The 266,706-nt window shown below is 34.3% G+C and overlaps 1 protein-coding gene across 1 annotated transcript; it reads left to right on the top strand.

The window, feature by feature from the left end:
• The first annotated feature begins 25,560 nt into the window (after window positions 1-25,560).
• On the top strand, window positions 25,561-233,545 carry Gbe1 (glucan (1,4-alpha-), branching enzyme 1). Its single transcript, XM_013024170.1, has 16 exons — window positions 25,561-25,852; window positions 59,773-59,942; window positions 91,944-92,059; window positions 126,791-126,916; window positions 128,094-128,229; window positions 130,421-130,511; window positions 135,455-135,664; window positions 164,938-165,053; window positions 168,620-168,747; window positions 172,060-172,158; window positions 175,531-175,641; window positions 179,538-179,709; window positions 202,138-202,322; window positions 203,872-204,002; window positions 223,976-224,093; window positions 232,797-233,545. Exons 1-16 carry the CDS (start codon window positions 25,728-25,730, stop codon window positions 232,851-232,853), a joined length of 2,091 nt encoding a protein of 696 aa, XP_012879624.1. The 5' UTR covers window positions 25,561-25,727; the 3' UTR covers window positions 232,854-233,545.
• Window positions 233,546-266,706: the final 33,161 nt, after the last annotated feature.

Raw genomic sequence — 266,706 nt, 5'->3', positions numbered from 1 at the left:
GGCTGAGATCTGAGGATCGCGGTTCAAAGCCAGCCCGGGCAGGAGAGACCGTGAGACTCCTATTTCCAATAAACCATCAGAAAACCGGAAGTGGCGCTGTAGCTCAAGTGGTAGAGTGCTCGCCTGGAGCTGAAGAGCTGAGGGACAGCGCCCAGGCCCAGAGTTCAAGCCCCACGACTGACAAAAAAAAAAGTTCTGATGCCATAGAAACTTCACTAGGAATTAACTATGCTAAAAAAAAAATGCTCGAAATTTCTCCATGGATTCATTCTAAATAGCCTAAATAGTTTTATCAATAGTTTATTCCATTGGTTAAAGGAAAGCCTCAAATTTCCTAACAATAGACAAAGAGTGAGATGTGTAGTAGAGAAAAAGAAACAGACTTTTTTAGGGAATGCATAAATAAAACTATACAAGAAGAATAGAAACACAAGTATTGAAAGGACAGAGGTGTATAGTTATGCCATTATATTTGTGAACTTCTGAAGTAGTTTGTTACTGTTGTTTTCTTTTTTAGTTCTTCAAAGACTTTTTTATGATGTCTTAAAGACACCGAGAAAAGGAACATTATCAAGGACTGCACCAGACTCTCAGTTGAAGTCTTCGATCACAACTAAACACTAATCCCTCAAAAATTAACTCTTTGAAAGTTGTCTCTAATTTTAATGTTTCTAGAAAATTTAGTAATATATAAATATTTCAACTTATACTACCAATAGGCAGCTTTTGAAAATGAGGTAAACAGGGCTGGGATGTGGTTTAGTGGTAGAAGGCTTACCTAGCATGCATGAAGCCCTGGGTTCAATTCCTAGGCTGGAGTTGCAGGGCACCTGTGGCTCATACTTGTAATCCTAGCTACTCAGGAGGCTGAAATCTGAGGATCGCAGTTCAAAGGCAGTCTGGGCAGGAAAGTCCGTGAGACTCTTATCTCCAATAAATGACCAGAAAACCGGAAGTGGTGCTGTGGCTCAAGTGGTAGTGCTCTAACTTGAGCTGAAGAGTTGAAGGACAGTACCCAGGCCCAGAGTTCAAGCTCAATGACCGACAAAAAAATAAAAATAAAGTAAAAAAACGAGTGGTGCTGTGGCTCGAGTGGTAGAGTGCTATCCTTGAGCAAAAGAAGCTCAGGGACAGGGCCCAGGCCCTGAGTTTAAGTCCCAGGACTGGCAAAACGAAAAAGGGGAGGGGGAGATAAACAATTAAAACTACCTCTATTCTTTATATTGGTTGCATTTTAAATTTTGTGTTTCCTAATGATTAGCTAATTTTCTCAATGTAGAAAATGAATTGTGATTTTATTGTGTGCCTGCTTTGTTTCACATTGAATATCCTTTCATAATTGTGTTCAGCATTTCTATAAACATTTTCCTTCTCCTAATAAAATAATAACATACATAGCTCTAGAACTTTATGTATGTTATATATAAATTCTTCATTCACTAAAAATATTTACTGGAGGGCTGGAATATGACAGTGCCAGTTTCAGAGATACAAATTCTAATTTTTATAATATTTGATGGGAAATATTATTCTTATTTTATTAAAAACTTGGTTTTTTTTCCAATATGACATATATGAAGGTGTTGCAGTAAGTCAACAACTTTTGTAATTTAATTATGGTAAAGCAATTTAAAAAGTAGACAATCCAGTGCTAATGCTATACACTCTCCTGACCAATGACTTTCAGATTATCTTGTCAGATAGTTTCATTGACAATCCAATTTCCTCATTACTAATAATGCTTCAATATTATTGCTCTGATTTTATGCAAAATAATGATGGAAAATTCTAAATACATTATTGAATATTACAATTGCACAAAATGTTTCATGTGCTTATTCTATGACAATCAGTTATATCTTTTTGTTATACAAAATGAATGCTCTTTTAGCTCATCTCTTTCACTTGTGTTCCTCCTCCCCCTCTCTACATTTGCTGGGGTTTTTTCTGTCCACTATTCTATATCAAACTAGCTAGAATCTATTGTGTTGTGCTGCAACAACAAAAATAATAAAAATAAAAACAGTATATAAAATATAGAGAGAAATATTGTCAGTTGAATAATGTTGCAACTTCTCTGTGATATATTATTGTAATATCAATAAGTAAGTCAGACAAATGATGCATGTTTTCCTTCATATGTGGAAACCAGAATTAGTTTATAAATGTACAAGCAAGCAGATGTGGTTGTATGCAAATTTCCACAAATGTATTAATTGAAATACAGTATTTGTTGAAGAGAATTCAAGTAGTGTATTAGAAATACTAATTCACATTCCAACAAAATGAACACCAGGATATTAATAGTTGAAAATTAGGAAAGGAAGGCCAATGAAAGGGGATAGACAAATGAAGACAGAAACTGAGGAGAATACAGTCAGAATATTTAATTATATCCTATGAAATTAAGAAAATAAAGGTGAAAGTTTAAGTTTGGAGGAAAGGCAAGAATGACATCAATCAAGATGAATTATACTGGTAAACTGATTTATTGAACTGTTAGTCCTCTATACAACTACTTAACAAAAACAAACATAACTAGAAAAAATCATTGTTTAGATTTGTACATGTGATAACCCAAGGTTGGATACTCACCTGAGATACTAACAAGAATGATGGTGATTTTGTATTGGGAAATGGTACAGAATGACTCCCCTCAAACTTATTGTTATATGTTGAAGAATATCTATAATGAAATGTTTATTATGTTTGGAGAGGTTCTTAGGTCATGAATACAAAGACCTCGTAATGGAATTCATGCCTCTTTAAGATACAATCCACTGGTCCTCAGGTCTATTCTTATGCCAGTATCAAGCTGTTTTTTTTATTACTATGGCTTTGTAATAGAATTTGACATTTAGTGTTGATATTCCTCCAGCAATGTTCTTCCTGCTAAAGATTGTTTTGTTATTTGTGATCTCCTATTATTTTATATGAATTTTTAGATTGCTTCTTTTATATCATTGAATAATAGTGTTGGAATATTCATAGTTATCACACTGAATTTGTAGATAGCTTTGGGTAATATTGTCATTTTCACGATGTTAATCCTTTCAATCCAGGTTTTTCCACTTCCTTAAATTTTTTAAATTTCTTTTTTCAAATTTTTAAAGTTTTCATCATAGACATCCTTCACATCTTTGGTTACATTAATTCCTAGATATATATTTTTTTTTCCTTGAGGTTATTACAAATTGAATTGCTTGCCTGATCTCAATCTCGTTCATCTCATCTCATTGTTTACACACAGAAAAGTTATTGATTTTTGTTGCTTATATTTATACCCTGATACTTTGCTAAAGTTTTGGATCAGCTCAAGTAACTTGGGAGAGGAATCTATAGGGTTCATTAAATACAGGATCATCACATATGCAGAGGGAGAGTTTTACTTCTTTTCCTAATTGGATGCCCTTTACACTTTTCTTACCTTATCGCTCTTGCTAGGAATTCCAGTGCTATATTGAAGAGGAGTGAAAATAGTGGATATCCCTGTCTCCTTCCTGATTTTAAAGGAAATGGTTTTAACTTTTTACCATTAAGTATAATGCTGGCTGTAGGTTTGTCATAATTGCCTTTATTCTATTGAGGAATTCAGACCTCTAGCCACTTAATATTTGACAAGGGAGCCAAAAACACAGGTTGGAAGAAAGCCTCGTCAACAAATGATGCTGGCAGAATTGGCTTTACATATGTAGACAACTGAAGTTGGATTCTTATATATCACCCTGCACTAGAAGTGACTCCAAATGGCTTTAAGACCTCAATGTAGTAAGGTCACATACTCTGAAAATATTACAGGAAGGGTTAGGGGATACACTAGGACTTCTTGTCACGGGAAGAACCTTCCTAAATAAGGATCCAGAAACACAACAAATCAAAGAAAGGCTGGATAAATGGGATTGCATTAAACTCTAGAGCTTCTGATTGTCAAGGGACATGGTGATCCAGAAACACAACAAATCAAAGAAAGGCTGGATAAATGGGATTGCATTAAACTCTAGAGCTTCTGATTGTCAAGGGACATGGTAAGACAAACAGAAAACCCACAGATTGGGAGATTTTTGCTAGCTATACAACAGACAACTGTTTCATAGCTAAAATATACATGGAGCTCAAAAAATTAAATGCCCAAAAGACAAATCCTCGAAGAAACAACCACCCCATTAACAAATGGGCTAAAGACTTAAAGAGAGACTTCTCAGAAGAAGTGAAAATGGCCAATAGATACATTAAGAGATAATCAACATCCCTGGCCATAAAAGAAAAATGCAAATTGAAACCACATTGAGATTCTATCTCATCCAAGTTAGAATGGCCATTATCAAGAATAACAATTATCTAACAATAAGAGATTCTGTCGGGGTTGTGACCAAAGGAAACACTACTATACTGATGGTGGGACTGTAAACTTGTTCAACCACTCTGGAAATCAGCATGGAGATTGCTTGTTAAAAAGACAAAATATTGACTTTCCTATGACCCAGCAATTCATTCCTGGGCATTTATTCAATTGACCCCAAACCAGATACCAGTACAACCATGTTCATTGCATCATTGTTTACTATAGTCAAGATATGTAATCAACCCAGATGCCCCTCAGTGGATTAATGGATCAAGAAAATGTGTTTAGATACACAATGGGATTCTATGCTTCCATCAGAAAGAATGATATTTCCCCGTTCATAAAGAAATGTGAAGACTTGAAAAAAGAATATTAGGTGAAGTAAGGCAGACCCAAATAAACATTGGCTGCATGGTTTCCCTCATTAATAGCAATTGGAATGTGCCTATAAATCTATAAGTAAACAGGGTGTATGGTAAAAGACAAAAAGTTACCTTTCGACATGATTAATTAAACAAGACTCTAAACATTCACACAGTAAGACTGAAGGAGAATATTCTTAGGAGAGGATCACAAAGGCTCAATAGCTATTTGCATATGATCATATAAAATGATGTTTATTGAAATGAGCTCCAAGACATGGAAATAAGAGGTTTTTTATTTTACTTGTTTTGAATTTTTGTTTAATTTTGTTTTATCCCTTTTCTTGCTGTTCTTGATTTCTGTGTATGTAAGTTTATCTATTTGGGGGAGGGAAAGGGGAAGCACAGCAATCATTAGACAAATGGTGAATTAATTCAGCAATGATACTCACTAGATCCTATGTTGAAAATGAATCTACACAACTTGGGGGGCAGGGGTTCAAGGTGGGAAGAAATTGGGTGAAAATGAGGGAAGAAATGATACTAGTCAAAAAGAAATGTGTTCATTACCTGACCTATGTAACCGTAACCTCTCTGTACATTACCTTTGCAATAAAAATAAGTTATAAAAAAGATAAAATAGACTCTCTCTCTTTATCTTTGTCTGTTTCCTCTCTTCCTGTCTCTCTCTCTTATTTATTGTGCCTACATTCACTTGGGATATTGTAGCCTGTAAAACTGGGAAGAATAAATATTTCTTTTTTCAACCTAGTCTTTTTATAGAAGACCAAATTGATTAGGAAACCAAAATTTCATTACTAAAGCTACTCATACCTTAAGCCAAGGAAAACCTTACATAAAATAAAGAGAAATAAAATAAAACCTGAAATTTTAAAAATATTGTGAAATATAGGATTAAAACAAGATAGGTATTCATACACTCAACTGGGGTTGCAGTAGTTATAGAATTTTAAAGATCATTACTCTTTATATATGGACATACCAAGATGAAACTTCTTTGTACAATTAATTGTGCTATTAAAAATGTGGGGAAAGCGGGATGTCGGTGGATCATGCCTGTAATCCTAGCTACTCAGGAAGCTAAGATCTGAGGATCGTGGTTCAAAGCCAGCCCGGGCAGGAAAGCCTGTGAGACTCTTATCTCCAATAAACCACTAGAAAACCAGAAGTGGCACTGTGGCTCAAGTGGTAGAGCACTCACCTTGAGCTAGAGTACAGGGACAGCGCCCAAGTCCAGAGTTCAAGCCCCACAACCAAGCAAAAGAAAAAAACATGTGGGGAAAAGGCTCACAAGAAAATTAAGAAATATATTCTATTTATTACTTTTCATAGTGAGTTCTAAATTTAGGTGACTCATTATCTTTAGGAAGTAACACACAATAAAAACAGAAAACAATTCATAGGAAAGGTAGACATGTATGTAATGGATGGTAGAAGACAATTGGAATAATGCACATAATGTAGTTAATGGAAAATATTTCTGGTTATGACAATGATAGAACCATATTTAGTGTCCTTGTCAGAGAGAACATTGCAGACATAAATAACTTTTCCTATTATTATTGTCATTATTATCAATTTTTCTTTTTTTCATGAGTAAATAACATATTTTTATATTATATATTAGTGTGGCAGTAGCATAAGTAACGTATAAGTACAGTAAGTAGCATAAAGTATTATTATTTGCTCTCTACATCCAAGAGAAAACTTTGATGATATTTCTATTTATTGTTTTTTGTAAAAATGGTGCACTCCACTATGGAATGATGCTATCATCGTGACATTATCAAAGATAGTTCATGAGATGAGGGTCTGACTCCAATAATTATATGCCCTGGCTCAGGAATGGCCCATATACTTCTATTCATGAATCCATGTGTCACATTTGCCACATGACATTTCTAAGTAAACTAAGGGAAAGGAAATCAGGGCCTCAATCTTAATAGCTGAATATAAATACAAATAAATAAATATGCATATATTTTCCAACACCATGCTTATGTATGATGCCAACATTACCAATTTTAAGGTAACTACTATTTAAAAAGTAAACTATATGTTCAAGGGTAACTACTCTTGATTGAACAGCTCATTTAGAGTCTACCTGTTTGAACACAATCAGCACTAAAAGTCATATGAATAGGACACATTTCCAGGATTCTCAGGATAAAAAAAGTTTCCTGAAAAATGAGCTCCAGCCAGAATGCCTTGTTAAACTTTCTTTGCACTCCCAATGTCTTCCACTTATTGTGAGCTGGTATTAAAACTAGTATTTGAAGATGTTGAGTGACCCTAGTTGCAAAAACATTTCATCAAGCATGGTCAGTTTGGGGGAAGCAGACTAGGCTATTGAGAACCAAAATATTCAAAAGGGAATACAGACTACATTCTGCTGTCACTGTTTTAAATAGAATGAGCTCAGCTGTAAAAATGATGTTTCATCAAGGAGTTATTGAAATTCAGCCATTTTAGTGGCAGGTGTCCTGCCAAATTGCTTTACTGAGACTTCTGCCCTATAATATATGACTGACAAATTAAGAATATACTGAAGTCTTAAGTACCAGAAAAATTTCTCCAGTACATTAAGAATATTAAAAATGTATTTTAAGAATGGATTAAAATTATAATAGTCTTTAAAGTTCTGAGTACATCTACCAGCACAGCTTCACTTAACTTCTCATTTTCTAATGGATGATACATAGTTTGAAAATAAAGCATTGTAAAGGTAAAAGCCTTAAGGCTTTTCCTTTTAATGAAAATGTTTTTCCTAAGATTTTTGTGGCATTCTGATATAAGATAATATGGATTCCAGAAATTTTAAATTAAATATTTTTTGTAACTATTTCACATTTTTAATTGTTTAGAAATCAGAATGAAAGTAAATTCTTTATATATGTTTTAGAACTTTTAGCATAGGCTCATTAGACAAAGAAATTTCCTTGTGATTTCTTCCTATACTTATGTAATGTGTCTCAATGTTCTTTTGTTTTTTATTGTGAGAATAGCGTACAGAGGAGTTACAATTACATGGGCAAGATAACGAGTACATTTCTTATCAAGCATTGTTGCCTCCTCTTTGTTTCCCCTTCCCATCCCTTCCCATACTCTCCCCCATCCCCCAACCGATCCTCCCCCCCCACTAAAGTTGTAAAGTTCGTTTTTCGACATAACGACTTGTACATCTCATTGTTGCAATGGATCCACCTGTATCCCTAGTTAAACGATTTGTTTTTTTCCTTCCTCTCCACAAATTATGCCAACATCAAATACAGTGAAAGCATGAGTTATACCGTGGGGGAGGGACATACAAAGCAACAGAAAAAGTTGATGTTAGGGGAATGAACCCCAATGTAGGTATCCAAATGTTTTTTGGGTTTTTTTTTTCCTTTCATGCAATTGTTTCTAACATATTTATAAGATGATTTCTATGTTGCTTTGTATGTCTCTCAATGTTTTTTGTTGTTGTTGTTTTTGGGGTTTTTTTTGGGGTCCTGTCATGAGGCCTGAACTCTGGGCCTGGGCGCTGTCCCTCAGCTCTTCAGCTCAAGGCTAGCACTCTACCACTTGAGCCACAGAGCCACTTCCGGCTTTTTTTCCTTTTGCTTATGTGGTGCTGAGGAATTGAACCCAGGGCCTCATGCATGCAAGGCAAGTGCTCTACCACTGAGCCACCTTCCCAGCCCTCTCAATGTTCTTAAGACAAAATCTAGAACAAAATTTTGTGATGAATAGCAAAAGTGGCAGCTATTTTTGCCAAGTTAGGAACCTCTGTAAGAATCAGTCTCTTCGAAGATCTTTACTAGCCATACAACGGACAAGGGTCTGATATCTAAAATATACTTGGAACTCAAAAAATTAAATCCCCCAACAACAAATCCTCAAAGAAAAAACTGCCCAATAAATAAGTGGGCGAAAGACTTAAAGAGAAACTTCTCTGAAGAAGAAAGAAGGATGGCCAATAGACACATGAAGAAATGCTCAACATCCCTAGCCATAAAAGAAATGCAAATCAAAACAACATTGAGATACCACCTCACTCCAGTTAGAATGGCAAAAATCAAGAACTCTAACAACAATAGATGCTGGAGGGGATGTGGACAGAAGGGAACCTTATTTCATTGTTGGTGGGAATGTAAACTTGTTCAACCACTTTGGAAAGCAGTATGGAGGTTCCTCAAAAGACTTCACATAGAACTCCCCTGTGACCCAGCAATCCCACTTTTGGGCATTTACCCAAATGTTTACAAACAAGACCACACTAAAGCTACCAGCACAACTATGTTTATTGCAGCATTATTTACCATAGCTAAGATATGGAACCAACCCAGATGCCCCTCAGTAGATGAATGGATCAAGAAAATGTGGTATATATACACAATGGAATTCTATGCCTCCATCAGAAAGAATGACATTGCCCCATTTGTTAGGAAATGGAAAGAGTTGGAAAAAACTATATTAAGTGAAGTAAGCCAGGCCCAAAGAAACATAGGTCCCATGGTTTCCCTTACTTGCAATATCTAGTATATGTATGAGTCAAGCGAAAAAGGTCAGATAAAGTCATGTTAGGAAAATGAACCCTTAGATATGTATTTTAATGTTTTTTTCTTTCATGCATGTGTTTCTAACGCATTTATAAGATTATTTCTTTGTTGCTTTGTATGTCCCTCCCCCACAGTATAACCCCTGCTTTCACTATATTTGATGTCAGTATAATTTGTGGAGGAGATGGGGAAAACCAAGTCGTTTAAGGATACAGGTGGACCTCTTGCAACAATGAGAAGTACAAGTTGTCATGTCCAAAACGAGCTTTACAATGTCGGTGGGGGGGGGAGAAGGATTGGGAGTGGTTGGGGGAAGGGGGAGGCTGGGAAGGGATGTGAAGGGTAAACAAAGGAGGAGGCTGCAATGCTTGGTAAGAAATATATGCATTATCCTGCCCATGTAATTGTAACCCCTCTGTACAGTATGTTCACAAATAAAATAAAATTAAATTAAAAAAAAAGAATCAGTCTCTTCATTTGAAATACTCAAAATCTTTTGGTGAAAAAAAATCATAACAAGAAATGAAAATCACTCATCACATGTATTTCATTAAAATATTCAAAAAATAGTGAATATTATTATACTTAACATTATTGCCCATAATATAGTCTATAGTATTTGTTTAGTAAATATTAATGTCTTTCTTTAGTATATATCTTCATAGACCAAGAAGATAAAAGACTACCTCATATATGAATTGAATCTAACTGTGATGGTATCCTAGAAGACATTGAGACTATGTCAGTGAATAACCTTGAAACAAAAACCAGGGCACTGGTTTTAATCCTGTTTCTAAATTTAACTGTATCATAGTCTCATATTAGTCTTCTCATTGCCAAGGAATTTGGTGTTCATTTAACACACACGGGGAACATTTTTCAGTATATCAACTTTCAAATCCTGGCAGTGAAACCATTTCAATGACTATTCACATTTCCTTCAGAGTAGAATTTAATAAAAGATCTGTGGATGGAGGAGCAGGGTATCAGGTTATGAAAGATTTGTGACAGCTCTGATACATTTCTCTGTTCAAAAGCAGAAATCATAAAGCTCTTTTAAATTACTGGGAAAATTACAACTGAATGTTAGCACTCTTTAACCCCAAGCATCATCAATGACTATTAAAATGAATGCAGTACTAAACTGTATTTGAGTTTCAGTGCTTTAAGAAAAAGTTCTCTATTGTCTGATTATGAACACCCACCTGCTGAAGTCTAAGATAATCAGTATTGTACACTCAACAAATTCAGTGAATTGATTTCTGTGTATCATTATCTTATCATTTATGTTTGTTTTCAATCATCAAAAGCATAATTTACTAAGGACTATGATAATGGTGTAGAATGAAGAGTTTAATTATTAGTCTATACCATATAGTAATAGCAAAAGATATTACTTCTCAAAAACCTGTTACATTGCAGACATGTTGTTTTATCAGGTCAACAAATTCAGGATGCTGACATAATGGTGGTATTACACTCAAAAGTCTAGGATGGGGCTGGGAAGGTGGCTCAGTGGTAGAGCACTTGCCTTGCATGCATGAGGCCCTGGGTTCAATTCCTCAGCACCACATAAGCAAAAGAAAAAAGCCGGAAGTGGCGCTGTGGCTCAAGTGGTAGACTGCTAGCCTTGAGCTGAAGAGCTGAAGGACAGTGCCCAGGCCCAGAGTTCAGGCCCCACAACCAGACCCAAAAAAAAAAAGTCTAGGATGGCCGGGCGCTGGTGGCTCATGCCTGTAATCCTAGCTACTCAGGAGGCTGAGATCTGAGGATCGCGGTTCAAAGCCAGCCCAGGCAGGAAAGACCGTGAGACTCCTATCTCCAATAAACCATCAGAAAACCGGAAGTGGCACTGTAGCTCAAGTGGTAGAGTGCTTGCCTTGAACTGAAGAGCTGAGGGACAGCGCCCAGGCCCAGAGTTCAAGCCCCACGACCGACAAAAAAAAAAAAAAAAAGTCTAGGATGGTGTCCAGATATGTCAAATATAAATTCCAAAAGTTGACTGCCGTTAAATTTGGCCCTATTGTGAGAGCTTGGAAAGTCAAAAAGTGATGTCACAATAATTTTATTCTCAATTAGCTAAGATTTTTGGCTAATAATTCTATTAAAATATTTTAAATGAATGAATATGGTCTCATTTCTAATTAAAGTTAATTCTACAATAAAATGCTTTTGAATACTCATATTCCTTTTGTCCAATTGAGAAATCACACTATAAGATTTCATAATTTCATACTCAATTCCTCTTTGGATACTAAAAGATTTGAAATTTAATTTTTGTATCTATTTAGAGAACTAAAAACTTCCTATTTGGTATTATCTTATTGATAGGAACAAAAATCACATATATGTGATACATAATATCTATAATATGTATAATATATATCATATATATATATCTAAGACAAAATAACCATTTTGTTGATTACCACATTCTGATTACATTTTTTTCCTGAGTCACTAAACTTCATGTTACTATGCAAGATAAATTGATGCAAAAAACCAAAAATATTAACAAACAAATGTGGTATAATCCTCCCATATTTTCCCCATTTCTTACATGAAACATTCTGGAAGATTGTTGCTGCAGAAGTACATTGTTTTAATAAGAAAAAAACTTGGGTTATAACATCAATACCAAATTCTGATATTCTGGTTATGACATTAAATTCATCCAAGACAAGTCAACTCTTAAATAAATGTTTAAGAAAAAGTAAATGAACTACCATCATACAACAGATTCCTTGTCCAAGCCTTCTGACTAGCACAACAGTCACCAGTCACATTCAACATGACATTAGAGAACTTCAAATTTCTTTTTTATTGGGTTTAGGGTTAATGTTTCTTTTGATCTGATTCAAAACATATTATTTTGCCTGATCTCAGTTCTGAATCACTTTATAGCTTCCTGCAACTTGTAACAAGTATATTCAATCTTGCTAACATAGAGAAAATGTAAACAAGTAATACTTAATGGAGTAGTTGCAGCAAGCTCTTCATCGGTTATGGCATGTCTTAATGAGAATGACTTTTAATTGATGCTGGTTTATATAAGGATATGCTTCATGATAAAAACACTTTGAGAAGGTGATGTATTATTATTAGTAGTAGTAGTATTTAGTTTTTTGGTTTCTGTCCATTAAATAAGTTTTTTTTAATAGCATAAAACCCTTCCTTCTCTGAAATTTATGAGTTCCATTGAGCCTCTTTTGGTTATTTTGGTGCCACCATTTTGATAATCTTCTTTCTTTAGGCATAACTCACTAACATATACCGCTTGATGAGAAAAAAAAAAGAATCCATAAGAATTTCCAGAGAAGACATTTATATGCAGCAAGTGTTAGCTTTTACATGTTCAGTTGGCATTTTTCAACTCAACTAATTATGGTATCACTTAATGTAAACTTTAAAAAAGAAAGTCATCAGTTAAGGAGAAAAAAAGAAGCCTTGAAGTTCTTCTGCCTGACATCCTAGATATTCCCATCATCTTAAATAAAAGAATATATTTGTGCTTTTATATACCTAAATATCATCTCTTACATGTTCCTCTCTTACTTGCTTTCTCTCCTCTCTTTGTTGCCTGTTTTCATCCTACATCTCACCCTTCATCTGTCTATTTTTTCTCAAATAACTTATTTGTCCAGAATAAAAATCTTTACCAATTCATAAAATGATACTCATTACTGCTAAATTTATTGTCCTTTTCTGGGTTGTTGCTCTCCTGAGAAATTTTAACACTGTAAATCTTCATCATACACATACACATATATATGTATACATGAGTGTATATATATATATATATATATATATATGTATGTATACACACACACACATACACCTCATAAGTTTGTCACCTGTCCTGGGCTATAAGTCATGTGGAAATTTTGCTGAACATAAAAATAAAGTGGTCAATTTTAACAGGAATTGAAAATGTAGATTGAGCACATGTATTGGTATGTATTTTATAGCAAATACTACATTCAATAGTATGAGATATCACTGGTTATACCATATACAATAATGTACAGTGATTCTAATTAAATTTGACAAATCAGTTACATAATGTATTTCAGTTATACAATGTATTTCTTGAATATTTGTACATAAAAATGAGATAAGGAAGATCCTATAATTTAAGATATGAGGTAAACTCTTACACATTGATATGTCCTTTATACCAATTTTTATCAAACATGTATTTATCTCCTTATTTATCTTATTCCTCCTTGATTAAAGATACAGATTAAGGCCTGTATTTTAATTTATTCCATGTCATGGAACTTGTCACCACTTACTGAATTGGGAGTTAATTTTATTTATTCTGCTGGAACTTGGCCAGTGACACAATACACCAGTACTATTATCCCAGACAACATCAATTATGCCAAACATGTACATCAGTTTCAATGACATTTGGGCCGGTTCTATAAAAACTGTGAGGAAGAAAAATATGCCTTCTCTATCATCCTTCTTTTTCATGATTTTTAAATTTTTTAGTATTCCAAAACTTAAAGCTTATACATTTCTTCTCCGTTAGACTGGGTTAAGCTTATAGCTCATATTAACAGCTCTGCATCTCTTTTCTGATCTCTTCACATATACCAATGTATCAAATAGTAAATCTGGTAATGTAATTCTTCCAGTAGTCCAAAAGAGCCAAGCAGAATTTTGTTCTCAGAAATGTGATATACATTCATGCTTAGTCTTTTGAAAAGTAATAATTCACAATTTCTATCCTTTAATTGGAGATTCCCAGGGCGTATCAGTGGAAAAAGGGAATTTTTGACAAATAGCAAGAAGAGTTGTGATAGCTTGTCAGATAAGATGTTTTGTATTGCTGGGTCTTCTATATGATCAAGGAGTGTAGTCAAATTTCTAACCCATTAATGCCAAGAAGAAGCTTGGATTTAGGTCAAGTATTTTTCAAGGAAAAATTCCTAATTATTACAAAACAGACAAGTCTCTTCATTTATTTATTCATTCATTCCCTGATATTATTTTATTCTTATTTTTAAAAAGTTAGTTTTGTTGTGCTGGGAAGGTGGCTCAGTGGTAGGCCTTACATGCATGAGGCCCTGGATTTGATTCCTAAGTACCACATAAACAGAAAAAGGTGGAAGTAGTGCTGTGGCTAAGGTGGTAGAGCACTAGCCTTCAGCTGAAGAGCTGAGGGACAGTTAGTGTCCAGGCCCAGAGTTCAAGCCCCATTACCTGAAAAAGAAATTTTTTTTTTTTGCAAGTTCTGGGCCTTAAACTCTGAGCTTGGGTCCTGTCCCTAAGCTCTTTTTGATCAAGGCTAGCACTCTACCACTTAAGCTATGGCACCACTTCCAGCTTTTCTGTGAGATAAGAATCTCAGGGACTTTTTTTTTTTTTTGCCCTGGGCTGGCTTTGAATCTCAATCCTCAGATCTCAGCCTCTTGAGTAGCTAGTAGTGTGAACCACCACTGCCCAGCAATTTTTCTTTCAATATTTAGTATCAATCTGGCTGGGGCTAGTTGTTAGGAATCTATCAATAAAACAGATGTGATTTCTACCCTCATGTGGTTTTAATATTGCAGAACATCAAGAATTAAATAATTATGTATGTAATAAGTATTGTAAAAGAGATATCTTACTTGTTACTCTGTCATTCAGTGAGGGTCAAAAGCCACATTTTATTTGGTGCCTGAAAGAAGGGTCCACAGTAACTTGGAGGAAGTGGGAAATAAGTTAGGGTTTCCAGTCTTGGCGAAGACTCAATCTATATTAGGCTTCAGAGGCCAAAGAGACAATTATATGCCATTAAAGTCAAACAAAACTAAACAAATGAAACATAAAAGGAGTGTATAAAAAATGTGTTTGAAGATACAGGTGAGGTCATTCACATATGAGGGAAATCATTAATGTTTAAGCCAATCAAATATTTTGACTTTATTAGAAGAGAAATGGAAAGCTACTAAAATGATTCATAAGCAAGAAGTAATCCAATGTCTTTTTTTTAAGTACTGTTACTTTTTAAACAAGTTTGCTAGAGAATAAAGAATTTGTTAGCAGGGCTGGGAAGGTGGCTCAGTGGTAGAGCACTTGCCTTGCATGCATGAGGCCCTGGGTTCAATTCCTCAGCACCACATAAGCAAAAAGAAAAAGCCGGAAGTGGCTCTGTGGCTCAAGTGGTAGAGCGCTAGCCTTGAGCTGAAGAGCTGAGGGACAGCGCCCAGGCCCAGAGTTCAGGCCTCATGACCAGATACCCCCCCCCCAAAAAAAAGAAAGAATTTGTTAGCAAAGAGAACACACATTCCTTGCAGTATTGTAGGTGAGACCATGATACTGCTAATCAGAGTTGGGTAGTTGGCTGTAGAGGTGGAATAGCCAGTGAACCTGAGATCAATTCGGAAGTGAGAACTGTGTTAGTTACTTTCTGTCCCTGACAAGATGCCTATCAAAAACAAGCTAAAAGAAAGGGAGATTTATTTTAGATCATCCTTTTAGAGATTTCAGTTTATGGTCATTTGACTCCTTCTCTCCAGGCCTGGAGCAGGGAGGGAGTTTTTGTAGGCTTGTAGGTAGGGAGTGTTTGGCAGGGCAAAGCTGTTTATCCCATGGGCAGCCAGGAAGCAGATAGAGGAAGAGGCTGGGCATAAAATACACTCTCCAAAAGCAACCTCTTACCAAACTACTTCCACCAATAAGGTCCTATTTCCACAATATCTACCATGCACTAATTCATTCAAATACCAATCTATCAATCCATTAACCATATTAAAATCCACAAGATCCAACCACTTCTCAAAAGTCTTCAACTTTCAAAACATGAACCTCCTGAGGAGATACTTCATGTCCTAACTTTAACAATTCATTAGATTTATTTAGGTAATGGAAAAAAAATCAAAGATTGCCAAATGAGTGGAATTTCTCTCTGGAGTAAAAGAGTAAACCTTTCTTAAACTAGGAAGATGAGAGAACTAAAAACAGAAAAAGAAGAAATTTCAAAGGATCTCTGCCACTTAAGGATCAATTAGTAAAGAATGAAGAGAGGGGGAGGACATGACCTGAAAGATCCTACAAAATGTTAAGAGTCTAATTCCAGAATTCTTTTTTTTTTAATTTAAATTTTAATTTTTTTGGTCTGGTCATGGGGCCTGAACTCTGGGCCTGGGAGCTGTCCCTCAGCTCTTAAGCTCAAGGCTAGCACTCTACCACTTGAACCACAGAGCCACTTCTAGCTTTTTTCTTTTTTGCTTATGTGGTGCTGAGGAATTGAACCCAGGGCCTCATGCATGCAAGGCAAGTGCTCTACCACTGAGCCACCTTCCCAGCCCTTCTTTCTTTTTTCTTTCTTTTTTTTAAAGAAAGCAGTGAGGGGGTGAGGGGGTCGGGGGAGATGGGAAGGGATGGGAGGGAGAAACAAAGGAGGAGGCCACAATGCTTGATAAGAAATGTACTCATTACCTTGCCCATGTAATTGTAACCCCTCTGAATCGTATTTTCACAATAAAAAAATAAAAATAAATAGAAATACTGGGTGAAATTGTTGCCAAAAAAAAAAAAAAAGAAGAAGAAAGCAAAGAGTAGGGCATGGTGGAAACCCCTTATAATCCCAGCATACAGGAGGCTTAAACGGCAGGACTGAAAGTCCAACTCCATTGAGAACTACATTATGAGTTCTTGTCTCAAAATGCCCAGAGCAAAAAGAGGAATTAAAGAGTTTCTAGGGTAAGGATCAACATTATCAAATGTACTCTGTAGGCGGAGGCAGGAGGATAGAGAATATGAAGCCAACGTGAGCTGCACATAAGATTTTGTTTAAAAAACCAAAGGCAAACCAAAAAAAACAAACAAAAGCTTTTAGTGAAGTATGAAGTTTCTTACTGCAGATACATATAGTTTATATAGATAATAGTTTAACCCGTATTCCCTTAAGTTGGTAAAGTATTGATTTTAATGAGCAAGATTTTAAATTCCTAATAGTGTTCACTAAAAAAAGAAAAAGACAAATATAAACCTGAATAATACAAGAACTTTGCTCATTTAATAAGTTCTGAAACTATACAGAAGCATGTAATTTAAAGCCTCTCCAATCTTTTATAATAGATCTATTCTTAGATCTTAAAGAATTTTTTAATTAGCCTGGTAAGGAAATCTTTAAGCTTTCTCTGTTGAATACATTTTTAAAATGAAAACACAATGGTGCTATGGCTCAAAGTGATAAAGCTCTAGCCTTGAATGAAAAAGCTCAGGGACAGCATTCAAGCCAAGTTCAATCCATGACTCACAAAAAACAAAACAACAACAACAAAACTCCACAGTGTAACTAGTCGAATATTGAGTTGGATGACAATGATAAATCTATGAAATAATTTAGTTTAGCCTAGGAAATTCTGTGTTACGAAACAAGAGTTAATTTAACAGGTATACATGAATGTGGAGTTCATAAGAATATGTGCAGGATTAGTTGACTTAAAAAGTTTAAATACAAATTTTTTAAGGTTCATGTGTGTTTATTTTAATTTAGGATAAAAATAATGCAGAACATTGGTGTTACATTTATTAAAACCAGTGAGTATTCAGATGCTATTAATTCATTTATCTTATAAAAAGCATGGTGCCATACCTGAAGTCAGGTTACAACCTAATTCTTAGTTATTTGTTATTTTGCTATTGGAGACTGAGAAAAAAAAATGAAGAAGGCATTCCAGAAATTGATTGCTGTTTCCTTAGAAACTAATAAAGATGAGAAATATATTTCACTAATTGTTTGTATGGAAGAGAACTGTACCATCTTCATTGACCTGTGTTTTCTGTTGCTAGAAAGAGAAAGTTGGAATACACCTCTTCAGTTTCTCATAGGCCTATTTCTAATGTGTTTTCTTCTTAGTGTATTTTGTTACTTATTAAACTGAGCATGAGATTCTATTGAAATGGAACCAGTACTTATGTTTAAGACAATCTACACAATTTAGTCATAACTAAAAATTGAATTAAAAATATTGTAAAGGAAGACAGGTACCGTTGGATCATGCCTGTAATCCTAGTTACTCAGGAGGCTGAGATCTGAGAATCGAGGTTCAAAGCCAGCCAGGGCAGGTAAGTCCATGAGACTCTTATCTCCAATAAACCATTAGAAAACTGGAAGTGGCACTGTGGCTCAAGCGGTAGAGTGCTCGCCTTGAGCTGAAGAGCGCAAGGACAGCTCCCAAACCCAGAGTTCAAGCCCCACAACCGACAAATAAATAAATAAAATAAAAAAATATATATAGTAAAGATAATGTACGGAGTGTTACATAAATAAGGTAGTGAGTATGGATTTTTTTTTGAACAGTGTTTCTCCCCTCCTTCATTTTCTCCCACTACCTTTCTCCACTCCTACTCCCTAATCTCCCCAGTTGCAAAGTTCATTTTCAACAGTGTCTAGTGAGTATTACAATTGAAATTGTTCACACTACCATTTCTATAATTCCTATTTCCCTTCTCTAAATCAGATAAATCTATTTATCTATTTTAGCTGTGATTTATTTATTTTTTTAGCTGTGATTTTACTTATTTATTTTATTGTGAAAATACTGTACAGAGGGGTTACAATTACATGGGCAAGATAATGAGTACATTTCTTTCCCCTTCCCATCCCATCCTTCCCCCTTTCCCCCCTAATCACTCCCCCCCCCCGCCCCCCGCACCAAAGTTGTAAAGTTCGTTTTCGACATAACGACTTGTATGTCTCATTTTTGCAATGGGTCCATCTGTATCCCTATTTAAATGATTTGTTTTTGCCTTTCCCCTTCACAAATTATACCAACATCAAATACAGTGAAAGCAGGGGTTATACCGTGGGGGGGGGGACATACAAAGCAACAAAGAAATAATCTTATAAATGCGTTAGAATCAATCGCATGAAAGAAAAAAAAACATTTGAATACATATCTTAGGGTTCATTTCCCTAACATCAACTTCTCTGACCTTTTCTGCTTGACTCAGACATATACTAGTTATTGCAAATAAGGGAAACCATGGGACCTATGTTTCTTTGGGCCTGGCTTACTTCACTTAATATAGTTTTTTCCAACTCTTTCCATTTCCTAACAAATGGGGCAATGTCATTCTTTCTGATGGAGGCATAGAATTCCATTGTGTATATATACCACATTTTCTTGATCCATTCATCTACTGAGGGGCATCTGGGTTGGTTCCATATCTTAGCTATGGTAAATAATGCTGCAATAAACATAGTTGTGCTGGTAGCTTTAGTGTGGTCTTGTTTGTGAACACTTGGGTAAATTTATATACAAGACAAAAGGTACAAAAAAAAAAACAGTGACAACAGGGAATAACACAAAGGGAAAAAGAAAAAAAGAAAAAGATGGCTAGATGCCATGAGCTATGTGGAAACACCTAACCATATACATGTTGTCAGACCCAAAGGCCTCTTTCATCCTTACCAAGAGAAGTGCTCACTTTAATAAGTAACAAAATATGCCGAGGAGAAAACATAGGTCTATTACAAATAGGTCTATGAAAAACTCAAGGGTTGTATTCCAACTTTCTCATTCTAGCAACAAAAAACACAGGTCAGTAGGAGATTCTCCGTACAGTTCTCTGCCACACAAACAATTGGTGAAATGTATTTCTCATCTTTATTACTTTCTAAGGAAACAGCAATCAATTTCTGGGATGCCTTCTTCATTTTTCTTTTCTCAATTTCCAATAGCAAAATAACTGAGGATTAGGGTGAAGCCTACTCCCATTCAACACTAAAAACTGAACTCTATTTAAACAGTATGATTTACATGTCTTTCATCAAGAGATACCTTTTTTGTATTCATATTTATAATCTTTTCTTCTCTTTAAGAATTTGTGCAAAAAGTTATTTGATATAGCAGTTTATGAATACAATATATCTTGATCAATGTCACCACTTTCAACATTCTCACCCATCTCTCCCCTGTATACCCTTTCCCTCCTTCTTCATAATTTTGTAGGCTGTACATTGGATTCTTAACTGTGTTCTCCCTTTTCTTCTCTTTCTCCCTGTACCCTCACCACCTTGACCCATCCCCAACTCTTCAAATACCTGCTTCCAGGTGTTTTCTTTTGCTAACCTTTGACTTTGCCTTTCAAAGGAATTATGCTATTGGAGATCTCCCTTGAATCCGACTGTATTTCAGCTACTCCATTTCTATATACTTGTATACCACTTGCATACCACCCAATGTGTTTTATGTTTACATGTGGTATGTTGATAAGGTAAACCCAGCTTCCATATGTAAAGAAAAACTTGCATTCTTTTTCCCCCTGGGTCTGACTTTCTTCACTTAACATAATTTCTTTTCCAAATCTTAAGCTTATTTGTGGATTATTTGTTTTAGATAAAAACAAAAACTTAATTGAAACACCTTTCAACATTCAGTTTTCAGTCCAATTTTCTAGGTTTCACTGCATTCTATGAACACTGAATTATTTCAAACTTGGGACACATTGTTACAATTGTTAATAAAATATTAAGCAATTCCTGAAATATAAGAAACACTTTAGATATACTGAATACATATGAATGAAAATATAAGTAAACAGTGGGATGATCCATATAAGAAAGCAATTTCAGACTGTTGAATGACTTCAGTAATACAGTCATTTCAGCTACTAAAATGAGATGCTATTACCGGTAAGAAAGATAGATAGAATGAGAAGTTCCTTTTAACTATGTTTCATGAATCAAATGGCCTAGTAATATAATCTCATAAGGAGAATAGGAAATTCTTAACATCTAGGTCCTTTACTGCTTTTTCCTTGTTTTATGTTTTAAACATTTTTGATATATAACCTAGAAACATTGACCTTTATTTTTTTCTTCCACAAAAATTCAACATATCAGCAGAATACAAAATTGTAATTTGAAATTTCTAGTTCAGGGCCAGGCATACATTGTTCTTGTAATCAATCAGATTATTTCAACTTTGTCATGATTAATTATGTACATGTTCCTTTAAGTTTCTCAGAACACTATGCTTCCAGATAACTAAGTGGCAACCTTGTAAACTCAGTTAAAAGAAGCCTAGAAAATCTATTACACTTAATTCCACTAGAAGAAAAAGAAGTTTGATTAACTGTAGTGCTTAAATAGTATCATATTTCTTCCTTTTCTTAAAGAAAATTTGTGTAAGGACTCTCATTGAGGAAAAACAAATCAATAATGAATTTTTTAAAGAAAAAATATAAATTGTAGAAAAAAATGACACTCAGATTCCTTCCATCATCTAGTTTCACAATTGCATTCATGTTCTATCTATCTGCATTATCTATCTACTTAGCTATCTATCTTTGGGATTAACTCAGGGATTAATAGGGACCCTGTTTAACATTTTGTTGATCTGTCTGATGTCTCAAATTCTTTGAAAGATTAAAACACTATATTATCCTACACATTGATCTTCCTGAAAGACAGTATAAAATATTTCATACAGACTATACAAAAGGCCTCACTGGAGTAGATTCAAATACTAACTGCCTCCTACTAACCCCAATATTTTATGCAGTACTTTATTTCTGTGCAGTTTTCACATAGAGTAAAAATAAATTGCACCAATACACACAAATGTATTTGCTGAAGCAATGTATGGGCTGCAGGAAGTACTGTCTATACTGTTAAATTCAGTTACTCATCCATTTCACATGATTTTGTAGTTCAAACACTTGCAAAAATTTCAAACAAAAATCTAGGACTACGGAAAATTTCACATATCCAATAATCACTAGAGATAACATAAGGGCCTAAGGAAGCTTGTGAGTGAAATAAAAATTGCCATTTTGCTTGGGTAGGTTTGAGACACACAGAAATTGTTTTGGTTCTAAGGGAGACAACCAGCTGCTCAGAGGATTCATTCACCTTAAGGTCACTGGTTTTCGTTCAACTTATGACAAAAGTAATTGAAAATCATTGTGGTTTAAAAACTGTATCAGGGAAAAGTTATTTGCCTCACTCTGGTTTCCAGGTGGCAATATTCACATTACATTGACACTTACCACATGTCCATCTAAGGAGGGAGGTTAGAAGGTGAAGAGGTCTCAAGGCAGAAAGACAAGTCTTTCCCCAGTGTTGGCTACAAGGCTTGGCATTTGCTATGGGGAATGTGTCCCTAGCTATTACCTCTGATGTACTTAATACAGAAATAAATAGGGTTGAGTTTGTAGACAGGACTATCAACACCTGATAAGTATTTTATCTCCTTTCTTAAGGGGATTCATGTTTTTAGAGATACAAAAGGGGATGCAATTTCCCATAGATTTTTTAAAATTGTGAGGTATAATTTACATGCTATAAGATTCATCTCTGTTAAATGAGTCAATGATTTGGAGGAAATTTATAGAATTGTATAGCCATTGTTTTACCTATCTTAGATTTTCCATGGAAGAATGTACAGGAATAGAAAATCAATTAAGTTTTTTTTTTTTTTTTTGGGCCAGTCATGGGCCTGAACTCTGGGCCTGGGCGCTGTCCCTTAGCTCTTCAGCTCAAGGCTAGTGCTCTACCACTTGAGCCACAGTGCCACTTCTGGCTTTTTGCTTATGTAGTGCTGAGGAATCAAACCCAGGGCCTCAGGCATTAAAGGCAAGCACTCTACCACTGAGCCACCTTCCCAGCCCTCAAATAAGTTCTTAAAGAAGGTAATATTGATGGTCAAGTGGGGATGGAGACAGAAGATGGAGAGGAGTCAGAGGAGGGCCTTCCTTGAGCACTAAAGACATGTTTTGCCCAACAAAGACATCATCTTATAAATATATTAGAACTAATCGCATGAAAGAAAAAACATTTGAATACATCAACTTATCTGACCTTTTCTGCTTGTCTCAGACATATATTAGTTATTGCAAATAAGGGAAACCATGGGACCTATATTTCTATGGGCATGGCTTACTTCACTTAATATAATTTTTTCCAAGTCTTTCCATTTCCTAACAAATGGGGCAATGTCATTGATGGACGAATAGAATTCCATTGTGTGTATATACCACATTTTCTGATCCATTCATCTACTGAGGGGCATCTGGGTTGGTTCCATAGCTTAACTGTGGTAAGTAATGTTGTTGCTTTGTATGTCCCTCCCCACGGTATGACCCCTGTTTTCACTGTTGGTATAATTTGTGGAGGGAAAGGGAAAAAACAAATCGTTTAAATAGGGATACAGGTGGACCCATTGCAACAATGAGATGTACAAGTCATTATGTCGACAAAAGAACTTTACAACTTTGGTGGAGGGGTATGGGGGACAGAGGGGGAGAGATGTAAAGGGATAGGAAGGGGAAACAAAGGAGGAGGCAACAATGCTTGATAAGAAATGTACCCATTATCTTGCCCATGTGATTGTAACCCCTCTGTATGGTATTTTCACAATAAAAAAAAAAGACATGTTTGCCCAATGTTAATTCTTTTGCTTCTTCCAATTTAGAATGAACACTTTATATAACTAGGACTTGCCTTATTCACCATTTATCTGCAGTACATGCACATGAGAACTTACAGCGTCACCTAAAACTTGAAGGTGTGCTCAATGTTGAACATAGCAGGCTATTTTGGAACTTGTGGATATAGCCTTCTGAAGGACAGTTTAATAAACACTTGAATCCCCCTTAATGTTTTGTCATCTATCCCACAGGTGAAATAAGAGGATGTTGTAGAATCTACTTGGCAACATAGCAGAGGATTCTGAAGTTAGTTGACATTTGTAATGAGATCTGATTTAAGGATGGGAAAGAACTGGGTCTCTTACAGGTCAGGGAAAAGAATTTATAGCAGAGTACAGCAAGCAAATGGTCTCATGAGGCCACAGAGTTCACTGAGTTCTGGGAATAAGAGTGACTTGAGTGTAGACAAAAGAGAATGTGAAAAGTGGATGGATTCTACAAACCTTAATAGGGAATGAAAACTTTTGTTTTACTCTGAGAGCCAATTGAAAATTATACCCAATTATCAGTATCAGCACTACCTGAACTTGTTAAAAATGCTATCTGATGATCATCCAAAACATGAAACATGATATCCTCCTGCTTCTTGATTTAAAATTTGAGAAACATTGGGATTGTGGCCTCTAAGAGTCATGATGGCAGAAAGGATGACCAGACTGGTGTTAGAGTGTGTATTTCAGTAGTCAATAGAGGTTTCTCTGCCACCAATAGAGATTCAGTGTGAGCTGATACAAACCTGCAATTCTGGAAAAAAAATAAAGGTTATGTTTCAAGATCCAGGATCTGTGGGTGTCTTGGTTTGAAGTGTGTGTGTGTGCTTTTTATTATTTATTCATTTTGACAGTGCTTTTCATATTAGGAGGTGATTTTTTTTTAATAGGAAATGAGGTATAATTACGATTTTTCCATCGAGACTTAGTTATGTTCAAGCATGTTCAGTTTCTATGCACTACCCAGCTGGGAGTTGGAGGGTTCACTTTTCCTACAATTCTGTATGAAAAAAACAAAAATAAACAAACAAAAAACAACCATGCAACTAAAAGCAAGGAAGTTCTCAAGTAGGAAGTTGGTCCAGATGCAAAGAAGCCTGTTGCTCTATCCCTGTGACTGGCAGAGAATCCCAGTTCTCTATTAATCACCAGAACTACAAAGACTGTACCAGAGGACTGCATTCCTTCTCCCCCTCCCCTCCCCCGCCCCGGTTCTTTTTTGACTGTATGGCAAAAGTTCTTCACAAGGATTCAGAAAATAGAACCCTAACAGTGGAGTTTCAGTGGGATTCAAAATATTCTTTTGGTTAACTTCATCAGACAAGGAGCAGAAGCTGAAAAGAGGCACACTGCCCCAGGGCAGTGACACTGAAGTCCACAGCACTTCTCTATTTGCACTGGCCCGTCCTCCTCCCTGTGAGTTGACTTCATTTGTGTCATTGTCCCAACACCCCCCCCTCCCGCCCCCACTATTTTATTTGAAGAAGGTGTCTTCCAAGAAAGTCATCTCCATGACCCTCCATCGGACACAGAGGGGCCTCAGCCAGCGATGCATCTTCTAGGGAGAGAAGCCAAGGGGGGCCCGCAGGGGAGAGGCTCCGGGAGGAGGAAGGGCGAGGTTAGCCACCGGCCCGCCCTCCAGGGTGGACTCCAGGGAGGTGGTGTGATGGGGGAGGGCGCACTGCAGGGCGAGGGCAGACGGAGGGCGGGCGGGCGGCGGGGGGTAGGCAGGCCCGGCCCGGCGGCCTCCAGGTGCCGGCCGCGTGAGGAGGCGGGGAGCGCGGCGCCGGCCATCCACTCGGGACGTGCATCCGCGGATCACCCCGCGTCCCGCTCCTCCCGCCGGCGGGGGGGAGGGGGGAGGAGGGGCCGCAGACCCTTCTCACCGGCTATAAAAGGCCCGGGGCCGCGGCGGCTCGCCCAGGCTCGCCGCCGACTCCGCCCTCCACACCGTCCGGCCCGACCGCGAACTCCGCTTCCCGCTCGGGCCCCACTCGACCCTCTCGGGCCTCGGCTACTCGGGCTGCGGCGGAAGATGGCGGCTCCGGCCCAGGGCTCCGAGGGGGAACTGGCTGCCGCCCTGGCCGCTGTGCCCGAACTAGCCCGACTTCTGGAGAGCGACCCGTACCTGAAGCCCTTCGCCAAGGACTTCCAGCGCAGGTACGTCGGACCCCTTCCCTTTCCTGCCCTCCACCGCTCGCCTTCCGGGACGCGGACTCGGCGCTGCCGCCTAGGCCTCGCTTTGCCCCGCCCCTGCGCGCGCGCGCCCCCCGCGCGTCCCCGCGGCGTAGATCCCTTGGTGGGCGTGGCCTCGGGGGGCTGGGTGGTGGATTTGAGTTCTGGGCATCCCAAAGTCGCGGGCTGACTGCACCGAGTGGGCGCCGAGGCCCGGGATAGACTCGTGGCTGCACCTTTCCCCCTTTCCCCCCGTCCCTCCCCGGGAGCGGTCTTGCGCCATCTGGTACGTGCGCACTGGCCCAACACCGCACCCGCCCTGCCCTGTCCCTGGCTGGTGAGTGAGGCAACTCCTCGGTGCGGCCTCTGACTTTTGCAAGCGCCCTTGCGGTCCAGTGACTTAGCATGGGCTTGGCACGTTACGGTGTCCTTAAATAAAAGACCCTTTGCAGCTCATTTAACAGTAGGTTCTGTAATTTAAAAAAAAAAACCTAACAGTATTATTTCAGGCAGACAATATACTCTAGTTTTGGTGCTTCCTCCTAGGGAAGATTAAACTCCTCTTAGTTTCCCCAACCTGCACAAGTTGATAAGTGAATGTACAGTAAAGTTGGTACCGTTTCAGGGAGGATGAAGCTCCTCTGGCTCTCCTCCTTTCGCCCCTCCCCCTACACTGAGGGTGAATGCACAGTAAAATGTGTCATATTTGACAGTGCCCATCTGGAAGAGGGAAAATGAAGGAAATCCAGGCTTGGGGAAGTCAACTCAGTAATGGTTTCATTTTAGCTTGATCTAGCTCCTACCACAGCTCAATATCCGGATTACCACACATTAGTAGAATTTAATAATTCTAATGTGCTCAGTTGAAAAGGTGTAGGTTTAAAAAAATTAGAGTAACTATTACATGACTTAGAGCAATTGGTTTGTGAGGTAAGTTCTTGGTGATTTACTGGTTTCTGCTCTTGAGGAGAGCCACTTCCAAATGAAGACTACCCTGGTCACACAATATACATACCATTTTTTTTAAAGCTATGGAAAACATGTACCTTGTTAATGACATGAAGCAGCATCGGTAGTTAATTATCAAGATGGGTTGATTCAGAATTTGTAAACACAGAATTCAACTTCTTGTTTTAGCACTGAATGCTATTACTCGTACTCACTTCAGGAAGTTTAGGCATAAGAACACTCCTCTAGAGACTGTAAAGGTATAAATTGTGTGCTTCTAGTTCCAGGGTTTACATAGCCCAACAAATGAATCTTCCTTAATGTATCCAGGTTGGGCTGACAATCACTTAAACCAGGTGATTACACCTTCAAAGTTAAGGGCTGAGATTTGATTTATAATACAAAAGATTTTTAGAGAAAAAGAAGATGATTAAAGGTGGTGGCCAGACTTTTTTTGATATGGTTATAACAATGACTCTATAATTTATTGTGTGCTGTGTAAAATGATCCATTTCTAAAAGACAAATTGTGGAAATATTTTGTCTGACTCCTCCTTTTTTGAATGGTCAAAGCAGATAGCACTCTTTTGTTCAGTGTTTCTTTTATGTTCATCACTTTCTACTTCATTGGGGATGAACCAATTATTGTCATCTTTCATGATTTGTCACAACTAAGGAGGAGGAAAAAGACTGGAATAAAGAAGCAGTGTAATCCAGTATTTTTGGTGAGAAGTCTGTTCCAGATGGGTCTTTATATTCTTCACTCTGACGTGGGTTCTACTTCTGTCCTTGGTTCTGAATAATTGCTATTTTCCAGCATACGTGTTCCATTTAAGCATGTCAAGTAGTAGTTTGGCATTTGGCATTAGTAACTTTTCTTGTTAACCATTGAAGAATTAAAGTTTCTTCCTGAATAACTGGTTCTTGGTTATTTATTGCTATGGTTTGAATATATCACTTCCAAAATTCAGATGTTGTCAGTGTGATATACAGAGTGGAGTTACCTTTAAGATATGATCAATCCTTACTTCTCCCCTAGTTCCTCCCCACCCCACCCCACCCCCAACCACACCTTTTGAATGGGTTAAGGGCTTATTTCATCCCTGATGCCTTGCTGCTATGCAAGGACACCACATGCCTGTCTGCAAAATGGAGCAACAAGGTGCCATCTTGGATGACACCTAGTGTATCCTTCTGCAGACAACTGAACCCTCTGGTGCCTTGCTTTTGGACTTCTAAGTCTTTACACTGTAACAAATAAATACCTTTATAAATTACCCTGTTTTAAGTAATAAGTAGGCTAACATGTTTGTTTTATTTTTCTTTACCTAACACAAATACACAACCAGTCAATGATTTTTGTACAATATATGCTTACTAAGGACTGAAGGAAATTTGATGTACAGACAACAATATATAAGAATGATCAGGCAGAAACAATTTTCTTCTTCTTAATGGGTGGTCTCAAACCAGTGCTTCTTCATTTCAAAACTTTTATATGTTTATTTTTCCCCACATTCTTTAATGATTCTGCATGAAGTGAGAAGGTTTTAGTCAGTTACTTAAGTTCTAAAATAAAAATAATGCATTAGTTTGTGGTGGGATCTCCATGCTGATAGAATGCTCTAAGGATGACATTTGCACTTTGGTTCTGTTTTTCTTTTCTTTTTTTTAAAATTTGTTATTTATGCTGCAGCTCATTTTAATTACTGTTTTAAAGCAAAGAATTTAATTGTTCCTATATTAACATACCATTTTGAATAGCCAAAATTCTTTCCTGTCAGTAGTCATTGAAGGATGGAGGTTTATGAAGAAATTATTTAGAAACATGTTCCTACAATGGTAGAGGTAAGTAGAGAATTTGTTGAGGTGTACATTTTTCTTCAGTGTTTGCCTAACATTGAGCCCTTTGTGCTGACACATTCTGTTGGCCAGTGTAGATCAGTGTGCCTTGTGAGTTAACTGACTACTGACATTTGTAAACACTGTTCAGAACAACACAATTTTATTGATTCTGTGCCTTCTGCTCCAAGTTTATATAACACTTCTTTATATATTATGATATTTAATCTTGCTAGCAATACTGTGCTCATAACAAGCCCATCTTCAAAGCAAAAGCATGGAATAGACAGAGTGGGCACTCTTCCTGTTTTATAATTGGACGGAATGAGATTTAATCAAGTGGTTAGTATGGGTTCACATGTCTAATAAGTGCTAGAGCTGTGATTAATCTTTCTTTACTGACACTACTATGAACAAGTTCATCAACAACTTTCTGAAAGTTTAAAGACCGAGTCTTCTTCTCTTTAGTATTGTACATTGTGGACTACTTCTTGGTTCCCTAAAGTCCTAATCTTTTTTTTTTTTTCCCTTTAGCTTTTTGTTTTGACAGTTTCTTTTCTTTCTTTCTTTTTTTTTTGATACTGAATATACTCAATAATTCTTGCTTAAATGCATGTAGATAATCTTAACCATTCTTTAGAATCCATCTCTTGAAGCTACAGGAATCTGCTTATCCCAAGATCTTTCTACTGATCTCAGAGCTAATTCTAAGTATCTTGATTTCAATCATAAATCAAATCTCAGCATGTCTGGGCACAAGTGACTCATGCCTATAATCCTAGCTACATCGGAAGTTGAGATCTGAGGTCCTGCTTCAAAGCCAACACAGTCAGAAATGTCTGTGAGAATCTTATCTCTAATTAACTCTCCACCCTTCCCCCGCAAAAAAGAGAAAAAGCCAGAAGTAGAGTTATGACTCAAAAAAATGTTTAAGATAGTGCATAGTTCCTGAATTCAAGCCCCAGGATCTGCACAGAAAAATAAGACAAAGAAAAAAACCTTCAGACGTATGTAATTTAACATATTGTTGTTTGTTCCAGACTTGTTTGTTGTTTTAAATACTAGCTCAGTTCATGCTATCTACATTTACCAATGGTTCAGTCTTGGATAAAAGCATAATATTATCTCTCTTTTTTTTTCATCTGAGTTTCTAGGCACTTGTACCTTCTAAAAGTATGTTTCCTTCCCCATTTCTACTGTTACTCTATCTCAAGTCATTAACATATCTAGCCTTGTTTATAAAAACAGCCTCATACCTGTTACTCACTTTTCAGATTTCCCCCGACACCACTTTTTCCAAATGTGTTCAATCAAAAGCATGAGAAACAAAACAATAGAGAGAGACCAATTTAATCATGATATCCTTTTGCTTAAACCCTGTCAATAAATCTTTTTGCTTAAGGTACAGCTCATATTCATGGTGACCTTATATGGTTATATGGGTCTTATATAACCTTATATGTTTATATGGTCCCTGTTGTCCTTACCAGCCTCATCTTTGCATCTTCCCTAGTCCATCCTTTCTGTCTGGGAAGATCTGAGAGGGAGAAGACACTGGGATGTCTATAAGGTGCAGTATGTATCACTGAAATAAATCAGAAATGCAGAAATGTGCTATCAGTAATCCTTTGTTCTTAGATACTTAAGATTTGTATTCTTTTTTTTTTTTTTTTTGGGTCCAGTAGTGGGGCCTGAACTCTGGGCCTGAGTGCTGAGTCCTGTCCCTCAGCTCTTCAGCTCAAGGCTAGCACTCTACCACTTGAGCCACAGTGCCACTTCCGGCTTTTTTCTTTTTGCTTAGGTGGTGCTGAGGAATCGAACCCAGGGCCTCAGGCATGCAAGGCAAGCGCTCTACCACTGAGCCAACTTCCCAGCCCGATTTGTATTCTTTACTATGTAGTACACACACGCACACACACACACACACACACACACACACGTGCATGTGTGCATGAAAGAAGTTGGAGGAGGGGGTCTAGAGAAATCACTGAATAAAAAGCAAGATGGTTCAGAATTAGAGATAATTTCTGTTTTTCAGAAGCAAAATTTCACAAAAGTGAATTAATAAGTTAACCTTTCCCTGTATTTGTTTTTTATTAGGTTGAATTCATTTATCCCATAAACTAGATCTTTAACGAACGTAAAGGAACACCAGCTTAGTGTGCCAATGCATTGCCCTCTTCTGTTTGCTACATATTTTGGTCCAACCCCAGGTTTCACTATGCTGATTGTACATGCCGTGACTTTTATTTGATGTATTCTTTGCTTCTATCTTATACGTTCTGAAATGTGCTTCAGGATACAGTTTAGAGATAGGTTGTGTTCCTTCCCTGCCTTCTCCCATCTTGGAAGACTGAAATAGAGGGAGAAGTTTTATGATGCACTAGCAGTAAAGCTCTCTACCTAGTTAAAAAATAAAATTAATTTTTACTTTAGATTTGAATCAGAATTGGAAAGTACTCTGTCAGCAGCTGCATCTACAGTTAATTCTCATAGCCTAAGGGATTTCAATGGCAGCTGAATGGCCAAACAGCTCTGGAAGAAGTCAGCTGCCAGTGGTTAGAAGACCAGGGAAAAACCTGAAGCGTATGAAATGGACCTCACCTGCTCTTCTGTATGGGAAGTTTCCTTTATCATTTACAGTTGGGATCTGTCCTAATTCGAGTCACTCCTGAATTCTCCATGGCAGTGGTGAGGAGGCTCTGACTTCTCTTCATATTCAAAGTGCTTGAAAATGACTTGATGGAATATTTTGGTTTAGTTTAGGCTCTTGAGCTTGCTGTACTACCTCCCATAAAATGACTCTTTGTGGTAACTTCTTAGAAGATTTCTTTCAGCTCTCACCACACTGGGCCTTATTTAGTCAGTGATATGATAATATAGTCCTTGGGAAATGTGCTATAGTTTTAAACTGATAAGTATATCATGCTGCTTTTACTTGAAAGCATGCATTAAGCTTCGATTATACATTTACAGGTATTAAAGGAAAACATGAAAGTATGTGCTTCCAAGAAAATTGCTGCTGCTACCACATCCCTTTTATTCTAAAGTCAGCTTACTTTTCTTTTACTGGAGAATCATTTCACTTCTTGTAGTGATGTCGGCTCAATATATGCTCAACACTATTTTTGAATCTGGGGTTCTTTTGTGTTTAATATGAAAAACAAGCCCCATTTAGTTTTATGTTTAGGGCAACAGGAATCTGGTATCTTGACAAAGGTAAAAGTGCACATTAAACAGAAGTGGTTATACAACTTACATTCATTGATTCTATTACACAGTTTCAGTGTTTGCTTTATAAAAACTTATAAAGCTTAATTGGTTTTTGATATTATAATAACTTTGACTTTAAATTTATGTCTCATATAAAATATACTTATCATAGCAAGGTAATACTTGAATTTTCACTTGGAAATAGTTGAGTCCAGGGGTAAATTAATCAACCTTTGTGAACTTATTATTTTTTAATTCAGTAGAAGGTGGAACTTGCTTTTATATGTTTTCTTGAGGACTAGAAATACACATACAAATGCTTAGTAAATAGTATTTTGATACTATGCTAGATTACTTTCCAACTAGAGTATTTGGTATAGTGCTTTCAGAGATTTTATTCTTGTTAGCTTCTTTAATGCAGTATTCTGAATAAAAAAAATCGGCAACCTCGCATAGCAATTCTCATAACTCTTTGTTGTGGCAGTTAACTGTGTTTTTACTTTAGGGGGTTCCTTCTTTTTCTTGTTGAAGTGATTGTGTGAATGAGGTGAGGCAGGTGGTAATTTTAATCATAACCTAATAGAGAAGGGAAAGAATAAATTTAAACTTTGATCCTTCATTTGGAGTGGAAATGATAAGGCATTCACCAGTTTACTATAAGCTGAAGGCAAGATGAGTCCTGGGATATAATGAGCACAAAGCTTTTATTGAGAGAGGTAAATGCTAGCCTGCAGAAATTCAGAATCACTGTTCTCTTGATCTTCCTTTCTCTCTTTTCTCTTCTTTCATCTGACTGCTAAGTGTTCATATTTTTGGGCATCAAACAGCTGCAGGGATTTTCTTCCTCCTGAACTCAGGATGGGTAGAGGAATGATCATACTGAGTTTACTAGTAGCAAGAATAACTTTGAAAATAAAAGTAATGTGCCAAAAAGAAAATCTGTTTGAAAACAAACAAAAAAATATAAGTGTAGTCTAAACAGATGATTATGTGATACATTAATAAGAAAATATTTAAATTCTATATCTTATCTTTTCTGCTCTTTTTTCTTTTGATAATTAGTGATTTGAGTTGTTTTCCAAATATTGACTTTACTGTACTATGAATAAAACAAATATATAAAATATTCATATGTATTTGTGTAGATTTATTAAACAAACAATTATAATGTTTGGGTTTACTTAGTTATATAATCCAAAATTTACTACTCGAAATCTACCTCTATAAAAATAGCTCATGTGTAGGTACATTTAAGATATTCCAAATATTTTATCAAGTAACAATTTGAGCTCTTTAGCTCAAGGCTAGTGCTCTAACACTTTGAGCTACAGTGCCACTTCTGTTTTTTCGTGGTTAATTGGAGCTAAGAGTCTCATGGACTTTCCTGCCCAACTGGCCTTGAACTGCAATCTGAACCTCAGATTTCAGTCTCCTGAGTAGCTAGGAGTACAGGTGTGAGCCAACAGCACCTGGCTAGTTACTTGTTTTACCAGTTTATGTCATTTAGAATCATATAATTTATATTTATTGTTACTATATAAGTTCCTAGACAGAAGTTATATTTAGTTATTTATAGCTTTGCAGTACAGATGAGCATGATGTTAGAGAAACACAATTATATCATTTATATAGATGTGCTATGTAGGAAAATCCAATCAAAGTGCAGTGGCTCCTGTAATGCTCATTGTAATCCTAGCTATTCAAGAGGCTGAGATCTGAGGACTGTGGTTTGAAGCCAACTTTGGCAGAAATATCTGAGAGATTCATATCTCCATGTACCCATCAAAAACCCAGTAGTAGAAGTGTGGCTCAAGTGCTAGCACAACAGCCTTGAGTGAGAAAGCCCAGTAAGAGCAGGAGTTCCTGAGATCAAACTCTAGTACCATCACAATTAAGTAACATAAAATAAAAAACAGAAAAGTTAATAACTCTTACAGAAAAATTCTGTAATCTGAGGTACAGAAATTGAGGTTTGTATCTTGCTTATGAATAAGTCAAGGTGAGTAGTTTGTCCTCTAGTAAGGATCTGTGTTTCCTCATCTTTCTGGTTGATTATCTTTGGCACCGTGTTTTATTATCCTTGGCATTTGATCCCTATCCTTATGCTTAGGAGAGAGCAGGGTGCATCTCAGCACCACATCCATGTTCCAGCAGAAAACATGTGCCAGCTCACTGTGTCTATTTAGCCAAACATATGTTAGCTTTCTCACAAACTCTACTGAGTTCTTTCTGATGATGAATTATTAATCAAAAGTGTCCCCAAGTGATTCTTACCTGAAAGTGAGCCTGATTCATCAAGATTTTTAGATACACACACATGTCTTCCTGGGAAATGGCCTTTTATCTCAGCTATTCTACCTTCTAGCAACTTTTCCTTGCTTAAAGAGGAGACTACATCAGGCTGACAGAGAAGAATCTGCTATGACACCATATTGTCTTCCTCATCATGTCCCTGGACAGATTCTTTTGAGCAGAGTCTAGGCATTGCCACTTGTTTTGTGAGAGATATCTATAGCTGTATCTATTAATATCCTAAGCTATAGGTCTTGGCTTTCTCTAGACTTGATTTGTATTTTTCTAGACTCCTTATTTGCAAATATACAGATTATTATTATTTTTTTGTTCTGTCACCCTATAAGCGGAACCTGTCTCAGTACTTATTTGGTACCATGTTTTTGTGAGCTCCACTATCTTTTATTTATTTTAATTTCATAGTTTAAACCTAGAATACATGAAATATATGAAAATATTAAAAATCAGTTTCCCAATTGCATATAATGTTTTGAGGTTATGACCAATGTTAAGTTTCTGGGAGAATAGAATATTTGTGATATTAGAAAGGAAAAGAAAATTAATTTAAAGATGTTAATGTTATTCAGTCTTTTAAGACATGAATTTGGTTTGTTTTCTAACTTCACATATTCTTATAATTTTGCCATTAGACCTTTCTATGTTACATATTTTACAGCTTATGATGTATATTTAAAACTAAAACTTTTCAGAAGATACACAGCACAGACTTTTCATATTGATAAAGGTTTGGCTATGAGAGACAAGTCTAGTGATTTGTGTTTGCCAAGAAGACTAATAGGCAATTTGTTGAAGAATGTGATTTCTTTTCAGTGTCAGAATGGAAGACTAATGATGTATCTGAAGTCATATTACTGATTTTTTTCCTGAGAGGTTATAGATCTATTATCTATTATTATTCTGTGTTATTTAAAAATTATGAGTGCTTAGTGATTGAGTTTTATTGTTTTTAATTGCATTTTTTCTCCCATGAAGGTTGGTGGCTATCATTCCAGGATTCTGAAGTTTCCCAATGAGTTCATGGTTGTCATTTTGAACTTTTGTAGCTTTCTCTCTTAATTCTGATTTTTCTGTATTAACAAACTCAGACATTGTAGTTTGCATATTTGTGTTTTGTTTATACCTGTTAGTCTTCCATTCTCTTTTATTTTGGTTGACAGTGCAGTGGTGCTTAATAGTTGTGCTTAGTAGTGATAGGAATGTAGGATAACAGCTTTCTAAATTTTTTTTTGCTCTCTCTTCTCAATGGGACATTTATTAAAAGCTCTGTACTGTTATTAACAGTATTAAAATCTACTCACAAACACAAAATAAGAAAACACACAGAACGAAAAGTGATATGAAAACTATAATTTGGTTTTAATTCAAAATAGCTTTAAAATACAATAATTAAAATACAGTGAAAATTGCTTAAAGAATTACAATTTGTATTAAATAGCACTTCATTTTAAAGGTTTGGATTAGACACAGAGGAAGGTGCAAAATGAGTGGTAAAAAGAGGAGGCTCATCTACTCTTGACCATGCTTGTCCCTGTGGTCATATCCTGTATAACTTCAGTGTGGTAGGGAAACCAGAAAGTTTATAGTGGTACCCATATTCATATTCATATTCCCTTAGTCTTCACATTCCCTTAATCGCTTCACATGGACTTCATAGTCTTCTCATGTGTTTTCTTAATGAAATTGCTATCACAATGGAGATATAGAATTGTTCCATCACCACAAAGAAACCCCCTCATGCATAATACTCAAAAGACCACTGTTGCAAGGTACCAGTGGCTCATGCCTGTAATCCTAGCTACTCAGGAGGCTGAGATCTGAGGATCATGGTTCAAAGCCAGCCCGGGAAGAAAAGTCCATGAAGCTGTTATATCCAATTAGCCACCAGAAAACCAGAAGTGGCACTGTGGCTTAAGTGGTAGAGCTCTTGCCTGGAGCTTTAGAGCTAAGGGACAGCGTCCAGGCCCAGAGCCCAGGCCCCAAGAGTGAAAAAAACAAAATCAAAAACAAAATCAAAACAAAATAAAACAAAAAACCACACCACTGACCCAGTTTCCTTTCATTTTTGTATTTGTTTTTTTCTTTGAAAAATATTATATAAATTAACAAGCCATAGAACATATAAACATTTGAGATTGACTTGTTTTTGTTTCTCAGCACCATGCCCTGGAGTTCTCTGTGTGTTGTACATTATCAATAGTTTGTCCATTTTGGTCAATGAATAGTGTTTTATTGTACATATTGTACATATGTATTTCTGTACAGATTTTATTTCTCTGAGTTAAATGCCTGGGATTAGGATATCTAGGATCTATTGTAAATATATAATTAGTGTTAGCGGTGTCCAAACTATTTCTTTTTTTTTTTTTTCTTTTTGGGTCCAGTGGAGGGGCCTGAACTCTGGGCCTGGACGCTGTCCCTCAGCTCTTCAGCTCAAGGCTAGCGCTCTACCACTTGAGCCACAGCACCACTTCCAGCTTTTTTCTTTTTGCTTATGTGGTGCTGAGGAATCGAACCCAGGGCCTCATGCAAGCAGGCAAGCGCTCTACCACTGAGCCACCTTCCCAGCCCCTATTTCTTTTTACTGTGTCAGTGATACTTTGGTATACTACTAGCAACATGTGAGAGACTAAGTTTATCTTTTTCATGCTTCCTGCCTGATAGGAACTCAGTTAGATAAGTGAACACAATTACAGTAGGCAAATTCACTGTAGTAATGACAAAAGTATACTCAGTCTAGTTAAGGAAAATAGCTCATACATGTTTAGTTGAATTGCCTTCAATTCCCAAGTTTTTCTCTCAAAGGAGAAATAAGTCTTTAATAAGACTGTGGTCAAATTCGAAGAGATGTTTTGAAAAAGACTCAAAGAAAGTCGTAGCTAAGACATTAATCTTCATTAAAACAACTGATTAAGTAGCCTGTACCTGTTTGTTTCTTAAAGTGAACATTTCTTTGCAAAAATGATTCATTGCCAAAATGTGTTGTGTAAGAATTGCCACAAACATAAGATCTAAAACTTACAATAAAATAGTTTGTAAATCATATCCTACCACTTAATATCTTTCTAATGAGAGCAACCTATTTTGAAAACCATAGGGGACGATATTTAGAGACAAGAAGGCAATTCCTAAGTAAGCTACAGAGTCTGTTTCCTGAATGAGTCTGGACATTATGACATTATGACGTGTACCATTTGGCTAGTAAATTTCAGAAAAGAAAATAAATATGGAGTGCCATCTAGTGATCCTACCTTACCTGGTACCTGACTTATGTAACTGTAGCTCCTCTATACATCATATTTACAATAAAAAAAGAAAAATGACTGTAGGGAAGGATTAAGATAAAAAAGATTCAGTCTCATTGTTCATAATAGGGGCTAATTATGTTTCCGACTTTGCCAAAGAGTCTACCCATCTACTTATCTATGATTTAAAAAAGAGAAATTTTATTGAAAGAGAAATAAATGAATATTATCTTAAATGTAATCAAAGAGTTACCTGTGGCTCTGTAGTTGGCCAGGTTTCATATTTGGCACAGCTAGTCCATATAGCCCTTTTCATTTAAGTGACTGTTATGTTGAATGTATCACATCTGTTGCATAAAGTAAAAGCATTGACAACATAAAAAAAAAGTCATGGGCTATGCAAAGTATATCTGATGAAGACTTATATCTTGATGAAGTGAGTGAGATCAAGTGACTATCTTTATCTGTAATAGCCCCAGACCTTTCTGGACATGCCAACTTCCCTTGGACCCAGCCCAAGTCACAGCTGTTCCTAAGTTTGTTGTCCCAAGAACGTTATTTATGAGCAGTGACTCATTATGACTTGCATTATTCTAGAGTTGATCTCTTCCCGAAATGAAGAGAGTTGGAAAGACATCTTCTCTGTCACACTTAAAATTAGTGACCACATTGTGGGTGAGTGCATGCACAAATGTGTGTACTCTGTTTTATGTTTTTTATAACATGGCTTTTTTCCCCGTTTTCTCTTGAAGGGCGTTTCTGCATTGTTTACACTTTTTATTTGGTATTACTACCTAGTCTTGAATATTTACTACTTAGCCTCATAATCATGGGGAAAGCATTGCTGTTTATAAAAGTATTTTGTCTCACCAGCTATCAATCATATTCTTTCTGGTTGCTCTTTTCTTACTCTCTTTAGGGTTGTGTTTTTGTTAATGTAGATGTCTGGTACATGCTGATTGACTGAGCTCCCTGGGATGCTGGATGTATGTCTTGAATTTAAGAATAGAAGAATATAGTTAGGAAACACATTGTTGCCTTTTGGTCTTTCTGTAGAACTTAGAATAGAGATTTGCACTCAAGGGGTGTTTTGCAAATATGTATTGACTGGGGGTCCGGTCCAGCAATGTTCTGTAATATGAGAAATCCAGAAATATTTATTACTATCGTTGTTGGAGAGTCCCTAGGAGTGCTTGAAAGTAATTCTTCTATCATGTAGTAGCCTGTGGTGGGCCAAACCTCTCACATATACAGCTTAACCTTTTTCCCGTCTAATACTCCTTGTGAAGAAGATTGTAATTTGTGCATTGTGCTTTTATCACTTTGCTGTTCCCAATGCAGTTAGTGTAATTTTTCATTTCCTAACATTCCTCAAGCAATTCTGTTTAACATGATTTCTATTTCAGAACATTCTCCTATTTTAAAACTTTTTTTTTTTTTTTTTTTTTTTTGCCTCAGGCCCAACAAAGCTTTTTCCAGCCAGGCCAGTAGTAATTTCTGTCCTTGCTGGCTTTCCTCACCTTCACTGTTAAAATTCTCTGTGGACTTGCTAGACTGTCTTATTTAGCAAACACTGGGATGCCTCTGCCTTTTATTTGTTCATATTACTTTGGTTCATAAAAATGCTATTTTATTTTTAATATGACTAAAGGAAAGACATGGCTAATTTTGACGTTAATTTCAATTTCTTTTTAATATGACTAAGGGGAAGACATGGCTAATTTTGTCATTTATTTTAAATGTTTTCATTTCCAATTATATACGTCATATTTTGTTTTTGTAATGAATGGAATTTTAACTTCCCATCTGAACTTTTGCAGTTATGAATAGAATTTTCCTGTAAAACAATATTCACACTAGATTAAGACACTGATTTTCTGATTTAGAAAAGAACATTCAAGTTCAATCAGTGGGTAACAGGTTTACTTTTTAACATGACACCTGATAAACTAGTAAACAAATTTCCTAAATTGCTTTCCCAAATGATCATGAGTTAGGTTTGAATTTGGCATGAGATAAACTACCATTCTATATTGAGACTCTTTAAAAAATATTTTATTGTACAGGTAATGTACAGAGGGGTTTAAGTTATATAAGTAATGTAATGAGTACATTTCTTGTAGTTTGTCTTTGGGTCTGAAATTAGGGAATATTTTTTTTCCATTGGAGAAAGTCTGATAAAAGCATACAAGTTTGATAAAGACATATGGTTATAACACTTCTGGCTTACACAGAGGTAGCTTTTGAGGTATTTATTAAAATAATAACTTTAAGAGATTTTATAAAATATATGTGGAGAGAAGAACTAAGATTAAGATAAAATTAGAACTCTGTACATTATAAATGTTATATATTTTTATCTGGTGTGTGCGTGTGTGTGTGTTTGTGTGTGTGTAACTAGCTTCTATATCAGGCTTTGTTTTAGTTTGTATGTCCTCTCATTCATTGTGCTGATTTCTATGAACAGACATGGTAGAAAATGGGATATTATCTCTCTTTGTGGATAATCATCATAGCGTTAAGAAGGAGTAAGGAGAAATTCTTTTTTGGGTTACAGTTTGCATTTTAAATTCCATCGCTGTTCCTCTCAACTTCCATCTGTGTTGACATTTGGGAATTTTGTCGATGCTCTTTCTCAAGTGGAATGGAAAGCTTAGAACAAGAATTTATACTTTTAGACACAACTGAGGTTCTGTCACATTGTGACTCACTCCAGGTCTATAAATTTTTCTGTGGTTTTAGAAAGTATCAAACATTTTCTTGAACTAAATACTTCTTAGGCTTATAGTAGTACTGGTTAGTCCATGTCACTTACAATCATGTTTGCATTAATTAGTGTTAGTGCCAGCTGTAAATATAGTAATTAGCCTTAAAAATTTAAGTATTTAATATTATATGGCATCTCAGAGATAGTTTCATCTCTTAAATATTACCTAAAATAAGTTATAAATGGGTAGATTGGGGCTGTATGACATATGTTTACTCAGTGCTATAATTTTTTTTATTAAAAAATTAAATGATCCAGTCATTTGGCATTTCTTGTGTGTGTGTGTGTGTGTATGTGTGTAATAGAAGGAAAGACAGAGAAACAGTGACACTACGAGATACTGAGACAGAGACAAAGACAAACACACATTACTTGGGGTAAATAATTTGGCTTCAGTTCAATTACTAACCGGTTTGGTTATTTTATTCTCTGAGATTATTTTTATCTTAGTGTGTAAGATAAATAAGATGGATTTTTTCAAGGATAAAATTAGGTTTTACGTATTAACATATTTGTATGTGTGTTTTTTGACACTGTAGGTAATACAGTAAATGTATGCTAGAATTTTGTACAGACTCCACAAGACTCATTATCACAGGACAGAAGAACTTGAATGCTGAGGAATGCATGATTGAAATTAGGCACTGGGAGCTGTTTGGGATCACCACATTTACGTGCTGTCAAAGCCTGAAAAAGAAGCAGTATGAAACTTAGAAAATTAGCTAATTTCAAATTGAAAAGTACCATTACATGCTTTTGTGTTGCTCTGAAGAAAGGGAAAGGATGAATTATAGACAGATATAATTCATTCAGTAGGAAGCATAGGAAGGAATAATGAAGCTCTTTGTTTCCCAAAGGTTAAGGAATTATAAAGAAATTATTTTGTATGTAAAGTTTATGGAAGTTGTGAGAAAGAAAAGATATTTTTAGGAACATTTTAGATTTTCTTATATAACATGACAATAAGTACCAAGCTAGCTCTGGACTGAAGAGATACAGGTGGTTGTCATATCAACAATTAAACGATCATTTTCATAATGTTTCTGAAAAGACTCTTAAGTCATTTGCTTTCACCTTCCTTCTTGTCTACTTGTCAGAAATTTGCAGTAACACTTTTAACGATTAAAAGATGCAACAATTTTATACTTGATCTCTTGGCTGTGCTTTGTGGTATTTCTCTTCAGTGAGAAGTGCTTTGTGGTGTTTCTCTTCAGGATTGCTGCTTGAGTAACAGTTACAGTATCTTTTGAGCACCTAGAAGGGGGATCACTTGCCTAAGTGATCCTGGACAATCTAAGTACCCTGGAATTTTCTTCTAAAAATCTCATCAACAGAGATTACACCTTTATAACCTTCAGCCTGACATAGCCCTGGCTAATTCCTGAGAGCCCCTCAAGGCAATTTTTCCTGTTGTGCAGGTACAAAAGGATGCAAAACACCTGGCTTCTAAGTGGTGCTAATGTCTTCTGTAACCTTGACTTCTTGGGCCATGACTATAATCCCCTCTTTTCTGACTGAACTGTAAGTCTTTGAAATCCTTTTGTTCTGTCTTTTGTTCTAGATTCCTCCTGTGTATCTAACAAAGAGACATAAGCATTACTCAAACATCATACTTAATGCTGTTCTGCCATCACCTTTAAACTCAGTTTTACACAAAGTCACAGGACAGAGATGAAATAGAAACAGTTAGGTGACAGAATTTAACATTAATTTTTTCTACTCAAATTCCCAGTAGAATCCTTATTTACATCTGAAACATCTTTTTTTTTTTTTAATTGTGAAAATACCGTACAGAGGGGTTACAGTTACATGGGCAAGGTAATGAGTACATTTCTTATCAAGCATTGTTGCCTCCTCCTTTGTTTCCCCATCTCCACACACAAACAAGTTGTAAAGTTCGTTTTTTGACATAACAACGTGTACATCTCATTGTTGCTTGAGCACAGTCTTTACTGTCTTTCTTCCTTTCAGCATTCTGGTCTTGCCGAGCTCCAACCAGGAGCACCATTGTGCGCCACTTAGAGAATTTTGAGCCCTCTTCCTCAGTCATTCAATGTTTAATATACAGGTAGTAATTCTCTAGTAGATCTGTTTAGTAAGCTGAGAGCTGCTTTCAATGAACTTTCTGTATAGAAGTGTGTGGATACTCTTTCTTGATACATTCTATTTATCTACCTATCAAGTCTGTCATCCATCCATCAGCTTCTTGAGTAGCAGAGAATAAACAGGGTGATAAAAGCAATCGGGAGAAATTTGACATATCTGAACAACACTTAGAAGAGTTTTAGTGATAAATATTCAAATAGTTTTTTGTTATCCTTTTTTTTTACATAAGAAGACATCTGAATTATTTGATATGAGATAAGAATTTAGAATCTCACAGTAGTAGTCTTCTCATTGTACCTTTTTCTTTGACAGCGTTGTTTCTTTTTGTGGTTTGAACTCAGAATTTTGAGCTTGCTTGACAGGGTCTCTATTATCTGCTTGCTAGGTGTGTGCTCTCTTTGCTACTTTTTTTTTTTGTCGATCATGGGGCTTGAACTCTGGGCCTGGGCGCTGTCCCTCAGCTCTTCAGCTCAAGGCGAGCGCTCTACCACTTGAGCTACAGCGCCACTTCCGGTTTTCTGGTGGTTTATTGAGATAGGAGTCTCACGGTCTCTCCTGCCCGGGCTGGCTTTGAACCGCGATCCTCAGATCTCAGGCTCCTGAGTAGCTAGGATTACAGGCGTGAGCCACCAGCGCCCGGCTTGCTACTTTTTTTAATTCCCTCCCCGCTTCCATCACTCCCTCCATTGCTTCTCTTGTTCTCAGATAACTAGTATTTTGAATGCATTTCTTTATGATATCCCATTAAAATACATTGCTAAACTAAAGGTATTAGTACTAGACTATGATTATTCACTGGTGGCTACATTTGGTGTGTCTACTTTCTTTCTGCTCTTGGAGGAAAAAATGGTTGATGTAATTTGATACAATTTTCATTATCTATCTTTGTTAGATGAGATTTATGGCCAGGGTAATTAAAGGCCATGAATAAAAGTCTAATAAATCAGTTTCTCTTGCATTATATAATTCCTTTTTTTATACCCATGGTTACAGTATCTACTTCAGAAATCACTATTTTTTTTAAAAAGTTTTAATTACTTTCAATATATTTAATTGTGTTGAGGATGACAGACGTTTTTGTTTCTATAATATGTGTGTGAACTAGATTCTTCTTCAGAGAGGCATTTTAAATTCAGACAGTTTGATAATTATCTTCTTTCCCATTCAGTGTAGTTATATCTTCTGCCTCATTTGCAATGCTTTATTGTATTTATGATTTAACAGCTCACATATAGACAAATAAATGGATACTACCAGGTTCTAATATTTATTGCTAGCTGTAGTAATTAATTGGGAGAGTTAATTGAGAATTCTACATAATTAGATGATATAATTTTAAGTAATCATGTGAGCCTCTTTAAAAATAATCTTTTGCCTTGACAATTCTGGCTGGATGTCAGTTTTAGTGAAAAAAAGGCTACATTAAGAATCTGTTACTTAGGAGGCCATCAGGACAGCCTGGAATTATGAGAAACCAAATGTCACTTCAATTTATTCAGCATGAATATATCTTCCAAAGGAAGCTTAAAAATATACTGCTTACTTTTTTCCCCTATTTTTGCCTGGAGTATCATTTATATTAACTTTCATATTCTCTTTTGTACTTTAGCTTCAAATTTGAGATGCTGCATTTGAAATATTTTTATTTAAAATGATTAAAATAATTTACCTATAAAATTTAAATATAGAAATTTCACAAATATAAATTAACTTTCTTAAAATATACTTTTTCATTTTGGGAATGCCTTTGGTAAGACTCCATCTATCAATTTAAGATGCTTTAACACTCAGCATAAAATTAAAGATTCTCCTGTGGCATTTGACATTTATGACTGGTTCATTTGTTCTTTTAAACTTTCATGCCAGTATGGGAGCTTGAACTTAGAGAATAGCCACTATTCCTTACGTTTTTGTTCAAGGATCATGCTCTACCACTTGAACCCCAGTTCCACTTTTGCCTTTTTGATGATTAATTGGAGATCAAAGTCTCACAGATTTTCTTGCCTAGGCTGGTTTCAAATTGTGATCCTCACATCTCAGCCTCCTGATTTATCTAGGATTACAGGTGGAAGCCTCTAGCACTTGGTTTGGTTAATGTATTCTTAACTAACGGTAAGCCTTATGGGTCTCTTTAGGAACATATTATACAAGTATTGTTTGTATAATTCTTGTACAGAAATTTTGCCCAGGAATTACCAAATACAATTTAAAAACAAAAAATCAATCTAACAAAAAAAGGTTTAGTCTAGAGAAAATGCATTTCGATGTGTCTCAAAAAAATTCTCTAAGGTGAATTTTAGTTAAAAGAAAGAGTAAAAAAGAAGGAAGAAAGAAAGGAGGGAAGGAAGGAGCAAGGAAGGAAGGAATTTTGAAGGCAGATATAATTACAGAAAATGTGATCTTGAAAAGAAAAATATGATTGCATACAAAGTAAGTATATCTGAATTTTTTCAAACTTGGAACAGCAAGTAAAAGGTAATCTCATATTACAGAGTCAAAAAAAAGGCAAAAGTATTGATTCAATAGAAGACGAAATGCATCTATGTGTGGGTAGACATTTTTAACAATTTGGCATACATTTAGTGATGTTAGATTTCTGTTTGTGACCCTCATCTCTAGAAAGGGTCCAGACACTCAGTTTGAATACCTCAGATTGTGATTTTGACAAACACTCGGTTTGAGTCCAATGCAGGACTGCACTTATAGAGAAATACTTTTTAAGAATAGTACATATTTAAATGTGATCAGTGATGTGGAGGATGTATGTAACGAGTATCTAAAATTAACATTAGCATTTGGTTTTGGATAAGAAAGCATTTCACATTTTCCATATTTTAGATTTGCATTTTTATTTTGGGAAAATTAATTTTTGCTTCTGATCAATGATAATTTTTTCCTTCAATGGAAGGTGGTTCATTTTTATGTTTATAGATGAAATCATTAAAGAAGTTTTGCTGAGATCTGAGAACCAAGGTTTGAAGTCAGCTTGGGCAGAACAGTTCTTGAGACTTATTTCCATTTAACTGGCAAAAAGCTGATAGGGGACCTTGTAACTCAACTGATAGGGGAAAAATAAAAAAAATATTGACCACCCAGGGCCCTGAGTCCCTAGTACTGGCACAGATTAAAAAAAAAAGTAAGTTTTTGAAGCTTTATAAAATCTCTCTGTAGAAAAATATGTATTTTTGGCCTGAGGTTAATAACTACAAAATCTTTGAATAGTGATGACTTTAGTTAATGGTCATCATTTTAATGTGCATCTTGGTATCAAAGAAGTGCAGAAAATCGAGTGAAGTATTTTAGTGTGATGTATTTATTATCATACTTTCAAGCATTTTCATGTATTCGATTTAGCATTTTGGTAAGAACATGTTGCTAAATTATTATTTAAATGTAATTTTGGAAATAAGACTAGTTCTGTGTTAGTGACTTATATAAAGTATATTAATGATATACGTACATATTTCCTATAGAATGACTCTTGTGCATTCAGGCTGCTCTCAATTGTAGGTTCACTGAAACAGTACAGCAACTGTGAATGGATTCTTGTGGAGAAAAATGTCAAACATACTTTTTTCAGTTGTTGTTGAGCTGTCAGCTGTTGATGGGTACGATTATTACTTAGGTGCCGATTCTAGTGGTAAGGTAAAGGGAGGGAATTTGAAACTTCTTGTTTTTCAAGGGTTATTACACCAAACCAAACAACAAAAAGACAAGTAAACAGAAAATCTAGCCTCTAAACCATGCTTTGATTTGGAGTTGATTTGTTAGGCTGAATGACTGAATGCTTTTCATAGTACTGCATATTGGAGGAGAGTTGATAGAGAGGCTGCAGATACATAATTACATGACTGTTTCTGTCTTCTCCAGGAGTTTTTAAATAGAAATAATGTCACACTTGAGGGTGCAGAGTTGGACTTTTGTGCTCTGGTGGTAACCAGTCTTAGAAGAGAATGAGTATGTCATGCTTCAGTGCCACTGCTTTTAGTATTTATTGTTTGTAAGAGAGGTTTTCAGAACGTTGCCTGAAAGTCAGAAGAAAGAAGGGAAATAGGTATTAAAGCAAACAATAATAAAATAGATCTATCACTGGGACTGAGCAACAAGGAGTGAAATAATTTAAGATGTATTGCACTTTTTTTAAAGGAAGAATATACAGTGAACAAATTGAATAGCTTATTTTGTTGTCTGTCAGTGGAGTTTTTTTATTTAAATATGCCATCTTTGATATTTCATTCTTCTTTAAAAATTACTTTTACTTAAAACTGAGAATTTGTGTCAGTTTTCTTCCCTCCTTGTGGAATAGGGTTGACATTTTGAGAATGAGTAAAGATGTATTTGGGAGCTTGTAATATGTTAGATTCTTACTGAAATGATGGCATAAGCTGATGTCACTAGGAAGCCCAGCAATGTAGTAATTTCCTAAGGAGAGGGCTTCAAGCTTTTATCAAAATCTTTTGAAAAAAATAGTTCAAATATAGTTTATTTAGGTTGCCTACCTACTTTTGGCTAGATACCAGGTTAGATTTGGAATTGCATGTAGATGATTGCATACATGCACGTATATGCATGCATGTGTACATACATACATATATGTGTGTCTAAGAACATGATTGCAGCCTAAAGATATTTTGAATGAATTAATAACTGAGTTAAGGGGCTAAAGGAGGTGATTGTGGTTAGAATCAATCCGCAATGAACTTTAAGGGCCCCATGTGCTTGATTTGCTCAGATTGGTGACTTAGTTTTGATATTATTGATTTAAGAGGGTTACTAATTTTATAATAGTGTTTTGACCATTCTTCTATTAAAGAAGACAACTGGACCAAGCTTCTTTTTTGCATAAAACTTTAAAGTTATTTCTGAAAATAAGATATATCAAATATAATATAGATATATATTTGAATGCAATAGTACAATACTTTTTATGTTTATTTCATATCCTGTTGTCTTTAAATAGTAATGCCATTATGAAGAACTCATATTCAGATATGTAATCTTTTTGGGTCATGTGTGTATACATTAGTATGCATCTGTAACTAAATAAAAAACAAAAACACTTAAAATTGATTTTTTTCTCAGATTGTACACTTGGAGGAACCTTCTTTCTTATTCTTTAAAAAAATTAAATTTCTTGCTGTCACTGAATATAGATGCAATCTTTCCTAATATTTCATGCATGAATGTCAGATTCATATTCAATAAAATCACTGTCCATGTGATATGCTTGGACAGTGCTCAATAATTAGAAGATATTATGCAGAAATATTAATCCTAGCAGCAAGTTTCCCCAGAAGAACTTTGTGAATTATTAAAAATGATTTGAAAATGAGATTAATTAATCACAATTACAAGCCATTTTTATGATCTTATTATGACTTTAAGGACTTTACCACAAAGCTCAAGAGATCCTTTAAATTTCTGTTTCAACTAATAATTTACTGCATGACCTTGGTTAAGTAACATGACTTATCCTTAGTTTCCTTATTTGTGCAATTTTTTTTCCAGTCCTGCGCTTGAACTCAGGGCCTGTGCGCTTCCCCTGAGCCTCTTTGTGTTCAAGGGTAGCTCTCTATTACTTGAGCTGTAGTGAGCACTTCCAGCTCTTTTTAAGTAGTTTATTGGAATTAAGAGTCTTAAGGACTTTCCTGCCTGGGCTGGCTTTGAACTGTGGTGCCCTGCTTTGTGCAATTCTTCACACACACAATTGAAAGAACTAAGTGAGCCATTGTTTATAGATCACGGAGTTTACTGCTAGGTATATGAATTACTATGTATATAAATTTTCTTACAAGTATGTTATGATCCAGTATGCTAGAGAACCTTTTCTCAGTGTCTTAATGAATGCTTGACAAAAGATTAAGGATATACAATTATGACCAAAAAGGTAAACATGATTTTTGGCTTTAGAACACCTAGTAGAAAAATTTTAAATGACAGCAAATAAATTTACAGTACTGTATAATTGTTCCATTTTAAATGACAGCAAATAAATTTACAGTACTGTATAATTGTTCCATTTTGGAAGGTTGGCCAAAGTTTTTTTTTAATTTATTTTTATTTTATTTATTTTTATTAACCCAGACTTCAAAAGGTTAACCACAAGCAGCAATAAGTCTATATGGTTCCTATTTTGATTATTAATTATCAACACCAGTGTTCAGTTAACATAGTATACTTAGCGACACAAAAGGGAAAACTGTTCTCATGTGTTATAGTTATACCCCAATTTAAAAATTTCTATTTTACTATGTTGGATAGGTCAATGAATCATGAATAACTATGGCATATTAGTAAGCAAATTTAGTTTGCTTGCTGTAATTTGACCTTGAATTTTCTTCCAAATCTATTTACAACTTATGTTCTTCATTAAAGTAGTAAACTTGGTGCAGAAGCTCTTGATAATGGGGTAAGTGAAGTTTATGAATGCTATTTCTAAACTGTATAACCTACGGAGAACTATAGCTCTGTAATATTTATTTGAACATGTTATCTCTATGCCAATTAGGCTAATTATTTAAAAATATACAAAATTTTGGAGAAATAATAAACTGGGATATGCAAATGATTGGAAGACCACTATCCTTGCCAAGCTCTGCCTGTTGCTTTAGATACATTGTTTGGTGTGTTTTAAGTTATTATATGTATGAGGAAATCTGTGTGCATATGCATGTAAGATGTATGTATGTTTACGATATACTGAATTTTACGTAAAGAAAGAAAGATATAGATGTAATACTTGAAGTTTTACAACTTAAAGGAGATTTTGCTAATATCTTGGCATTCACTATGAAAGCTCTCTGATCTTTATAGTTTTGCATCAAATGTTTGAAACCTTTGTGTCTCTTAGTAAAAACAAAGAACTGTTAGAAAGTTTGATAGACCTTTGATATTTCACTGCTGTTTGATTCAATAACATCAAATTCTTTTTTTAAAATTTTTTTGTAAAGGTGATATATATAAAGGGGTTACAGTTACATAACTCAGATAATGAGTATATATCTTTTTGAACAGTGTCACCCTCATTTTCTCCCAGTTTTTTTCCCTTCTGACCCCCTTCCTCCACAAGTTGTATAGTTCATTTCCAACATAGTGTCTAGTGAGTATCACTACTTCATTTGTTCACCCTTTGTTCCTCCATTTCTGTACTTCCCCTTACCCTCCCCCAAAACAGCAACAAAAGAGGAAGAACAAGCAAGAAAACAACACAAAACAATAAGTTAAAAAAATAACCCTCTTTTTCCATTTCTTGAAGTTCATTTAAGATCTTGTTCAATATATAAACATATTTTTTTTTGTGTGTGTATGCCTCTTTTTTTTTTTTTCGACCAGTCCTGAGGCTTGAACTTAGAGCCTGGTACTGTCCCTGGGCTTCTTTTTGCCCAGGCTATTACTACTACTTGGGCCACAGTGCCATTTCTGGCTTTTTCTGTTTATGTGATACTGATCAAACCCAGAGCTTCGTGCATGCTGGGCAAGTACTATCAGCCACATTCCCAGCCCCACATATTCGTTCAAAGAGGAAGAGGGAGAGGAAGAGGAAGAGTATAGAGAAATGGAGAGGGAAAGGGAGAGAGAAGGAACACATGAAATACTTTCTTGGCTTTATTTGATATACATTAATATCATGATCATTGCCAAAATGAAAATTGATTCATTTTTACTAGTATAAAAATCATTCCCAAAGCTTGTGGCTATCTGGCCATATTTAATAATTTGAGAAATGGGATTGGTAAGTGCCAGTATTTTAAAGCCTTCTAATCTTTGATGATTTTTAGGTGAAAAAAATAGTGTTTGTGTTTTAATCTTCTGATCAATACTATATTGCTTGAAACTATGTACCATTGTTCTGAAGAATATTTTTTAAAACTTGGGTACTGTTTTAAATTATTTATCAAATTATACCTCAAACTATATCAAATTATGTGTTTATATTGCTTCAGCTGAAGTTCAAAAAAGAATAAAAAAATTCTTAGCAGTTTAGATAATCATTTATGCCCTTTGCTCTTTGGTAGAACCTCAAAAACTGAGAGAAATTTTATAATAATTTATGAACTTAGTTATGTAAATAATACATTTTAGTATGCTTCATGTTAATTTTCTGTGGATTTATTTTTGACGATATGTCTCATTGTTCTGGCGGATACTTTTTCTTTAAAGGTTTAGTATATTAAAACTAGTTAAAAATGTAATGAATAATTTAAATTTAGAATAGAAATTGTAGTAAGTTGTAAAAGCATAAAATATAAAACACATTGGATGATGATATAAAGAAGGAGAAATACTTTAGAACAATCACTCACTAGCTATGTGGCCCTGGGTAGAAGTGCTTGACTAACTTTCTTGCCTATACAATGGGAGTAATAGCAGTACCCCTCCTCCACACCAATTTATTGTAAAGATGTTGTCAATAAATTAACATCTGTCTGTTACCAGAAGGATGCTTAGATCACATCATTTTGCGTGGTTAAATTAATCATTCTTTGTGCAGAGTAGTCTATATATTTTTTGGTGTATACAGATATACAAAATGCCTTCACAATTAGATTGTCTTTTTATGTTTCTTGGTTGGGGAATTTACTACTCTACGTTTAGAATATGGTCTCACATACAGTGAGACCAAAAGAGAATAGTCTTAGGAGAGAATCACAGAGGTACAATATCCAAGCACCTCATCATATTTATATAAAATAATATACTGAAATGAACTACAAAGATATGGAAACAAAGGACTCTTAATTTTTTGTTGTTGATTCTGTATTCTTTTCCTTATATAGGGTATATTCATGTTCATATCTATATAAGGGTAGAGGGAGGTCACAGAATTGGAGGAAAAAGTGTGAAAAACAGCAGTGACCTCACTGGACATTAATGAAAGTGAACTATACAACACTTGGGTGGAGATGGCAGGGAGGGAATGGGAGAGAATGAAGGAACAGATGACACTGTGGAAAAGGAAATGTATGTATTACTGAGATATGTAAATGTAACCCCTCTGTATATCACGTCTATAATAACAATATAGTTAATAAAATTAAAAAAATTATAATAAAGGCAATGACTTAAAAAAAGACTAAAGTTCTTAAACCTGCATGGCAGCTTTTAATTCTACTATTTCTACAAAAAATATTTTGTTGTTGTTTGTTTAATGAAAGAAGAACTGGTAGCTTTGGTTTTGGGTGTTTATTTTCCTAAAGGTCCTAGGTCTAGTATCAGATTTAGGGTGTACACTCTAAACTTTCTATCTCTGCTTTTTGCCCCCAGTGTTGGGTTTTTGGCAGTGTTTGAATAACAGTGGCATTCCTATCAAAAGACAAAAAGATAAAAATAGATGTTTAATCTATTCATTGGGATATATCAATTTTTCACCTGTAATAGTGATTTGAAAGGTTGGTATTGCTTTTCAGCAAAGGGGTTAACCATACATTAGTAACTCAGTTATACAGATCATGGACTACCTAACAGAGGACTGGACTGGAGCTTTTGACGATAGCCCACACTTGTAGCATTTACTATGACATTTAAAAAAAAAAAGCTTGAATACAGAAGAGCACATTGCTATTTGAGCCAAGATGGTTGAAACATTAAGTTTGAATTCTTCCTAGAAATCAGTAGACTAAGACTGTGTTAGCTCATGTTTCATATTACACAAGAGAAAATAAACTGAAAGGTCAGTTGAACAGTTACAGCAGTGCCCTTTTCCAAGGTAATCAGCAGAGCATGTAGCAAAGACGTGAACAGGAGCGTGACTGGAAAGAGAGCCTGATAAAGAGGCTGGCACTCCCAGGGCTTGGGACAGTGCTTGACACTTCCAGAACTGACCAGATGGGCTATCTCTCAGGGCTCACCTTCAGTAATTCTGATTTATTGCATTCAGATGAGATGTGTTTTTTTTTTTCTTTCTTTTTTCTAGTTAAGCGGTAAGGTTTCACTTTGCCAGAAGACCTTAGAAATTGTAATATTGTCTATTAATCATACATTGGTAAACTGTAAGGCAATAGGTTATTAATATGCTTGCAACCATGACACAAGGCATGGTGATTAAAATTAATTTCTCTACATTTTATTAATTTAGCATAATTAATTAATCTGTTAGGAAGTCAGAGTATGTTTACATTCATGGCTATATAGCAGGTTCTTTGTTTCTCTAGCTTTATAGTATTTCTAGTACTCCAGCTATAGAAATCTAGGTTGAGTTGGTAAAAGAAATACTGACTCACATAATGCTTTCTTAGTGGTACCACTAAATGGAATACATTGAATATTTTGTATGTTGAATATATCTAATTAAAAATAAAGTTTTAGATCTAGAGGATTTCTGCAATAATTTTCCTTGACCTCATCTCATATGGCACTTACTACAAGAGTCAGGAAATAACTTTTAACAAACAACTAACAAATAACAGTTTTTCTCCCCTCAGAATATTTTAATCATTTTTCCATAGAAATCTATATATGAAATCTATATGTTAAGTTGAAACATTGTTTATTTAACCTGTGAACAAAATTGTTACCTTGATAGCGTTTAGTTTATATCATCAGAAAATAAGAGACCAATTATTTAGCATGGGAGGAATATTTCAGTTTTTTTTACAGCCTTAGGGTTTTTTCCAATACTTTTTCAAATTTTATTGTACAGATGCTGTACAGAGGGGTTACAGTTACATGAGTAAGGTAATGAGTACAATTAGGTTTTTGTTGTTTCTACTAGAAATCTCTTTATTTTTTCTTTTTCATAAAGAAAAATGAGACATTGTATAAAATAATTTCTTTTGTGGGTGCAATATACATAAGCACAATAACCCTGACCACAGAGGTATTGTCTTTTTGTTTTATAAATGAAGCTAAGATAGTCATCCTAGCTTATGAATGTAATCCCAGCTACTTGGAGGAGACATGGGATGGTGGCCTGCCTCAGTGCAGCATGGAGGATATCTATACCTGTGGGAGGTATAGGTATGTATAGGTATAGGTATAGGACTACCATTCTGGGTTTCATCGGGCCAATGAGATAATGATATGAATGGAGATAATGATAATAACTTAAAGCAAAGAGGTGTGATTCATGTGGCAGTGTAATTGCCGAAAAAAGAGAAGGCCTAATTTCAAACCCTCGTACTGGAAGAGAGAGATGCTAAAAGAGAGAATGATAGAGAGACAGAGAGATGATAGTGAGATAGAGGGAGAGACAGAGAGAGGAAGACAGAGAAAGAGACTTGTGATTCTAGGTCATTAATTAAAAAAGATTAAGTGCAATTTGGTAATGATGCGAACAGTAGAACTGTCTTATAAAATTTTCATGTTTGCTATGAAGTAGGTGCTATATAGCAATTAGTCTTAGACTATTCATTCAACTAACATCTAGTTCCAGCTCTTATAAGCCTACACATTGTAATATTAATAAAAATTAAGTGGACACTCCCATAGATTTGCACAGTGCTGTCAAGTTGAGTGGAAATGAAACTGATAGGAATTGTCTACTCATCCCTCTCAACTCCTGGCATTCATCTTAAGTTTCAAGGCTACTGAGAGGGACACTTCGAAGCTGGTGGCAGTTTCTGTCTCCACAGGGTCATCTCCCATTCTGATTTGTTATTTACTTGTGGAAATCTGTACATTTCACCTTTATGTGCACATCCTCATTGATGAATTTATTTTTATTTTGTACTGGTCCTAGAGCTTGAACTCAGGATCTGGGCCCTGTCTCTAAGCATTATTTAGCTCAAGACTTTCACTCTACCATCTGAGCCATAGCTCCACTTTTGTCTTTTTTGGTGGGTAATTGGAGATAAGAAGCTAAAGAACCATCCTGCTGGGGCTGGCTTTGAACTGTAATCCTTAAATCTCAAGACTCCTAAGTAGCTAGAATTACAACATATAATTGTGTGTGTGTGTGTGTATGAATATACACACACACATATATAGTATGTATTTATATATATATTTAATGTGGACAGATAAATAAATTTTTTTTTTGTCAGTTGTGGGGCTTGAACTTTGGTCCTGGGTGCTGCCCCTCAGCTCTTCAGCTCAAGGCTAACACTCTACCACTTGAGCCACAGTGCCTCTTCTGGTTTTCTGGTAGTTTATTGGAGATAAGAGTCTTGAGGACTTTCCTTCCTGGGCTGGCTTGAACCATAATCTTCAGATCTCAGCCTCCTCAGTAGCTAGGACTTCAGGCATGAGCCGTTGGCGTCTGGCAGGTAAAGAATTTATCTGAACTTCTTTACAAGTCAAATTTTAAATTTCACTGCACAGTCTTGTATAACAAAAGAATCCCTATGCTTTTTGTCTAATAAAGGTTTTTATTAATTTATAGACTTTTCTTATAAAATTCATCCTTTAAAATGATCCCTTTAAAACATATCTCAGATCATGTCATTTATTTTCTCTGTTAGGTCTTTAAGGGGATTTCCTCTTTATTTAATTAATTATCTGGATGATAACTGTCTTTTCTATACTGATTATTGTTGGACTCTTCAACATACCTTTTGGACTATACATTGCTAGTTATATGAACGATATAGATCTAATCTTTACAAATGCTTTTTTCTGTCTTTTGCTACCTATCCAAATGTAAGACTCATCTTTCAAAATACAGCTCAGGTGGTAATTACTCCTTTAAGTCTTCTCTTCTCCGAGATGAACTACTGTGTGCTTCTTGTTGCCTTGCTCATTTTCCTGTTCACAAAAGTATCCCAACTGTATGCGCTCATGAGTTGAATAGATTATTTTTCCCACCATTAGAATGATGAATAGTTCAAGACATTCTCTAGTGACAAAATATTGGTGACCAATAAATATCTTTATTTTTCAATAAATAGGTTGGATTTTGTTTGTTGCTCCTAAATACTTGCCCTAATGAAAGAACATAAAATGTCCTTAAATTCTCAAATGCCTAACCATTATGTGATGGTGTTGACACAGGAGTAATTTTATGTATTTTGGGTATTTTTCATATCATGAAGAAAGTTTTTTTTTTTTTTTTTTTTTGTTCGGCCGTGGGGCTTGAACTCTGGGCCTGGGCGCTGTCCCTCAGCTCTTCAGCTCAAGGCGAGCGCTCTACCACTTGAGCTACAGCGCCACTTCCGGGTAGTTTATTGGAGATAGGAGTCTCATGGTCTTTCCTGCCCGGGCTGTCTTTGAACCGCGATCCTCAGATCTCAGCCTCCTGAGTAGCTAGGATTACAGGCGTGAGCCACCAGCGCCCGGCTATGAAGAAAGTTTGTGCTGAATCCCTGAAGTCTTTTTAAAAACTGATTTAAAAATAAAATCTAACACTCAATTTCCCTTCCTTGAACCTTGTTTCTCTCATCTTTAGCTATGAAAAAATTCCCCTGAATTTTTCCTTTTCTACTTTTTCTTGGCTGTAAACATGCTGTCCCTTAGTAAATAGACAAGAAAATAAAATCTTAACAATTGAACTTGCAAGGCATGAATTTTCCAAAGAAGTTTCTTGGATTTTAGGCCCAATCAGAAGTATATATGTTTTATTTATTATAAAAATACTGTACAGAGGGGTTACAGTTATATGAGCAAGGTAATGAGTCCCTTTCCTATCAAGCATTGTTAACCCCTCATTTGTTTTTTCCCTACCATCCTTTTCTTGCCCCACCTCCCCAATTCCTCCCTTTCTCCCCTCCCTCTACATTTCATTGTTACAATGAGTCAACTTGTATCCTTGTTTTAGCATTTTGTTATTTCCCTTCCCCTCCTCAAATTATAAAAATATATATATACAAGATTCAGGGTACCAGAATAGAATACAGTGACAACAGGGGTTATATACCATGGGGGAAGAACATATAAGAGAAACAAGAAAAAAAATCACATAGTACATTATAAGTACATTAAAAAGAACAAGAAAGATAAAATCTCTTGTGTCCCTATCTTAGGGTTCATTTTGTTTAGCATCACGTTATATAGTCATATGTACATAGCTTTTGACCTTTTCTGCTTGTACTAGATATATACTAGTTATTGCAAAAAAGGGAAACCATGGGACCTATGTTTCTTTGGGCCTGGCTTACTTCACAATATATTTTTTTTCCAAGTCTTTCCATTTCCTAACAAATGGAGCAGTGTCATTCTTTCTCCAATCAGAAGTACTTGAGAATTGATTCTACTCACAAGACATTTGCAGATAAGCTATGTTCCATCTTCCCTGCCTGATATGTCTCTGGTGTTCACAGCCTTGACTGAAACTAGTGCTTCATAGAAACTCCTGGCTGAGTGATCTGTGAGGAGAAAAAAGACCTGAATGTGTTTCATTGCTTCCCCCACACCTAACTCATGCTAATAAAGATTTCTTTTTCCCTCTTGGATAGGCCAGTTACTTAATTTTCTTTAAGATTTTTTTCTAATCTATACATTTAAAATCAATATGGAATACATAGTATATATTATGGATTACTGTAATATTTGTACATTTTTTTTCAAAAAAGGGAAAATATGGGAAGGGTTCTGGAATATCTGTGGAATTGTGGGGTGAGTATTAATGCTTGCTAATGATTACCATGTATATTTAAATCTCACCATGACAAAAAAAAGGAGAATTGATAAATTTAAAATATATTAATATGTTGTCATTTCCATATGGAAAATGTTAACCAAGTTTCCTTGAATACCTCTGGCTATTGTTGGCAAAGCTCCCATCTTGATTTCATGGTTCCCTGTGACTTTAACAGGAGAAAAAAGCAAGAGAAGAGAATGTGAAGGGACTTGTTCAATGTCACTTGTCATATGTCACAGCCCTGGGATTTGAAGTTACACTGTTGATTTAGAGACTAAACTGTTAGTATCCAACAACATTGACATCCTTACTTATAAAATTAATAACTTTACTCATGCAAAAATAAAGGACTTTCTTTAAAAGAAAAGAAGATTGTTAATTGGAGATTTCATTTAAGTATACCTTTCTAAATTAATGATGATACAATTTTATTTTTACCTTCTTGACTTTTGGAATCTATCTGTACCTACAGTGTTTTCCTTTGTTGTAAAAGGGTTAATGTATGTAGAGATAAAAATCTAATGTTATAAATCTTATTATACCTAATGCTAGTTCCTATACTAATTCCATTTTATGTTCTTGGTTGCCAAAAATTTGACCTAGTTTTTAAACATCCTATAAATTTATAGCAAAATGTTAAGAGAGATGACTTAGCAGGAGAGGGCACCTGCATGATGAGCTTGCTGTATCCTCAGGCATTTTCTTTTTTGAGCCAAAGCGATTTCAAAGTGGAATATGTATTCCTGTATCAGAAGCTGTAGGGCTGACCTTGAGGGAAGTCAAGATATTTAGTTAAAGTAATAGAATGTTATAATCCTGTTTCCACTGAAATTTTTTTTTTACCAAATGGAACATATGAAAACATCTTATGAAAGTACATAAATCTAAAAGTGCATTTTAAAGCATTATACTTACATTGACAAATATTAGCACATTTACTCAACCTTTTCAAAAGTATGCCATAAAAATCAGTAATTAGTTTTGTGCTTCTTTTGCCTTAATTCCTGATTTTTTTGTTGATTTTTCTATAGTGTCATTTTGATGCTTGATACTACATTAGCCACTTATTATGAATTATTTTCCATGTGCCAAGAAGCAACGACTGATACTTGGAGCAGAATAAAATGTAATTTTTATAGGGTAACAGAGTTTGCAAATGATATTCTAATAAACCTGAAGATCTAGGTTTTTTTTTTTTTTTGGTTCAGGTGAGTATTTTAAGTATTTTATGACCATTACAGTGTTTAAGAAAAGCTCATAGTAAATTGTGGCATCTCTTCATATTTTTGAATCGTTACTGGGTACCAATTGAGCTATAGTGCCCCTGCAGTCTTTATTGTTGGTGAATTGGAGATAAGTCTTATGGACTTTCCTGCTAGGGCTAGCTTCGAGCAATGATCCTCAGATCTCACCCTCTTGAGTAGCTAGGATTATAGCCATGAGCCACAGGTGCCCAGCTTTCTTTTGTTGTTTTAGTGTGATTTGTTTTTCTTCTACCTAGTTGTGAGAATATTTCTTTATCTTCATTTATCATGCTTAAACCTAATATGTTGAATATATTTTTCCAAGCTTCTTGAAACATAGCAGACATGACTTAATTTATTTAAAACGTTTTATGCTTTATATATTGTACATTCATTTTTATCTAGTTTTATTTAATTTTATTTAGCTTTATTTAGCTGTATTTCTGATTCTGCAGCTGTCATTTTTGGATGTTAATTAGCTTGGCATCAATATATTCTTTTTTTGTATTTTCCTTCTAATTTAATTTTGTTATCTGTTCCTTTAAGTATTTTTGCCTATTCTGATTCATCCATTACTTCTAATAGTTTGAAAATTTCCCCTAATTATGCAGTCTTATTTTTAATTCATTATTTTGTCATATATTTTATGAGCTCTTATTTTATTGAATTCATGTTTGAATGAAGTAATTGAACCATGAAGTAATTGTAAAAAAATGTTCTTTGTATGGTCAAATAAAGTAGGTTATCTGTAATTATCAACTTCTCAGATTACGTATGTTTCCTGTATACTCCATCTTTTAGAGGGTTTCATTGTCACTGTCTCTTAGGGTTTGAAGAAATACTGCGTAGAAGTCCTATTCACTGTATAGTTTTGGCACCTTCATAGTGTACATAGTGTACTAATTCCATAACAATCTAGTTCTTTCTCCTTAGATTCAGAGAGAAATTAGTGAAAATAGGTGTGTGTGTGTGTGTGTGTGTGTGTGTACGTACACAAGAACCAAAACGTTGGGAGCAGCCATGTACTGTTCTTGACTCTATTTGGGGATCTTCAGTTTCCTCTCAATGCCACTTTTACAAGTTGACGTGATGTGTGTTCTTGCCATGCTTATCTGCTTTAGGGCAAGGCTAGGCAAATACAGCCTAAAGGTCATAGCTGACATACTCGTTTCTTTCTCTCTCTCTCTCTTTCTTTTTAAAATACAGGTATTTTGGAACCCAGTTACACCCACTCGCTAGTATATTGTCTGTGACCCCTTTCATGCTTCAGAGACACAGTTGAGTACCTGTGACAGAGACCATATGGCTGGCGATGCTTAGGGAAAGTCTATGACATGTTCCTGGAGATAGTTTTATTTTTCTTGTTAGATTTTGACAATTTGTCTTCATTTCCTTAGAATTCAGAAGAGATATAGGTGTGCTCTTCATTATACTGTCTTGATAAGGAAGCTACAGTTATGCAGGCTTGTAAATGGTTCATTGGTAACACAGCCATCATATTCTTACACTAAAATGCTTGAGATTATAAAGAAATGTTTGTTGGATTATTATGGTTTATTTTATATAACAGCGTGTTCTTGTATCTTACTGGGACATCTATCTCAATAATTAAAATTATTTACATTCTTTTTCTTCTTCAATGTTGTCTTTTTAAATGAAATATTAATTCACCTTTTTGGGAATTTTATTTAATTTTCTAATGTATTTTTTTTGTTGAAGGTATATGAAGTTTCATCAGATTTTGAACAACATTGGAGAGAATGAAGGTGGTATTGATAAGTTCTCCAGAGGCTATGAAACCTTTGGCATCCACAGATGTTCTGATGGTGGTTTGTACTGCAAAGAATGGGCCCCAGGAGCAGAAGCAGTATTTCTTACTGGAGACTTTAGTGAGTATTAAGAAAGAGTTGAAGCTATTAGTTTTTTCCTCTTCTATTTAAAGCACACACTGTATTTTGTCAACATTAGGACATGATGATCAATGATTTAAATAACTGACATTTCAAATGTTTCCATATATTTTATTTTTCTTTCTTTTTATTATTTTATTTTATTTTTTTTCCTCTTTTTTTATTTTATTTTATTTGTGAAGATACTGTACAGAGGGGTTACAATTACATGGGCAGGATAATGCGTACATTTCTTACCAAGCATTGCAGCCTCCTCCTTTTGTTTACCCTTCACATCCCTTCCCAGCCTCCCCCCTCCCCCCCAATTCCAATCTTTCTCCTTCCCCCCCCCACCCCTCCACCAACGTTGTAAAGCTCGTTTTGGACATGACAACTTGTACTTCTCATTGTTGCAACAGGTCCACCTGTATCTTTAAACAACTGGTTTTTCCCCATCTCCTCCACAAGTTATACTGACATCAAATATAGTGAAAGCAGGGGTTATACTGTGGGGGAGGGACATACAAAGCAACAAAGAGATCATCTTATAAGTGCATTAGAAACACATGCATGAAAGAAAAAAACATTAAGATACTTACCTAAGGGTTCAATTTCCTGACATCACATTATCTGACCTTTTCCGCTTGACTCATAGATATACTAGATATTGCAAATAAGGGAAACCATGGGACCTATGTTTCTTTGGGCCTGGCTTACTTCACTTAATATAATTTTTTCCAAGTTTTTCCATTTCCTAACAAATGGGGCAATGTCATTCTTTCTGATGGAGGCATAGAATTCCATTGTGTATATATACCACATTTTCTTGATCCATTCATCTACTGAGGGGCATCTGGGTTGGTTCCATATCTTAGCTATGGTAAATAATGCTGCAATAAACATTGTTGTGCTGGTAGCTTTAGTGTGGTCTTGTTTGTAAACATTTGGGTAAATGCCCAAAAGTGGGATTGCTGGGTCATAGGGGAGTTCTATGTGAAGTCTTTTGAGGAACCTCCATACTGCTTTCCAAAGTGGTTGAACAAGTTTACATTCCCACCAACAATGAAGTAAGGTTCCTTTCTGTCCACATCCCCTCCAGGATCTGTTGTTGTTAGAGTTCTTGATTTTTGCTGTTCTAACTGGGGTGAGGTGATATCTCAATGTTGTTTTGATTTGCATTTCTTTTATGGCTAGGGATGTTGAACATTTCTTCATGTGTCTATTGGCCATCCTTCTTTCTTCTTCAGAGAAGTTTCTCTTTAAGTCTTTCGCCCACTTATTTATTGGGCAGTTGTTTCTTTGCGGATTTGTTGTTGGGGGGTTTAATTTTTTGAGTTCCAAGTATATTTTAGATATGAGACCCTTGTCCGTTGTATGGCTAGTAAAGATCTTCTCCCATTTCGTGGGCTTTCTATTGATCTTGCTAGCTATGTTATTTGCCCTGCAGAAGCTCTGCAACTTTATGCAATCCCATTTGTCCAACCTTTCTTTGATTTGTTGTGTTGGTCTCTATTCAAAAAATTTCGGCCTGAGCCAAGGAGACCTAGGGTTTCTCCTATTCCATCCTGTAATGTTTTCAGAGTGTCTGCTTTGACTTCATATTTTATTTTCTTTACTGGTATTTGAAATCAGGGCCTTATACTGGCTTGGCTGATTATGATTTGAGAACCACATCTCCAAATGTTCTCCTGGGAATTTTCTGCCTAGCATTAGTTTTAAATAGCAGTCCTTTGGCTTAGCCTCCTGGGAGGCTAGGATTATAGGCGTGAGCTACCTGTGCCTGTTCAAAAATTATTATTTATACTCATGTAATAGAGCTGTTTCTCCTGTGATGTGTTCCTGAAAAGAATGTTATTTTCTGTATCTATATGAAAAATAACCAGGTATGAATAAAGTCATGGTAGGAAGACTACTGTAAATGTATTTACTTGGGCTGATAAGTTCTGATGAAACAAATAGCAAGGCAAGTGAATGTTGTAGCAGAGCTATATCTCCACTAGCATGAGCACCTCACTCTGGTTGGCATCTGAGTTTTTGCAAGGATTCTCTAGTCTCTTACCTGTTTCTGAGATCTTGATAAATGCACACCGTTGGCCTAGAGGGCAACCTTAGTCACTTTTTGTTTTTCCCTTCCCTTTTCTGTAATGTAATGGGATCTATCACCTCAGCATCACCATCAGCACTCAGCTACACTAGCAGGTGATAAAACTCTCAGTAGCACAAAGTTAAGCTTCCTTGCTTACTGTGTAGTGGGAGGAAAGGACCTGTATAATGATCTATAATATAATCTGCAAGGTTTGATTTTGGAAAGGTATAGAAAGGCCACAGAATGACAATATAGGAAGTTAATGGTGACAGGAAAGTAACTGAAAAAAACAGGCAGTGGTAGAATGCTCTTGAAAAGGAAAAAGAAATGCTGAAAGGATTTTTGTTTGTAAATCTTTAGAGGAACGTAATGTGTAAAATATATTTTCACTCATTACCAGATTCAATAGTTTCATATTATTTCATTTTTATGACATGCTGGAGGTAGGAAAATTATTGCAACAGAAAATAGATCATGGCTGTCAGGTCCTGAAAGCAGTAGCTGAGCTTGATCAAAAAGGAACATGAGGAAACTATTTGGGATGATGATACTGTTTTAAGTCTTGTTTAGGATAGTAGTTTCCAACTGAATCAACATATATAGAATCATGCAATAAGAGTGAGTTATACTGGGTATAAATTAAATGTCAAAATTCAACAAAAGCATAGCAAAAAATTACTAAACAAAAATTACTAAAAGTTTGTTTATATACATATAAACACTGTTAATATATAAATATCATTGATAAGGTATTTTCTTTCTATTTTGTGTTGTGTTCTCTTCATCTGGTTCATGGAAGTCTTATTGAAAATGCCAATTTTTTTTTTTATGGGCCATATGTGACACATATTTGAGTTTAAAAGAAAACTCTTATACTAAGACTTTTCCACAGTTAATTACAATTTCTCTCATAGGTTACTTAAGTTACAGTTTTAAAATTAATTTTACTTATTAAATAATGAGTAACACAAAATATAAATTTTTGTTTTTCAGTTACATTGTTTAACCTCATTTTAGTGCTCAAAAGTCACATGTAGCTACAACCTTCTTTATAGGAAATGAAGGTTTAAATTTTTTTCCCATACAGTCACGAAGAAAAAATAATGTTAGATGTTTATGTTTCAGGAGAGTTATTGGAAAACTTTATAGAAAAATTTATGAATGTCCTGAGACCCGAAATTTCAGATTTGTATGATCTAGTGATAATTAGGAAAGGTATTTTGAGGATAGTAGGATTCTAACTTAAATTAGTATTTTATTTATAATTTCCATACATGAAAACATGGTTATTTCTGCCTTGACCACTGTTTTTTAATAACCAAACTGTTTAAAATCAGCCTATTATCAAAAGTTCTTTGTCATTTTGTTCTTTCTTTTAATTTTTATTTATCAGACTGTATATGCATTATGTAGATTTAATGCATTTTCTATCAAAATGCTAATGTCATTTTTCATAGGAATAGAAAAATCAGTCTTCAAATTTATATAGAAGCATGAAGTCCACAATAGTCAAAATTATTCTGAACAAAAAAGCAACATTTGAGTTACTAGAGTACCATATTTTAAGCTATATTGCTAAGCCATAGTAGCAAAACCAGCATGTTAGTGGAGCAAAACAGACTTTGAGACCAGTGGAACAGAATACATGACACAGAAATAAACCCACACATCTGTAGCTACCTGATTCTCAGCAAAGATTGCAATAACATATTTTGGAGAAAAGATAACCAATTTCACAAGTAGTACTGGGAAAACTGGCTATCCACCTGTAGAAGATTGAAGCTAGGTTCTTATCTCTCACTTTGTATAAAAATCAATTCAGAATGGATGAAAGGCTTTAATGTCAGCCTGAAACTTTGAAACTACTAGAGAAAAACCTAGTGAAAATCCTTTACGGCAATACCTTTCTTCAGAAGCTCAGAAAATAAAAGTAAAAATTGACAAATGAGGTTGAATCAAATAACAGGACTTTCTGCATAGCAAGGGAAAGAGCCTCCAGAATGAGAGAAAAAATTTTGAACTGTCTATGTAACAATAAGTTACTGTCCAGAATATATAATATAAAGAAGATGTACATATATACCATAACTGTGTAGTTGGATAGGATTAATTATATAATATTATTTATGAAAAGAGTATGTTCTTGTTTACTCCTTTATATTTTTTATCAACTAAACTGACAATATTTTATTTACAAGTACTTGGAACAGTCAAATATATAAATGCCTTTTAAGAAAAAAAACCCACAAAACCAATTCTGCCTGCTACTGGTGGCTCATGCTTGTAATCCTAGCTACTTAGGAGGCTAAAATCTGAAGATGGTGGTTCAAAACTAGCCCTGGAAGGAATGTCCATGAAACTTTTATCCTATCACAGAAAAAATTAAAAATGGAACTGTGTTAGGGGCTGGGAAGGTGGCTCAGTGGTAGAGTTCTTGCCTTGCATGCATGAGGCCCTGGGTTTGATTCCCCACATAAGCAAAAAGAAAAAAGTCAGAAGTGGCTCTGTGACCCAAGTGGTAGAGTGCCAGCCTTGAGCTGAAGAGCTGAGGGACAGCACCCAGGCCCAGAGTTCAGGCCCCATGACTGGACCCTCACCCTCCCCCCCCCAAAAAAATGGAACTCTGGCTCAAGTAGTAGAGTGAGCAAAAGGAGCTCAGGGACAGCACCCAGGCCTAGAGTTAAAGCCCAGGACTTGGGGGAAAAAAATCCATGACTTGTTTAAAATGAAAAAGGATCTAGAGTTTGAAAACACATTTGAATTTTCTAAGTGTATTTCTTCATTTGCTTTGGTGAGGATAAAAGTGTTATTTATCTTGCCTATCTAATTAGGTTACTCTGGGTACTAACTTGTGAATATGAACGTTTGTATGCCATATTCAGTTCTGTGTTAATGTTAATTGGCAAGTTGGCAAAATGCTCTCATTTGCAAAAGGCTTTTTTTCTTATTAAAATTTACTATTACCTGTATTTCTAGCTACTTGGGAGGAAGAGATTAGGAAGATAAATTCAGGGCTAGCCATGTTAAAATGTTAATGAAATCCTCCCCTTATCTCAAACAAGCCAGGGATTGTACACATCTGTAATCTCAGTATATATGTACACACAAAGACATACACACATACACACACACACACACACACACAATTTTAAAACAATCATTGACCTTACCAAAATATAACATCCATCTGTTTTGCCCATACAGAGGCAGATCTGTCTATTGCTATTCAAATAATTTAAAAACTGCTTGAAAACAACTTCATGTGAAATATATATAGTACATTTTTATTTTTTTAAAAAAGGAGAAAATCATTTATTTGTCTCTTTCCCATTTTTTTAAATGACTCAATATTTTAAAAAGCTAGTTAGCAGCCACTGCAGTGTCCAAACAGATAGTGTACATGCAATATCATTTCTCAGAATTGGAATCTTACTACCCAGAAGGTGTTTTTCTGAAGACTAGAAACTGCACTCCAGGTTTGAAATGAATTTTTAAAACTTTGAATCATCTGCAGTCCTGGAAAGATTCATTCTTCAGAAAATTATTATGATTTAAAATATACTGGGAGTTTTGGTACTAAGTCATGTTTATTGCAGGCTGCTAGGATAATTGAAGAGACCTAGCTTCTTTTCAGTATCTAGATGATAATAAGAATGAAAGGCAGTAAGCTACATATGTCAATATAAAATAAATTGGGTTCCTATTTGCTTAAATGAAAACATTTTATTTAAAATTACTAAGTGTAGAAGCTAGCCACTTTTCAAATAAGCCAAATGTCGATCATTGATAGACTGAACTAAAACACACATAGACATATACACTCATGATTTTTAATCCAATAGAAAAAGGCAACCACTGATTTTTTTTCCAAGTGGAATGACACTGAAAGAATCTTCACTTCTGTTTTCTGAACAAAATTCATCTCTAACTTTTTTTTTTCATTTACTAAATGACAAAGAAGTATCACAGAGCCTTTGTTTCTTAATCCCCTGTGTTCTGAAAGAGGGCCACACTTAAAGTGTGCTTTGTAGATTTTATGTGTGGTTTTAGACACTGGAATCAGCTTATAAGACATTGTCAAAAGTTTGACAGTGAAAGTAGAGTAATTTTGTTTATTCTAGTTTTTGAGTCTAATAATGATTTGAATTTTCAAATAATTTTGTGTAAGTATTGGTCTTGCTCAAATTTTAAGTTTTAAAAGAGGTAATTTTTTTATTATTATAGGTAGATTGAAAAGCACTGGTCTAAAAATGAGATATCATAGTAATTGGTATAAACCAATATGATTGGAAGTGTAGTTCTGGTATCAACTGCTTTTGCATGCTCTTTGTTTCTTATAGTGGCATGGTCAGTTTTCACTGTAGTGTGACTGGCCTGGTAAAAACTGCTCCAGTATATTTTAGCAGGTTGTGACAGTAATGCCTTTTTTTTTGTTTTTTTAAAAAATCTGTTGTGGGGCTTGAACCCTGAGCCTGGGTGTTGTCCCTGAGCTCTTCATCTCAAGGCCCATCTCTCATTTCATTTACCAAATAATACAGACTAGACTTATGTCAGTGAGGCAGGGGATCAGAATACTGTTTATGAAAACTCCTGACAATTTGCAACTAATAGTACCATCATGGATCTTGACAATGAACTAAATTCTCCTCACTCCCCAGACCCTTGCATGGTAATTCTTCTCCCTGTTTTTTGTGCAGCACAATATTATATAGTGATGAAACATGAGCGATATGAAAAAGTTACTGAGTATTAGGAATATTTCAAAAAGACAACCTGGAAGAAATAGTTTTTCTTAAATATGCACAGTGAGTTAAGAAATATGAATTTAAGTGAATGTTCCCATGCAGATTATTTTACATGGATCAATTAAGCTTTCATACCATTTTAATTCAAAGGAAATATGGTCTTGTAGATAATGGTTTATATGAGCATGATGACTCAAAATCTGATAAAGGATCCAACTCAAGGGAATGATTTTAGTCTTACATCAGAAGATGAGCAAGTGTGTATATTCTTGTGTCTGTTTTAAATTAAAATGATGTTTATTCTTGTGCTTGTGTCTTACACATATGTATACTTACACATATGTATACATATGTATACATCTGTCTTACACATATGTATACTTTCACATTCTCTTTTTAAAGTAATACCTTCAATACATGTTGCAATTTCAGACCCCAATTTTGCTGGATCAGAGAGCTTTGTTGTAAAGCCTAATAGGATTATGTTTATAGGGAAGCATCTTAAATTCAGGGGATTTTATGAGATTGCTGTTAGAAACCTTGATGCTGGAAGGTAGATTTGGAACTGTACTATAGAAGCAGTAATTTTCTAGCTTCATATTACTTTTTATAAATATCCTGCTAAAATTTTTTTTTGGTTGGTTATTAAGTTTTTTTTTTTTGGGATTCGTTTTTGTTTTTTACTTTTTTTTCTTTTACTTTGTTTTTTCTTTTTTTTTTTTTTTTTTTATTTTTTTTTTTTCTTTTTTTTAGCAGTTTTGAAATTGTTATTATTTTTCCCATTAAAAATGACTGTGCAGTTCAGCATTTACTTGTACAGAGTTATATTGTGCTTATTTTCTTATGCACTTAAAATGTTTTCTTAATGGAAGTGATGTATTAGTCTTTAATAATGGCATCTAGTCAACAATATGTTTGATGATAAATAACAGATGATTAGCTTCTGTGTCTTGATCACAATGCAACTCTTCATTTTAAGATCAAACTGCATTATTTTAAGAAGCTATCACTTATGATACATTGTTGAGGGAATGCCAGCTTCATTTGTTGCTATTTTCTTTCTGAAGCCACAGATATCATACCTGAGTATCATTTTGCATTATAGAATGTTTTATTGAAATGTGGCATATGGGTTAAAGGTGAGGAGCACTGTTTGTTGTTCTCATCCAGGTAGCTCCCCTGAGCATATCAGTTAGAGTTAGAGTTGAGTGGTTGGTCTTGCAGCATCAAGGTATGACTCCATCTTTCATCTCGTCTCATCTTATTTCTCTTTTTCCTTATACGTTCAAGTATTCTTTATACTTTCAGTTCACATCCAGTCACCTTCTTGTTAGAAAATGTTAGAAGTATTTTAAAATTGTATCGTGGTTTGGTAGTTCCTCATGTGAAGGTATGACTGTCTTATATTAATTTTAGCTGCCCGACCCTTTCTCTAATGATTGATGGATTCCAAATTCTAATGATGAAAACCAAAAAAAAAAAAAAAAAAAGACAGCCATTTTAGTGGCTTGGAACACAGTAACAAAAGCATGCCAAAGATATTCAAAAAGTACAGACCCGAAAACACGACCACATTCTCTCAGCAAGAATAAATATCCTTCAACATTGATGCAGTTGTGCAAGAATTCATCACCCAACAGCCATAGAAAGAGACATAAGTGAGTTGTGAGAAGTGGAGGTGTGGCTCAGGGAGTAGAGTACTAGCCTTTAGTGAAAAAGTCAAGCAAGAGTCTGAGGCCTTGAGTTCAAGGCCTTCCCCCACCCCTACAAAAAAAGAGTTTTGAATCAAAACTTGAATGCCTTGAATATTCTCCCATTTTTTGTATTTATTTTATATTGAACATGTTTAATGCTGAGCTATAGCCATACAGCACAAATAGTTTAAAATGTACATTTTTTCATATTCTTATGTTATCTATCTGTTATTATTGTCTAATTGCAAAACATTTCCCTTTTCCAGCTTCATTCTACCTCCATTATTTTATTTTATTTATTTTCGTTAGTTGTGGGCTTGAACTCAAGGCTTAGGCGATGGTCTCCGGGCTGTTGTGTTTAAGGCTAGTGCTCTATCACTTTGTGCCACAGCGCTACTTCCAGTTTTCTGGTGGTTAATTGGAAATAAGCTCTATTTCCAATTTCGTGGACTTTACTGCTAAGATTACAGGTGCCATCCTTTTTTTTTTTTTTTTTTGTCAGTCATGGGGCTTGAACGCTGGGCCTTAGCCCTGTCCTATGCTCTTCAGCTCAAGGTGAGCGCTCTACCACTTGAGCCACAGTGCCACTTCCGGTTTTCTGGTGGTTTATTGGAGATAAGTGTTTCATGGACTTTGCTGCCCTGGCTGACTTTGAACCGTGATCCTCAGATCTCAGTGCCCTGAGTAGTTAGGATTACAGGCGTGAGCCACTGCGCCTGGCGACTTCCATTCTTTTTTTTTTTGTTTTGGTACTTTTTTTTTTATTATAAAAATGCCATACAGAGGGGTTACTGTTACATGAGCAAGGTAATGAGTACATTTCCTATCAAGCATTGTTGCCTCCTCCTTTGTTTTTCCCCTACCATCCCTGCCCTGCCACCTCCACAACTACCCCCGCCCCAGCCAAAGTTGTTTTCAACATAGTGTCTTGTGCATCTCATTGTTACAATAGATTAACCTGCATCCCTATTTAAGCATTTTCCCTCATCCCCTCCAAAAATTAGAGAAGTGTATATTATATGGCACCCAATTCTGTACATTTCATATAGTTAGAATCATACCATAGAGACTTTTGTGTCTGGTTTCTTCTATATAGCATCATATTTTTGAGGTTCATTCATTTTTTGTCATGTAAAAATACATTACTTCATTCCTTCCTATGGCTGAGTAAAATGAAACTTGCATATCACATTTTATTTAATATACATTGGTTATTTCTACTTTTGCCTACTGTAAATTTTTTGTGCAAATTTGTGTAAATATTTGTTTTTTATTTCTTTTAATTGTCTAGGCCATTGTTCTTGCCAAATTTAAATAAGTATGCTAGATAATTTGTTTATTTGACCCAAATACCATTTTCTTCCCTTAGAAATAAAATAACAATGTTATTCTCCTTTCACCTACTTTGCACTGCTCTTCAGTTTTAAACTTTTGTCTCTGCATATGTTGAGTTGGTTTAGTGGGAGGATTGAGGATCAGGTAGGACTGGAAGCAGACTGTAGTGGGAAGAAGAGAGAAGCCAGGTAATTGTCTCCCTGGCCCAACCAGTGGCCATATGTCTTGGCTACTGAAATGCTTTGTAGTTCTTATTTTTCTCTCTCTAAGCAAATGTCTATATTTCAAAATAACCACAAGGCAAAGGGTTTTCAACTAGACAAAGTATAACTGAGTACTGCAATGTTTTAATTAATTTATCTCAGGCTTAAAATGGATTTAGAGGCCAAAATTATATTAAACAGACTTATACAGCCTCTTGTGTCCTGAGCAAGTTTCAGAAACTTGGAGGGACTTAAGGGTTCTATCTAGCATGGGAAAATGGTACTGATCAGCACACTACCTAGGTTTCACTTAACATGGATTAAAGGAACACAGATCATCACAGTCAGCCACAGTATATTTTTTTTTTGTAAGTGAATCCCACCTTCTTGTAATATGTGTACATTTCTATTCAAAGGAAGAACTTTAGTGAATGATTCTCTCTCTCCCTTCTTTATCCCCTTTCTTCTCCCTCCTAACCTTGCTTTCTTCCTATCTCCTCCATTCACCCTTAGATTCTACCTACCCAACCTTCCTTCTTCTTCCCTTCTTTTCCCGTCCTTTCCTCCCAACCTTTTCTAAAAGTTCAATATTTCTTTGCTTTTCTTAATCCTCATTGAGCCTGGGATTTAATATTAAGAAGTGAAAGATTTCAGTTTTGCAAAAAATGGTTTAGTTTTTAAAATCAATAATTGGCTTTGTATTAATTTATCAGTGGCTACTAAAATAACAGTAAGCAATTAACATGATTTTTTTTTTTTTGGCCTGAACTCTGGGCCTGGGCACTGTCCCTCAGCTCTTCAGCTCAAGGCTAGCGCTCTACCACTTGAGCCACAGCGCCACTTCCGACTTTTTTCTTTTTGCTTATGTGGGGCTGAGGAATCAAACCCAGGGCCTCAGGCATGCAAGGCAAGCGCTCTATCACTGAGCCACCTTCCCAGCCCCGCAATTAACATGATTATATAGACATCTAGATTTAGTCAATTAGTATCAAATTTCTTTTCTTTTTTTCCCTTATAGTTTCTGAACATATTAAAGTACTCACTTCATTAAAGTTCTATCCCTAAATAATGTAGTTAGCATCTGACTCACTAAAAATATAGTTGACTATAGATATATATATATATATATGCATGTGCATATATGCATATGTGTGTATATATATATATATATTTGAGAGAAAGAAACAAATTCTATGTATATAAGATGTGTTTACAAAATCAGTATGCTTTTTCAAGTTAGAAAAACATGGACACATATAAAATTTAAGTTAAGTACTTCTCCTTCCTCCTGTGCTTTCCTGCTTTCAGGTTAGTTGTTATTGTTTATGTGCCTGACTCTGTGATTAAGTCTTAAAACTTGTACAGTGTAAAAGAAGGCGAATTAACTCTTCTCTTGCCAGGAAAATGGATGATATTGTAATAAGCAACATCTAGTACTAAAGTTGCAGTGAGAATATGTTATTTGAAATGCTTTTAGCCATTGTTATGTGACTTTTGATTAAAAAATAATACTTAAATTGTTTTATTAAGGTATTTCAGGAAATAAGTAAAATTGTTTTCCTGTGATTGGAAGTCAACAAATGCTTAGGATATTCAGTAATGATTATAAGCAATGTGCTTTTTCAGATTACTGTTTCTGAAGATATTGAGTATTTATTTTGTTGCTCCATCATGTCTTTGTTTTTCAGACAAAAGTGTTGAACTGAAACTTTTGTGGTATATATCTGGAAAATGTATAACTGATTTTAGTGATATATGAGGCTTTTTGTGTTGTTGTTCAACTATACTGAGCTGGAGGAAAAAAATCTCTTACAGTAACTGTATTTAAATTTTAATGAAACTAGGTAGAAAGGAGACTAAAGTGAATTTCCTTTTTAGTCTTTTAAATGAAAAAGTGCATCATTTGTTCTATATATCATATTCATCACCAGCAAAGCATTCACTCCCCTGAGAGAGATAATGGATTCAGAGAGCTGAGAGGAATGGAAGATTGTCATTAAGTACAGATGGGTTTTAGTAATATTCTTATCATAAAAATTAGGTTGCAAAACCTTGAGGTTTGGAATTAAGTTGCCATAGGTATATTTAATTAAAACTAGATTGCTTTAACCTTTCTTTAAGTTAGAAACAGATTTTAAATCTTAAATTAAATTTATACTTGGTTTGTATTTAAGTTATATTCAGAACTTGCCTTTAATAGGAGTTCTTTAGAAAATTTATCCCTGAAAAGGTATCTTTTAATTGAACTATTACAGTGAACATATAAAGAAGGTTTTGAAAGAATTTATTACTTATTATATTGGATGATGAATGCATGGTTTATTTTTCTCCTTGTTGCAAAAGTAACCAAACATACCAAAAATCGAACTAAAATCGGAACAAAAGGAAACCTTAGCACCTCATTAACACAGATGTTTATAGCTCCTAGTATTTTAATTTTATAACTTATGGGTTGATTTTGTTGTTGCTATTCACAGTACTTTCCAATGGATAGTCCTCATCTTAAAACACAATACTGGATCTTTGATTTTATTCTTCAATCTTAATCTAAGGCATTCAAAGAAAGCAAGATGTATACAGAAATGTGTATAGTCAACTACCCACTCTCCATGTGTGTGCTCTCATCTCTAGGCGTCCATTTGTTGGTGTTTGGACATGAAACTCCCTTGTTCTGGGCAGTTGGTGAGTTTGAGGTTTGGTCTGGGCCATCTCAGTTCTTCCCATTGAAAAAAGTATCAAAGGAGCAGAGTTAGGTAATTGATACCAGTTGCTATACTTCCAATTTGTGATCAGGCTATGGTTTTTTTCAGTCAACAGTATTTTTCTTTGCTTTTTTCTTTTCTTTCTTGTAAAGTTGAAGTGTATAGTTTACTAGTTACCTTCTTCTTTACTTACTCAAGTGAATAGTAATGTAAGTGCTTCATCTAACTTGGGTGGTAAAACTTTATTTTTTTAAGGACAAGACATGCTAACTAGCTCAAAAGTATCTCCGATTAATTGTACATGTTAAATCAAAACAAACTCTATCAAAAGCTAAGTCTATTCACCATGATTTTCATTTCATTTTGAAAAGAAAAGCTGCTATAGAAAATAGTCTATATTTGTTCTCTATTTTTCTCCTCTCCACAGGGAGAGGAATCATAAACTGAAATCTGCTGTAAATATGCCATCATTACCCAGAAGGTAATTGCAACATTATAGAGTTGTTAATCTTTTCTCAATGAAAATCGAGATTCATTCACTCTCAGAGGCTTAGTAAGAAAGTGTGTTCACGTTAGGCATAAGAAAATTGAATTCATTGTCGCACAAAGATGGATTATCCTCATCTGGACTTTATTTTCTTCCCAACTTTCATCATCGGCCTTGTGGGAAGAATTTTCTGTGTATATTGCCAAATATCTGGGAAGATCAAATGAAATTTTGTCTGTGAGTGATTTTAGTATAGTGCCTAATATTAGTAGCTTACTTGTTACTTCATCTATTACTTTTTTGCTTTTATTTTCTGATTGTCCTCAAAGTGTAAATGTGCAATATGCACATTTACATTTATTATCTATTATATTCCCTTTCTTGGAACAACATTAAATGTGTTGGAATTTTTTGTTCATCGGATTCATACTATCTTTTTCTGTGGAATAAATGAACTATACCTGCTTGTATTAGGTTTCCGTAGCCATTGCCATAATAACTACAAGGACATCTTAAGGGTTCACATAATTTTATTTTGGTTCATTGTTTCAGAGGTTTCTGTTCATTGTAGAGCTAAGGGCAGCTCACATCCGCCAGGAATCACTCAGAGAGAATTACTGTGCTCATGGCCTTCTTTCTTTCCCATCTAAGCCCTAGCTTCTTATAGGATGTTACCACCCACAATTAGGGCAGCTCTTCTGACTTTAATTCTTCCTTGAAACACTTAGAACCGGCATATCCTGAAGAATAGTTTACTAATCTTCTAAGCCCTTCTCAATCCAATAAAGTTGATAAGTGAAGATCAATTATAATGTATCCTTCCCTTCTGAACTTGACACCCTAATGAACTTGACAGCTCATTAATCTATAAATTCTACTCTCAACACGCAGAAGACTCATGTCCATCTAATAGGGGCATATCTAAGAGTCCCCAGAATCTCAGATTCCAAGGGCAAAGCTTCTGAGTCTCAACTGTTAGCTATCAGCCAATTTAAAGTGAAAACTGAGGTGTATATTTACAATATACAATGACACTGAATTCTGTTCTCATTTCTAAAGGAAAGTATAGGATAATATGGAAGTATCAGCCTAAAGAAGGGACAGCTAAATCTGCAGCAAGGCAAATTATAAGTTTTACCTCCATGTCCATTTTCCAGTATACACGGTGGTATTGATGTGGGCCCTCAAAGACTTGGTTGACATATCTCCTGTGGTCTTGCCTTTTGCTATCCACATGGTCTGTTACTTGGTCTGGTATTGTTGACAACCAATGATTTTCCTGACAGATATTTTAACTATGTGGCAGCTCTACCTTCATGGAGTTGCCATTGCATCATTGCATCTTTGGTTTTACTTTGGCTTATTAGGAACTGCTTGTAAAGCTGCTAACACTGCCACACACTGGTGGTTTCTCACACTTCCCTTTGAATCCGAGTAGAAACTAGCATGACTCTGTAACACGTACATGCTTCATGTCTGCAGCCTGAAAATCTGTGTTGAGGGACATTATATGTGCTTAATTTCCTTCCATTCTTAGTTTTCATGATCTCTAAATAATTAAATTTATCCCATTAAGGCATGACTTGCTTTTAGCTTAACTACTGGTTTTTGAATTCACATTTATTTATGCATGTCTGTTGTGTACTCTTTCACTGAATTGTTAGTATTTCATGAATTTTACTTTCCAGGGTGATTCTGAAACTAGTTTTGAAGGAAGATTTGAGAAATCTGATTTAGGATTGAAAATCATTCACTAGAGGAATCTTAGTTCAGCAACTAGACTTTCAGAATGTTACTGTGGTATCATTTATTGAAAATATAAACATTAAATATAGATGGCATGCCAAACTGGATTAGTATATAATAAAGTATGATGTATTTGTGCATTGTACATGTAATTGTACACTTTGAGAAAGATAATGAAATAGAGCAATCTGACATTTGAGTGGATTATTTCAGGGAGGAGATACAGTCTTGGAGAAATACCAACTGACGTGTTCATAGGACTCAATGTTGCTTATAGACAGTTACTCTAATATCTGTCAGGGAAAACAAGAAAAGGAAGTCATAAGCGAATTAATCATATTTTAAATATAGTTACTAGCCAATTAAGGTGGCATTTTATGATTTGTTGCTATGATGTTATTGTTTGGATATATCACTCTGGTAGGATGAGTTCAAGTATAATTGGAAGAATAAGTGAAAACACTGAGTATATTATCAATGTTGAAGAACTCACTATTGTAACTTTAAACATATGTAATATATGTAAATATAAAATAGTAAGTATTTAATGCATGTCTATTGAATTTCTGATGTAAAAGGGAAGAGATCTCTTTCTTCTCATTCTTTGGTTAATATTTCTATATCTGATTTTTATTGTCTTGAGTAATCTGTATCTGTGTACCTATCTATCTATATATATCATTAATGTATAGTTTATTCACTACTTGGAAACATAATAAGGGCAATGTTAGGAAGAAGTTTGCCTATGTATGTATTATTGAAGGATGTATGGATGACCTTGGTGTTAAGTGGCTATTTGCTGTTAGAGAGCTTGAATACACGTGGTCCTAGGACCAACGGTATCAAGGCAGCAAGCACATTTTTTGTGTAAGTTTCATTGTCTTAAGTTGAACCAGGGGCCAACACAGAGAAAACATGTAGTTCATTTTCTTTAGAGTATTATATTTATTGGCTGAGCACCCCTAATCCAAAAATCTGAAAACTGAGATACTCTAAAGTCCATAACTTAACTGTAAATACCATGATGTAAATAGAAAATTCCTCATCATAAAGTATTGTATTATGCACAAAATTATTGAGGTGACTTATAAAATACCTTCACATGATATATGCAATGACTATGAAAGATGAATTAATTATGTACTTATAAGTATAATTTATGCACATACATAATAAAGTGTACTAAGTGTACAAAATATCTTTTTTATATATGTACTTACTCCTCAATAGGAAAAAATTCAAACTATGAAACACTTCTGTTTCCAAGCAGTTTAGAGAAAGGATACTCAAACTGGAAATCATTCATTTTTTTAATCAAGAAAAGCTGGTGAAAGATGCTTAGACTGTTCAACTCCCTCTCCCAAACCAGATATAGTTGAACTCTCAGTGATGGTGAAGGAATGCTATGTGAGGTCAGAAGTCAGGGATCCTGGCAGGCAATTAGGTAGTTGATAGTGAAAATATGTTTTTGGTGAGGGCTTATGAATTTGATAAATAGAATAGTTAAGAAAACAGAAGTGTTCATGTTGTTCAACTTTAAATGAGTCTCGATTAAATTAAAAGAGAGAAAATATGATAGTAGCAAATGGTTAAATGTATTTTTAATGGATATGCCTTAATAGTGGATAGATTTATTCTTGAACATGTTAAGCCTCCACATAAGTTGCCAGTATTTTCTTGAAATTGGGTCTCTGATTTCTGAAATGGGAGTGAGAACAGATGTGAAAATTGATGGCCTCAAGCTTTTTAAAATCCAAATTGAAACTTGTACTACAAAGAGAGAAGTTTAACCTGAGAGTTTATGCCTATATCAGCATGACAGAGAGTAGCAATTGAAGTTTTCTTACACCCTGCAGATCTAATAAACACATTGGTTCATTTAAAAGTAGTTCAATTTTCTTGGATTCTGGATTTCAGAAAAGAAGGAACATAGCCTAATGAATTATGTCTTATGTGTGTTCTAAATGTAGAAACCAAGCATGAAAGTGTATTTTAGATTCTACTAGTGTTTAGATTTGGTTAATTAGACACTCTGTGAATCTTTAAACAGCCAATGGAGCAGTTTAGCAGGTCTTTTTGTTAACTGATAATATTTAATATATTGTACAACATGTATAAAATGTAATTTATACGCATACATAATAATGTGTACCTAATATATATGTATAATAAATTGTTTATTTTACATAATAGTTTTGGAGTTTATAGTATAAAAGAGATCATAAAGTATCTTAAAGCATAAATACATTGAATTAAAAATTACTGAATTTTTGTTTTTTTGTCTATATTAATTTTCTTAGTGGTCCATAGTAGAGAGAATCACAGAAGTAACTACCTAGTTTTTTTTGCTTTTAAAACAACATTATTTATTTAAAACATTATTTGCTAAATATAAGATAATTTTTCAAATCTTCATAAATATTGTTTTATGCTAAGAGAATATTATTTATGATAATATGTGAAGCAAAACTCTAAGAGGGTTTTTGGTTAGTTCTGTTTTTTGCTAAGTTTACAAATGCTGAGTTAGTATACTATGACCTTAAATTTGACATTAAAAGTTGAAAGTTTGTTACTTAAAAACCTGGGAAGTTCCATACTAGGTATATCGTGTAAAGAGAATGAAACTTGATCTCTAAATTAAAGAAGGAGACATCAAATTTGTACAGAGTATAACCATTTATGGAGAGTTCAGAAGGATAAGGATGACTTTTACTTTGTATGAATCAGCTGTTGCCACAGTAATGCTAACACCTAACTTCCAAACTCTGTACAATAGTAGAAAACATTACTTTTTCATTCATGAGTCTGTGGGTCAGCTAGAGAGGCTGTGCTCAGAGATCTTGAGCAAGAGAGTAGTAACTGGAACAGTTTTGGTGAGGGAATGAAGCTGCTGGCGAGCAATTGGCAGGATTGTCAAAAAGCCTTATCAAACTTCATTTTTCTTAAAGGTATACAGATCACTATACCAGCATTTTTCTGTTCTAAACTCCATGATGCCAATTACTCCACACTGCTGAGACCTTCAGGCCCACGGAGTTCTGTGACATGTTACTTCTCTTTGATCCTTCTCCAGACCTCTTGCTCTCTTCTTGAGTGTTTCATCTCTTTTGAACCTTGACCTAACACCACACTTGCCTTCTAAATCTGCAATGTTGGATGTGTCAGATTGTCTAATGTCTGTGTTCCTACAGTTTCTGAGCACCCTGAGGAAAATCAAACAACTTTGTGAACCGTTGCTTTTACAGATTCACGGCTATCAACACTACGGAAATCATTTGCACACTTCTGAATCCACTTTCTTCCATCTCTGTAGAAGCCAGTTCAGTTTCATCACTCCATTCAGAATCCCTCCCTTCTTTTGCTACCTCTTCCTTCTACTTTTGCATAGTATTTGCCACAACTGTCACTGATGACCAAAGTCAGCCCCAAAGTTCTAAACCTATTCCCATTAAATGATCTTTTTATTTATATTCACCTGTTCCCTATGCTTAAAAAATATGAGAAGAAATAGATTTCACTTAATTCTTGGAGTTCTTTAGTAAGTGTCTCTGTTGCCTCTTTCCTGTTAGCCTCTTGTTAATTTCTCTCTGTATTTTGAGTTGGGCCTAGCTCTTCTACCTTAAATAAATTATAAAGCAAAAATACAGTTCTTTGATTTTGGACAACATTTTTAGAATACTATAGTTACTCAATCTGGAATACTATAGTTACTCAATCTGTGTGCATAGTAAAAATTAGAAAAGTTTATAAAAGTGCAACCACTGCTGGTTCTCATTCAAGAAATTAAGTTGGATTTTATGGTTTTCTAACTTGGGGAAACTAGTGTAACGAATAAGTATGTAGTATATGGGAGATGTTATAATCTAGTATTGTAGCTAAGAAGAAAGTTTAAAAAATTGTAAGTCAACAATATAACTGTGTACTTTATGTATAAAGCATAATTTGTATTGTATAACACATGTATATAGATCTATTGTTAGAATAACAGACTGTGTTGTACTAAAGCATCAGTACTCTATAGGAGAAATGGATTGGTGTATAATAGTATAAAAACTGTATATTTAATACTTCTTTTCTAATAAAAACAAAGAAATAGTAGTAGAGAATAGTCTATCTACTTGTACCACTTATTAAAAATTTCCTCCCTTCTCAATTTAGATGTCTTTTCTTACATGTACTCGGGTGCCACAGTAGTGTAGGGTGCCAAGAAAGCTTTTTCTGGATCTTTAGATTCTCTTCTCTCCTACTTTATAGTATCTGTCCTGTTTAACAAACTACCCAAGTGATAAATTACCTCTATCTGCAGACCCTAATAACCTAACAAACCTTTTTGAAAAATCAATTCTAACTCTGAAATAGCTTTTAAATGAATTTTTGTCTTTTCTCTTTACCCCCTTCCCTCCCTCTCCTTTTCTTCCTCTCTCCCTTTCCTTCCCTTCCCTTTCCCATTTCTTTTTCCTTTCTTTTCAATATCTTAAGCTATGTTGCAGCTTAAGAGAACCTGTCGAAGGTTTAGCCCTGAAGTATTAGGAGGAATGGTTAGGATGTCTGGAAAAGAGGAGTCTGGAAAGAACAATTTGTATGCTATTTATAATCTTTGCTAGAATATCTCAAAAACATCTTAGGCAAAACAGATATGAGGAATTGGAAGTAGAACTGAAGAAATTAGGATATTAATCACAAGATGACTGGGGAGACATTGTTACTGACATTTATTTTTGTAAGTACCTCAATTCATCATATTGGGATGCTAAAAATGAAGAGCTTGAAGATGATTAAAATGTAACATTAGATGATTTAAAATTGATAATAAGAAAGAATCGAATCAAGTGATTAGCTTTTAGGGAGTGAAAAACATCCCTTCCCCACAGAATGAAGGGAAAGAGGGAAATAAAAATGCCTATACATACAGTTTATAGGTTTGAAAGCAGAAAGCTGAGGGAATTCTACTCTCATAACTGTTTTCTCTATGTAATGGAAAAAAGTCCCTCTACTGCTAGTATAAATTTACCATTATTCTTGTAAGGGAACCCTCTCTCAGTCTTTCTGTTTCTCTATGTCTCTCTGTCTGCCACTATTTTAGTGACTATCTTCCAAGAAGTTATACTCTAAGGTTAGTGCTAAGCATATTATAAACACTAGGGAAACAATTCCTAACAATTAAAGTTAACTGTCCAGCGAGTAGCCTGATTCATGTGCTATGTCACACATTTACTGGCATTGCTGACTTGTCTTAGCAATGTGGTTCAGAGTTTGTACATGTTTTGACAAATTTTATACAGTTCTTTTTTGTGTAGTTGTGACAGGTTTTCCTCACTCTTCAAGATTACTAGACATGTTCTAGAAAGTAATAGTAATTTATTGACCAAATATAAAATCTAATTAAGAGCCTGCAATGTGCTACTGTCTCCTCAAATTCTTTCTTTTCCTTCCTTCCTTCCTTCCTTCCTTCCTTCCTTCCTTCCTTCCTTCCTTCCTTCCTTCCTTCCTTCCTTTCTTCCTCCCTCCCTCCCTCCTTCCCTCCCTCTCTCTCTCCTTTCTTTCTTTCCTTCTTGCCTTCTTTCCTTCTTTCCCTCTCTCTCTCCCTCCCTCTCTCCTTTTCTCTTTTTCTTTCTTTCTCTCTCTCTCTCCCTTTCTTTCTTTCTTTCCTTCCTTCTTTTTCTCCCTCCCTCCTTCCCTTCTTTCCTCCCTTCCCTCCTTCCTTCCTTTCCTCTCTTTCATTCATTCATTCTTTCTCTCTCTTTCTTTTTTGCATTTGGAAGTGGATCCTTTGGAAAGAGCCTCTATGAGGGAATTAGCACTACTGTTAGAATAGACCATGAGAACTGATTTTTCCTCTTCCATGTGAAGATACAACATAAAAAATAACCTTCCTCAAGGTTGGCTATGTGGCTAACTTGATCTTGTACTAAAGCCTCCAGAACTGTCAGTGATCAATATTGGTGCTCAGGTGATCCAGATTCTTGTATCTGATATCACAGCCCAAGCTGACTAAGACAAATGTTATCTTCAGACACATGCTGAACTCTATCTAGATGTTTTTATGCATGTCATAGAGGGGAAGAATATAAAGAAACTGGAGTCACACTAACATGATTCAAATTCTGCCTCTATTACTTCGTAGCCTTGGGACTTGGGTTATGCTCCTTTCCTTCTTTGAGTCTGCTTCATCATCCATCACATGAAAACTGTAATAGTTTATAGGACTGTTGAGATAATTGAATTAGATATTGAATGTCAAGCACTCAGGACAATCCATAACCCTTGCGTTTGCAATTGCTTTCACCAAGTCATCCTATCTGTTGCTATTGTAATGATTTCATTTATTATATGACAATAACGCTTTATTCCTTACCATTTAACTTAAAGATAGTATGCCTTTAATTATTTGAAGAAAAAATATTTTTATACTTTTTAGTCTTTTGTTTCTGAAAGGGACCTAGATAATTTTTTTTCTTATATATCAACATCATTAGCTTTGTATGCTTATGTGGGTAACTAGTTACAGAGAGTACTACTATTTATTTGGGCATTAAGTGGAAAATAAATAAACGTTCACAAAGGTTTCCTTAAAAACTTGTTTTTCTGATATGGTCAAGTAGTTTTAACTTAGCAAGCTTTGAAGCTCTTAATCATTTTCTCTTCAAAGATGTTTTTAACTATCCACGTAACTTTTTATTCTACTTATTGACCAAACTATCTGCTCAGTATTACAATTTTATATTTCTTCCCATGTGCTCTTTGCTTTTAGAATGTATTTGGCAGAACTTGACTTTAAGATGGGGCTAATCTCAGTAGAAGTGAATGAGTAAAAGCTACCGAATTAAAAAAAAATGACAGCTTTTTTTCTCAAATAACATACAGTTCACTAGTTTAAAATGTATAGTTCCACAGATTTTTAGTGTAAAAAATGGAATCTGCATTCATTAGTACAGACAATTTAAAGCGTTGTTCCTGCTCTAAGAGGAAGCCATAAAGCCTCATGCCAGTGGCTCATGTCTGTAATTCTAGCTACTCAGGAGACTAAGATCTGAGGACTGATGATGTTTGAGCAAGCCTATGTAAGCCTGTATGCAAGCCTGTATCTCCAACTGCAGTGCCAGAAATGTGTATCTTGCCATGATCAAGAAAGTGACATATGAGTGAAAAGCCCTGAATTCACATACACACACACACACACGCACGCGCACGCACGCGTGCACACACACACACACACAGACTGTCCTCTTAAAGTTTCCTCATCTCTAAGCAATTACTAATTGAATTTTTTCTGTAAAAATTTCTGTCCTAAATATACATAGTTCTAAAACAGTAGATCTTTAACTTACCTACATAGGCCAGTAAACCATACCCTAGATGCCAAGTCTAATTCAGTAAATCATCCTCAGTCTTAGAACAGTGACTTTGTTTTATGGTGTAATCCTGGGGCAGGACTTAATGCTCTATGGTCATTCTTTTCTGAAGTCATTTTTCACCATCTTGGAATCCAGGAACAGATAGACTACCTGCCAGATGTTTAAGACTTGTAACAAAGACCTACCTGATCATTCTTGAGAGAGTGAACAATCAGACTAGCTGATGCTACTTCTTAATCTACTTGGATTTAGGAATGTTTTAACTATTCATGCCTTCTCAAACCCTGTGCCCAATCTCCCTCGTTAGCCAAGGTCAATTTCTTTAACCTTGAAGAAGGGACAAAAAGATGAGCGATGGTAAACTAAGATGCTGGCTTTTTATGGCACAGCTGTGGCAACATAGTATCTCTTCTGCTACATTTATTTTCTAATGAACATTTCCATTCCTTCCACAATGAGATTGAATATTGTCTGAATTCTTTTCATGTCAGAAAAAGGACTGAAGTTAGTTGCTTCACTGAATATCTCGGAGTACCAGTATTGTTGGGAACGGTGAACGCCCTCCTCTGGGCTGCAGCTGTTAACTTTTCTTTGTATGCTTTCACAACAGAGAATGAATAACACCTCCAAAGTTTCTCCTATAAGGGCACTAATCCCACCATCACAACCAAATTTTCTTCCAGATGACTTCTTTTCTAATACTGTCATGTTGGGGGACAGAACTCCAACATATTAGTTTTGAGGGACACAGAATTTAATTTGTAAGAATAGGTAAAAAGATTCTGATATGAATACTGGAGTATAAGTTACAGGAAAGATAAGTTACTGCCTTAGATCTGTAAAGTTGTTTAGTATTGGTCAAAATATGTGGTAAGAGTTGTTTAAAATCAAACTGACTCAGTTATCATTTATTCTTTTGTAATATTAAAAAATATGAATATAATTTAAATAGAATGACAGTAGATATTTTTAAGGACCCATGGAATAGCAACGAAGGTCATGCATGGAATATTGTGTATAAATTTAAATGTTTCCTAATTGATATATAAAGTAAAAAATTATGTATGTTAATGGAGTACCATGAATGTGTTACACTTTTCTAGATACTTGGATAAATACACTTGGATAATTTGTTTCAGCTGTTCCAAGTGTGCACTATAACTATTGTCACCCTTACATATTGTAACATCCTGTAAGTTTGTTCTCCTCTGCAACTATCTTCATACCTATTGATCAAACTAAGCTCTGAAGTCTATGTTGTACTCAGAGAAAGGCCTAGGAGATGAGAAGGAGGTTCAGCCATTTTGTGTCATTCCACACACAGCAACTCTGCTTTTGTATGTTTTCCATTCTTTCTGTGTTGGAGTTCTTCATGAAGTCTATTTTGAGATAATTGCATGGTTCTGACTACTCAAGGCAAATAAGCTGGTAAATAAATAAATAGTTTTATTGCCACTGCATTAAGTCTCAAACATTTAAAGAAAACTAGAAATTAATGAAAAATTAAAAAAATGCAATACCTACTACTTAATGTTTCTTTAATAACAAAAGAGCTAAGAAAATAATCCATTACAGCTATAGCCCGTTTGGACAAAGAAATAAAATACTGGACATTAAAAGCTACTAGTTCCAACCAGGAAAATAATGAGAGGTGACTTCTCTCATGCTGGTTCTGAATAGGAACCACAAAATACAAAAAAATAATATACACTTCTATTAAATTCTCCCAGGGACTTGGTAACAAGCACTGTTCTAGATGCAGTAAAGACCATTTAATTGTTTGCATATAATGAATCCTCAGGGCTTTATGGGTTAAATTTCCTTGTGACTTCTCGTTGATTAAAGCAATCATGCCTTGTTGCTAAAATGCTAATCCCTAGTGCTGCCAAATATATAGTAGTTGACTATTCTCATATGTTCCTGGCTGGAGGTATGAGTAGAAAATGCCCACCCAGAAAATCATTTCTTATTCTGTTTATTGCTATATATACTTTAAATTCTTGTGCTCTTTTTCTGATACTATCACTTTTTATAATTGTTGGAAAAGAGTTGGACAGGTGTTTGTGCATGTAATATTAGGTTTTCTTTTTTTTTTTATGGGTGGTAGGGGCTGGAGGAACAGGACAGCTTGGGGTTTGAACTCAGGGCCTTGGGCGCTGACTGTGCCCTAACAACTTTTGCTCAAGACTAGCACTCTACTACTTGAGCCATCTTCACTTTTGGTTTTGAGAAGTTTATTGGAGATAAGGGTCTCATGGACTTTCCTGCCCAGGCTGGCTTCAAACTACTGAGAACATTGGATCTCAGTCTCTTGAGTAGCTAGGATTATAGGTATGAGCCACTGCAACTGGCTGTAGCTTTCCGTTTCTATGGAAATTTTCTGATTGTGTAACAATTGAGAGGAAATTCTATAATCATATCACCCAGCTTCAACAAAGGTTCCTGTTCCATGAATGTTAATTTTTCCCCTCAATTATTTTAAGGCTAATTGCATCCTATCATTAATACTTTTTTTTGGTGGATTTTTACTCTGTAAAATATCTATACTTAAGAAAATTAGTGATACTTTGTTCTTCACTTTTAGATTTTCATGATATAATATTATTTATATGAAATTAGATTCATTTATTTTAGTTTTCATGTTAAGTAATTTTCTTCTCTTTTTTTTGCCTTACTAAATATTGTAATTCTATGGTTCTAGAATCAAAATAGAGTGGAGCTCTCACCACTAATTTGTGTTTTCCTTTCCTATGAACATAATGATTTCTATTCAGTTTTTTTGTATATCTTATGCTTTTTGAAATTTAAGCCACAATTCATTCATCACTCTCTTACATTAAAATTATCATACTATAAACTCATATAATAAGCACACATAGTTATTTTCATCTAAACTTAAGCATATCTTGATCATAGAGATCTTTAAATATTCCTTAAACATTAGTTAAGTAACAGAAGCTCTAGATGTTTTATTTCCTAATTCATTAAAGCAATAGATTTACTTTCCATGGATTGGATTTGTAACATTATGCTACTCTAGAGTTATTGAAAAGTATATGTATATATTGTATGTTTACAGTAGTTTTTCCTAAGACAACTCTGAGAGTCTTAATTAGATCATATTTAGTACATCAGACATTCATGAAGAAAGAAAACTCCATTTGGATCCAGTTTAGCAAATAGTAATCTGAAAGGAAAACAAAAAAGTAGTAAGAATTGTATTGTAAATGACCATTTTAACTTTCAAACACTATGCGTTGATCCTCTCGTAATTGTACATAAGGACAAGTCTGTCGGAAATTGTTGTCCTAAATGACTATTTATTGTTTTGGTTCTATTTTTTTTTTTTTTTTTTTGTTTTATGTCTTGGTCCTTGGGCTCAAGGCTGGGTTTTGTCCCTTAGATTTTTTTTTACCTCAAGGCTAGTGCTCTATTACTTGAGCCACCACTTTATTTCCAACTTTTTGTTCAGTAAAGTCTCAGGACTTTCTTACCTATGCTGCCTTTAAACTGAGATCCTCAGATCTCAGTATCTGAACAGCTAGGACTAAAGGCTTGAGAAACAAGCTCCTGGAATGATTCTTGCATGATAAGATTATAAAGTCATTTCACTTAGTGTCAGGTTATATGGTCATATGTACATAGCTTTTGAACTCTTCTGCTTGTCTTAGACATATACTTGTTATTGCAGATAAGGGAAACATGAGACCTATGTGAAATGAACCCCAAGATAGGGACACAAGGTATTTTATCTTTCTTGTTGTTCCTTTAATGTACTATGGGATTTTGTTTGTTTGTTTCTTTGTATGTTCTCCCCCCATGGTACAACCCTTGTCACTGTATTTGATTCCGGTGTCCTGCATCTTGTATATACATTTTTCTAATTTGAGGAGAGGAAAGGAAATAACAAAATGCTGAAATAAGGATATGGGATGACCCATTGTAAAAATGAGATGTACAAGACACTGTTGAAAACGAACTTCACACCTTTGAGGGGGTGGGGGTAAAGCGTGGGAGAGAAGGGAGGAGTTGGGGAGGTGGGGAGGAAAGGGATGGTAGGGGAAAAGCAAAGGAGGGAGCAACAGTGCTCCATAGAAATGGACTGAGTACCTTACTCATGTCTGTAACCCCTCTGTACAGTATCTTTACAAAAAAAATACATATTTTAAAAAAATATTATAAAATCAAACCTTCCTCTTTCAAGGCCTTGAATTCTGGGCCTGGGCTCTGTCCCTAAGCTTCTTTTGCTTAAGGCTAGCTAGCACTCTATCACTGGAGGCACTGCACCACTTCTGGCTTTGTCTGTGATTAATTGCAGATAAGAGTCTCCTGGACTTTCCTGCCTAGGCTGGCTTTGAACTTCATCCCTCACATATCAACCTCCTAAGTAGGATTAGGCTAGGATTACAAGTGTGAGCCTCAGGCACCCAGCAAAATCTTCCATCTTTTCAAACAGCCTACAATATAATTCTTCATATATTCTCTCTAATACAACCCTAAAATAATTACATAAACTTAAAAGTTAAGTGAGGGTATTTATTTGCTTTAAAGATGGTATCTTCCTTGCTTGCAATAAGATGGGGGACTGGGATCTGTCATGTGATCCAGCATTAGCTTTGCATTATTCATGTTTGCTTCATTTCTTCAGCATTTAATCTTACTTCGTAAAGGGTTTGGCAGGGATTTGCCCAAGCACAGTCTGGGCTCTTCAGCATGTTGAAATTTTATTGGAGAATGGAAGGTTGTGTTTAGTGATTTGTTTTACATTTTGTCCTTTACTGTGCTGGTGTATAGATCCACTGCCCCTCTGGGCAATCATTCTGTCACTGAGCAACATCTGTAGCCCTTACTTTAGAACTATCTCAACAGCACGTAAGAAAAATTAATAGTAGGCTTTAGAACTACAGAAATGATGTAGCTAAAAAGTACTGAACAGTATTCTACTGGTAGAGAAAAAAGGCTGAAGGTATTTGAAGGAGGTTGGCATTTAAAACATTTATGTTTGGATGATTTAATTAGGAAAACAAAGGTTGTTGGCTATGAGATAAATGTAGTTTGTGTGCCTGAGGCAATGACCTTAGTTGAAGTTGGCCTTCCTGTGCCAAGTGTGTGTTTACAGTTCATATTAAACTGTGCATTACATATTTTTCCATATCTTAATTTAAAGTTTATCTGATGGTTTTGAGCCTGTAAATAAATGAGTGTTTTACATTTTCAAATATGATGATGAGTTAAAGTCTGTAAATGAGAAAATTCTCATTAAACTATGTGGATTAAAATATGTACTTTATCCTAACTTGATAAACATCCAATATTTGATAAAATGTTACAATAAATAATTTATGCAAACAGGAAACATATTCTTAAAATCTTACTTGAACTAAAACAGTGAGTATACATTGCTTTGGGGGTACTAACTGTAAACATTGCAATATTTAAATTCTAGTAAAAAATGAGAAAGGAATGTGAGTTGATGTATTAATACTTGAATGCCTTACTATCACTGTTTTGGGACAAAAATTTTTATGCTTTATTCACTATCAATCACCTATATTTTTAATTAAACCCATTGATAAGACTATTATACAAACGTCTCTAGATAGTCAAAAATGAAGTTAGCAGTAGTCTCTTTTTAAGGCATCTGACTCTGAGTGAAAAGTTGCTTACACAATGACTTAACAGTTTAATTAACATGACAGTTTTAAAATCCATAGACTTGATTGTTACCTAGATAGTAAAAGTATGCAAAGAGGACATCAAAAAGGGGCCAGATAGCTGGGCTACAAGTAAACACCCGTGAATCCATGAGGAGTAGAAGTGTTACTCAAATCCAAGTCTTGAAGAAGAAAGAAATCTTTTTTATGTAGAATTTGACATATGCTTTTGCAACTTTTATTTTTCTTTAATTTACATTTATGTTGTTTCCCTTTATTTATTTTTCTCTGTTTTGGTACTGTTGCTTGAACTCAGCCTCAAACTCTCCATTATCTTTTTCACTCAAGACAAGTGTTCTACCATATGAGGTAGAATGTGATAAATGTATTTTTCTTTAAACAGACTAGATCTCTGTCTCTGTCTCTCTTTTGCTAGTTCTGGGGTTTGAACTCAGGGCCTGGGCACTGTCTCGGAGCTTCTTTTGGGTCAAGGCACTACCATTTGAGCCAAAGTGTCACTTCCAGCTTTTTCTGATTATGTGGTACTGAGGAATTGAACCAAGGGCTTCAGGCATGCTAGGCAAGCACTCTAACACTAAGCCACATTCCCAACCCAGACTATCATTTTTAAGCAGACCTAAATGTTTAAATGATGGCTGGCTAAAGGAATAATTCAACTGATATTTAAAATGTGTCCACATGCTAATAGTAGCTTTAAAAAAATCTACATATATACATTTCACATATTATTGGAGGTTTTGTTTTGTTTTTTGAGTCTGGTCGTGGGGCCCGAACTCTGGGCCTGGGCGCTGTCCCTCAGCTCTTCAGCTCAAGGCTAGCGCTCTACCACTTGAGCCACAGCACCACTTGCGGCTTTTTTCTTTTTGGTTATATGGTGCTGAGGAATTGAACCCAGGGCCTCAGGCATGCAAGGCAAGCACTCTACCACTGAGCCACCTTCCCAGCCCCCTATTGGAGGTTTTTAATAGTAATATTCATAGTTCCAATTTTGTGGGCACTCAATTATGCATTTTTATTACTTTGTTGTATTGCTACACAGTTTAATCTGTTCTTCATGAGATACAGTTAATTTTGAACATGAATTTTAGGTTCCCTTTGAGCAGAACCTACATAAGGCACATAATATATGATTAATAAATGAACAAATGAAGGACCATATAATTTTTCATATATCATTTTTATCTGTCTGGCTGGCTGGCTGGCTATCTATCTAGTGCAAAATTCACATTTCAACTTTTAGAATATATTTTGTTAAAAATAATCTCAGGAAAGTCGGTGAGACTCTTATCTCCAATAAACCACTAGAAAACCGGAAGTGGTGCTGTGGCTCAAGCAGTAGAGCGCTTGCCTTTAGCTGAAGAGCTGAGGGACAGAGCCCAAGGCCAAGCCCCCTCCCCACCCCCCCCCCCCCCCCCCCCAATCAGCATTTAAAGGGGAGATGCATTTGAAATGTAGGGTCAAAAGATGATAATCCTGCCTTTGTTGCTATATTTCTTTTTTTAAATTAAATTTAATTTTATTGTAAAGGTGATATACAGGGGGTTACAGTTATACAAGTAAGGTAATGAGTTCGGTTCTTGTCAAACATTGTTACCTCCTCCCTCGTTTTCTCCCACTCCCCTCCAATCTGCGCCCCCCAAGCTTGTAAAGTTCATTTCCATCATAGTGTCCTATGAATATCACTGTTGCATTGGTTCACGCTATTTTGTTATTCCCCTTCCCTTTTCCAAATCAGATAAACATTTATAGGGCTGTTTTCTATTGTGAGGTAGTCTGACCGCCTTTACTACATTCTTTCTTTTTTTTTTTTTTTTTGGTTGTGGGTCTTGAACCCTGGGCCTGGGCGCTGTCCCTCAGCTCTTCAGCTCAAGGCTAGCACTCTACCATTTGAGCCACAGCGCCACTTCCGGTTTTCTAGTGGTTTATTGGAGATAAGGGTTTCACGGACTTTCCTGCACAGGCTGGCTTTGAACCTCGATCATCAGATCTCAGCTTCCTGAGTAGTTAGGATTATAGGTGTGAGCCACTGGTGCCCGGCTTTACAACATTTTTAATGGTTCTTTATATTTAAAGGTAAGTCATTTTGTGCAGATCTCCGTATCTGAATTCTTCTATCTAAGAACAGCAATTTTTTATTCATTCAATAAGTGTGACATAATTAGTGGAAGCTTTAATCAATTTAAAAATAACCCCACACAATGCAATCACTGGATATTGCTCTATTTCTGAAGACAAAATCGGGTTATAGTAGAAATAATTCTCAATATTTCAGCAAAGGCTGTTCCACACATTTAACTCCACAGAAAAGACAAACCCCATTTATTGTTCAGAATAAAGTGAATGTGCTTAGATAGCCAGGATAATGGAGTTAGTTGTGAAGGAGAAAATCATGCTGAGAAGAGCTTCATGATTCTTATGTCTCTCCTTGCTTGGTTGAAAGTCTAGTGTTGGTGAATATCCACAATGTGAATCTCCAGACTGCTTTTTTGTTTTGTTTTGTTTTTATATTATTAAAGTTTTTGGGCATCAGCAAATACAGAGTAATACAGTTAACATATGTGTACATAACACTTACCTCCACTCACCTTAAATAAAGAAATGTTGTTCTCTGAATATAATCTTTGTTTATTTTTCTATTGGTTTCCTTCCTTTAACTTATAGACATGCAATGTTCTTTGTATATTTATTTACAGTTTCCTAAATGTGTTTATCCAGTTAGTAAATTTTCTTGCCATCCTATGTGGCTTTTTCCTTAAAGAGAAATGTGCGGTAGTCAACATCAGTTTTATTTTAACTTCAATTTTAATAGAATGTTTTTGAGTCTTCTTTAAAAATTCTCATTGAATCTCAAGATTGTAAATATTTTTCTCCTTTTTCTTCTTAAATACTGTATAGTTTTTTGATATTTAAATGTGTATTAATGTTTTTTATTAAACTACTTAATTTTTATTTTTTGATTAAAGTATTTAATATTTGATTAAACATATTTAAATATGTTTGGGGTTATTAGATTTAGGTTTATTTCATTTTTTTAAGTAGGGATAGCTGATTATCCCAGCACCAGTTATTAAATAATGTAAGCTGCTTATCAATGCATCCATATTTTATATGACGTTTTCACATGCACAAACTGAACTACGTAGATCTATAGTATAGCTTTGTAGATTTACAGTACAGCTTTTTTTTTTTTTTTTTTACCTCATGTAGTTATCTAACTATCTTTCTTACTTAAGGAATTCCTTCAGGTTTCAACTGAACTTTCTTCTCTTACACATATAATTTCAGTTAATTAAAAAAAAAATCTTGTTTTCAACCAGGGCATGTCTTACCAAATTTCCCAGAATGAATTTCATTTTGTTCATGTCATAGTTTCTTTCTTTCAAAAGAGCCTACCTAGTACCTTCATATATATGTGTATATTTAATGTATATTTTTATTGTGAAGATATTGAACAGAGGCGTTACAGTTACATGAGTAAGGTAATGAGTACATTTCCTATGGAGCATTGTTAGTCCCTCCTTTGTTCTTCCCCTACCATCCCTTCCCTTCCCCCCTCCCCAACTCCTCCTCTGTTGTTGTTGTTGTTTTTTAATGCACTGATAATATACTATGTGATTTTTTTGTTGTTTCTTTTGTATGTTCTTCCCCCATGATATAACCCCTGTTTTCCCTTTATTTGATTCTGGTACCCTGCATCTTGTATATTCACTTATATTTTATTTGTTAATACATATATTAAAGTTGAAAGTGCAGTTGAAAATGTCGTAGTCTTTATTTAATTTTAGGAAGCAAAAAATAGGCATTCAGATGATTTCCAAATTTAGATTTACAAAGTGAGTAGTTGAAATTTATTAATTTATTAGGACATAATGTATTTTCAGATAACTAGATTTTGTACTAATAATATACCATGCTTTACTTAAAATTTATTATTCCATCAAGCTGTTAAAACTGATATTTTATCTTTTTTTAGATGGTTGGAATCCATTTTCCTACCCATATAAAAAAATGGAATATGGAAAATGGGAGCTGCATATTCCACCAAAGCAGAATAAATCTCCACTGATACCTCATGGATCCAAATTAAAGGTATGTTTCTTTCTCCTGTTTTTGTTTTTGTTTTTTTTTGCAGTCATGGGACTTGAACTCTGGGACTGGGGGCTCTCCCTCAGCTCCTCAGCTCAAGCCTAGCACTCTACCACTGGAACCAAAGTGTCACTTTTGGTTTTCTGGTGATTAATTGGAGATAAGAGTCTCACAGACTTTCCTGCCCTGGCTATCTTTGAACCATGATCTTCAGATCTCAGCCTCCTGAATAGCTAGAATTACAGGTGTGAGCCACCAGTACTTTCTCCTGTTTTTACTTGAACTTAACCATTTTGTTTTATCCTGTCTTCAGAATCCCAAATACTGGAATGTGTTAGCAATGTGTAATCAATGATATATGATAATATGGGGAAACATCTACTGAATATTTTAACAGAGGCAAATTTAAGAGAGGATATCAACAAAAGTGACTTTCAGTAATTTCAATAGTTTAATTTTGTGAACAGAAAGTTCAATATAAAAATGAAACCCATGTCCTAATCAACAGATGTGTATAGGACATTTTTTTTAATCTGTAAAGATAAAATTAATACTGCAGTAAGCCATCAGAATGTAGAAGGGGATACTGTACTGGAGGCTCCTGAGTTTGGAGGAAGTGCATTTTCTAATCTCTCCCTTTCTGGTCTCTGATGTGGGTTTTGCTGTCTTAGGCTCCTTTAATCATCCTTCGCACTCCTACTGCTTTGAAAATGTGATTCTGAATTCAGCATCAGTAGAACATATATGCCTGACTTCTCATGAGGGGATGTTAGATATATCCTATGTCTGGTGTATAGATTTAACATTTTGGATAAGAAACTATCTCATTTTTTTCATTTTCACTTGATTTTAAACATGCTCATATAATTATATGTTCTGGTTCTGCATTTCTATATCCTTTTCCCTTCTGTTGCTAATTATCATGATGGATTTGGTGGCTTAATTATCTTTATTGACTCCTTTATTTAATAGTATTTATATTGTAATTAAAGAAAAATGCATAGAATTTGTCTTCTGCAGGTTTAAGTTCTAAGTGTAAAATTATTGAAATTTTGTTGCACATAATGTAGTTGCCACAAAAGCATATTTTATAGAACGAGGAGACATTTTTAACATGGGATGGCAGCTTTTTTAATCTTTAGTAAAATGGGAAAAAGTAGCAACAGTATATGTAATAAGAGGATTTAAATTCAATATAAATAATCTCTTTTTCATATCTGTGTAAGTTCTCCAAGAACAGGGCCTTTACTTTTTTGTTTGCTTGCCTGGTGTATCTTCAATCTAAGAATAGTGCCAGGCAGAAAAGATACTCAAAGAATATTGATTGAATGCTCAAGTATTTCTTCTTTTTTCTTTTCTCTTTCTTTTTTTTCTTTTCTTTCTTTTTTTTTTTTTTTTTGAGAAAGGATCTTGACACATACCCACTCTGGCCTGAAACTCACCAAGAAGCCCAGGCTGGCCTGAGGCTTATAATCCTTCTGCTGTAATTGATTATAAACACCTTTCACCTTACTTGACTTTATTTTGGAAGACAACATTAAAAAAAAGAAGTTTGATTTTTCTGTAGTTCATAGAGTATAATTTTGTGAATATTGTGAGAAAAGTCTTTTTTGCTTCTGTTCATGTTTTGTTTTAAAAAGTGAATTTACTACTTATTACAAATGTAGCTTTTCTCTGGTTTCAATTTATAAGTCCTACTACCTTTTTAAAACAATTAAATATGAAAATGATAAATTTTAATATATCTTAATATAAGTGGTAAAATAATTAAATTTGAATACAGTGTCCCTAAACCCCAAATCTGAAATCTTACATGTTCTAGAACCTGAAACATTTTGAGCATTGTTGTAACAGTGGAAAACTTTATTCCATTACATTGTATTTCATGTGTAAAATTACTAAAAGCACTATAAATTTTCTTCAGGCCACGTGAATATAGTATATATGATTTTATATTTAGGTACCTCAAAGATCACTCAGTATATACAAATAGTACAAATCTCAAAAAAAAAATCTGAAATTTGAAATACTTTCTGTTTGCAAGCATTTAGAGGAGGGTGCTTAATGTGTGTCAGGAATAAATTATTATTGATATAAACTAAGAATTATGTTGGCCATTGCCTCTCCAATTACTCTGAAAACTTAGTGATTTTTTTCTTATTATGGTATATATCATAGTGTTATAAATATGCTCCCTAAGAACCATTGGAGTCACAAAGATAGACATGAAAATAAAGACATGAAAATAAAATTTACTTCTGTGTACAAGGGTGCACCATAGGCCACAAATCTGGCAAGCAAGCACACAGAGCAGGCAGTCAGCTCCTACATTATTTCTAATGCAGCAAGTGCTGCTTCTCTGCTCAGATTGGTTGAGCTGAGGTTCATAAACTCCTTGGAATTGTCTAGTTTAAATAGGGTAAAATAAAATGTATTTCCATATGTGGATTTTGAAATACTGATGAACAGTTCACAAATGATCTCAAAATATACCCACCCACACCCTTTGCTACTTCTTGAATAGTCTAGTGTGTGTCTTGAAAAGAAACCAGTTTAAGTAAAAAATAAAACAACAAAAACCTCATGTTTCACAAATCCTTTCTTATTCCAGTGCAGTTTCTCTTTTCCTTAGCAAGATCCTAACCACTAGGCACTAGGCCAAAGAAGAAACCTTTAAGCCATACACATTGTTAACAAAGACAGGTTTTCTCACAAAAAAAAATTCTTTTCTTTTCCTTTTTTTTTTTTTTGTGGGTCCTGGGGCTTGAACTCAGGACCTTAGGGCCAGTTTTCTATCATGTTAAGCCATAGCACCACTACTGGTTTTTTGGTAATTAGTGAAAGATGAGAATCCCATAGATTTTCCTGTCCCCCTAGGTTCTGAACCATGATCTTTGCATATGAGCCTCCTGAGTAGCTAGGATAATAGGCGTGAGCCACCATTTACTGGCAAGAGTATGATTTCCTTAAAAGTATTTTTACCTTAATGAAGTAAATCTGTCTTGTTAAAAAAATGCTTTTAAATTGTCATATTGGTTTTAAAATCTGTTTATTGGCAAAAGAACATTCAACAAACATCAGGTAAACTACTTTTCCTTCATTATTATTTAAAAAAAACTGTTGAAGATAATTAACTCTAAACTGATAACTTTATCCTTGGTAGAAACCTTTATAAATTTCATGTATTAAGGCAAGCTTTAGAGGCTATTATGATATTAATATGGTAATAAAGTTAATTATATACTTATGGAAAGTGATACCTCTTTCCTTGAGGTTAGGGGTAAATTCTGTATAAAAATCAATTGTCTTCAAGTTTTTGGCCTTTAGATTTAAAGTAGACTCAACTTATTTAGTCTCTCTTGGTAATTAAAAGTCTTGATTTAAATTGAACTTCAAGATTTATTTGAGTTCACTACAGATTGACCTTTATTACTCATGTGAAGATGTCTCTCTTATAAATTATCTTTTAACATTAACAAGGAAGAACCATTATCTACCATTGATACCTTTGTTTATCTGTAAAACACATGATTAATCGAACCTTTACTTCTAAGGGCACAAGTTATTCTGTTTTTTAAATTTTTAAATAAGCTTTTAAACAAAATGTTGAAGAATAAAATACTATAATAAGAAATTAAACATTCAAGATATAAAAATAATTAAACAATACAAGTATTTTCATCAAGAATATTTTATACCTATATCTTTTAAACTCTTATGAAATTTGAAAATATCTTTGTTCATTGTTTAAAAGTGTATGCTTTTGCTATCATTTAAAAAATCTTTTCATGCTTTTATAGCTGTTTATTGGTTATTAAATATATACTCTGTATAAGTTCCTGTTATTGAATATGATTCTTATACTACATTGTGATGTATATGCACTCTCTCTTGCTCACTTGGTGTGTGTATGTGGGTGTGTGTATGTGTATGTGTGTATGTGTGTGTTATCTTAAACATAGTATTCTTTTGGAGCAAAATATAGTGAACAGTTTATTCTTTCTTTGATGGTAACAGAGAAACTAACAGCAGGGAAGTGGCACTCAAACATGCTTGGTAACATGTTTAGAGTTGATGGGAGAGACAGAGGGAAGGAAGGTATTTTAAGCTGAGTGCTGTATGAGTAAAAATGTCTATTGATCGTGGTCCCATCAGGAAGCAAATGGTATACTCAAAATAGGACAGCTCGAATAAGTATTATTTTCAAAAAGGCTATTTTCAAAGTTGAACATGCAGAGGAAACCACAAGAGAGTTCAGAGGAGGATAGAGTTGGAAAGGCATCTAAATATTAACCCTGTGTAGGCCACAAGAAGGAAGGATCAGTAACCAGCAAGAGGGAGTGGACATACCGAGGGGATACCGAGGGGATCTTTACCCTTTGCTTGAGAGCCACAGTTAAGTCATGGCAAGTTTACAGGGAAGGAGCAAGAGGAGTAGTGGAAATAAATAATCCATCTGTAATTGTCTCTTCTCTCTGACCACATTTGGGCATTAGCCAAACCTCCTGGGAAGCCAGAGTTCCAGGAAACAGGACTCACATAGAACATAGGCTAGCCTGCTAGAGTGGAGATCCCGGTGAAAATGACATCTGTCTTTACCAGTAAAATGTAGTCGAACAAAACTTGAAAGGTTGGCTAGAGACAATCTTTGAAGAGATCTTTAACAATCATCTTCCTTCCAATTAATATCAAATGTCTATTACCTTTAGAGCAGTCTTAGTTTTTAATGTTGAGGATGTTTGGGTTATTTAACATCTCTTTACCCATCAGTTAGGAAAATGGATGAGAAGAGAGGTTTCTTCATGCCAGCCTTTTAATATTTCCAAAGTTTCCTGTGAGAATCTGCTCAAGTTGCCATAACAAATAGAATGGAATGGGTGACTTTATAAAATATATTAATCTATTTTTTCATGGTTCTTGGAGGCTGAAATTCCTAGATGCCAAGTTCACTTACAGTCCGAGGTTCTTCTCTTCCTGGCTTTTAGAATGTATTGTTTCTCTGTCATCAAATGGTAGATAGAAAAAAGGAGAAGGAGAGAGAAAACAAGCATGTGCATTTATGTAAAATTCTGAAGCAGTAAACCCATTACAATTTCATGACCTCATCCAAACCTTATTACCAACCCCCAGGCATGGTCACCTTAGCTTTTAGGGCTTTAATTTATGACTCTAAGCAAATAGAGTTTATGCCATATTATGTCATATTGCTTTTCTAGTTTTAATATATATTTAGCTATTGCATGATTGGTAGAAGAAATATTAAAAAATCATTTAATTTAACCCTTCATGATAGCACTAAGAAAGCAGGTATACTTATATTTTTGTTTAAGGAGGATTACCCAAGATCAAAGAAATAGAAGCTATATCAAGGAGATAATACAAGGTGAATCTTAATCCAGGTATATCTGACAGAGCATGGAATACTCTTTATACATTAAACTGCATTGCCGCACTAAAGGTGCAGGGAGAAATAAAAGAAGTGAGAGACGTGCCTCAAATATAGTAGACATGTCCTAGATTTCACATTATCACTTTCTTTATTGCATGTCCTTTACCTCTTGATCTACAAAGTATTATCCTTAGTTTTTAGGTTCTGAATAGCAAACAGTATTGAAGGAATCTTCTAGAGAATAGAAAGGAGACAGAAATTTTGTGGAAGAGTCTGGATTATAGAGGATGAAAAGGAGATTTTTTTTTTTCAAAAAAGGAAAATGCATCGTTTAAAGCTGGAGTAAGATGGATAGGCAGAAGGATGTTTTGGAGAGATTTTGGGCAAGATATATCATATTGATAAAATATTTGCTTAGGATGATGAATTTGATAAACACATTATCCTTTATAGTTTTGTGTGTGTGTGAGAGAGAGAGAGAGAGAGTGCTTTGTCAGTTTCTTTTTCTTCATTTTTTTCTCACAGTTTTAAGGATTTCTAATATTTGTATATCGGATGTCCTAAAATATTTTTAAATCTTTTTTCTCCACTCAAGGTGTCCATAGTTTTGGCTTTTTATTCTCTTTAGGAGACTACTTTTCTATCTTCCAAATTTTTAGACATATATTAAGAATTCTAATATGTCCCTCTCTCCTTGGGATGAATAGACAGACAGACAGACAGACAGACAGACAGATAGATAGATAGATAGATAGATAGATAGATAGATAGATAGATAGATAGATAGATAGATAGATAGATAGATAGCTGAGTCTTGAAGCATCTGTAAGAGATCAGGAAGTAGATGGAAAACATAAAGTAGAAGGTTAATACTTGTTTATTGGATGTTTTAAAAAGAATTGGAAAGTAAGCTGGGTGCCAAAGGCTCATTTTTTATAATTGTAGGTACTTAGGTAAAGATACCTAGAGATAAGGTAGATCAAAATTTGAGGCCAGCCTGTGACAAAGTCACCATCTCAAACAATAGCTTGTCCTGATAGTGCATTACAATCATCTCATCCACTGTGGGAAGTGTAAATAGGAGGATCATCGTCATTTCTAGCCCTTACAAAATGTGAGATTCTATCTCAAAAATAATCAGAGGAGCTATGCTGATGGCTTATGCCTATAATCATTGCTACTGTCCAGCCAGATATCTGCATATAGAGGTTCAAAGCCAGCTCTAACTGGAAAGTCATTAGGATTCTTATCTCCAGTTAATCACCAAAAATTCTCGAAGTGGATCTGTGGCTTAAGTGGTAGTCCTGACTATATAAAGCTCATTAAAGTACGGTCTCCAAATCCTGTATTCAAGCCCCAGATTTGGCGCTTGCGCGTGCGCACACACACACACACACACAAATACATACACACACACACACACACGGAAAAAAAGCCCTGCATTTGTGACTCTAGAGATAGAATGCCCTTAGTCCAAACCCCACCATCTCAAAAAATAAAAATTGATAACAAAAAAAGAGTTGTAAAAATGGGTTAGCATTCTACTTTTCAATAAGACACATTTTTTTTTTTTTAAATTTCATGTGATCTTAAGTCATCTGCTGTGCTTACTGACTCTGTGTCTAGAGCCTTCTACTTCAATGTTTTGCTTGGATTGAACCAAGGGAGATGGTTGGTTGGGGGATGGGAAGTCATGTTTTAGAATGAGGTATTTACATATGGTTAGAGGATAGAATGCTGTTGAGCCTCTCATCACAGAATCTTCAGTAGTACCAGGATCATGGTCTTTGAGAAGGTTTTGGGCCCAATTGCGTAATTCTCCTCAGGGTATTCCATTCCTTTGTGACTATAGTTTTTGCATTTCTCCTAACTCTGTCTTCCAACTACTTTCCATTTTCTCTGAATTAATTTATGAATTCTTATCACCTTTTTTGTTCATATGTATGAATACTTTGTGCAACTTTTCAGTTGTTTTATGTAGTAGGCACTTTCTGGGGTGAGAAAAGAAGCTCAAGGAAAGTTTGTCATTTTTAATTCAAACTTCAAAGTAAACTTTCTTAAATGATAGGCGAATAAAGTTTATTTGCTGGTTTTAAGAACATTTTATGATTCTGGGACTTGATTTGGTTCATTACATTCTTACCGTATACAGTGATTATAAGATTTTGATCAGTCTGATTGTTTCTTGCTTGTAATATTTTTACATATTATATCTGCGGTAAAGATTTTTTTCCTGTGACCTACAGAAAATCTTTTGCTAACATCATTTGTTACATAGTTCAACTTAATCAACCTTCCATACCCTGAAACATCTAATTTGTGAGAAAATACATAGGGAGAATTAGATACACTTTTCCTTACCAGAGAGATGGTGATTCTTTGTGTTTCCAAAATACAATATGAATGCTAATGAACCTAAATAACATACCAGGAAATGATCTCCCCTCTGTAGAAGAGAAGAAGACATTTTAATTGATTCATTTTTCTTTTTCTCCTCCTTCTTTAAAAACGTTATCATCCCATCAAGCTCTCTAGAATGTTGATAAGAAACACAAAATAAACCTGTTAACTTCTAGAGCCCTGAATTTGCCAGTCTGTAGAATAAGTCTGTGTACAAGAAGTGTGAGCAAGTGGAAGTGTTCCTTTCCATTTTGAGTGTACTCCACATTAATGTTGTAAATAAACCCTTCCTTCTTTTTATAAGTCTCATTTAACACCTGTTTAATTTTATTTTGTGCATTAAGCATTGAACTGTATGTCCTAGATATGTGTGAATAAAAAAATTCTAAAAGGCTTTAAAAAATACATATCTTGTCTTTTGAACATATGTTGTCCACCTAAGAAAAAGTTTTTGAGCATTCTGGGGAAATACCCTGTTTTTTGAGATATTTTTTGAGGGGAGGGGTCGGGTAGAAAATTAGAATTAACTAAGTGGATAAAGTAACTTTTGTTAGTGAATTGATTCACTTCATTTTAACCAAATATTGCTCTGCTAAGAAGTGACCAAAGAAAGATCATGACAGAGAAGGAAGCCATGGGTTAGAGAGTTTTAGGGAGAGGCACAAAGAAAAACAGTAAGCCTATCAAAGATTGAAAATTTGGGGAGCTTTTCAGGAAAAGAAGCATTATAATTTGGTCTTGAAGGAATTGATGGAAAGCAATTTATAAAAATTTGCCAAAGGTTGATTATGGAAACCAGCCATGCTGGTTTGTAAAGGCATTGTTTAATTATATATGGGGTATAGTAATCAATTGTGGCTATATATGTATCTATCTATATATCTATAGATAGAGATAGATATAATTTTACTTGGAAAATGTGTAAGGTAAAAAAAATTAAGTCTGTTTTTGCTTTCTGTTAAATTTAGCATTTCTTATTTTAAAATCCTCTAATCATTTAAATAAATGAATGGCTTCTCTTTAACCTGTTTTGTCTTATTGTATACAGCTTATTTTTAATGACCTATTTTGTTTGCTCGTTTTTTATATTTTGTTTTTGACACAGTCCATTTTTTTGACACAGTCCATTGTTATAGCTTAGGCTGGCTTTGAACTTGGGCCTCTCCATGATTTTCTCACAAATATTAATAATTTCTTTTGTATAGCAAGTGGAATTGGTAAATTGATCTCATTTTCAGTTGGTAAGAATTAGACATTTGACTGCTTCATGAATGTCACCTCATCTTTCCTTTTTCTTTTTTCTGTCGGTTGTGGGGCTTGCACTCTGGGCCTGGGCGCTGTCCCTCAGCTCTTCAGCTCAAGGCGAGTGCTCTACCACTTGAGCTACAGCGCCACTTCCGGTTTTCTGATGGTTTATTGGAGATAGGAGTTTCACGGTCTCTCCTGCCGGGGCTGGCTTTGAACCACGATCCTCAGATCTCAGCCTCCTGAGTAGCTAGGATTACAGGCGTGAGCCACAAGCGCCTGGCTAACCACCTCACCTTTCTTATGGTCAAAAGTCTTACAAAGAAAAATTAGCTTTTTATATTTTTGGTTTATAGCCTTTTTCTACTTAACTGATTTTTAAATTTTCTACTCTGATATGACAATAAAAATGAAAGAAATAGTACATATAACTAGAAGAAAGTAATTTAAATTCATTACATGTAATTGAACCAATATAAATTTTATTTACTATTATGAATCATATATGACCTCATGCTTACATAGGTTTTGTTCCATATAAGTTCATAGATGAGAGCCACTAAATCATGAGTTATAGCTTAGGAATATTTTGTAATTCCTGAGTTAGTTACTCATAAATATCTTACCTGTTTCTTTGTACCACTTGTTAACTCAGACTTGTCATAAATCATAATTTTAGTAAATAAATGCGGTTCTTTTGCTGTTGCTTATTTTGTAGAATTTCCTACAAAACCTTGTTTTTCTTAGTCTAGGATGAATGTTTGTTATAGACAGCTAGATTTATAGTTGTTTACATCATGAGGACCGTGTTCAGTTTTGACATAAATGTTGTTCATAAAAATCCTGTTGTTAACTCTGACATTGTTTATATAATTAGCTTTTTTTCTAATAATTACTTGATTCACATCAGTCTCGCTAATATCCTAAAATTTTGGCTAATCTTCCTAACATATTTCTTCCTTCTTTCCTGAATGATCATGTCTTTATAACTCTTCTTTTTGTTCATGCTATTCTTCTACTTTATAACTTTTATGACAAACTGACCATCTCTATTTCCTTAAAGCTCAGCTTTCCAAACCATGTAACAAAAATATTGTTGATCACTATTCAGAATTCACAATACTGACTGGAAATGAAAGCACTGGCTAAAATAAAACAAGTTCTTTTTTCATTTGTAACTGGGCTTCCACTTAAAAAAAAATTCTTTCTATTGTCCACAATGGATTATTTGTGGTTTTGGTCTTTGGTTATGGCTTAGCCAATGTTATATCTCTTTACTTGGAATGACTTTTCCTTAATTTGGTAATCTGATAGACCCTCAGTAGTTGATTCAGATAAATGTCTCAGTTTTATTTGGTGATTTTTTCCCCCATTTTCTTAAACTTCATTGTCACCTTACTATTTATTATATTGCTTGCTAATCTTTTCTTTTTTTGCTGTGACCAATACAAATAGATATATGTTGTATGTATGTATATATATGTATTTGTATATGTCTATATATATATAATTTTTCATAGTAACTGCTCAGTTAGCTTCAGTTTTTGGACTGTGAACTTTTTGAGGGTGCTGTAGTGTATTTAATGATTGTAGTGTTACTGGCACTGTGTACTGCCTGATTGATGGGAGCTACTCCATTTTGTTATTTATAGGAATGAAAAAGGCCCTGACTTTAGAAAAGTGTACTTCGCTACTAGATATATGTTTGCATATGTACGTTATAGAGAAGGCAAAAGAAATTTATAAAACCTTTTGTGATGGCAATATCAAATATCTGGAGACAATTTCTTTAGGAATATAATGTCTTAAGTAGCATTAAGTAGTTAATAGAATTGTTATTTGATTTAATGGAGTTGTTAGATTAAAATCAGGGCAAAGAAAAATTCCAAAGGATACAAGTGGTTTAAAAACCACAGTGATTTGCTTTAATGAGTTCTTAAGCATTGGCATGATATTTGTTGTATAAGGATTCCTTAAAGTCACTGTTTGACCAAAAATGTTATTGTACCTCTCAGAGCTTTGTAAGTTTAGAACTTACTGCTGAGTTAGGTCCTGGATCTCACTGCTTTAAACTTTTTATATAGAACACTTTGGTATTATCTTGAAGATTTGTAACACTCATGTTAATCTCATGGGTTATTCTTTTCTTATCTTTCAAAAGCCTAAGAAGTGAGTAAGTAGAGTGTATGATTGGAACAATCACTCTACCTTGAGTACCATACCATTATCTTGTCTGCTTACCTTCTCTTCTTATGTTATTTTTAAATAGCATATCATAGGGCTTTTCATCGTCTTCTAAAAAATGATGGGAGCATAGAAAAGTGTATACACATTTGTGAATAGTAGTTTTAATTTGATATTATTTCAAATGAGGATCCAGATTAATTTTTTAAAAATTTTCCATCAATCCCTTGATCATAAAGTCTATGATTCCTAGTTGCTTTACATTATATTTCTGGACCCATTGTTAGGAGATCACAAAGTAGATTTAATATAGATGTGCCTGATCTCATAATGTTCAGTCATTCCTGTTTGTACTGTGAGAAAATATCCATTTAAGAGATAATATCACTCATCTCAAATTAATACCAAAATGTCAATTCTCAGTAGCTAAAGCACAATTTGGCTCTATTTTTTTCCTTTTTATACAATGATTTTTAAAATTTTATTGTCAAGGTGATACAGAGGGATTATAGTTACATAAGTAAGGTAGCGAATGCATTTCTTCTCTAACTTTCCTACATTTCCTCTTTGAAAACTTTTTCAAACCTTTGAAGAGTGTTCACTTTGACAAAATTAAATAGAATTTTGGAATGTATGTTCTCCACTTTTAGTTAGGATACAGTAAGTCTTAGTCCAAGAGAAACATTTTCTTGCCTCTTTTAAACATATAATCAAATCTTATAGCTTGTTTATGTTGAAATGGATTTTTGTGCATTTGAGTTTCTTGTGATAAGACTGAGAATGAGGAGCAGTATGTGTTATGAAATTTCATTTCCCTTTTCATTTTAATCTAAAGGTTGCAGAGTAGGGATCTGTTAGCGAGATGTGAATGGCGGTATAGGGATTGCTTTCGTAAGTCATTATGAGTTAACAGCTAATGGTTAGGTTTCTTTAAAAGCTTGTTTATAATTGAGTACAGTTAGATGAAAATCAAACACAAAGGGCATTCAATTTTATCACTAACTTGGACTTGTTTTCTTGGATTATTTCTGTGCACCATGGCAGGCTTCCTAACATGTCTGCGTATGATGAATACACTGATCACATACCAGTAAGTTAATGAATATCATTCATTTTCTCAAAAGGTCACCTTGAGAGCCAAGCACAAGGAAAGAATCCTCACAAACCTATTGACTCTTTTCTTCTATGTATTTCCTTTATGTTTCCCTTCTTCAAAATTATATTAAGTGAAGTAAGCCAGGCCCAAAGAAACATAGGTCCCATGGTTTTCCTTATTTGCAATAACTAGTATATTTCTGAGTCAAGCAGAAAAGGTCCGATAAGTTGATGTTAGGTGCATGAACCCCAAGATAAGTATTCAATTATTTTTTGTTTTTTTTCTTTTCATGCAATTGTTTCTAACATATTTATAAGATGATTTCTATGTTGCTTTGTATGTCCCTCACCCACAGTGTAACCCATGCTTTCACTGTATTTGATATTGGTATAATTTGTGGAAGGGAAGGGAAAAAACAAATCATTTAACTAGGGATACAGGTGGACCCATTGCAACAATGAGATGTACAAGTTGTTATGTCAAAAAATGAACTTTACAATTTTTGTATGGGAAGGGAAGAGAAGGGGAAACAAACAGGAGGCAACAATGCTTGATAAGAAATGTACTCTTATCTTGCCCATGTAATTGTAACTCCTCTGTATGGTATTCTTACAATAAAAAATAAAATTAAAAAAAATTAAAAAAAGATACATGTTAAAAACTTTTAGTTTGTAAAAATCATCCTTTCATAATAATAAATGTGCAATTATTGTACAACTAGAGTTTACTCCCTAAACTAGGGTAAAGTTTTGTTCCTTATAAATATAATTTTTGGCCTTGCAAAGTTCTTGGTTTCTGTTTTTTTCTTTCATTTTTTTCTCTCTCACTTTTTTTCACCAAAGAATGCTTACAGTGTCTCAGTAACTATGTAAATATCTTAAACACTCAGTAACCATTTAACTATCTTAAATGTATTTATGCATGTCCAGTACATATGGCATACAGCCATTCATTCTGGCATATTTACTGCTAAAGGAGGAAGTTGGACAGGGACAGAATAAGTAACTTGTTCAGTGTCACGTTGTTCATAGTTTCTTAGGCCTTGATCTGAGAAGTTGTTATTAAAATAATTATCTGTGCAGTTCTGCTATAGTTTATTACTTAGTTATAATTCCTAGACCTCTTGGCAATGAAGTTTTATTTTCTCTTTAAAAACTTTCTAGAAGATTACAAACCAAGATATAGTAAAGCTACCAATACAGCCACGTTTATTGCAGTACTATTCACCATAGTCAAAGTATGGCATAAGCCCAATGGAAGAATGGATTAAGAAAATGTGGTATATATACTCAGTAGAATTGTACTTATCCATTAGAAAGAATGATACTGTACCATTAGTAAAGAAATGGAAAGAACTGGACAAACATTAAGGGAAACAAGTCAAGCCTAGAGAGAGAAAAAGGATGCATATTTTTCTATATGTGGTAGTGAAATAAATACATTTGGTGGTATGCAAGCATTAGAAATGTATTAACTGAAGTATGGTAGAATTTAAAGAGGAACTCAAATCCTGCACTTTCTAAGAAAACAAAGTCAAAGTCAAAATAAACACCAAGAAGTAGGCATGTGAAAGGGTTGGGGTGGGGTCAAAGGGAATGGGGTATATGAATGAAGAGGAGAAGAATGGGAAAATGTAGTCAAGAATTCATGTATATCCTACAAAATTAAGAAAAATGAAGGAAAGTTTGGGTTGAATATGATGAGTGAGAATGTTGAAATGGTGACATTGATGAAGATACTGTATTTATAAACTCATTAAATGGCAACTTCTTGTACAACTAATTAAAGATAATAAAAGTAAAAATGAGACAGAGACAGAGGAAGAGACAGAGAGAAAAAGAGATAATAAGCAAATAACAGATATTGGAGAAAGAAAAGCAAACAAAAGCCTTAATATTTTCAAGGAGATAAGAAATGTATCTCGATCTAAGAAAAGTAAAAAAGATAATAGTGATGAGAGGTAATAGGAAGATTTTTTAAAAATTAGAAGTATAGAAAAAACCCTTTAAAATTCAAGATAAAATTGAGATGATAAACTTGTGGAAATAGGAAACAAGGGATTGAGAATTGAGGATCAAAACCAGCCCAGGCAAGAAAGCAAATGAAAGTCTTATCTCCAATTAACCAGCAGAAAGAGCTGGAAATGAAGGTAAGGCTCAAGTGGTAGAGTGCCAGCCTTGATTGAAAAATTTAATGGACAGTGTCTAGGCACTGAGTTCAAACACAGACACAGATCACACCAAAGGAAGTTCCAAATATCTAACATTTGCAGCCTCCTATCTCCTGCTTCTACTGTATGAATAAGTAGAATTTTCAAAAATACCAGGTTGAAGAAATAATATCTCACGCATCTCCCATAGTGTCAGGTACTTGCTTTCCAGGGAAGCTACATACAGAAGTCTTGTCAAATGCTTTTAGGGGAACTTGGATGGTGAGAGTTGAAATACCACAACTTTGGTAGTTATCCCACCCTGTTGCAATCCTTATTGAGTCCTCCAGTAAACACTTAGCTCCCTAGGCATCCTATATAATCCCATCTACTTCTCTTCCTTTTCTCCCACTGTTCCAAGTCAGTAATTCCAACACCACCACCATCACCACCACCAAATAAGAAACAGGGAATTAAATAATAGGAAATGTGGAAAGGAAAGGAATAGAAGGCTATGTGTACAGCTGTAAAGGATCTTGTGTGTCCTTAGACAGTAGATAAAATTGGTCCCTTCCCAAGTGACATCACATCTTGAAACTAATATTGACTCTCAAGTTTAAAAAATGCTTATTTATTTGCTTTTATTTAAATATTGTTTTTATTTTTATTTTTTTATTCATTTATTTTTTGTTTTTTGGTTTTGTCTTGTTTTCTTGCCTTTCCAGGGATTGAAACTCAGGATTTGAGCTCTGTGCTCATGAAGTACACTCATGAAAACATTACCAAGAACAAACTTTCCCCTAAAGAAATTAATCCTTCAAAAGTACAATACGTTTTCTATTTCCTGTGGATAAGTGGCAATGAAAGTAACAAATTTACGAGAATACCAGAAAGTAATCTAGTATCTTTTGTTAAGAATACTTAATAGAAAAGCAGCTAACAATAAAGATCTTCAAAATGGGGATATGGCTTGATCTCATCTTAGTCTCTCTCTTTTTCCATATACATGCACATATACATAGACATATGTATATGCATGCAAACATACATACATACACAGACAGGTTATAACTTTATAAGGAAGAATTTTAAAAGTAATGAACATTTTACTTTTAAAATCTTATTGCGGGCTTATGCTTTTTCTATGCAGTTGTGTATTGCTCAGGATATCTGAGCAATGACTTGAGAGGGCTTCTAAAAAAGTATGATAAATATGACACAATGTCCTAGAGAAACAAACTCATAATCTAAGACAGGAAGGGAGAGGTGAATACAATCATATTCAATGTATAACCTTTGTAATTAAGAAAATTTATAGAAAAAGTTGAGAGGAATGGGAAGAACTAAGGGAAAGGGTGGCATCACTCAAAGTGCAGTGTGCTTATAAACTGATTTGTTGAATGATATCTCCTTTGTACAATTACTTAAAAATTAAAAACAGAAAAACCTAACAAAAGAGGCAGGATTCAGAATGGGAGATCCTTAGGTCTCTTTGGTCCAGGTGAAATTAATATGGTACTTAGAAATATATTGGTGTCATTTCCGAGTCAAAGAAAAATAAGGGAATAAAATATTAATGAAACACGTTGAGTATAGAGACGGAAAGAAACGCACTTGTTAATAAACCTGGTATGGCTAGACTGAAGATAAAGTCAGAGATCACACTTGATTGGTCTAAGAACATGCTTGATTGACAAGTTTATTGTTCTTTATACAGTAAATAATAAGTGCATTCTCAGTTATCCTAATAGTTAAGATACTGATTAATTTACTTTGTTAATAACCAAAGCAACAATGGCTTAGCATTACAGATGGCTAAACTCTGACATAAGAGCCCTTGTCATTATTTGCTTTGCAGAAAGATTGGGTCCACAGCATGTGAATGCTACTTTATATTGATTGTCTCCCATCAGGAACCGTACTCATGATCTCCTTGTCTGTTTCTTGCATGAACATGAAAAGAAGGAAATGGGTTAAGATATTCCTATCATTTTCATACATCTGCTTTAGGCTAGATCTTAGTCACCTTACCTATCACTGCAATGAATATTGGCAAATAGTCATCTAGCTTAGGTACCATTTGTCTAGTTAAAATTAAATGTGTTCTCTTTTATTTAAAGAAAAAAATTGAAGGATTGATATTGAAGAACAATCCATTTACTGTGCTAGATGTTTAAGAGGAGCTTTTAATGGAAATAGAATGGACCTAGTTCTAGAAACCCCCAATTTGTATTTATACTACTCAGATCAACTGCATATACATAATCTATCTGCATATTATTTGTTGCTATGCTGTAAAATTCTTACGAATAAAGTTATTCCAACATAGAAAAAATGTGACTTTGTGTTAATAATATAAAAGTTAAAGGTATGTCTTATTAATCTAAAAGACATAATGCTCAAACAGATAGAGTATAATATATGCATATATTAATATAAAACATAAAATTGTACAGTGTAGATTGTTGGACACTAACAGAACAAAAGTAAAATTCTAAAGCAATTAAACTCATTAAATGTTAAAATGTATGTGTTGAAACTTTAATACTTTTTAAAGGCTGTCTAAGTTACCTTGTAATGTCAGTGTTATATATGTGAATTTTTAATTTGACAGCACTTTCTGTATTTAATCAGTATGATTTTAATAAAAGCAATGTATATAAATAGCACTGTGAGATATATAAAAGTATACTGTGCAGTGATATGCAACTGACAGCAACCAGGTTGTAAGTTGTTTTTCTAAAACTAACAAAATTAACAATGTAAATTTGTGATAGGTAAAGTTTAAATTAAGGTTCTAGGAAAGTATTCTCATTTTTAAATGAAGAAAAATAAGTAATGGCCCTAATCATTATTTTTTTCATTTGTAAACATTTTTTATAAACATACTTAATAATTCAAATTTTCTATGAATAAATACTGTTGGAACCTAAGATAAGAGTGAAAGGTGAATGCCAACATTTAGAAAGATACAGTAATTCATGGAAGAAATTTCAAAATTATTTCATTATTTTGCAGAATATTAGAAATTCTTTGCATTTTTTGGAGGGGGGGGTCATGGGACTTGAACTCCGGACTTGGGTGCTGTTTCCACTTGAGCCACAGTACCACTTCTGGTTTTGGGTGGTTTATTGGAGATAGGAGTCTCACGGACTTTTCTGCCCAGGCTGGCTTTGAACCGCGATTCTCAGATCTTAGCCTCCTGACTAGCTAGGATTATAAGTGCGAGCCACCAGCACCTGGCTGGAAATATTATTTTAAACATTAAGTTGGTATTATTCTTAAGCCAAATATCAGAAAGCTGAATCTTACTAAAATAAGGATTATATTCTTAAAGTATGTCTGGGATGTAGCTTAGTGGCAGAGTCCTTGTGTAGCAAGTCTAATATTGATTTGATCCCCAGTACCAAAAATTAAATGGCAAAAATTACTACAATTAAATTTTTACCTTTTTATCATAGTTTACTGTAAAATCATAAAATATGGGGAGGACACGGTTTCTTATAATGTGAGTTAAAACCTTGAAAGAGTATTAAAAAAAATGCCTTGGCAATTTTAGAATCTACTTAGGAGACTGACTTTCTCTACTCCAATGTTGATGGCCTCTTCCCTACCCAGACCTTCACCACAATGATCAGATTATAAGCAGTATTTTTCTCCACAAACTTTCTCCCTTTCCCACCATTCATACTGTTGGTCCATGAATACACTTTGAGACCTGTTAGCACACATGATTCAATGTGGATGCTATACTTTGGGGGAAAAAATAAGGAACTGCTTCCTCAAAATTATTTTTTTTTTCAATTTAACTTTGTTTTGAAGTTTGTAGATCAAAAAGTTCCTTGCAAAGATACATTAGTTTTATTTTGGTTAGTTACATGAAACTGTGATACAACCAATAAAGAATATAGCTCATATGTAAAATTAGTGCTCAAGCAAGATTTTATAGTTTGTTGAAGAGAGAAACTCAGTAGAGAAAACATTCTCTACTCAATGCCTGCCCTCTTCTCACCACCTAAGAGTGCCATTTCATTTTTCCATCTGAGACAATCTAAATCAACCAATTTAAACCATAACAGTTGTAGATCCATATCATGTTATTGAGGCCTTAGATTCTGTCTCAGAACTTTAAATTAGACTATAAGAATCTTTGCAGTGTTTCAGAGCACACTGGCTTATGCCAAATGTCACCTTGGTATTATGTGTACTTCTTCTCTATGGAGATGTGAACACTGCCTAAGTGCTATGAATCACATAACTTGTCAGCCCTTTAATGGTAAAGTAGGAGGATAGATAAAACTTACAAACACAAAACAGGATCAAAAGAGCCTATGGCACATAATAAAAGCAGGTCAAAATTAAGTCTAAGGATAGGTTACTTCCAGGCCTCAGTTTAATGCTTTTGACAAGATGGCTTCTTTAGCCTCTTCTTGTAGGTTTTGTATCTCTTTAGGAAGTCACCTTGCTGCATTATAATTTATGTCATTATCAGTTTACCGTGTATCTCACTAAGATGTAAGTTTTCTGAAGGTAGCCGTTATACCTGCTTTACATTCTGTAATCTCAACACAGGATTTCCACAAGGAGAAACACAAGCCTGGCATAAAGGGGAAAGTCAAAGGGAATATGCCAGTGGGAAAAACAAAAAACAAAGAATTTAGTAATCATACTGTGTTAAGTCATTGACCAGTCTTATTACAGTTCGCTTAAGGTGAAAGCATTAGAAAAGAAGGCAAAATAAATTCAATGTTTACTACTGGTATCTATCCATTAAGTTGTGAGATAGATGCCATGCCAGATAGAGTGAACTTGTTTTTAAAATGTCTTTGGCGCAGGGTAACGGTGGCTTGCGCCTGTAATCCTAGCTACTCAAGAGGCTGAGATCTCAGGATAGTGGTTCAAAGCCAGCCCAGGCAGGAAAGTCCATGAGACTCTTATCTCCAATGAACCACCACAAAAACGGGAAGTGGTGCTGTGGCTCAAGTGGTCGAGCACTCGCCTTGAGTTGAAGAGCTCAGGGACAGTGCTCAGGCCCAGAGTGCAAGCCCCATGCCTGACCAAAAAAAAATTGGCATATGCATTTTCCAGTTTTAAATCGTATGACTCTGAACAAATTACATGTGTGAACCTCTTGTCTCTTCTTTGTCTGCACTTAAAAATGTCTAATACATTTGTGACATTTCAAAGAAATAATACTCAAGTGAAATTTCAATTTTGGTGTGATATGTATTATAATTAAGAACTGTAGAGATTAATGCTTCTTCTATGAAGGCATACATTTTGTCATTTAAAATATTGTTTTTCAATAGTATATTTTTAAGAGCTGAAACCATCCTTTGAGTTTCCTGCGCAATGGCATCATCTTGTCTCATTTGAGGTTTGTTATAATCTAAGTACCATGTGGCATAATATTTTTCCTGTGCACTCTATTTGTGCCTTTATGATGGGACAAATGCTATGTACATTTTGAAGCATGTATGTCCCAATATGCTCTTGAGTACTGGTAATAACGTAACATATAACAGTATGGATTACAACCAGGCTGCTATATCACTTGTCATTTTCTGTACTTGCTGAAATTGTAATGTTTGTTAAGTTCGCATCTTCCTTCAGTTTCTTCATCTGAAAGGTGGTGATAATAATAGCATTTGCCTATAGAAGGTATCATCATTTAAAATGATATTTGGTACTTAGTTATTGCTGAATAAAAGGTACCTTTTTCTATGCAGTTGCTCAGAGGTCATGCATTATACTCTCCATATACTCTCCTCTCTTTGTGAGTACAGATCAAATGTGTTTAATAATCTGATGATTGTAGGTAAATCAATTCTAACACTCTTGCTATAAAATCTCAAGATAGAACTTTTGTGGTGTTCATGAAACCATTTCCCCTTAGGGCTGAAAAGTTATAAAGATTTTTGATAGTTACCTACTATTGACATTTATTTAAATAATCATTTAAATAATCAAAACATAATTTTGACTATTTTTTCCTTTACTGTATGTATCTCTGTAGAAAATTAAAAGAAATTTCAGGAACTGAGAAGTCTTAGAAAAGTTTATATTGAACAAAGTAAGCCAGACCTAAAGAAAAATAGGCTGCATGCATGTTTTCCCTCATTTCTATTAACTAGAATTGGTGTGCAAATCTACAAATAATTACGTTGGACATGGTTAATTATACAGCACTCTAAGCATTCACAAAGTGAGAACAAAGGAGGATATTCTTTGGAGAGGATCAGAATCGCTCAATAGCTATAGCCATATTCCGTATAAAATGATGTTTATTTAAATGAACCCCAAGAAATGGAAACGAGATTTTTTTGTATTGTACTGTTTTTAATTACTTCTTTTTTCTTTATTTTTTCCTTTTGTTTATACCCTTTTGTCACTTTTTTTTATTTCTCTACCCTTTGTCTTATATATAGGTTAGTCTGACTTGGGGAGGGGAAAAGGAAGCACAGAAATGGTGAGATAAAGGGTGAACCAATTCATCATGGATACTCACTAGACACTATGTTGGAAATGAACTTTACAAGTGGGGATGGAGAGGCTGGGAGGTGAAAAAGTCGGAGAGAATGAGGGAGGTAACACTGTTTAAAAAGAATTGTACTCATTACCTGACATATAACTGTAGCCCCTCTGTACGTCACCTTTACAATAATGTTTAAATTTTAAAAAAAGAAAAGGAAATCTCAATGAAATATGTGGTTAAGATCAAGTAGACTATAAAACCAAAATGACCTTAGGTGTACAGACAGTCTTTAGTGATGACAAAAACTATTAGAAATAAGAATAACTTCATGATTTGAGACTAATCAGATAGAGGGACCAGATCTGTGTAACCAATATGGAAAGAGCTTCTCACAGAAAACATAGGATAACTATGAGTACCTGAAGCATAATATCTAAGTGAATATGACTTCCGTAATCTTACCAGTGACCTCTAAAATGTCAAGAACACATTTGGCAATATAAATTTCTATTTATATTGACGCACCACCTCATGTGATTTTGTGGTTTGGTTAACCACTCAAACATATTATTACTAAAAATTGCATACATTTTAAAGTGATTATTACCACTTTTTAAAGGTATCATGATTTATAATAGAAATTTTACAGGTAATACATATTTCCTAGGGTAATAGGAATATATTCTAAAGGGTAGATGCCATTGTAAAAGAATCCATACATTTAATAGGTTTGAGCTTTGTTAAATGGATATTTACATATAAATTACATCTTAGCAAGCGAAGGTTCACTTAGACTAGAAGCTTTATGGTTTTTGCCAGATCCTTCTTCATAAAGAGAAGGCTCCCATGAAAGTTACTTGAGGCTAATAATTTAAATTACATTAAAAATCTAAAGTAATACATATTTAAAAATAACATTCATTATAGGTTAGAGTTACCAGACAATTCTCTCCTCCTGGTCTAATTAATTTGATTTTTTTTCCTTAAAGGAGTAAATGGTAAAGTCAGTATGGTTTAACTTGTTCACTGTGGGTTTAGCAGTGCTTATGTTCTATAGACTTAGGAGATGAGGCAATGTAGGCCTATACTAAAGCACAAAACATTCATGCATGTACAGTGAGCATATATACTTTTTAAGATGCTTAACTTGAATAGAAAAAATAATCATTTTAAAATACGAGATATTACTTGTAGTTACATGGATGAATCAAAACTCCCTAGGAATAGGCACATCTTTTTATCTTCTGCTAGGGATCCTATCCAGGGGCTTGCATAGAATTGACACGTGCTCTACTGTTGACTTATATGCCCCCCTGAATGAGGGAAACCCCCCTGAATGAGGGAAACCTTGCAGCTCGCAACTAGCATGCAGCATGCTGTGGAAGCTATCTATGCATTTATTTTTAATTTGTTAACCATTATAGCCTTTCACATAACTTAGTATTTTCAAAGGGTCCGCCTTCTATTAGTCTCCCCAAACTGCAAAGCTATAATTCTTTTACTTATTATTTTTGTCTTTCTTTATCTGTCTCATTCAATCAGTCAAGAAGTCTAGCTGATTTTACTTTTGTAGGCTCTTTTTGAATATTGTTTTTTTCATTTTTAGTTCAGGTCTGTATTGCCTCTTACTGAAGTACTTGAGTGACTTTTTCATTCCAGTGTTGAAGATGATGGTGGTAGATGGTTATTTAAAACCATGTGCTCCTTGTAAGAAAGTTGTCTGTTGCAATAACACAGTTATGCTCAAAGATAGTTATCCACCATCCTCGTGGCAAAAGGAGGCTCTGTGTATTAAGCAGCTCTTGATGATTCTGATTTAGGCATAAGACGAAAACAGATATCCACACTTAGAAATAAGTAAATCAAATAAAAATAGTGAAACTCAGTTTTAGGAGATTACAAGGAAGAGAACCTTCATATAAGAAAATGAAAATTTAAGCAGTAGAAAGTGAAGAATATTAAAACAAATAGAAATTACATTAAGGAGTTTAATAGCAAAGACATTGTCAAGCACTAGGTTCTTAAGCCATATTATAAGAACAAACTGTAATGACTTGTATCATTGGATCATTTTCAGCTTTTAACAGGATCTTCATAAATTCATTAGGTAGGATATCATTAGGTAGGATATGTAATATATTGAACAAATAGAGGGCCAACCATTAAATACTATATGGTAAATTAGCAGTGGCCAAACAAAACCCAAAATGTGTTTTTATTTATATAAGCCAGTATTTCTAAACCTGATCTTTTATTGACATGCTTTAATAATTTACATACTCCTAGAATTTACATATGTTTTATTATTCTATTATCAGATAGTTCCTTACTACCTCTGCCTGTTTTTTACACTATATATGTGACTCTTTCCTCTGCAATTTATGGGCTATGTTGAGTCTGAGGAAATAGTAGTAATCAGGTATCTTAAATCCTATTTTAAATGTGTGGAAACTGGGTGATTTTTGCCACATGCTGATTAAGAGAAAGAAACAAACCATCTATTTTTAACTGTAATTACATAACAAGTGGGTAAAAATGTTTGTTAAATAGCACCTTGAATAATTAGGTATCCTTCCTCAGCTGATTTTGCTTGCATGCATTTCATTTTTATATGGATATGTTTGAATGTAGAACCTGTTATCATTTAATACTCTTCCAAGATGTACTTCTCAGGACATAATGTTGCTTTTCTACTTGATTTAACATCTGGCATTTGTTGCTAATACTCCTTTCTTCATTAGAATGTCTTATTTTTACCTCAAATATCTTCTCTGTTTTGAGCTTTTCATTCATTTGTTAATTTCCTTTTAATTAATTTAGAAGCTAAATCCTATTCTTACCTTTTTTCTTTCAAAAATGAAGTACAGTTTTTAAGGTTTGAGTTAATTTATGAAGTTTCACAGCATTTTTTCAGTAAAGAAACACCAAATATGACACTCAGTATTCTAATATTTAATAATTATGCAAGAGATAAATGGCAATTTTCAAATAATCACAACCTATATATTTTAGTTAGTTAAGTGTAACATCTGTGGTTTTCCTGTATTCTGTAGGTTTTTTTTTTAAAATGAAACCTCTCTGATATGTGTGTCATATTGTGAGCTATATAAAGGCGTTGAAATGCTTCCATTTTATTATCAGACATAATGATCGTTTCCATAGATTACCTGGGATTTTTCTGGAGACAAGATCTCTCTCTAGGTAGACCACACTGTCCTGGGAATTTGTGATCCTCCTGACTCAGTTTCTCAAGTACAGGGGCTAACTGTGTAATTTAAGGAATTAATTCACAAGCAAAAATAAACATATAATTCACAGGGTTTTCCCTAAAATCATCTTCTTTCAATAACTCCGTAAGTTATGTATTTGAATATAGCACGTTCGTGTCAAATGGCTTTTTGTGGCCGTGGAGTTAGAGCGCCCTCTTTTGGAATGCTATAGCATGGCATTTCCATTAAAGATTAAATTGTTTTCATGATTTCAAGTTTACTAGTGTTGTGGGCATATGAAAGTAAAAGTCCACACACCCCTTTGCATAGTCTTTATTTAGACGTTTATAATATTAACAAACATGTAAAACTTCCACATACATGTACCTACACTTTTCTTTAGACATGTGCATAACTATGGGCATTTGTTAGCTGCATCAAAGAAAACAATCTTCATTGTTATTAAAAGAGTACCACTGGGGCTGCTTTGTAACTGCCATATGTGTAATTTGGAGTTATAAAAGCAAAATTTTATTAATAAATATGCAAGAAATGAGAAATGTAGCATTTCTCGGCCATCAATGGCCTGCCTTTCCCCTCATTGTGGGTAGTTTTTGTGGGTGTACTTCCGGTCTTTTTGTAAGCATTCATGGACTCTCATTTCACCTTGCCTCTTTTCCTCTGTGTATTGGTATGTCATTTTGCCTACTTAGTATGTCAAAGACATACTATGATTGTCTTACTTGAATTGGCATTGTTCCCTGCTTTAACAAATGGATGCCTACCAAATAGAAACTAGCTGATAACCTTTTTCTTACAAAGTAATTTCATCATAATGTCTTTAAATTACTTAAAACCAAGTTTTCACCTGCGCTGTGGTTGCTTTGAAGAAAGTTTCCTTTTCCTATCCTTTTTCATTTTCTGCATGTGGATCATAGAAATGCTATTCATATCAAGCTGCTAAATGTTTAACAGTGTTCAGTGGTCTTGATGAATATGATCTACATAGGTTTAAGTTTTCATTTTTATTTATTATTATTGTTTTTCCAGTATTGGAGGTGGTAAATTCAGAGCTTGATACCAGGCTTTAAAATGTTTTGTTTTTAAATTTTCCTGTTATGGTTGGCTGTTCCATGGCCTGGCCCTGGTTTGTAATTAGCTGAATAGAGTTTTACAGACTTTTCGACTGGGCTCGACTTGATCCTCTATCCTCCATGTCTTCAGTGGTAACTAGCATTGCAGATGTGAGAAAGGAATGCCCAGCTCTGTTTAGTTTTTACATTGTTCTCTTGTAAAGTTTCCATTACAATATGAACGACATACACTTTATGTTTAAAGAGTTTTAATTTAAGCATTAAAAGTATGCCAGCATTATATTAAATGTCATGTAAAAGGAAAATGCTTGTCAGAGTTAACTATAGGTTACTTTATTCTACCAAATATTGTGTCTAATTCCAATCTGGCAATTCTTAATTAGTATGCTTAATCTTCATAAATTACATTCAGAATTTAATCATTTAATTAGCATTCTTTAAGAGACTGATAATATTACTTCAGTCTACAAAAACCAAATGAATATAGTACAGCATTTATCTGTATGTTACTATTGTGACATTGGTTGTGTGCCGCTTTTACATTTTCAAATATCTACTTAATAAATGAATTAGAATGTCATGAAATGTTATAAATTGGTGAATATAGAGATAATGGACATTGTATTTTGCCTTTGTAAATGACAGTGTCATTGACATTTGCATATTTATATTAAACTGGATTTACTGTAATTATGCTAAACATGATAAATCATAATGGCCAATTAATTCTATGTCATTGATTTAAGTTACATTCACAAACCATCATGTTGAGAGGTTTGAAGGAATAATAATAATGATATAGTAACCCATAATGTGTTGGGCTTGTAATTACAGGAAATGATCTTTATAGATCATTTTTTGGCCATTGTTTCAGACCTGTATGATGTATGTAAAAACAACACTGTTGTCACAAGTAAATCAACAAACTTTCTGGCAAATGGAAAATTTTAATATGGGCAAGTTTAATAAGTATTATTGATTAATACAATTGTAATCTGTCATATAAACAGTCTTTTATTTTACAGTAGTTATAAAGTATCCATAAACATTGTTTCTCAGCTGAGCCACCACACTTTTTCTTCCTGAAATGTGAGCTCATTCTTAATAATTGCATCAACATAACTTTAACATCTGAAGAAATTAGTTCTGTAGATATTTTCTTTCCCCCCAAATTCTCTGGTTCTTTAGACCTACCTCTTTCCAAATTTAAGAGGCTCTCGTGACCTACATGGTATGTCTTTTACTTATTCATTTTGATATCCCTAATTTTTCTATTTTTGTCTATTTTGTATTTTTAAGGTCTCCATTCCAGTCAATCCAGATTCTATCTCCTGCTTTTCTTCCTGTGAATCTATTTTTCTACTATCAATATACTTCAATAGTGAAATTTCTCATATTCTAGATTTGTGTTTTCTTTTACAGTCATGCCCTGGGTGTACAAAGCATCTTCTTGTGTTTGCTGGAGAGTACTGCTTCGAATCTGTTTAGATACACATAATCTCCTTTCTCCATCTTCTCTGTCTCCTGACAATTTAGTGCCAATATCTGTTTTCTTCTTATGTGATAATCATTATAAAACATACATTTAAAAGTAGGAGTTTGAAGCCAAATTAAAGTGAAAGAGTATTTTTCCCATAGAAGACAATTTTTTATACTTATTTCTCATGAAGAAGCTGATTTTGAGTATGTATCTAATTGTGTATATAGAAGTATATGTAGAAATTAGGAACATTATCAAGTAATTAATCCTATAAAAGTAATTGCTGTCCTTTACTTTCCTGTTCTCTGAGTCTCAAGAAATAGTGGCATTTTATTGGATTAAGATCATTTATGATTCTTAGGTAAAAATGATTGATTCCTGTATGATGTCTTCCATGTACTACTTTATTCTAGATCATGCACAAGAACTTCTCGTAGAAAGAAACCTAGCTCAAAGAGAGTGAGGAAAATATGAATTTAATCTCCAAATTCTCTTACCACAAGGCATTTCTTTCAGGAGTATCACTGGCTAGCAGGAAATCTACTATAACTTGGAAATAAGTATCCTAAATTGATTTCTAAAAATATAATATCAATAGAAAGTCATCTAAATTTTATAACATTAAAGTGATAGCAATTTTTTTTACTAAATATTTAATCTTTTCCAATTTTTTTCCCATAAAACATGCATTTCTGTAGTATACATCCTATAAAAATGTTGTCGTTTTCAGTGGATGGGTTAAAACTACAGAGAATACTGAGACCCTCGGAGATTCATGGTGTTCTTTTATGAATTCATTCCCACATATTGTTGGAAAATTTCGGTATGTGAATGATGTGAGGTTGAAGTATATTCATGACTATGCTTAGGATAAATTTCTGTATCAACATGGTTAGATTCAGTGAGACAGCTTAAGTTAATAAAGAGATTTATATTTATTAAGGGTATTAACGGTACAAAACATATAGTATGGAAAATTAAAAAAAACTGAATTATTGTTAAAATATAAAAAATAAATTTATTTTAGAAAATATAGTCCCTGTAACCCTAGCATTCATTTTCTTTGCTGTGTGATGTTTCTTTTTACAAAGTAAAATCTTCTCATCTTACTGCTACAATGCTGGTGCCTTTAGCAGTCTTTTCTTTTTCTTTCTTTTACCTAGCTTTTACCCCCTTGGCATTAGTCCACAGATCACAGAAATCTGTCAAGGCTAACAGGTATGTTTGTGATGATTAGAAGTAGGGTTCAGGCATGTTTACTTTATAAATAGATTTCTCAGTTGTTCTCATTCATTGCCTATCTAAGGTTGAATTCAATTGCCAAAAACATACAAAAATTAAAATTGTATTACTGTATTTAGTGAAAAAGTGTTCATATTCTAATCTTGTACACACATATAAATCAATCTCAATTCGTGTTAATTTTGTTTAGACTACAAGTGAGGGTATAATACATTTGATTTAAGAATGTTGAGGAATGTTTAATTTTATTTTATTGTAAAGATGCTGTACCCAGAGGTTACAGTTAGGTAAGGTAATGAGTATGAGTACGATAATGAGTACATTTTTTTGTCAAGCACTGTTATCCCTTCCTTCATTTTGCTCCTACTATCCCTTCCCTCCCGGACCTCCCCAATCCCTCCCCCACCCCCCAATCCCTCCCCCCCACCCCAGAAGTTGTAAAATTGGTTTCCAACATAGTGTCTTGTGAGTGTCAATGTTGCAATGGATCATCCTGTGTATTTGTTTCAGCATTTTGTTATTCTCCTACCCCTCCCCAGATTAAATAAATGTATAAACAAGATGCGGGGTACCAAAATTAAATAGAGTTGTGGAAATTTCACTCTTTATAAATATTAGTTTCTATTTGACCCCTTGATATGTGAACACTGGTTCTATAAAGTCTCTAAATTTATTAGATTTTTTCTTGTACATAGGTACTTATGAAATATCTTCCTTTATGATCTTTTTTGTTATCCTTAATGATAACAGGTTTTAAATATGATTATGTCTGAAGAACTGAAATTTTTCCTATTTGTATTTAGAAACATGCTTTTGTTTTTACTACAAATTATATAGGCTTTTTAAAAAGAAAACTTTTATGTAACCTTTCATCTTTTAATACTATACCAGAAGAGTATTAAAAAGGAAAAGTTAATATTTTGTGATGGTTTATGTGGGTATTATATTTGCTTATGTTTAATAAAATATTTGTATTCTGACCAAGTGTCATCAATTAATAATTTATAAAGGTATGTCTATAGGAAATAACCTTTTTTATTATGGCAAAGTACATACTGTACAGCCATTTTAATGATTTAAACATTTACATTTAAGCTGAGCTCTTTTTATTGAATATGACACTTAAATATATGTTAAATGTTAAAATCAATGTTTAACTGTCTCCAATTTAAATTTTATTTTTCTCTTTCCAGTTTGTCATCTTTACTAATCTGAAAATGCCAATAGTATTAAGTTTTTCCCATATGATTCAGTGTGTCCTTTTCAGGAAAATTAGCAAAAATGATTTTCAGATAATCTTCTGTAGTTTACATTCAGCTATAGGCCACTGTATATTGTCATGAATAAATCTTGTTCCTTTCACAGAAATCTAGTGGGATATTTCTTCATTTGAATTTTATCAGTTTTACCAATTTAAGTTTGTTCATTGCTTTTTCCTCTTCTTTATTGGGCTTCTTGCATTTGCAGAGCTAACTTTATGTTTTCTGCACAGATTCTTTTCTGTCTGGGTGAGTCAGGGCCTCCTTTATGCTTATTGTTTAAATACAGTGGAAGTAGGAAGGATTAAATTGAAGAACTTCATCATAAAGATCCTGTTATTTTCCGCCATTCCTTCCCATCATCAGTGCTTCAATCTCTATCAATTCTTGACCATCTTCTATAACTAGACACATGCTACGAAAGTCATAAAACACCAATTGACAAGAAGTCATCCAGTACATATGTACAACTATTTCTCAAATATTGTGTTCATTATCCATTGTCTAAGATATGGTACATTTCATTACTTTCTCCTTGAATGGGTCTAACTCTTTTCCTTATTAAAGTTAGTCCTTATCTATCTGCAGTTATATTTTTCCTGACGTTATCTACTTCAGGGAAATTCAGATCTTTTAAAGAAAAAAGTGATAGTACTAAAGTTATTATATTGAGACTTTAATTTGTAAGGAATATTAGAATATTCAGGCTTCAGAAACATTCTCATCTTTAAATTTAACTGTATGCTTGATTAGTTTAATCTCAATATGCATTTACCATATATTGTGTTTGCATATATATTTAACACAGCAATATTATATATAAATGAAATTAGTAGTACGTAATCACATCTGTTCAACATGTATACATTAAGTATATAATGTCTTCTCAAAAGGCCTTATGATTTTTAGAATAATGTATTCAGTATCCAGTCTTCTTCTAAGATCGAATTACTTCTTTGGCTCCACTCTCTACCTTTCCCCCCACCCCCATTGAAATAACCCTTACAGTGATTGCTTAGGAATCATACCCTTTCCTTCAAATGATTCAGTTTATCTACAGATAGACTTCTGTAATTATACTTAATAATATATTTTAAAAACTTTCAACTCACCTTATGATACTGTCTCCTTTATCCAATCACTTCTAAGAATACTTCTTGAATTTTTTTATTGGCATTATACCAGATTATAACTCTGTTTACTTAATAGAATTCTAGCCTTCACTGCACATGGATGGGTCTCTTTGAAGCACACTTTTCAGTAATGAAAACACACTGATTTTTTCCCCTTTTCATAGCTTTTTTCTTTTATTACTATATTGATCTTTCAATATCTTGGACCTTTAAATCCTATATTTTTATATCATGGGTAATTCATTTGTTTTCTAGCCTAAGACACCTAATCAATCTTTACCCTATTACAGCATTTCAACATTGTTCCTGTTCTTTTGACTTAGAAGTAGTTATTCTCAGTAGGTATTGCTCAGGGATATCATTTTCAATCCCTGCTTCCTAAATCTCAAATAATCCCTTAGGATTCTTTTTTCCTTTTTCATAGTTACCTCCTTTTATCAGGTTTTGTTCAGGTAATGTACTTGAAATGAAGCAAACACTTTATCAGTTCTGGTTAGTTGTTTCTTTATTTCTTTAAAGATTTGACTCAGTAGAGAGACAAAGAAGGAAAAAAAATACAGTTGTAATACTTTTTAACTAGGCTAGAAGATTGGGGAACTGCTTTTAAACCCTAAGGGATAATAATTCTTTTTATAGTCAGAGAAGCATCTGTCTTTCTAAGTCATTCTAAGAAAGAACCTGCTTTTAGAAGAGGCAACTACTGATCCTTATTTATTTCCTTTAGAAAATATTCTGCAGTTTATTCTCTCCCGAGTGTAAGTTTTATAGCAATGAATGTGTATGTGTATAATTTTTTTTACTAATTTTACACCAAATCAAAGTAGCTTTGAATAATATATTTCAAAATCTACCTGTTTTTGTTCTATACTTTGTTATTTGTTATGCCAAAATTTAGTATAATTTGATCTCATCCTCATTAACGACACAGTAAATATTATTTTTCCTAACCATAATATACTTAGTCTTCTTTTAGAGGAGGTTTTTTAAAAGTTGACATTTGTTATCAAAATCTTTTCACTGTTCTTATTCAAGTTGTTCTTATGGATTCTACTTTGAAAAAGTTAAAGCAAAAGGAAATCGAACTATGATGGAATGTTTTAAAATAAGAAACACTGTACAAAGCTAAAAAAATCGGAACTAATGAAAATTCATTAAAAGGTTATTGCTTTGGAAATCCAACTGACGCTTTTCTTTATTCAGTTAAGCTACTAGCAGAGATGTCTTCTTTTTTTTTTTTATGATGCCCATTGTTCCATACAGAAGAACTGAAGGGGCTTAATCTAATCATTTATTCTTTTTCCACCTCCCTCAATCCCATTTCTCATTGTAGATATAAATGGCATGTCAATAGATTTATGTGTGTGTGTGTGTGTGTGTGTGTGTGTGTGTGTGTGTGTATGGCTTAGATAAGGTTATTTAGTTAATAAAAGTTAAGAATTAAGTTATGAATTAAGTAGGGTGGAAATCTTTAAAATGTGAAATTCTAGTACCCATATGAAACTACCAGAAAATTAAAATAGTTTTAAGATTAAAAATTTATGTTTATTTGGTATTTGTGGTAGGCTTAATAAATAAACACACATTGTCAATGATAGCCCAAATATAACCTAAATTCTTGCAGTTGTAATAGTCAATCATATTCATTTTAATAAAACTTTATGCAGAATGTGGTTATTTCTATGTCAGGGTTTATTACTATTAGAAAACTGCCTTGATAATTTTATTTTTTGTTTTATTCCCTCAGTTATGAAATATACACTTAATGATTACAATTAAATACCTCCTAATATCAAGGAATCTTTCTGGCTTTACATTTCCTGATTTGAAAATCCCATATGTGATTACTTGTTTGATGTTGTAATCTGTGCCTATAATCACAATGTGGGAGTTGGAAAGGAAGATTTGTACTTTGAGATCAGTTTAGGTACTACAAAGGGAGAGAAAACAAAACAACTATAGAAATAAGATTTTTTTCATTAAGCATTAATTTCATGTTATTTAATTTCATGTGCTATTTAGTGACTAGTTTTATCTCTGTTGAATGAAGCAAATATATCAGGCATTAGATATCACGTTCTCTGTCAAATGGTGACACACACCTGTATATCAACACTAAGGAGGCAAGAAAGGAAGATCTTGAGTTCAGGTCTAGCCCGGGTTAGACCTGTCTCAAAATTATAAAAATTAAAAATTAAAATGAAGAACAGCAGCACAACAAACCTCAAAATTAATACAAGGAATAAGAAAACAAAAAATTATTATACTTTTCCATTTTGGAAAGTTATAGTAGTTGTATCACATTAAAAATAACAGGTTTTATTTAATCCTTGGGAATAATTTTGTGTGTATCAGTACTGAAGGCTAGTCTTCTAATCCTGAAATGTGGCAATGTTTATTTTAATGTGTTTTTTGTGTTTTTCTAAGAATTATCTTATTTAATGAGGGCCACTTAGTTTTTGATTGATGTTTTTCTACTTTTTTGAGTTGGAAACGAAGATAATATAAAATGTACGAATAAGACATCTTATTAATATAGCCTTATCTTTAAACTCTGACATGGTTAATGTTTCAGTATATTCCACTTTATTCTCTGAGAAGTGATTGCTTCCATATTTTTTTTTCCTTATGGACATGTTAGCTTAATTATGGCTGCTACCTAAATTTGTAGGCTTTAAATAATAGACTTTTTTTTTCTTGAGCAGTATTGGAGTTAGAAATTAGAAGTTAGAAATTATTGGGATGTTTTCAGGATTCCACCTAATCTTGGTGCTTTAGGGAAGAAACTGTTTCTTGACCCTTCTAGCTTCTGTTACACTCACTTTCCTTGGTGAGTGTCTGGGTCATTCACCATTCACCCTTCCTTGGTCACATTGCCTTCTTCTCCTTTCTCCAAGTGTAGTTCTCTTTGCCTCTATGATATATGGTATTTCTTTCTCTGCCCTGTCGCCTCCAGAATAAACTATAAGTTCTTCATTTTCAAGATCCGAAGGAAGTGTTCAGAAACATTGGAGTAAGGAAGCATCGGTATCCATGTTTAGTTCTTGAAAATTCAACCACTCAGGGATTTTCGAACATTTGGCACCTTTCTTATCTCACTTAATAAATGAATCATACAGCTCTTTTGTAATCAAGTAAAGCATGAATGTGAAAGTCTTTTCTAATTTATAAAGTTTTACACATGTTTAATTTTCCGGAATGCTTGAGTTTTTTGTATTAACAGAGATAGACTGAAGAATGTTCTCTCAATGCCTTAGATCCTAATTTCGCTTTTAATCTCAATCTGCTTTTAGAAAATGTAGTGGAAAATGCAACAATGAGAAGTACAAGTCGTTATGTTGAAAACGAACTTTACAACTTTGGTGGGGGGGCAGGGAGGATTGGGTGGGGAGGCAGGGGGAGGATGGGAAGGGATAGGAAGGGGAAACAAAGGAGGAGGCTACAATGCTTGATAAGAAATGTACTGATTATCTTGCCCATGTAATTATAACCCCTCTGTACAGTATTTTCACATTAAAAATAAATAAAAATTTAAAAAAATTCCAGCATTAAAAAAAAACCAACCCTACAATCTTAATCACTGGAAAAAATCTCTTGCCATGTCTGTGTAAATTAAAAATCTGATATGTAGGCTAAATCTATCATGGTGGTTTCAGTAAAACGTTTTATTTTGAATTTTTCTTTTGCTATTGAAAACCATAAACATATAAGGATGGTTAATAAAAAATATTTCATTTTATATAGTAGAGGATTTTTAGTAAAAGAAGTTCAGAATTGATGGGAAAATTTCCAGTCATAGAAATTCCTAGAGAATCATAATGTATTTTTCTAAGAATTATCTTATTTAATGAAGTCACTTCATTAAATTCATGCTGTAATTATATTTTCTTAATAGTCAATGAGAAATCAATGTCCTTAAAATTTAGATATATTATTTTCTGTTTTCTTTTTTCTATCTTTGTGTGTGTGTGTGTACGCACACATGTGTGCACATACACACACAGTATGCTGATCTTGGGACTTGAAGTAGGGGCCTACTTTCTGTCCTAGAGGGCTTTTTTTTTCAAGACTCTATCACTTGAGCCACATCTCCACTTCTGGCTTTTTGGGGGAGAATTTTTTTGGAGCTAAGAGTCTCACAGACTTTCTTGCCCAATCTGACTTCAAAGTACAGTCCTTAGATCTTAGCCTCCTCAGTAGCGATGATTACAGGCATGAGGCACCAACACCCATCCTCCATTGCATATGTTCTTCGGGGACACACAGTGGCATGTTGATTTGGATTCTTCACTTCTTCCTTTCTTAGTATTTCAATGCTCATTATGGGCTGTGTTAGAATCCTTCAATCACTTTGTAGCAATAATATCTTATTCTCTTTTTAGGTGGTGATCACAAGTAAAAGTGGGGAGATCCTGTATCGTATTTCACCATGGGCAAAATATGTGGTTCGTGAAGATGGTAATGTGAATTATGATTGGATATACTGGGACCCTGAGCACCCATATAAAGTAAGAACAACGAATCTTTTTTTTTTTTCCTTTTTTCTTTTTGTCAGTTGTGGGGCTTTAACTCTGGGCCTGGATGTTCCTCAGCTCTTCAGCTCAAAGCTAGGGCTATACCACTTGAGCCACAGCACTACTTCCAGTTTTCTGCTGGTTAATTGGAGAGAAGAGTCTCAGACTTTCTTGTCCATGTTGGCTTTGATTCTCAGATCTCAGCCTCCTGAGTAAATAGGATTACAGGCATGAACCAGCACCCTGCAACAAATCTTTAAATAAATGTGTTTTCCACTATTTCTAGGAAAATAAATTTTTACTTTGTAACCTTAAAAGTATTGTTAAATCTCTCTCCTCACCACTGGTTTACTTCTTTACATCCTAGTGTTCCTCTTATATGCATATCTATGTTTGTCATTGGTAGCCAGTGAAATATAGAAGTAAGCAAGTAAGCTTTTGTTTTAACATGTGTTTGAGGAGAGGGAAAACATAGCAAATTTCTACATACTCTTCTATAAGAAGTGATTTTTTGTTTTTCCCTTGAATTCAGAACCTAGATGCTGTCCCTAAGTGCTTTTGCTCAAGACTAGTATTCTAGCATGATTCATAGCTACACTTCCCACTTTTTTTTAGTAGCTAATTATAGAGGAGTCTCAGACTTTCTTGGCAGCTGGTTTCAAACCATAATCCTCACATCGCTGCCTCCTGAGTAGCTATAATTACCGGAATAAGCAACAAGTGCCCTGCTGACTAATTTGCTTTTTAAAGCTACTGTCTCTGATTTATCAGATTTTCAACTCAATAATATTTCTTACTATCAGAATTTTGAAGCAAGATCAGTGTCCACAGGAAAGGAAATTTGGATGGCTATCTCATAAATGAATTAATTGGAACTTTTATGACTGTGTTGTTACAAAATGTGGCATGTATCTTAGAAGTCATTTTTTGGTCTTAAAAATTGTTGGAGCTCATTAAAAAATGTTTTCAGTCTGATAGTTATTAATGCATTTCTTTTCCTTGAAAACTTATTCTAAAGAACAAAACAAAACAGAACCAATAGAACCTCTTCAATAATAATACATGAACACTGCATGTTTTCTTTTAAAACGTCCATTAAAAACCCTTAAAACAAATTTTTTGAATACCTAAGTTCTTTTTTTAATTCTAAGTTTAATTTTATATTCTGCAGTTTCAGCATTCTAGACCAAAGAAGCCAAAAAGTCTCAGAATTTATGAATCTCATGTGGGAATATCTTCTCATGAAGGAAAAATAGCTTCTTACAAACATTTTACATGCAATGTACTACCAAGAATCAAAGAGCTTGGTAAGTAATAACTGTGATTTTTATTCAGATAAAAATTTAATGAGTCTCTTCTTCTATTAGAAAAGCTAATTACAAGTGTCTCTTTTTTTGTTAAGAGATTAAATATGTAATAGAAATGCATTTTATTTTAGGCTCCTCAAATTACTCTGTAATAGCGATAGCATAGAAAAGAGAAATGGATTAAGATAGAGCATAAAAATTCAAGATATTATTCCAATTTCAATTTTAAGTAATATGAACTGATGGCTTCTAAAATTGTAGATAAATATATAAGCATAATTACTTTTCTACAGAAGATAACTTTTACTAATCAAAGTGGCCATTGATTATAGCCTGTTCATTTTAGTGGCGTAGAGAAGAAGCGGTATATTTGTAAGATACCTGGGACTCATTTTCAAACTAAGTCATTGTTTAGGTCTGGATGACTTACTTAACAGACATTTATAAATAACCTTCAATATTAGGCATATAGTGAGAAAAAGTCATGTGTTAGAGTGATATAGAATCTGTTCTCATCAGAATAATAATGAGAATTAATAATATATTGATGAATTGTTGATTCAGAACATACTTCGTTATTTTTCTTTTTATAGTTAAAATTTCCAACAGCACATTTTATGTCTGCTTCAAAGTCTAAGCAGGCAGATGAAATACATTTAACTATATTACTTCTGCCAAGGGGCTCATGTTTTGGAGGATAGTTTAGCTTAGTGTTCTTAGAAAGTGAATAAATCCAATTAGGATTAATTATATAAAAGTTAATATTGAAAGTACAAAAGTATGTTTCATCATAAGAATATATATTGCACAATAAAAAACTATAAGTTCTAAATTTTATGATATTCTTGATTTATGCAATATGAACAAGTTTCTGTAGCAATATTTCTATTAGTGTCAGTAGAATTAACGTAAACTATTTTACAATAAAGTAGCAATTACTAGTAACTTCTCACTAGATAATGAAATTATGGAAGAATATATTCTCCCTTTAAAAGAATAAATCACTAATTCAGAGTATGAATTTGTAATTGTTTCAGTATTAATAGTACACTGAAGCTTGGGTATATGGAACTATAAAATAAGAACCAAAGCCGGGTGCCGGTGGCTTATGCCTGTAATCCTAGCTACTCAGGAGGCTGAGATCTGAGGATCGTGGTTCTAAGCCAGCCTGGGCAGGAAAGTCCATGAGACTCTTATCTCTAATAAACTACTGGAAACCGGAATTGGTGCTGTGGCTCAAGAGGTGGAGAAGGGAGCTCGCCTTGAGCTGAAGAGTACAGGGACAGCACCCAAGCCCAGAGTTCAAGCCCCATGACCAAAAAAAGAAAAAAAGAAAAAAAAAGAAAGGAAGGAAGGAAGAAATTTGCCACTTTTGTTTGTTTACAAGTACATTTATATATTTAAGTAAATTGAAGAATTTATGAATCATGCAAACCTTATGAATCATGAAGCTTATATGAATGTGTCATTGAAATAGAATATTAAAGATGTTTTTCAAGTAATTTTAAAATATTTCAAATGTATAACTGTCTCTATAATTTATCTCTGTCTATAATTTATGATTCAGTGTTGTATATTTTAAAAATACATTACTTGCTTTTTGCCTCACTTTCTTTAGTGTTAGAGCAAAATATATTTGGATAGAGAAAGGGTGGTGATATATGTGTATATGTATCTCTGTGCACACATTCAACTTCAGAGCAATTTTATAGGTGCAAAACAAAGGGGAAACTAGAAACATTAATACAGACTGTAGGAGGCTATTTGCGTAAAATGAATGCAGTGGGATTTTTTGTGTTATATGGTAAAAATGACTGACATATGAACAAAATAGGTCTTATGTTATAGGATCTGTTTTATTTTTTCTATTCTTCACTATGGATATTACAAGTGTAAGTGAAGTTTTAGCATATGCAGATTTCCATCTTTAATATTCTGAAGCCAAATTAAGTGTAAATTTACATATCGTTTATTGCTTGTTAAAAGGAAGACATTTCAAATAGCTAGTCAGACTGTAACTCTAAAAGACTAAATGTCCAATTTTGTGTTAGAAGGTCAGACATGTAAATGCTGTTAAGCCGTAGAACTTTTCAAACTAATCAGAGCTTTTGCTTGTTAGGTTTATGTCTTTAGAACATGCTTTTTTTCCCATTACTTTTTTACAGTGTGACTTTGATTTTTGCCTATACAGGATACAATTGCATTCAATTGATGGCTATCATGGAGCATGCATACTATGCCAGTTTTGGGTATCAAATAACAAGCTTTTTTGCAGCTTCAAGGTAAAATACAAGTCTTTAATTATAATTATATTGATTTTATTTTGACCAAAAGTGTAAATAAAATGAATTTTAACATTTTACATATTATTTTGTATCCCATTTTATGTCTACTAAACTCAGTAGAAGCTAGATTTTTTTTATTGTAAAGATACTGTACAGAGAGATTACAGTTACATGAGTAAGGTAATAAGTTACATTTCCTATCAAGCATTGTTATCTTCTCCTTTGTTTTTCCCCTACCATCCCTTCCCTTTCCACCTCCCCAACTCCTCCCATCACCCCTGAAAATACAGTGTCTTGTACATATCATTATTACAATGGCTCAACCTGTATCCTTGTTTCAGCATTTTGTTATTTCCCTTCCTCTCCCCAAATTAGAAAAATGTGTATACAAGATGAGGGCACAGGACTGGGAAGGTGGCTCAGTGGTAGAGTACTTGCCTTGCATGCATGAGGCCCTGGGTTTGATTCCTTAGCACCACATAAGCAGAAAAATAAAAAAAGCTGGAAGTGGTGCTGTGGCTCAAGTGGTAGAGTGCTAGTCTTGAGCTGAAGAGCTGAGGGACAGAGCCCAGGCCCAGAGTTCAGGCCCCATGACTTGACCCCCCCCAAAAAAAGATGAGGGCACAGGAATCAAATACAGTGAAAATAGGAGTTATAACATGGGGAAAGAACATACAAAAGAAACAAAAAAAATCACATAGTACATTAAAAACAATAGCAGCAACCAAGATAAAACGTGTTGTGTCCCTATCTTGGGGTTCATCTTATATGGTCATATGGTCATATGTACATAGGTTTTGACCTTTTCTGCTTGAAGCTAGACATTTTCTTATACCAAGTTTATAAGACTCTCCATTCTCTAGCTTAGAGATTGGCCCTGATTTAATATCACTTTTCATGGTATAACTTCTAATAAATAATTCTCTCAAAAAACAGTAATCATTTGTGTACCTGCAGAAACATTTATATGTTTTGAGATCCATGATTTAGTCAAAAAATTTTGTCTTATGGAAACCATTATTGAAACAGCTCATTCCATTTTGTGGAGAGATTGACCCAAGTACAAACTTCACTAAAAAATGTTTGATAAAGATCTGAATCTCTAGGGCAGAAGGATCTGAGAAGCCCTTTGCTGTTATGGCAGAGTTGTTCATATGTGACAACAAACTCAACAAATCCAGCATTGTTTTGTGGATACAGTATGATGGTAGGCATTACTTCACATATGGTTTAGTATACACACTAATCCAGTAATCATACATATTATGATTTCTACTGGTACAGAAAATTTTGTTACAGTATTATGAAGCTAGATGTTTGTCCAGTTTAGATTAGATCTGAACCAATATTAGAAGTGAGATCCAAAACATGATTATATTAGCTAGAGGAAAGGAAAGGTAGGTCTTTTCAATAACATTTCAGATAGAAAAAAGATACCCAAGTAGTTATCTAATTATCTTTTTAAGTCCTTGTTGTCCAAATTCTACACTTGCGTTCTTTCTTGAATTCTTTACTACAGACAACCTGTCTGTTTTCTGAAAATGTTTTTCTTGGGGACACTGATGACTTTCACAATTCAAATATAATAAGCACAGCTTATATGAATGACTAACACTATTTAGCACAATTGTCTTCCTTAATGTTTTTTTCTGTACTTGACATCTTGAACATTATAATGACTTTTTATATTGCCAAGCCTACTGGTTCTTATTCTTTATTTCCTTTGCTCTCCTTCAGCTTCTTTTGCACTTAATATTGGACCTTCCATTACTCAATCCTAGTTTCCATTCTGTTCTGTGTGCATCCATACTTAGAGCTTTAGTATACTCTCCTAAGCCACCTCCCAAATTTAAATTTCCAGTCCTGATTCGTGTGTGTGTGTGTGTGTGTGTGTGTGTGTGTGTGTGTGTGTGTGATAGCTAATGCATATCTTCAATATAGTATTTCCCAAATTGAATTCTTTATCTTATTTTCTAATCTCCATTTTCTTTAGTTCAACAAATAATGTTTTCATCTTCTAATTGTACAAGCCAAAATCTTGGCATTATACTTTGTATTCCATTTCAGTATCTACACTCTAGCTATTATAAAACCCCACCATCTGCTACTTCAGATTATATCCCAGATCTGGCTACCCACCTGCCCTTACTACTACTACCCAAGTAAAATTTTCTTTTCTTTTACCTGGTTATTTCAGTAGCTCTATTTGGTCTTTGGTTTTTCTTGTACTAGTTCTCCTTTGCTGTTACACCCTCAGTTCAAATGTCTGTTTTCTGCATCATGACCAGAGTAATAATTTTAAGGTGAAAACCATAGCAGTGTCTTTTTTCATAACTGTGTCTCTTATGGATGGAAAGCTATAAGTCTAATATTGGCTCTGAAGTTTGCATTGATCTGGGTCTTGTAAAGCTTTATAGATTCACATCTTTCCTTCTTGACCACTCTACTCCAGCTCCTCTATCCTGGTGGCTGTTCTTCAAGTGCTCTTAGCTTATTCCTTCCCCTGTGCACTGTACCTGCTATTCCTTCTTCTCTAATATTCCTTGAGCTATCCTTATCCCTTTCTTTTCTTGCCTTACTTTTTGTGTTTTACTCAAATATTGCCTTTTCTCTGAAACTTTCTAGTGAATCTATTTAAAATAGAATACCTCACTTTTATGTTTTATTTTTTGTGCCAGTCTTGGGCCGTTCACTCCAGGCATGACCACTATCTTTGAGCTTTTATACACAAGGTCAGCACTCTATTACTACAGCTCCACTTAGGGCTGCTTGGTGATTAACTAAAGATAAGACTCTCATATGCTGCTCTGCTTGGGTTGACTTTGAACCACAATTCTCTGCTCTCAGTTTCCTGAGTAGTCAGGATTATAGGTATGAGCCACCAGCATCCAGAAGTTTGCCTTTCTACTAGGTTTTTTCCCCTTGGCACTATTAATTCTGTGTATTATTTCATATATTTTGCTCATTTGTCTCCTAATCATAATATACATTTCACAAGAACAGCGATACTTATATTGCTTATTGCTGAATCTTCAGAAAATAGGAAAATTTATGTCTCATGGTATGTAATTCACGAAGCATTTGATAAACAAATGGGGGTGCTGGAAATGTTGCTCAGGTAGTAGAGTGCCAGCTAGTGAGCAAAAGCATCAGATATCCAGTTAAATTCCAGTCTCAGAAAGAAAGAGAGGGAGGGGAAAGAAGGAAAAAAGGAAGGAAGGAGCTGGGTGTTGGTGGCTCAAGCCTGTAATACTAACTAATCAGGAGGCTGAGATCTGAAGATGATGATTCAAAGCCAGCCCGGGCAGGAAAAGCCATGAAACTCTTATTTTCACTAAGCCACCAGAAAACCAGAAGTGGTGCTGTGGTTCAGGTGGTGGAGCCCTAGTCTTGAGCTGAAGAGCTGAAGGACAGCGCCTAGGCCCAGAGTTCAAGCTCCATGACTGGCCAAAAATAAAAAATAAAAATGAGGAAGGAAGAAAGCAAAGAAGGAAAGGAGAGAGGGAGCAAGGGAGCGAAGGAGGAAGGAAGAAAGAAGGAAGAAAGGAAAGAAGGAAGGAAGGAAGGAAGGAAGGAGTGAAACTTTAAGGTTACTCATTGATTGAATATGTAGTTAAGTAAGTAGAAACAAAGAGTATGTGGTTGAAATAAAAAGAGAATTGTAAAATCTTATAAGACAAGATAATGTTATTGAAAGTTGCCAGAAAGTAGAGTGTGCATTTGGCTGTAATAAGAACTTTATCCTGATGATCAGAGCCCTGTATAGTTTGTAGTAGTAGAGGATGTCAGGACTTTTTTTACATTTTGAAAATAGAGCTCCTGCTGCTAGGTAGAGTACCCCATCAGGAGACTTGCTTTTTACTAAGTACTTCGTGGTTTCACACCGGAGCACACTGTGACAAGCCCCTGCTGGCAAGGAGCATTCTAGTGAGGTAGAGCCATAAACAATTAAGAAGGAGAGTAATTATTTATTTAAGGGGCAGAGTTGATATAGGGACAGCTTTAGTGTGTGGAGATTTTACATAAGATAAATAGAAACCTTGTTGATTTTTTTTTAATTACATGTAGATTAGGAGACTTATTTTTGCCTATACTGGGGTTTGAACATAGGGATTTGTGCACACCAAGCGAGGAGTCTTCCTTTTGGGCCACATTTCCAGCCCTTGTTTGCTTTTGTAATTTTTTAGATAGGCCTTATCCATTTGCCCAGCCAATATTAGACTGTGATTCTCTTAAGTATGCTTCTTACATAGCTGAGATGTTATGGGTGTACTACCGTGCCTAGCTTGTTCTTTGGGATAAGGTCTCACTAACATTTTTTGCCTAGGCTTAGCCACCAACAATCGTCCTTCTGCCTTCTCTTCCCAAGGAGCTGGTATTATAGGCCTAAACCCAAATACCAAGCCAGCTACTGCTTTTAACTTATATAAGTATACATGTGAGCTCCCCAACTTTTCTGTTTGGGTGGTGACACACACGGCCCTTCTTTTGGCCCATGGTTACACAAAGGCATTGCAGTTTGGGAACAGGTACAGCAAGTATGTTCTTAATCCAAAAACTGGATCCTATCTCAACCACATATGTCCAAAGGGATGGGCAAACAGATGAGTATGAATAGCCATGATTGGTTTCCATTTGAGTTGAAAACCAGCAGGTTGAAGGATAGCAAAGCAGAGTTAGACATTTTTTATAGTCTCAAGTGAGAAATTTTAGACTATAAATCTTCAGTGAATACCTTGATTTAAAGTATTGTTTTTAGTATGTTTAAATTTGCTTAATAGCACATGGAGCTTTGAGTTGTATGTAAATAGCATATAAAGTTGCATTTGCTTATTTAAAACATTTAATACTGGGCTGAGCAAAATCACTTTATGTGAATGTAATTGGCTATTTGCTTTACATGTGATATACATTTTTTTTCCTGTTTTCTTTACATTTAGTCGTTTTGGAACACCTGAAGAGCTAAAAGAACTTATTGACACAGCCCATTCAATGGGTATTGTAGTCCTCTTAGATGTGGTACACAGCCATGCTTCAAAAAATTCAGAAGATGGATTGAATATGTTCGATGGGACCGATTCCTGTTACTTTCATTCAGGACCTAGAGGAACCCACAAACTTTGGGATAGCAGATTGTTTATCTACTCCAGGTAGGAATGTACACAACAGAAAGTTTCTGTACTTATTTATTTGTATATAAGTCTGCTTAAATGAATTTAACTAAATTCACTGTATGTATATCCTTGCTATTAGTATTTAACATTCTCAATTTTTTTTAAATTATATGTGCACTTGTGGTTTCCATTGGACAATTCCTTTCTCTCTCTCTCTTCCTCTCCCCTCCCCCCTCTCTTTTGCTGGTCCTGGGGCTTGAACTTAGGGCTTAGTCTCTGTCCCTGAGGCTCTCTGTGCTCAAGGATAGCTCTCTACCACTTGAGCCACAAGGCTACTTCTGGCTTTTTTTTGAAAAAATTATGAGAGGTAAGAGTCTCATGGACTTTCCTGCCCTGTCTGGATTTGAACCATGAATCTCAGATCTCAACCTCATGAGTAGATAGGATTACAGGTGTGGGCCATTGGCACCTGGCTTCTATTTTTAATTATTATATTTAAGTAGTTGTTCATAGGAGTTTGCCATTTAACAAAAGCTTATGAATATAATGCATCGTGATCAATGTCACCCCTTTCAACAGTTTCACCCATCCGTCCTAACACCCCTCCCTTCACTTTTCTTTAATTTGTAGGATATGCATTGAATTCTTGACTGTATCTCCCCTCTTTTCTTCTATTCTTCTGCCCTTTTTTCTGTGACACCCCCTGCCCCAACTCACCCCTTTTACGTGCCTGTTTTCTGGTATTCATTCTGTTGAACTTTGATTTTGCCTTTTTAAGGAATTACTCTATTGGAGTTTTCCCTTGAATCTACCATAATTCAATTAATACGAACATGAACATACACACACTCACACATATGCTACCTAATGTATTTAGTTATTGGTTTGTAAGTTAATTCTAGCTTCTACATATGAGAGAAAACATGCAACCTTTCTCTCTCTGGGCATGGCTTAGTTCACTTAACATAATGGGTTTGAAGTCTTTCTATTTCATTATAACTGGTACATCATTTTTTTCTAATGGTTGATTAAAATGCCATTGTATATGTACATTTTCTTTTTGTATTATAAAGGTGATATACAGAAGGGTTACAGTTACATATGTAAGGTAAATACATTTCTTTTTGAACAGTGTTACCCACTCCCTCATTTTCTGCCACTTTGCCCATCCCCTCCCCCATTCCTCTCTCCACTGAGCTGTAAAGTCCATTTCCAACTTAGTGTCTAGTGAGTATCACTGTCGCGTTGGTTCGCCCTTTGTCCCATCTTTTCTGTGATTTCCTTTCCTTTCCACAAATCAGATAAACTTACTTACAAGACAAAAGGGGCATAAACCAAGGGAAAAAAGAAGAAGAAGAGAAAGAAATAACTGCAAATGGTACATTAAAAAAAACCTGTTGTTTTCATTTCTTGGAATTCATTTTGATAAGCTTCATTTAATATGGTCATATGCACTTAGGTATTGAGCTATTGTAATCCTCTGCTACAAATATCATAGAAATATGCTAGTTGTTACTTTGAGTCTTTGAGTTTCTTTGAGTCTTGCTTGCTTCATTTAATATATATTTTTTCAAGTCTTTCCATTTCTTTACGAATGCAACAATGTCATTCTTTCTGATAGAAGCATAGAATTCCATTGTGTAATATATATTTCATTATCTTGATCCATTTATTCATTGAGGAGCATCTGGGATCATTCTACCAAAAACCAGGTTATAACTATTCACGATCACCCAAGTATGGAATTAGCATAAGTCTTTATAGCACGCAATGTTATTTTTTTACAAATTGTATATCATTCATAATATACTGATTATTTTGCCATCCAAGTGCTTTAATCATTATCATGTTTTATATCTAAAACACTAATTTATCACTTCCATTTAATCGTAGGAAAAAATCCAAATTGTTATTAGCAGGACATTTTAGAAGATTACACTGATTGTTTTTAATAATGCTATAACCCTGATTGAAATTAATTTATTAATTTTAATAAGTAGTCAATAATTGATTAATAAATTAACAATAAATAATAATTATCAATAATGCTAATAGTACATTTTTATTTGTATGTACAAATAAAATGTAGTACATTTTATTTGTATTTATTTTATTTGTATGTATATTTTTTTAAACTAAGGATCTTTTTTCCATTTTAAAGTTTCATTTTTCAGTTGCTCCAGGCTAGCTAGCCTCCAACTCATTATATAATCCATGTTGTAAGGTTTATTATTGAGATGGTTAAAGATTAAACACACCTCTGTTCTCTTTGACCATCTAAATTCAGGGATGTTTTACCTGATTAAATTTAAATTTCAAAATGTAATACACATTCAAAAGCAAACACTCAGAAAAGGTACAACTAATGTTTATCTGAAGTGAAAATACATCATCATTCATCTTTAAGCTTGTAAAACACCAAATACCTAATGTACATATTAGACATTTTAATCTGAAAATCTGAAGCCTAAACTACTTCACAAAATTAGACATTTTGAGTCTGAGAATGAGGAGAAGTGGAAATGTCCATTCTCCTCTTCCTGATGGAACACGTTAGAAACATAGGCATCCTAAAAATATTTTGTACGATTAGCTTCCTGCTGCATAGGAACATAAAGGAATTCTGTGTATGTGTGTGTGTGAGTGTGTGTGAGTGCGTGTGTGTGTTAGAGAGACAGAGAGAAAGAGAGACAGAGAGAAAGAGAGACAAGACAGAGAGAGAGACAAGACAGAGAGAAAGAGAGAGTATCCTGGGGTTGTACTCAGAGCCTGGGCACTGTCCCTGAGCTTTCTGGCTCAGGGCTAGTGCTCTGCCACTTGAACCATAGCTCCATTTCTGGCTTTTTGGTGGTTATTTGAGATGAGTCTCATCAACTTTCCTGTACAGGATGGCTTCGAATCTTGATCCTCAGATCTCAGCCCCTGTAACTAGGATTACAGGTGTGAGACAGTAGTGCCTGGATTAACATAAAGGATTTTAGGTTTTTGATTTGAGTTAGATCCTTGAAGAGCTCGTTTTTTATATACAAATTTACCAGACTCCAAAAACAGCATGCTGTGGTTGTAAGCATATTGGTATAGGACACTCAAATTGTGTAATTAATACTTTTACAATTAATTTATTCTAAATAATTTGATAATTTTCTTTCACATTTTCCATTATATGCATACATGTACCCGTGACAGAAAATGTTCCAGAAAATATTTTTAGAAAACTAAGAATTCCTATTTTTCAACATAAATTTAGATATTGTATCCATTAAAGACATTGTTTTGCTACACTCTTTTCTTAATGGCATGTATTACTTAATATATATGTTGGGGGTGGGTGGGTAGAGTCACTCTTGTTAGATAAAGAAACACAATAGATGATAAAAAGGTAGAGTTGGCCTGGTTCCAGACCTGACTTGACTCTGGTACAAATCCATTCATCATTCTTGTTCTCATGCTTTTTATTAATAGAGGATGCAGAAAGTGGGAGTCGGTACCATGCCCTCTTTGAAGGTATTTTGTATTTGTGTCATTTTTTTGAATACTGCTTTATATGCTATGAATTTATGACAGATAAATAGATCTTGTAATGTAGAATGCCCATAAAAAAACTATTTGACTTTGCACCATTTTGAATGAATTAAGATTCACTTCAACCTGAAAACTGAGAAGTATGAGTCACATGTTAAATTACAGACTTTTACATTTTATAACAATTATTCTATAGAACTACACCTTGTAAAGAAATATACTACCTAGATGGATTTTTTGGTTATGAAATAATTCTTTATTAAAATAGCTTTATGATGCATTTTTCTGTACATTCAGTATTTATACTTACCCAACTTTTGAAAGAGAAAGAGATTATGTATGATTATTTTAAATTATTTATTATAAAAATTGAGAACATGTCTATTATAGGAACTGAGATAAATTCAAGAATATATGATGGCTTATTTCTCATTATGTTAGTAATCTTTCTCAGGTACATAGTTTTATCAACAGTGTGTCTTATAGTTTTAGATTATGATTGTTATTTTTATTACGAGCATTCAAAAAGTATATGCTCTGCCATATTGGCTTAATCTTCTGTAATGTAGTTTCTATTATTTGAAATGTTTCATTTGACTAATGTCTACACTTTTCAATTTTTATAGAAGTAGTTTTGTGTTTTGCTCCAAATTATGACACTGTTAACATATAGAAAATAAGTGTACAGATTGAACTTGTACAGCCCTATTCCACAAATTCCATAATAATTAGATTTTACAGTATATCATATGCCAGTAGTGTTGGAATTCTTTCAATTTTTGTCTCATTACTCATGTACAAATTTATTAAAGATTTACTTATGAAATTTGTATTAGATTGAGAAAGTGTCTTTTCTTTTACATTTAGCTCCAATTTTTATTTGCAGTGGCACATGTAGTTTAACACTGATTCATTGTATGCTGAAATTGTTTTTATAGTCTTGGCATTCATGATTAAAGTCCTATTCTGCTCTTTTGTTTATAGCAAGTCTTTGTTCTAATTCATAATTGGGGCATACTTCAATAAGTTGTTTCATTTATTTTTTCTTTTGCTTTTTGTGTCACTGAGTTGCCATAATTAGGAGTGGAAGAATCACAAAACTGATATTTAGTGCTGACTGTCAGCTAGGAGTGCAGCCCTGACATTAAGAGCAAGGAATTCAGTTCCTCTCTCAGAAGCACAATCCAGATATGACTTGAGCCCTCTTGAAGGATGGAATCTCAAAAACTGTATTTGCAGAATAGCATTTCACATGGTCTGGATCTGACAGGTGATTTAACTATCAATCAATCACAGAGTGAGGGAACAGCAACCTTGTTTTTCAATCGGAAGAACATGCAGGAACTTTTAATCTATATATTCAAATTTCCATACTTAAATTTATCAAAGAGAATTAATAGTGTATTCAAAAATTCAGAAGAGGTTTATTTATTATTTATTTATTTCAGCCATATTTGTTGCATAGAGTTAAATCTGAAATAAGTCATTTTTAAGTATACTTTGTATCATAAACGTAGTAATATCCATGAAGGTAATTAGAAAGGGCTAAATGCAGACAAAATCCAATGCAAATTTTCTTTATAAATATAAATAATATACTTTTACTTATTATATCCCTATAAGCATATAAGTACATAAAAACCCAATATTCTATTTTTACCTTCTCCATATTGTAAGTACTCTACCTGTAATTTTGAGGGTTTTTTCCATATGCGGATGAAATCAGAAACAAAACTGTATTACATATTTTAAATACAAATTATTTTCAAACTTTACATAGGTTTGTTAATATAATAAATTGACAAATACTCATAAAATGGTATTTGGTAAAAGTGATAGTAAGTTTTAAAATTATTATGTAGAATGTTTGAAAAAAAACTATCTTATATAGTATTCCATCAGCAGAGATATGTGCTCAGTTTCATCTTATCTGTATGTCACAGCCTGTCACCATTTACAGTCTCTGATTCAAGTGCCATCATCAACATTATCAGAATTAAATCTCTCACTCTGAGTAATGCCAGAGACCCTGACTGTGCTATTTCATTACCTGCTATGAATAAATTTCCAATCAGAGACTGCCCATGTTTTAATTTTCTGTCTACTCTGTTGAACTGCCTTCTAGCTCTACTAAATTACTAATGACAGTTCATAACAGATATCGGACTGTCCTTTCTTCAGTTTCCAAAGAGAACTTTCTGACAAAACTCGCCATCCATAAGTTTTAAGAGTACTCAGAGAGAGAAGTTATGGATATAACATAGTGCTTTGGGTTTTGAATTCTATTTGATTACTCCTGTGGCATTATGTAAATGTACTTGATAAAATAACAAGTACAGATTTATTTCAGTTTAATAACTATGCCTTAGCCATTACTAAATCTTCAAATGAGTATCTTTCCTTTGTTACAGTTTCCCTCAAAGATGCTGAGTCTTAAAGGAGGCTCATTATTTCTCCTTAAACTTCCATTTTAACATAAAATGTGTATAATTATTCTATCATGTGACAACTAGTAGGCTGAAAGACTCTACTCTTCTCTTGACTTACTAGATGGTCTTCCAGAAGGAAAAGTAAAAATGCCTTTATTTCTTTAGGGTCATAACTACATGGAATAAAGTACATCTTACTGATGATATTCTATTATTATATTTGTTTTAACCAAGCAAGACCTTTTCCCCAAATTTGAATGTGGAAGGGAATTTATGAATACGTTCCCTATTCAGATTATTCAGAGTAGATTTTTTTTTAATCCTAAGAGTTGGTCTGTGGTATTTTATCACATGACTTTTTTAAGTTTGTTAATAAGGTGAATTACCTTGATTTTTGAATGTTAAATCAGTTTTGCGTCCCTAAGATAAATGCTCATAAATACAGATGCACGTATTCTAGAAAAATATATTTCTGATGTATTTATATATGCTCTTACACTGTGACCAAATCAGTTCTTAATGCTAAAACTTAATTTAGGGGTTATTATGCAATTAGGCATTAACTAATATGCAGATGGCAAAATCATGACTAGCAAGATATTTAAAAAGTAAGCATGTAGGACATGAGCAAAAACTGCTAAAATTGTACTTAAGAGGGCTTTAAAGTAATACTTGGTGTATTTTGTTACAGCTTGGTTACCCTTTATCTAAAATATTTGTATCAAGTGTTTTGATTTGATTATTTTTTAATTTTAGAAAATTTTCAGATATATAATGAGATAGAGGATGGTACTTGAGTCAAAATACAAATATATTTAACTTCCATACACACCTTATTCATATAACCTACAGATAACTTAGATAATATATTTGGTGCCCCTTGAATTTTAACTGCAACCTGACATATGAGATCAGGTGTGGAGTTTTCCACTGATAATGTGTTAGCACTCATATTTTGAACTATTTCAGGTTTCAGATATTTAAATTAGCAATGTTCCACTGTTATTTAATCATTAGTAAATCTGACAAAAAATAACAGACTCAATGATATCCAAAGGATTAATGTGAGTAACTACTTTTGAAAACAGTTTGGTGCTATTTTGTGAAGTTAGAGGTACTAGAACGTGTTATTAGATATATTGGTTGGGAAACTGCTGAGCACATGTTAATCAGAACGTTTAGGAAAAATAAAAGATCTAAAAACTCAATATCTTCAGGATATTGTTGCCACTTTTACTCACAAGAAACGATGTTGGAAATGAACTTTACAACTTGGGGGAAAGGAGTTGGTGGGAGTAATAGCGGGCTAACACAAGAAAGAAGGGTAACACTTTTTGACATGAATTATACTCATTTCTTTATTTATGTAACTGTAACCCCTCTGTACATCACCTTTACAATAAAAATAAATAAATAAATATGCCCGGCTCTGGTGGCTCAGTAGCTACTCAGTAGGCTGAGATCCGAGGAACACAGTTCAAAGCGAGCCTGGGCAGGAAAGTTTGTGAGACTCTTATCTCCAATTAACCACCAGAAAACTGGAAATGATGCTGTGGCTCAGGTGGTAGAATGCTGGCCTTGAGCTGAAGAGCTCAGGTACAGCCACAGCCTCTAGGCCCAGAGTTCAAGCCCCTCAACTGACCAGAAAAAAAAAATACGTTAGAAAAATAAATAAATTTAAAAATAATGTTGACATAACCACAAAGAGAATTATACCAGAAATAAAGAATTTGTGGGAGCAGACACTGGTGACTCAAGCTTATAATTGTAGCTACTCAGGAGGCTGAGATCTTAGGATCACAGTTCAAAACCAGCCTTCTCAGGAAAATCTGTGAAACTCTTACCTCCAGTTATCCACCAGAAAACGAAGAAGTGGTGCTAGGTGCTATGTCTCAAAGTGGTAGAGTGCTACCCTAGAGCAAAGGAACTCAGGGACAATGCCCAAGCCCTGAGTTCAAGCCACATCACTGACCAAGGGAAATAAAATAAAATAAAAAACAGAGGGAAAAACATCAAAGAAATGTTTTCCTTGTGATTTTATTGTGGGAAGGATTGCAGTAGAATTTCTTTATTAAAACACATATGAATTCTTAGCACAGTTTTGGCCAAACTTTTAAAATTGTTCTAATATAAGCATGTCCTTAATACTATATTTTTATTTATTTATTTTTTTTTTTAAAATTTTTTTTATTCCGGTTGTGGGGCCTGAACTCTGGGCCTGGGCGCTGTCCCTCAGCTCTTCAGCTCAAAGCTAGCGCTCTACCACTTGAGCCACAGCGCCACTTCCGGCTTTTTTCTTTTTGCTTATATGGTGCTGAGGAATCGAACCCAGGGCCTCAGGCTTGCAAGGCAAGCACTCTACCACTGAGCCACCTTCCCAGCCCAATACTATATTTTTAAAATAGAGTACTCCTTCCTAAGTTTAGACTTATGAATTCTACCTTATTTGCTTTGCAAAAAGCAAATTCTAGTGGCTTTATAAGACAGATTTGAACATAGTTTAAACACATATTTCAAAATAGTCAGATGATAGATAATTAAACACTAACTGGTATATCATTCTTCCTTAAGCACAATAAATTCATAGAAAAATATTAGTAGCTTCAGGAAATGTTGGGCATACCATAGAAAGTTTTAGTATTTTTTCACTTATACTGTTTTTTAAAATTTTTATTTTATTATTTCTTTCCTGCTTTAAGCAGAGCCTTATTTCAACTTTATTAAGGAAAAAATAGTTAAATCTACTATTTCAAAGAAAGTAGAGTTAGCTTCAAAATTCAGACAGACTAATTCTCTTTTGTAAAAAAGATTAAGAAAGTTGCTATATCAATCTAATCTGTCTGGAATTGAGTTCAAATACTAGAAATATAACTTCTTTCACAGGCTTTATGAGATTATTCAGCCTAGCAGAAAGGTTTCAATTGATGCAGAGCACAGCACAGGGGTAAGGATTTACTGTCTTTGTATAAACTTTGTTCCTGGTATTATCTGCCTCATTTATTCCCTACCAGTATAAACCTTAAATGCCCATGGGTTCTGTGAAAAAATCTTAAGTATTTGAGTTTTACACACCTATCACACTCACCTTCCCAAATCCAAACTAGCTTTAAAGTAGAACTGTTTACTTCTAGTATGAAAATACTTCACATTGTCTTAAAAACAGCTTCCTTATTATTAAGATAATAATGCTTTATAGCTTGTGAAAATGGCCTTAAGGTCCCCATTCAAGTGATAATCCCTTTAAGTCAAGAACTTTTGTGGAGTTTATAATAATAATGATATCTAGCTTTGTTTATGACCTTTTTAAACAAGCAGATAAAAAGTGAGACAAAAATCAATTTTTTTCTTCTATTTTTATCTGCAGGCAACAGAACAACTTGTTTAAGCATGTCAATTTTCTAGAGTTTGGACTAGCAGATTTGAAGGTATAAAGAGATATTTCATGTTTTCTAGCTGAATGACTACCTTAGTATTAGTCCAGAGATAAAAAAAAAAATCAAACATGTTATCTGGAACATCTTATCTTCAGAACAGTCAAGTACCTCCTAAATTTGAATGGAATTCTGAGATATAAAATTATTTATTTTTGAGGGTTTTTCCCTCCATTAGTGTAAATTAATGATCAGGAGTGTTTTTCTCTAACTTGTGAATTTTCCATGTGCATTTTGTATTGTGGAAATGTTGTTTTCCTTGTGTTGTCCATATTTTGTTTTTTTTTCTATATATAAGAAAAGCTAAAAAAAATAAGAAAAGCTACTGGCTTCTGAATTCATTCTTTTCATCTACGTTTAAATATCTTCCTAAGATTAGACTTTTGCCCCTGAAACTTTTCAAAAACAGGAACAAGTTAACATTTTCCTCAAGTGTTTTAGGAAGCACAACAGCACAGTAGTGAACTTTACTGAGACCAAAGCTGTTTGTAGAAAAGTAAGTCAAATAAGTCAGTTAGAAGTCCAGCCTTACCTGGTTTGAGGGCATGAAAATAATCATGTAATCATGATGCTTACAGACAGAATTTTATTAAAAGTCTTTTGCATACATTTCTTGTCTAACATTGTTTCCCCCTCCATTGATTTTTCCCCCTCCCTCCCCCACAATACCCCACCCCAAGTTGTGATTTATTTCCAATATATTTTCCTGTGAGTATTACTATTGCATTGGTTTACCCTTTGTCTTTTGTCTCATTACCTTATATATGTAACAGTAACCCCTGTGTATATCACCTTGACAACAAAATTAAACAAAGATAAAAGGAAAAGAAATAAAGAAGAAAAGAAAAAAAAAGTTTTAATTTGAATGAATTGCATGATTTACCAAGTCCCTCACCAGCAGCAGTAAATAACTTGCCTAATCTCTATGGTTCTCTGTTGCCTATTTCTTATTTTTTGTCATAGTTAACAGTATATGATAACATAGATACTTTTTTTTTCTTGTCGGTCATGGGGCACTGTCTTGAGCTCTTTTTGCTCAAAGCTAGCACTGTGCCACTTTGAGCCATACCTCCACTGCTTTTTTAAAAAAAATTACTAACATATGCTTTTTTAAAACATTAATTATGTAAACATGTTAATTGCTTCATGTTGAATATATTTTATTTAAAATAGTACTTAACTCTCTTTCCTCCATTTTTATCTGTTTCTTGTTTTACAAAATATTCACCAAAATTCTTTTGTTAGTAATACAAAATAACTTGTTACGGTTGCTTTTACTTCACAACTAAATTCAGTTTGGAAAGATATAAAAATATTCTCACCAAAATTATATTATCAGAAGTATATAATATAGGGGCTGGGAAGGTGGCCTAGTGGTAGAGTGCTTACATTGTGTGTATGAGGCCCTGGGTTTGATTCCTCAGCCCCGCATAAGCAGAAAAAAACTGAAGTGGTAGAGTCTTGAGCTGAAGAACTGAGGGACAGTGCCCAGGCCCAGAGTTTAGGCCCTACAACCAACAAATCAAAGTGTATACTATAAAGAGTTAAAATAGTAACAATCTGATATAAGGTAAAGCGGATGATTTCTTTTTTGTTCTATACTGGATGAATCAAGCAACTGACATTTGAATCTCAGTTTCACATATAAAGAACTCATTATGATAATGTTATGTATATGCTACAGGGCAATGTTTCCAACTGTATAAAATACAATAAGTAAAAATGTGTGGTACATGGATGTAGAATGCTGTAGCATAATGGAGTTATGATTTCACATTTCTTGTTTTTTTCTTATTATTGTCTTTAACAAAGCATTTTAACAAAGCAGTTTAAGAATACAGTGTATCTTGATCAATGTCACCCTTTTCAACATTTTTACTCATCTGTCTCCTACTTAACACTTCACTCTTCTTAATTTTATAAGATATACACTGGATTCTTCACTGCATCTTCACGCTCTTCTCTTCATTTGTCCACCCCTTTCCACAGACCTCATCCTGACCCATTTGAGTACTCATTTCCTTGTGTTTTATTTTGCTGAACTTTGATTTTGCCTTTGTAAAAAATTACACAATTTGAAATTTCCCTTGAATCTACCATATTTCAGTTAACACACTTGTATATACTTGGATATACAACACATTTACTTTTAGGTTTGTAAGCTAAATTTAAGCTTACCCACATAAGGGAAAACATGGGTCCTTTGTCTCTCAGGGTCCGACCTACTTCATTGAATGTAATTTTTTCCAGGCATTTCCTAATAGTACACTATCATTCTTTGTAATTGATGAGTAAAATACCATTATGTATTTTCAGATTTTTAATTAAGAATATAGTAAGGACACAGCAGCTAGTAGGTAACAGGCTGTCCAAAACAAACAGGCCCAGACCAAGGTAGCTGTCATTAATCAAGTACTGTCAGCTATTTCTAGGTGAAAATATGGACTGTAAAGCACTTTTCACTTAAATTAAAATCCCCACTTTTAAATAAAATTACCCTAGTTTTAAATGCCCCAATAAAACAAAATTTAGGTTTATTGAGGATGTCTGCACTGTTAATAATCAGTAGCTTTTAATTTTTTTTTTTTTGTTGGTTATGGGACTTGAACTCTGGACCTCGGGGCTATCCCTCAGCTCTTCAGCTCAAGGCCAGAGCTCTACCACTTGAGCCCCAGCATCACCTCAGTTTTCTGAGTGGCTTATTGGAGATAAGAGTCTCACAGAGTTTCCTGCTTTGACTGGCTTTGAACCCAGATCCTCAGATCTGAGCCTCCTGAGTAGCTAGGATTACAGGCGTGAACCACCCACACCTGGCTAACTTTTAACATCTTATATTGAAGTTGTAATTGTACAAATTGTAAATATAGTACTGAACTTGTCTAGAAGATACAGAATGGGTATAAGCCTACATTCACCACTCACTAGCAGTAAGATAGTAAACTACTTATTTTCAAACTTTGAATTCTTCCTATGTAAAATAAGATTATCACTTGTCTTCCTTCTAAGGTTGTGAAGATTCATTAACATACTTTTCCCAATATCTTATTTATAGTTGTGGTAATTGTGATCATCATCATCATTATAATACCATTTTCATAATCATCTTCTGAGAAAATTTATTAGCTTACTCCTCTGAAACAAAAAGGATAGAAACAACAATTTTGCAAGAGCTAATATATGTGCCATAATAATTATGGCTCTTTGTGTATTATGGTCTAATACTATTGTGTGGGGGGATGGAGGGGTGGGTGGGATTTGAACACAGGACCTGGTCATTGTCTCTTAGCTTTTTGCTCAAGACTGAAGTTCTGTGTTATGTGCCACACCCTCTCTTCCAGCTTTTTCCTGGTTAATTGGAGCTGCGTGTTTCATAGGATTTTCTGCCTGGGCTGCCTTCAAATAATGATCCTCAGATCTCAGCCACCTGAGTAGCTAAGGCTAGAGGCATGAGATACTGAAACCTGGCTTATACTAATTTTTGTTAAAGCAAGCTAACCTGTTTTGTTTGTTCATTTCTTTCTTTGTTTTTAATGGAAGTACAAGTTGCCAAAATGACGGATTATAATCAACAGCTAACAGAATTGAGATGTCACCTCTGAGAATAACAGTAAAGAGCAAATACCTACCAAGGTCAGAAAGCAGAACTGAAAGCACAGCAATGTCAGGCCACTTAGGTGCAGTAGCGAACAGGTCTGTACACTTAAGTGTCCCTCTGGGCATCATTAGCCTGCACTGTGTTGTAATAATTGATCATAATAAGCCTGAATCATTAAAAAAAGCTTCAAATTATGTTCACAATTTATATTTAAATTGTCAAGAAAAAACAAAATGTTAACTTCAAAGTATTTCTGGTAAAAGTGATAAATTTTTAAAGGTTGTGTTAATAATTGAAAATGAGCTATCATCTATTCTTGTTCTCTGTCCCTCCTCTACTGCTCCCCACATCTGAACCCAGGACATTACACATACTAGGCCAGTGCTCTTACACTGAGCTATATTCCCAGGCCTGTTAACTGCTTTGCAGTGAGGATTACTTTGAAATCTTATTTGTGTATACTACTTTATTCTGCATTAGTCTTTAAAAACAAATAAACTTACTATCTTTAATAGAAATAATCTTTTAAATGTTTTAAATTACCAAAAGTATTGTTTGTATGTTTGTTTTTTTTTTTTTTTTTTTTTTTTGGGTCCAGTCGTGGGGCCTGAACTCTGGGCCTGGGAGCAGTCCCTGCCCTCTTCGTTCTCTTCAGCTAAAGGCTAGCACTCTACCACTTGAGCCACAGCGCCACTTCCGGCTTTTTTTTTTCTTTTTTGCTTATGTGGTGCTGGGGAATCGAACCCAGGGCCTCATGCATGCAAGGCAAGCACTCTACCACTGAGCCACCTTCCCAGCCCAGTATGTTTGTTTTTTTGTTTTTGTTTTTGTTTGGTCATGGTGCTTGAACTCTGGGCCTTGGCACTGTCTCCCTCAGCTCTTAGCTCAAGGCTTGAGCCACAATACCACTTCTGGTTTTCTGTTGGTTAATTGGAGATAAGAGTCTCAAGGACTTACCTGCCCAGGTTGGCTTTGGTCCTTAATCCTCAGAGTCCCCTGAATAGCTAGGATTATAGACTTGAGCCACCTGTGCCAAGCTTTATTTGCTATTTTAGTCACAGAATATCTGATACATATCTTAGGGTGCTACTACTCTCCCATGTAAAATTCCTTCTTAAGTATGAGCCTAAACTCATACTTCCTGGAATGTTTGACCTTGATATTTTCTTTTATTCTTTGTTTACTAGCTAAATCAATAGTAAAAATGTGTGATTTTCTTTGCATGTGCATGTTTTAAATGTTCATGACATATTTCTTCTGATCTTATCTAAGAGACATTCCATTGATTAGTGTGCAAGTATGTATTTAATAATTACATGCTTGTTACTTGTTACTGTTCAGTTGCTCCTCCTCCTCTTTTACAAGTATGATAATAAGGTGAGTTGGGAGATGGAATGATTTTAGGTCAGGTTTGCTTTGACATTCAGGCTCTGCTGTTTCTGAGCTGTTCTCTGACCCTTACTGAAAGATGTTTGTCACTTTTTAAGTTGTTTGTTTCATTAAAATCCTCCAGTTTTCTTTCTTTTGATCAACTCCCAATTCTTACAATTCACATTTTAGAAAAATGGAGCTTTACTTACTGTTGTTTTTAGTACTAGAAAGCACAACCTGATTCAGTATTTATATTTTTATTCTAAGAAAACACTGCTTTGTTTAGAACAGATGGTTTTTACCAACAGCTTTTCAAAGTTTTATCGGGAAACCTTCTTTTTTCATGTGCTGTTTTTGTTTGTTTATTGTTATTTTGGTCTTGTTCTCTTCTTTTCTTCCTTTCCCTCGTAGATTCCAAATATTCATTTGTTCATAAAGGTGTATGGTATTTGAAAGACATAACTGCAAACTACAGTAATGACTAGTTCATGGTTTTTATATTACTGCTTTTCAGTTTTAGCAGACATGTGATGTTGTCTCTACATTTTTTTGTTGTTGTTGTTGTATTTTTTTGTCGATCATGGAGCCTGAACTCTGGGCTTGGGTGCTGACCCTCAGCTCTTCAGCTCAAGGCTAGTGCCCTACCACTTGAGCCACAGTGCCACTTCCCACTTTTTTCTGCTTTATGTGTGCTGAGGAATCGAACCCAGAGCCTCATGCATGTGAGGCAAGCACTCTACCACTGAGCCAGCTTCCCAGTCCTGTCTCTACATTTTTTAATTCAAACATATAAATTCAAATTTCTACAAGGAATCTAAGTATAAAATATTAAAAGATCATACCAATAGAAAAATAAAACTCACTCAAGACCAAATACTTTGAGGAAAAGTAATTCTTCGTCATCTCTGAATTGATAATGACCTGAGATTACCTCTCATTAATGCAGCCATAGAACATTCTGTATATTCTGTTTTACTTCTGTGCTTCTTTCTCCTTCATCCTCACATACTCTAACACAAGGGAAAGCAAGTTTCCGAGGCAGGGAATGATTTGTGTTTGTGTCAGAAAAAGTATAGCTGTGGTTTGCTCTCATGGTTCTCTTCTTTGTCTTCTCTATATTTGGCTTTCCCCCTGCTGTGCTGAAGATTTTCACTTGTATTAAAAACCCGCTGGTGTCTAGAAAGTTATCTTAAGAAACAAACCTTTGAAGCTATTTGAGCACAAACCTAGGTAGTTCAGAGATACTGGGAACAAATCAGAGTAAAACTTAGTTTTTTATGCAGGCTGTATTAGCATCTTGTAGAAGATGGCATTCAGATTCATTTTTTTTTAAATGTAAGTTCTTACATTTCAACTCCTTGTAGATAGGAATTAGCTCATATAAATATCAACTAGAGTGTAATTTCCCACCATTTTATGCGTGTGTTGTATGCATTTTATTTGTATGCATATCACATCTAAAATCCAAATGTTTGTTAATTACATATATAGGTGATTTAATAGTTTGTTACTGTTAACACAATCAAATTTGTAGCTAATGCAGTGATTTTTGTACTCAGCTGCACAAATAAGACACTTAGCTTTAAAGATATGCATGAAAAAAGAGTTCTATATTACATGTATACAAAATACCTTGAAAAATGGAAAAAAAATACCTTGAAAAATGGATGTGTATCTGAGTATCTGTAAGTATATATGTATGTAAGTATGTTGTATGTCTGTATGTATCTATCAATCTATTTATGTATGGTTGTGTAAAACTTTGGTGAAGTCTGTATTTAGAGTGAATGTTACATATTGGTAGTGTGATGTTTTATTGTTTGTTTTCTGTTTTGATGAGCCTGGGGCTTGAACTCAGGGCCTAGGCATTGTCTTTTGAGTATTTTTACTCAAGGCTAGATCTCTAACCCTTGAGGAACAGCTCCATTTTCAGCTTCTTGGTTGTTAATTGCGATAAGTGTCTCATTGACTGTCCTACCCAGACTGGCTTTGAACTACAATTCTACAGACATCAAAAAATGATAACTAAATGAAGTTCGCAACTGGTGATTCATGCCTGTAATCCTACCTACTTTGGTGGCTGAGATCTGAGGATTGTGGTTCAAAGCCAGCCAGAGCAATTAACCACCAGAAAACTGGAAGTAACACTGTAGCTCAAAGTGTTAGAGTGTTAGCCTTGAGCAAAAAAGCTCCCTGAGTTTAATTCCCAGCACCACTTTTGCCTTTTTCCTTTTATATGGTGGTGAGGAATCAAACTCAGGGGTCTGTGCATGCTAGGCAAGCACTCTACCACTAAGCCACATTCCCAGCCCTACAGTAAATATATATTTTAAAAAAGATTGATGATGATTGTTTTGGGTTTGTTTGGTTTTTACTGGTAATCATGCATCTCACTGCTCTTTTCTCAAAATATTTTCTTTAATTTTTCATTTATTCTTGACTTTACTAATTTAATCTTTGCACAGATTATTTTTATCATTCTCCTTCAAGGAAGTATTTGTAGGTGAGGCCATAGTTATATGGATTTCAGTCACAATGTATTGTTATGGCCCTATGCTGCTATTTACCTTCCTCTGAAATTTTCTTTTAAATCTGGGAGCTGTCTTGTGGTACATTCTCATCTAGAAAATTTAGGACTTTGAAAGGACTCAGTGTCATAGTTTAATTCTTAGTATTTCTTCATAATTCCTAATTCTCCTTACCTTGAATGTCTCCAGTACTTTGAAGCTTGCCTTATGAAGTAACCTTTTCCATATATATTTTTTTATATTGAGTTCAAAGTCTGTCTATCAATTTGTTACTCATGGAAGCTCACAAAGCAGATCCAATCACTTTTCTATGTAGTGTGCATTTGAGTTTTATACCCTGTGGTAGTTTCTATTTCCAGAGAGTGTATTTTCATTTTCCCCCAATTGTTTTTCCTATTGCATTACATGGTTTCAGATTCTTATTTATTAACAAACTTGGAGTTGTCAGTATCCCTCTTAAATGTGAGAGTCTGAATGGAATGTAATATACCAGACAAATTCTGACTTCATGTTATATTTTAGTCAGAAATCTTAGCAATTGTCCAGTATAGAAATACATTCCTACATTCTTGTTAGCTGTTTTACACTTGAAAATTTCAGTCGCATCAAAATATTTCCAGTAGGTTAAGACTTCTGTTGTTCTATCTTTTAGACACTTGAATAATTTGGAGATAAAGATACAGGGAGAAATATCATTCTTTAGGGATAGTGTATTTTTAAATATCCATCAAGTGTACCATGGAGATAATTTTCCTTTTCCAAAACATTTGGTCAAAATCTTGAAATCAGTCATTTAATTTAAATCCAATTTTGAAGAAGATCATTATGTTAACCTCCCTGCTGTGTTTAAAGAAGGAAGATTTTTGTTAAAGTAGAGTGGCAGACCACTTTCATGTTTTTGACAGACTAAATTGGGAACTTATCAGTTTTCAACAATCCAGTTCTTCAAAATTATAAAACTGAACTTGAAAGCACCCTGCCGACCTCTGAGCCAGTGTGCTTCCACAGTGGTCACCACTGAAGAGAAAAATGGTACAGTTCAAGTATATGCCCCTATAATCACAAGTGATATCAACAAGCTTTGGAGTTTTAGAATGCTATTGTTCCCTGCTTGGTGTACCTACTGTGTCTGGGCCACAATTCATTTATCTACCAAAAAAAAAAAATCACAAAAACAAAAACCAAACCCACAACAGATAGATAATACCACTCCCAATTTATCAAAATCATTTTCTTTTCTTGTTTTAATTAGATCAGAAATCTTCAAAGATTTTTTTCCTTATGAAATGTTTATGAATTATGAGAAACAAATATAGGTCTTTTATCTATAAATATGACAAAGTTTTTCATAAGCAAGCATTTGTCTTCAACTAGATCTTCCTCTCTTTCATCTTTAAAAGTGATACATTTTTCAGTTTATTTTCAGTCAATTGCCAAAGACTAACAAGTATAGTAAACAAAGCATCTTTGAAATAATTTGTTGATTAACTTGCTAAATCAAAGGTCAAAGAATTATGTGCTTTGATGGTAACAGGAAGAGGTAGACACACCAAGAATAGTTAGCATTGCTCTTGCTCTAAGGAAAAAGTAATCAGGAATTTGAATCAATAGGCCTGATAATTGATGTGACATCATAATAATTGGAAAAAGTCATCCAATTATGAGAAAATGAGTTAATGAGTTACTATTCCACAGCAATATTAAATGTTGTTCATATCTGTTGTTTTCTGGACATTTCCATTTCTTCATGAAATTGTTTTATTCTCTTCTTCCATTTACAATCATTATTGACTTGCTATGTCCATTTTATTCCTTTTTTTCCTCATCTATATCCTTCATGGAACTGATTGAATGATTTTGAATCATGTTTCTGTGTTAGTGAAAAGTGAGAGTGTTTGATTTATCTGAGCTTCTACTTAGAGTTTTTCGGTTTGTAACATCCAAATTGAAATAATTTCTTTCTAAAATAGATTTGGCCACTAGAATCAACAATATTAACAGTGAAGATACTTGGTACATTACAAACATGCATTCTTGAGCAAAATGTCTCTCAAGAAACAAGTTTGAAGGTTTTACTACAATTCTCATCAAGATTCCTGTGGTAATTCAGAGCTTTCAATTTAACTAACAGATCATTAACCAGCAAAGGAAAGCCAAGGAGCAACAACAACAAAATACATATTAAGATTTTGTTACTTTGAATTTTCATTAAGTTTTGAAGACCTGGATCATCTTTTAATTTGTCTTATTTTAATTTAATTTTCGGTTTCAAGTGGAAACCTTACCATGGTAGAATAAAATAATATCTTTTACCAAGGATACAATGAAAAAATTGAATATAATTATATATTTGAAGCATTTATGGATTATTGCTGCCTGATTTGTAAGGACTTTTTTATTGAAATTCTGTAACATCCATTCCATATATATTCCATCGCATATTTTTTTATGATCTCTCTTACTCTACAACACTAGAATTGACTGATTATGACATAGTATAAGACCCTATCTATCATATGAAGACGGTGCCAGCCCTTGTAGTATGTCTGGTCTGGAGGATAATTGTATGAATCACATACAACGAATCCAGGAAAGCCCTCAGATAAAGTCTAGCATTTAACATGTATTATAATATTTAATACATATTTTATATAATATATATTTAAGTTCTTTAAATTCATTTTTAACTTTCAAATAATCAGCAATTTGATTTTCTGATAAAACACACATTGTTGTTTCTCATATGATCTGTGGGTAAGGGCCTGAAATTGACTAATATATATTAGAGTGCAGTAATCATTTGGTACTGTTTGTTCGTTTCCTTATTTGTAACATTTCTGCATATTGGAAGGTCTATTTTTCCCATTAGTTTCTCCATAGTATCTATACATAATATATCTGTATCTATGTAAAAATATCTCAGCAATATCTCGGCAACATGGGTACATTCTTAAATTAATCATTGACAAACCTTTTGAAATTCTAGGCAGCAATGTGCAAATGCAAAATTCATAATAAGAACAAACAAAAAGAAGCTGATAATTCCTTAAGGATACTGATGTTTTTTATAGTTTCTTCTTTTTGTTGTTCTCACCAGAGGTTTATATAACATTTGGGAAAATTTTCAATGTTTAATCATAAGCATTCATATTCCAATGTACATTTTATATATACAGACCAATCTGAACTTATTCTAACTAGAGGCTGGACATTTTACTTTTCTTTTAAATTGAGGTATATGTTTGCATGAATGCTCATGTGTGTTAAAAATCTCTTATACATAAATTCATGCATTAATAAGGAAGAAAGATTAGTGGAGTTTAGTAATTTAACTTTTTCTAGTGGTAAACATGTTCTAAAAGGTCCCTAAGCAGGGATTATAAACTGTAGGGAAAAGGGATGAAGATAATCTTTTATTCAACTGTTCTAAGTAATTTATTTAGTTTCCTTCATGAAATTAGCTCTCTAAATTCTACATCACATTAATTACTGAGCTATTTTTTAGGTATCTATTACTTTGATAGCCATTGCTTATGTTTCATTTATTCCAGTGACATATTTTTAATTTCCATTTCTTATAGCAATATATCTGGATATTTATACACATACATTTAGATGTATGTGTATATATATTCATTCAAAGCTTGTTGTGTACCACTTGAGTCCCAACTCTACTTCCAGCTTTTGTTGAGTAGTTTGTTAGAGATGAGAGTTTCAAGGATTTTTCTGTTTGGCCTGTCTTGGAAACTCAATCCTTCATATATAAGCTTCCTGCCTAGCTAGGATTACAGGTGTGATCCACTGACACCTAGCTTGAACAGTACTTGTTAGCTAGAATATATTGGTTTAAATGTGTTGTTTTACTGCTTTGGATGTTTTTGTGGTTTTTAGCTTTCTGTGTTAATGATTAATTTAATTAATGTCAGTTGGGTTAAAATGAATCAAAATAATCTAGGGCATAGTTCCTACCTCTACAGTGTTCAGTTAAATTAGGAAGACAATGTTAACCTGTAGTGTCAAGAATGGCATCCGTGTATAGACTATTCAGGAAGACTGTGAACTTCAAGTTAATTTTCCATGATGTATGATATAGATCTCAACCTTCATGTGACTTCTAAGAAATTTAGCTCTTCCCACCCACCCTCATGTAAATATAACAGTTACTTTTTCAATACTTTAGTATTCTCTCCTGCAAATATATATATATATATATATATATATATATATATATATAGAGAGAGAGAGAGAGAGAGAGAGAGAGAGAGAGAGAGAGATACAGTGCTGGTATTCAGAGTTGAACTTGGCCTGGGTGCTGTCCCTCAGCATTTTCACTTAATGCTGATCCTCCACCATTTGAAACATACCTCTGCTTCTGGTCTTTTGTGGATTAATTGGAAATAAAAGGCTCAAGGACATTCTTGCCTGATCTGCCTTTGAATCAGAATTCTCAGATCTGAGCCTTATGAATAGCTAGGATTACAGGTTTGAATGACTATTGACTGGTTTTGTTTTATAATTTTAATCACTCTTGTAACAATATATTTTGTTAGTATTTATAATTTGTTTCTACCCCTATATTATGCTGAAAATGTTATGTGTATTTATCATTAACAGATACATTCTCAACACCTTCCATCAATCATTATACTTTAAAACATATATGTGGCATGCACAAGTAATTAAATTCCAGGCTACTTTAGAAAAACATGTAGTTTAATAACAATTATCTTGATTTCATATCATTCAGATATCATTATATTTTTGAAGATGCATTTGAAAATTAAATATTTCAATTGCTAGAACAAATTAGTCTATGTAGATTATAAATACAATTTGTATTTAAATGTTTTTGTTTTTATATCTTCTGTTACCCCAAGGGAATCCCAGATAGAAACATGGAAGGTTTTACTTAATGGTTTTATGTCATACTGTTTCATAGCACTTTGGTCTCAGTCACCATGGTATAACCAAAACAATCATACCATCTTTTGAACTTTTGCCCCAGTTTAATAATTCCTTCTAGAAGCTTTAACAATATCTGAAGAATTAGGTTGTGTGTTTTGAAAATCTCAGAGGTTGTTCTGAACCACAAATAAATAGAACATTTGCAAAACAGGCTTGGATTACAAAATGTAATTTCATTAAATAATTGTCATTATAACTGATTACACTTTCTTGCCAAGAAAATTTGGCTGTGTTTTATTTCATTATAAAGTTTATTGGCAGAATGTGAGACAATTAACTATTTTTGATTGTAAGAGTATTTTCTACAATGTTAATATTAGGAATATCTCTGTGTGACAAAAATTTCCTTATTAAGTCCTTATTACTTGATTATAGGTTGAATATTTCAAACTACCAAACCAACCACAGCCCTGATTAGTTTGATTGCTAGAATTTCTTATAGGTATATATTGTCAATGCTTTCAGCTTCTATACTAGATGACTCACATCTAGTATAGATGTAAATATGATTTACATAGAATGGTTAATAAGCATAAGAAATTCAGATTCATTTCAATGTCTTTTTCTATAAAGAATTTTTTCTGCTTTATGAAAATTAAATGACATTGAACAAATCAGTCAACTGTCTACATTATTAGTTCCCAAATTATGTATTAGTAGTTTTATTTTTTTATTTTATTGTAAAGGTGATATACAAGGGAGTTGCAGCTGGATATGAGTACAATTCCTGTTAAGAATTGTAACCCCCTCCCTCATTTTCTTCTGTTTCCCTCACCCCCCCCCCAGCTATTCTCCTGCTCAAGTTGTGTCTAGTGAATGTTGTTGTTGCATTGGATCACCCTTTGTTCTTTGTCTCACCATTTCTGTGATTCCTCTTCCCTTCCCCAAATCAGATAAATAAGACAAAGGGCCTGAAATAAAAAACAGTGACAACAAGGATATAAAACAAAGAAAAATAAATCTAAAGGAAAAAGAAATAACTGCAGAGTATACTCTTTTTCTCTCTCTCTCCCTCTCTCTCTCTCTCCCTCTCTCTCTCTCACTCTCTCTCTCTCTCTCTCACACACACACACACACACACAACTCTTGTTTCATATCTAGAGTTCATTTCAATTAGCATCATTTTGTATTGTCATGTGTTCATAGCTATTGAGCTATTGTGATCCTCTGCTTGAACTACCTTAGACATATGCTAAGTAAGCCTATGGCTTACTTCACTTAATATGATTTTTTCCAAGTCTTTCCATTTCCTTACAAATGGGGCGATGTCATTCTTTCTAATGAAGCATAGAATCCCATTGTATATGTATACCACATTTTCTTGATCCATTCATCTACTGAGGACCATTTGGGCTAAGACCCAGAAACAACAGATCAAAGAAAGGTTGGAAAATCGATTGCAATAAACTGCAGAGTTCTGGTTGACAAAGAACATAGCTAGCAACATAAATAGAATTCCCACTGTTTGGGAGAAGATCTTCACTAGGTATACAACAGACAAGGACCTCATATCTGAAATATACTTAGAGCTCAAGAAATTAAGTCCGCCAAAACAAATCCTCAAAAAAAAGCCACCCCATTAATAAGTGGCTAAAAGACTTCAGGAGAGACTTCTCTGAAGAAGAAATAAGAATCACCAATACTCACAGGAAGAAATGTTTAACATACGTGGCCATAAAAGAAATACAAATCAAAACAGCATTGAGAGTCCACCTCACCCCCGTTAGAATGGCCATTGTCAAGAAAACGATTAATAACAGATGCTGGCAGGGATGTGGCCAAAGGGGAATGCTACTTCCCGGTTGGTGGAAGTGTAAACTTGATCAACCACTCTGGAAAGCAGTGTGGAGATTCCTCATTAGGCTAAACATAGAGCTCTCCTGTAACCCAGAAATCCCACTCCTAGGCATTTACCTAATTGACAACAAACATGGCCACCCTAAAGCTACCAGCACAATTATGACAATTGCAGTATTGTTTACCATAGCTAAGATATGGAATCATCCCAGATTCCCCTCTGTATATGAATGTATCAAGAAAAATAATAGTTTGAATTATGAAACAAATGATTAAGTTATCCTCAAACTTTCTCATGTTGACAGTGAGGTATGTTGTTATTTGTTGTTGTTACATTTTTGCTGGTTTGTTTATCATAATTATCTGCAAGATAATAGCTAGCTTTCTCAATTTTTTGGATATTAATCTTCTCAGTTGTTTGTAAATCATAGTCAACAGAATAAATCTGACATCTTGCCTTGTCTGTTGAAACATACCAAAGCAATACTTTTTTCTTTTTTTGTAATTCTTCTGTATATTTTTATGGGCCTCTAATCAACTGGATATATCAACTATATTATGGGCTCTGATGGCATTTTGCAGTAGAAAGAGTAAATTGCCTTTTTTATTGTACCCTTTGTTAGACATTTTCATTCTTTGATTCAAGGCAAACTGTTCATTGAGATGATTCAGTTCATTTATTACTAGAGATAGCCTGAGCAATATTTTTAATGCAGCAGTGATTTGGAATTCATCATAACTCCTCTTTCTAATTCCTGAATGATGAAAAGTAGAACTGATGAGTGCTGAATGTGAAAACTATGATAGTAGTATTGGACATCTTAATCTATATTTTCACTGGTGACATGATCCTTAAGCTTGTTCGTGCCCTCCACATTTTAGATTCAATGAAGTAGTTCAATAATATATGATATAATATTTTCATTATCCAGTGTAGCTGTTGGAATTAGGTTCAAAACAATGTACCTCAATCAAGTGTCCTTCCGCTATTGAGATTTTGAATTCATATTTAAGATTCTTTAGCTTGCTTTTGAGTATCTCTGAGATAAAATGATTATTTTTTCTCTCTTAAGAAACCTAAATCACTAAGTATTTTATAATTATAGAATTAGGTCTGCTTTTATGAAGGAAAAAAAATAAATGTTACATGACTAAGACTGCTATCCTGAAGGAAAAAAAAAAAAAGCACCTCACTACAAGATTTGCCTTGGCCAGTGGCCATAACAATAGATTTTAGAAAGAACTGTGTTCTTTCTGTTTCATATCTGTGTAAAAACAGTGTAAGTATGCTGAACACTTGCTTTCTGCCAGAGGGTCTGGGCTTGATTGTATATCAAGGCAGAGAGTGCCTGGTCTCCATTATCCAATGAAACCTGGAAACTGAGTGAGCTTTCCTGATAGAAAGAATCAGAACAGGGTTCTTATAACTTAGCATCTAGATTCCTTCTGAACTTTTCCCCTTAAATTATTTTCCTTGCTACTTTTCCTCTGTAGTCTTACCCTGTAATAAAGCATGGTTAGCATGAGTACAGCATATCTTGAGTTTTCTAGTCTTGAGTCTTCTAGTAAAATTTTCTAGAGGTGGCTTGAAGTTTCATATTTACTTGTTGTAAAAAATTTTTTTCTGCTTCTTCATGCCACTGAAAGCATAACATTTGTCAACCTGTTTTCATCTGTGAGTTCTGAATTGTGCCTTGAAAATATATAATCCATTTATTTTTCATATGCAGATGTCACACTTCAGGTGTTTATACCTAACAAAAACTTTGGAGTACAAACATTGTGATGTATTTTTGTGTTTGTGTGAGTTTGTGGTTTCTCTCAATATATAGCTCTGATAATTCATTTTTCATCCATAACAAAGGCTAGTTATTTAAAATTCTAGCCTTATAAGGCTGATTTTTCTATAATGCTTTCTAGTAATCTAATTTTATAAAATTACTTTTATTAGAGACTTACTATTTTAAACATTCACCTACTTGCTGCTAACATTAAAATTTTGCATTCAGTTTTTTTCTCTTGATGCTATTTTTTTTAATATTTTGATTAAAATAGTTTTTGAATTTTGGTTATTCACAAGTTTAAATCTAGATTATTTAGTATATTCTAAATTGTTGTGTATCTTTATCCTTCTACAATTTTTTTTATGGGGAACACTACTTTTTTTTAAAATTATTGATTTCTAAAATATGTGATTCAGCAATTCCACTCCTGGGCATTTACCCAAAAGATTCCAAAGCAAGGTAGAGTAAAGCCACCAGCCCAGCCATGTTCATTGCAGCATTGTTCATCACTGCCAAGGTGTGGCTAAGATGCCCCTCAATGGGTGAATGGGTCAAAAAAATGTTATATATACTTATCACACAATGGAAATTTATTCCTCCATTAGAAATAATAATTTTGTATCAATTGCAAATACATAGAAGGACTTGGAAAATATTAAGTGAAGCAAATCAGGCTCGAGAGCGAAAGGTTGTATATTTTCCCTCATATGTGAGAGCTACAATTAGTTTCTAAGTAAGTATGTTATATGGTATCAAATACATAACAAATATATTAACTAAAATGGGATTGATTCAAGGGAGGACTCAAATAGTGTGATTTTTCAGAAAGCAAAGTTCAACAAAATTGACACCAGGAAAAGGGTACTTGAAATGGGTAGAATGGGGATAGGGGAGAAGAGTAGACAAAAAGAAGAAGAAGGAGGAAGAGGAAGAGGTGTAGGAGGAGAAGGAGGAGGAGGAGGAGGGGAGGGGAAGGGGGAAGAGGAGGAGGAAGAGAAGGCCAAAAATTCAATATATATCCTGCAAAATTTTTAATAAATGAGAGAAAGGAGTGGATTGGGAAAGATGGGTAGGAATGTTAAGAGAGGTCGCAAGATGCATTATATTCACAAGCTGTTAAATGGTAACTCTTTTATACAACTATTTAGAGATAATATATAATGGCAGATTATTTTGATAGCAGTACAAATTTGATTTATTACTATCAGTTCAATATTTTATGGATTTGTTTTTTTCTCTTTGTGAAACATTGATTGAACACAATTACACTCAAATGGATCTTTTTCTTTTAATATATTAAATAGTTGCATTATTGCTCTTAGTAAAATATAAAATAGGGTCAATATTTTAATGATAGGAATCAGTAGGGCTTTTATTAACTCTGCATTTAATCTATTATCTGATATTGAGAATGCATTATTTTCTATTATTAAATTTATATCATTTCTTCTTCTGTTTGTAATAAATTACAATATCATTGGGCATTATTTTCTTGTCATTTGATTTTGTCCTTTGTTACAAATTTGTATCTACCTAGTCAATATCTAGCCCATGATATTTGTGTTAGATTGACAGAGAATGTCCATAAGTTGAAGTTGGTAATATCAATGAGTACATATAGTAGGCATAAGAAAATGTGCAGTGAGTGGGAATGTGAAGAGATAGAATGTACAGGATTCAGATTTTTTTTTAAATAAAATAAAATTTTCTGCAAGCCACAAAAACAATCTTACATGTTAGGACAAAGCCAGGGTTAGTTTATAATCTGATTTATAGAGTCATATTTTTCTGTTATGTATCCAGGATATTTAGCATTTAAACAAATATTATTGATAATCTGGTGTGTTTTTGGCTGACATTTCTTTCATTTTACTTTTTGAAAGAAAAATGTACATTATGTTCAGTGACCAAACTAGAAAACTGTTTATGTCCTTTTCAGAATGTTGTTTTCAAATTACATTGATATGAAAATATATGCATATATTTTTGCCGACATTTTTCACCCAGCAGCTGTGTTTAAAAAAGTATAGTTATTCATGAGAACAGAGAGTAAAAAAATTATCTCTATATACTCATTATCGTTTTCCTTAAATCAAAACTTCTCTAAAAATATAAAACATACTAATGAAAACATCAAAAATAGTATGCCTCTTTGTATTTATTTCTTTTTGTTAAATATGTTTATTCCTTAAATAATAAATGAAAATAAGTATCAATACAAACATATAAGCAAATTTTATCTTCATGGTTTAACGTTAAATATTCGGATCTTCATGGTTCCTCTGTCTACTGGATTGCTTAGAACTCTATCCTTATTTTTATCTTTAGCATAAGTTTCAGTTTTTCAAATTCAAAGTCACCTATTTAAAGCAGCTAATTACTAGCAACATTCATCTTTCTGGGTATTTAAATTTACAATTTCAGAGTTGATTGTAATGATTTACCCTCTAGTTATGTTCGATAACTCTTCAATATATGAAAGGTTCAAAAAAAACTACAAATTTCAACTGGGTTAAAGATTTGTGTACACTATTACAGCTTTGTCATTAAACTAAATGGGGTATTAAAGTCTTAACACCACAGTTATAATAAGATAGAGAACTCAAGCATAGCTATATGACTAAAGAAAATGCTAGTTGATGCTGCCCTCCTTCTAGTTGTCCGAAATAGCTTTGTTTCATGTGGTGTTTTTAATTGAGTTGTACAGTTCTGTTTTCCTTCTGTATGTGTGGATAATCAGCTCTTCAGTTTGTACAACTTGTTTTTGAGCATTTGCTTTTTAACATTTAGCTTTCCTTTTAGCTCTACAAAACCATAGACTAGCTTGCTGCCCCTGGCTCAGACCTGTAATCTAGGAGGCTCAGGTCAGGAGGCCAAGGTCTGATGATCAGGGTTTGCAGCTAGCCAGGGCAAGAAAGTCCTTGAGTTTCTTACCACCAATTAACTACCAAAAAGCCAGAAATGGAGCCGTGGCTCAAGTGGAAGAGCTCTAGCCTTTTTCAAAAACACTCTAGGACAGCACACAAGTCCTGAGTTCTAGCCTTAGTACCTGGACTCCCCCCCAAAAAAACCCACCACACTCTGACAAATACAATATCACCTAATATCAAGTTTCTGTTTTAATCTTTGGCTTTGTATTCTGAATTATGTCTTTTTAAAATTGTAGCACGAATATTTTTAGCAGACTATTATTGAAGGTACATTGTTACTGAATGTATAAGTATATATTCGGTGAGATTTGTATTAAATGAAAAATCTTGGTAAAAATTCAAAAATAATTTACATATTTTTTAAAACTCTACTAAGATAATAACCATTGTAGCTGATGAACACACAACATTGGACAGAGCAGTCTGTTCTCTTGGGATTCCTTTAAAATATTTATTTTCCTATCATCTCTTCACTAAGTTATGTCATGACAAAAAAGTAACTAATAAATTTCCTTTTAAAACTAATTTCACTAAACAATTGAATGTTTTATTAGTTGATTCCTGGATTTTGAATATTTTTCTGGAACATCATGGTTTTTTTTTTTTTTTTAGATAGATACTTTTTTTTATTTTTATTTTTTTTGGTCAGTCGTGGGGCTTGAACGCTGGGCTTGAGTGCTGTCCCTCGGCTCTTCATCTTAAGGCTAGTGCTCTACCTCTTGAGCTACAGTGCCACTTCCAGTTTTCTGGTGGTTTATTGGAGATGAGTTTCACGGACTTTCCTGCCCTGGCTGGCTTTGAACCACAGTACTCCTACGTCAGCCTCTTGAGTAGCTAGGACTACAGGCATGAGCCACTGGCGCCCGCTTAGATTGATACTTCTAATCAATTCTCTGAGCCAAGAATGTACAGAAATAAGAAACACAATTAAATACATTTGTTTGTCTAATATTTTAGCTGGGAAGTTCTAAGATTCCTATTATCAAACCTAAGATGGTGGATGGAAGAGTATTGTTTTGATGGATTTCGTTTTGATGGTGTTACATCCATGCTGTATCACCACCATGGAATGGGTATGTAACCTAATGTTTTTATTAATAGAAGCTAACATCTTTATTATTTACTTGTGTATCAGGAGATAATATCCAGGTTTAGGATACATTATAGAAACTATAATGACCATTACTATTAGATTTGTTTTAAATTATTCTATTATATTATTGCTTATTTTTTGGCAAGAAGTAATATGTAAATACCTTCCACCATAAATGCAAGATCATTTTCTTTGCAATATATCATCTTAGTAATATAGTAGCTTTAACATAAATGTTTTAAAAAATTAAGAAAACCATTTCTTACATGCTTATACACTCAAAGTATAAACACAGCAACATGAACAATGAAACAAGTAGGAAAAACGATCCACGAAAATACTTGGAAATGTATATATAAATAAGAACCTTTTACACCTTTTATGTGAAGAGAATATGTATTTTAAACATCAATGTACTTGGCATAAAACTTGAAACTGCATGAGGAAAAGATACATACTACAAAAGAAAAATTATGATTAAAATAATTAGCCTAAGAAACAAGTTTTAATTTGTGAACATAATAATAAGAAATTTGTCAAAATACATTGAAAATACTTATTTCATGGTTAAAAAATAACACAAAGATTTATATTATTCACTTATCAAGGATCATTGTCTTCAAAATTCTTTACCAAAACAAAATGTATCCTAAGAATTTGGAATTTGATTGGTAGGTGCCAGGATCTGGGAAGGAATATAAATGGAGAAATTTTGATCAAAAGATAGATATTAGATAATTAATGTTGAGGAGAATCTAATCTACAGCATGATGATTGGAATAATATTACTGTTATTTGTTTGGGAATGTAATAGCATATTTTAAAGAACCTCAAACACATCAGTATACACACACACACACACACACACACACACACTAAAACACTGGGATGTGGTGGATGTAATAAAGTTGAATGGCGTTTTCTTCAGTGTACACAAGTATATCAGTTCCTTATTTTGGACCTCCAATGTGTATATTTTGTCAAGTAAATATTAGTTTTATTTATTTTTAATTATTAAATAGTTGTCCTAATCCTTTAAGCCAGGTTATGAGTACAGTGTTTTTGCACAACGTCACCCTTTCCATCGTTTTCCTTCATTTTTCCCCTCTTGTCTCCATGTCAGTTATTTTAAAATAAATTACAACAATATCAAAAGAAAATGAAATGTGGCAGTTGAATTATGGTTGAGATGTACACATGAAAGCAATTGAGAAATAAAGCACCTTTTAATGTACCCTAATAATGGAACTTATTATTCTAATAAAAATAAAACAAAAATAAACAAAAACGACTACACAAAAAAGGCTTATATCTTGCCCCCATTCTAAGAGCAGCAGGTCTTTGGAAAAGCAGCTGCTTTCCCCCAGGCTTCTGGTAACATGGGTACAAACCCATCCTTCATGGCAACAATACCTGTCCCCATAGTCTCTGGTCACAGTTCGTGAGAAATTGCCTACCAGAACCAAATCCATCTCCCAGATTAAGGGCTTCTGGCCTTAATTAAAATAGGCCCTAATTCAGATCACTTCTCAAGGCCCGATGGCCCAACGGGTGTAAATGACAATCCCTCTCCATGGGGGGACAGGTTCAGGAAGATTGAACCCTATTGCCTTCTCTTGGTCTTCCGGCACAATGACTTCAAACCCAGGTACCCTTCCAAGGTCTGGTCCCCAGGCCCCATGCCCAGTAAGTTTACCAAGAGCTTATGGGCCAGGGGCCCCAAACCCAGCCAACTTTCCAAGAATCACTGGCCTACAGGGTTCAAGTCCAGCTGCCTTTCCAAAGTCTACTGGCCAAGTTCCTTTCCCCAAGTCATTTGGGCACCTAGGCTCTTCTCCATCAGGCCCTATCAGTACAGATCCTTTTGCAAAGCCAACTGGAACCCTAGGTCTAAATCCAGCTTCTTTTCAAAGGATGAATGAATGGCCCTGCAGACAAGAGTTTGGTCCCATTTCCTAGAATTGGGCGAGGTGGGGTGGGCTTCCTGGCACAAACCCAGCTGCTTTTCCTAGGGGGTCCAGTGGCTCCAGTGTACACAAATAGAACGTTGTCCCCTTAAATACCATTTTCCCACTGGGACCAGCTTGTTTTCCAAGCACTGTGGTTCTTGGTGGTAAAAGGGTAAATAATGGAGTTTCTGTCTGAAGAACATAACTGGGGCTCAAGTTCCAATGAGCCATCTTTTTTTCTCAGCTTTTTTTCGTGGCTATAAGTGAAATGTTATCTGTGGACATGGACTGTGGCAGGTGGGTTTGATCTGATCCCCGACTTAAATGAAAGGATTTGCAGTCTTCCAGAATCCCGCAGTGTTTTTGTGCCACAGCTTTCTGCCCCTTGTTTCTCACTAGCTTCTGGAATTGTTCTTGTAGACTTTTCCTTAGTTTTATATTGGCCTGTAGATCTCAAGTCATGTGTAATTCTCTACTCACCACTGGAGAATCAGTTTACTGCCTCAGAGATGGTCCAATAGTAATAGACCAGGCTTTAGTAGCTCTGACCTGGTCACCTTCTACTGCTAGGTGTTTTCCTGGGAACTTGTATACACAACAGCAAGGTGAACAAGCACTTCACACACCCACCACATAAACTTTGGCTTCACAGACTGCCAGCGGCTCCTTTCTCCTGAGATTTACAGGGACCAGATTGAAGGCTCCTCTGTTCACCAGCTCCCTTGCCAATGGTACTCCCAATCAAGGAACCTAGAAATTTAAACTGGTGGGGGCGGGGGTGAGAGTTGAGAGATGAAGGGGAGAAATCACTTTGCCTTTTTCAACCTAATGTGAAGGATGGTTGGTGGTTTTCCTGCATTGTATCTTTTCATATGATTCCTTTAATAACTGGGATATGAGGACTAAAAACAACAGAAAAACATAAAAAAGATGGAAAGACAGAGAAACAGAAAGAAAGGATAAAAAAGAAAAAGAAAGAAGAAAGGAAAGAAGGGAGGGATGATGGGAAGGAAGAAGAATTAAGTGGGAGGGTGGCATTTAAACACTGATTTTATGTAGTTATAAGAGTAAATTATTAAGAGACTAGAATGTAAATCGGATAGTCTTAAATATACTTTAAGTCACAACATTAGAATTTAGAAGTGATAGAAAGTGAATTATTTGTCATAGGAAATCTTTATTGTAAAAAATTGAAGCACATGTTAAATATAACAAAAATAGTTTCATAGTGTTTCTCATACGGTATCTCAGAAGACTGTCATTAGATTCTTTAGAAACTAATACCTGTATATTTTGATGTGATCGAAAAATATATTGACATTTTAAAATCTAGAGTACTTTTCAGAATTGTATCACATTATATTCCTGCTGTAAAATTTAATTGAAGTAAATTAAATTTCTATTGTTTTCAAAAACAGTAATTTCACCAATATCTGCACTCTAAAAGTTGAAATGGAATTATTTAGTACATTTGCTGCTGGTAACATACTACACTTTCTGACAGTAACATATGCTCTATCCATTTCTGGGTAAGTCTATGCAGAGTGAAGATTTGCATGTTGACCTAATATATGCATAATTATTTTCTATTCTTTAGGTCAGGATTTTTCAGGTGATTACAATGAATATTTTGGACTGCAAGTAGATGAAGATGCCTTGGTTTACCTCATGTTGGCCAATCATTTGGTTCACACTTTGTATCCAGATTCGATAACAATAGCTGAGGTAAAAACACAATGACCTCATGCTTTTTGACTCCCTTAATACAAAGCACATTTTCAGTGTACAGGATTTAAGTAACGAATCTCATGTTGTCAATAAATACAAATATGAAATTGTACCCTAACTATTACAGCTGTCTTACATGGCTGGCACATTATTTAGGATTCAATGTACTTATTAGGAGATGATATACACTAATTACTTGTCAGTATTCTGTTTTTCAAAAGAAAATGCCAGTAGTTACAAAGTAAAATATCCTAGTCAGTGGACAGGTCCATCTACCCAGAGACCTTCAGCAGTGAAAACAATTGAATATTAATGTGCGTCTGTCTATGAATTCGTCTATTATTTTTTTCTTTTCTGCTTTAATCAGGAGAGATGGCATGGCTCGCTGCCTGCCAGCATCTTTGAAACCTTTTTTGTTCTTATTCTATTACCTTTCTTGTTTATGTTATTGCTCTCAGATTGCCAAATGTTCACTAGTTATTATGATTACTGAAAGTTCATGATTAACTGTCCCAAAGCTGCAGTGTAATGATATAATTTGGTATATACATAATTGACAATTCCCCTCTTGGTGATAAATGTGATAAATTAAGAAGTTTGCTAAATGCTTATGCTAATTTAAATTTAGATTTAAAGTCCCCCTGGTTTACTGAGTTCTCTAACTAGGAATTATTAAAATTGAATTTAGTATGTAAAAATTGTTCTATACAAAGTCTAGTTATGGGCATATAAAATAATAAAGCTACTTTTTATTAAAAGAAAGGAGTTAGGATTAGGTTTATGTTTGTTTAGTTGGCATTTAGTTTCTTGGAATAAGTCTTTCTACTTTTAGTATTTATTATTTTTTGATTTTGTTCTCTATCCATCATTTTTCAAACCCCAAAGATCCAGCTATTGCTGATTTCTCTGTTTGTCTCTAGATGGAGAACAGTTTTCTTGTCTTCAGGCATTTTACCTTATAAATATCTTCTGAGAATAAGAGCAGGGGCCTTAAATTCCTAGAATAAGTACTTATGTAGAATAGAAAAACAAGCAATCCCCAAAGTACAATCTAGATGTCCCCACTCAAACTCACTAGCTCCCTATATTCAAGTCTATCTTGTAAGTTTTATTAGTACTTACACTGAATCTCTTTTATCATCAGAGTACATTTTAAACTTTCATTTTCCTTTTATATATAGCATTTTAATTTGTCTGTCAGACATCAAAAAATAATTAGTTTGTCAATTATTTTTATTTCAATCCCAAGCAGAGAACTATATATGAAAACTTGCTACAAACAATTAATGACAACTCAAATCAGATGTGGATACTGAAGAAAAGAAGCAATTATTTAATACTTGAAAGTTAAAATTGTTACATTGATCTTTCCACTCATTCAAGTAAAATAGTTTCATCATCCAGAGAGCTCTTGTCTGATTATCAGTGTTTTCTACCAATGAAACTTTAGACTTTAGCTTACTTTATATTACCTGGGTTTAAATTTTGTTAAAAAGCAAGATGCGACTTCAATTTGTTCTACTTGAATTGAAAACTACTTCAATTTCAGTACTTCACTTTCTGTCTAATGGGAATCTCTTCAAAATGTGAAATTGATCCTCATGAACTCCTTTTTAAGGAAAGGAAGTAGTGTAATGAATTAGTAATGTAATTTTATATAAAATTCTACGGTAGATATGTGAATTTATGTATAATGAAGAATATAAGTGTTAAAAGTTTTTTTTTCCTGAATTATCATTCAGAATAACTATTTCATTAATTAAAATATCTGAATTGTCCCTCCAGGAATAGTTATAAATGCCTTATAGAATTTCTAAGGAATTAGGAATATATTCATTTTATTCAAAACCATTATTTACATAAGGTATGTAAGTCAATATCAACATTTTATACAGCAAGTATATTTACTTTGGTGAATTTTATGGTTACTTTCTTCTTTAAAATTTTTAAAGAATAGTTACTAACTCTATACTTTTACAAACAGCGTCAAATAATCATGTAATGTGTCAGCTTTCCTAGACTCAGATTTAGTATTCAAGCATATTTAATATGTATGTATCAATAGATTCTATATCCTAAGACAACATTTAGAAATAATAGGCAATTTGTCCCAATGTTTTCTTGAGAAAATTTCTTGAGAAATTTTATCTTGATCTTTAATATTAATCTGTGGGTAATCCCTGGTGATTTGGTCTCATCAGAACTTTGAAAAGCTATTTTTATAAATAACCCCAATTTCTTTTTCTTTCTTTTAAAAAAATTTATCTTTAGGATGTATACAAAGGAGTTACCATTTAACAAACCAGTTTACAAACAATACATCTTGATCATTGTCAGCTCTTTCAACCTTCTTACACATTCCTCTCCATCTCACCCCTGTCTCATCTTAATTTTGTAGGATACATACATACATACATATATATATATATATATATATATATAATATATATTATTTGGGGGGGGGGTCTGGTTGTGGGGCCTGAACTCTGGGCCTGGGCGCTGTCCCTCAGCTCTTCAGCTCAAGGCTAGCACTCTACCACTTGAGCCACAGCACCACTTCCGGCTTTTTTCTTTTTGCTTATGTGGTGCTGAGGAATCGAACCCAGGGCCTCATGCATGCAAGGGAAGTGCTCTACCACTGAGCCACCTTCCCAGCCCATATATTTTTAATTCTTAATTGCATTCCCCCCCTCTTCCCTCTTTCTTTGACCATCCCTTTCTCCTTGACCTCACCCCACCCCTTTGGAGTACCCAATTCTTTTTTTTGGGGGGGGGGTCCAGTAGTGGGGCCTGAACTCTGGGCCTGGGCACTATCCCTCAGCTCTTCAGCTCAAGGCAAGGGCTCTACCACTTCAGCCACAGCATCACTTCCGGCCTTTTTCTTTTCACTTATGTGGTGCTTAGGAATTGAACCCAGGGCCTCAGGCATGCAAGGCAAACACTCTACCACTGAGCTACCTTCCCAGCCCAAGGAGTACCCAATTCTTTATGTTCTATTTTGCTTAACTTTTTCTTTGCCTTCTAAGAAATTAAAAACTCTTTGAGTTTTCCCTTGAGTCTATACTATTTGAGTTCTCCTTTGAATCTACCATGTTTCAGTTAATACATTTGTATATACTTGGATACTACCCAACAATACTAAAAACCTTACATGGAAATATCAATATTACAATTATGTGACTGAAAGGCCTCAGAAATATATGTCCTTAATTATTATTTTGACATATTGGCCTCAGGTTTATAGTCAGGAAAGTGTTTACCAAACAAAAAAAGCAAGTTGAACTATTGATGCTTATATATTTGTTCTAGGATGTATCAGGAATGCCAGCTCTATGTTCTCCAATTTCCCAGGGAGGGGGTGGCTTTGATTATCGCTTAGCCATGGCCATTCCAGATAAATGGATTCAGGTAATATGCCATATAAATATTTTGTTCTTATGTATTCTGTATGTCCATTTTAAATTAATATGTCTAGTTTTTAATTTCATAGAATCACTAATTACTACTATTGTAATTAGACTACTCTCTTGTATCAATATACTTGGGCTTTTTAATAATGTGTTTCTCAAAACTTATTAGAAATAATAAAGAGTCTGCATGGTTTTATTGTCAAGGAAAAGAAAAGGAAAAATATAGAGAATGTAGTATTAACTCTACAAATGGAATTTTGCATTGTCATTGCAATTGTATGAAACGTTAAGCATCTGTGCTGAAACATTATTGAATTTTACCTCAGAGCATTAATTCCTCTTTAATTTTTATCCATTAGTTTAAAAGTTTTTTCTTAGTTCACCATATTTGCTTCACAATATGCTCATTCCCTCAACAAATTTGTATTTATTCATTCCGCATTTGAAAGTCGTTGACCAAATGTCAGTTATTAGGAAGGAATAATTAATTGTACAAAGTATGTAATACATTTTTTTCAATATAATACAAGCTTATTTTATAACTGTGCTGGAACTCTGACTAGAATTCAGGGTTATACACTCTTACTTGGCTATTTTGCTCATGGCCAGCATTCTACAGCTTAAGCTACACTCTACTTCTGTTTTGTGGTTTAATTAAAGTTTAGTTACTTTGAATTTTACATATATATATATATATATTATATACATATATACTTAAATTTAACAGATGTTTAAAGAATCTATATAACTTATATTTCACATAGAACTCTTTTCCTTTGGCCATATACTTGTAGACTAAATATGTGTAAAAAGTCAAATGTACATAGAGCTAACTGATCATAGTACACACGATACGGTTCTGTAATGGTGGAAGTGCTTCACTTTGTGTTGAAAAACATAGGAACTACTGTGAATGATGCAATTACTGTAGTCTTTTCCTTTCTTTCTTTTACCCCAAGGAAGTTATGCAGTACCAAGAGATGATATTAAACCTCTATCAAGCGACCAATGCTCCTTTAGTCATTTTTGTTCTCTAAACATTAGCATGTTCAAAACCAAGTATTTTATTGATGGTTAGGCTGAAAAAATTACAAAACAAAAACAAAAGACAGGTAACTGATTGCTCTGGCTTTACTGTATCAAAAGAAGCTTTCTATATGTTACTTGAAAAAATTTATGTGCTTTTTTTAGAGTGTCTTACCTTGCTATCAGGTTTGTTCTCCCTCTTCCTTGTTTATTATTCACCTCTTTACAAAGATATATTGTCCTCATAATTGCCAATTCTCAATTCATAACCTCTTGCTGAAAAGTTTCCACCATTCTTTAAGTAGCTGTGAAGAATATTTCAAAGTGAACGCCAACCTAAAATTGTTTCCTATCATATTTCAAAGTGGGCATACCCTTTATAAGAGATTGATGCTTTTTACACAAATCTCTATATTTACTCTAATAAACATTTTAATACCTGTATACTCAAGCAGGGAGTGCATTATACAACTGGCAGACAATCCTATGTTTAATGTATGACTATCCTGTCTTAGATTTTAAATTCTCTGAAGACAAATATCATCTTCTATTTTATGTAATTGCTTAAAAACATACTCATAGCCAGGTGCTGGTGGCTCATGCCTGTATTCCTAACTACGGAGGAGTCTGAGATCTGAGTATAGCAGTTCAAAGCCAGCCCGGGCAGGAAAGTCCTTGAGACTTTTATTTCCAATTAACCACCAGACAACCAGATGTTGGTCAGTGGCTCAAGAGGTAGAGTGCTTGACTTGAGCTGAAGAGCTGAGGGACAGCACCCAAGCCCAGAGTTCAAGCCCATGACTGACAAAAAAATAAAATTAAATAAAGAACACAAAAAAGCTATGTTCATAGCTTAATTTGAACCTTAATTAACAATACCAGCAAGTTATATTTTAAAACCCTTATACCAAAAAGTTATATTTTAAAACCCTCATACCAAAAAGTTATATTTTAAAACCCTTAAACACAGTGATTTTTTTACTATTTTTATAAGTTGTATACCTACAAATAGTAACTAAGACATATTCTCATCCATATTATTGTCATGTATCAGTTGTTCATCCTGGCACCAAAACTGGCATTTGATTTGGGGCATTATTCCATAAGTCACCTTAAATCTAGCATCTTAAACCATTGCTAAATTAAATTAAATCCTCACACTTTCTTCAGAGGACAAAAAGCACTATAATAATCAAAGCATCTACTGACATTCAAGGTAATGGGTTTGCACTGAGATAGAAGTAGGAAGAAGCAAGAGTGCTGGTTCATCTTAAAATTCTTCCCATCATATAATTTACTAGTGTTTAAATAGAAAAGCAACAGAAAGAGAATACTGAATAGCAAAACAGTCCAGATGTAAGATATAAAATTGAGAGGAATATCAGCTTTTCTGCCATACTGAGAGAAAGAGAAGGGAAGAAATTAAACAAGAATTAGTCTATGGTAGAATAAAAAGCAATTCAAGAAATAAAGCAGTTCATGGGAGGAAAGTAGATCAACAGAATCCTGTGCAAGTATTTGCCTGAGAAAGAGTGATTCTTGAAAAAGTGACTTGGCAAGATCAGTAACATCATAGTTATCTAAGCGAATAGAACCAGATTAAAGAAAATGAACTGGAAATGTGATCCATCTGCTCTACTAAGAATATAATTACTGGGGCTGGGAAGGTGGCTCAGTGGTAGAGTGCTTGCCTTGCATGCATGAGGCCCTGGGTTCGATTCCTCAGCACCACATAAGCAAAAAGAAAAAAGCCGGAAGTGGTGCTGTGGCTCAAGTGGTAGAGTGCTAGCCTTGAGCTGAAGAGCTGAGAGACAACGTCCAGGCCCAGAGTTCAGGCCCCACGGCTGGACCCAAAAATAAAAAAATAAATAAAGAATATAATTACTTTACAAAAATAAACCTTGAAACTTGGAAATAATTATTGCTTTCCTTATCATTAATGGAAAACACTGTACCTACTAAAAGGCATTCAAATCTAAAATAATTGCAAGTATATCTAAGGTTTGTGAAATGTACAGGAAAGTGTATTATTCTACAATACTTTATAATGGATACTTATCAAGAGGCAGCAGATATTACTAGGAAAAAATTTGCAAAGATATTAGAGTGTAGTTTAAGCCATCTGCACAAAAGTAAAGCACACGTACAAACATGCTGTAGATCCTTCATTTACGTGTTAGTATGAAAGCTGTTATTTCAGTAAGAGTTTAAAACCACAATATGATTATATGGATTATTGTCTGCATGTGTGTCAAATGATTTGGACTGATTTGGCTCTCAGATTGATATTTAAAGAAAGAAAAATAGTGGTTTGCTGAGAGGTTTGTTTCTTTCTTGTGACTAGTTACTTAAAGAGTTTAAAGATGAAGACTGGAATATGGGCAATATAGTATATACACTCACAAATAGGCGCCACCTTGAGAAGTGCATTGCTTATGCAGAGAGTCACGACCAGGTAAGGAAATGGGTATAAATTACTTTTTTGTATCTTAACATTTGCCTTTTGCATGTCCTTTATTGTTAACGACATATCAAAATACATGCTACTATTGTTTAATATGGTGACTATAACATTTTATATATATATTTGCCTTATATGAAAACTTGAAAGTTATTTTAAGATCATTTGTAGATCTAGAAATTACAGCTTCTAAATGCAATTCTGTGTTTGCCTTGCCAAATTACATAATTCATTGTACATGTCAGTTGCAAGGGTTAAATGTTTTCCTTTGCATGAAGAATATTGGTGTTATCCTAGTTTTCACTTTAGTTTCTTTCAAGAGGTTTTGTTTTGTTTTTGTTTTTCTTATGCCTTTGACAAACGTTCATTACTTTTTTCCTCAACCTCAACAAACTGCTATGTGGTGACCCAACCACTGCACCTACTACCTTGAGTACCTCCTGTCTAATGCAGCCTGATGTATTTTCCAAACAGCAAAGGCCATCCTGTCAGTGCATATCTATATTTTGAAGCTGGCCATTCAATCCACTTATATTCTAGACCAAGTCGGATTCCAGTTTAATTTTCTCCCCCACTGGCTAAATTTCATGTTCTTTAGTACTTTAAAATTCCCACTCATTTCAAATAGATGTACTTCTTCCAGTCTTGTAATCTTCATACAGCTGAATTCCACCTAAGAATCTCCTTTTCTAATTCAGTCATGTTACTCGGATACCACATTCTAGATGAAGCCATCCCAGGGAGGGGAGAAAAACAATCTTGTCCAGTGTTGCATGTTCCCATCATGTTTTAAACAAAAAGCTTCTTCACCCTCCATTTTTATCTCTAAGCATGACACTGTACTGCTTTTAGCAGCAACTGACTCTTCATGGAAAATTGAAGAACGGAAATTATCCCTTTAAAATCATTTTAACTATAATAACTGTAAATAATATAATTTTTCCTTATGGAGTTAAAAGGATACAGTTTTTGTGAAAGTGTCTGTTAAGTACACTGAAACTAAAATAGTACATTTTAGTAGTATTTCAGCAGAAATATATCTCATATTGGATTATGTTTTTTCAGGGTTTGTTTCATATTCATAAGAATATGCAAATAGACTAGGGATTTCTTAAACCCATGGGCTAAATCCTATTGGTAGCTCATTTTTTCTTCAATTGGAATAAAGCATGTATATATATATATATAAAATGCTTTTGTTTCATAATGACAAGTTCAAGAAGCTGAGACAGGAAAGTTGACCTACAATGTCAATATTCTTTATTTGTCCTTTTACAAAAGTTTTCTAACACACAGAGTAGACATATGATAAATTTTGCAACTTCCAAGTTGGAGCACTATTTTCTTACCAATATATAGGTAATATTAATTATCCATACAGCAAGTCAAGTGAATATCTATAAAAAAAGACCAAAATAGAAAAGAATGATATTGATTGACAGAATAAAGTGTGAGGGTTGGGAGAAGTTAAGCATGGCAAACCTTCAGCAAATACATAATATAGACAAATTAGAATACCTCACAACTTACGTTTTTCTGTTATGCATTACTGCAAGATATAGTATAGTGCAACTTCCTAATATATGTATATTTTGTTCAAATCAATATAAAAATAAATACGTGAAATGAATAAATTACTTAGGATAAAACTGTTAGATTTATCTTATGCCTATATACAAAGTCTGTAAAGGAATAAAAATTTAGCAGTAATTATTTTATAACTTTAAAAATTCAAGTAATTAAGCTTTGTATTAAAATTGTCAAGAGTACAGAAATCTTAGAAATTTAATTGTTATTGTTAAAATGTTCAGAAATTCTTAATCTAAACAATTAAATTTCTAAGATTAACAGTTCTTAACAATATGACAATGAAGCATTTTTAAAAGTGAAATTTAATGTGGAAATTAGCTTTTTCTGCATACTTAGAACAAATTATCTAAATAATTTTTAAGAGAATCAGAGTTTCTAACCAAAAGTAAACACTCATGTATTCAAACTATTTGAAGTGGATAGAAATAAAATTTGGAAGGAATAGAAAAATTATTAGAATGAATGCAATAGATATTGCAGCACTACTTTAAAAAGACAATTGAATTAAAATACATTAGTTGTATGTAACAGTATGTTTACAGGAAAAAAGTGTTTGTCACAGGGAAAATAATTGGGATACTGAGATTTCAGATTATTGCCTACTTTACATTTCACAATATGCTATGTTTTTGTCTTGATGATGAAAACATTTCATTTTTTAATTTAAATTTTATTATTATGTACAGAGGGTTTACCGTTGCACAAGTAAGGTAGTGATTATATTTCTTGTCTAACTTGTTATACCTTCCCTCATTTTTCTCCTTCTTTCCCTCCCCCCAACCCCTCCCAACTTGTACAGATAATATCTAACATATATCTTTTGCATAGTATCTCCTTTTGTCCTTTGTCTCAGCAAAGGACCTTCCCTAGTTCATATAGATGTATATACAATACCCAATGTATTAAAACCAAAAACAATGACAATGGGAAAAACCATGGGAGTGAAACCACAAATAAAAAATAAATCATGAAAAATAAATAAATAAATCATGTAGTACATTGAGAAAACAGCAACAACAAAAAACCTCCTGTGTCCATGTCTTGGAGTTCATTTCACTTAGAATCATCCTATATGGTCATGTACATAGCTATTGAGCTATTTTGCTCATCAACTAATATTGTCCTAAATGTATACTAATTATTACACATAAGGGAGACCATGGGACCTATGTTTCTTAGGTCTGGCTTAATATGATTTTTTCCAAGTCCTTCCATTTTCTTACAGATGGGGAGTGTCATTCTTTCTGATGGAAGGATAGAATTCCATTACACACACACACGATCCATTCATCTACTGAGGGACATCTGATTTGGTTCCATATCTTAGCTATGGTGAAAAATGCTGCAATAAACACAGTTGTGCTGGTAGCTTTAGTATGACCTTGTTTGTAGTCATTTGGGTAAATGCCCAGAAGTGGGATTGCTGGGTTATACGGGAACTGTATGTGTAGCATTTTGAGGAACCTCCATACTGCTTTCCAGAGTGGTTGAACAAATTTACACTCCTACCAACAGTGTAGTAGTGTTCCCTTTCAGCCACTTCCCCTCCAGAATCTGTTATTATATTTCTTGGTTATAGCCATGCTAACTGGGGTGAGGTGGTATCTCAATGTTGTTTTGGTCTGCATTTGTTTTATAGCCAGAGATGTTGAGCATCTCTTCATGTATCTATTGGCATTTTTATTTCCTTTACAGAAAAGTCTCTCTTTAAGCCTTTAGACCACTTATTAATGGGGTGATTTTTTCTTTGACTGACTATAGTTTAAAAAAAGCTTGATAACAAACATTATTGGCTATTGAATGTTATACTTAAGAAAATATTTAATTTTTCCTCAAATATATATTTGTTATAATGGTGAACACATGACAGGATTATATGAATTTATGGTATTTATGATCTCATTTCTTTTTAAATAATGGAATCATTTCTAAATAATTATATATATATATATATATATTTCTGAGTTTCTTAAAATTTTCAACTTACAGTCATCCAAGTTAAATGACTGTTTAATAGTACATACTATAAGAATAAAAAAATTATGTGCTGTTCAACTGAATAATATGTGTAACATGAAGTCAGTTTTAAAAACAAATGTGTCTCATTTTTTTAATATCACATCTCATTTCTTGAATACCTTTAAATTTAAAAATACTTACAAAATGCATAAAATTAATGATAATCCACATACCTGGTCTTCCTTGCTTTCCCTCTGTGTAAGCATGTAGTATTCTTTTATAAATTACAAGTTCTCAGGACATAGGCTTTTCATTTATCTCAGTGGGCTTTACTTTTGTAGGCACTGGTCGGTGATAAGACACTGGCCTTTTGGTTGATGGATGCTGAAATGTACACGAACATGAGTGTTCTAGCTCCTTTTACACCAGTTATTGATCGGGGAATACAGCTCCACAAGATGATTCGGCTCATCACTCATGCCCTTGGTGGAGAAGGCTATCTCAATTTTATGGGTAAGTGTGACTTAAACACAGATCTAATCTATGTCTATAATGTTAACAAGTATTATATGTGGCAAATCATGTACAATAGTTTGATCTGTCTTTTCAGGTTGCAAACAAAGATAAAAGTATATTTCTTTAATATGCTGTTAAGTTTAACCTGCAAAGCTAATGAGTAATATGATTATTGTAATGTGAAATAGCATTCTGAAAGCTGGTGATTTATTATGGTTCCTGTTTACATTTAGCTATTTTTAAAAACTATATTTGTTATTATACTGACTTTAATCATGCTGAGTTTTATTACCATAGTATTTGTACAGTAAACATGAGAAAATGTAGTTGTCATGTGATAACATATTAATAACAAACTGTTAATTTCCTATTAGATCATTTGAAACTAGGATACTTATGTCATTGAGGTGAAAGCCAAAGCTAAGGTATATTGTGATCAGCAAAATATTTTATTTTTATTTTTATTTTTTGTCGGTTGTGGGGCCTGAGCTCTGGGCCTGGGCGCTGTCCTTCAGCTCTTCAGCTCAAGGCTAGCACTCTATCACTTGAACCACAGCGCTACTTCTGGCTTTTTCTGCTTATGTGGTGCTGAGGAATCGAACCCAGGGCCTCATGCATGCAAGGCAAGCACTCTACAACTGAGCCACCTTCCCAGCCCCAAAATATTAATTTTTAAATACAGAAAAACATGATTATTGGAAGGTCATTACTTCATGAAGCAGCTTGCATAATACATAGGGATTTTAACTTTAATATTTTTATTCTATCTTATCAATAACATATAATTATCTTTGAGATTTAGGAAAATTTGCCAGCTTTTTGGCTAGAAAGATATAGAAAAACTAAAAATATGTATATACAGGAAGATTTAAAAATATACTAGAAGCTGATTTATTTTTCTCTAATGAAAGTATCACAGCTTGAGATCTATTTATTTCTACTTGGAAGTTTATTTGTAAAATCTTAATTAGATTTTTAAAACCTTCTATTATTTATAGACTGAAAATGAGGAAAACAAATCTAAGAAAACATATCAGATTTCAGTTGTACTACCTATACCTCATGAATATTCTTCTTTCGCTGGGTCATAAAAACTTCTTAATATTCCTAGCAAGAGATGACCTTTCTGACTTGTGAGACTGTTCTTTCAGCCACGTGTTAGTCTAGGTTTCCTGGGTAGTTTTATAGGCATAGCATCTATAACTAAGCCAGTATCTTACTTCCTTAAAAGCAACTGTTCCTACTTAACACATCATCATTACTGTCCAGTATGGCCATCGCAGTAAGGCCTTACTTGCATGACAGATTTGGTCAAGTATATCTTGATGAGAAGATGGAGTATATAAATCTATTCAAGTAAGTATATTTCCATTTAAGATAAGGAGAACTGAAGAGCTACCAGAAGTTTAAAGTATTTTATTTAGTTTATTAAAACACAGTAACAAATGATGATAATCTGTAAAAGGACTTCTTAATAGTTCTAGAAGTCCTAACCTTTCAAATAACTGAAGTCAAATAGATTTTTGTATTCATGAAGTTGGTCCTAATGTTATTAATTTTTGAGGACATTATGTCTGAAAATCTAAAGTCCTGACTGCTCTTGCTGCTTTATTTTGGAAGCTATGTGAATGACAGCAGCTTTCCTCCATCACTAAACTACAGTGTCAGTATTTGGAAGCACCTAATAGTCTTTTTTCCTGGAATTGTTCTTTATTGAAGATATAGACTTTGACCTATGGTACACAGTAGAGCTTCCAGGCAAGCATCAGAAAAAAATAAATCTGTGTGCCCAAGACAGAGGAATAATGACCACATCTAATTTATAATTAAAACTTTAAAATGCAATGATCAAATGACGTTTCATAATCTGAATTACTTCCTGTTTCTTAGTGTTTTCCTCAGGATAGAAATAGTCTAAAGGTCTATGTCAAATCTTCAAAAGCCTCATGAACTGCCCATTACAATAACAATCATGTTATTACTTTAATTCTTTATAGTCAACTTAGGACATGCTAATAGTATTTCTTTCCTTTTATTATCTTTAAGGTAGTATACAAAGGAGTTGCTTTTTAACAACACAGTTTATAAATATGATGTGTCGTGATCAATGCCACCTCTTTCAACATTTTCACCCATCCTTTCCAATCCAACCCTTCCCTCACTTTTCGTAATTTTGTAGGATATACATTGAATTTTTGACCCCATTCTCCCATCTTCTTTCCTCTTCATTCAACTACATCTCTTCTAAAGGTATTCTAAGCCGGGTGCCGGTGGCTCACGCCTGTAATCCTAGCTATTCAGGAGGCTGAGGTCTGAGGATCATGGTTCAAAACCAGCCCAGGCAGGAAAGTCTGTGAGACTCTTATCTCCAATAAACCACTAGAAAACTGGAAGTGGCACTGTGGCTCAAGTGGTAGAGTGCTCGCCTTGAGCTAAAGAGTGCAGGGACAGTGCCCAAGCCCAGAGTTCAAGCCCCACCACCGACCAAAAAAAAGAAGAAAAAGAAAAAAGGGGAATTCTAGCTGTCTGCCTGTGGCACATGACTCGAATCTTGGCTATTCAGGAGGCTGAGATCTGGCTTCAAAGCCAGACCAGGCAAAAAAGTCTGTGAGACTCTTATACCCAATAAACTACTCAGCAAAAGGCTGGAAATGGCACTATAGCTCAAGTGTAAAGCGCTATCCTTTAGCACAAAAGGCTGAGGGACAGAAACAAGGCCCTGAGTTCAAGCCTCCTCAGGATTGGCAAAATAAAAAAAAAGGAAGAACAAAAGAAATAAAGAGAAAAATAAAAAAATCTAGTAGTGAAAAAATAAACAAAATAATTATCAACATCTACCTTTGTGTGAAGTTTGAAAGTTGGACAAATCTGTGATATCAAGTTTAATATTTTTTGCAAGTGTAATTTTTGAGGTTATTCATTTGTGTAGAAATGAGAGATCTGTGGCAGGTTTATCTGTATCCAAATCTAGCATATTTCCACAAACTTTGAAATTAATAATCTCCTAATACCTCAATTTATGTTTTAATAATATTTAATATTTTCCCATGAGCTATTATGCTTTACATATGTATGTATGTATGTATCTACCTATTGAACTATTTGTCTATCTATCTATCTATCTATCTATCTATCTATCTATCTATCTATCTATCTATCTAACACTTTGTGATCATGTCACTCTCCTACATATAGTCTTTAGTAATTACTGTGCCTGCAGTGGAGCTGCCAGATTCCCAGGAAAGCTCTGTGCTCGATTTCCCCTTGGTTGCACTGCTCCAGGCGTGCAGTCCATGCACCAGCCTCCTTCTGCCCTGTAACAGTGTTCCGTTGACTGGAATCTTCCCACCTCAGCATGCTTGCCCATGCCAGACAAGACCTTCAGACCTATTTGTATCTGTGTTTGTACATATATACATAGATAGATAGATATAGATAGATAGATAGATAGATAGATAGATTCTTTTATTAGTAGCCTAATGTCAGTTTGGTTTCAAGAAAGTTGCTTTATTTTTCTCATTATTTTTGCTCCATCTTTTTTTAATTCAATTTTTTTCAAAGTGATGTGCAGATGGGTTATAGTTACACATGTAAAGTAGTGAGTACATTTCTTGTCAAACATTTTTACCCCCTCCTTCATTCATCTTCTTGAGTTTCATCATTTCCAGTTAGAAATTCATGCACAGAGTATCTGAATCACTTTTTAAATATTTCAATATTTTACTTGTTCAAAAAACATTTAAATTAACCTAGGAATTATTCTTGTAACAAAAGCTTTCCTTTCTTGGTTGTCATTTTCCTTTTCATTTAGGGAATTACAGCACTATGGAAGTATATTCTTTAAATGAATATAGCTTCATTTGATTTGAAATTTTAATACACTCTAAGTATATCTCAAAACATAAATGATTCAAATTTCTCATTAAAAAACCCCTAGCAAAGTTAAATCACCAAATGCAGCAAGATTTCACTACTGGAAAACTGAAAGCTAATGTTCTCATCATAAAACAGGTATTACCTGTGGTATTCAATATTACTACAAAAATTTGCATGCCAAAAACATCTGAAATCAATAAATTTATTAATTCGTTTGCACATGTATTCATTTATCCATTCGGTTCTATTAAATGCATCTTCCTTCTTTGATGAGGAACATTTTTGTTGTTGTTATTGTTGTTGTTGTTGTCGGTTGTGGGGCTTGAACTCTGGGCCTGAGCGCTGTCCCTCAGCTCTTAAGCTCAAGGCTAGCACTCTACCACTTGAACCACAGCACCACTTCCAGTTTTCTGGTGGTTTATTGGAGAGAAGTGTTTCAGACTTTCCTGCGTGGGCTGGCTTTGAACCGTGATCCTCATAGCTCAGCTTCCTGAGTAGCTAGGATTACAACTGTGAGCCACCAGCACCTGGCTGAGGAACATTTTTTTAAAAGGAGGAATAAGTAAAATAAATGGAAAAAAAATCTATAAAATTACCTTTTATCTATATCTGTGCAATTATCTTCAATTGAATATATAAGAAGTCATATTCCCAAAATTATGTCTCTCCCCTACCCAATCTGAATTCAACTCGTTCTTTCTTGTTTGTGCTTCTGTAAAAGTATTACATTTCATATCCACTTAAAGACAATTTTAGTTCTGAAACATGTGCGATTTTGACCTTCAAATTGTAATTCCCAACTTAAGAAAATTTGTCATCTAGATGCTTTAGGTAGGGAATTATGGAAGATAAAAAAGGAAGGTTGTTCTTATTTTCTGGCATATATAGATAAGTTAACAAAATTATCTTTGTGGGTTTTTTTAAAAATATATACTTTAAAAACCTACACATTCTCTCATTGTAACTGAAATCATAGAGTTTACAATCAGTGTGGATTAAATACAGACTTTACACTCCAAAGACATCCCTTACGGACATGCATCTTTACTGCCTAACAGCAGCCTCTTTCATATTTTCTCTTTGCTTATTTGAGAGTGTCGTGCACACATGGCTTTTATAGACTCTTCCTCAAAATTTTGGAAAGAATGCCTGTGGTTTCATAGAACAGTCATGACCTAGGTATCAGTAGACAAGTTAGGAGCTGAGATACTTCTCATCATCAGCATTTTTTTGAACAAGCTGACCAAATTACCCAGATGACCGATTTCTGTAAAATAACACTCAGTTGTATATTGTTAAAATATCTTTTGGTTAAATACTTAATTACCCAGCATAATTACAATTTACCTTAGCAAGACAAGCCTTGTAAGTCATACATTGCATCTGCAAATTTTCTTTTTCTTTATGGAACAGGTAAGTCACCAAACAAGATAAACTTTATTTTTATATGAACTAAGATTTTGATATTTTCTACTTAGATCTTTACTAAGATGTATATAGAAGTAACACATTTTCCCTGTTCCTTTGTAGAGCTGTGACTATGTGTGACTGTTTGTCTTCTCCATTAACACTTCTCCACAGTAGAGTACATTTCCCAAGTATCTTTGAAGTTTAATGAGACGACATGATTGTGTTTTGTTCATGGCATGCTCATGATATGATAGGTGTTCACATCACGCTTTTAAGTAACAGGAAGTGACTACCTATTCTCCCAAATCATTTCCTCAAGGAATGCCTTATTATAGCTATGACAGAATAAGTAAATTGACACTGTGCCCTTTAGATATTTGTTACTATCATTTTTAAAACCAAAGTTGAATTCAATTCCCAATTGCTTATAGTTAAATCAGTTCAAAAGCAGTTGCTCATTATTTACACTTACTAGTACTCATGTTATTGTAAGTATTACAAATACTAGTACTCATGTTATTGTGAAGCCATATAACAATTTTGTTTTCAGATATGCATTGGAAATTAAGTAAAAGAATTTCAATATAATTATTAAAGATTCATTAAATTATTATGACTAGTGAATTGAGCGAATCTGAAATATAGATCTTTCCTGAACCTAACACAATATTCATTTTTAGATTTTTGTCCCATACTCTAAAATACATATGGATATATGTTCACATATATACATCTGCACATATTCATTTACCTATATGCCAATACAGATGTCATTGTAGTCTTTTTCTGCTTCTTTAGCCAACATTTGAAGAACAAGGCTAAGGATGTATCTCTCTTGTCTGTTGTGTGTGAGGATGTGAGTTTCACCCAAAGAATCACGTAGAAAAAAGGTTGGAAGGAAGGAAGGAAGAAGAAAAAGAGAGAAAGAACAAAGGAGGGGAGAAACGGAGAAAGGGCATCTTACACAGTTCTACTGGATATTGAGACTGGTGGATCATACAAGCCAGAAAGTTGAGGTTTTTCTGGTAAAATAGCAACAGTTGATCAAAATAAATTAATAGTTCTAGCTGAGTGCAGGGGCTCACTGCACTTTGGAGATCAGAGATAGTGGACTAAGCCACCCTTGACATAAAAATATACAAGATTCCACCTCATATTGGCTGTGTGTTGTGGCATGCACCTGTTATCCCGACATTGGAAGCACAAATAGGAGGCTCACAACAGGCTGGCCTGGACATAAAATAAGACACATAAATAAACAGCATATACAGCATATACAGGTGCTTGGAGGCATCGCAGTAGATTGCCTGTCTGCAAACACAAGACTCTGAGATTCATCTCCACTACTGCCCCACATAATTCATGATACAGTTAGAAATTTTCAGATTTTTTGTTTTTATTTATTCATTTACTATTTCAGTTAAGGTTCTAAATATTTGCTTTAACTGGAGACATGGACTCCTAGTCTACAGAGAATTTTAATTTTTGTTACAGACAGCAAACTTAAAATGGAAAATACATGCTGAAGAAGTAACTACAGACAACTTTTTCAAGAACACCAAAACCACTTAGAATAGTAAAAATATATTTTTGTTGTTGATTTTTTTTACACAATGCAGATATGACTCTAAAATAGTTTTAAAATGTTCAATGGCTGTTAGGTGTAAAAAAAAAAGTATTTGGGACATTTGAAGAAATGCAAGCTTGATGTACTTAGGAAAGAATACAAACATAGTGGAAGAGGTATTTGGTTGGAAATGCAGGTAAAAGTTAAATCATAAAGCGTATTACAGGTTATTGTAAAGAGGTAGACAGCACATCACAATTTTAAGAAGAAATAAGTCATCTATGTATGATTAAGGAGAAGTAACATTTGAAGGTCCTGTTGATGTTCAGATAAGACTAATCATGGGCAACGTTTCTGAGTAAAGCAGAACTAACAATTAGTGAGCTCCTATAGTTACAGGTCAGACATTTATATTAAAAGGCACTTCTTTTCCTCATGAGGGAAAAGACAAGTTAAAAACTAATACAGCTGCATTTGCTTATTACTAAAGTTCTTAAAGAAGGAAATGTTCAAGTTGATAGGTGAATGAAGTACTTTGAAGGTAAAATGAGAAGTGATGGAGATGTTTGAGGAGACATGAGAAGATATAAAATAAACATTTCCAGTTGTGAAAACACTGGAGAACCAAGGTAGGATATCTGGGTAGTGCTATATGCCCATTTGGTATCTATAACCAAACTACAAACCAAGTCAGCCTCTTGGTTGCCTGCCAGAACTGAACACGGCTTGGAGTTTTTTTAGGCACATGTCAAAAAGGGAGGGCATGATTATACTAGCAAATAACTGGCACAATAAATTAATAATACCTCATTTGTTCTCAATTATCCTTACATTGAAGCACCTTGAGTGTTATTAGCTTTTGTTGCACTTTGCATTTATCTGGGCACTGTAAAAAAAAAATAAGGAATTTCAGGTAATTTAACTCAATATACTCAATATATGGATGTCTTCTTGTCAAAAAACTCCCAGAAGGCAGAGCAGGCAGATTTTGGAGGTTGGAAAATCAGATGTAAAGTTAGGACAAATTACAGTTAGCCACCAGTTCAAATTTCTGTGAATAGCCAGGCGGCAGGTAGCTAGATTTGGATTCAAAAACGTAACGAACAAGGCAAAGTGGAAGAGGTTACTTCTAGACATCATTCAGACACTTTCTGAAGTATTTTTTGTCTGTACATGAAAAGCAAATCAGACACCTTTGCAGTTTTTCTTGCATTGTTTGTGTATAAAGGATTTGGATATAAATCTCTCTATACATGTATAAGTAGATTCTATACTAACACAAACCATGTTGACAGGAACAAACTATTTTTTTTCTTATAATGTGAGTCATTGTGGTATATGTACATATGTTTCTGCTGCTTTCTTGTTTAGGAATTTCATTATCATGATGTTATTCTAGCTTGTGTAATGAGCAATACCTGTGGAGAAAGAGGTACAATTACAAACCAGCAATTTTCTCTCTCAGCAGTATTATAAAATTTCCATTACTAAATTTGAAGGATTTTCTCAATATGATTATATTGTATTTTGACATTTGAAAATCCTATGGGACATTCTTTAATGAAAATGTTATATTCTCCCCAGAGCCATGGGAAAGCTAGATGGATTTTGTCCTACGTGTCAGTCTGAATTTATTGATAGCCACATTAGAGTTCAGTGTAAATGTGTGATCTTACTTCAAATCTTCTATCTGTGATTGTTTAGTGTCAAGCCTGTAAATTCTTTTTTTTTCTGATAGTTAGGAATACAATAAAAATTTAAATGTCTTCCTGCTAAGTGCTGGAATTGAAGCAGTTATAGGAAGAGAAAATACACTCTCCTGAACAGTAGGAGTGCTAATTTTTTTTAGCATTTTCTCTTAGCTTGTTGAAGCAAGTTTACTGAATGTAACACGACTCCTAGAAGTCTATAAAATTGAGCCATGAAAAACTGCAAAATTCTCAGTGTGAGCAGTTGTAAATGACTTGAAGCGCTATTAAAATGCTCAGAGACACAAATAGCATACATTCTAAATGGCAGAGCCCTAAAAGTAATGGGCCTGATTTGATTCACGGCACACTGATAACCAATTTGAGCTGGCCTTTAATGAGAACCTACCATGACTGTGACATTGTGCTGAGAGAAAAGAAGTGCCACAATTACCCAGGGGACTTTAAATACTGATGGTCAAGGTTCCCCCAACCATTTGAGTTAGAATTGCTGAGTGCAAGTCTCTGGCCTTGCATGCTTTAAAAACTAATACCAAGTGACCATCTGACGAAGGGAAGGCCAAGCATGAAGACCGGGTCAGGGGAGCCACACTTTGTAGAAGGGCTGGAGGACAATGAGGGTTTAAATTGATCCTTGAAGGAGGAAAAAAATGTTTTAGCTATTTTAATACCTCGTTGTGCTCCAAAATCACACCGCATATAAGCAAGTAGTGGCATATCTATATGAGTAAAATTTCAAGGTACTAGAGGGTGGGTACCCAAAAGATTCCTCAACAGTGTTTAAGGAAGAGATTGAGAAGAATCCAGAATGCATAAACGTTTAAGAAATACTGCATTGCTTGTGTTGTCCATTTGGGATTTCTGTCCAAGGATCACCTTCTGAGGATCTGTTTATCCCACAGTAGTGCCTTGGAGGTAATCATTTCAGTTTTCCAGATTTATGTGTAAATTCTACTTTTAGAATTTAGAGGTATCATGTTTCATCCTGGCCTGTTTGTCCCCATGTAACTAAATGGTCTATTACATAGAATAAAATGAAGATTTTGTTTCATATTCTTTCTGGCATGGTTATTCAGTTTGTTCTAGGTGCTTTAACAGTTAACCTGAAACTCGGGAAATTGTGGAGCATAGGGATTTGTTTCTTGCATTTCTAGAGGCTGAGAAATCCAAGGTCAGGTGAGCTGTGTGTGACCAGGGCTTTCATGGTGCATGATCCCATGGTGAGAGATGGAAGGGAAAGAGGGAGTTCATGTGAGGGTCAAGGGAAGGAGGGCAAACTCATCCTTTTATCAGGAATCCAGTCCTGAGATAATGGCATTAACCTAATCACCTCATAAAGGTCCAACTTCTCAATATTATTGAATTGGGGGATTAAGTTTCCAACCCTTGAACCTGAGGGACACTCTCTAACCATAATCATATTGATGAGTTCTTATTCTTTGGAAAAATATTTCTCAGTTAGTTAAAAGATATGCTTTACTATTTTGAAAAGTAAAAAAAAAAAAAAATTCTGATGACTGTCAGCCTAGTTCCAAGTTAAGTCTTCTGTTCTCTTTGCTTCTTTTCTTCTTTCTTTGCCAATATATGCTGCCCCTGACTAAATGAGGGCAAGGATTGCCTGAGCAAATATATCATCAAAGGCCAGACAGCTTATGATAAAGAGCTGATACTTTCAAATTCCATTTTTACTTTTTATGGACACCCATCACTAAAATACAAGGAAATCCATTCATTAAAAAAAAGGTTAACTTTTAAGCTTTTAGGCTTAAATTACAAAAAGGACTAAAATCTCTGTTGCTTATTATACATACATTTTAAAAGTATTTTCTCTATGAGGAAAATAATATTATTGTACAAATGAACATCATTAACATATAGTATATTGAATTCTATTTCTTAAGCAGATTATTGATTACTAAATAAATTTTGGTTATACCCCCAGATCAATTTTCTGTGCATAATATACTATTAATTATATTTTTATAATAATATTTTTATGTCTTGACTTGGAGAGATTACTTGGAAAAATAGATATAATTGTTAAAACTAAGAAAGGATGACTTTTAAAATTTTACCAATTTTCAGAAGATTTTCTAAATTCTGAACTCCACTGTAAATTTTTTTCTACCAAAGTATCATTGCAACTTGATGATACAATATGAAACCTAACATGCTTTTAGCATTGGTATTATTAATTAAAAAGTAAAATGTCTTTATGTACATAATGTACCCCAATCAATTTCTATCCATCACCTCTAACATTCTTGTGTGTATTTTCACACAATTATTTTAACCATATTTCTCTTCATTCATCCTCCCTGTTAAACCAAACCCTTCCTGTGGCACCCCAGTAGTGGAGCCTAATTCTCTCTCCTGAATCCCTAACTCCCTATTGATTGAGAGCTTTCATTAAAATTCTTTATGCCACATTCATAATTTTAATGTGTTGCCAAATTATTTGTTCTTCATTTTCTTTCATTGTTCATTTTCCTTTTCCCTTTCCCCCATTCTTCTAGTAAGAATCATAATATGTATATGTGTCCAAATGCACTTGTATATACAAACATACACATGCATGTATCAGTTCATGTCTGTGGGTATATATGCATTCTAAGAATCGCTTTCACACATGAGCAGAAATATGGTATTTGGCTTTTTGAGTTTGGCTTATCTCATTTAAGAGGATATCCTAAATTGTTTTCCTGCCAAGAGCATTATTCTTTTTCTATATGGCTGTGCAATATTCCATTGCATGCATGCACGCACGCACACACACCTGCACATACACACACACACACACACACACACACACACACACACACACAATACTACCATTTTTTTAAAGTCCATCTGTCTTTGGTCACCTTCGGTGAGCCACCATTTTTCTATTGCCAGTAGTACTACAGTAAGCATAAGTATGTAGACATATTCCTTAAATGTGTTTTTACTCTCCTTTTGATAGATTCCCACTTTTCATATGACGGAGAAATAGGGAAGGTTATTTTTAGTTTTATAAGGAACCTCCATATTTATTTCCAATGTGGTTACACTATTTTATATTCCCACCAACAGTGTAGGAAAATTCCTTTCTGAAATCCTCACCAGCATTTGCTGTTTGTTTGCTTGGCCAATGCCATTTTGACTGAGGTGAGATATAAGCTCAGAAGTCTTGATTTCTTTTGTTAGTAGTGTTATAAGGTACAATTATCCCAGAAGCCACATTTTGGAAGATAGAATATTGTAGTTTTTATTACACATTAGCAGTCTGCAAGCAGCCCATTGTTATAAAGGCCCACAGACCTTAAATACACATAACACAGCTAGGAAACAGGCTAGAAAAGAAAGAACAAAAGCCATACCAACAAACCAATTCAGTTTCGATTGATGGAGAGCTGAATTGGGACACCATCATGACTGGAGACGAGCCAGGAAATAGGACAAAAGACATAATAAGGAGAAACACACATGGTATAATGGCGTCTGGACTGGGCCAGGCCTAAATAGGGTCCAAGCAGGAGGCATGTCCACTGGAATTTCCCAATCCCACGTACTGGACTGAGTAACCTATCAGGACTTAGTAACCTATTATCCAGGTGCCTAGTGCTGCCTCCAGCGATCCTGGCACGCCCATTACCTGAGAGACAGGTGACATTTCCTCCCCCCATTATGAAGATGCCAGACCCCACCATCCACCATGTGGCCAATATGGCGCCAGCCAGACCTGGTCTCCTTACTTCAATAGAATAATTATTACATTCATTTTTGATGTTTCTTCCTTTTTCTTTTTTTGTCAAAGTCATCCAATAGTTAAGTTTCAGCACTTTTTTTTTTTCTTTTTTTGTCACGGCTTTAACTCTGGGCCTGGGCATTGTCCCTGAGCTCTTCAGCTCAAGGCTAGTGCTCTACCACTGGAGCCACAGTGCCACTTAGAAAACAGAAAATTGTGTAATACTATACAATTGTGTAACAGAATTTGTAGTTAAATATTCATCTAATAAGGGTTTCTTGCTAAGTGTTTCCACCCTATGCTCCCACTATTCCTATAAGGTTTTTTTTTTTCTTTCTTTTGTAATGGCTCTCAGGAATAACTTTAAAGTAAGTATATATATATATTACCAGATGTTAGTCTAGAATGTCTGCCAAGTTATGAATATTTAGATATTCATGAGTCTTGACATCTGTCATTTGAAATGTTTAAAGTTTCCTTTTCCCCAAAATACCTGACACATTTAATGATCCTTTGTAAAGTTTCAAGACGTTTGAGGACAAGCTTGATGAAGTATTTTTTGTATTCATTCATATTTTAGTTTTCATGAGACTCAGATAACTCTCATGCCATCATATTGAGTACTTATTTTACTTTTATTCTTTGTACAATTAGAATGTCCTGGACTTATTTTTTTTTACTTTTTAGGCATGCCATTAAATTTATTTTCAAGTAGCTTTGTTTGTTAAAAGTTTAATATATGGGTTCATTTTACGTTAAGTACATATTAAATTAAACAAGGAGATACTTGTCATAATGTAATAATGTCATATTTCATGTTTTCCTGAATTCAGCTACTTTAAAAACTGAAGAATGGAAATGAGTGTAGGTATTTATCATATACTCTCACATTTGGCACAGATACTTTAAATTCATTTAAGTATGTATATACATGTGCAAAACAGTTCTCTGTGGAAAGTAAAAGAACAAAATCGAGAGTCTCTGTTGACTACTAGTGGAGATTAGAGTTCCAAGCCTTAGTGAAGAAGAAAGAGACAGGAAACATGATGATCATTCTCTTTGAAAGAACCTGCATTAACTAATCCTGTACCATACGTCACTGGAAAAAACTTAGAGATGGAGCCATAAAGGCAGTTAGAAAAATGTTGTTTGTTTGTTTTCTTAGAAATTAGTTTACCTGGGTAAAAGAATTACAAGTTATTACAACTTATGTCTAAGTTATATGTGATGAAAAAGTTTTAAAGTTAATGAAACCCTTTTCATACAACAGCCATGGTCTCAGGCAGGTGGGAGTTGGGGATAGAAGGTTGGCCATCTCAGGCCAGCTTTAGCTCAAAACATGAGACCCTATCTTAAAAATTAAGCAGTTTGGGGCTGGGAAAGTGGCTCAGTGGTAGAGTGCTTGCCTCGCATGCATGAGACCCTGTGTTCAATTCCTCAGTACCACATAAAGCAGAAAAAGCCGGAAGAGTGCTAGCCTTGAGCTGAAGAGCTGAGGGACAGCACCCAGGCCCAGAGTTCAGGCCCCATGACTGGCAAAGAAAAAAACAAAACATAATTAAGCAGAAAGGGCTGCAGTAACAGCTCAAGTGGTAAATGCCCTGAATTTAAACCCTATTACTACTAGTATATCATAAAACAGAGTGGAATCTTTCTGTTCATGCCCTATTCTCAGGTAAAACACTTGTATGTTTATGTGTATATTTGTGTGTGTGTGTGTGTGTGTGTGTGTTTGTGTGTGTGTGTGTGTGTGTGTGGTTGTTTAACACGTTTACCCTCTGTCTTTGTCCCAAGCAATTTTACCTACTCTCCCAATTACGTTTCTTGAGGTCATGCCATTGACTACTACAGAAACCTCTTTGATTCTTAATAAGAAAGGGAATTTTCTGTAATTTCAGGGTTGACTGAAAGGTTGATAGCAATATAATTTCATAACTGCCTTTCTCTCTCTGGCTACACTCTCTTCAGGATGCCTTGGCATTATCTGGATATGGAGGACTGCTATTCTGTTCTCTTCTGCTCTACTGTGTTTTGTTGTCAACTCTCACTGATCTCTAGACCTTGTTTGAACACACTTTTCTTTATAGTTATCTTCCTTACTAGATTATGGATTCTATAAGACGAGAATAATGGTGATGTATGTGATATAGTATCATCATATAAATGATGTATATGATACCCTTAAGAACATTTAATTATTTTATATTGTGTTAGAATGAAGCATGTTACTGTTATATTGGCTTGTGGTGTGTAGAATGTATACTTGATTCATACCTTTTAAAAGAAGTGTGAGATATGCAAACTCTGTTGGAGAAATCAGAAGCCAAACCATTTGTTTGTAGAAATTCTATGTAGTTTAGAAATACTGAGGAGAGAGAAATGTGTTAAAAGTTTTGATGTAGAATTGTTTTTATTTTATTATTTATTTTATTTTTATTACTCTAAGAATATTGGTTCATTGCTCAACATCATTGCAGAATACCAAAATTTAAGTACTTGCAAAGTGTTTCCCTATAACCTCCACAGCTCCTTCCATATATATCAAATCATCTCTAGATTACTTAAAATGTATAATACAATGTAAATGCTGTTGTAGTAATAATTGGTATGTCATTTTGTTTAGGGAATCATGACAAAAAGAAAGGCCTTTACATATGCAGTAGAGATTATGCGGAACAGATTCAGATCCAGCTATTTCAGGCCTAACTACGTGTACAGGGTAGCAGATGGAAGCCAGCCATGCTGTTAGGGCCAGGAGAGACTGAGGGGCTCTATGAAGGGGAAAGAGGGGACAACAGGATACTTCTGCCCATCACTTTTTTTTTTTTTTTAAGCTCAATGTGGAACAAATTCAAGTTTTGTGTTTTGGAACCTTCTGGAATTTTTTTTTCAAATGTATTTAATCTGGGGCTGGGAAGGTAGCTCAGTGGTAGAGTGCTTGCCTTGCATGCATGAGGCTCTGGGTTTGATTCCTCAGCACCACATAAGCAGGATAAACAAGCCAGAAGTGGCACTGTGGCTCAAGTGGTAGAGCACAACCTTGAGCTAAAGAGCTGAGGGACAGCGCTCAGGCCCAGAATTCAGGCCCCACTACCAACCAAAAAAAAAAAATTATACATATGAAATTGGTTGAATCTATGGATAAGGAACTTGCAGATAATGAGAGCAAGTGAAGGGTTTGTGTGTGTGTGTGTGTGTCTGTCTGTCTGTCTTTGTGTATATGAGAGAGTTTATATGCATTCCACAAGATGTGTAAGGTATATTTCCACAGTAATGTGGAGCATATGTCTCAAAGAAAAGGATGTCAGGAGTTCGACATTCATCCTTAAAAAAAAATATTTGAGTCCAGATGTAGCAGCAGCACATTGGAGCTTGTTGTGAAGAAAGAACAGTGAATGTAACATGTGTCTGCTCCCATAACCACCCCGACTGATCAGAATCAAAGAGGGGTGCTGACAACTGCAACTTCAGTTTTTTTTTAAAGCAAAGTCACTAGGCCCCGATTTAGAAAACTGTTTTATACTTTGCCCTACCCTTGGGAGAATGAAGGACAAACTGAAAGACCTGAGCAAACCAAAGCACATGATTTTAAAATACAGGCTTCCTTTCAAAAATCAGTCTTCAGTACACATGAGCAGAATAGAAGCTCCAGTTATTTTTTATGCTCTCATTAAACTATAGTTTAATTTCATGTATACATAAACTTGAGAAAAACAGACTTCTGTAATTTCCACAGCATGGAGGCTCGGGTAGATTTTAATTAATTTCTAGTTAAAATTAGTATGCATTACAGTTGAGAGAAACAAAATACACAAACTAATCAAAATGTTCAACTAACAGAGCTGAGGCTTTTTCATTAGTTATATTGTCTTGAAATTCATCACTGTACCAGCTGGCTTCTTGTCAATTTATAGTTTGGACCTTTACATCAAACAGCAAAAAATTAATTACAGGAAAAGGAGTCCCAATAGGAATTTTGTGCTTGAAGGTTTTTCACAATTAACTAGACATGAATGGAGCTGTGTACAGAGGAAATGGAAAGGGAATGAAGGAACTTAGTAGACTTTCTAGAATCATGAATTAACTCTCACAGTGTTAGTTACCTGCTTCCCTGATTTTGTTTTAAAGTTGTTCAGCCAAAGCTTTCAGCCTTCTCATTTCTGGAAGCACTCTGGTCTGTGCGATATTGAATGCAGTGAATCATGGTACAAACTGTGAATGTTCTTACAAAATGTCCCAAGTGACACCTAAAACATTGCTCTCTCCACTTCGTTTTCAATTGAGTAAGAGCCTATGTATTACATTACTGATCACAATCATAATTTAATGAGCAGAAAGATCATGCTTTGATGATTCGTGCCTGCTTGCTTGTAATGCACGCTTCAGACACGGAAGTATTGTTCTCAGTTCTCACAGCCACTGCCCCTGTGTGCTGCAGATAGCTCAATGTCACATTTCTAAGCCTCTTATCTGTTGAATAAACCTTTTAAAAGTGTTTAAAATGCTCTCCTCAAAGTTCCCTCATCCTTTTTGCCTTTTCATAGAGGTTCTTACAATCCCTCAGATACATAGAAAATGTGAAGAAAACATTTCTACCTCAGAAAAATGCACATATATGATCAAACATACAACATTTTCTCCCAAATGTCTGGCAATCACTAGGAATGCTTTTACTCTATTTCTTTCGTACATGTTGCAATCCTTGAAGAAATTATCACCTATATTATGTATACATGTGTATATATCATATATTAGCTATAATTTGGAAGTAGATTTTACTTTGATTAAATTAAAATGCTGATTCAGATCAGGTTATTCCCAGTCCAGCAAACCATCTACTAAAACAAATTATTCACCTTAGCCAAAGCCTGAATCAATTTATATTTGTAGCTCTGTGTGTGTGTACACGTGCGCGCACGCGGGCACATACACACACACACACACACACACTTTTCCTGGCACTTGAACTCAGGGCTTTTGTTGTTCAAGGCTACTGCTATATCACTTGAGCCATTAACTTCTCTTTGGTGGTTAATTGGAGATAAGAGTCTCAGGGACTTTCTTACCCAGGTTGGCTCCAAGTTGTAATCTTCAGATCAAGCCTCCTGAGTAGCTAAGGATTAAAGGGATGAGCCTCCATCACCATTCTTTTTTTTTTTTTTTTGGTGCCACTTGGGACTTAAATTTAGGGTCTAGGTACTATCTAATCTTTCATGTTCAATGTTAGGTCTCTAACATTTGAGAAAAATACCCATTTCTAGCTTTTTGATGGTTAATTGGAAATGAATCTCTTTCCTGCCCAGGCTGGCTTTGTACCATGTTCAGGCATGAACAATAGACTCATTTTTATGTAGCAGTTCTTCAGTATAAGCTAATTTTTGTGACTATATTCTACTGTACTCTCTCAAGTACTTCCCATTTCTAAGTAATTTGTAGACCATAGCCATGGAGGACATTTTTAACTTTTTTAAAGTGTTTTATTTATTTTTTTAATGATAATATTTTTCTTTTTTAGGTTTATGAGTTGTGAGCTGGGGGTATGATACTAAAATCCATTTTCCATTTTATCTATGCATACCATAAATGGATCATTGTTACTCCAAGGTCACTTTGAAAGACTTTCTTTGATTTGCTTCCTTTTATTTTATGCTTGTGTCTACAGTTTTGAACCAAAAATGAAATTTACTGTTGTGTTTGTCCATATTAAACTTAATTTGTCCCTTGTCAACTCATTCCAATAGAGATAACATTCAAAAGCCACCCTGTACATACAATGTTTGTCTGCAATCAATGATAAAATTTTCCAGTATTTTTAATGTATGCAGGTGTCCATATATTTTACTTTAAAAAGAGGTTTCTGTAGGGAAAGATTTCTTTTTTAGGAAATCTAAATGAGTCTAATAGAGATGAATAAGTGATTTTCTAACAAAATAGTTTCATCTTATGATTTTAATAGCTTTATTTTCCTATCTTTGAAATTTAATTTTACATTACATTGTCACATAGCTCTCTCTCTCTACATATATATATATATATATATATATATATATATATATTGATGTCACTTGTAATAGTTCAGACTGCTAAAAATGGGACTTGAACCCATTGGGGTTTGAACATTTCATACCCTCTTTTGCTTTAGTTAGCTAGCATTTCTGCCCAGGCCTAGCCTCAGACCAAGAATCTCCTATACATGGGAATACAGACACTGTAAAAAATCAGTACTTTAAAGCCATTTGTAAGTCTGCTCATAGTAGTTATGACCATTTCTGCTCGGAATGATGTCACCTAGAAACTGAAACTCTTCTGATGCTTTCTAGGATATTCTTTTCTGAATAATGTCATAGTAAATGGGAGTATATAGCATAAAAGCCACCATCCACTAAATGTATAGAATTGCTAGCCCATCACTCATGTCACTTGATTTGAACCTTGGAAGAGCTTTATGAAACTTGTTATTCTATTTTCCAGGTAAGGAAACTGACAGCTCAAAGTAATGACCTACATTCGTATCACTAATAAGTGGTTTAACTGGAATTTAAATCTAAGTCTCACAGTCTTGGAAATCTATGTTCATTGACCACATGTTGCGTAACTATTCTTCGGCATAAAGAATTTTGAAGGTTTTACACTTGTTTTTCAGAGTGAAGTCTTCAGCTCATCTACTTTCAGAATGTATGGGGAAGTTTATATCATATATGTATATAATACATAAATCTCAAATATATATGACATATACACATATATACATAACATACACACACACACCTACACATATACATGCATATGTCTCTGCCTGAGCCTGTCCCTAAAGGTAATGGAATGGGGATGAATATGTCCATTAATTATTCTGGAGTGCAATATAGACTGAAAAGTGCAATCAATACCATTTTGCTCCTATACTAAATGGTTGATAATATCATAAGATCTTCATGTACATATATTAGTTGCATTTGACACCACTCTAATGTCCTCCTAACTGTTGCTCCTCAGTATTACTATTTTAATTAATCTCCTTTCTTCCTGCTGTTGCCAGGGACCTTCCTGGTCCCACTTTCCTCTGGGGGCCTTGCCTTTTATTTACTGAGGGCTTACAAATTACTCTTGCTCTTGACCTCACTTTCTCTCCTGAATTATAATACCTTATTTTGTTTTTATTACTTTTACTCTAAATCCCTGAATACGTGTAAACCCTTCACATTTTAAAATTTAATACACCCAACATTGACCTCATTATCTTCTTATACCAAACTTTGTCACTGTTTTTCCCATAGCAGTTAATCTGAACATTACTCTGTGTCCTGGATTCAGAACTTCAAAATTTTATCTAATGTCCCTTTTCCTCTCTCACCTAGTCATGATGTATTGTTCTTTCTCTCTCAGAAATGCTACCTGTATTCATGTTCTTTATATCATTCTTACTGCAGTTGATTGCAGTTCATAGGTAGTTGCCACCCAGCTTATCTACCATTCAACATCTGATATCCATTGCCTCTTATACTCTATCAAACATTTTAATAACATATACATGTGATGCTTCTATTCTTCTACTTAAAGCCAGCTTTAATTCTCTATTCCCTATGATAGAAGGGCTAAAGTATATAACCCTGTTACTACTTTAATTGCATCTTGCCTGCCATTTCTCTTCAGTACAAATCATGTTGTGTGACTAATCTGAATTCTTCACTGTGCATCACCTTTCTCTCCATGCTTTTAGTGCATTTTATTGAATTAACATGGAATCTCTCCTACACAAGGAAAGGTTGCTTGTTCTTAGCAGTTCATTTGCATTGCATTTGCTTCTGAGCAAGTCAGCGTGTTTATTAGTAATTAAAATCAGGTTACCAAAACAAGACTTGTTTCGACTACTCATTGACTGTGTTGTTTCCTTGTGTCTCTGTTTCCTCATTAAATATTAATAATAATGATATGATCCCTACATCACAGTGTTGATAAAAACAGAAGAAATTAATTCCTATGAAGTGCTTACAATAGACACTAGTTTATAATAGATCTATAATTTCTTTACTTTCTCTTCTTTGATGATGATGGTGTTGTCACATTCTCCTCAAGAAAGGTGAAAGAATCTCTTATTAATACTGAAATCAACCCTAAATGCCATGACTAGTACAAAACAAAAGTATTTTTTCCCATAGAAAGCCTGAATCTAATCTGCTATCTAAATAGCAGACTAGCTATCCCATTGTAAATAATCCAGTATTTGAAATCCCACTTGTAGTTAGTTAGGTGCTTGCATATACCCTTATTCCACATTCACTAAAGAACATGCTCTGTCTGTAATTCTGGATGTACTTGATTCTCCCTGCCAAATGGCTGAGCGATGTGTTCCAGCAATATATCTTGGGCTGATACAGGTTGAAGTCCAAGGCAGGACTCTTAAATATAACAGACCAGAGTTACTAATATGAATTTAAAGCATGCTAATGCTAATGTAGATCTCAGAGAGATAGAAATCTGAATTCCTTCTTTGTTACATGTTGTACAACATCCCCAGAAATACTTTTTTTTGTACATTTTTTAATTGTAAAAATGCCATACAGAGGGGTTACAGTTATATGAGCAAGGTAAGGAGTACATTTCCTATTGAGCATTGTTGCCTCCTCCTTTGTTTCAATTGACTGAACTATTAGAATTTAGTAAAATGTTTGCAGATACTGTATTTTTGTGAAATTGCTATAGGGTTTGAATTGCTACACTTTTTTAAAAATTTTAGATGGTCTAGCCCTGTAAAATTAAATGTAACTTGCAGTGTTTCTTGGCAAAGTTTACTATTTGAAGTCCCTATAGTAAATCATTTGGAATTAAATCCTAGCTTATTAGGATTTATTTATTAGAATGTTAATATGCTAGTTTCTTTGAAGTAGGAAGTGTAGATAATACAAAGCACATTAATATGTTGCTTTGGGAATATGTATTAGTAAAAATATGAATAAATTCATCCTTATACAATTTTGGCCTGTAAAATGAGTGGAAAAAGAACCAAACAGCTCTACAATCCAAGTACATTGGTCATGTAAGTTTTTACTTCCGAGACAAATTTGTGGCTTTGGAAATTATTGTTATTGTAGTGGCACATGAAGGTACATTTAGAAAAAAAGCACATGAAGGTACATTTAGAAAAAAATTTAAATTTTAGGGGAAAACACTTTAAATTAGTAACTAAATAGGGACAAACAAAAGGAGACATTCAAATCTAATTATCAGGTCAAATACTATATTATATATATTTAATTTATGTGATCTCTAGGTCTAATCATTTAGTGAGAAATAATGTTTAAATGGATTCTTCAGTTAGGTGTGCCAGCTGTACACACACACACACACACACACACACACACACACACACACAATTTCAGAAGAAGACACACATGTAATGATAGAAAATAGATATTAAAAGGAATCAAGGAAAATAATATAAATGTGGCTCGGATTTCTGTAACACCTGAAATACACAATATGTTTGCCTAAAGATTGTGATAGAAAACATGGTTATTTTAATCACACAAAGTAAACTTTAATGCTTATTTTTTACTGAGTATTATATATGTAAGGTTGAACAAATCCCTTAACTGCCCAGAGCTCTGAATTTCTCATCTGTGAAATGAATATGATAGAGGATTCCTTAGAGGATCACAAAGCAACAGTATATACAAAGCCAGTGGAAATTGTAAAGCATAGTTATAGGTTGCAGAGGTTACAGAGATAGAGATTTTCAGAAATTCCTCTGAGATCTCCTAGATTATTTCAGAGATGAGGTAAGTGTGATGAATGTAATTGTCCTCATTTGCACATGAGGAAACCAAGATGTATAATCAGGAATGAGTGTTCGAGGTAAAGCTGGACTGTAAGGCTTCAGAATCCAAATGCACTTTCTTCACAAAACCACTCTGGTTTTGAAGGTCTTTATATCTTTCTCAGAGTATAGTGATAATATTTTATACTCTGAACTAATTATAAGGACTTTCAAATCATATATCATGACATATATGTGTGTGTATATACATATATATACATATACATACATACATACATATATATATATATATATATAGCATGAATTACTGATATTTGGGGTGATAGTTAACACTTTTTTTGTATGTTCTTGTTTGATACAGGAAATGAGTTTGGGCATCCTGAATGGTTAGACTTCCCAAGGAAAGGAAATAATGAGAGTTACCATTATGCCAGAAGACAGTTTCATTTAACTGATGACGACCTTCTTCGCTATAAACTCCTAAATAACTTTGACAGGGATATGAATAGATTGGAGGAAAGATGTGGCTGGCTTTCAGCTCCACAGGTAAGCTCTTTACTCTAAAAGTGATGTTTTAGTCACCAATGCTGGACATGCTTAGAATGACAATCATTTTAAATCTATATGCAGATCTCCCAGACACTGCTTTGTTATTCAGTGTGTGGTTCACTGTAACATACTTCAGGTTGTCAAAACATGCCACTGAAATCTCTCCAGTAGATAATGGAAATCTGAAACAAAATGCCCTGTTTACTTTCCTGGTTAGTTTGCTCTTGTTTAAATTTAGTATTTTTATTTCAATTGGTTAAACTAAATTATAAAAGCTCTCCCTGGAACACATTTTGCAGATTGCTGTGGAAATATCTTAATTATTTTGACTGCTTTTTCTTTATATAAATAATTATACTGTTATAAAGAAGCCACTTTGACAAAATGTAAGCTTTACTTTTTTTCCCCTTCTTTATTAGTCTCTAACTTGTCATTTTGATTTGATGCCATTATACCTGTGTGTTCTTTAGTATTTTTCATGAGTCTGGATCTCCTTTGGAATTTAAGTTTTCAGTAAGTTTTAGAAAATGTAATTAACAGGTGCAAATTTTATTCAGGTATTTTTTTCCTCCCCACTGCAAAAATTAGCATATAGTACGTGTTAGTTATAATCCATTTACTTTATATTGATGCTGTTTGAAATGACTATTGATGTGTTTTTACACTGGTGTATGGGTTTTTTTTTTTTTGATGGTTGAACAAAGGTACTTATATATTCAGTAAGATTGTCTACATGACACCAGTGCCCTAATCACATTTATTAGTAATGCCATCTCCAGGAAAATGAGCACAATGATGCTTCTTTTCAGTAGGAATGGTGTTGAATATCAAAAGACACCCTGTTTACGCTAGAGCCAAGTTCCCATTTCTAAATCACCAAGAGTGATGCTGTTTCTCTGCCTGCATGCAAGTCCTCTCCACACTGAGCTAGGCCAGGAGGCTGTTGGAAAAGCAGAGGCCAGTTGTAGCCTTCTGGGGATGCATGATGTTTCACATAAAAAGGGTGCAACCATAGTTTCTTTTCAGACATGTTTTGAGAACAGAAAACACCCACCATATTTTAATGGGCTTTAGTTTGCCTATGATTTTGATTACATAGTATACAAATGTATGATTTGTAGAATAACTATAATTTCAGAATCTAGATATAGTAACATTAAATTTTGAAAAGTAATATTTTATGTACCTTGACATATTATTCTGGGGATTAAAAATATTCCTAAGGAACATGTACTTATAAGTAGATTTAATACAAATGAATACTTGATATATAGTGCGGATCCTGTGATTTTTACTTAAAACCTAAGCCACAGCTCTAATCTGTGCTTCTTTTGAGATTAGCAGGTGGCTAGCAAGATGTTTTATGTTCTCTCTGCAATAGGTGACATTGTCATAAGTGGTCTAGATAGCAAAATTATAGCATGTTAAAAATAAAAATTTCTGGAACTTTCAGCAGTGAACAAGGTTATTAAGAAAAATAAAAGGACTTTCCCATAATAGCTGCATCTCAGTGTTATTTAAAGGTAACATATGTTAATTATTACAGGCCTATGTGAGTGAAAAGCATGAAGGCAATAAGATCATCACTTTTGAGAGAGCAAACCTTCTTTTCATTTTCAACTTCCATCCAAGCAAGAGCTATACTGATTACCGGGTTGGAACAGCATTGCCAGGAAAATATCCTTTTCGTTGAAGTGAAGAGGGCTATTTGAGTTCAGGGTTTTATTATTATTATTATTATATTGGGGGATAAGAAAAACTAACATTGATCTTGCTTTCTTCTGAAAAATGAGGAACTTCAAATAGTTAATTGATAAAACTTATCTCACTTATACTGAATTATTCCTGCGCTATAATCTGAGACTAGAAAGTATGATTCTGAACATTTTCAGATAGTACCAGTCATGGTCATTTGTCTTTATGAAAACATTGCATAAGTTGTCACTAAGAATCATCTTCTTCCTTTTCTCCACTTCTTGGGGAAGATCAGATTGTGCTTGGGAAGATGGAGTCGTTTTCCTATCTCTTTCTTTTAAGATACGGAAAATGGCCATCTTTAAAAGCCTTAGTGAGTAAAGAGGCAGGTCACGGGAGCATGAAGTAAGCAACCAAAGTAGTTAGAGGATGTTTTGATGTCTGTCTGTATTCATTTTCTTACTGTTTCATTTCTTTCTTAATATTAGTAGGAATCTTTTCACTGAAAGCCTATACCAGCTCTGTGTGTAAGGATAGAAAGCTGCTTGGCATGTACAATTATTGCCAGCATTTACAATAGGAAGACAGCACAACACAGCAGTATTCTAATTTTGAAAATCATTATGAAGCAAAAGTATAATGCAGCTATAAAAAATTATCAAAGTGATGTTCAGAAGGGTTACAGTTACATAAGTAAGGTATGATTGCATTTTTTAACTTGTTACCCGTCCCTCATTTTTCTCCTTCTTTCCCTGCTTCCCAATCTCTACTCTCCCCACCCAAGTTGTACAGATCATTTGCAACACATTTTCTTGTGAGTATCGCTGTTAGATAGGTTTCTACTTTGTCCTTTGTCTTAGCATTTTGTTGTTCCCCTTCCCTTCTCTAGTTCAGATAAACATATATACAATACCCGGGGTCAATATAGTATTAGAATGCCTACCTAATGCAATAAGACAAGATGCAAACATAAAGGAGATCCAAATAGGCAAAGATGACATAAAGCTCTCCCTCTTTTCAGACAACATGATCTTGTATTTAAAGAATGTCATAGACTCTACTCTGAAGTTACTCAAGCCGATCTGAAACTTTGGCAAAATAGCAGGGTGTAATGCAGCTTTTAAAGACATAATGACTCTTACTGGATTTATGAAAACAATGGCAACTGCAGAACATATTAGCACAGAAATAATTTACTTCTCCTCTGAAGCACCAACAATTATATCTGACCCTTGATCAAAATGCCTGGCACCAACATGAAATCCCCCTATGGTCTCAGATACAATAAGAAAAGGTCTTTGTTCAATAGGTAATGCAAAAACAAAACAAAAACAAAAATGTATTTCTTACTTAAAAATAATACTAAGTAAAGGTTTCTCTGGCACTTGACAATATAGAGTTCCCTAGTGCCTTTTTTCTACCTTCCTATTGTGATGTCTGTCAATGATATATTGACACATGTTATAAGACAAGATTAAGGATTTTGAGTTTTACCTACCTCTGCATATAAGAAAACACAGTTTATTTTCTGTGTCTTGTCAAGAACATGTGACAAGAAAATGAAAAATAGATAAAGAGAGAGAACCTGATATTAAGGGAAATAATTTTAAACCTAGATGCTCCTTGAGTAGAACAAATTGAGAAGGCCATTGTAGTGATTGGAAAACACACATTATCCATGGATAAAGAATGGACAGTACAAAGCTAGGCCTGTAATCCTATGTATGCAGGAGGCTGAGATCTGAACATCATGGTTTGAAGTCAGGCCAGGCAGGAAAGACCTTGAGACTCTTTCTTTTTTTAATTTTAATTTTATGGTCAAGATGATCTACAGAGGGGTTATATGTATGTAAGTTAGTTTCTTATCAAACTTGTTACCCCGTCCCTTATTTTTCTCCCTCTTTCCCTCCTCGCTATCCCTCTACAAGTTGTACGGATCATTTCTAACATATTGTCTTGTAGTATTGCTGTTACCTTGGTTTCCCCTTTGTTTTTTGTCTCACCTTCCCTTCTCTAATTCAGATAAAAGTATATACAATACCCAGGGTACCAAAATAAAATATCATGCCAACAGAAGATAAACCATAGGGGGAAAAAACACAAAAGAAAAAAGTATTATATCTCATTTGTCATGGAAAAAGGAAACAGAAATGTTAAGATTTCCTGGTTATAATGTTTAATATTTTAATTAGGTTTGAATCTTACATGCAGATTAATAAATCAAATAAATGTGGGGAGGAAGAAAAAAGAAATCACATAGTACATTGAAAACAGCGACAACATAGAAAAACCTCTTGTGTCCATGTCTTGGAATTCATTTCGCTTAGCATCATCCTATATGGTCATATGTACATAGACAGCTATTGAGCTGTTCTGCTCATCTGCTAAGATTGTCCTAAACATACATTACTTATTACAAATAAGTGAAACCATGGGACCTATAAGTCCTTCCATTTTCTTACAAATGGGGCCATGACATTCTTTCTGAAGGAAGCATAGAATTCATATATATATATATATATATATATATATGTATATATATATATATATATATAGCCACGTTTTCTTTTTTTGGGGGGGGGGTACGGTTGTGGGCCTGAACTCTGGGCCTGGGCACTCTCCCTCAGCTCTTCAGCTCAAGGCTAGCACTCTACCACTTGAGCCACAGTGCCACTTCCGGCTTTTTTCTTTTTGCTTATGTGGTGCTGAGGAATCGAACCCAGGGCCTCATGCTCTACCACTGAGCCACCTTCCCAGCCCTATAGCCACATTTTCTTAATTCATTCATCTACTGAGGGGCATATGGGTTGGTTCCATATCTTAGCTATGGTAAATAATGCTGCACTTATCTACAATTAATCAACAAAAAGGCAACACTGGAGATGTAGCTCAAGTGGTAGAGTACTATCTGAGCATAAAAGCTCAGAGACAATACCCAGGCCCCGAGTTCAAGTCTCAGGATCAGCACAAAATATGGGAAAAAACAACAATAAATAGTGGTTACTACAATGGATTTAGGAAATGTTGACTATAAAAAGAAGTTCTAAGAGATAAACCTAAACAGATTATGATAAACTATGTTAATTGGTTTATTTTTCTACAGTTTTGTAGTGAGTTGATAAATGGAAAACATGACTTGATAAAATGTATGCTTTAGGAAAAGTTCCCATGGTTCAGTCCATGAGAGTTTTGTGCAAATATATATTAGAAATACAGATAATAGTGGTGAGAGATTGTAGTATGCCTAAATAATTGATTATGAACTGAGATTTTGACAACACAATAGAAAAGGCAATATGACATGCTTTCATGTAGTGAAAGGATTCAGGAGCTATTTGGGGATAGAAGTGGACATGGCACTGGAGGGCTGAGGACAATGTTACTTCTTTAGATAGCAACATGTGACGCCACCAGCTACGGGTATAGAAAATATGATTTTTAGACAGGTGCCGCTGGCTCACGCCTGTAATCCTAGCTACTCAGAAGCTGAGATATGAGGATCACCTTTCAAAGCCAGCCCAAGCAGGAAAGTCCATGAGACTCTTGCCTCCAAAAAACCATTTCGAAAAATGAAAGTGATACTATGGCTCAAGTGGTAGAGTGCCTGCCTTGAGCTGAAGAGCTGAGGGTTAGCACCCAGGCCCAGAGTTCAAGCCCCATGACAACAACAACAACAAAACATATGTATATGATTTTAATTTAAGATTGTCAAAAATAAAAGTGGAAATGCTATTTTTCTGTGATGACATTGAGGAGAAAAGTTGAGTTCAGACTAATGTGATCTTATCAAATCTGTTCACAAAGGAGTACTGAATGAAATCATATCTATTAACATAGTATATTTTTGGGGTTTATTTTTTGGGGGGGCGTCCGGTCGTGGGCCTGAACTCTGGGCGCTGTCCCTCAGCTCTTCAGCTCAAGGCTAGCGCTCTACCACTTGAACCACAGCACCACTTCTGGCTTTTTTCCTTTTTGCTTATGTGGTGCTGGGGAATCAAACCCAGGGCCTCATGCATGCAAGGCAAGCGCTCTACCACTGAGCCACCTTCCCAGCCCTACCATAGTATATTTTATTGAGTGGAACCCACATATAAGATAAGCTTATCTACAGGCTTATGCTGGAATCTGAAATTATGGTTTTGTTTTGATAAACCTTGAGTCTCCTGAAGTATGGTACCCACTGGGTGGAAATTTTCTTTTACTAAATAAATACTGGAGGTTTTGTATTAGCAACATATTTTGAAACTATACTGTTTGAAACTATACTATTATTTTAATAGAGACATTTTCAAAAATGGAGCTCTTTCCAAAACTGATAGTTGAAAAGTCACTTATTTGTTAGATTTTAAGAAAAGTATCAAAACATTAGTCTTAGGTCATTTAATGACTCATACCTACTACAGGTTTGTGTTCATAAGACACAACCAATGCAAGGAATGTTTATTTTTTTTTTACTACTTATATCATTCTTGATATTGTCAATAAGAATAGCTAATTTACTGAGGGGCAGAAGGGAGGATAGGATGGGAAGGGGAAACAAAGCAGGAGGCTACAATGCTTGATAAGAAATGTACTCATTATCTTGCCCATGTAATTGTAACCCTTCTGTACAGTATTTTCACAATACAAAAGTGCTTAAAAAACAATAGCTAATTTATATATGTAATTGTTTTCACTAAAGACATTGGCATTTTAGTGTCTCTTTGAAAGCACAGAAAGTATTAAGAGATAATGGTCTAGATGACCAATGGCAGAATTTTACTACAATTAGGATTATGGGATGGAGGGATAAGGGAACTATGAGAGTATTTTTTATCATAACTGATGCCACACTTTCTAATTAGTCATTTAAAAATGACAATAAATGCATATCCTACAATCATGGAGATTGGGACAAGCTTTGTGTTCCAACCTCTCTTTCAGTGTGTCAGTCCCATATAGAAATTCCAGCACAGGCAGAGGGAACTTAATAGCATCTCACTATCTCACAGGACAAATACTAATATCACATTAAATATTTACAATATGATCCTAAGGTAAGACAAGGTGATACATTCCTATAATCCTACCTACTAGGAAGGCAGAAGCAGAGACTCACAAATTCAAAGCCGGCCTAGGCAAAATTCAGGAGACATTCTATTAGCACCAAATTATACAGAGTGTGGGCTGTAGCTTAGGAGGTACAATGTTCGCATACAGGCGCTAAGTTCAGCCCACATTTTCAAGATATGTGTATATACAAAATTACCATAAATATATGTGCCTTTAAATATTAATGGCACTGTATTTTTCCTCTAGAGAATATGTGCTCTAGGAATAGTTCTTCTGCCAGTATATAACAAATTAAGATTCATTATTCTGTATGTCCCTTATTCAAATCAGAAAGGTTATTTAATGTGCTTCTTATACAATACTATCTCCTCCCCTAAACTTCCCTACTCAGAAATTTTTGATTTTTATTCTTTTTTAAAATAAAATTTCATTTCCCCTAGATTGAATCTCCAAAACGAACATCACCATATTGCAGATATGGCATGACCAATTTATATTGAGTCATATTACCTTCCTTTTCTGGAGTACTACTGTCTTTGTAGCAGAGCAAAAAGAATAGTAGTTCTATCTCAAACTCACTTTGTACATTCAAAGAAAACAAACCTTAAGTTTTTTCTTAGAATGTTTCTAGTGTATTCTCATCTCTCTGCTATTCTTTATTCAGTTAACAATTTAGCTCAGATTTCCAAATGTAACACTGAACATGTGAACATGCAATAAATATAATAACTTTTGCATGTAAATAAAGAATATGTAGTAGGACAGTTCTTTGTTTCTGATGTGTTGAGTTTGTACCATCTTCCCTAAGCAGCAGAGAGGTCTCTTCTTTCAACTTCTTGTTCCTCCAGTTTTGGCTTTAAGAGATTTTTTCCTATTTGCTGCTTCTCTATCATCATCATCATCATCATCATCATTTTTGTTATTATTATCTTTAAATAGTTGTACAAAGGAGTTGTCATTTTGTCATTTAACAAATTACTTTATGAATACAATACACCTTAAGTGATATCACCCTTTCATTATTCTCCTGTATCTCTCCCTACTTCAGCCTGTCCTTCAATTTTCTAAATTTTGTAGGATATTCATTAAATTTATGACTTTGTTCTCCCTTCCCTTCCTTTCCTTTGTCTGTCCTTCATCCCTTGCCCCCATCCTCGACCATTTCAGTGCCCCTTTTCTGGTAATCATTTTATTGGACTCTCAGCCTTTCTAAGGAATTAGACTAATTGAATTCTCACCTGAAAATATAATAACTAGACTAATATACCTGTGTATGCTTGCATATAACCCAAAGTATTTACTAGCACAGTTATAAATTAGTTCTAGCTTCCACACATGAGAGAAAGCATTCATCCTTTGACTCCCTGGTCCAGATTTTATATTAGCACATCTAGAATGTTATATAAATCACATTTCTTTTTGATTTTATTCTTTTCCCTCTGAATTACTTAATACCTCATGATGATACAAAAACTTTAGATCTAGAAAATATTTTGAAATTAGTGATTTTATACTATATTTTCTGACTTTACCAAAGTACTCTCTGCTTTACATACTCCAACTACTGAGCAAGTAAATTGAATACTGATTTTCACTGTGAAGAATCCACAGTGGAAAGATTGCATGTATTAATCAAGGAAAGAAATTCATCAAATTTTTAATACCCAGGAAAGCAGGCTCTACTGCCAGAACAAATTTAAAGTTTCTAGAGAAGTCATTTGAACTTTTTTCTGTCACGATGGATGAAATATATACCTTCCGTAGGTAACCTTTCTGAATTCTTGAGCAGTATCAGTTTTTGAACCTGTATATCAAATGGCAAGGTATCAACTTTCTCTTAGATCTGGGGAGAGTAGATGGTGGCTGTCGTCTCTGGAAACTGTTGTAAAGAGAGCTGTTTGGAAGTACTGCCAGGCTAGGTAGAAAAAACACTTTAACATGCTTTCAGCTATCTTCAAAATAATAAGACTATATTTGAAAAAAAATGAAAAGCCAGTCTAACTTGTGTCAATAAGATTTTGGGCTTGGCCTTCATGGTAACTTAATAGTGCATCTACAAAGGAACCTGTGGCTAAGTTTTTTTTGGGGGAAAAAAGAGAATGATCCAATTACAGCAGCAAAAACATTTCCCCATATACTTTCTACTAGTTGTCTCTAGCCATTAACTTTAGTACGGTAATCACCTGTGCTCTTCAACAGACTAGCAGTAGACTAATGCAGAGCTGAGACCTAAAAGTACTTGGCAAATAGGCAAATTTTTCATGGTTAGAAAGATAGAATACATCTTTCTGATGTGTTATATTTGCTTGTCATTTCACATTGTTTGGCTGAAAAGAAAGAAGCAGTTCCCTTTTATCATCTGAATCATCGTATCTCCTTAGTTTCATTTCTTCATCTAAAATGCTGTCAAATCAGTATTGAATCAAGCTGAAAACTGCAAGCCCATAAGGAAAAATTGTTTTTCTCTAATCCATTTTCAGTAATGCAAGTGATGGTACCATATTTCAAGTGATACAAAAGGGAATCTGGTATTGTGATATCTCTTTGGAAGGCTTCTGTTAACCATTTTCATTAACTAGTTAAAGTGCCCAGCCATGCTATAAAATAGGTTGTATTATCCTTGTGTAAAAGACCAGACTAAAGCCTGTAAGTCCTTGAGTCTTTCCTTCTAATGCTTATTGTTGAAAGTCAAGTAGTGTAGCATCTTACAAGGCCCATGTTACACCATGATACATCTTTCTGTCTTTTACCTGTAGTTGGGTATGGTCACAGTAGTGATTTTATTAACAATTTGTTTCAGTAATGGTTAAAATTATTTTGATAGAAGTCTGTGGGAAAAGGAACATTAGAAAATGGCACAAAAATCCATGTCACTGGCAGGTCATTTAACCTCTCCCATTACCTCCCCATCTCCACAAAATCTTTTCCAAATAATTTTCCTTGTATTCTGTTACTATCTTCCAAAACAAAATACTTAAAAGAAAAATATAGATACGGGTCAATTATTATGATTTTTCTGTGTTCTAGAGTGATATATCAATATGTCATGGCTCTATATTTCAAGTTACACTGCCATATCAAAGTTTACTGGGTATTATTCAATTTAAGCTCAACACTTCATAGCTTATTCATATGTTATATGACTTGGTGTTAATAGATTACTAATGGTATGAGACTATAAACAACAGAGCAGTCACATTTTAAAGAATGTGTTCGAATGCTGTATGGAGAAGTGGACTTCATAGTGAAGTCCATTTGATAGCCCCATTTCCAAATGGCATTTCAAACTGTCACAGTATCGAGATATGAAGAAGTGTGAGCACAAATGGCACTTACAACAAATACACAAATGTCTATCAATATTTTACAAATAAAGGAAAAGAGGAGTAAATAGCTGGATTGGATCTGGGCTCTTAGAAATATTTTCATAAAACTGCTGTATGATAGTTTTCTTACTCTAAATACAGTCTCTGCATTTTACAACCTATTCACAGGTTTCTAATAAGGAAATAATTCATCCGGATGATTCCCACGGTGTAACTGCTGAAGGCAGAGATGTTGATGTGAGTTGCTTAGTTTAGAGAGGACATGGACCTTGAGTTACTATAATAAAACACTGTATATATTAGAATCTATGCTTTATGCAAAAATAAAGACAAAGAACTACTATGCATTTTTGCAAAGATCATATGTACAAAATTAAAGTTACTTTTTGGATTTTATATTCTAGATTGTAGCTTCTACTTTTCCAATTTATAGATGCTTGGTAAAAACAAAAGTAAAGATAAAAGGTTTCCTCATGAGAGTTCTACATACTGAACAGATGCAAGCATATTTCTTTTTCTTTTGAGTGCATGTATGTGTCCCTTTGTGTTTGCTGCAACTTTATGATCTTTATGTGAGCAGAGAGAAATAATCCTATCAAAAATTTAGTAGGTCCTTTTGTTTCCATAGCTTCAAAATACTCATATATGTACATATATGTATCTATATATACTTGTGTGTGGCCATTGTTTATATATATTTTTACATGCATTCTGAATTCCATATTGTAGTATAAAAGTATCGCAATTCTATGTTTAGAGTTAACTCATATGATCCATCTAATATATATGTAAATATATGCAAATGTACATATATATGTACATTCGTTGTGTAGGGACAATACTTAGAACAATGGGAAACTCTTTTCTGCAAAGGTCCATTTAGATAATGACAACATTCATGTGCCATACAGAATTATCAGTACTAGTAGACACCAGCAGACAGCCAATGGAAAGCATAGGAAAAGCATGTGTGTCTGTCACACATGTACCTTATAGATGCATAGGTTTATGAGGCTCAAAGTTTCCCTTTCCCTGCTTTTTAAAACATTACTTAGGAGTGTTTTAGATTATTTTTCATTGTTAATGAACTCTAAAAATTTCTGTGATTTAATGACACTAACAGTATTTAGCTTTATTTTACTTTCTAGGAATTTGATGAGTTTCACAAAGAAAAATGTTTTTATGTTTAAAATACTATAATTATAATAATACTTTTAGATTAAATATATACATACATATGCATAAAATAATTAAACATAAGTGAATAATAAGCCTATATTGCTAACATTTGTTTTATTGTTGTTTTATGGCATAGTGGTATGGTGAAAGTGGATTTAATTTTATTTGCTTGGAATAGTCACTACAGTGTTGGGAAGTATTCAGAAACATTTCTGTTTTGGGGAAATTCATACCTCAATTGTAGAAGATAGTCTTCTGGTTTTATAACTTCTTTAAATAATAACTCAGTCAGAACTTCAGTCTTTCTTTTCTTTTTGGAAGGAAAAAAATGAGAAAAAACTCTTAACTTTTGAAAACAATAGTATCATTAATGAAGAAAATATTTGGGCCCTTATGGTAACTTTAGGAACCATGAACAATGTATAGGTAAACCAACTGTAATTCTATAAATGTAGTTTCTCTCAGGCTAATGATGGTGCAATGCCTAATTAAGTCCCATTAGTAAAAATTAATTTGTTTAATTATATTCCATTTTGTAGTTATAGGGCATCAACTCTTGAATAAGAAAGATGTGGGGACATTATTAAATAAAATCACTTAATTAATGTATAATCCAATGAAGTGTAGTCATATTACATTTTATTGGCAGGAAATTAAGCATTTGATTCCATAATATCCTCTTAAATAGAAAATTGCTGTAGTTGTCCATAAAGTTGTAAACACTACTATGATATTTTTGTGGGGTTTTCCCCCTTTAACCTTTTATTCTTTGCAAAATAGTTTTCCCTTTCCAACCTGCACCCTCCGCCAACAGCTAAGGAAAACAAACAAAAAAATTAGATAACTTACTCTTCCCATAGTATTTACATGATAATCTGATATTTTGATTTATTATTTTCTCAGGTTTGGTTTTTACACTAATAGCTCCCAAAAGCTCACATAACTTCTGTAATCTATATAAGTATTGTTTTCTGTTGCTCTACTGCTAAACAGAGAAATTTGTAAACGTAGAAAAATGTTTTTTTTCTTTCTAGAATAATGGTAGAGACTATACTCTAGAATATTATCTTCCCTTTGTTCACTTTCATCTCTACCCATTACTGAAAGCAGGGTTACTTACTGAGTTTTGATTTGCATTTCCCTGATAATTAGTGATGCCTTTTCACACAAATACAAAGTGGGGCATTTGTGTTTATTATTTGAAAAAAAAAAGCCTTATATTCAAGTGTTTTACCTATTGTAAAAACTGGGTGCTGTTGAGTAATAAAAGTTACTTACATATTTAGGGTATGAGATACATAAGGTTTTTATCTGTTTAGCGATGATTTTTTGGAAATGTTTTAAGGCAGTGTCCGTTTTCATTCTAGCTTTCTTCACATCATGTATTGTACAGACACTTTTCTCCACTATGTAATCTTGGCAGTTTTGTCAAAGACCATCTATCTGGTCTTATTTCTGGGCTCATTCATTGTTCCTTTATCTCTATCTATATTTACATAGAGATATAAACATTATTTACATATAGATTATCACCATGTAGATACAGATCTTTGGGGGCTTATTTCTGGGCTTTCTATTTTGTTCCATATATATTTCAGGACTTTTTTATTTTGATGAAAAATAATAGTGAAATTTGATAAAACACTTAAAATCCTTTTGTTGCCAGACACCAGTGGCTCATACCTGTAATCCTAGCTACTCAGGAGTCTGGTATCTGAGGTTCTTAATTTGAAGTAAGATGAGGTAAGCAAAATGAGGTTAGTCTTTAAGTGGCAATTAATTATTTCCTCAAGTTTAGAAGAAAAAAATGCACATAAAATTTTAAACCCAAGGAATAGCCTGCAAAATGAAAATAATGAAAAAATATATCAGATATTCCCAAATACATATACTACTAATCTGGGTCCTACATCACAACAAAAACAAAAGACAAGGTTGTTTAGATATTTATTTCAGTAAAGAGATACAAAATATATAACATTTATAATATGTTAAAAGTTGATAGAAGTAGAAATCATTCAGCTACAATGGAATGTAAGATCATGTTTAGTTTTTAGTTAAGCTGGACAGGATTGGCTACATAAGAAATAATATATGTCTCAGAGATTTAAGAAACAGTTCTGTTAAAAAATGTTTAAATTCAAAGTTCATTTAAGCTTCAGATGGTTCTATGTAAAATCTGATTGAATTTTTATGTAAAAAATATAAACAACAGAAAAAGCCTTAGATATTAGTGAGAAGAAAAATGTAGGAATAGGAAACACAAATAAACAGTATAGAGGGAATTTTTTTCATCTCTTGAGTCAATAGTTTATATGGTACAGAGCTTGTGATAATCAAAGCTGCAGCACTAATAACTTGAGCATTTTCCTTGCTGCATACTGTGATAAACACTCCTAGAAGATTGCTTCAGTTAATCCCTGAAACAACTCTGATATATGACCTCATTTTCAAAGGAGAAACTGAGCCCCAACAAAGTTAACTAACTTTTTGGAGATTGTAATTAGCAGAACTAGGATCAGAAAACAGTTGTTGGACCCCAAATATCATGGATGAGTGCAGCAGTGTTTTAGGGTACAATCTCTTATCCCTGTCTGTCTTCCTGAAATGGTTGAAAGTAATGTTTTCTGCTTATATTTATCTTTATTTTTAAGAGACTTTCCAGTTTCCACTTAAAAAAAATTAGATATATTGCATTTAATTCCATTGGAGGCTCCCTTAGGGTAAGTTTGTGTGAAGGGAGTATTTATTGCTTGAATCAAAGTTGTCTTAAAATGCAAAAGAAGATCTTGAGAGAGACAGAGATAGGGACAGACAGATTAATATTTATATGTGCATGAAGTAACTTCAAGTTGACTTAAACATATATGTGTAAAAGTTGAATAAAATTCATTTGAGCTTCTAAATAATTGGTGTTGTTTCATATAAGTTCTTTTGATAATCTTTAATGACAAAAATAGCATACTTTTAGGGGAGAATAGGGTGGAATAGAACAGAAATGTGGCCATACTTTTTCATTTCTCCTTTGAGGTATTGAAACACAGTAACTTCTTTTAAAATCTAAAATATATGATCTACAAAAAGTTTCTAAATAGCTTTGTTGGAAATATTTTGTAAAGTATTTAGGACATTATTTTTCTATTTGAATTGCGTAGAGAAATATGTAGTATTCAATATTTTTTATTATCATTGGATTTGCTATTTACTGATGTGTCAATAAGCATGCTTAAGAACAAAAAAATTTGCATGAAAATGCATTTCAGAAACCAAAGCAATCCATTAATTAATGTGGTAGATAATGCCAATTGAGCCCATCATTCTTTGAGCTTGTTTAGTTGTTATCATACATTTATAAAATATTTGAACTAAGACATAAAACTTGCAAGGATTGTTTATTTTATAGTCTAAAAGGAAAAAATTTTGTTGATTAAACAATCACAGCCTAACTTATAATAGCAATATGCTTCTGTTTTTCACTTAATTAAAATATGTGCCTGTCCATTTAAACTTTTAATGAATGTAGTGTTCACAGATTTAAATGCATATACAACTCAGGCATGAAGATGTTGTTTTTTTCAAGGATGCCAAAATGTTGTGTGAACTAATAAGAAAAGAAAAACATTTTTGCCTTAAGGAAAATGGTTGCATTTTCATGCATTATATAAATGTCCTTTATAGTCACTAAAAACTTCCTACATATTTGTAGTTCTTTAAATTATTCTTATTTTAAGTTACATTTTATAAATGACACATCATTGGAAGTTTTTTAATCTAATGTCTCAGAAAAAACTGAAATGATTATTTTTCCATTAAAAATAATATATTCATAAATACTACATTGTTATAGTTTAGAAAAATAACAAATACTAGAACTCCCACTTTCAATCTAGAATGTTCAATTTTAATGTTGATTTTAGATTTCTGAAGTATAGAAATGCCCAAATCAACTATGTCCACAAATGTACACATGTACATAAAGGTATCTCTTCTGCAGTAATCAACCTCTATATTCTTAGGCTAGTGTTGCAAACCAGCACTAGTCCTATTGTGCATTTCAAAAGATACCAAGGAAAACAAGTACAAGCTGTGTTTCATACTGCTTCTGAATTCAAGACAGGATATAACATGTAATTTAATTATATTTATGAACTAAGAGATTAAGTAAAAGGACAGATCTGTTTGAGATGCCATGTAGCTATAACCTTGGGTTTTGTGGATTATATTGAGCAATAATTAAGGACAATTCATGAAATTTAAAAAAGCAGAAAGGTTAGATTAGAATAGTGTGGCAAATCTGATGTTCTGTAGTTATCTTTAGATTATTAAAATTAAAACTCTCCTTTGCTTTCAACTCCTAATCTTACTTTAGGAGGTGTTTGCTCACAGTTACTTAGAACATTTCTTAGAATTGTTACCCTCATGCTTTCTGCCTTTATTATCGATTATCTCTCCAGACAAGACTTAGCTCTCAGAAGGTATAATGAATGCAATAATTTGTGTGGGTTGATTGAATGACATGTAAACATTATGATAAATTCATATTCTAAGATAAGTCTTTTACACATTCTAGCATTACTTCAGTTGGGATACTGCTTATAATGAATGGCAAAGTAGTGTTGCTTTTATGTGCAGTTTATCTTAAAATTATTTCTTAGATTTGTAGATATATGATAGGTACTAACTCTGCTACTTTTATGGTCATTTTGTTACCAGAGAACTCCTTTCTGTCACTCAGTTTGAGATCTCAGGAGTTGTACCTTTCAATAAATTTCCTTTGCTTCATCAGTGGGAGTGAAGTAAGGTTGGTACTGAATGATATAAATGATAGTACTTCTTATATCAAAATCCTCACACTTCCAGCAGACACTTTATCAAGTGGCTGAGCAAACATAGCAGCTTTTGAAGTATTTGAAGAGCCATTGAATTTGAGAGTCTTCATGCCTTCACTGTTCTTTAATCTTATTAGTACAGGCCTCCTTCAATATAGGGCTCTTCCACGGTTCAAATTTAAGGACATGGATTATAAAATAATGCTTCAAACTTTTTTATCTACTTCAACCTATTGATAGATATATCAAATACTTAGGAGACTCTTGAATTTTAAATAGAAAATCACAATATTTTAAAAGGCTAATCAAACTGATAGAGACCTATTTCATCTTCATTTTGTCTCTATTAACAATTCTGTCATTCTCTTCCTAGTGCATTTTTCCAAATGTGGCAAGGAAAAACTTTTGGCCCAGTGTTTTAGGCAATGAAATGATCACTTGAAAGAAATGAGTAAGAAATTTGCCTAAAACAAATATGCTAAGCCTTATAAATTCTGACTCAATGGAATATTAGGAATGCCAATTTTATTTAATTATGTTAATAACTTAGGGAGATATCACTTTGTCTCATTTTTTGGTAAAATTTTATCATGTATTTACTCTGGCCTGTTAAAACTTGGAAGCTCAACTTTAGAATTAAACAGAAACCTCATATAAAAACACTTTACCCGATTCATAAATAGATTTTCACTTGAACAAAGTAATCAAATCTATATTTGACAAATATCTATTCCCTCACTCTATCACTTAACTATTTGTCTGTCTTTGGGTACAACTAATCCCACCTTTTATTGCTCTTTTATCAGACTCTTCACTTTTGAGTACTATCATTTGTACAACTAAAATCTTAATATTATATGTCTGTCAGTATTCATCCTTTTTATTCTTGGACTGTTAAATTCTTGTCTCTTAAACTTCCTGACTTTGTGTTTCCCCTGACCTTTTTACTTCTCCTGATAACTGGATATATCTTCTCAATTTTCATATCCTTCCCTAAGAATAGTAAACATCATTATAGTTAACTAACAAAATAAGTACTAATAGCCTAGTCTGGTCTTCAAAACTCTTCATGTACTGACATCCAATCCTACCCTTCTCATTGGCTCTCTCTTACTTTGTGTCTCTTGTCTCTCTATTTATAGACATTGAAACGCATACCTTTTCTTTCCTTCCAGTCTGGACATCATATACCAATCTGATATCATATCTTAATATTTTTATATCTTTCATGATCCTAGTTCAGTCTACATATTTAGTGAAGAAATGGTAAAATGAGCTGGGAAGGTGGCTCAGTGGTAGAGTGCTTGCCTCACATGCATGAGGCCCTGGGTTCGATTCCTCAGCACCACATAAACAGAAAAAGCTGGAAGTGACGCTGTGGCTCAAGTAGTTGAGCACTAGCCTTGAGCTGAATAGCTGAGGGACAGAGTTCAGGCCCAGAATCCAAGCCCCGTGACCGATTGCCCCCCCACCCCCAAAATGTGGGGCTCATGCCTAGAATCCTACCTACTCAGAAGGCTGAGATATGTGGGTCATGGTTCAAAGCCAGCTATCTCAGGAAATATCCCTAGGATTCTCTTCTCCAATTAGCCACTAAAAATGCGAGAAGTGGAGCTGTTGATCAAATGCTAGACCATAAGCCTTGAGGACCAGCACAGAAAGAAGGAAAGGAATAAAGGATGGAAAGAAGGGAGAGACAGTTTATTGTATTTTACCCAATATAAAACTTAGCATATGGACTAAGCACCGGTAGCCCAGGCCATAATCCTACCTTGTCAGAAGGCTGAGATATGAAGAAACAGCCAAGGTAGGAAAATCCATGAGATTCCATTTAACCACAAGAAGCCAGAAGTGGAACTATGGCTGAAGTGGTAAAAATCTAGCTTTGAACAAAACACTTAGGGAGAACTCAGGACCAGCACACACACACACACACACACACACACACACACACACACACCTTGAACAAAACACTTAGGGAGAACTCAGGACTAGCACACACACACACCAATGTAATTTTTCCCTCTTAGTAAATCAGGCTTGTCATCTTAAGTATCAATTTGAGAAGTTTATTGTGAACCTCTTACAAGAAGTCATTGTGCTATGTGTAGGGAGGTAGCTGTGGAGGATGACAGACTGTTGAAGTGTCTTGACAAATTAATTCTATGTACTCTGTATTTGCAAACCATACGAAGAATTAAAAAAAACTCAGATATCTCTGAGTTATAGTTTCAGAGATACATTCTTTTAGAAGAGGGATAATGGGTGGTATCACTTTGATTATAAGTGGATCCTGTTAGTGTATTGGAGGTGGTTGTATGTATATATGTGCATGTTAGAAAGGGATTAAAGAATACTTGAGTAAGAGGATATGCAAATCAGGAAAGTTATTTATTCAAATAACCTCTTTAAAAACTGTCCTCATTTTATGCAATATTTAAAAGAGTTGAAGTTTCCTGATACTTAAATAATACATTGTAGCGATTAGAATCTTTAATGTTTTCCTTGCTGAATTTTCTGAATTTTTATTGAATTTTCTAAAGGACGCTGTTGTGTTACCGGTTTAATAGATACACATGGCTGGGTAACTCCAAAAATGAAAAGAATAGAAAAAAAATGTCCATTCTGGTGATGCATTGATACTTTATGCCTTTCATAATTTCCTCTTCATGATTATAAGTTATATTTATATAAGGCAAATTGTAAACATATTCAATATGATCCCTTTCAATGTCAAAATGGAAATACTTACATAAGTTTTTTTTTTTTTTTTACTATCCTTAAATTGGGAATACAATTATTGGGAAACATTTTTAAAGTTTGTAACTCTAAAATAAATCAGCACATAATAAAAATGTGTGTTCTTTGAAATACACTGTCAGATATGTGTAATCACATAATTTAGTCTTTAAACAATGGCTAATGAATGTTTAAATTTCCTATCATATAACTGAGCTTCTTACTCAAGGAGAAGCTTGTTATGGCACAATTGTTATTCAGTGATTCTCAATTTACAGGTTGGAAATTTGATGCTAAAATTGCTTTTGTTGGCCATTTTCTTGTTAATCAGTAACTTATTCTTACTTTAAGAGCTATAAAATCATTCTAGTACATTATTCTCTAAACTGTATTTTTTCTGAATATTAACCCAAGATTTTAGAGAACAAGATTGAAAGAAAGTGGTATGATAAAAATTTTAATATTTTTTTCATTCTTCAGTACTTCATATATTTACTATGTCACCAGCTATTTTCCTTCACCACACTTCATTATGTTTGTTAGTAGGCTTAAATAATTTTTATCTACATTGTCTCTAGAATATACCTGTGACTACTACTTTAGTAGACCTTCCTTGAATATCTCTCTTATTCACTTTTCCTCATCTCTCCCTCTTTAAATGCATTACTATTCCAAATATCCGCTTCAGTGTGAATTAGAGAATATTGACCTGGAATAGCTAATACAGAGCCCTTATTTATTTTTAATATTTTTATTATCTTTAAGTACTTGTACAAAGGAGTTGCCATTCAACAAAGCAGTTTATGAATGCAGTGCATCTTGATCAAAGCCATCCCTTTCAGCATTCTCACCCAATGCTACCAAGCCGCCATACCCTCACTTTGGTTAATATTATGGGATATGCATTGATTTTTTTTTTCCATTTGACAAAGTCTATCTATTCAGTGTATCTTGATCTGTCACCTCTTTCAACATTAATGGACAGAGCCCAATCCCCGAATTCCAGCACCAGAACCAGCATAAATATGGGGGAGGGATGGATGTACTCAAGAATTCAATGCATCTGCCACAGAATTTAAAAAAAAGAAAAGAAAAGACTCCACATAGAGCTCCCCTATGACCCAGCAATCCCACTTTTGGGCATTTTCCCAAATGATCACAAACAAGACCACACTAAAGTTACCAGCACAACTATGTTTATTGCAGCATTATTTACCATAGCTAAGATATGGAACCAACCCAGATGCCCCTCAGTAGATGAATGGATCAAGAAAATGTGATATATATATATCTCACAAATAGGCACTGCCCTATTTGTTAGGAAATGGAATGACTTGGAAAAAATTATATTAAGTGAAGTAAGCCAGGCCCAAAGAAACATAGGTCCCATGGTTTCCCTTAACTTTAATATCTAGTATATGTGTGAGACAAGCAGGAAAGTTCAAAAGCTATGCACATATGACCATATAAGATGATGGTAAGTGAAATGAACCCCAAGATAGGGACACGAGACTTTATCTTTCTTGTTCTTTTTAATGTACTTATAATGTACTATGTGATTTTTTTTGTTTCTTTGTATGTTCTTCCTCTATGGTACAACCCCTGTTGTCACTGTAAAAAAAAAAGAAAAAGAAAAAGAAAGAAAGAAGGAAATAAAGAAGGAAAGAAAGAAAGAAAGAAGGAAGGAAGGAAAGAAAGAAAGAAAGAAGAAAGAAAGAAAGAAAAAGAAAAAATAAGGGAAAGGGCAGATCCCTTACTTCTAACGAGCGGTTTTGTGGCACATCCACCTGTGTCTGATCCAGAGTGTTCCAAATTATTGAACATTGCTCATTACTCACATGAACTAATTTTGCTATAAAATTTGAGATTAAGGATTCATGTACAGGGAAAATATAAAACACTAACCTATCCTTGGAGTGGAAAAATTAAGATCTCTAGGAAATAATGTATAGTTGAATGTGTAAATTTGTATGCCATTCTATTTTTAATGCATATTGAGCATGGGTTTTAGAGTTTACTATAAATATGTTTAAGCTAATAATGCTGAAATGTCAGATGTTAGAGCTGGGGGTGTAGGAGAGTACAAAAGTATTTGTCCAGCATCTTGGGACCCCGTTTTTGATCCTCACTAATGCAAAGAGGGGAAAATCACATGTTGAATTATAGGAGCTCACTTGACTCACAGATTAGCCCTGTAGTGATAGCAGTGCACCATCCAGAGCAAGGAAGAAACAGGAATGCTGCTGCGCTCCACATTCCTCAGAGCACATGTGGCCATTTTGTTCACTCTGCCCTTAATGTGATCATGAGGACCGAGGAAATCTAACTAAATTCAGAGTTGGGGAAAGAGGAAAAACTCCTGAAATTAGGAATGTTCAGATATTGTAGAATTATATTTAGTGTGTTCCCATATTGAATATTCTTGATTATTTCAAAGGTTACTATATAATAAACTTAATCTTTATGATCTTTTCCAAGTAGTAATAGTCCTAAAGAATCAAATTTCTCTTTAATATAGAAAACCTCCTTCAAATAGAATAGATTGGTTTAAGAGGAGATTCACTGTTAATAGAGGTATTCAGTCCAGTAAGGGATAATGACTTGATGAACTAATATAATAGAAGTGTAACAGGATCTCATGGGTGCATGGAATAAATAGCCTATAAAACCCCTGTTAACATGAGAATCTCTGCTATGTTGAAGAAAAAAGTAAGTGAGTACACAAATCATGATTGAACAGTGTTCAGACCACTCACTTTTAAATTGCCATTTCATAACACATTTTATATCTCCTACTCCTGAATCGTTGTGAATTCCTTAAGGACTGTACATTTAAAATTGTGCTAGATTCAGATGCAGCAGAATATGGAGGACATCAGAGACTGGACCACAACACCAATTTCTTTTCTGAGGCTTTTGAACATAATGGACGTCCCTATTCTCTTTTGGTAAGTAAGACTCTAGCTATTTTCATTCAATTTTAATTTAATCATCTTATTTTTGTGGGAGTGGTTTTATGGAGCGAAACAACTCTTCAAATAGCAGCATACAAGAAATAGGAGTTAGGAAAATCAGATATATTGTATGGTACTGGATTGAACAATATCTTGCAAAAAATAGTAAAACTATTTGAGGACTCTTGGAGAAATTTGAGTGCTAATGAGATTAAAATCACTTCTCAACTATTGAGAGGAAGGCAGTTTTAAATTCTTGCTAGTTATGAGTATGTCTACTATTTTGCTCCCTTACAGTTTAAGCTATGCTGTAATATTTTATGTTAAACAGATTCCTTCATTATTGACTAATGGACTTTAATTTAAAACATCTTAAAGGAATCAAATGAAATATGCATCTTTTTCAGAATAAATTCAAACTTGAGTCCCTTCTAAATATAAAATTTAGTTTTACTCAAATTAGTGAAGAAAGTTTTATATACATTTTTTTACATTATAGTGTTCACACAGACAATGGAATATTGCTTTAAAGTCCTAGTTATAAATTTCTTTAATGATGTAAGATGTGGAAATTTACTAGATTTGGGGAAAAATTTTTACTGTATTACAGAATACAGTAGCATCAAAGCCATGCCTGCTTTGTATTATCTTATTTTTCTTTGTTTTTGTTTTCTTGGCTGATTAGATATATGCCCCTAACCTCATTTGTTTTATTTCCCATGGGAGGTATTGGATTAAGGTGTGTTTCACATTCTTAATACCAGGACCTTATCTAATACATTTGTGGATTCATCTATCTATTAATGCTCTGAATTTGATAATTTTTTTTCACTTTTCAAAATTTCCCTGTTAATTAAGCAAGAGAATCTTTATGCTGGTCTAGAGTTACCTGGTTTCCTATTTGCTCTTCCCTTACAATGGTTCTGGCCCTTCATTTCTCTAACATTTGTTGCAATATATCTACAACTGATATTCCATACATAAATGAAATCAGTGTGGGCATTTTCATGATTTAATTTTCAAACTGGAGATAGGAAACTGCAATGACCACAAAGGAATTTAATATTGCTTTAAGTGTGTGTGTGTGTGTGTGTGTGTGTGTGCTTGTAGATACAAGAAGATGTACAAATGTATGTTTGTGCTATTTGCATTTTTTAAATTTTTTTATTGTAAAGGTGATGGAGAAAGGGGTTATAAGTCAGATAATGAATACATTTCTTTTTGAACAGTGTCACTCAATCCCTCATTTTCTCCTAGTACCCCCACCCCTTCATTCCCCTAAGCTCTATTCTGTACCCTTTGACTTGTACATAGAGTATCTGATTTGGGGAGGAGAAAGGGAAGCACAGAAATGGTGGAACAAAGGGTGAACTAATTCAGCAAGACACTCAGAAGACACTATGTTGGAAATGAACTGAGCATATGTATTTTAAAGAGAGAAATAAAGAGTGCTATCAGACTCCTTCTTCAAAGATTTACTACTCCAGTATTCAGAGTGTTTGATTTTGACAGGTGAAATAAGATGGATAAAATTAGTTCCAGAAGTGAATAAGAACAATAGCTTAACTCTCTTAAATAACAGAAAGGGTTTAAGAGTCCTGAGTTTAAAAAAGATGATTCAGGTCTCTAGTGCTGAAAAACAGCACTGGACTGCAAAAAACCAAGTTGAACTGATTTAACTAGAAAGAAGAGATTTGAAAGATTTAGCTCTGAATTAGCTCTGAATTTGATCATTTTTTTTCACTTTTCAAAATTTCTCTGTTAATTAAGCAAGAATCTTTTTTTTTAAAGACTATTTAAAGACTCAATCATGTATTTCAAATGCTTTGGGTATTTGTTGGTTTATTTTCTTTTTTCCTTTTAGAAAAAGATCTGGCAATAGAGTGAAAATGTCACAAATTTTCAAGTACCCTGTCTTCTGACTACCAGTGTTCATAACTGGAGTCACTTAAATCTTTTAACCTCAGTATTCTTCATCCCTGAAAAGAAGATTAATAGGAAGATCAGTGCTAGGACATACCCTCCTTGCAACAACATGAAGTTGATTTCTTCTCTTTTTCTTCCTTCCTTTTTTTTATTTTTTAATTTTTTTTTGCACATGTTGGAAATGCAGTACCACTGTGCTACATCCTTTCTCTAATGAGCTTCTTAGAGGCATATATTCACTAATGTGTCCAAAGTTTTGGGGAACTGCAGAACATTATATTATATATATTTAAAAGTAATTGTTATCATCACTGATCAATTTTAAACATGTCCAGACATTAAGTACTTTAAGGGCCTTAGAAAAATCCTGAGTATTGATACCCCCACTAATGCACAAAATAAAAATTTATTAGGTCATGAATCGTGATGCTTACTGTAACCCAAGCTACTTGGAAAGCACAGATTGAAAGGATCAGGGAGTTGAAGGCCAGACCAAGTAAAAATTTAGTAGGGAGATTTCATCTCAACAAAGAAGCAGACATGGCAGAGCATAGCTGTGATCCCAGCCATAGGAGGATTGTGATTGGATACTATCCCTAGCCAAAAGTGGGAGAACCTATTTAAAAAATAATGAAAGCAGAAAATGGTAGAATGCCTACTTAGCAAGGCCAAGACCATGAGAACTGCAAAAGTAAATGATTCAGTGTGTGTGCGCGCACACATGTGCGCATGTGTGTGTATGATTGAATTGAACAGAAAATGCCTTGGCGTTTTTTATTTTGTAAGAGCAAAGATAGTCTATCATAATTAAAACAAGTCAAGTAGCTAGTGGTGACAGGCAGCCGGATTACATTTCGAGCTGTAATTGAATTGATCTGGCAAACATAGAATGCTTAGTTGAAAATTCAGGCTGTGTCTAAAGCCTCAATGACACATGTGGAGGAACACAGTACCAATGCCCAGAAGAAATAGAAAAGAGCTTAACTATTGACTGTGGATAGAATTCTTATCCAGGTTGGTCAGGAAGAAGAGAGTTAACCTTTTTTGCCAGGAGCAACTTCTTGTTTTCCGTGACTTCACTGAATTCTAGAATTCTTCATTTAAGTCAGTCTCTTGGCTCCATGTAAAATGATCAACTAAGTGTGTTCATGTAGAAGCAAAAGCTCGGGTGAATTGGTAAAATAAAGAAAATGAGCTTCCTCTGCCAGGCTATTCTACAAAGAGTCAGAGGGGAGAAAAATCGCATGAGCAGATTCTTACAATAACATCTCATAATGAAGATCCTTATTAAATGGATTCATTTGTTCTGGAATCTATCCTTTCAGGTTGCTAGAACAGCATCCTAAGTGGGTCACTACTTGTGAGATCGCACCTGCCTCCCACACTCCTTGAATAAAGGGAGGAAGAATATAACTTTTCCTCCTCCATGAAGTTTCCACCCATCGTATCTAGTGCACAGCCTTTGCTAAAGCTTAATTTGCAAGCTCAATAATCCAAAGGATCTGCTGAATAAGTGTCAAATCTGTTTTCAAAGATAGCAACAAACAGAGCTTGGAGGAATCTTAAAATAGCCGTTCATTGCTGCCGCATCAGCAGGTACGCCCCCAGCGTTGTCTCTGTGCTCCCTGGGTTGAAACTGTGAAGCCTGGGATAGCTCTGTGTACCGCCATTCAAACTATTTTCTAAGGCCAGGCTACCTCACAAATGTAAAAAAAAATAGAAAAAGTGATAGGGCGTTACAGGCAGTTACTGAAAACTACATTTTAGGATCATCACTGTATTTTAGTTTTTGATATATGAATTTACATATAAACCATATGTTAATTAGTGCATGGGGGCAGGAGAAGCTTCATTTCTGTTCCCTGGTTCATAAATTAAAATTCTGTGGCACAAATAAGACAACAGTGAATAGTGAGTCTCAAATGAGTTAGATTTCTTCACAGCAGCTAAAGCACTCTCACTGATAAAATTGTGAATATAGTAAAAAGTTTAGCATTAACCTCTTAGCCAGCTGAGTTCTTTACAAAGATGAAATAGATCTGTTTATTCCTATTTGAAATTCGGAGATTTATGAGTAGATTTTTGTACTAGGTAAAGGATTTAGAAACAATATCTCTGCCATTGTTCCTCATTTGTTAAATATTGAACTATTTTTTGGCTCTGTAAAAAAACTATAAAAGTAAATTTAGTTTTTTTCTGCCTGAAAAGTTTTCAAACATAAAAGTTTATGCATTCTAGTGTTTCTAAATTAGACAATATACATTTCTATATGGAAATGATTAATAATATAACTTTTCTCCTGATACTAATACAATGAGATAGAATATCATTTTTGCTTAGAAAATGTTTTATAAACTAAAGCAAATATTTGAAGACTAAAGTTACCTTAACTGTCAGTTTAAAGAAAAATATATGTTATACTCTTAAAAGGATCAACCTACTTCTCCTTGAATGATGTTTTCATTCCTATCAATATTATATCTTTATGTACTATTGCTTATTTATCCCTTTCCAAACCTACAAATTAAGTTTGTGGTATGATACATTTTTAATATAAAAATTTCCTCTTTGTGTGTGTTGAGCATTATGCCTTCAAAATTGTATAGAAAAATAACACTTCATCAGGCTCATCAATGCACTCAGTTACATTTTCAGTCATACTGTTTAGTATGTTAATTAAGTCATGAAAATAATCAAAATAACTCGTGGAAGTGGAATTCATTAGGCTCTCAATAAACGGATGAGTTTATACATTGCTGTTCTGCTTCCTTGAAACAAGTTGACTATGAATATAACTGGCAAAACAAGTGAAAATGATAGACACATATTTCATATTATCTTCTCTGTTCTCAGTATGATTGTTATGATCAATACCTTTACTAGCACATATTGTTTGCAATATGCATACTGAATGATTTCCATGTATACTAAATTATAACTTTATCTTTAAATGTACTAGAATGCTTCTTTTTTTTTCTGTCAGTCTTGGGGCTTGAACTCTGGGCCTGGGTGTTGTCCTTCAGCACCTTCAGCTCAAGGCTAGTGCTCTACCACTGAGCCACAAGACCACTTCTGGTTTTCTGGTGGTTTACTGAGATAAGAGTTTCATGGACTTTCCTGCCTTGGCTAGCTTTCAACCAGGAACCTCAGATCTCAGCCTTCTGAGTACCTAGGATTACAGGTGTGAGCCACAAGTGCCCAGTGAACATTTCTTTTTTAATCTATTTGTGTTCATGATTTGGGGGACATACATGAATACAATTTATTTTTGAATGAAATGATAGGAATGATCCATGTTTGTAATTGTTTCTTCTTAGCTATTAGAGCTGATTATCATCAGTCTTTGGATATAAGTGGTAATCATTTATGGTGAGTAAAATTGATTTAAATACACAGTAATCTAGTAAAGGATAAGACTAATTTTTTATATATCAAAACATTTATATTTAGGGATATGCATATATATATATATATATATATATAACTTACCTAGAGAACTTAACAGATTTCAAATAAAAATTAAGCCAAATGCACTTATTTTTTAATTTTTAAAATTATCTTTCAATACTTGTACAGAGGAGTTGCCATTTCACAGATTAGTTTATGAATATAGTATATCTTGATCAATGTAACCCCTTTCAATATTCTCATCCTTCCTATGCCAACCCTTCAATTTTTTGAACATCTAGAGTTAGGAAAAATCACATGCTTTCTTTCATGTTACTTATACCACAGAGGCTCTCGAGCAACATAAATACATTCTGGTAATTAACATTGCTGAGACCAAATATAATTACACAATATTCCTGTTAATGACATAATATAATTATCAACTGAAGGTTTTTGAGCAGTGACTATTAAAAGGCCTCGAAGTGTGACTAGAATTGGTGTCATGAATTTCCTTGCAGTAAGTGACCAGCATCACTTAGTGAGAGCTCTTGGAGCATTTTTCTTTAACTAGTAAATGCCAAAGTAGAAAATGAGGTGCAGATTGCAAACTTGAACTCTGGTCTTCTTTTATTGACTCCTAAATTTAAGCTAGCTAAAATATCAAAAATTCTAATGAGAGTAATACTATCTATAAATTACCAGCCTGTAGGTGTTATTTACATTTCATTAATGAAATCCTTAGGAGGATATGAAGTACAGAAGATACCACAACTGCATAGGATCCAAGAGCCAATTGACTGGATTTGTCCTGATAGATGACTATGCCACACAGAGAGAGAGACTGTTCATTATCTGTCCTAAGCCTGATTAATGTGCTTCACTGAGACTTTATCAGGAGACTTGGATTTATCAGAGTGCTTTCACCAGTTTTGTGGGATAATATCTTATCAGAGAAATGATTTTAATACAGAGGGAACTGAGAAATTTTCACCCAGTTTCTAGTGGTATGAAGAAATTTAGACTGCTCTTCAGTGTTCAGATTTTTGTTTGCTATTTAAAATCTCCTAGCCTACCAATTAGTTAAACCCATAACTATGATCCTTAATTCTACATAGACTTCAACATGAAATACATTTATAAAACTAAAGGTAAATAAAAGTGACATAAAAAACTGTTTAACTTGACATAAGTCCAGTTTGTTCTTCTATTTTGCCTGCAAATAAAAGCACAGACACACCAGAATTTTTTTAAAAAAGGTATATATACATGTGTGTGTGTGTGTGTGTATAATGATTTGACTTCTTAAGGGAAACTTCTTGAAGGACAGATTTAATACCTTAATTTGTGCATATATTGAAGGGGGAGTGGATTGAATTAGAAGGTTAATTTCTTGTATTTCTGCATACTGGATTTGACCTTATTTTTTTGTCTATAGATGAATAGTGGAATTCTTTAGGCTGGGTCTGTCTTGGTCATTGACAAGCCCGGCTTGTTCAAGGATATACCTAGTTTCTGTTTGATGAACTGGTCTCTTACTATATTACATATCACAGCTAAAGAGAAAATATTACATAGAAGGCATGCATTAACAGTTATATTCTCCTATGGTTTAAAAGGTGTAAGATTAGGGCTAGGAAGTTGGCTCAGTGATGGAGTGCTTGCCTTGCATGTATGAGGCCCTGAGTTCGATTCCTCAGCACCACATAAGCAGAAAAAAGCCGGAAGTGGCACTGTAACTCAAGTGGTAGGTGCTAGCCTTGAGTTGAAGAGCTGAGGGACAGCACCCAGGCCCAGAGTTCAGTCTCCACAACTGATCAAAAAAAAAAAAAAGTTAACTTGATTTCCCCACATGTACACATGTAATTACTAAAGGGACAGAATATTTATATTTAGAAATATTTGGTGGCAAAGCAAGATATTGAACTATAACCAACTATTAACATTTATGAAATCTTTCTCAGATGAACATAACTGTCCAAATCACAATTACTTCTAATTAACGATAAGAAAAACTGTTCCCTCACCATTATATTCATAAATTTCCTAAAATGCAACCATCTAAAAACTCCCATAATCTTCTGTGTTCAAGAACATCCAGCCCAACTGGTGTCTGAATTTTTTTTTAGTGTAATAAGAAACCTTAGGGAAAAACATTGTATGTATTTGCAGAGTTAAAAATAGATTGGACATACATGTCTTATTCAGTGAAAATGAGATTCTGGTTTTATTTTTCTTTCTAAAATGTTTGTGTTGTACTTTTAGTTCTAAAATGGAAGGGTTTTTGTTTTGTTTTGTGTTGATTGCATTGTAACCTTAAGTCAGGCTTTCACTCAGAGATAAAGTAAAAATATTAACAAAGTCAGAAGGAGAGAGATTGTCATAATGATGACAACCATCTGTGTTATTTATACTGTTTACTAAGATAATTCCTAAGTATTACTGTATAGACTACACATAGATAAGCATCAAGCCATCAGATTACTTCTGAATTTAGTAAAAGTGATAGCCTATATCAGCACACTAGAGAACTTTTTTTAAATACCCACATATTGATCCACTATTATTCCTTTGTTCATCATATATTTTTTAGTCCAGTCAAAACTGGAATCTGCTGTTTTTACAACTTCAGAGGGAGGGGAAGAAGTTGGGAAGTTAGGGAGGGAAGGAATGGTAGGGGAAAAACAAAGGAGGGGGTAATAATGCTCGATAGGAAATGTACTCATTACGTTACGTATGCAACTGTAACCCCTTTGGACAGTATCTATACAATAAAAATATATATTTAATAAAAAATGTTAAAAAAAATTCGGATAGAGGAAGAATTTGACACCTGAAACACTGTGACTGGAGCCTCAGGGTAGAAGAATGAGGAAGATGGAAGGAAGGAGGAAGTGAGTCAGAATTATTCAGTATCTGTAAGGGAGGTGTATTTCTTTTTCATGATTTCAATTGAGTTAAAATGTGAAGGGGGCTAAAATGCACATGGATCCCTCTGTTTTGGTTTGTAAAACGAACAGGGAAATGGAGTGCGGGTGGTTAAAGGAAGACAACATATTACATCCAACTATCTAAACAAAGTAAAATTATACAACTTCCAGGTAGTCTTGTATTCCACCTCATTGTGATTAAACGTGTAACTAGGAGTACCATTTATGTATTCATCTGCAATGAATGTTGCTTTTAATAAGTAATATGGAGCCCTCTAGTGGTGATGATTTTAAAATAATCTTACCTTTGGATCTGTAAGTTTGAGCCTTCTCAGGTGCAACAGTTATAAAAATACCAGTGACTTCAGTCAGATGTGAGACTGTGTCACTTTGACATAATGACAACATGTTCAGTATTTCTTCCAATCACACTGACATGATTGTGTTGATTTAGGTGTACATTCCAAGCCGAGTGGCCCTCATCCTACAGAATGTGGATCTGCCAAACTGAAGAAACCTGATCTCAGCTCACCACAGACAGATATGTGTCACTTGCTGGTTCTTGTCACTGAGTTTATAATATGTAAGCTTTTCACATACAGCTGTCTAGCCAAAACGTCATATCAAAATTCAATGTTGCTTTATGCAAATAGATCAGGCCTCGCTTGAAGAAGTAGAGGGGGGAGATTATGTTTAAATTTTTAGCAATCCATATTTCTAAGCCATGGAAGCAGCTTGGGTTCTCAAAGGAAGTATGCTATATAATATCTTGAAATGTTTTGCTTTCCTAACAAATTGTTTGATCCTTTTAATTTCAGTTTATGAATTCTATATTCTATATAAGAATATTCGTTGAGTGTGTATAGTGTTTTTTCAAAGTGGATATTTAGTGGCCTTATTTGTTATATCTATTGATCTACATTATGAGGAACAGAGTTGCTTTCTTTGTTTTTCCAAATTATGTTTATAAATAATTGTAATAAATATGTAGGACTAATGTAAAACCAGGAATTGTATCAAAGATAGCATTAAAAAGGCCTTTATCACATGAACTCATTTTTTGTTTTATTTTGTGATCTTTTTTATTCACATATTATTTTGGTAGATGGTGATGTCTGCAGTCTTAACAAATACATAACACAGAATTGAAGCACTTTTGAAAAGTGTCTTTTACTTTACTCAATAAAAATAATTGCAAAATTGCCCATGTTAACGTTTATTTTGCGGTGCCATAGAGGGACTGATTTGGAGTGAACATTAACGTGGATACTTTCTCCCATATTTTCATGCACTTGCTTATACATGATGTTTGTTTGCTTATTGGCCAGTCATAGTGCTTGATCTCAGGGCATGGGGCACTGTTCCTGAGCCTCTTTGTGCGCAAGGCTAGCATTCTACCACTTGAGGCCACACCACCACATCTGGCTTTTTCTGAGTTGTTTACTGGAGATAAGGGTCTCATGGTTTTTCCTCTCCCAAGCTGGCTTTGAACTGAAATCCTCAGATTTCAGCCTCCTAAGTAGCTGGGATTACAGGGGTGAGCCACCAGAGCCCAGCTAACTTGTGCATTTTTTAGGAAACGTTTTGTAACTTAAAATTTTGTTAAGAGTCAGCTCTCTATTTCAATTCAGTGCTATACTCTTTTATAATACTGCCTCTACATTTTTTATATAATAGGTTCTGGTTCACCCATCATTGGCAAACATCTTATTGTAACTGAGAATTTATGATATATTGATGAGAGATAATGTGTCACTTTTTTTAATTACCTAAGCAGTTGTACAAAGGGTTTTCAATTAAACAAATCAATTTACGAGTATGGTGAATTTGATCAATGTCCTTTGATCATTCTCCTGAATTTCTCCGAATCCCATTCATCCCCTCACATATATACATTAAATATTATGGCAGTATTTGCCATCCTTTTCTCTTGATTCAATTTCCCCTCCTCTCCTTGACCTCCCCACTTCATGACAAAACATATTTCAGCTGCCTGGTATTATTTTGTTAAACTAACACATCACTATTTTAAAGACCAAAATATACCTTTCCATTAATTACAGTATTTCTTCTTTGTTTAATCCTGTTTATTCATGATTAACAGAAGTGCTTGGACATGTTCTTTGAAAAATTCACTTTTGAAGCCAGGTACCAGTGGCTTACAGCTGTAATCCTAGCTTCTCAGGAAGCTGTGGCCTAGGATCATGATTTGAAGCCCATGAGATTTCTTAACTCCAACTAACCATAAACAAACCCTGGACATAAAGCTGTGGCTGAAGGGGTACAAAAATTCCTGAGGGATTGTGCCAGGCCTTGAGTTCAAGCTCCAGGACCATCACGAGAAAGAGAAAGAGAAAGCGAGAGAGAGAGAGAGAGAGAGAGAGAGGAAAAGTGAGATGGAGGGAGAAAAGGGAAGATAGGAAGGAAGGAAGGAAGGAAACAGAGGGTGGAAGGAAACAGGGAGGAAGGAAACAGAGGGAGGAAAGGAGGGAGGGAGAGAGAGAAAAGAAAACCTCACTAATGGTCAAGGTGAACCACAAACTTCCTAGTGAAGTTTAACCTATGAATTATCTAACATGCTTAAACATTTTTGAATAAAGTCTTAAATACCTCAGTGTAATGTGTGTTATTTTCCTTAACTTCCAAGCTTAATACAATGTGATTTCCTAAAAGACTCAGCAATGCCAGCCGATGCTGTTACACACAGGGAAATATAATCTCAGCCGTCTCATTACAGTGTTGTATTAATGTCCAGCACTCCCCACTGTGTCCTGAACCTGTTACTGGTGAGAATACAAAACTTAGCCATGATGTCCTGTGTTCTATTTATGAATCCTTACCTATATTATTGTTAGATATGAAAATGGATGCTATTAACTTAGCATGTAGACCCATGTTCTTTTCATCTGTAACAAAATTAAGAACCTCTGTAAAAAATTAAGAAAAGCAGTGATTATAACTATGTTTTCATTATATTAATTGAATTTGCTAGTCTATTCTTTAGATTTCACAGTCTTAAGTTAGGTTGTTAATGTAATGAAAATTAACTACTCTTGACATATGCATTCTCTGCCCCCAAACACATCAATAATTGCACTATTGGTAGGTAGGAGAAGGAAAAATGCACACGATAAACTATGAAGAATTTAAAAGAAAATATGGTTTGCATTTTTTTCTATCACAGCCTAGACAACTTTTTTTTTTTTTTTTTGTCGGTTGTGGGGCTTGAACTCTGGGCTTGAGCGCTGTCCCTCAGCTCTTCAGCTCAAGGCTAGTGCTCTACCACTTGAGCTACAGCACTACTTCTGGTTTTCTGGTGGATTATTGGAGATAAGAGTCTCATGGACTTTCCTGCCCTGGCTGGCTTTGAACTGCTATCCTCAGATCTCAGCCTCTTGAGAAGCTAGGATTACAGGCGTGAGCCACCGGCGCCCGGCCCTAGACAACTTTTGTAAGCCATTGTGATATAGTATATTCCACTGCAGGGTTTTTTGGCATGAATCATTTACTTAATGCCATCTTATAACAAATTATTTTTAATAGCTTATTTTTTTTTACATAATCACGACAGAAAGATGCAGAATGTTACTTTGTGTCTTATATGTGCTTGCTCTGATGTGCTGACACATCACAAACAAGAATGGTCTAACTTTGTTCATGTTTTAGAATCAGTATTTTGGTATTTTAATTTTCATATCCTAGAAAACATAGTTAACTGAGGATTTATTTGCATTATTTTAAATACTAGCAAATTTCTGTAATATCCAAAGTAAGATTAATTTAATGCTTTTACTCCTTAATATTTTAATGTGATATTTTAATGTGATACTACCCTGAGGTAATGCTATAATTTGTATAGTCAAAAATTGAATTATGTTTATTTTTTCTTACAGTGCTTATCCTTAAGACTGCTTTAACTCTAAGGGTAAACACCTCTCCTGTTTTTTCACCTATAAATTTGACACATCTTACATCTACACTGTTCTTAGCTAATGTATTCATCTCTATTGAAAAATGAGGAATTTAGCTACCGTGTTCAAGTGTAAAAAGTAACCAGGATAGTACAACAAATTGACTCTTGTGGAAACTGTAGACAAATACAATATTCTCTTTCCTCTGCCTCAAGCACTCTCCTTAACAGTATCGGTTCAACATCTATCACCCATCAGGGTTAGAGCCATTGCTATGCGGAATCATACTGGAGGTTGTCTGGATAGGGAGCCTCTTCTTCAAACAACAGGCAGGAGATTGCCGAAAGATCGAGGAGGGAGAGATGAAGGGTAATGTGTTTTCCTCTTGCATTCAGCTTTCAGCTTCAGGGCGAATATTTCTTCACTGTCTCTGGTCTGGAAGCGATTGAATCTGGCAATGAAAGCAAGGTAAAATAGCTTTTGCTATTGCTCTTCCTATGTAAAATGAGCTAGAGCACATAAACGTGAGAGAAATTTAACAGCAACAAGAAAAAAAACAAGGCTCCTTTCTGGCCAACCTTGGGCCTCTTAAACCATTACTATTTACCTATTTTGACTGGTGCCCTCAACTTAGGTTCTTTGGAGTGCTAGGGATCATTAATCTATTCCTGATACAGTGGTGAGCACTGCGGGATGAACTTTGCCAGGTGGAATAGTCTGATGAAAGAAATAGAAATGGAAGACAGAGCAATGTCGTGTCCTTTACTCCATCGAGTTCATTTATCATTCACAATGTGTTAGAATTGAAATGTAGATAAATTTTCTCACAAAAGCCAGCCTTTAGGAGGAAAAAATTCAAATGAGCTCCCTACTAATTTTTCTGTTCTATTATCTTATTAATGATGATATGTAGAAAATTGCAGAGAAACATTTATACTTTAGGGCAAAATTTCTTAATTGGTAATGTGAGGAATTAAGATACAGTAGCTATAAGGGATTTTTTTCCCCTCCGTAATTTAAAACTTTACATCAAGACTTTAACTTTTGGGGGAAAAAAAAGTTATACAGAGAAACTAATGCTATGTGTGTGTGTGTATGTCTGTGTGTCTGTGTAAACTATTTTATAATAGATCATGCTTATGCTAAAGGGCATGTCATTGCCAGAGTTTACTATGTCTCACAGTGTTTCTTATCATTTCTGTTGGACCAGAGCAAGAAAGATAACTTGCCTTCATATGTAAAAAGACTGGAAAAATGCCTTCTGTTAAAAGACTGCATTTTAAGAAGACACTGTGATACAGTGGTCAAAATGTCTGTATTCAAATTATAGCTGTACTCACCTGTGTTCAAGTTAAAGCATTGCCATTGGTTTTATGAATGTCACTGATTGGCCAACAGTTAATGGTCTGTGGGTCCCTGATTACACATCTTTCACATCTGTTGTGAGGGTCACAATGGTACCACACCTCTCTGTCAGGCAAGGCTTCTACACTGCAATAGCAACTCTCAGGTGGAGAAGTGTGGATTATTTCATTATAATGGATTTGCCTTTCATTAACTCGTAACGATGAGCCAAAGCCTAGTCCTTTTTGCCACTTTTATTTACTGCTAGTTTTTCTCCCCATACACAAGGATGTTTGGAGAATTCCTTTCTGTTATAGTCAGTGTATTCTGTGTTTTTTTGTTTTGTTTTGTTGTTGTTGATTTTTGTCGGTCGTGGGGCTTGAATTCTGGGCCTGGGCGCTGTCCATGCACTCTTCAGCTCAAGGCGAGCGCTCTACCGCTTGAGCCACAGCACCACTTCTGATTTTCTAGTGGTTTATTGGAGATAAGAGTCTCACGGAGTTTCCTGCCTGGGCTGGCTTTGAACCGTGATCCTCAGATCTCAGCCTCCTGAATAGCTAGGATTATAGGTGTGAGCCACTGGCGCCTGTCTTGATGGTCAGTGTATTCTTCCTAGTATTTAATTACTCTCAGACTTTGCACTTAGGTGCATTCTATGTGTGAAATTTAACAACCACTTTATGGTAGCCAATAGAAAATGTTGACTGAATACTAGTGTCAAGTGCTCCCTATTAGGGTATAGCCATCCCTTTCTGTCTTCCCCATATTTAACTAGGCCAGCAACCTAATATAGAGTATTAGCAAAAGGAATAGCTGAATGAGGAATCTTAAGAATTATAAACGAAAATTACATATGTAGAAATAGTTTTGTTCATCCTAATTCAGATTGAAAAATCAGTACTGTCATCAGAAATACAAATCATTAATAAGTGTTTGCATGGTTAAATAATAAATGCTTAAAGATTGGGAGAAACACCATTGTTCTAAAATATTGACAGTTGACTGGTATTTATAGTAAGAGACAAAACAAAATCAATAAAAATGGTATCATACTGAATAGACTTCCACTTAAAGATGTATATTAAATGAGGTAAGTTTTCAAATTGGCTGTATGTATTATCTCAGGTAAAATAGCAAACAAAAATTGTAAATGTGTGGATGAAGAACTCAAGAGACACACATATTTCTATCATTTGCATAAATATTTGAATATGCACAATATACAATTTGCAGACCAGGCAAATACACTCAGAGCTACTGATTCCAGTATTCTTTGAACTAATGAACCAATTAATGTTTTTCTGTATGTGACACTTGTCCATAATTTTATGGTTGCAGTACAAGTATCAGATCCCAAGTAATTTTTGTTTATATTTAAAAAAGTATCCAAATGTGACATATCAAACCCAGTAGAGGATTTTTACCTCAAAATACTCAACTATGTTTCTTTCTCTGTTTCTTCTAGAAAGAGGAGAGAGAAGATGAATAACTTCACCACTTCCTAATTTAAGTTCACTAGGGATTCTTTTAACTGTGTATGTAATCTTATTTTTTTATTCACTCCATGATATAAATAATTAAAACCACTCCATACATTTTCATTACACAAACACCATTAGACACAATGTTGGTTATTGGTTAAAACTGATCACAGGTCACATATACAAAATAATCCATATACATACACAAAATAATCCCCTGCCTTCTCTATTCTTTTTTCTTTCTTATTTATCTATTTACTTTTATTGTAAAGGGGATGTACAGAGGGGTTACAGTTATGTAAGCCAGGTAGTGACTACATGTCTTTTTGAACAATGTCACCTCTTCACTTACTCCCAGTTTTTACCTTCCCCCACACCTTCAAGTTGTATAGTTCATTTTTAATGCAGTGTCTGGTGAGTGTCACTGCTGCATTGTTCACTCTTAGTCCCACCATTTCTGTGCTCCCCATACCTTCCTCAAAACAGACAAACTTAACAAAAGTTAATAGGTACAGAAATCTGAAACAGCAACAAAGGAGAAAAAACAAAAATAACAACCACTTTTTTCATTTCTTGGAGTTCATTTCAATAAACATTTTTTATGATCCTATGTATGTAGTTATTGAGCCGTTGTGACCCTCTCCTAAGAATATCCTTCTTTGCTCTCACTGTATGACTGTGAATGTTTAAAGTCCTGTTTAATTTATCATGTCCAAGTAAAATTTTTGGTCTTGTACCATTCATTGTGTTTACTTTTAGAATTATAGATAAATTCTAATTACCGCAAATGAGGGAAACCGGGCAACCTATTCTTTTTTGGGTCAGTCTTACTTCATGTAATATAATTTTTTCCAAGTCTTTCCATTTCCTTATCAATAGGATGATGTCATTCTTTCTGATGGATGCATAGAATTCCATTGTGTGTGTGTGTGTGTGTGTGTGTGTGTGTGTGTATCACATTTTCTTGATCCATTTGTCCACAAAGGGAAATCTGGGTTGATTCAATATCTTGGCTATGGTAAACAATGTTGTAATGGTCATGTTTGTACTGGTAGCATTAGTGTCGCTTTGTTTTTGGTCTATTGGATAAATTCTCAGTAGTGGAATTGCTGGGTCTCAGGGAAGTCTTTTGAGGAACCCCCATACTCTGACAAGAGCCTCATATCTACAATATACTTAGCGCTCAAAAAATTAACCTCCATAGAACAATCCCACAAAGAAAGAACAATCCAGTTAATAAATGGGTTAATGATTTGAAAAGAGACTTCTCAAGTAAGAATGGCCAGTAGACATATGAAGAAATGTTCATCTCTGGCCATAAAAGAAATGCAAATCAAAACCACAAGATTCCACTTCACCGCGGTGGCCATTATCAAAATAGCTAACAATAACAGATAATGGTGGGTATATGGCCAAAAGGAATGCTACTACACTGTTGGTGGGAATGTAAATTTACTTGTTCAACCACTGTTCTTTTTAAGGCAAGAGAACTTCGCTGTTCAGAAAAGACGGTCAAATATCTGTTTCTTTTCCAAAAAGATATGTATTTTAATATATTGTTTACCATGAATTAAGGAATATTTACTTGTTGCTGTGCCCAAGAATGGGTATTTTATATACATATTCAATCTGAATATTCTGCAAACAACAAAATCATATGATTATCCTCTTTGACATTTGGTTGTGCTCATACTAATTCTACTTTTCTTTCATGCCATTTTTACAATGAATGGCTAGAGAGCTCCAGATCAAGCATTAAGAATGAACTCTGGGGTGAGGGAGAATCTCAAGGCTGTTTTGATTTGAATCTTCTTTATGGACAGTATGTACTAGCCATTTTTACTCCTTTTGAGGTAATTCTCTTTAACTTGGCTCATTTATTGATTGAGTTGCTTTTTCAGAGAGTATTTTTTTTCCTTTTTCTTTTTTTTTTTCCTTTTTTGTCGGTCGTGGGCCTGAACTCTGGGCCAGGGGGCTGTCCCTTAGCTCTTCAGCTCAAGGCAAGTACCCTACAACTTGAGCCACAGTGCCACTTCTGTTTTTTTCTGCTTATGTGGTGCTGAGGAATCGAACCCAGGGCTTCGTGCATGCAAGGCAAGCACTCTACCACTGAGCCACCTTCCCAGTCCAAGAGTTAATTTTTAAATTCTCTATATTTTGGATACAAAGTCATTGTCTGTGTAGGAGGCATTCTGTAGGTTGTCGTTTTAGCTTGTTAGCTTAGTATGATACAGTCTCATGTATCAGGTCTTTCTTTGATTTGCTGTGCTTTGGAATCTTCACTCAGAATGTATCTATGTATGCTGAGAAGCCCTAATGTTTCCCCTATTCTTTTCTGTGACAGTTTCATGGTTTCAAGTCGTACTTGAGGTGTTTGGTCCATTTTGAATTGATGCTGGCAAAGTGACATCTAAGGATCTAGTTTCAGTTTTCTGCATATAAATCTCTAGTTTTGCTAGCATTATTTGTTGAAGAGGCTGACTTTCTTCCACCCTATGTTTCAGACCCCCTTTTTGAATATGAAATGGCTATAGATCTGTGGGTTTACTTTCTGGGTTTTCTATTCCATTTGTCTTGAGGCCTATTTTTGTACCAGTATCAAACTGTTTTCATTTCTATAGCTTGGAAGTTTGAAGTTTTGTATTTTTACTTATTCAGCACTATTCTTCCTGCTAAGGATTACTTTTATTATTGGACAATTTTTAAGGGAATTGAAAAACCTAGAAAAAAATATGTTAAGTGAAGTAAGACAGACCTAGAGAGACAAAGGATGCATGTTTTCTCTTATTTGTGGAAGCTAGATTTAGCTAATAATCTTAGAAGTAAATATGTTGGGTGGTATGCAAGTATATATATGAGTATATTAACTGAAATACAGTGGATTCAAGGGAGAACTCAACTAGTGTAAAGGAAAACTCTAAGTTCAGCAAAATGAAATACCCGGAAGAGGGTACTAAAGAGGGGTAGGGTAGGGTTAAGAGGGAAGAAGTAGCCAATTAAAAGAAAAGCAGGGTAAGAATGTAGCCAAGAATCCAGTGTATATCCTACAAACTTAAGAAAAATGAGAGAAGGGGTAGGTGGCAGAAGGGTGGGTGAGAATGTCGAAAGGTGTAACATTGATCGAGATTTATTATATTCACACACTGCTTTGTTAAATGGCAGCTTCTCTGAACAACTACTTAACAATAATAAAAAGAAAAGAAAAAGAATAGACTCATTATTCATTGTCTCTCACTGAATCTGAATGTCTTAAGTGGGTGAAAGAGGCGGAATCTGAATTCCAGTCAGAGAGTGCAGTCTCCTCTTTCTTTTGTGAGATGGTAAGGGATAAAGTTTAATGACCATGCCAACTAAGTTAATTTGAACAGAGAATTTGGACCATAAGGAGTTCCTTCACTATTTTCTGGTCTGACTCTATTCCCTCTGAGTTATTTTGTCTCATTTTGATAACATTCCTCAATATGAGTCTATGGCATATTAATATAATTTTCATTGTCCGTAATGAGAAGTGAGAATTAAGATTTATATTTTAATTCATTCTCATCATTAAAATAATTTTGAGAATGCTCTTATATTTTGTCTTTAGTCCTTTACTTAAATTTTTATCTTCCTCTTTTAAAAAGAATAAAAATTATACTTGGCATAGAAAGACAAACTGAGAGGAGGAATATAAAACAAACTGTTAAACACAAGCAGTGATTTCCAGGAGATATGGCTGGTGAGGTAGGGAGAAGATGTTGATCAAAGAGTAAAAAGTTTTTGTTGAACAGATTGAATAAGTATTGGAAATCTTGGTGAGTATAGTAATAGGAACATACTGTATAGCTAAGTATTACAAAGAGTAGATCTTAGATAATTCAACACAATATTTTTAAATGGCAAGTTTGTGAAGTGATATATATATATATAATATATATATATATAATTTCACAGTGTATACATATATCCTATATCACACTGATTATTCTAACTACATGATTTATATTTATCAATTAAAAATAAAAATGGAGAAAATGAAAGAATATTTCTCTCCACCCTATCATCATTTTAAACATTTGTGTGTGATATTTAATTTTGTTGTAAATCTGATACTTGAGTTTCTTTTTCTATATCACTTAATCTAAACTCTTGCTTCTATTACTATAAATCTTTCCAAGGCATGTTAATCCTATCATCTAGGGAGAACCTACCAGTGGATACAGGAGATTCTTAACACATGTTCTAAATATCTCTGACTGGGCAGGCCTTTCATTTCTTGATGGGAGGTGAGTTCTAGAAGGCAGAATCAACTACGGTGGATTTCTTCACACAAAATTGAACCAAGTCTAATGACACCTGTAAGGATTAATTTTTAGATTTCATAATACACAGGGATCTTAGAAAGAAGTTAAACATCATTACACGAAAGCAAGTACACCAATGGACTATCTGATGAATTAACCTGTTATTTTGAGAAAGCTGAAGGGCCTGGAAAAAAGAATGGAAATGTTGATCTCCCATACATGTAAGAAGCAACCAAATGTAGGTATATGTGGATTTAAATCTAAAACAACATGTTGTGCAAGAGATATTTGGGAGGTAAAGGAACTTTGAATATAGACTAAGTAAGTTTTACAATGACAGCATTTGTTTTCTGATGTTTATTATATTTATTATTATTATAAAATGTACCTGTCATCTTAAAATATGTGGGAGGCTGAGATTTAGATGATCACTGTTCCAAGCCAGCCTGGAAAGAAAGTCTGCAAGACTATCTCAACAGTGGTACACACCAATTATCCTGGCAACAATAGGAAGCCTAAAACAGGCAGATTGTAATATATACACCATCCAATCAGGAAGTGAGACTTTATCTTACAAATGTCCACTGAAAAACGTAACTGGAGGCATGGCTCAGTGGTTGACATAGAGCCTACTCAGGAAGCACAAAGCTCTGAGAACAAATCCCAATTTCTATTTAATTGGAAAATACCTAACTAGACAAGAAAATATCAGGCAAAAACTGTCAAAAGCATAAATTTCAATGTAGTATTCTAGATTGGAATCTGGAAAAGATAATAGACATTAGGAAAAAAAACTAGTGAGATCTGGAGATGTATTCAACTAATACATACCTATAAAAATATGTAAATACCTGAAAAGACATTCTTTAGAGAGGAACCTGCCCTGTTCACTATAGCCAAGTTATACAAGTAGCCCAGATTCATTCAGTGGATGAAGGGGTCCAAGAAAAATGTGATAAAGATAGATATGGAAAGATAAATATCAATAGATATACAGAAATATAGGTGCCAGTAGATATATGAACATAGATATATGCACACACAAAATGGAATATTACTCATCTGTCAGGAAAAATGATATAACATCTTTTACAAAGAATTGGGTGAATCTGGAAAAATACTATGTGATGTGAAATGTTAGGTCCAGAGAGACAAAGAATGCATGTTTTTTATCATATGTTGATACATATGTATATGTAACCACATGCAGGATTACATGTAAACTTATTAATGTATGGTATGTGCAGGAGAAAATTCTACGGATCTAACTTACATTGTAACAAAATTAATGCTAGGATGCCAGTACCTCAGATGTCAATGGTGGAATGGGGAAGTCAAGAGGAGGAGGCAGGTGTATGAAAAGAGACAGGAAAGAGAATGCAGTCATTATTCAATGTATAAATATGAAAATAAGACTCGGGAAGTTGAGGGGATGGGTAGGGTTGGAAAGATGATGGCAAATGATGAAAGGGGTGACATTGATCAAGATGTATAGTATTTATATATTGACATATTGATTTTAATTACATTACTTAGTTACATAAAGAATGTGTGTGTGTGTAATACATTATATTGAGTGTCTCAGGGAGATAAATAGCCCTGGACTGGGCTTGGAACCCAAAAGCCTAACAGCAGTTTTCTGGAGTGGCATACTAGAAATAACACCAGTAACAACTGTCAGCTAGGACAAACAAGACTGAAATTACAAGTGCTAATGGCTTAATGACTAGACCAAAACACTTACATTATTAGTCACAACCATGTTATATTTCTGTACAAGGATGTTTTCCTAATAGCTGTGATACCTGGAATATATGTTTTTGAAAATCAAACTGGAAAAAGGAAAAAAAACAAGAATTGAAAGAAAAAAGTAAAGGATTATAAATGGTTTACCTACATTCCACTATCACTCCTACCCACATTTTTTGCCAAAACTCAGCCAGGTTGTCCTGACATAAATGCAGGGTAGACTTAGACTTTCTGTGTCAATGGTATACCACCCACCCTGCCAAAGAAGCCTGAGGACCCTTACATACTTTATTTTCCTCTTACTGACTTATAACACAACTTTAATATTAAAGACCTAGATTCCAGTAATAGGGAAAACAATTGGAAATTGCTTACCTTGATGTTTCCTAGATTTATGTGACATTGCTTAACACAATCCTTATCCAGAAGGAACATAAATAACTCCTTTACAAACACCATATTTGATGGAATACAGTTTAGATCTACAAACTTGAAGATCCATTGCTTTTTAGTTCTGTGACCAATAACTCCTCTTTCAAACTGATATGTGTGTTGTGTATGTGTGTGTGTCTGTGTGTTGTTCATTAAACTTACTTCAAGGTCACTTTATACAGTAACTGACATTTCTAGTAAGTGGTTGACCTGTTGGTATTACCACCAGTAGATCATTTTTCTCTAGGTACAGTTTTTTGGATAGGTATTTAACTAGATTCTAAATGGAATGAGCTTCCCTAAATTATAGAAAATTTGAGAATCGGACTAATGTTCACTTTGAGAAAAAGGAAGTAAAACATAATAGGAATTTCATTTATTTACCTAACTGCCATACTGATGTTTTGTTCCATTTAGTTAGCCTGAGTTTGCCTTTACTACTGTTGTCTGCACATTTGAAATTTAATATTGATCCATTATTATATAGTTAAGATGCCAAGCACCTTAAAACTACCAGCAGATGGGGCTGGGAAGATGGCTCAGTGGTAGAGCACTTGCCTTGCATGCATGAGGCCCTGGGTTCGATTCCTCAGCACCACATAAGGAAAAAGAAAAAAGCCAGAAGTGGCACTGTGGCTCAAGTGGTAGAGCGCTAGCCTTGAGCTGAAGAGCTGAGGGACAGCACCCAGGCCCAGAGTTCAGGCCCCACGACCGGACCAAAAAAAAAAAAAAAAAAACTACCAGCAGATGATGGATAACTTATAGACAGATAGGTAAGTACATGTTTTAAGAAAATATGCCATTGGCCATTGTGATGGCAGAGGTGACAGCTATATGTTTCAATATTTTGTTGCTGGTTGCTGATGAACCACTTAGAGGTAATGAGAAGTGCAGGAGCATCCCTTGACATTTCATTAGTTTACAATATGGGTTTTTAAGATTCATGAATTTTTGGTCCAACATTGTGAAAGCAGAATGTTAAATCTCATTACAGTATATCAAAAATGTGAAGTACTTATGAAAAATGATGAAGGTTCTCTGTGTGACAGAACAACAAATGCTTACACAAGCTTTACCAAACTTCCATTCCCTCCGTAACACTCATGTTTATTATGTATCAGAAATCTGAGGTGGGCTGGGAAGGTGGCTCAGTGGTAGAGTGCTTGCCTTGCATGCCTGAGGCCCTGGGTTCCATCCTCAGCACCACATAAGCAAAAAGAAAAAAGCTGGAAGTGGCGCTGTGGCTCAAGTGGTAGAGTGCTAGCCTTGAGCTGAAAAGCTGAGGGACAGCGCCCAGGCCCAGAGTTCAGCCCCCACGACCGGACCCCCCAAAAAAAGAAATCTGAGGTAATATTAAAATTTAGATGAACTCACTACTGGGTAAAACTAAAAATCAAACAAGAATTCATACTTAGTATAATTGAAATGGGTAATACTCTCTTTAGTTTTCTTCTTCTCAAGTATTCCCAAGTGAAACTCCTTTGTGGTCCCCTAACTCCAGTTATCTCTGCTGCATCTCGGTATAGATAATCTCTTTCCTGCTATTGTAGTTGGCTAGCAAAGTGTCAGTATAACTTACATAATGTTGTTATCCACTCATTGTTCATTCATGTGTTGAGACCCTGTTGTAAGGTGCAGGTTAATAGAAGGAATGTGAATATAGATTCACAGAATAGCAAGCCAACTATAATTGTAAGAACTCCACAACTAGATTGGTTATTGTGGCAGAGCTTACAAATCACATAGCAATTGTCCCTTTTTCTGTCTTCTACAGTAACCATTATTCTGGTAACCAAATATATACTTCTAGCCATGTGACTAAATTCTCAGCCAAGAAGGAAATGAGATGACTTCACATGGTAGATGGCAGACAGGAGAAATATGTAGACACTATATAATAGGTGACAGTTTTATATCATGTGTACAACTCTCCGTTGGTCTGGATTTCATTTATTTAAAAGTAAAATAAGTTCTTTATATTTAGAAAATGCAATCCTACATGATTAATTTATCAATAAACTAAATGATCCCAGCTGTTAAACAAATTAACGACTTGCCTTAGAAATATAAGATTTAAATAATTACATAAGTAGGGCCATAGATATACAAAAGAAAACATGCACATATATTAGCAGTAGGAAACTGAATAGTCTCTATACACACATTATTCTGCAAGATGAACTAGTTGTCCAACATGGCTGAAGACTATAATCTACAAAGAAATCATCAAAGAGTAGGAGGGAATGATAAATGAGAGTTGGTTTATATTCTAAGAAGAGTGGATCCTATTTTCTATAAATTACAATATCATTAAGAAGTTTTTGCCAAATCAGGGAAAAATGATATTTAGGACATTAAATCTCCTATTTACTAACTTGAATTTTCAAGATATGCTACAGGAAATTTTGGAAGAGCTATTTATTGGACTGGGTACAAAACAAAGTCGCTGTTGAGTAGGAAGGAAATCCCTCATCCAGAATCTATCTTATCTATTAAGTCACACAGTACTTCTTTCAACCAAATTTTACAAAGTTAACATTTGGAAACTAGTCTACAACTTTCATTGTATTTACTAGAAAGTTTTAATTCAGAAGAGTGTTTTTCCCATGGTGCCATCATGAAGTCTCAAGTCAGCAGAACATTAGCCAATTTCTTCCATTTCATGGTAGCACACAAATAAGCCATGCTTCAAGAATCTTCTGAATTGTACTTCATAGTGGATAAATGTCAGAGACGGGAACACCAGCTGGAAAATAAGCTTCACTCACTTACTGCACCAGAGATGGTGATGGCCTACAGGTATATAGTTTCAGTAGAACTACATAAGAAAAGGTATATATTAGTCATCCTGTCATATAGCAAGAAAATGGAGAAGCCACATTTTGAGAGGTTGAATCTGGGAGTCTCTATCAAAAGAGGCCGGCAACTGCATGGTAGACTCTTGTTTCAAAGACCAGCAGCCAGCAAATACACTTAACACTGTTAGGAAACTGAGCCATGAAGGCCAGAAAGGGAAAAAAAATGCTAACAAACCAATTCAGCTCCATTGGAAAGCTGAAGTGGAGCACTATGGTGACCAGAGAAGAGACAGGAGACAGGAGGACAAGAACATGGAAACACATGGTATGGCATCCTGGCACCTGAGCTGTTATAAGGTCAGGTCAGGGAGCAGGGTCTCAGGAAACTTCTAGTCCCACACACTGGACTGACAGGTTTAGAAACCTATCATCCAAGTGTCCCCGCCTCCAGGGATACAGGCATGCCCATCACCTGAGAAGCAGGGCCTTCACCTTCTCCTACCAAGAAGACAAGATGCCAGACCCTATTATCCACCATGTGGCAAGATGGCACTGGTTATACCTGATCCCCCACACATACACTTCAATTCTAAATGAGCTCTATGCTTTTACTCTCCCAGTATAACTAAATTTCTCTGCTTTAAATATTCCAATGTTTCTTTTTTTTTGCTTTTTGTTTTGTTTGTTTTTTCAGATTGCATCCTGTAGTCCATGATTAATGCCCTATCTTTTACTGGAAAGCACTGCTGAAGCTGTGAAATGTGGTTTGCATTGTAATTTTGGTAATTTTGTTAACTATACCCTCAGCTTTGGGTTAGTTGTGAGACTCTAAGAGACCAAGAACTATATCAGACTGGCTTTAGGAAATGTACCTTTTTTGGTTCTGCCTTAAATGTTGAGAAGTTAAAAGCCTGAGCAGTGTTTTTCCTTAGAACTTGTGTTCATTTGCTTCCTAGTCTTTTCTGAGAATCACTTGAATTTTCCATGTGGGTTTTCATCAGGGTTTATATGCCTAATAAGTGCCTATAATAATGTAAGTAAGTGTGGATTCCTGTTTCTTCATTTCCCACTAAAGTTACTAATGCCTTCAGAACCCACCAGATGATCACAGAGTTTCAGCTCTAGATGGTTCTTTACCCATGAAGTACTTCTGGTGCCCCAATGTTCTATCAGTCCTAAAGACAAATGATGGAAGGGCTGGAAAAGCATAGGCTAGCAAATTACTTCTGCCCACAGAAATTACAGAATTCCAAAAAGCCACTTCTAAGAAACTTAGTTCTCTTACCACCAGAGTCAGTGATTCTCAGGATGATGCCCAGACACTACTAGAAGCTGGTGTTGATTATCACAGCTGCCCACAGCACTGAAGTCGGTAATTCTCTGGAGGATGCCTGAAAGCCACTGGCAAAACTCCCTTTCTGCCATCTGCTGATGTCCTGACTTTAAGTACTGAAAAGGAAGTTGCTGAGAAAGTACAAGTACATAGCACAGGATACGTGCAAAAGATTGCTGAAGCTGAGTTGATATTGCATCCAGTCCTCACTTTGCAGAGCACACCACACAGCATAAAAATGACTGTGCAAGCTAGAATGATGCAAAATGATCTTAATAATCAAGAAAAGGCTGTAATCCCTTTTAGAATCTTTGAATTTTCTAAAATATTAAAAATTCATTGTCAGTTATAAGCATTCAAGAAAATGAAAAAATTAAGAAAGATAAAATGTATATTGCAATAATTTGAAACAGTAGAATCAAGAGAGCCTAGCTCAGAAACAAACAAACAGAACAATTAGGGAGTGTCTCTAATGATAAAACACTGAGTGTTCATGAGGCTCTGCATCCATTCCCATGTATCAAGTCAATCAAAACTTACATGTTTGAAAGATGACAAATGGGTATGCCAGCGGAAAACATAGAAGCAAATGGTACAAAAGTTGAGGAGCAGTGAAGATATTAATTTTGAGCCTATTAACTTTAGATTACAAAATTTTCCATTTGAAAATTTCCCAGAAATTTCTGAATCAGTGATATAAATTTTGGAACCATCCACAAAGAGGTTCTAAGTAAAATTAGGAGACCACATTGGACTCAGAGCCTTGTAAGAATGTCTAAGTATTTTATTTGTGGAAGTTAACAAGCATAGATAGCAATTTCAGATTTAGAGATCTGTAATATACAAAGCTGAGTAAATAAGGGTAGCGAACTTTCAACAACAACAACAAAAAAGTACAGATCACTCTAACAAAAAACTGGTGAAAACAACAACAAGAAGTCAGGAGCAGGTGGGCTCATGCCTGTAATCTTAGCTATCAGGTGAGTGACATCTGATCATCACAGTTTGAAGCCAGCCAGGGGAGGAAAGTCATGAGACTCTTAGTTCCAATTAACCATTAGAAAAATGGAAGGAGCTGTGGCTCAAAGTGATAAAGCACTGGCTTTGAACAAAAAGAGCTCCAGGACAGTACCAGCACCAAAAAGAAAGAAAAGAAAGAAAGAGAGCGAGCGAGAGAGAGAGAGAGAGAGAAAGAAAGAGAAGGATAGAAAGTTAAAGATAGAAAAGAAAAGAAGGAAGAAAATGAGAGCTAAGGTAAGCCTGAAGATAAAAGCTATGAAATTTTTACAGGCCAGATCTACATACTAAGAACCTGTCTCAAAAACAAAAATCCATTAGATTTCCCATTTAGATCATGAATGGAGAGTCTTTAAAGGAAACCTATCAATAATATCATGGGAGCCAGAAACAAATAAACAAAAGAATGCAATGGTTTTAGCATTGATGGGCAGTGGGAATTTGGTAACTAGAAAACATAGGCTATATTTATGTTTTATTTTTCTATAAATAAAGAAATCCCTAAAGGGAAAAAAGATTGTTTACTGCAGAGAAGAAGCTCAAAAGAAGTTAAAATTTGAAGAAGCAAGTTCCGAAGAAATGGAGAGGGTGTAAACTGAGAGAACAGAAAGTGACGGGCTTGATTGAGTGAGGGCAGTACTTCCTGAGAAACAGAATAAAGCAGGAGGTCTAGGTGAAGAAGAGGGGAAAGAGCACAGCGTTAGCCTCTCTTCACCTTGAAATATGATAAAGAGTTCACTCCACTAGAGTAAGATGAAATGTCAAGTTGAGAACTTGTGAAAAGCTAAAAATAGTTTACAATATTCTCCAGGAGATGACAAAGCATGTTCACTTGAATTGTTTTTGTGAGTTTTACCTCATCTGGTTGACTAGATCATATAATTTCCAGCCATCAATAAGCTGCATTTTGTGATAATCTTCAAAACATCAGTTCTTACCTACTTGAAAATTTAAATGTTGGAAAGAAATAATATTTCTAGAGATAGATAGTTATATACCAGGAAGTAAATCGAGAATGTGACCTCTTCACAATAGAAAAAGTTGTTTAAAATGATGTCCGAGTAAAAACAGTAAAATGGGGTTCAGTGAATTGAGAATATATAGTAGTTTTAGGACAGGGTGATGGAAAATAACTTTATTGATCAGTGGTAAATAATTCTTATTTTTTTTCCTTTAAGAAAAAGAATTTATCTTTTGACTGTTCTCCAATGTCAAATACTTTATCTTCAAGTTCAAATAGGTAATTATATTCATACAACTCTAGGGTGCCCCTTCAAACTCTGCATGTGTTTATCTCTTTCTAAGAGAATTATGTCAGATTGTGGATTCTTCTGAATTGTTATGTGAAAAGCTTTTTCTCCCCCTTCACAGACTTATTTCTAATATTATTCAGTACAATTTCATTTTTCTTCCTTTACTATATTTTCTCAGCACTTAAGGAAAAAACCTAATTATTATTGGACAACAAAGCATTTGTCTCTTTGTACTCCAGAAAATATAGCAACAACAAAATGTACAATAAGTCATTAAGAGTACCTTTTCTTTCTGAATGAGCCAAAACAATTTGCAAAGGTTTTTCCTTCCATGTAATTTTTCCCCTTTGGTCAGATGCTACTAGATAAACCACAAACTACATATAAACTTACCTGTCCATTTTGTGAGTTTAGTATGACTGTAAATACATCAGACCTGTCAGCATTTTGTGATTCTTCTTTTGGAACCACTTAGTAAAATAAAATATTCAAGTTTTCTTTTTTTACTGTAATGAGGTTGAAACCCAGGGACCCATGCAGGCTAGGCAGACACTCTATCATTTAACCACAGCCCAACCTTGGAAATTATTTAATGAAACAATAAATCTAGCTTGGAGTAAGCTCTGAGCTAAAATATTAGAAAGATATTTTTTACATATGGGTTTACAGTCCATAAATTTGATATTGACCATAGAAATTTACTTGTGTCAGAAATAAATATTAAAAATTAAGAACAAGGGCCTTAATGATTTCAGGAAATACAAAAAATTGCAATCAATGTGTGGGTCCAGTTAATTGCTGAAGTTGTGGGACAACGGTATTTTTATATTTCATTACTCTGTTCCCAGAATAAAATATTTGAACTATGGATGGAGAAATTCTGTGCACAATACAATGAGGTGTCATAGAAGAAGAGATAAGCATGCTGATTCAGCAGACTGAGAGACTTGGCATGAAGGATTGAAATAAATGAAGGGCAAGTAAAAAATTAGTACATGAATAATTGCATGCAATCTATCTGTTTAGGTACAGCTCTAACCCTGTCCTTTGTTCATGCATAAGCTAGAGAATCATTCATAATATTTCAAATATTTAGTTAGAAAGTGCTTTGGATGTAGCAATTTCTACTTGCATGTTGAATAAGGACCCAAGGAAAGGATACTCACTGTAATGCTTTTAAATCCCAGAGAAGAGTATTTAAAAAGAACTGATGTGCTAGTGCTGAGAGCTCAGAAGGACAATAATTTGGCGGTAATGGGATATGATAGTGTTTAAAATTTTGACACTCATCCACCACTTCATCTGCCCATCATCCTAATTTCTCCACTTAATTTTGCTCTGTGAAGCTTTCTTATGCTTTTTAGACCTTAAATGCTGAGTCTTTGTGCTAAAAATCTCCCTTCTCACAAGCATTTTGTCATTTTAAATAAGTTACACAAAAAAGCATTTAACAAAGCAATGTAGATTGTTTTTATACAATATGAATTACTGTCTTGACTTTAAGATTTTCTGCCCATATAACATTCCCTAGGAACTTAACTTTAAAGCATATTTTATGTGTATTTCTTTTGGTTCCTTTTAAACCTATTTTTATATAAATTTAAATCCCAGTGACTTCAAGATGTTTAATTTTTTCTCCCCACAGAGTTCAGTATATAGTACAGGTATACAAAGATATTCTCAATTAATTCTGCATAAATAAAATATCTAACATAAATATTTTTTTACTTAAACATAATTTTCTCTTCGATAGTTTGCTATTCAATTTATTAAAAAAATAGTCCAACATGCTGAATGATGCTGAATTTTAATGTGGGTTTTGCTATGTGAGGTCTAAACTGAGAGAGCTGATCAGATTTAAATATTTTCCTTTTCAGGCAAGAAAACAACAATGTTTAGCCAGATGATTTTAACTTTCTCAAGGCAATAGAAGAAAAATAATAGCAAGTACCAGCAAAAAAAAAAAAAAAAAGAACAGAAAAACACATAATGCTATTTGTCAGAACTTCCTTCAACTCTAAAATATATTGTCACTTGAATTTCCTTCTCTTGGTGGTAGAAATAGTTTGTCCAGATTTTCTACAAGTTTCAGGCACAGGAGTAATTTCATTACTTTTGAACCTAAGTCACTTTCACACTTAATACTTCATAAAAGTGTTTTCCAGGCTATGAAAAAAATTAGAATGTTTTATGTTTGGACTGTCTTAGAGTAAAGAGGTGGAAAATAGAATTAACTGCAACGAAATGGTGTGTTATGCATCACTTTAAAATTATTCATTTTTTTATTTCTTTTATTGAGCTACAGAATTTCCTCATGATTGACCTTCAGATGATTCTGAACATTGCACTCTGGCACAGAACTGAGGAGACTTGTTCTGGCCTTCCTAGGTTATAAGCTACAAACTGAAGTGAATTTTTGAAGGTAAAGTGACTGGGTTGTCTCAGAAAGGTAAGATCTGTGGGTTATAGTTTGAAGACAGTCCAGGCAGGAAAGCCCATAAGACTCTTATTTCCAATGAACCACCAAAAAGCCAGAAGGGGAAACGTGGCTCAAGGTGGTAGAGTGTTACACACACACACACACACACACACACACACACACACACACTTGTTATTTAAAAGTTAACATCTACCTGTAATCACAATCCAGTTATCCTTTGGTCTTGATCATTTTGTGATGCTTCATTATGAGCTGATTTAAGCATATTTCTATTATAGAGTATTATTACAATAAATGTTTACAAATAAAAGAATTGGGCCACAGGGAAATTATCATAGGAAGTCAGCAACATTTGGTAAAATTCCTTGAAAAATACCATTCAGTCAGTCTGGACATGTGTTTTTGTTTTAATGGTATACAGAGAGCACACTGGCATTTTCTCATACAGTGTCAATTATACAGCCAATATCATATTCTTGTCTTGTGCATCATGGGAGTGAGCATTAATAGTTTAAACCCCTCCTTTTTGTGGTACTGGGATTTTACCTCAAAGCTTTTACTTACTCTGACACACTACCACTTGAGACATTTCTATAACACGGTGATTTCTGGTGATTTTGAGATAAGATCACAATACATTTTCTTCCTGTCCTTAAATTATAAAGCTGTGCTCTCAGCCAGTAGAATGACTAAGATTATAGTAAGATTACAGCCAGTACCTGGCTGGTCCTTAAAATATATATTTCAAGAAACAAAACAGGTATATATATATATATATATATATATGTATATAATATATATATACCTGTATATATATATATATATATACACACACACATATATATATGTGTGTGTGTGCATATGCAAATATGTGTAATCAAATAAATTTGACATCTTTTAAATAAGTTTTTATTTAGAAACAAGATTATGATTTATAGTGTTTAAAATTTTGGCACTCATCTACCAATTCATCTGCAAATCATTCTAATTAAGAAAGCACAGGTGAACTCAGATGAAATAATGTCAAGACAGACATGAGAGAACAAACATAAGCGGGTACAGCATAGGAGACCATGTGTGGTAGAAGAAGGTGGAGACCCGGGCCAAGGTCATAGATTGATGAATACTTATCAGAAACAAGTCCTGTGCCCAGTGGAGAATTAAAATTATGTATGTACCTGGAGAATGATATCGTTCTTACGAAAAGGTTAATTTTATTGAAGCATTTAAATGATGGAAAGTAGACAGAGGTGAACGTCAGTGAAAATAGTTTCAGCTTTTCAAATGGACTGGTGGTGAAAGACGACAGAGAGGAATAGATGAATATGAGAGATGTTTTGGAGGAAGACATAATTAAACATTATGACTTACCTCAAGAAAAATGGATGGGAATGCAGTCAACGATATGCCAACCTTACAAATGACCAAATTTCTCTAATGAGCAATAAAAATTCTCAGCCTGTTTACTTAGCTGCGCCACCTTGACTGTTCAATGATTTTATTCATTAAAAAGTAATGTATCAATGTCATGCTATATGTAGAAAGCCAACACATAACAGTAAAATGGCCTCACCTGAAACTTTTAAAACATGTGATTGAGCATCTATTACTGAATCCTCCTCATTATTATAAAAAGTATTTCCATTTCCCAACATTCATTCTTTTATCATTGAGCAAAATCTCTTTCTTCTTTTGAGATCTGCTATGTTTCATCTCTTCTCATAGCCATCATGCTTCAGTGTCCATTAGCCTCAAAGTATATTGAAATATTGATAGCCTATTCAGTGTTTCCTCTGCATGCCAGGATCTGGGAAGAGGAGATAATAATCTTCCTATGAAATCCTGAAATCCAGTATTCTGTGTGTGAACTGAAGCTTTCATTTCTTCAAACTCTCTCCTACTTATATTCTTCAACTCCTTTGCAAAATTCCCATGATACCAACAAATCCAAATTCTTACCCTGAGTATATCCCTTATCTACCATATCCATTTACCTGCTCAAAAGTGCAGTAAAACATCCATTTATGACTGTTAACCTTAGTGGCTTCCTCAAATCCATTTTTTATCTCTACACAAAGCCTGGAATTGGTAACTGTCACTTGGCTAAACTTCCTGTAATCGCAATAATTTCTGTGACTGTGTGTGTGTGTGTGTGTGTGTGTGTGTGTGTGCACTTCTTTATAGTTAAAAAGTGCTAAAGAAGAACCTGATTATGTATTTTACTCTGAAGTAACCAACACCTTCTGCTTTCATCTAAATTCCTGTAACACCTTTTGCTTCTGATTTCTTTCCCAGTGCACTGCTAGCTTTATGCATGTAATAAATGTCCAGAGGTTTTCAAGTTAAGTGCTGTGGTGGAAGAATTCACAAAGAACTTTAGGATGTGAAAACTTGACTCTCATGTTTAACAAAATAATAGGTAAATGAAAAATTGAGAATAAATGGTAAATTGTGTATATATACACATTTGTGAGTTATTCATGTTGTATGATATAAAGAAACTTCAAATTGAATGCAACAGCATTTTTACTCCCTACTCTGCTATTCTGAATACTATATTCTTAAGAAACCCAAAGTCTCCAGTGGTTCCTTGGTTCTCTCATCAGAAGGGATTAGCATACAAGTTTTTTGACCTGACAAGTAACTTTGGATGACAAATGCATGTGAGAAAATGAAAAACACCACTGATACATGCTTTCTCATTTCTTCTAGTCTCTTCTGAGGTAAAAATGTTTCTGCATTCAAAATTCTATTGTTTTATATCTGCATATGCTAAAGAAAACTTTAAATAATTAAGGTACTTTCCTGATGTGAGCATACATATAAATTTAAATTTTAAGGCTCAGCAATAAAGTATTCTCTTTGAATTAAAGTGAATTTGCTGAAATGATTCATTAGGCCCTTAAAAATAATTCAAGCTACAAGAATATATACTAATGAATATTTCTTATATAGCTTGCAAATTAAGTGGGAAAAATCTACAAAGACACAGCTACCAATATAAAAGTTATAATGTCACAGAGATTCATAGTCATTCTATGAAAGTTGAATAACAAAAGTAAAATAATTCAGTTATGTGGATTTGGGGTATATAATTAGGTACTTTTCAAAGCCAGTAATATCAAAATGAGTAGATTTCCCGTCTTCCTAGGTGAACACTTAAAGTCCTCCAAAGAGTAGTTTATTGCAACCAAGTGTTACCAGAGAAAGTAAAAGAATATAAAGATTGTAATGGGCTTCATTTCCATGACCAAATCAACATACAGTTTTTCTTCTTCTCATTGCCTAGTGACACTAGTCAAATAAGGTTAGACTCATGAAGCATTCAAAAAGCAATTAAATTATATCAAGTACAATTTATTCCTTAAGTTTGAATTTAAAAAATAAGAGACACACATAAAGAAATGCTCAAGCTCTCTAGCCATAAAAGAAATGCAAGTCAAAACAACATTGAGATACCACCTCACCTCAGTTAGAATGACTATAATCAAGAACTCTAATAACAACAGATGCTGGAGGGGATGTGGATAGATGGGAACCTTACTACATTGTTGGTGGGAGTGTAAACGTGTTCAACCACTTTGGAAAGTAGTATGGAGGTTCCTCAAAAGACTCCACATAAGTGAAATAAGCCAGGCCCAAAGAAACATAGGTCCCATGGTCTTCCTTATTTGCAATAACTAGTATATGTCTGAGTCAAGCAGAAAAGGTCAGATAAGTTGATGTTAGGGAAAATGAATCCCAAGATAAGTATTCAAATGTTTTTTTTCCTTTCATGCAATTGTTTCTAACATATTTATAAGATGATTTCTTTGTTGCTTTATATGTACCTCCCCCAAGGTATAACCCATGCTTTCACTGTATTTGATGTTGGTATAATTTGTGGAGGGGAAGGGAAAAAAACAGATCGTTTAACTAGGGATACAGATTGTCCCATTGCAACAATGAGATGTACAAGTTGTTATGTCGAAAAACGAACTTTACAACTTTGGTGGGGGGGTGGGGGGAGGATCGGGTGGGGGGGAGGGAGGAGTATGGGAAGGGATGGGAAGGGGAAACAAAGAAAAAGCAACAATTCTTTTTTTTTGGGGGGGGTCCAGTCGTGGGGCCTGAACTCTGGGCCTGGGCTTCAGCTCAAGGCTAGCACTCTACCACTTGAGCCACAGTACCACTTCTGGCTTTTTTCTTATGTGGTGCTGAGGAATCAAACCCAGGGCCTCAAGCATGCAAGGCAAGTGCTCTACACTGAGCCACCTTCCCAGCCCCGAGGCAACAATTCTTGATAAGAAATGTACTCATTATCTTGCCCATGTAACTGTAACTCCTCTGTACGGTATTCTCACAATAAAAAAGAAAGAAACATTTTCCATCGATATTAATTAACAATGTAAAAACCTGGAGCTATAAAACAATAGCAAAAATAGTCATATTTTCATCTCTTAAGTAAAAATTGAGACGTTTTACAGAAACGTGGCCAATGTAAGTTTTCTGGGCAAAATAATTTGTGTTTAAATTAGAAATTAAAGTGATTTTTACCTTCGGGGTGGGGGAAGAAATATTAATTAAATGGCATTGACTAGTGGATACTAGCAAGTTACTAGTATGCTAAATGGACACTGGCTAGTTATTAACATGACATTTTTGGTAGTGAAAGTGATTGAAGTTCAGGTATTGTCTGAAAATTAAACATCAAGCAAGGAGGAAGGACAGTTGTTTTTTTTTTAATTTAGATTTTCTTGGCACTAAAGGCCATAAATATTCCATTAGAGAAGATTTTCTCCTCAAGTACTACTTTTCTTTGATAATATATATGTACACATAAATATATTATCACATATATATATATCCATCACATAATCTTTTAGATAACAAAGACTCACTTGCGATGAAATACATTAGTAATACATAAATGAGTACAGACTTTGGAAAGGCATATTGACAATATGTAGCAGGCATCTATTGAAGTAACTTGCCACAGGCATTCTTTTGGAAATTGTTTTAAAATATTTTTGTTTTACTTTTCTTTGGAAAGAGAGAGAATTCTAAATTCATTCTCTGAATTCTGCTTTCTTCATATGCTTGACCTATGAATACATATAGTTTTGTTGTGTTACATTTTGTTTTAAAAGAAATGAATTTATTTTCAATTAACTATTTCTCTCTCAAATGTCTTAGTTTTGGGAATGTAGCCAGCTATGTCGTGGGCCATATTTTGATCTCCTCAACCAATTATACTCTATTAAAATACTGTAATTAAAAACCATGAGTTTGGAAAGGGTTTTCCTTGTATAGGAGAAAAAGGAGGTTTGGGGTCCACAAGAAATAAACAAGGAAAAGAAATGTTTTCTATTCCTATGTACTTTCATTCATGGACACAGAAAGGAACTGACAGCATTTTGCAACAATGAAGGAAACCACTCAGGAATAACCAATCACCTGTAAGAACATGATTATGCAATTACAAAGTGATAAATCATTTTCTTTTATTTTAATTTTTCTTTTATATATTTTATTGTTATTGTAGAGGTGATGTACAGAGGGTTTACAGTTACGTAAGTTGAACTATGTCACCCCTTTCCTTGTTCTCTTCCAGTTTCACCTCCTGTCTTCACCCAAGGTTGTATAGTTCTTTTACACAGTATCTAGTGATTAGCACTGCTGTATTTGTTCAATGTTTGTCCCTCTGTTTCTGTGCCCCCATTCTCCTCCCAAAGACAAGTAAACTAACAACGAAAACCAAAGGAAAAGACAATGAAAACAACAAATTCTCTTGTTTCCATTTCTTGAACTTCAAAATCAACCTTTTTCTATTCATGATAGGATAACATTTTTCTTATTTACTTTTTCTTATGTTTTTAATACAACAAAGTATCCTGAGACACAAAGCTTTAATTCAGTTGATACTGAAATCAACTGAGTGATCAAAGAGGAGTAACAGAATTATTTTCAAATAACTAAAGTAGATATTTTGTAGATATTATTATAGTCATAAAGAGAGTTTAGTAATATATTCATTTTAATGTATGAATAAACCATTTGTTTTAGCTCATAATGTCTCAGTTTTCAATCAACGTCTGGTAATGATATCATGAATCTCTTTTCTGGTATTAATGTAGGTAACGAGTATTCCAATATAATTAACACTAACACATTCCACAAACAGCACTACCTGGATTACTCCTTCAAAGAAAAAAAAACCCAGTATTTTCTAGTAATCATTTTCTGACTTGTTAATTTCTGTTTTCTTAGGAGCAGGGTTTAGAATGTATGATTTCCTAATGACTCAGGTCATCCATGTATGGATCACTTGTACAATGTATAGTAAAGCAATTATTTTAAGAGATATTTGCCTCAGGAAGCTCTGTTTTTAAATTCTTGGGTCTGTTGTTTAGTTTTATAATTATTTTGTATATCTTATTGTTTCTCTTCTTTTCCACCTCTGTCAAACTGTCAGCTATCATTTCTTACTACTCTTTGATGGCCTGCCAATATGGTCATGCCTCCTTCTGATTTTCTGCTTCTAAATTGTTCTAGATTAAAAAATAAAATATGCATGCTGTTTTTAAAATTACATCTGAAAAAGAAGTCAGGAGTTTTTAGTAAGAGCATTGCCTTATTTTTCAAGTTTTGATTCAAGGATATTGAATTATTTCACTTGGGCAGTCCACTTTTAAGAGAATTAGAGTCTTACCATTTGTTAATATACAATAAAGCTATGTTCTTTTGGGAAGGGATTTTTTTTTTTTATTTTTTTTAAAAGGGAAGTTTATGAGATATATTTACACAGTATTAGTACAAACTTATCTCTTTATAGATAAACAGACAGACAGACTGGTAGGTAGGTAGATAGATAGATACATAGATTTCATTCCAATAGTTTTCTGTAGTAGATAGACTAAGGACATAGTTTCTTTGCTGTCACTACAATGCTATTCATAGTGCCCAAATCTCCTGAATGAAAGAAAAATCTAAATATGTTTTCTCTTTTTCTTTCACTAAAATTACACATATCTTAGCTGATTGTTATTTGAAAGAAAAATACAGGTTTTTGACTAAACTACACTTTAACCTGCAGTACTTGATTTCAGAAATTTAGATAGAGATTAATTTATGCCTGAAACTATAATACATAAAGAAACATCAGCTTATAACTCCAAGAAGGACCTAAAACATAAAGGAATAGTTCCTAAAGTGTTTGTTATCTTAAATTATCTTATTGTCACCTTTAATCTATCTACTTTGTTTAATAGCAGATTATGGTGATTGTTCTTTGCTAGCTAAAGCATATAGTGTGCTAACTCTTATTTTTAAAAATGTCATTAGAAACCAAAGAATCTTCAATGTCGAATTTGCTAAATCTGATTTTGTAGTTTTCCATCTGAAATGCAGATTTTTAAATTGAGCCACAAAGGAAGGATTTCACTTGGAGAAATTGCAAGATGCTTTTAAAATAAATTTTCTTTCTCTTTTCATTTTCCAAGAAGGATGGAACTTTGTTCTGAGAAATCCTATCATGTTTGAGCCCCTGAACAAAAATGTAAGGGGAGAAGTCTAGAATCCTCCAGTGCATAAGGAAGGCATTGCTTCATGGGAAATCTTCCTCAGACTCAGTTCCTCATGGATTATTCTTTAAAATGCTTTCATCAGGTTGCCTTACAGGATTCAATTGCAATGAGCCTAACCCCTGAAAGTTGCTGAATTTATAGCTCTGTAAAACAAACTCTTCTGGCATTTCCTACACACAATTGGGTTTCTTAGCTGCTCCAAAGATTTGAGCTACACTAGTTTGCTTCATTATTAAAGACATATGATTCCTGTTGTACAGACTTCCCCTTGGGCAACAGTGCTGATAAAAGAATAAAGAATTTCAAGAATCTCTATCTCGAAAATAAGTCCCAAGATATTCTTTCTATTTCCTTTTCTTTTTTTTTAATCTTTGAACTTGGAGCAAAACTTGCAATATAATTTCCATTTTTATTTAGCTTTGTACTCATTGTAGGGCTGCGGGGGAATATAGCATTTTCCAATGAAATTGTGTCACCTGAAATAAATGTGTTATTTTTAACTTTTGATCTACAATTTGATGTAGTTGAGACCTTAAAAATAGGACTCGGAAATCAGTCCTAAACAGAAGGTTGATTTTGGTTGTCCAATGATTCCAATGGGCTAATTGTGAGTGTTTCAGAATCTTTCCCTAAACACTTTCCTTGTCTTATGTACTTGTGTGTGTGTGTGTGTGTGTGTGTGTGTGTGTGTGTGTGGTCATTTGAGTTATAATGGTATACATTACTAGCTCTATCCCAATGTCTTCACTTCAGTCCTGTGGGTCTGTAGTACCAATGGTGTGATATTAAATCTATAGTACCATCTAGCCACTTGCAAGCAGTGTTTGCAAACTGAATGGAAGATCTACAGGTTTGTGTGCCAAAAAAATATGACAATCCCAATCCAAATGTGGCTCCATTTTCCTGCCATGGGGCTGTTATTGGACGAGACAGAGGCTGAGGTGAAGAGGGGAGATTCACAAATCTAGGACGTGTGATAGAAATTACCCAAAAACAATAGTGTCAGAAAGAAACACACATGCTAGAGTTTAGCATTTAGTACTTTTGGGAGCCTTAAGTTGATAATGCTAGAGCTATACAAAGAAAATGACAGATTTACAGAGGTGCACTGCTATAGTGATAGCTTTTCAGAGAAACTATGAATAAATACACAATTTTATGTGAGATAAAATCTTACACCCTGTGTATCCCAACCCTAACTCTAGTATTTCATCGGGAGCCTTATTTACAGTATCTGTTCAGTAAATACTTAGTAACATTACAACTCCACTCTTTTTAGCTTTTGCTGCCCAAGTCTCTTGAACAAATGACTATAAGGGAAAAAAAACAAACAAAGAAACAAAAAAATTCATTTCTTTAGTCTTTGTGCCTAAACTTTCCAATTTGTTATTTCAGAGATTTTATAAATCTTCTCTGGAGAGAAATCTATTAGTATGACACTGATATATGTAAAACTGTAGTCCATAGAAGGGGAACATTCTAATTAGTATCACAAGCCTGACTAGATGCAGATGCCAGGACAAAAACTGAGTTTTCTAACCTATAGTATACTCATTTTAAATAACTGAAATGTGTTTCATATCAGTGATGGTTTATGAAGTGATAGACTAACTTTACATTTAGTACCTGTTAGAATATCTATTGAGCAGTTATTTGATAGGTATTACGCTTTAAATAATTTCAATATACCTTTATAATAAGCCTATGATAAGCCTTATTATTTCAATTTTATATGATTATATAAAATATCCCTGTATATTGTCACATATAAATATTTATACCTATCTACCTGTCGTTCATCCATCTATCTGCATCTGTGACTACAATAAATGCAGAACTGATTAAACCTTGATATAGTTTATGTAAAGAGATTATTTATGTCATTCAATCAGTCAACACAAATTCCCAGGAGTGAAGCTTAAGCAAAAAACAAACAAAATACTAGGATTCAATCATTGCATCCTCAGAGTAGTCAAACTTAAATTTTGAAAGTAAAAGGTCACAGACAATACAAATGAAAACAAGTAATTTGATGATTATTGAGATATCTTAACAACTGTCAATAAAATTACAAATGAGGTTATTAAGAATCTTCATCACACTAAAACGTACAGTTGCTAGTTTTAGAATTGAAAAACTAAGGCAAGAAAAATGCAAAGATATATAACTAATGATAGTTTTTGTAGATCCATAATAATACAGTGTTTACAAAATCAAAGTAATGTAAACAGCAAATACATTGAATCTCATAGCATAATGAACCTGAATTTGATTTTGGGGAATGGAACATGAGAGGTGGTGATAGAAAAATAGAAAGGGAATTTCTGCATGCATCAGAATGCATAATTAGCAAACACTAAATATATTATTGAATAGTCTTAATTGGGCAAAAGTATGGAGGAGGGGTGATTATGCTCTCAGCCATTTAAAAAATATCTTTAATTGTACAAAAATTAAAATGCCATTTAACAAAGCAGTTTATGAATACAATGCATTTGATCAATACCACCCCTTTCAACATTCTCACCCCTTCCTCCTCTACCCACTCCTTCTTAACTCTTCTTTTTTGAATATGTCTGTGAAATCTCCTTCCCTTATCCCTTTCCAGTGACTTTTACTTTCCATAATTATTTCATTATTTTCAGTAACTATTTTCAGCAATGGTGTTCAGACTACTCCTATTAAACTTTTTAAAGCACCCCTAGCTCAGAATTCATTCTTGGAGTGGACCCCAACCTGTAAAGTAAGAAATGTACTCTGATGTGATGCTGTGATTCAATCACCCCAAATCCTCAATAAAAGTCATGTCGAATCCCATCCCACAGCCTTCCTTCCTGCTCAGTCAGGACTAGGTGCTGTCTGGACTGGACACACAATGGCCATATATGAGACCAACTCTGTATCCTGTGTTTATTGGTGCATTGAGCTTGGGAGGGGGTCTTCTGTGGCTAACATGTTTTTGTACATCTTTGTCTAACTCATTCTTCTCTGGAAGCTTAGTTTCATAGATCTAGAAGCAGTGTATAATCCTAGAACTCTCTTCAAGCCAACCTTTATCCACATAGGTTGTCAAAAGTCTGATTGTATGGCCATGGGTTACTTTTTAATAGCCTTGTGTTCATGCAAGTTTCTCTGGGTAAAAACAAAAGTATCTCACCTGCCATAGGGGCCAGATGAGGAAGAATCACAACTACTCAATACACAAATAGAACTCTTTATTTTTCAACCAAAATGCAAATTCTCAGTCAAATAGGGTATTTAAGCCAGTGTTTTTTAATTTTATTTCCTTCTTTTCCTTCAGCGGGGTCAAAGAAGGAGGGGACAGAATAAGTACCAGAGAAGACTTTTATTTGGGTAGGTAGCAGAAAGTCTCTGAGTGCAGTCTTTCCTGAAATGGTAGCAGCAGAGTTTGCAGTGGGCAAGGGCTAAGCGAAATGTTTATGAGGGGTATGATTTATTGGAACAATCTATTTGTGAACTTCCTAAGTTTGGAAACATGTAATAAGAAATCATTTTATGTTTGCTTTCTGTTGTTGTCATTCAACGTAACATCTTGAAGAACAGGGTTAGGAAGGTGGGTCAGTGGTAGAGCACTTGCCTTGCATGCATGAGGCCCTGGGTTTGATTCCTCAGCCCCACATAAGCAAAAAGAAAAAAGTCGGAAGTGGCGCTGTGGTTCAAGTGGTAGAGCGCTAACCTTGAGCTGAAGAGCTGAGGGACAGTGCCCAGGCCCATAGTTCAGGCTCCACTACCAGACCAAAAAAAAAAAAAAAAAGATCCTGATGATCCATTGATTCTTGTGGCCTGTAATTGTAATTATTATTGTTATTATTGCTGAGAGCTATTCTAAATAAGACTATTTCACAATGTTTTTTATATTTTATATTCATACTGGGGGATATTTAAACTTTCCAGTTTTGAAATCATACTGAATAATGTTGTTATAGCCCCTCAAGTACAACATTTTTTTTTTTTTGGTCCGGTCATAGGCCTGAACTCTGGGCCTGGGCGCTGTCCCTCAGCTCTTCAGCTCAAGGCTAGCGTGCTACCACTTGAGCCACAGTGCCACTTCCATCTTTTTTCTTTTCTTTCTTTCTTTCTTTTTTTTTTTTTTGCTTATGTGCTGCTGAGGAATCGAACCCAGGGCCTCATGCATGCAAGGCAAGTGCTCTACCACTGTGGCACCTTCCCAGCCTGAAGTACAACATTTTATATGTGGAGGCATTTTTACATTTCCATTTTGGTAAATATCTGAGGGAGAAACTTTTTGAAAGCTATACCAAAAATAACATTTAGCTTTATAACCATACGAGATTCTAAAGTAATTGGACTATTTTACACCCTAGGCAGAAGTTGCTTCAGTTGCTTCAAATCTTTACAACATTTGATAATATCTTTTTTCTTTTATCTCAACATGTTTTACTATGTCCGGGTTTTCATTAGCATTTCCCTAATGACTAATGTTGTTTATTAGAATGTGTGTATTAGATACTTGATTTTTTTTATCCTTTTCATAAAGTGTCTTTCAATGTGTTGTCTCTTTTAAAATTTTGTCATTTTTAGTCTGGTACTGGGGTCGTTGCTGGGGGTGTTGATTTTCTATATTCAAATCCAATGTCAGACATAAACGTCCTTGGCAGCTCCTGGCTTGGCCAAATAGTTGTATTTTTTTCTTTGTTTTGTTTTCCAAGGAATTTTAGATTTGGGCTTACCTCCCTGGATTACATATCATCTTTTCACTACTCATTGTAAATCTTA

This window comes from Dipodomys ordii, unplaced genomic scaffold, assembly GCF_000151885.1.
Source record: "Dipodomys ordii isolate 6190 unplaced genomic scaffold, Dord_2.0 Scaffold73, whole genome shotgun sequence".
In the NCBI taxonomy this organism is placed as follows: Eukaryota; Metazoa; Chordata; class Mammalia; order Rodentia; family Heteromyidae; genus Dipodomys; species Dipodomys ordii.
The sequence above is the reverse complement of the archived record's forward strand: the minus strand, read 5'-3'. Positions and strand labels throughout refer to the sequence as shown.

Excerpts from the sequence above, each read along its gene's own strand:
- Gbe1 (XM_013024170.1), top strand. The coding sequence starts at position 25,728 with ATGGCGGCTCCGGCCCAGGGCTCCGAGGGGGAACTGGCTGCCGCCCTG. Across the intron at positions 135,665-164,937 it reads AGATTGTTTATCTACTCCAG|CTGGGAAGTTCTAAGATTCC; the intron begins GTAGGAATGTAC and ends CTAATATTTTAG. Across the intron at positions 202,323-203,871 it reads GCTGGCTTTCAGCTCCACAG|GCCTATGTGAGTGAAAAGCA; the intron begins GTAAGCTCTTTA and ends TAATTATTACAG.